The sequence below is a fragment of the Eschrichtius robustus genome, chromosome 4 (assembly GCF_028021215.1).
Source record: "Eschrichtius robustus isolate mEscRob2 chromosome 4, mEscRob2.pri, whole genome shotgun sequence".
In the NCBI taxonomy this organism is placed as follows: Eukaryota; Metazoa; Chordata; class Mammalia; order Artiodactyla; family Eschrichtiidae; genus Eschrichtius; species Eschrichtius robustus.
The window spans coordinates 118095897-118384254 of record NC_090827.1 but is presented as its reverse complement, the minus strand read 5'-3'; the positions used below and the strand labels follow the sequence as shown (position 1 = coordinate 118384254).

Here is a 288358-nt window from a genome sequence, read left to right as displayed (position 1 = left end):
AGGGGATGAAATTTATTGTTCAACCTTGCACTAGCTCTTGGTTGTCTCTCAAATCTTTTGATTGTCGAAGCAGGCTTCTTTGTTCTTAGTGGCTCCCAGTAGTTGAGGGTGTGCCAAGACCTGACAGTGTCCCAGAAGGAGCTCTGTCAGCATCTAGATGCAGGCTGATTGGAAGCTGGACCCTCAGGCCAGACTGAGGCCTGCTGATTGGAGGCCAGACCCTCAGCTTTTAGAGTATGCAAATATACCTCTTTCAGGGGTGACTGGGAGATGGGTGTTTGTCTGCTCCTTCTGCGCTGAGCCCTGGGAGGGAGGCAGGGGGAGATAGCCAGTTAATAACTGTTGTTTTTGTTTGCTACTGTTCTGTTGAAACTGTGAAACCAAGCCCCACTGGCAATCATCCAGGTGATCAGGAGTTCATCCCCTGGGTGGCAGCCATAAAAACCAGGTTGCCAGTCATGTGCACAAGCTTCTTTCCAGTAGATGCTGGCAATCTTAAGTGAAGTAGTGGGAGAGCATGAATATGGTGACTGCCAGCATTGGCAGTCTTTGGAGAGTATTACAGTCACCCCTAGATGTGTGTTAAATTAGAAGCCTGCCCCTAGGGGCTTCTAAAGCTTTTAAGATGAGCAAATAGGCCTGTTTCAGAGAAAGACTTGGCCTATTTCATTCTGCTGCTTCTATGCTGGCCCTAGGGAGATAACTACAGTAGGTTCATGAAAGCCTTTTAAGGTCTGTTTTGCAGATAACTATAGCCTTGTGGACCTTGTGGACTCAGACCCCATTGGCTTTCAAGGGTTGATGTTTTGGGACCCCATCTCTCAGGGTGAAGTCTTAAAAGTCAGGTCACCAGATATGGGGTCCAAACCCTTCACTCCATGGGGAGAAGCTGAGAATTGTGAGTTCCCTCCTGGTTGTGTGTTGCCATGTTGGATGTGAGGTTTACAGATTGTGTCTTAGCCTCTCCTTCCTATTTTGATATGGGTTTTTTCTTGTTCACCCAATGTGTAGGAGTCAGTTAGTTTCTGGATCTCTTTTGGAGGATTTTGTTCTGTGCATAGCTGTAGATTTGGTGTGTCCATTGGAGGAGGTGAGTTCAGGAGCCTCCTAAATCACCCTCTTGAACCAGAACCAGTAATACTACTTAAATTAACACTCAACAATGAAAAGTAAAGATCAAAGTTACCAAGAAAAGTATGGAATAATATGAAGGAAACTGTAAAATGTAAGGGGTATAAACTCTTGAAAAAAATGTATAGCCATGTGTAATATGTTCAGATGTCATTTCTCCTTAAATAGTATATTTAATGCAATTGTAATTAAAATACTAGTGGCATGAGGGGTAGGAAGTGAGATGGGGAACTTTGAGAAGTGAATCTAAGGTTTTCTTGACAGGTAAAAGTGTAACAATAGCTTAATTCTGCAAAAAGGGATTAAAAGTTATGAAGGTGTGGCCAAAAATTTTGGTGTAAGAGAGCTGGTTTAGTAAATATTCTCTTAAATAGAATTAAGCCCAGGAATTGTTTGCGTAACTTCTCCTGAATAAGGATGTAAGTTCCAAGTATAAAAGGATTGTGGTATAGCATGGTGAAGCCCCAGCATGGACAGGAGACTGTCACTGGGCTATATGCCCCCTGCCACTGGCATATTGGGGTGTGGGCAAAGGAAGCCACATTAAGATATGAAACATTTGCCTCAGCTTTGTGCAGCTACCTCACTTTCACCAAATTGGGTAAATAAATCAGGAAGTGTGTGTGTATGTGTATGTGTGTATATCATGTACTCTTCCTGTTAACCTGTGGCCCACCTGGCTTTCTACAAGGGCACAAGTCAATATTCACTTATTTTGAAGAGGAGAAGTCATGACACCAAGACAAAAACCCATAAGCCAAAAGATTTTTAGATTTGACTTTACAAAAAATAAAACTTACACTTAGATATTTATAAAAGAGTTTCTTTGAACCTAACAGACAAAATGCCAATATTCTTACAATGCCAAATAACTCTTTCAATTTTATACGAATAACATGACACATATTAGAAAAATAGGTATTAAAAAAAAATAATAATAAATAAATAAATAAATGTTAAAGAAAAATAGGTATTTACAAAAAAGCAATAGAAATGGCCAATAAGCCTATAAAAAATTACAGTTTTTAAGATTCTATGTTTTAAAACCTATGAGCCTGATGAGGTTTGAGATAGATAATTGGCAAGAGGTAATGAACATTATCATAAATTGTGATGAAAATGTGTCAAGAGTTGGGAAGCATCTGAGATTTTACCTTATGGGCAAAACCAACAGGTTAGGCTGTCACAGTTCATGGATACCTAGGTCAGAGACAAAAGACTTTATTACTCACAGCAATAACAATAACTAGAATAGCAGCATCTTTGATGCCAGTTCCCTAAGCCTCATTTCCCACAAGGTGACTCTTACCTGGAACTTATTCTAAGGAGATTATTGGAAAAGGGTGCAAACATACATGCACAGACACATACCTGTGTTTTCACTGCAGCATTTTTTTAGAGTATCAAAAAAAATTGGAAACAATATAAATGTGTGATTGTTTAAATGATAGTACATCCGTAAAAGGGAATATTAGGAAAACCATTAAAATGATCATATAGATCTATATTTATAAATATGAATTTAAATATCCTTAACTTTTATGGGGGATGTTATGGACCCAAAATTCATTGTTAAAGCCCTAACTCCCATTGTGACTGTATTTGTAGACAGAGCCCTCAAGGAGGTCATTAAGGTTTAATGAGATAATTAGGGTCGGGCCCTAATCTGATAGAATTGATGTCCTTATAAGAAGAAGAAGAGACACCAGACTGCTCTCTTTGCATGCATAGAGGAAAGGCCATGTGAGGGCATAGCTAGAAGGCAGCTGTCTGCAAGCCAGGAAGAGAGCTCCTACCAGAGCCCAGCCCTGCTCTCCCCCTTGATCTTGGGCTTCTACTAGCCTCCATAATGGTGAGAATATAAATTTCTGTTGTTTAAGTCACCCCGTCTGTGGTATTTTGTTACAGCAACCTGGTAGGTTTTGGGTGACATTTAACCTTCTCACTTATTCTCTTCTACATTGTTTAACTTTCTACAGTAAACATGTGTCATCTTTTATATTCAAGGAAAAAAAAGTTTCTATTTTTGGGAAAAGGAGTGCCTTTCAAAGCTAACCTCAGCATAACTCCATTTTTCTTTAATTTTCTGGCTTGTCACCTTCCAGCCACTTACATGATTGTTCCCTTTCAAGTAATGATTTCACTGATTACTCATCTCAGGATGTACCTGACTTACCTTAGATGTTGTGATAAGTGGCTCCTGATGAAGAGTGTCTGGAGGCTTAGGAGATAGGGCTAATACCACCTGGGATATGTTAGATAGATGTCATTTTGAATGTGAACTTGAGCAGGTAGAAGACTGTCCCATATAGAAGGGTGAACATTTTTGCATAATCTCTTTGCTCCTAAAAATAATGCTGTCCTATTTTAGGTGTTTCTTTTATGGTTTCCTCTGATTGACAGTTTTGATTTAGATGTTATTGATATAGTAAATTTTTATTTTTAGTTTTTTAATTTTTATTTTACATTGGAGTAGAGTTGATTAACAATGATTTGTTAGTTTCAGGTGTACAGCAAAGTGATTCAGTTATATAAATACATGTGTCTATTCTTTTTCAAATTCTTTTCCCATTTAGGTTATTTGAAAGAGTATTAAGCAGAGTTCCTTGTGCTATATGTCCTTGTTGGTTATCTATTTTAAATATAGCAGTGTATACATGTCAATCCCAAACTCCCAATCTATCCTTCACCCCCACCCTTCCCCCGAGTAACCATAAGTTCGTTCTCTAAGTCTGTTAATCTGTTTCTGTTTTGTAAATAAGTTGGTTTGTATCATTTTTTTTTAAGATTCCACATATAAGTGATATCACATGATATTTGTCTTTGTCTGACTTACTTCACTTAGTATGATAATCTCTAGGTCCATCCATGTTGTTGCAAATGGCATTATTTCATTCTTTTTAATGGCTGAGTAATATTCCATTGTGTGTATGTACTACATCTTCTTTATCCATTCATCTGTTGATGGACATTTAGGTTACTTCCATGTCTTGGCTATTGTAAACAGTGCTGCAATGAACATTGGGGTGCATGTATGCTTTCAAACCATGTTTTTCTCTGTATATATGCCCAGGAGTGGGATTGCTGGATCATACAGTAGCTTTATTTTTAGTTTTTAAGAAAGCTCCATACTGTTCTGCCTAGTGGCTGTATCAGTTTACAATCTCGTCAACAGTGTAGGATGGTTCCCTTTTCTCCACACCCTCTCCAGCATTTGTTTTTTGTAGACTTTCGATGATGGCCATTCTGACTGATGTGAGGTGATACCTCATTGTAGTTTTGACTTGCGTTTCTGTAATAATTAGTGATGTTGAACATCTTTTCATGTGCCTCCTGGCCATCTGTATGTCTTTGGAGAAATGTCTGTTTGGGTCTTCTGCCCATTTTTTGAATGGGTTGTTTGTTTTTTTGATATTGAGCCACATAAGCTGTTTGTAAATTTTGGAGATTAATCCCTTGTCGGTTGCATCATTTGCAAATATTTTGTCCCATTCTGTGGGTTGTCTTTTCATTTTGTTTATGGTTTCCTTTGCTGTGACAAAGCTTTTAAGTTTAATTAGGTCCTATTTGTTTATTTTTGTTTTTATTTCCGTTACTCTAGGAGACGGATTGAAAAAAGATATTGCTACTATTTATATCAAAGTGTGTCCTGCCTATGTTTTCCTCTAAGAGTTTTACAATGTCCAGTCTTACATTTAGGTCTTTAATTCATTTTGAGTTTATTTTTGTGTATGGTGTTAAAGAATGTTCTAATTTCATTTTTTCACATGTAGCTATCCAGTTTTCCCAGCACCATTTATTGAAAAGACTATCTTTTCTCCATTGTATAGTCTTGCCTCCTTTGTCATAGGTTAATTGACCATACGTGTGTGGGTTTATTTCTGGGGTCTCTATCCTGTTCCATTGCTCTATCTGTGTGTTTTTTTGCCAGTACCATACTGTTTTGATGACTGTAGCTTTGTATGTTATAGTCTGAAGTAGGGAGCCTGATTCCTCCAGCTCCATTTTTCTTTCTCAAGATTGCTCTGGCTATTCAGGATGATATGGTAAACTTTAAAAGGCAGAGATAATTTTTTAAATTTTTAGTTTGTATTTTGGGGTAGGTATAAAAGCAAATGCAGTCTCACTTATCAAGTTAAGGCAAGTTATTTTTTAGTCATTGTATAGAAGAGGCTTGTTTTCATGAGTTGTATCATTAGGAATTGTGCCTTATTCAAAGAAGTATTTCCATTATAATTGGTGTTGGCTTACTTTTGACACCCTATCTTTTGTATATCATTTTGATATAATAACCCCTTATAATTCATCACATTTATTTTATAGCAGACCAGTGATGCATTTGTGGCCCATTATTGACAAGGAAACAAATGTGTAACCCAGACGTCATCTGGGACTTCTATTTCCTAAAGGTCTAGGTGAATTTTGTTCAAACCCTTAATATCCTAGTTTTTCTGCCTACTGAATTCTCCACAGAATTTCTGTGACTTGCCACATTTATCTTATAATGGTCATTCTTACACATCATCAATCCTAGCATATTCATACCATTATAATCCAGCCTCAACCAGCCAATTGAAGACCTTTGCCATTTCATTTTATTTTCCATGAAAAAAATCCCATCAGTGATGATTTTGCAGGTTTAGTAACATGATTGAAGATTTGGGGTGTTGTATGGAGAGATCACATCACACAGCCTTCAGCCAGTTTGCTTGCCCCACTTGTCAGATCTTGCCACCTTCTGAATGCCTGTGTCGTTAATAAAACGCCCTTCTCATGATTTGCAGACCCCTGGAAAGTATAATCTAGTCCTATTCGTTTGAATCCTTCTTTTACAGGGAACATTCTTTTCAGGTTATTCTGCCTACCTCTGACACCTGGAATTATGCAGAATAGACATTTTTCCATTCACTGTGTTGATGACATGGAAATGTAATGTTACTGACACTCATGCAACAAATCAGTGGCAGAGATGATAAGCTCACTCAACAAACGGGTTTATTAGATACCATCCAAGTACCCAATACTGTGCTAAGTACTGGGGATACAGAGACATAGTAATTAGGTAAATGTTTTTAAAAGTCTTTTCCAATTGTGGAGACATGGATGGACCTAGAGAGTGTCATACAGAGTGAAGTAAGTCAGAAAGAGAAAAACAAATATCGTATTTTAATGCATATGTGTGGAATTTAGAAAAATGGTACAGATGAACCAATTTGCAAAGCAGAAATAGAGACACAGACGTAGAGAACAAACGTATGGACACTAAGGGGGGCTGGGGGTGGGATGGATTGGGAGATTGGGATTGACATAGGTACACTACTATGTATGAAGTAGATGGCTGGTGAGGGCCTACTGTATAGCACAGGGGGAAAAAAAAGAAGATACAATCTATTTGCAGGACATAGATTAACCTTAAAAGTGCATTTCAATATACATTAGGTGCAGACAAATACTGTTTGATTCCACTTATACGAGGTACCTAAAATAGTCAAATTCATAACGTCAGAAACTACATTGGTAGATGCCAGGGGTCGGTGGGTGGGGAGGGGGAATGGGGAGTTAGTGTTCAATGGGGACAGAGTTTCAGTTTAGGAAGGTGAAAAATTTGGGAGATGGATGACGGTGAGTGTTGCACAACAATGTGAATGCACTTAGTGTCACTCAACTGTACAGTGAAGTATGGTTAAAATAGTATGTTTTATATTATGTGACTTTTACCACAGTGAAAAAAAACATTAAAAAAAGTCTTTTCCATATGAAGAAAAAAACATTATAAAGTTAAAGAACTTGACAACTAGGAAGGCTCTTGGAGGTCAGCTGTTTGAACTCTTCATCATTATACAGATGAAAAACTAAGGAATACAATTGCCCAACTTATTGATGGCAGAGCTGGGAATGGTACCTGTGTCTTCAGTCTCTTGTCTAGTTCTTTTTCCTGGATATCTTGGATATGGAGGATGTTGACCGAGTGAGGGGCAGGTGAGACATGTTAGAAAAACATGGGGGGTGGGGGGGATGTAAGAAATGTACAGGGAAGGAAAAAATGAAACAAGCAGGGCATCCTGATGAGAAAAAGTACAAGAGGACATACCAAGCCCCAGGACAGTAGTGGGCTCATGCAGATAGGTGTGGCTCATGAGCAGACTGAGGTGTGTAGCAAAGGGAATGACACAGGTGTATATGCATTACTAGGTGGGAAAAGGAGAGAAAAATGTAAAACCAGTGCTTCTTTTTTCTTTTTTTAACTTCTTTATTGGAGTATAATTGCTTTACAATGTTGTGTTAGTTTTTCCTGTATAACAAAGTGAATCAGCTATATGTGTACATATATCCCCATATCCCCTCCCTCTTGCGCCTCCCTCCCACACTCCCTATCCCACCCTTCTAGATGGTCACAAAGCACCGAGCTGATCTCCCTGTGCTATGCAGCTGCTTCCCACTAGCTAGTTTACATTTGGTAGTGTATATATGTCAATGCTTCTCTCTCACTTCGTCCCAGCTTACCCTTCCCCCCACCCCCATGCCCTCAAGTCCATTCTCTACATCTGTGTCCTTATTCCTATCCTGCCCCTAGGTTCATCAGAACCATTTTTCTTTTTTAGATTCCATATATATGTGTTAGCATACAGTATTTGTTTTTCTTTTTCTGACTTACATCACTCTGTATGACAGACACTGGGTCCATCCACCTCACTACAAATAACTCAATTTCATTTCTTTTTATGGCTGAATAATATTCCATTGTATATATGTGCCACATCTTCTTTATCAATCATCTGTCGATGGACACTTAGATTGCTTCCATATCCTGGCTATTGTAAATAGTGCTGCAATGAACATTTTGGTACATGACTCTTTTTGAATTATGGTTTTCTCAGGGTATATGCCCAGTAGTGGGATTGCTGGGTCGTATGGTAGTTCTATTTTTAGTTTTTTAAGGAACCTCCATACTGTTCTCCATAGTGGCTGTATCAATTTACATTCCCACCAACAGTGTAAGAGAGCTCCCTTTTCTCCACACCCTCTCCAGCATTTATTGTTTGTAGATTTTTTGATGATGGCCATTCTGACCAGTGTGAGGTGATACCTCATTGTGGTTTTGATTTGCATTTCTCAAATGATTAGTGATGTTGAGCATCACTAATGTGTTTGTTGGCAATCTGTATATCTTCTTTGGAGAAATGTCTATTTAGGTCTTCTGCCCATTTTTGGATTGGGTTGTTTGTTTTTTTGATACTAAGCTGCATGAGCTGCTTGTATATTTTGGAGATTAATCCTTTGTCAGTTGCTTTGTTTGCAAACATTTTCTCCCATTCTGAGGGTTGTCCTTTTGTTTATGGTTTCCTTTGCTGTGCAAAAGCTTTTAAATTTCATTAGGTCCCATTTGTTTATTTTTGTTTTTATTTCCATTTCTCTAGGAGATGGGTCAAAAAGGGTCTTGCTGTGATTGATGTCATAGAGTGTTCTGCCTATGTCATAGAGTGTTCTGCCTATGTTTTATAGTGTCTGGCCTTACATTTATGTCTTTAATCCATTTTGAGTTTATTTTTGTGTATGGTGTTAGGAAGTGTTCTAATTTCATTCTTTTGCATGTAGCTGTCCAGTTTACCCAGCACCACTTGTTGAAGAGGCTGTCTTTTCTCCATTGTATATTCTTGCCTCCTTTATCAAAGATAAGGTGACCATACGTGTGTGGGTTTACCTCTGGGCTTTCTATCCTGTTCCATTGATCTATGTTTCTGTTTTTGTGCCAGTACCATACTGTCTTGATTACTGTAGCTTTGTAGTATAGTCTGAAGTCAGGGAGCCTGATTCCTCCAGGTCCGTTTTTCTTTCTCAAGATTGCTTTGGCTATTTGGGGTCTTTTGTGTTTCCATACAAATTATAAAGTTTTGTTGTAGTTCTGTGAAAAATGCCATTGGTAGTTTGATAGGGATTGCATTGAATCCGTAGATTGCTTTGGGTAGTATAGTCATTTTCACAATGTTGATTCTTCCAATCCAATAACATGGTATATCTCTCCATCTGTTTGTGTCATCTTTGATTTCTTTCATCAGTGTCTTATAATTTTCTCAGTACTGGCCTTTTACCTCCTTAGGTAGGTTTATTCCTAGGTATTTTATTCTTTTTGTTGCAGTGGTAAATGTGAGTGTTTCCTTAATTTCTCTTTCATATTTTTTGTCATTAGTGTATAGCAGTTCAAGAGATTTCTGTGGATTAATTTTGTATCCTGCTACTTTACCAAATTCATTGATTAGCTCTAGTAGTTTTCTTTAGGATTAGTAGCATCTTTAGGATTCTCTATGTATAGTATCATGTCATCTGCTAACAGTGACAGTTTTACTTCTTTTCTGATTTGGATTCTTTTTATTTCTTTTCTTCTCTGATTGCCATGGCTAAAACTTCCAAAACTATGTTAAATAATAGTGGTGAGAGTGGGCACCCTTGTTTTGTTCCTGATCTTAGAGGAAATGGTTTCAGTTTTTCACCATTGAGAATGATGTTGGCTGTGGTTTGTCATATATGGCCTTTATTATGTTGAGGTAGCTTCCCTCTATGCCCACTTTCTGGAGAGTTTTTATCATAAATGGGTGTTGAATTTTGTCAAAAGCTTTTTCTGCATCTATTGAGATGATCATATGGTTTTTATCATTCAATTTGTTAATATGGTGTATCACATTGATTGATTTGTGTATATGAAGAATCCTTGCATTCCTGGGATAAACTCCACTTGACCATGCTGTATGACCCCTTAATTATGCTGTTGGATTCTGTTTGCTAGTATTTTGTTGAGGATTTTCACATCTATGTTCATCAGTGATATTGGCCTGTAGTTTTATTTTTTTGTGACATCTTTGTCTGGTTTGGTATCAGGGTGATGGTGGCCTTGTAGAATGAGTTTAGGAGTGTTCCTCCCTCTGCTATATTTTGGAAGAGTTTGAGAAGGATAGGTGTTAGCTCTTCTGTAAGTGTTTGATAGAAGTTGCCTGTGAAGCCATCTGGTCCTGGGCTTTTGTTTGTTGGAAGATTTTTAATCACAGTCTCAATTTCAGTGCTTGTGATTGGTCTGTTCATATTTTCTCTTTCTTCCTGGTTCAGTCTTGGAAGGTTGTACTTTTTTAAGAATTTGTTCATTTCTTCCGGGTTGTCCATTTTATTGGCATATAGTTGCTTGTAGTAGTGTCTCATGATCCTTTGCATTTTCTGCAGTGTCAGTTGTTACTTCTCCTTTTTCATTTCTAATTCTGTTGATTTGAGTCTTCTCCCTTTTTCTTGATGAGTCTGGCTAATGGTTTATCAATTTTGTTTATCTTCTCAAAGAACCAGCTTTTAGTTTTATTGATCTTTGCTATTGTTTCCTTCATTTCTTTTTCATTTATTTTTAATCTGATCTTTACGATTTCTTTCCTTCCACTAACTTTGGGGGGGTTTTTTTTGTTCTTTTTTCTCAAATTGCTTTAGGTGTAAGGTTAGGTTGTTTATTTGTTATTTTTCTTGTTTCTTGAGGTAGTATTGTATTGCTATAAACTTCCCTCTTAGAACTGCTTTTGCTGCATCCCATAGGTTTTGGGTTGTCATGTTTTCATTGTCATTTGTTTCTAGGTATTTTTTGATTTCCTCTTTAATTTCTTCAGTGATTTCTTGGTTGTTTAGTAGCATATTGTTTAGCCTCCATGTGTTTGTATTTTTTACAGTTTTTTCCCTGTAATTGATATCTAGTCTCATAGCATTGTGTTCAGAAAAGATACTTGGTACGATTTCAATTTTCTTAATTTTATCGAGGCTTGATTTGTGACCCAAGATATGATCTATCCTGGAGAATGGTCCATGTGTACTTGAGAAGAAAGTGTATTCTGTTGTTTTTGGATGGAATGTCCTGTAAATATCAGTTAAGTCCATCTGGTCTAATGTGTCATTTAAAGCTTGTGTTTCCTTATTTATTTTCATTAAAACCAGTGCTTCTTGAAGGTTGATAATGTTTCATCTTGTTTTTTCAGACTGTCTGTTTGAGCCCCAAATTTCCTCTGATGTAACTTTTCTTAATATGGGTTATGACAGTAGGAGCTGGTAAATTTTTGAGAAATCATGTTATTTTTGTGGGATTCTGAAGGGTTGAGAAAATGAACTGAATAAAGCTTTTTTAAAAATTATTTTTCTCAAAAGCTTTGTTGGAATCACTGGAGTAGACTGAATAGCTCCAAATAGTAAAATTAACTATGACATTGTTGATCAAAGGACCTTAGATACAGACACAAATACATGATTTGTACGGTCCAAAAGCTACACAACATTAGAATGCTTGGAAGTGATGATGGAGAGATGGTTGGAAATACTACTGAAGACTTTTGTATGTTCTCTAGTGCATTGAAAATGGAAGTACTCATTATGCTAAGGAACGCTTTTCCTTACCTCGCTGTTGTATAGTATTTTCTTTCTCAATCGGTATACAATCTGTCCTTACATGTGAATTGGTGACCTCAGCCAGGTAAGGAATATAACCCTATTTTTTTAAGTTTATTGCTTATAAGGGATAAAAACCCATTTAAGCTAGAGTAGAACATGAACATTTAAGAATAGAAAATGATGTAGAGCAAGGTAATACAGAAACTAGAACTGGAAATTCAAGACATGAGGTGCTTCCTCTGTGAATTAAGTCTGCAAGTTCTTTTTATACCTGCTTCTGAACATCTCTTGCCAAACCTAAATGATTTTTATCAACATATGTCCCAATATGGTGGTCCCAACCCAATTCTACATGATCTTTCTTATTATTCTTATACCCATTATCTTATTATTGGAGCCCTGTGTCTCACAACTCAAATTCTTGAGCGGGAATCTGGTTTACTGTGCTCAGCTTACATCTTGGGTCCCTTTTTAAATTTTTTTAATTTATTTTTTATCTTTTGGCCACGCTGTGCGGCATGTGCGATCTTAGTTCCCCAACCAGGGATCAAACCCGTGACCCCAGCAGTGGAAACACAGAGTATTAACCACTGGACAACTAGGGAAATCCCTTGGTTCCCTTTTAAAAGGTATCCACTGTTGGTCAACTTAGCTGTGGCTAGAGAGGAAGGGAGGAGTGATGAAAACCCCTTTCTCTAGCAAGGGAATATGGTTTGCTGTTTCTCGGGAAAGTCCATTTGCTTGACTCTGTGTCGTATTATTTTTTTCACACTCATAGTTTTGAAGAGCAAACAAATCACACTTCCCAACTCGTTAAGCATTTCTCAGTAGTCTTTTGGTCTGGGATTAAGATTTTCTTAGTGAGCACTTCAGAAATTTAGAGTTAGGATTTGAGATCTCATCAGAGGAGGTGAGAAAAAGTTAAAAGCATGGGAATTGTGGGACTTTGTTTCCTTAAGCTGTAAGTGGCAAGAGCCACAATGCAGTACAATTGTCTTTATGTCCCTGATTCTTTCACATGGCCTAAATTTAAAACAAAATCACGGTAGGTTTTTAAAGAAATATGTTTTTGATATGGTGAGAAACTACCCCTCCAAAATTAAAGCCAGTCTGTGAGAGTAAATAAAGTTGGGCTGCAGTGGAATGATCTGCCAATTGGGGAGTGGGGGTGAGGTTTTTTTTCTGGTCTGTAGGTTTTGAGAAGTGGTGAAATCATAGAATTCCACTTGCTCTTTTGTGGCGATCTGAGAGCCTAATGCAAAGCATGAGTCATATCTCCTAGTAATATCTGCAGAATTTGGTGGATTATAAAGGTGCATTTTATTGATTACATTATGAGAAATAGATTCAAAAGTCACCCAGACCTTTAGCTCCAGGGTGCCTTCTGTAAATGCAATGCAGGCTGGCTGTTCATCATTAAGGCTAAAACTGAGTAGCATGGAGTGCCCATTTATAGCCCTGGTGAGAGGATCTTCAGAGAAGTAATTGTGGTCTCCTTCACTACCTTCATGTGGCCTCAGAGTGAGGAGTCTCATCATTCTTTCCTAGGCTGTGACAGCAAGAGCACTAGTGCAGCTCTCTGTAATTTTGACTTCCCTGGTTCTTTAGATTGAATCAACGCTCCCCCCGTTCATTAAATAAAACCATTTCCCACAGATGCTGAGCAGCTGTCCTCATCTGAAGATGCTCTGAGAAAAAGCAGAGGCTAGAAACCCTTCATTTCCTTTGTTCATAATAATCAGACTTGTTCATTGAAAACAAAACTCACCCCTAAGAAGGAAGAGAGCAGGAACCATGGGTTAAGGAGTGAACCAGAGAGGGTACAGGAGTGTAATGGAAGAGCTTTTTCAGAAGCCCTCCTATGAAGGCGATATTCTTAAGGGCATCTGGCTCCCTTGTGCATGCTACAATTGAAAATGGCTAATAAAGTGCTTTGGATCAAATAGATTTCTTAAAGAGATAGGACATAGGCATTATGGCTGTTAGAATTTAACCTATCTGCCAAAAAGAAAAAAATTATCAGAGCTGTCTGGGCAGTTTCTAATGTGTCTTCACTACTACCTATTGACTTATTTTGATCCACTAATATTTTTATGGTTTCTCATGTAGAACCTCCACGTGTAGAGAATGAGGTAGAAATAGCATGAGAATATAATAAAAGAGAACCATGTTATTCTTTCTATCAGGAAAGGCTTTAGTTTTGCCCTATGTTTCCTCAATCTTCTCCTTTAGTCTGGAAATAAAACACAGCAAGAGGAAAACAATGGGCAATGATGTCAATATGTGCTTGGGTGGGGAAGATAGAACCCGTCTGAATCAAAGATGAGCTGCTCAGAGATCCAATTTCCTGAACTACAGTGAACTTGTAGGTCTGTTACTTTGGGAATTTGATAGGCAAAATATAATAGTATATATGATTCGATTTTCTATTAAAAAATTTCAGCTGTAGCTGATCTAGATTTTAGGTTTTCATGGTCAAAGAAATATCTTCAGTGCCTAAGTCCTGGATGCTTTTATTCCACTCAAAAGAAATAGATTAGGCTTTCCTGGTGATTCTGCAATAATATATGAGAATCATTCCTGTAATGTGATCAACACATCTTTTACATTAAAATAAACCATCATCCAATTTCCTAACAATGGAAATAGAGAACAGCTGATGAAAACAAGGTGGCCTGTGCAAGCAAGCTATGAGGAATTATTTGTTTCTGTTGTCAAAAGCAAACTTTTCTGGACTCTTTTTTTTTTTTTTTTAATTGAAATATAGCAAAAATAAAGTTTGGCGGAAAGGTTGCTATCTTAAAAGTAGGAAAATAGCTAAGCTACATTATCTTAGCTGTGATGAGTTTTGGTAGTGACTGATGGGTACAAAACTGTCAGCTTCGTTTCTTCATGAACAAATTGTCAGTCTAAACTGTGGAAGACAAAATTGTCAGCTACGTCTCTGGATGAGCAAAATTATGGGTGGCGTCCCTGGAAGGTGAAAATCCTTGGGAGTAAGAGAAAATTGTCAGATGCATATTTTCAAGACAGAATTGTTGGCCCTGTCAGTTAAATAGCAGGTTACTATTATTTTACTGCTGAACTCTGAAATTTAACATTTTTATCCCCTTTGCCATTCGAATTGACATAGTGAACGCCATCCAAATTGTCATGTGCCTTGGTACTTAGGAAGGACAGATGTGCCGCATGTGCTTTGGTGTTATGGCTGGAAAGACAGATACATATGGACCACCAACCAGGTAGTATATGATAAAATGTTGCTTGTGTTAATGGAGAAGGAGTCATTCTGGATTCCTTTAATGGGTGCTTCAATTCAAAATGAAAGGCAGCTATGTCAGAATGAGGTAGGACAAAGGCACAGGGAGTGGGACAGTCATTACTAGAGCACTATACTTAATGACATGGCTGGTGAAAGCCATTTTTTGTGCTAAGTCAATAATTCCCTTCTGAGTCATGTTGTTTGGCTCTGCAGTGTGTGTGTGTGTGTGTGTGTGTGTGACAGACAGAGAGACAGACTATATTTCTACATTGACTCTCATTCAACTGGTAAGAGATGATTCTGACAGAGGAAGTTAGCCTTAAGGGTAAAGAGCAAATAGATGAGAAAGTCTTGTGTAAACCTATATAACAAGAGTTTTCCATTCATATTTGGGAAACTAGCCTGATAACACTGCCAAAATGAGGTAGATTAAACTCCATTACTGGAAGGATTTGAATTCCCTTCCCAATTACTGAAATGCTAACACTGGGTGCATTTTATTTTTTGAGACTAGATGGTATGCTTCAACTCTCCAGGAATATTAGTCATCAATTTTATTTTCATTCTGTGGGCTTGTGATTGTGGTTATAAAAGGCAGGTCCGACTTTGGGTCTAAATTAAGGAAGTTGAAAATGGATTCAGGATTCCCAAAGTTTTTTCTTTAGCAAAACTAATCCATTTATGTGTATTGTGATACACTCTGGCTCACAAATTTTCAATGGCTTTCCAATGCCTACAAGATAAAGTAAATATGCCCTAGACTGGAATCCAACACCTAGGATTAACTTAATTTTTAGTTCTGACCTTGATTCTTCCTATTTGAGTGTCTTGGGATCTAGAACAAGGATATCTTTATGTCTGATGTTATCAAAAAGCACTTACTCCTTTGTACTCTGAGCAGTTATTGACACTCTATATTACCAATTTGGCTCTGATTATATATTGCCTTTTATTGTTATTTATGTATTTCAATAATATTTTAAGGGCAAACTAAGTGTACTATATCTGATATTTGTAATACGATGGTAAATAAGACATGTGCCTTGTTTCTTGGCCATTGTAGTTCAATAAGGGAATCATAGAAGAAACCAGGTGATTATAACAGGGGGCAGAAAGTGTTATGAGTGGGAAGCACAGGGCACAATGAGAGCAGACAGGAAGAACTCCTTATCCAGACTTAGGGTTCAGAAGGAGAAGTCTTCCCTGTGGAAGTGACATTTAGGCTGACACCTGAAGGAAGGGAAGGGTCAGCCAGGCCCACAGGTGAGAGATCTTAGTTCTTGCAAGGAAACCATGGCAGGGTCCTTTACTGAACAAGTAAATTGAGTTAGTGTTCCCTATACCTCTATGTTTCTCTTTATTCAAAGCAGGTTGGACTCTACTATGTGAGAAGGGGATGTGAGAGGTGGTTGGGGGTACATATCATGAAGGGTGTTGTAAGCCATCCCAAGGTGTTTGAACCTTGTTTTATAAGGAGCCATTAAAGAGAGGGACATAAGGGGAGGGATAAGATCAAATTTGCATTTCAGAAGCATCACTGTGGTTTCAGGGGAAAAAGATTGTAAGTTGGATAACCAAATAGTGTGGTTTGCTTGTTGTATTGTCCTGTCCATTTTAGCGTTTGTCTTAGATTTCTCATCTTTTAACACATTAGGAACTTCACTTTATTACTTCTAGCTTCTACCATGGGCTCTTCTTATAGTGTTTGAGATGTATGTCAGTGAACAGAATTCTCACCTTAACATGTGGGTGAGTATGAAAGGCACCTCCCTTTCAAGGACACTATGCAAGACATTCATGATAATAACAGCTCAATAGACAACTACATCTAAGTTCTTCAGATCTCAAGTAGTTTTGGGAGAAACGTATAAAACTGCTGATGTACCAACTAGTTGTGCCAGCTTGTGAGATGCAGGAAACCATCATGGTCAGTGGAAAACAAGGGACAGTAGAAGTTAAATGTACATGAAATAATGAGCAGAAAATAGAATTTGGGTGGTCTCGCTGTAGCACATAAAGAGAGAAGTCCCACTACAGTGGTTTTGCCATTTATTGTATGTCATAAATCTATAATTATTTATTTGATTTTATTATTTAATGACCTTTTATTTAGCAATAAACCCTTTCAGCAGCCATGAGTTCAAAAAAATCAAAAGCACATGTTCAATGAAAAATTAAGTACTGAATACTGTCTCTTGAGTAAGTTGATGTTAATTGATCAACAGAATGATCAAACAAAATGATAGCACTAACCAAATAAAAACTAGAAGACAGAAATCCTTGAAAAACCATCTATTTCAAAACTTAGTATTTATAAGAAAACTGTGTTTAATTACAACAATTTAATGTGTGTGGATACAGAAAGTGCATTTCCTTATCACTCTGAGAATATAAGTTTTCATTCGATCAATTGACTGCTCTGTTCATCTTCAATTCCAAGTTTTCTTTTTTTTAATTGAAGTATAGTTGATTTACAATGTTGTGTTTCAAGTGTACAGCAAAGTGATTCAGTTATACATATACATATATATATTCTTCTTTATATTCTTTTCCATTATGGTTTATTACAGGATATTGAATATAGTTCCCTGTGCTATACAGTAGGAACTTGTTTAGTAGATACAAACTACTATATATAAAATAGATAATCTCAAACACCTAATTCATCCCTTCCTCTCCTTCCCTTCCCTTTTGGTAACCATAAGTTTGTTTTCTATGTCTGTGAGTCTGTTTCTGATTTCCAAGTTTTGTAATACACATACAAATAAAAGTGATAACTATTTGCTCCATTAGCAGAAGAGAATTCCACAATCAGTGAAATGATGACGGTTTTGTATAATATTATCAGATGCCTGAAATAGAAAATCAGTTAATTCTAATAATTGTCCTTTAAAAAATATAATTCATGGAATCAAAGCAAACCTTTTGGATATTCATTTGGTTGGCATGATTGTGACTGTTATTTTGCAAGTTTAGTTTAAAAAAAAGTTCAACTTTGCATAATAAATACAAGTTTTGGTGAAACACAGACATGAGGTATAATTATTGTTTTCATACTCAATTAAGAAACTTATGGAGCTGAATTCTACTTGGATTACTTCTAATGCCTATATACTTTATAGCTGTAGCTAACTAAACAAGCTGTATTATTCTACTAATTAGATACATTTTTATATATTCAAAGTTACTATAAATTTTTATGATGTTGGATACAGAAAACTTTTTTTTCATGGCAGAACTTACATTTCTTCTCTTTGCTATTCATTACCAATTGGATTTTAGAAATGCCTGAGTTTTTGAAGGACTCTTTGTAAATCAACCTAATTGACTTACAGTGGTTCTAAACTTTTGGAGACAATTTATTTAACTTTTGATTGTATTTTGTTTAAAATAAATTGGGAATTTTAAATGCAAGTATTTAAAAAATGGAGCAACCAAAATATAAGGTTTCAGCAAATCACAATTATTGGGGGGTGGGTAGAACTTAGAAACAGGAAGACATTTATTTTATCCCTGAAAAAGCAAGAGAAGCATGGACATAATGAGGACTCAACTGGTACATGATATTTCATTCTGAAGTTTCAAAAATTTTTTGCAATATTTCTATTTGTGGGAAGAATCTTTTAATGGAGCTCCTGTTTTAAAATGACTGAATTTATATTCCATATATCAAGATGGAAGGAAATGGAGGTTTATGATTTTCAGCATCTAAATTTGGTAAAACATTCAAAAGGATCATAGAGGTAACTTTTTGTCCAAATTTATTTATTTGTTGCAAAAATATGTATCAAAGAAAGGCACTTTTCAGCGTGGCAAAAAGATAGTATCTGTGAAAATATTTAAGCTGTAATATCTACAACTTCCATATGCAAAATTTAACATTGGTCTGGGCTTATCAGGCACTGTAAAGAGTATTTTCTCAATGAAAATATTAAGGACTACAGGGAAGAGTCAATTAAATGTGTAAAAATCAAATTTGTTAACCACGACATGCAACTGTAAAGAAGATTTCAGATAATTTTATAACAAAAATTTTAATAAATTAGAAAAATAACATTCAGTATTAAAATAGATACAGTTAAGAAAGTGTATTCACTTTGTTGTACAACAGAAACTAACACAGTATTGTGAAACAATTACACTCCAATAAAGATCTATAAAAAAAAAGAGTATAAAAAAAGAAAGTGACTACAGCACATAAATATGTATAAGAATGATTATTCTACTAATATGATTTTTAGTTTCAAATAACCCCATGTAAAGAATTTTTTTCTCTAATATACATGAATATGTTATTTTTTTAGAATTGTGTTTATTTTGGTAAAGAATTAACAAAATTTGCCATTTTAACCATTGTCAATTCAGTGGCATTAATTACATTAACAGTGTTATGTAACCATTGCCACTATCTGTTTCCAAAACTTGTCATCAACCCAAACAGAAACTATGTACCCGCTATTCCCTGTCGCTCCAGCCTCTGGTAACCTCTAATCCACTTTCTGTGTCTATGGGTTTTGTCTGTTTATTTTATGCAAGTGGAATCATACAGTACTTGTCCTTTTGTATCCCGCTACTATCACTTAGCATAATGTTTTCAACTTTCATCAGTGTTGTAGCATGTATCAGAACTTCATTCCTTTCATACGTCTGAAGAATATTCCATTTTATGTATATACTATATTTTGTTTATCGTGCATCTGTTGATGGACCCTTGCATTTTTCCCACCTTTTGGCTACTATGAGTAATGGTGCAGTGAGCATTGGTGTACAAGTATCTGTTTGAGTTCCTGTTTTCATTTCTTCTAGATATACACCTAAGAGTAACGTTGCTAGGCCACATGATCATCCTATGTTTAGTGTTTTGAGGAACTGTCAAACTGTTTTCCACAGTGGCTGTGCCATTTTACATTCCTAAAAGGAACATAAATACGCACAAGGGCTTCAATTTCTCCAAATCCTCACCCGCACTTATTTTCTGTTTCTTAAATTTATTGTTTTTTTATTATTATCACCATCCTAGTAGGTATGAAGGAAGACCTCATTGCAGTTTTGAGGAATTTTACTTATAAAGAGTTTTTGAAAAAATCTATTTTATCAGTTCACCAATATAATGACATATATTGAAATCAACTTGCCAACCAAATAAATATTTCAAGATATCATATATCAATTAAATAGGGGAGGGGCAAAACATAAAAGTAGGCAGACTGAAGGGCATTTGTAGTCCAGGCAGTAGGTGATGAGTTACTTAACTGGGGTAGTGGCAATATGAAGGAAATGAAGAGATTTAAGAAGTAGATATCAAAAGATATTAAGCAGGTAAGATGAATGGACTTGAAGGTGGATTTGATTTGAGGGATAGAAAGAGGAAAGAGTTCAGCACGATGCTCAGATTTCTCACTTGGATAACAGGGTGGACGGTGGAGCCATTTTCTAAGATATAAACCCCAGGAGGAGGAAGAGCAGGTGTTGAGGTGAAGGTGGATAAAGATGATAAGCTGGATATGTTGAGTCTGAGATGTCCATGGAGCATCCAAATAGAGATACTTATCCAGCAAGCGGTTGGAGCTACGGGCCTGAAGTTCAGGAGAGAAACCTGGGCTGGTTGGGTAAAGTTTGGAATTACCTTTTTTTCTGTATTCTTATTTCTGTAACAAGATGATAAGATCCTTGAGGACATTTCAAATATTTCCTTGTTTTTCATTCATACAGCAATTTTTAAAATGTAATTACTTTTTCTTTTTAAAAATTGCTCTATGACTGAAAAAAAGAAATAAGAAGCTTAAGGTATACAGCATAACGATTTGACTTACATGTATCATGAAATGATTACAGTAAATTAGTGAACATCCATGATCTCATACAGATACAAAATAAAAGAAAAAGGAAAAAAAATTCCATGTGATGAGAACTCTAAGGATTTATTCTCTTAACAACTTTCATATACAACATGCAGCAGTGTTGATTATATTAATCATGTACATCCTATTCCTAGTACTTATTTGTCTTATAACTGGAAGTTTGTACCTTTTGACCACCTTTATTCAATCCCCCTCCCTCCACACCCTACCTCTGGTAAACGCAAATCTGATCTCTCTTCCTGTGAGTTTGTTTGTCGAGTATAACTGACTTACTACACAATGTTAGTTAGTGATTCAGTATTTCCATACATTACACAATGATCACCACAATTAGTCTAGTTATCATCTGTCACCATTCAAAGATATTACAATATTATTGACTACATTCCCCACCGTACATTTCATACCAGTGACTCATTTATTTTGCAACTGGAACTTTGTATAATCTCCCTTACCTATTTTTTTCTTCCCTCCGCCCTCTCCCCTTTGGCAACACTTGTTTGTTCTTTGTATCTATTTCTGTTTTGTTATGTTTTTGCTTGTTTATTTTGTTTTACAGATTCCACATATAAGTGAAATCATACAGTGTTTATCTTTCTCTGTCTGGCTTATTTCACTTAGCATAACACTAGCTAGGTCCATCCATGTTGTCACAATGGCAAGATTTCATCTCTTTTATGGCTGAGTAATATTCCATTGTATACATCGTTTTTATCCATTCATCCGTTGATGGGCACTTGGTTGCTTCCGTATTTTGGCTGTTGTAAATAATGCTGCAATGAACATAGGGATGCATATATCTTTTCTAATTAGTATTTTTATTTTCTTTGGATAAATACCCAGGAGTGGAATTGCTGGATCATATGGTAGCTCCCTTAATTTTTTCAGGAATCTCCATACTGTTTTCCAAAGTGGCTGCACCAATTTACATTCCCACCAACAGTGCATAAGGGTTTCCTTTTCTCCACATCCTCACAACACTTGTTATTTATTGTCTTTTTTGAGGTTAGCCATTCTGCTGACAGGTGGCAAAGAACACACTACCTATGTTTTCTTCTAGAATTGTTGTGGCTTTAGATCTTACATTTAAGTCTTTAATCCATTTGATTATATATATATATGGTGTGAGAAAGTAGAAAGTTTGGGTTTTTTTGCATATAGCTATCCAGTTTTCCCAATACCATATATTGAAGAGGCTGTCTTTTCCCCATTCCATATTCTTGTTCCTTTGTCATAGATTATTGACCATATAAATGTGGGTTCATTTCTGGGCTATCTCTTCTGTTCCATTGATCTTTGTGTCTGTTTTTGTACCACACTATTTTGATCACTGTAGCTTTGTAGTATAGTTGAAAATCAGGGAGCATGATACCTTCAGCTTTGTTCTTCTTTCTCAAGGTTGTTTGTCTATTCAGAGTCTTTTGTGTTTCCATAAAAATTTCAGAATTATTTGTTCTAGCTTTGTGAAAAATACCATTGGTATTTTGATAGGGATTGCATTGAATTTGTAGATTTCCTTTGGTAGTATGGTAAAGTATGGGGCCATCTGAACTTGGGGCCCTATGTGACTGCGCTGATTGAGTGCCCGTGAAACCGGACTAAGATGACATCAACTCATAGAAAATGCAGCAGGTTGTTAGGTTTATGGCTCTGTGTGCCCCAGGCCCTTGACTCCACGCTACCTTTTTCAGAGAACCAGGACTAGGATCTCCATCACCCTGAAGGTGAGCATAAACATGCCCAGGTCCATATGGGGAAAAGTAAAAGTGGGAGGCGGTTACTCAAAAAGGAAAATGAATGCCCCTCGTCAGTCAATTTTTTCCAGACCACTTACTGAGAGGAGAGTTCCTGGAAACATGTGAGGTTACATGCAAAACACCCCAGAACTGAACCTACGTGTTGGAATAGATGTGTGTTCACCTCCACCTCTCTCTTCTCTCCTTTAAGACATTTAATTTTTCCTAGTGGGGAAAAAATATAAACAAACCAGAAACACACATAAAATGTGAATTTATTAAGTCTAGACTAAACATTTTATTTGGAGGGAGGGAGAGAGGGAGGGAGGGAGAGAGGGAGAGCGGGAGAAGGAATTAGGAATAGCTCCCTTTCCCTACTAGGAAGTTTTTAACTTCCTGGCTTCCTTGTGGGTAAAAGGAGCTATTTCTCTCTCTCCCTCTTTTTCTCTCTCTTTCTCTCCTTCTCTTCCCCCCACTACTTCCTCCCTCCCCAGTTCCCTCATTAATCCTGGCAGCTGTAATTGGTATATTGAATCCATGTACACGCTTTAAAAGAGAAAATAGGTGGAGGAGTTTTCTGGCCCAGCCCAGTTCATTATTCCTCTCTCTGATTATCAAATGTAGTTGCTATACACACTCAATTGTAAGGTCAAGTTCTTTGATTTCTGGGCTCAGCCTCTCTGAAACTCTGAGGTACAAGAACCTCTGCTGCTTTGAGTCTCGGGCCTTCTGGGAGTACTGCTGTCATCAAAAATACTTGAGAAGAACATCAACTTTGAGGAAACATGATTCTCCTGTCTCGTCTCCTCCCCCCTTCAGCCTCACCCACAGCCCTTCCCCACCCGCCGCCTCTGTGACCCCATTTCCAGGATAGGTAGTGCTCTCTTGAGTCATTCTTTCTGTTTCCAGATGGCTCACATTAATAGTGACTCAGAAAAGCTGAACAGCCCTCTTTTCTCTGAAAGAGCTCATGGTTAAATTCAGTGAGTGGCTTCCGGGCATCTTTCTATCCTTCCGTTGCAGAGTGTCATTCTCTGCAGCCCTGGGGGTTTTCCCTCTTCTGAAATTCTGGTTGTGAATGGTTACAATGAGAGCGAGTGATTCACCGCTGTTTAATATACCAAGGGGTAGGCGAGGCTCTGTGACATCAGGTGCCGGAGTGTGCTTGGAATCAGACACACGCCCACCTACACCCACACTGTTTTGCCTTTGTCATTTAGAGCTGGAAGCGCTGAATAGAGCAGGATCCCAGGTATTGTTAACACCACATCACTGTGTAATGCTTTCCACTGACTCTTTTCAGAGTCAGAGAAATGCGTGGCCCATCTGGGGCTTATAATGTGGATGTGATGCATGCACACTCAGCATTCTAAGCTGTGTCATTGGATCTGAGGGCATTTTTGTTTTTCCGTTCCCCTCACCCCTTCTCACTGACCCAGATCCCTTTGCCAGGGAACAAAGAAATAGTGGACAGTGTTTCTTAGCCAGTTCATTAATGGAGCCCAGACAACATCCACAGGATTCCTCTCACAGTCCTAGATGAAGCTAATTATACATGTGGCCACCTGAGAGCTCTATTAAAAATTGGACACCAGGGCAAAGGGCTGACCTACTGGGACTCTGTTTTGATTGGTCAGCCAGAGAGCCTATTGCCCAGATAAGACAATTCTTCACATCGCCTTACTTTCAACCAGGCTCTGGAGCCGCTTATTAGCTCTGTGATCTTGAAAACATTATTTCAATTCTGTGTCTCAGTTTTCTCAACTATAAAATGGGGATGATAAGAGGACTTCCTTTAAATGGTGATTAGTCAGTATTGAAAGAAAAAGTTAATCCACGTAAGGCATTTATATCAATCTTTGGCCCATAGTAAAATTCTCTATAAATGCTAGTGATTATTAATATCCTTACTATGCTTATAACTTCCTAAGCTGCAAACATGTAAGTAACATCACAGCCTACTTGGGAGATGAAAGCATAGACTTTGGAAAGTTCTGTACCTTGACCTGAAAATAGAATGACTGCCCATCCGAGTCATTCCCATCCATAAGCACCTGAGCGCCCCATGAACATATGCTCTTTACCTGCAGTTGGACTTAAAAAGACACCTGTAGGGGCTAGGACTGAGTCATACTTAACTTTACTTCCAGCTCTCTTCCACAATGCCTGGCATGTTATAGACGCTCAACTGAGTTGGCACTGAGGGCCATTATTTGGAATCTTTGCTGTGAAAATGCTTGGCTGTGCAGTGCTGACTGCTTTGTCACAAGTGGAGGTTGATTTCAGGCACTAGTAGCTCCAAAATTCCTGACTAATATGATGTACGTGTCCCAGAGAGCACAGAGGGTCTTATTTTTATTTTTAAACTGTTGGATCTCCAGTGTCTAGAACAGTACCTGGCACAAGATCAATGTTCAATAAGTACTTGTCGAAGGTATAAATACATGAAAACATTGGAAGGGCTTCAGGAGGTAACGTGTTTAGAAGGCGGCACAAAGGGACTGACTTTAAGTCACATTTGTTAAAGTCCACGTTTTCAACTTAGGTTTTATTTTGTAATTTTTATTGTGATTAAATATGCATAACTAAAAATTTACCATTTTAACAGTTTTTAGGTATATAGTTCAGTGGCATTAAGTACATTCACATTGTTGTGCAACCATCCCTGTTATCCATCTTCAAAAATGTTTCAGTTTCCCAGACTGAAATTCCCTACCCATTAAACACTAACTTCCCATTTCCCCCTACTCCCCAACCCTGGCAACAATTATTCAATTTTCTGTCTCTCTAAATCTGACTACTCTAGGTACCTCATATAAGTGAAATCATATAATATTTGTCATTCTGTGTCTGGCTTATTTCACTTAGCACAATGTCATCAAGGTTTATCCATGTTGTAGCATGTGTCAAAATTTCATTCCCTTTTGTGGCTTCATGATATTCCATTGTATGTATATATACCATATATACATATTTTTCCATTTGTCTTTGTCAGTTTGGGCTGCTGTAACAAATTACCGTAGACTAGGTAGCTAAAACGGTAAACATATATTTCTCATACTTCTTGAGTCTGGGAACCAAAGATCAAGGTGCCAGCAGATCCTGTGTCTGGCTGAAGTCCACTTCCTGGTTTGCAGATGGCTGTCTTCTCATTGTATCCCCACATGGCGGAAAGCAGAGAGAGGGAGCAAGCTCTAGTGTCTCTTCCAATAAGGACACTAATCCCATTCACGAGGGTTCCGTCCTCATGACTTAATTACCTTCTGAAGACGTACCTACCTACTGATACCATCGCACTGGGGGTTAGGATTTCAACATATGAATTTGGGAAAAGGGCACAAATATTTAATCCATAATACCATTCAACTGTCGTGGATATTTGGGCTGTGTCCACCTACTGTGAATAATGCTGCCTATGAACATGGGTGTACATATATTTGTTTGTGTCCCAACTTTCAATTATTTTGGGTATTCACCCAGAAATGAAATTGCTAGATGACATGGCAATTCTATATTTGATTTTTTTAAAGAAACCACCATACTGCTTTCCACAGTGACTGAAGCATTTTACATCCTTATCAGCAAAGCATAAGAGTTCCAATTTCTTCACATCCTCACCTATATTTGTTATGGAAATCCTGATGGGTGTGAAGTGTTATCACCTCATGTGGTTGATTTGCATTTCTGTGATCATTACTGATGTTGAGCATCTTTTCATGTATATCGATCATTTATATATCTTCTTGGGAGAAATGTCTATTCAAGTCCTTCACCCATTTTTTTTTTATAGTTGTTTATTGGAGTATAATTGCTTCACAATACTGTGTTAGTTTCTGTTGCACAACAAAGTGAATCAGCCATATGCATACACATGTCCCCATATCCCCTCCCTCTTGAGCCTCCCTCTCGAGCCTCCCTCTCATCCTCCCTATCCCGCCCCGCTAGTTCATCGCAAAGTACCAAGCCGATCTCTCTGTGCTATGCTGCTGCTTCCCACCAGCCAACTATTTTACATTTGGTAGTGTATATATGTCGATGCTACTCTCACTTCGCCCCAGCTTCCCCCTCCCACCCCATGTCCTCAAGTCCATTCTTTATGTCTACCTCTTTATTCCTGCCCTGCAACTAGGTTCATCAGTACCATTTTCTTTTTAGATTCCATATATACGTGTTAGCATACGGTATTTATTTTTCTCTTTCTGACTTACTTAGCTCTGTATGACAGACTCTAGGTCCATTCACCTCACTACAAATAACAGAGTTTCGTTCCCTTTTATGGCTAAGTAATATTCCATTGTATATATGTGCCACATCTTCTTTAGCCATTCATCTGTCAATGGACACTTAGGTTGCTTCCATGTCCTGGCTATTGTAAATAGTACTGCAATGAACATTGTGGTACATGATTCTTTTTGAATTATGGTTTTCTCAGGGTATATGCCCAGTAGAGGGATTGCTGGGTCATATGGTAGTTCTATTTTTAGTTCTTTACGGAACCTCCATACTGTTCTCCACAGTGGTTGTATCAATTTACATCCCCACCAACAGTGCAAATGAAATTAGAACACTACTTAACACCATACACAAAAATAAGCTCCAAATGGATTAAAGAATTAAATGTAAGACCAGACACCATAAAACTCTTAGAGGAAAAACCCTCTTTGACATAAACCACAGCAAGATCCTTTTTGAACTACCTCCTAGAGTAACGGAAATAAAAACAAAAATAAACAAATGGGACTTAATTAAACTTAAAAGCTTTTGCACAGCAAAGGAAACCATAAACAAGATAAAAAGACAACCCTCAGAATGGGAGAAAATATTTGCAAATGAAACAATAGACAGAGGATTAATCTCCAAAATATACAAACAGCTCATGGAGCTCAATATCAAAATAATCACCCATTTTTTAATTGGGTTTTGTGTTTTGTTGTTGAGAAAGATAGTTGTTTTACATTTTTTGTCTAGTAAATTTGATGCCTGTAATTTTTAAGGGATGTATTCTGCCAGTTTATTTTCTTCTTTGGAATGGGCCATATTTTCCTGTTTCTTTGTGTACCTTGTGATTTTTTACTTGTTGAAAATTAGGCATTTGGAAAAACAGCAGTCTCTCCCAGTCATTGTAGACTGGCTCTGTGCTGGGGTAGTCCTTCACTAATTAGCCAGGTGTGCGCTGGGCCTTGGGATAAGCCTGAGTTGATAACTAAAGGTCTTTTCTGAGCATGAGTTTTGTCTGGGCCCATGTGTAACTTTAAAAATCACCCCCCCACTCCCCCACCCCCACACACACAAGGTTGCTTTTGAATGTTTTACTTCTCCAAAGTGTCTCACCCAGCATCTGCGCAGGGCCTTTGAGGGTCTATTACATGTCTCCACCAGTAATCTCTGGCCCTGCGCACCTACTAATCTTGGTCTCCTTGTAACTTTCATGAGAAGCTCTCATTCTTTCTCCCCAGCTGAGCTTTAAGTTAGATGAAACAGGTGTTCAGGTAGACCCCAGACAGGTTAGAATGTTGCAGGTAAGGTCTGCTCTGACCCTCTGGTTCATGGAAGAGAATTGGAAACTTGGAGGCTGCCTCTTCCAGACCAAGACTCTGTCTCTTCCAGGGACTCTGCATCGCCCAGGAGGCGGTAGGGCAAAGGCAAGTAAAACAGCGCAAAATTTCCTACCATTCTAAATGTGGCTTTTTCTTGATTGGGTATTCTCTTGGTTGCTGGTAGACCTTTGACTTTTTTTCCAGCGCTCTTATAAGGTTATTTTAATGCGTGTGTGTATGTTTCTGTGGGGAAGTGACGGCTTGGAGATACCTAGTCCACCATTTGTTGACATCACTCTTCATCTTAGGTTTTTAGACTTCATTTCGAGTAGCTTTGGGGGGAGTATTGATGGAAATTGATATTTTTTGAGTTGCCTCCTCACTGAAGTTACCCTTAGGCACTATGCCAGATTTCAGGATTTTGAAGCCATGAATGAAACTAGAAGGCAAAGTGAAGAGTGTATAGAGAGCCATATTTGGAGTTGGGAGAAAGCCTTTCTAACGTCTGCTATGAGGACATCACTGAGGGCGTTACTCACATGATCAACACGTGTTCTTTATGAGGTCCCAGGGGAGAAGTTTCTCTCTTTACCTGATAAGGTTGAAAATACACAAATATTCTCTGAAAAGGAGGCAAGACATTTCTCACATTCATTTGCCTCATGAGGAAACTGAAAATTAATAGAAGTTTTAGCCAGGATTCTTCTTCCCACTCTACCATGCTGCCCTCCTGCCCTCCCTGGAAAAGGAAGATTCCTTTGTAGCTGAAAGCAGACCCTGTCTTATTTGCTTATGTATCTCATGCATCCCGAATTGTGCCTGGCACACAGTAGATGTTCAATAAATATTTGTGGAATGACAATTGGGATTATCATATATGTTGTATGTTGGGGTTAACATACACACACTACTATATATAAAATAGATACCCAACAAGGACCTACTGTATAGCACAGGGAACTATACTCAATATTTTGTAATAACCTATAAGGGAAGAGACTCTGAAGAAAAAATATATATAACTGAATCCCTGTGCTGTACACCTGAAACTAACACGATATTGTAAATCAACTACATTTCAGTAAAAAAAAAAATTTGTGGAATGAATGAGTGAATGTGAGGAGTCAGTTTTCTGTAGTATGAGAAAAAAGAGGACTTTAAAAATCTTTTAAAAGTTTTGTTTAGTGAACTTTATAATGAAGTATACATGTAGAAAAGGGCACCTATCCTAAGTATATAGATCAGCGAGTTTTCCCATGAACACATACAGGTAACCAGCTTCCAGATACAGAAACAAAATGCTCTCTGATAGTCAAAACCCACCACTAACCCCTATCTTCTCTCTGAAGGGTAACAAGTACCCTGATTTCCTAACCCCATGTATTTGTTTTGCCTGTTCTTGAACTTCCTATGGATTAAATAATACAATAAGTACTTTTTTGTTGTTGTTCAGCATTTTGTGAGATTCCTCTATATTGAATGAAGTTGTAGTCAAACTTTGTTATCTTTTGAAACTCTAAAAACATTTTAGTTTACAGTTAATCAATGCAAGGTGAAAGCCCAGATTTATGGAATAATAACCTTCACTAACCACCATTTACTGAGTACATAGTGACAGACACTGTGCTGAGAGTTGACATTCATGAATGATCTTACTTAACCCTTTCAACAGTTTCCTGAGGTGTAGGTATCATTCTCCCAGTTTCTTGATAAACATAGAGAAGTTAACTAGCTTGCTAGTTAATTAAGGCTCATAATTGATGGAACCCTCATTTGAACCCAGGCCCTGCAGTCAACCGTGCCCATGTTTACATTGACCGCTACTCTCATTTGCCTCTTCCATATAGGATTCCTTTAAGAAACTGTTTTTAAATGAATATGCATTTAGGTCAAACCAGGGGAAAAAGTGGGGCTGGTACTGATTTAGAGATGACTGTCTTTTAGCCATCTGTACTGTGTGATTGGACAGCTTCCCAGACCTCTTTGCTGTCTTGAACTGTATATATGTGACCCTTTGGGTCTTTGCCCTTCCATTGCCAGGGCTGATTCAGGGACCCAGAGCCCAAGAGAAGAGGAAGAGTGGAACTGGCCCCCGGCCTGTGTGTTACAGATTTTGGCCTCAGGATAGAGGCAGGAAGAACTGTCTCCAGCCATGTCCTGTGTCTTTGGGTCCCAACAGTCACGGATCACAGACCCAGTTAGAGGTCAGCTCCACACCAGCTGTTCTCAATATCTGTGTAGGAGGCGGTGACCTTGGTTTGAATCAGCCCCATTTGAGAACTGGATTCCTCTGTTGAGTGGTAAGCTGCATCTGTGGAACTTTTCTCCAGAGGCAAACTTTCCCAGCCTGGGATTTACTGTGCTTACTTCCCAGCTGTTATTAACACACCATTCAGAATGATGCAGATTTTTTTTTCTTGTTAGATTTTCCTTGGGCCAACATTTGGCCGTCTCCATTTTCATAGGCCTTAAATACACCAGCCTCGCTTTGACTCCTGCTTTTGCATTCCTTTGTAGAAGATATTGGCAAGGAAGGACAGAGACATCTATTTGGCACCAGCAAAGGCTGTACTCATCCCCCTTCCTTGCTACTCACAAAGACCTGTCCTTTTGTGAGCCTGGATTCTCCTCAAATGTCCATTCTCCTTTTCCTTACAATTTATTTATTTATTTTTTGGCTGCGTTGGGTCTTCGTTGCTGCGTGCATGCTTTCTCTAGTTGCGGTGAGCAGGGGCTACTCTTCATTGCAGTGCGCGGACTTCTCATTGCGGTGGCTTCTCTTGTTGCAGAGCTGCTGAAGCTCTGCTCTAGGCACCCGGGCTTCAGTAGCTGCAGCACGTGGGCTTCAGTAGTTGCGGTGCATGGGCTCAGTAGTTGCGACGGGCGGGCTCTAGGGGGTGCGGGCTTCAGTAGTTTTGACTGAGTTGCTCCATGTCATGTGGGATCTTCCCGGGCCAGGGATGTAACCCGTGTCTCCTGCATTGGCAGGCAGATTCTTAACCACTGCACCACCAGGGAAGTCCCTCCCTTCAATTTTTTATTAAAAAAAAGTTTTCTTTGCTGATTTTACAGATTTTGCCAGCATTTAACTCTTAGTTTAGATCTTTCACTTCCCCAGTTTTGGGGAAAAATGCATGCCCTCTGTCTTAGGTCCCTTTCCTAATTCTTATTCAAGCCTTCAGCCTTTGGGGAGTTCTCTCAGTGTCATCAGCGTCCTCTGTCAGTTCAACACTTTCCTTTATCTCTCTGTTGCTTTTAAAGATATATACTGTCAGCCACACAGCACAGGGAGATCAGCTCTGTGCTTTGTGATCACCTAGAGGGGTGGGATAGGGAGGGTGGGAGGGAGACACAAGAGGGAGGAGATATGGGGATATATGTATATGTGTAGCTGATTCACTTTGTTATAAAGCAGAAACTAACACACCATTGTAAAGCAATTATACTCCAATAAAGATGTTTAAAAAAAAGATATATACTGTCCAGGGTTTTATGATTGTGGCCTTTGCTTATTTCCTCTGCTGATCTTACGCTTTAAAACGTGTCTTTCTCCAGCCTCTCCCCTTTTCTGTCCCACCTCCTCTTGTCTCAGAGAATGATTTTAAACCAGTAAGCACAAATTCATATTTCCCGCAGCCTCCCTGAGTTGTCTGGAAGAGCCAAGCTTCTTTTGCACCAGGCATCTTGCTGGACACATTCCCATGCTTCGCCCATGGGAATCCTCACGGCTGCCTTTGCGAGAGACCCGCTACTACTGCGGTTTGAGAGAGATGAGGAAATTGTGCCAAGAGGCATAGAGCTAGGAATCAAACTCAGGTTTATTTAGAGCCAATATTTGGTCTGCTCTACCCACTTGCCTCCAAGTCCTTTTATGCTTGGTAATTGTAAAAGAAAACTGTTCAGAGGAGAAGGGTCCCATTCTGTAGTTTGTGGAGGGAGCTTCCTAAAATAGAGGGCCTGTCGGGCAGTATTTCTCTATCCATTCACCTAACCAGACGCCCCCATCTTTCAAAGCCCAGCTCAGATCTGACCTCTTCTGTGCAGCCTCTACTCGGAACGGCTGCTCCTACTGTCCCCTTGTTCCTTTGAATAATCGAGAGGCCTGTTTGAGCACATATTTGGCACCTACTTATTTCACATTTTTATTTCATTATTCATACTAAGGCACATCCCCCCTCCCATCCTCAACCACTTAAGGGTGGCGGTTCTTTCTCGTGCTTTCATTTATCTTCCAAGTTGCCCCGAACATAGTTTGCACCTAGGAAATATATTTTGATAAACTGGATTATTATTTAGATTCTGGCTATTCTTTCATTTTGTGTTTTGTCCTTTTTTCCCCCTTTCAAGTCCAAGGCTATACTCTTGAGTTTCCCGCCTTCCTTGTTACTCACAAAAGCCCTTGTATGTTTCCAGGTAGCTTAAGTGTCTTCCATCCAGGCTGCTCAGTTCTCTGCATCTCCCTCCTTATCCATATCTCTTAATAGCAACAGCCTTCATGGGCTCCAAGCCTATGCAACCTTGCATTAATACACCTTCATAATAAATTCTTTCAGGGAATTGTTATTCAGTATCATTTGAATTCCTCTTACACGCCAGGCACTAGATTAAGTGGGGAGTAAAACCAGGGCCCCTAGAGACCACTGACCCTGTTTTCGAGGAGCTAAGCAAGCCATTGTAGCCTGATGAATGGTGTGAGAGGGGAGACAGGGCCGCAGGGGAGGGACACAAACCTGGATTGGGCACTTGGGAACATTCCATGAAGTATTTCCACAGTGGGGAACTAAAAAGAGTTGGATATGACTAGAGCATAAAATGGGACTGAAGATAGGGGGCAGAGGAGGGGCAGGAGATGCAGGAAATGTGACCAGAACCCACAGCAGGGACCATCACCGAGGACCCTATAACCCTGGCCAGGAGGTTGAACTTGATCCCAGGAGCAGTGAGAAGCCCCTGAAGGGATTTGGTCAGGGATAAGGGCCACTCTCAAAACCTGCCACCCTGACCGTGCACTAAGGTCTTTGAAGGCAGATGCTTGTGTAGCTTTTCTGTAACTCAAAAGACCTTGGCAGTAACTGCTCAGCCGTTGATGATGAGGAAGAGGCAGAGCTGGGATTCTGGCTTTCCTCCTACTGGCCCCACTGCCTGAAATGGAATTGAAGAAGGAGGGAAGTGGGCTACACAAGATACACTTAAGTGCTTACTCTGTTCTGGGCACTCTGCTACACACCAGTTTATGTAAATAATTTTATTTAATCTCCACAACAACTTTGCAGCAAATGTGTTATCCCTCATTTACCAGATATGTAAACAAACTCAAAGAGATTAGATAATTTAATCAATAACAATATCTGATAATAATTGTTAGATAAACTGAATTACTGCAGCTGGAGTGGCCAAGAAACAACCAACCAACCACAGCACAGTTTACACTTAACTTCCAGTTGAACCTAATTTCATAGACAACTTTATTAAAAATGCACTTAAGGTTATTTTCTCCCTCAAATGTCTATCTTCCTAAGGTTTACAATGGCATTATATTAAAAGGAAGGAAGGAAGGAAGAGAGGAAGAGAAACAGGAATAAACCTCTGCAAAGCTTCCTCTTATCCAAGTCCTACACTAACTTGAACTAGACTGTCTGTGACTTTGTAGTGTATATGACAATGATGATTCCTGGTTAAGAAATTACATGTACACATTTGGGGTAGGAGGGATATTTGCCTACTTGTGATTTACAAATGAGCTTTTTAGCATTTGAGGCATGAACTGTCATTATACAAAATTTTTATCGTAATTATGAATGAGCTTTCTATATGAAAGACCTACCAGCACCTCTGCTTAAGAAGAAAGCCCCACTTTAGTTAGAAATGGGACATATATGGTCATAAAATGGCGTTTATTTAATAAAGCAGTGGAATCTGTCAAGTCAGTGGGCTTTTATGTCCCTGTCTCTTCTGCCTTTAGTTACAGGGCCTGCAGCTGTGATTGGGTGGGAAACTTCTTGCAAGAAATAGCAGAAGGCCTGGGCCCATCCCTTGCTGCCTTGTCACCTCAGCCAAGTTGCTTTACTGCCCTAGGCCTCCGTTTCTTCAGCATTTTTTTTTTTTTTAAATTTAAAGAAGTCTCTTGCCTCCTCAAGTATATCACGCCAGAATTCTCCCCTCTATCTTTCTGGTGCATTATCAATTTTCTGTCTCTACGGGATCATTCCCATCCGTGCACAGAGATCTCTATGGTATCCCAGCTTCAAAAGCCTTTTCCCTTCTTCCACTTACCCTCCAGACACTGCCTCATTTCTCTTCTCTATTCACAGCAAAGCTCCTTGAAAGAACCTCTGTCTGAAACCCCTCTTCTCCACTTCTTTTCGTTTTATTTTATTTTTTTTTATTGAAGTATAGTTGATTTACAATGTTGTACCAATCTCTGCTGTACAGCAAAATGACTCAGTTATACATATATATACATTCTTTTTTTATCTTCTTTTCCATTATGGCTTATCCCAGTATATTGACTACAGTTCCCTGTGCTATGCAACAGGACCTTGTTGTTTACTCATTCTAAATGTAATAGTTTGCAGCTATTAACCCCGAACTCCCAGTCCCTCCCTCTCCCTCCCCTCCTCTTCTCCACTTACTGAACTCTGTCCAGTCAGGCTTTGGCCTTTGCCATTCCCTCAAAACAACTCCTTTGAATGTAGACCATGATCTCCCCGTTTCTAAATCCAGTGGTCCACTCTCAGGCCTCATCTTTCCGACCTGTCAGCAGGATTGAACACAGCTGATCATCTTTCTTCTTAAAGCGCTTTCTTCACTTGGATTCTAGAAAACCTCTCCATCTCACCCCCACTGCCACCTATATCATTAACAGCTCTTTTTCAGTCTTCTTTGCAGATTTCTTTTCTACATCTTCATTTCTGAGTATTAGCATGGCCCATGGCTCAGTCCTTCGGTATCTTTTCTTTCTACACTCCTCCTCAGGTGATTTTATCTATTCTAATGGGTTCAATACAATCTTATGCTGAGACTCCTACATCTGAATCTCCAGCCACACTTCTTCCTGGACTCCAGAGTTTGTTTCCAATTGACTTTTCAGTACCTCCACTTGAATATCTGGTAAGCATCTCAAACGCAACATCTTTGAAACTGAACTCTTAACTCTTCCCACCTCAGCCCCCAACATTTTCTTTCTACAGTCCTCCCGTCTGAATTTCATTCTTTCCTCCTGAGTAAATGACAATTTCAATCTTCCAGTTGCCCAAGCCAAAAACTTTGAGGTCTTTCTTCTTTCTTTCTTCCTTCCTCTCTCTCTCTTTCTTTCTTTCTTCCTCTCTCTCTCCCATTCTTTCTTTCTTTCCCTTCCTTCCTTCCTTCCTCTCTTTCTTCCTTTCTTTCTCTCTCTCTTTCTTTCTTTCTTTCTTTCTTTCTTTCTTCCTTCCTCCCTCCCTCCCTCCCTCCCTCCCTCCCTCCCTCCCTTCCTTCCTTCCTTCCTTCCTTCCTTCCTTCCTTCCTTCCTTCCTTTCCTTCTCTCTCTTTCTCTCCCCCTCCCTCTCCCTCCCTCCCTCCCCCCCTTCCTTCCTTCCTTCCTTCCTTCCTTCCTTCCTTCCTTCCTTCCTTCCTTCCTTCCTTCCTTCCTTCCCTCCTTCCTTCCATACCCACATCCTTGATTCAACCACTTTTCATTACCTCTATCACCCTGGTCTCTTACTTGGCTTATTACAGTGGGCTTCTTCTATCTGACCTCCTTGTTTCCATCTTTGCCTTTTTTCCTCAGCTTTATTGAGATCTAATTGACACAAAACATTGTGTAAGTTTAAGGTGTGCAATGTGTTGATTTGATATATTTATATATTGCAAAATGATTACCACCACAGGCTTAGCTAACACCTCCAAACTGTCATATTTCTTTATGTGTTTGTGTGTGTGTGTTGAGAACACTTAAGATCTATCCCCTTAGCAACATTCAAGTATGTAATACAGCATTATTAGCTAAAATCGCCATGCTGTACATTAGATGCCCAAACATGTTAATCTTATAACTGAAAGTTTGTACCCTTTGACCAGTGACCACCACTTTACTTTCTGTTACTGAGTTTGACTTTTTTAGATTCCACATGTAAGTGAGATCATACAGTATTTGTCTTTCTCTGTCTGACTTACTTCACTTAGCATTATACCCTCGAGGTTCATCCAAGTTGTTGCAAATGGCAGGATTTCCTTCTTTCTTCTGACTGAATAATATCCATTGTGTATCTATGCCACATCTTCTTTATCCATTCATCCACTGACAGACACTTAAGTTGTTTCCATATCTTGGCTATTGTGAGTAATGCTGCAATGAACACGGGAGTGCAGACATCTATACGAGATCCCGATTTCAATCTCTTTGGATACGTACCCAGAAGTGGATTTCTGGGTCATATGGTAGTTCTATTTTTAACTTTTTGAGGAACATCTATGCTGTTTTGCATAATGACTGCACCAATTTACATCCCCACCAAAGTGTACAAGGGTTCCCCTCTCTACACCCTTACCAACACTTGTTCTCTTGTCTTTTTGCTGATAGCTATTCTAACAGGTGTGAGGTGATATCTTATTGTGGTTTTGATTTGCATTTTCTGATGATTAGTGATGTCAAGTACTTTTGCATGTGTCTGTTGGTCCTCTATGTCTTCTTTGGAAAACTGTTTATTCAGTGTGTCTGCCTATTTTTCAATCGGGTTGTTCAGTTTTTTGGTTTTTTTGCTATTGAGTTGTGTGAGTTTTTTATATACAGTAGTCCCCCCTTATCTATAGTTTCACTTTCTGTGGTTTCAGTTACCCACAGTCAACCATGGTCTAAAAATATTGATTGAAAATTCCAGAAATAAACAATTCATAAGTTTTAAATTGTGTACCATTCTGAGTAGTATGATGAAATCTCACACAGACCTGCTCTGTCCTGCCCAGGATCCCCAGCCATTGACATTGTCATGGCTCAGTGATCCAGGATCACCTAGAGCAGATGATCTTCTTCTAATGTCTTGTCAAAAGGCCAATAGTAGCCTAACACTAGGTTGCAATGCCTATGTCCTTCACCTCACTTCATCTCATCATGTAGGCTTTTTATCATCTCACATCATTATAAGAAGAAGAAAGCTGAGTACGGTACAATAAGATATTTTGAGAAAGGGAGAGAAAGAGAGACCACATTTGCATTACAGTATATTGTTATAATTTATTACAGTATGTTGTTACTATACTGTTTATTACAGTATATTGTTATAATTCTATTTTATTATTAGTTGTTGTTGTTAATCTCTTACTGTGCCTAATTTATAAGTTAAACTTTATCATAGATATGTATGTATAGGAAAAAAACATAGTATATATAGTGTTTGGTACTATATACAGTCTTAGGCATTCACTGGAGGTCTTGGAACCCCATAGATAAGGAGGAACTACTGTACTTTGGATATTAACTGCTTATCAGATATATAATTTGCCAATATTTTCTTTCATTCCATACATTGTCTTTTCATTTTGTTGATTGTTTCTTTTGCTGTGCAGAAGCTTTTTAATTTGTTGTCACACTTGTTTTTGCTTTTGTTGCTTGTGTTTTGCTGTCTTATCCAGGAAATCACTGCCAAGACCAATGTCAGAGAGCTTTCTTCCTATGTTTCCTTCTGCATGTATAATGTTTTCAGTTCTTAAATTTAAGTCTCTAATTCATTTGAGCTATTTTTTTCTGAATGGTCTAAGATAGGGGTCCTATTTTATTCTTCTGCATGTGGTTATCCAGTTTTCCCAACACCATTTATTGAAGAGACTATCTTTTCCACATCAAGTATTCTTGGCTCCCTTCTCAAATATTAGTTTTCCTTATATGTGGGGGGTTCGTGTCTGGGCTCTTGATTCTGTTCCATTGGTCCTTGTGTATATATTAATGCCAGTACAATACTATTTTAATTTCTATAGCTTTGTTGTATAGTTTGATACCAGGATGTGTGCTGTCTCTGGCTTTGTTCTTTCTCAGGATTGTGTTGGCTATTTGGAGTCTTTTGTGGTTCCCTACAAATTGTAGGATTGTTTTTTCTATTTCTGCTAAAAATGCCATTGGAATTTTGATGGGGACTTCATTGATGGCTTTGGGTAATATGGACATTTTAACAATATTAATTCTTCTGATCCACAAACATGAGATAACACTCCAAACATTTTTGGTTTACCTAGTCTTGTTAAGTTTTGCATTTGTTGGTGTCAAATCCAAATAATCATTGCCAAGACTGACTTCAAGGAGTTTACCACCTATATTTTCTTCTGGGAGTTTTATTGTTTCAGGTCTTACATACAAGTCTTTAATCCATTTTGAGTTAGTTTTTGTGTATGGTGTAAGACGGTGGTTCAGTTTCTTTCTTTTGCAAGTGGATAACCAGTTTTCTCAACATCATTTATTGAAGAGATTGTCCTTTCCTCATTGTATATTCTTATCTCCTTCGTCATAAATTAATTGACCATATATGCATGGTTTTACTTCTGGGCTCTCTGTTCTGTTCCATTAATCTATGTGTCTAGATTTTTTTGCCAATACCATCTGGTTTTGATTACTATAGTTTTGTAATACCGTGTGAAGTCAGAAATTTTGATGCCTCCAGCTTTGTTCATCTTTCTCAAGATTGCTTTGGCTATTCATGCTCTTTTGTGGTTCCATACTAATTTTAGGGTAATTTATTTCTACACCTGTGAAAAATGCCATTGGAATTTTGACAGGAATTGCATTGAACCTGTAGTTTGCTTTGAGTAACATAAACATTTTAACAATATTTTTTCAATCCATCAGCACAGAATATCTTTCCATTTATTTGTATATTCAATTTCTTTCATCAGTGTCTTAGTTAAATTTATTGGTTAAATCTTGGTTAAATTTATTCCTAGGTATTTTATTCTTTCTGATGCAGATGTAAATAGGAATGTAAATGGGATGGTTTTCTTATTTTCTCTTTCCAATAGCTTAGTATATAGCAATGCAACTGATTTTTCTATGTTGATTTTTGTATCCCACAACTTTACTGAATTCCTTTATTCTAACATTTTTTGGTGGTGTCTTTATGGTTTTCTACATAAAATATACTGTATCTGCAAATGGTGACTGTTTAACTTCTTTATGATTTGGATACCTTTTTATTCTTTTTCTTGCCTAATTGCTCTGGCTTGCGTTTCCAATACTATGTTGAAAAAAGGTGGTGAGTGGACATCCTTGTTTTGTTTCTGATCTTAGAAGAAAAGTTTCCAGCTTTTCATCATTGAGTATGTGTGAGTTTGTCATATATTGCCTTTATTATGCTGAGGTACATTTCCTCTCTACCCACTTCGTTGAGAGTTTTTATCAGAATGGATGTTGAATGCCTTTCTGACATCTGTTGAGATGACCATATGATTTTTATCCTTCATTTTGTTAATGTGGTATATCATATTCATTGATTTTGCAGATGTTGAACCATCCTTGCATCACTGGAATAAATCCAACCTAATCATTGTGTATGATTATTTTAATTTATTGTTGAATTTGGTTTGTTAATATTTTGCTGAGTGTTTTTACATCTATGTACATCAGGATATTGGCCAGTAATATTATTTTCTTGTAGCGTCCTTGTCTTGTTTGGTATCAAGGTAATGCTGGCCTTTTAAAATAAATTTAGAAGTGTTCTGTCTACATCAATTTTTTGGAAGTGCTTGAGAAGGATTGTTGTTAATTCTTCATTTTTATTTTTAAAAATTTTATTGAATTGTGTTTGACTTATTAGTTTCAGGTAATTCAATATTTTTATATATTTTATGCAAGAGGAAGTTATTAAAATATTTACCACATTCCCTGTGATTTACATTACATCCTTGTAACTTATATATTTTAACCTACTATTTTGTACCTCTTAATCCCTTTTATCTATTTTGCCCCTTCCCCCACTCTCTCTCCTCTAGTAACCACTAATTTGTTCTCTGTATCTGTGAGTCTGTTTCTGTTTCATTATAATTTTTTGTTTTATTTTTTTCAGATTCTACATGTAAGTGAAATCATACAGTATTTTCTTCTGTCTTATTTCACTGAACATTATACCCTCCAGGTCCATCCATGTTGTCACAAATTTTCATTTTTTTGTGGCTGAGTATTATTAGTGTGTGTGTGTGTGTGTGTGTGTGTGTGTGTGTGTGTATCCATTCATCTATCAATGGGCACTTAAGTTGCGTCCATAGTTTGGCTATTGTAAATAATGTTGCAATGAACATAAGAGTGTGTATTTCTTTTTGAATTAGTGTTTTTGTTTTCTTCAGATAAATGCCCAGGAATGTAATGCTGGATCACATGATAGTTTTATTTTTAAGTTTTTGAAGAACCTCCATACTTTTTCCATAGTGGCTGCACCAAGTTACATTCCTACCAACAATGCATGAGGGTTCCCTTTTCTTCACAGCCTTGTCAACACTTGTTATTTGTTGTCTTTTTGTTAATAACCATTCTGACAGGTGTGAGGTGATACCATATTGCAGTTTTGATTTGCATTTCCCTGATGATTAGTGATGGTGATCATCTTTTCATGTGCCTGTCTTCTTTGGGAAAAAGGCCTATTCAGGTCTGGTTCTCTGCCCATTTTTTAATTGAGTTGCTTTTATTTTTGATATTAAATTTTATGAGTTGTTTAAATATTTTGGATATTAACCCCTTACCAAACATACTGTTTGCAAATATCTGCTCCCAAGATATTGGGGAAAGTAGGTTGACTTTTCTTTTTGTTGATGATTTCCTTTGCTTTGCAAAAGCTTTCAAGTTTGATTAGGTCCCATTTGCATATTTTTTGCTTTTGTTTCCCTTCCCTGAGGAAATAGATCCAAAAAATATTGCTAAGACCAAAGTCAAAGAGCTTACTGCTTGTTTTCTTCTAGGAGTTTTATGGTTTAAGGTCTCACATTTAGGTCTATAATTCATTTTGAATTTATTATTGTATATGGTATGAGAAAATGTTCTAGTTTCATTCTTTTACATGTAGCTGTCTGGCTTTCTCAGAACCACTTATTGAAGACACTGCCTTTTCCACATTGTACATTTTTGCCTCCTTTTTCATAGATTAGTTGACCATATAAGTGTGGATTCGTTTCTGGGTTCTTTATTCTGTTCCATTGATCTATGTTTCTTTTTGTGCCAGTATCATACTGTTTTGATTTCTGTAGCTTTGTAGTGTAGTCTGAAGTTGGCGAGTATGATGCCTCTAGCTTTGTTCTTTTTTCTCAAGATTGTTTTGGCTATTCAGGGTCTTTTGTTGTTCCATACAAATCTTAGGATTATTTGTTCTAGTTCTGTGAATAATATCATGAGTATTTGATAGTTATTGCATTAAATTTGTAGATTGCTTTGGATAGTATGGACATTTTAACAGTTCTTCCAGTCCATGAACACAGAGTATCTTTCCACTTATTTGTATTGTCTTCAATTTTCTTCATCAGTGACTTATAGTTTTCACATCCTTGGTTGAATTTATTCCTAGGTATTTTATTCTTTTTGACTTGATTATAAGTGGGATGGTTTTCTTGACTTCTCTTTCTGATAGTTCATTATTAATGTAAGAAGTGCAACAGATTTCTCTAAATCTTGTATATTACAACTTCACTGAATTCATGTATTAGCTCTAATAGTTTTTTGGTGGAGTCTTCAGGGTTTTCTATATATCATATCATGTCATCTGCAAATAGTGACAGTTTTACCTCTTCCTTTCCAATTTGGATCCTTTTTCTTTTCTTTTCCCTTGTCTGATTGCTGTGGCTAGGACTATCAACACTATGATGGATAAAAGTGACAAGAGTGGGCATCCTTGTCTTGTTCCTGATCTTAGAGGAAAAGCTTTCAGCTTCTCACCAGTAAGAATGATGTTAGCTGTGGGTCTGTCATAAATCTCCTTTATTATATTGAGATATGTTCCCTCTATACCAACTTGGATAAGAGCTTTTATCTTAAATGGATGTTGAATTTTGTCAGATGATTTTTTTTGCATCTATTGAGATTATCATGTAATTTTTATACTTTGTTTTGTTAATGTGTGTATCACATTGACTGATTTGTGGATATTAAATCATCCTTGCATCCCTGAAATAAATCTCAGTCAATCATGATGTATGATCCTTTTTATGTATTGTTGAATTTGATTTGCTAATATTTTGTTGAGGATTTTTGCATCTCTGCTCATCAAGGATTTTGGCCTGTAATTTTTTTTTTTACTGTCTTTGTCTGGTTTTCATATCAGGGTAAAGCTGGCCTTGTAGAATGAGTTTGGAAGTATTCCCTCCTCTTCAATTTTTTGGAATAGTCTGAGAAAAATAGATATTAACTCTTCTTTAAATGTTTGGTAGAGTTCCCCTGTGAAGCGGTCTGTCCTGTTTGTTGGGAATTTTTTATTACTGATTCAATTTTATTACTAGTGAGTGATCATTCAGATTTTCTATTTCTTTCTGATTCAGTCTTGGAAGATTATATGTTTCTAGGACTGTATCCATTTCTTCTAGGTTGTTCAGTTTAGTGGCATATAACTGTTCATAGTATTCTCTTATGATTATATTTCTGTGAAATCGGTTGTAACTTCTCCCCTTTCATATCTAATTTTATTTTATTTGGGCTCTCTCTTTTTTCTTGATGAGTCTGGATAAATGCTCATCTTTTTTTTTTTTTTTTTAATTTTTAAAAAGCAGCTCTTAATTTTATAGATCTTTTCTACTGGGGTTTTTTTTTTGTTGTTGCTCTTTATTTATTTCCTCTCTGATCTTTATTATTTCCTTCCTTCTGTTGACTTTGGGCATGATTTGTTCTTCTTTTTCTAATCCCTTTAGATGGAAAGTTAGGTTGTTTGAGCTTTACTTGTTTCTTAAGGTAGGCCTTTATGGCTATAAACGTCCCTCTTAGAACTGCTTTTGCTGTGTCCCATAGATTTATAAAGTTGTGTTCCTATTTTCATTTGTCTCAAGGTATTTTTTCATTTCTTTTTTGATTTCTTCATTGATCCATTGTTTTTGTAGTAGCACGTTGCTTAGTCTCCATGTTTGTGCTTTTTCCAGTTTTCTTCCTGTAACTGATTTCTAGTTACATACTATTGTGGTCGGAAAAGAAGCTTGATATAACTTCAGTCATCTTAAATTTTTTGACAGTTGTTTTGTGGCTAGTGTGTGATCAATCCTGGAGGAGGTTCTGTGTGCATTTAAGAAGAAGGTATATTCTGCTGTTTCTGGATGGAATGTTCTATAGATATTAAGTCCTGGTGGAATATGTCATTTAAGGCTATTGTTTCCTTATTGATTTTCTGCCTAGATGATCTATCCATTGATGTTAGTGGGTGTTTGTTCTTTTAATATTTGGTAGAATTCACCAGTGAAGCAGTCTGGTCCTGGAGTATTGTTTGTTGAGAGGTTCGATTACTGATTCCATCTCCTTACTCATTACTGGTCTGTTCATATTTTGTTTCTTTATGATTCACTCTTTCTAGGAATTTTTCTGTTTCTGGGAATTTATCCACTTCTTCTAGGTTATTCAGTTTTGGACATATAATTGTTTTTAGTAGTCTCTTATGATACTTTGTATTTCTGAGGTATCAGTTGTAATGTCTCCTCTTTCATTTCTAATTTTGAGTCCTCGGCCTCTTTCAGTTTTTCTAAGTTTGTCTAACTAAAAGTTCATGAATTTTCTTTATCTTTTCAGAAAAACAGCTTTTAATTTCAATGACATTTTCTATTGTTTTTGTGGTCTCTATTTCATTAATTTCTGCTCTGATTTTGGAACTGACCTCCTTCTGCTAACTGTGGGCTTAATTTGTTCTTTTTTCTAGTTCCTTGAGATGTAAATTTATGTTGTTTATTTGACATTTTTCTTTTTTATTAATTTACACATTAATATATGCATATATAAAATTCCCTTTTAGAACAGTTCTTGGAGCATCCCATCATTTTTGATATGTTGTACCTTCATTTTTTAAATTTGTTTCTAAGCTATTTGATTTCTCTTTCTTGTTTTGATCCATTGGATTTTCATGAGTATATTGATTAATCTGCACATATTTGTGAATTTTCCAGCTTTTCTCTTGTTGCTGATTTCTAGTTTCATACCATTGTGACTGGAAAAGATACTTTTATGATTTCAGTCTTCTTATATTTGCTAGGACTTGTTTTGTCACATATTATGTGATCTATTCTGAAGAAAGTTTCGTTTGAGCTTGAGACGAATATGTATTCTTTTGCTGTTAGATCATTCTTCTGTATTTGTCCGGTGGGTTTATTTGGTCTGAAGTTTGGTTCAAGTCTAACATTTCCTTGTTTTTCTGTCTTGGTATCTCTCCATTGTTGAAAATGGAGTATTGAAGTCCCCTACTATTAATGCATTATTGTCTATTTCTCCCTTCAGACCTATTAGTATTTGCTTAATATGTTTAAGGTGCTCTAATTTTGAGTGTGTATATACTCATGATTGTTTTATTTTCTTAATAAACTGACACCCTTATCATTATAATGTCCATGTTTTCCTCTTGATATTGTTATTTGCTTAAAGTCTATTTTTTTCTGATATAAATATAGCTCTCCCTGCCCTCTTGGTTTCCATGTGCATGGAATATGTCTACTCTTCATTTGATCCATGTGTGTCCTTAAAGCTAAAGTGAGTCTTTTGTAGGCAGCATATAGTTGGATCTTGTTTTTTTAATCCATATAGCCACTCTATGCCTTTTCATTTGAGAATTCAGTCCATTAATATTTAGAGTAATTATTGGTAGGTAAGTTTTGAAGTTCCGGTTTTCTTTTCTTTTCTTCTCTTTCCTGCCTTTCTTTGTAAGTTGATGACTTTCTGTAGTGGAATGCTTTGATTCCCTTCTCTTTATCTTGTGTATCTGTTGTAGATTTTGGCTTTGTATTTCCCATGAGGTTTACATAAAACATCTGGGGTTTTTTTGTTTTTGTTTTTGTTTGACTTATTTGTTTTTGTTTTTGGTCACGCCATGCAGCTTGTGGGATTTTAGTTCCCTCACCAGGGATTGAACCCAGAGCCACGGCAGTGAAAGCACTGAGTCCTAACCACTGGACTGCCAGAGAAGTCCCAAAACATCTTGTATATATAACAGTCTAATTTGCACTGATAACTTTGATTGTATATAAAAACTATATTTTTACTCTCCCCCCCTTTTATGTTTCTGCTGTCATCTTTAACCATTTTTTAAAAAATTGTGTATCCATTAACAACTTGTTGAAGCTAGAGCTATTTTTATGCTTTTGTGCCTTAACCTTTGTTCTAGAATTAAGTAGTTAGCACATCACCATGTTATAGTATTAGAGTATTCTGAATCTATTTGCTAATCTTTACCAATGTGTGGTATATTTTTATGTTTTCATTTTACTAGTAAGCATTCTTTTCTTTTTTTTTTTTAATAAATTTATTTTATTTATTTTTGGCTGTATTGGGACTAGTAAGCATTCTTTTGTTTCAAATCAAATAACTCATTTCAGCACTTCTTGTAAGGCTGGTTTAATGGTCATCAATTCCCTTCTGTTTATTAGGGAAAGTCTTTATTTCACCTTCAGTTCTGAAGAACAACTTTGCTTGGTAAAATAGTGTTGGTTAGCAGTTTCTTTCTTTAACACTTTGCCCATGTCATTCCATTCTCTCCTGACCTGTGAGGTCTCTGTTGAGAAATCCACTGATAGCCTTATGTGGGTTCCTTTGTATGAGAGAATTTTTTTCTCTTGCCTCTTTTCAATTCTTTTCTTTCTTTGGCTTTAGACAGTTTAGTTATTATATGTCTTGGAAAAGAACGTTTTGGATTAAAATTTTGACATGACCTATTAACTTCATGAGCTTGGATCTGTCTTGCCTTTTAAAATCCATTCTTAACATAGAGTTATCCTTTAAAACACTAATCAGGTCATGTTCCTCCTCTTCTGAGAACCCTCTAATATCATCATCTTAGACTAAAGGCCGAAGGACTTACAATGCTCTATAACAGGGACCCCCTCCACCATCTAACCTTACCCCCACCACTCTCTTCATTGCTCATTCTGCTCCAGCCACAACCTTCCTATATTTGCTAGCCCACTTTAGGGCTTTTCTCTTGCTGTTTCTCTCTGCTTGATATACTCTTTCTCAAATATCCACATGGCTTGCATCTTCACTGCCTTCAAATATTACCTTATCAGTAAAACTTCCTTGACAAACTGATATTTAAAAAATCCAGCATCCCTCCCAATAGTCACTGCTCCCTTTTCCCTTACCCTGCCTTACTTTTCCTCTGTGCACTTAGCTACTTTATTCTGTGTCTCTCTCTCCTAACTAGAATATAAGCTCCAAGAGGATAGGGACTTATTGGTTTTGCTCATTGCTGGATGCCTAACTCCCAGAAATGCACGTGACACCATTTTTAAGAGTGAGTGTTTAAAACTATTTCTTAATGAATGGATGAATGAGTGAATGAATGAATAATTATATAAAACCAGGTGTTGGGAAAGGTGATCTCTAAGGTCTCATTCAAATCTGCTTATCCATGACTTTGTACAGTTAAAATGTACTTCCTTTTTCTCACTAATGACTTGAAAAATGCATAAAATAAAACCACTATGGTAGGAAATTACAGCTTCAGCTCAACTAATTAACATAATTGTAATATCTGGCTTTTAATTTTTTCTTTTTTAGTTCTTTTGATGTGCTTTGAACTCATGTATTCCTCACAACAACCTTGTGACATAGTTATTATTATTTTCATTCTTCAGATGCGGAAATTGAGGAAAATACAGGACAGATTAGCACATAGCCCAAGGTCACACAGCTAGTAACGCAGAGCCAGGATTTGAACCCAGAGCTATAGTTCTTGATTGTAGGTCATCTCCTAGGGAATATAAAAATTTAAATCAATGATGCATAATATTTGAAATATAACTCCCTTCCATTTTAATATACTCTGCCTTAAAAATATTTTATTCAAATACACGTATTTGAAACATGGATATTATAAACACTAATTCCACAAAATACACCTGTTAGTAGATGACATTGTAAGGAAAGGAAATGAAAATATAATTTCCTCAATCATTTACTTTTTTCCTTTGGTTAATTTTTTTTTTTCCTTCTGCTTTTAACTCAAATTGTTTGAGCTTCTTATTGGTCTTTGATGTGTATTTGGTATCTTAGAAACTGTGATGTCATTCCAACTACTGGAATTTTCACAGAGTCACTAGGGGATTATTACCTCATCTGAAAACCAATTTGAGGGTTAATAAGATTACAGGACAGAGGATTATTTCCTTGTTTTGTCACTGTCTTCTCTCTAGCTTGGAGGTCCTAGTGCTGCTTCATAATCAAGAGCTCTTACGCTGTTATGCAAACCTGTTTGGTCAGATGAGGGAATTCAGGGTCGTGTTGTGGGAAGTCAGCTGGGTGGGCACTAAAGTGTGGTCAGTGGGATGCACCTTCTAGCAGGAAGCAAAGGGGAGGGAGGGAGGGAGAGGAAAAACTTTGTAAGAATAACCGTGTATTTGAGTTTGTACTTGAAGTTTTACATTCCTTACCACGTCCCTGTGAGGAATGTACTATTTTACGGACTTTTACAGAGGAAGCTTAACTAGTAAAACTACTGCATCCAAAGCCAGGTGCTTTCTGCTGCACTTCTGCTGGTACTTCATCATGTTTCTTAAAGCTCAGTCAGGAGCTACCCATGAGAGAGGGGTTAGGGCACCAGGGGCATCTCAAGTTTCAAGCTACACCACCCAGATTTCTATTAATGTGACTATGCTGTGCAAGGAATATAAAGCAAGTGCTTGGTGAATATGCCTAGAAATCCTTCATTCCGTGAATTTAAATGACCTGAATTCCTTCTTGTGGGGGTAGGGAAGAAGTGGAGTATCTCTCTGTAACTACTATTTTACTCATCACTTAAGGAGAAATCTCATTTCAGTTTGAATGAAGAATTGATTAGAGAGTAAAATGTCAATTTGAGTTGAGAAATTCCTTTTGAAACAGCATAAAAGGAAGCCCCCAAAGAAAGCATACTCGTGCAGCGTGTGTGCAAGGAAAAGGGTGGCTCCTTTCAAGAGGGAATGTTGTACCAGACAAGCAAAGACATTTGTGAGAAATTGCCTGGTAAGAGAGAGGGAAATGCAGGCACGTGGCCTCGAAAATATGGGAATAAAAGTATCTTTGTTCTTCGAAAACTTAAGAGTGCTGGTAAAACTGAAATAATCTATAATTACGGTTAATTCTCTTCTAGGCTTTTTTGCGAACGTTTTCTCACCACTCTTGACAACTAGAGAGTGTTTCTCAGCGGAGGGAGGGAAGAAGGCGGGGAGGAAGTAACCGCACCCCTTACCGCAAAGCCCAGTGACTGAAGTTAGTTAGCAAGTGTTTCATGTGGCCCGCCCTCTCCCCCCGCATTGATTTGAAAGAAAAGATGCTCCCCCAGCTTTCTTTCTCTTTTTTTTTTTTTGCTGGACCCTCACCTCCAGGTGTCCTTTAAACCAACAAAACCAAATAAAAATTCTCTGCAGCTTGAGGAGAAGATTCCTTGATGAATAAGGTCTTTTCTCACTGAATCTGGTTCTTACATAGCTGATTTGGTACAGAGCAGGAGAATCAGGCAGGAGAGTCGAAGAGAAGCTCGAATTACCCAAAGCAGGAGGGAGGGTTTTTAGGATAGACCAACTGAAGAGACCAAGGAAAGGAGCAAGTGGTACTGTGTGACAGGGCAGCTGTGTGCATGCCTGCTTGCATGAAAGGGTTCATTCTTGGCAATTATTTCCAGAGGAGGCAAGGGGTCAATAAAGCTTTGTGATGCTGGCTCATCTGTTATTGCCAGCTGTCTCCCCTCTCCACCTGCGGGCTTAGAAGCAGCAGGGCTGCCTGCACCTTCATTTACAGGGCGCTGGCATCACCAGCCTCCACTAGTGGCATCAGGATGGGCCCTGGCAGGAAAAGTTTCTGTGCTCACAGAATCTTAAATTCCCCTGGCCCTGGGCAGTGGAGACTAGCAAATGTGAAGAGTGGGAGGCTCCCAAGGTTCAACCAGAGGATGGATCATGAAATGAGTGTTGACAGCACCCCCAGAGGGTTGAAATTAAAAAAAAAATAAAATTGGTGAATCACGGCTTTTTAATGGTGATGTTGTTTCTCCTCTTAACATCCTGGCTTTGAGTAGAGTGCTGGAGGCATCACCCAGGCTATGAGTTCAAAGATCATTACATGGCAGTCATTTCCTGGGCTCAGGCATGACTATTTGACCCAGGCTGAACAGAGAGAAAAGTACGGGAAAGGGAATTCCCTTACTTCATGCATGATGTAAATGATTTCCCTACCAATTTCGGAAGGGATCAGGGTGAGGGTTGGAAGACTCAATCTAAGTAGAACTAGTAACTGTGTTTGATATCTTGTGTTTCTAGAAAGTGTTTCAGCAGGAGCGCACTGGGGCTGTGTGAGGGGTGATTCACAGGACAGGGGAAGGGGGAGAGAGGAGGACAATCTAGCCTCCAGCTCCCTGAAGCCATGCGGGGTGGGTGAGGACATGCACATTTGTCTGGTGCCTCCCAGGCCACCTCTTCCCACTCCTCTTGCCTAACATTGCCTGCCTTTCCGATAGGCAGGAAGAGGAATTTTCCTTGAAGAGTGGACATGAAGAGGAAAATGAGAATCTGAGAGCAGGGCTGGCCTTAGACCTAAGCAGTATGAACTCAACCCTGGTGTCCCTGCTGTCACTGATGATAGCCCTCAGACTCTACACCAGGAGGGATGGTCAGCCTGCGGTCAGCAGAAGTGCTGTTACACCACTCCTGACTTACACTGGCTACACATGCAAAGTGAATAGGCTAACAAGTAAGCTTGAAAACAAAGTTGAATAACTAGAGAAATATTTTGGCCTTAATTATTTGGATGTTACCTTAGATATAGTTTGCTATTAAGAATAACCATCTAAAAAGTATCTTTAAAAAGCAATTTCTTTTCATTCACTTTTGCCTCACCGAGGTGGCAGTAATTCAGGCAGTAAACAGAAACTTCAACAAGACAATACTTAGAGTGCATTAAATAAATATAAATTTTATTAAAAACACTCACATAGCGTTATCAGGAATGATATAATAATAAACGCTTTCAAATAACCTGCATTCATAACATTACAATACTTACAGTATTTATAACCATCCTCAGATTTTTATAGACAACCAAACATCTCATGAAAATGAAATGAAACTAAGTTTCTTAAAAAAGCGTAGAAAAATGCACACAGAATTCATTATATTAGTGTCAAACTGCAAAAGTTTCCTACACAAGTTAACCACTAGCTTTAGAAGTGAACTGTACACCACTGTGCGTCAATCAAGATGAAAAATTCATTCAAGTAAAGTTGACACCACTCAGAAGCATTTTCAAGTATGGCTATATAGTCAACCTGATATTCCTATATAAGCAAATTGGAGATCTGCTTTCCATTCATTCTGAGGCAGGTTTGATATTTACAATTATAGATCTGATATTTACAATATGCCACTCAATTTCCTCTCTTCCTCCCTACCTAACCTCTCCTCAACCCCCCAAACTATACTTCCTGCTCTTGTTGGCCAGCAGTTTGACAAATGACAGTGGATGATACAGAAACCAAATAGTCACTCATATTGGGATGGCTGACTCAAAACCAACAAATGTGCATGAAGTAATCAAGTATTTGGGGTTAGATATATGGTATAGGCAAAATATTAAAATCATGCAGTTTGACAAATACAAAACAAATGTTCTTGAAATGCCTGTAAATTGGTCACAGCCAAAAACTGGAGAAATTTTTTTAAAAGACAAAAGCCATGTTATAAAGATTTGACCAATAAAACTCAAAGGCCTCCGTTGATTAAGAATTTATTTGAAACGTTAGTAAGCAGAAATGTACACAGACTAAGACATAATTGTACAGTTGATTGCACACCATCCCCCTAAGTGTTTTGTTTGTGTAGAGAAGTCCTCATGGATCTGTGCCTGTATTGGTTACAGGATCAAAACATCTTTATTTAGAGAGTTAAGGACTCTAGCCAACAGTCACTTGCCAAACTCCTGCCTTACAATTTTCCCTTTATCAGCTCAGTGCATTCTATTTTCATGTAATTTTTTTCTGCTTGAAACAGTTAAAGGATTCTCCAAACTCTTAAAATGCTTTTCTTTACAATAAAAAGAGCCAACAGATTTACAAAATTAGTTTTAGTTACATCAGGACATATACAAGTAAAATAGGAGGGATTCAAAATAAAAGGGTTAAATCCCTGAAAAAGAATATATTTATTAACCTACAACAATTTTACATAAACACAGGTGACATGTTGGCATAAGGAGAACATGAGCTGAAATATCCCTGAATTTTTAGAACAAAAAGGTTGAAGTTCAAGTTATACTTGCTAAGAAATCAAGTATTGAAAAAAGGTATGCTTTTTTTTTTTTTTAATAAAAAAAAGACTTGGAAAAAAATGATGGTACACAATGCTATAAGCTTTCACTCTCAGTTCAATATCCTATTGCCAAACTAGTGTTGAGGTATATGACAAGTAGGAACATCACTCAAACCTTTAATGAATTTTTAGCTCACATTATGATATATTTATAGCAGGCTGAGTAGCACCATCATGACGTGAATTCTGCTTCAAATCCATAATATATATATATATATATATATATATATATATATATATATATATATATATATTTAATTTCTTTTTACAGTACTAAAATACTAAAGCATTGCGTTAAAAAAGTTTTGTTTACAATTTAATTTACTTACTATACATCTCTTTCACTTCTTTATACAAATTAATGATTTAAAACCACCACAGCAAACCAGCTGCCTGTTTTTTTTTTTTTTTCCTTTTAATTAATAGATTCACATGGAACTAACCCTGTTTATTAATCTTATGCAGGCATCAGTCTGCTCAATCTTCCCGGTAAAGAGGACACTTAAGCTAAGAAATGAGAACATCACAATGTACAATTATCAACACAAAGGCAGACAGCCATTGGGTTCGCTGAAGAGCATACAGATCCATACAATAGCATTGCTTAAGTGAACTAGCTTTGTTGAGTCTGTAGCATGCGGTTAATCACTACCTGCAGTTAACAGAAAATTCTTAAAACTCTACATATTTGAGCAATGAACTTGTCATACAATTTTGTATAAAACTTTTACAGTATAGCATGTGAGATGAGCACCAGAAAACATGTGTTTTGTGGACTAATGTATTCCCTTGAATCCAAAAAGTCCCGTTTTGGATTTAACTGGCTGTAATAAAAATGGACACATTGCTCATCAGCAGATGCATGGCTAAAAGCAAAAATATTTTAAAAGCTTTCTTTGTTTCCTTAAAAAAATCAACTTTGCATTCTAAAATGAAAGTAAACTTTTCTTTTTTTTTAAACGTCTCAGTACCTTAGCATTGTTCAAGTTGTCAAAGCTTAGGTAGACAAAGTGCTTCTAAAACACCATTTAAAATATTTATAGATATACATGTTTGTGCACATATACATATTTGTGTGTATATATATGTACATATATATGTTTATTGTCCTACAAGGACTTCACTGGATGAGCAAAATCCAGAGGCCTTTAAAATGTCCACATTTTAAAAACTAAGCTTGTGTAAGAATAGGTAATTATGATTAAAAACTTGACTGAAAAGGTACGCCCATTATTCAAGGGCATTGCAGTACACTGATAGCATCTTGATGATATAAAGGCATTAGTTTTCAACTGTTAAAGACACCATTTTCTTAGCACCATTTCTTAGAACATCCAAACAAATTCAGTGTTTTGCTGTCTATTCATTTATGCTTCTTGTAGCTATTTTGATAAATAAAAGTTAATATTAAGATTACAGTAAAAACTGCATGTTAAAAAGCCATAATTCCAGTATTTCAGTACATTGTATATTCAGCACCAGATGGTATTTTAAGATTCCCGCCCCTGTAATACTACAGTACTTGTTTGATTTGTGTTCCACGACTATGCAAACTTGGTATTATTAAAAGTGGTCACAGATGTGTAGAGTTGTAAGGGGGAAAAATATCACATTTAAATATCATCTCATCCAATAATAGAACCAGTGTTTAAAAATGTAAATTGTGGAACACTTTCTTCTCCACCTTCTTTTTTGCATAGAATGCTTTGGTCTTTTGCCTAGATTCCATCTGTGACCACTTAGGAGTCAGTGGAAATTAAGTGCTGTGGTAAGATGACCTCTTTCTTTGCTGGTGAGCTGAGGTTCCTCTCACCACATCTGTCAGGAATACTGTGTCCTTTCCCCACTGCCCACATCATGAGAACTACACTAAGGACAGATTGGTTGTGGTCTTTTCAAATGAGGTAACCAACACAAGGGGCGACATCATATATATCTGTTGTAAGGCCCTGTGACCCTAGTGAAGGCGTATGGAGATGTAGTTACTGTGGAGTCTGTGGTCACGGACATGGTCCTTTCGGCAAGGGACTTGATGAAGCGCAGGTAAGTGGGCTCGGCGGGTTCATGCGGCTCAGTGGGCTCCCGTTTCACTTTTTTGCCGTGGGTTTTCTGAGGCACGTAGTCTGGGCCGTACTTTTCACACTCTTCCTCTTTCTCGCGGGCTTTCTCGGCCATTTTGGCTTCCCAGAGCGCCAAGCCATGTTTTGGCTCATTCATGCTCTTGTGCTGGTAAAAGACGAGTGAGATCCTGGTGGGGTGATTCCTGTTGGGATTCTTTAAAGGGGTTGTGGCGTGCAGCTCGCGCTTTGCACACTCGATGAGAATGGACCCATGAGTCGGAGCCACGGCCACTCCCCCAATGTCAGGATCCAGGAAGCTCTGCTCGCTATCAGACCAGACCTCGTCATTGTCCTCGGCAGCACAAGGCTGCTTTTCCTGACTGCCAGCGTCGTGTACTTTGTGGAAGCCTTCCTGGACAGAAGCAGTTCCATCATGGTTAAGACCTGGAAGCGTCTTAGATAACCCATTCGCTGTGTGGGAGAGCACGTCCTTCTCCTTGTTTGGGAGATGCAGGGCATGAAGAGAGCTGTTGAACACGCTCGGCGCTGCACTGTAGTTATGGATTAAATGAGAAGATGGGTGATGCTCACCATTTTTATAGTCTGTGTTTGGATTGCTCAGATTGGGTGGTAATCGAGAGGCAGCCCCCATGAAGTGGCCATCCATCTCATGAGCGGAATAAGGGGGAAATGTACCTACATGGTGTACATTTGGTCTAAGAGTACAACCGCTGAAGGCATCTCCTTGCATATTTTGGTTTCCGTAACCTAAGTACTTAGAAGTAAAACTCTGGCTATTTCCGAACCTCGGCTGGTAAAGCGTATGGATGGGTGGTAGATTTAGCTTAGACAGAGGATCTTGGTTTGGATACCTGTATAGATCCATGGGCTGAGACTGGGGAGAATAGGAACCCAGATATTGGGAGCACTTGTCCATTGATATGCTTCCATTGCATTGATATGATGATGGATATTGGTTATTCTGATTCAAAAGCCCAGGGTAGGGGTTCATGGGATTAGAAGAATTCAAATATGAACCTGCAGCTTGGGATGAGGCGGAATAGAGGTTCATAGGGTCGGCGCCTCCGTAAATCTCTGAAGGGCGTGAAGAGCTTGGATAAGGACTAACTGGATTGGGCCTCCTCGTGTATAGACTGGTGGATCCAGCAGAAGTGTAAGAGCTGACAGACTCTGACTGAGGGTTATCAGTGAAGGGGTGGTATGGCTGCTGCGGCTGTGGAAGCTGCTTCTGCAGCTGGGGCTGGGGCTGCTGCATGACTGGTCCTGAAAGTTGCAGAAGTTCTGTGGACCGGAAAAGAGAGAGCAAGAACAAACATGCTTGGTCAGCACTTTATGAGAACTAGTGAGGCTGTCTACATGTACGTGAGGACCATCACTAGAGTCACGCAACACCCATCACACGAGGCCAAGAGCAACGTCAGAGCTCTCTAATCACTGTCTGGCATAATTTTTTGTGTCTAAAGCATTAGAAACCAAATGGCAGAGCACACAGCAGTACATTTTGGTAAGTGGTGAAAAATGTAATGAAACATCCAAAAGCCATTCCATTGAGAGCATCGTGTTCTCCGGAGCTTCCGCGCGTTTGATCAAGCCACACTCTCTACTTGAAGTGCCCTGCCCCCTCCTCCCCATCTCCCTGCCCTTCCTTGACATAGTCATCCCTTCCTCCAGGAAACCGTCTATAAACCCAACTTCTAGTGCTTTTGTAATACTTTGTCATAGCCACTGCAAACATCAGTCAGATAAAGCAACAGTCATAATGTACTGGAATTATCCATTTTCAGTCCCCTCCTCACCTCACTGCAAAGTAGTCCCTTGAGGGAAAGGACCATGTCTTATTTTACTTTATTTCTCCATTGCCTGGCATGCAATCAGATATGTTAAATAGGTAATGTAGCAAAAAATTTGTTATGGAAGATTCAGCAATGCTATGACAAAAAGAATGACATTCATTTAAATACCCAAAGCACCTTATACAACTGGCAAACCCTATTTCATTAGCGTGCTTTCCAGGAAGGAAATCTACACAGTTGTAGATACAACTTTAAAGGAACTTTCAGCTTTGTAAATGAAACTTTTAGAAGTCATACTTCTGTTTCATGACCGCACTTAAAAGAAAGAGTAATATGAGATGAGAACAGATAAACGGAGCCGCAATGGCAGTCCTGAGAACTGAAACAATCACTGCGGAGGCCAGTTAGAAGGAACTAGACACAAAGTTCTAACTGATTGTACCTTATAGCTAACTTACAAGAGATACCAGGGAGTGGATAGGATTTACTTCTCTTAGTGTAAGTCAACCAATCAATAAATATTTATTAAACATCTTTGACATATTATTCTAAATTACTTAGTTTTATCCCTGAGCTTCAAAATCAATCAGTAGGGAGACTTGACTTTGTGACGCAAAGACGGTTGGTTCTAAGCAGAGCATTATGCTAATGCAAAAGATATGCATTTTTCTCTTGTTAATGGCTAGGCCAATACCATCTCTGAAATTTGGATATGGACATCACATTGTATGATTTCTCTTTTTAGAGTATTAACTATAGACAAAACAAGAAAGAGAATATCCACTAGCATTGATAAATAATGCTCTATTGCTACTACAGATGTGATCTATTTTGATGGGTAAAAGCTTTTTAAGAGCTAAAGGTGGATTCCCCTCGTAAACCTCAGACTCAACATGGCTAAAGAAAGGTATCTTATTCTCCTGCCCTTCCCTCATAAATCTTATTTTCAAACTTACCTCAATAAATAGTACTGTTTTAATTATCTAGGCTTATAACTTTGGAGTCATCCTTAAATATTTTTTCTCCTTCATTCTAATGGTTTGTCACCAACGTATTGATAATCATTTTGGAAGAATTCGCTTCTGTCATCTTTTGCTATATCTTCATTGCTACCACCAAAATTCAAGCTCTTATTACCTCACTCTTGGTTTACTGCACCAGTCTCCAAACTATTAGTTCCTCTGCCTCTAATTTGGCTTGTCTGTCGTTGATGGATTAACACTAATTTCACCATATCACTTACCATAAAACTTTGCCATTTATTATAGAATAAAATCCAAACTTCTCCCTCACACTGGGGCTGATGCAACACCTCACTACCATCTCCAAGAACAAAGCCTGGGCCTTGCTACTTTAGAGAAAATTCTAGTACAGAACTAAGCCCATGATTGAACATAACCTTCCAAAGTTAACAGTGTTCATGTTTAAAAGAAGTGTCACGTAACACATATATCTACAATACTTCACATTAAATTTACCTGCCAACTGTTTCACCTGGCTTGCATTTTCAATCTGTTTTGTACGAGAGGAGGCTGACTTTTCCTTTTCATTCTTATTTGTGCCGTTCTCCAAAGAGGAAAGCTTTTCAGCTGCAGCTTTCTTGGCTTCTAGTTTCCTTTGTCGGCATGTCTTGACTGGCTCTGCTAACATCCTGACTTTCCGTCGGAAAGAACTCAGTACCTGAATGGCACCATTTCGTTTTTTCTCCTCCTGAGCTTCTGCACTCCCAAACTCATCCACATCCGAGACTTTGTAGAGAGGCAGAACATGGAGCTGCTCGTCCTCAGGTTTCCCTCCAATTTCTCGATTGTCTTCTCTAGTGAGGGTGCATACCTGGCAGGAAGTAAGACAGCACAGCCTCAGTTTCAGTCCAGATGACAGCTGGTGTGTGTGTGTGTGTGTGTGTGTGTGTGTGTGTTTTCCCTTCTCAGTATTTAGATTTGTGGTGCTGGCCTACTGGACCAGATTGGTTTGTTACCATAAAACCATGATTGTCTGTTATTAATGAAAATTGCATCAAAATGTACATCAAGATAAACAAGTTCATGTTGACTTTTTCTTTTGGAATCTATCAGGAACTGTTACCTGCAGTGACCCTGTTCTTCACATACATTTCTGACTAAGGGAAGAAGCTTCAAAAAGAAGCTACAAGTTTCCTCTACCAAATGGCTTCCTCTGCTTTTGGTAACATCACATTCGCCTCATCTCATACTTTGTACACAAAGAGGTTCCACATCTCTCCTCACACCTAACTCTCCTTAACTGTGTTTAAGAAATTTCCACAGGATACCAAAGTGAAATCTAAATAATGTAAAATTGAAGATTTGATTGATACAGGTAATATGTAAGTTAACACTGCTTCTACCTTTCTTTTCTCTCCTCTGTACTTTATGAAATCTAACTTATTGTTTCTCTTCTCACTCATTTCTCTTCTGAAAAGAAAAAAAAAAAGCTACTTCTGCTGCTTTGATAATTTGATGGTACTTTTTTTCTTTTGTTGGCCACAATCACATTGGCTTTGATGAAAGATTGTTTGTTGGTTTTAAAATACTAGCTTTTAGTATTTAGTGTTTTTAATTAACGGAGAAAATGTGACCACAGTTATTTAAAATCCAAGGTAATACAAAATCATTGAAAGATACTCTTGAAAGCAATGTGATGATTATATTAGATTTACCTTTATAAATAAGTTTAACACGCAATGGTATTAAAATGAGCGTTTCACTTCGTACACAGAAGTCTTCCCAAATCCTTGCCTCTGAGCACTTGTCACCTTTTCCCACAATTTATCCCTACTCGCTTCTACCTCTCTAGTGCTGCTTTCCATTTCACCTCACAGAAGCTGTGACCTATCAGAGGCAAATTCCCCTTCATTCAAAAACTTTCTCATCCTCTGCCCACTCTCCATCACCTTGCTGGAGAGAAACCTGGTTATCTTCAAGACCTACTATAGCTCCAGCTCTCATGTATTTCTTCTGCTTCCCAGAATCTAGCAGAGCCTCCAAATGATGAGCAGGTTGTTCAATACCTGATGCGTGATGGTGTTAGATACTGAGGATAAGTCTCACGTTCGTTCTCCTGGATCAGAAATCAGCAAACGAGGGCCTGTGGCCAAACTGCCTTGCAGCCTGTTTTTGTATGGCCAGTGAACTAAGAATGTTTTTTTTTTTTTTTGCATTTTTCAAGAACTTTTTATTGAAAAAATCCCAAACAAAGAATATGACAGAGATCCTATGTGGCCTGCAAAGCTTTTAACAGAAAACTTTTCCAACCCCTGCTCTAGACCATTAAACCAATACCTTCTTTGTTTCTCGACAAAAATTGCACACCAGATTCCTCGAATTAATTCCACTACTGCCTACTATCTCTCTGAATTCTTTTCTACACTATAATTTAACTATAGTGCCTGCCTCCTATTATCCATGTTAGGTCTCATTGGTCATCTTCCTCAATTACACCTGTATCCATGTTGATAACTCATTAGGTTGATTAATTTATAGTTTCTGTACTTGAGCTTTTTCATTCTTTTTTTTTTTTTAAGTCCTGAAAATTACATATTTAAGACATATCACAGTTTTTGTGGTATATACCATGATGTTTTCATAAGGATTTTTAAAAAATTAATTAATTAATTTATTTATTTTTGGCTGTGTTGGGTCTTCGTTTCTGTGCGAGGGCTTTCTCTAGTTGTGGCAAGCGGGGGCCACTCTTCATCGCGGTGCGCGGGCGGGCCTCTCACTGTCGCGGCCTCTCTTGTTGCAGAGCACAGGCTCCAGACGCGCAGGCTCAGTAGTTGTGGCTCACGGGCCTAGTTGCTCTGCGGCATGTGGGATCTTCTCAGACCAGGGCTCGAACCCGTGTCCCCTGCATTGGCAGGCAGATTCTCAACCACTGCGCCACCAGGGAAGCCCCTTTCATTCTTTATCTCCACTCTGAGTCACCTCTTTAGGTGCAAGGCCACACCCCGGGTTTTGATGGTATGCAACATTGCTCCCCCCTAAGATGGATCCATTTTCTCCCCTTACCAAAGCCTTCAAATACAAGGACCAATCCATTTTACCCACTGCAATATGTAGTTACAATGGGTTCTTTTGCACTTTGAACCTTCTGTAGTAGTTGGTGTGACATCGACGATGCATTTTTCATTTATACTTTTCTCTGCAAGCTGGACTGGTACCTTAGCTTGTATATGGCTTTTTGCTCAACTGATTATAACCTACTAGATATCTGACAGTGAATTTTGAAAGAATTTTTTTGGGCATCTAATTGTAGCTGGTGAGGCTTAGTCACTGGTTTAGATTAGCACCAAGAATTTCCAGGATTTTCACATGCTTGTCAATACAGTTTTCCACTAATGTGACATGCCAACCTGTTAGAAGAGTACTAGTTATGTGAAACAAGGCCACCTTGAAATAGCAATCATTCATGAAAACACTCTTCTCTGCAGGGACACCGGCAGAAAACATATTACTCTAAATGCAGCTAACTTCCAGTCCTCTACTCTTCAACAGGACATGCTGCTAACCTCTCCTCAGCACCACTTACCAATGTGCTGCCATTCTGCATGTTGTGCAAGTCTCTATGGGCATGAGCACAGAAGTCCAAACATGCAGTGACCCCTGAGAATGGACGGCCTTCCTTCAGACCCAGACGACACTCTGGTGCTCTGTGTTCGTATTCAATCTGAAAAATAGAAGCGAGTGTGTGACTGGGGAAGTACTTAGGCATTTCAAATTTTTAGGCACACATTTGAGAAAAAAGTACAAGACCTGTGTACTGAGCAGGCCAAAAAGGTTCCTTAGTATTATATTTTATATCCCCAAATACAATGGAATGACACAAAATAGAGCAAATGCCTTGACACAGTAAAGTTATTTAATAGTGTTACTGAGCTATAATTGACTTACACTTTAAATATATGCTGTTTATTGTACTATTTGATTATATATACACACACACACACACACACATATACATACATGAAACCACTACCACAATCAAAATAATGTACATATCTATCATTCCCAAAAGTTTCCTCACACCTCTTTATAATTCATGCCTCCCACTTTGTTCCCAGGCAACTACTGATCTGCTTCCTGTCACTAGAGATTATTGTAGTTTGCATTTTCTAGAATTTTACATAAATAAATCCATTTTGAGTTGATTTTTACATAGGGTATGAGATTAAGAGTCAAAGAATTTTTTTCCATATGGATATCCAACTGTTCAAACACTGCTGGGTAAAAAGTTTACACTTATCCCATTGAATTGCCTTTGTTGAAAATCAATTGACCATACATGTTGAATCTATTTCCAGACTCTCTATTCTGATCTTTTGTTATGCAATGGTGTGCTGGTGTGTGTGTGTATGTATGTGTGTATATGCCAATAATCAACTGTCTTGATTACTAGTAAATGTGGATTTGTAGTAAATCTTGAAATCAGGGAGTAAAGGTATTCAAATTCTGTTCTTTAAAAAAAAAGTTTGACTATTACAGGTTCTTTACATTTCTATTTATTTTAGAATCACCTTGTCAATTCCTTCAGAACACCTGGTGAGATTTTGATAGGTCATATACTGAATCCATTGATTAATTTGGGGAAAACTGACATCTTAATAATACTTAGTCTTGTGATCCATGAACATGGTATATATCATTCCAGTTATTTAGGTCTTTTATAATTTCTCTCAGAAATGTTTTGTAGTTTTCAGTGCACAGGTCTTGTACATTTTTGTCAAATATATATTAAGAATTTCATATTTTTGATGCTATTTTAATTGTTATTGGTTTTCATTTCAATTTTTAATGGTTTATTGCTAGTATACAGAAATACAATCGATTTTTGTATTTTGCAACTGTGCTAAACCATTTTTTAGTTCTAGGAGGATTTTTGGTAGACTCTTTGGGACTTTCCACACACATGTTGTCTGCAGATAAGGATAGTTTCATTTCTTCATATTCAATCTGTATCCTTCTTATTTTCTTTTTCTTGCCTATTGCACTAAAATTTCCAGTTAGATGTTAAATAGAATAAGATACAAGTATATATTATACAGCACAAGGAATATAGTCAACATTTTATAATAATTATAAATGGAGTATAATCTTTAACAATTGTGAATCACTATGTTGTACATGCGAAACATATAATATTGTAAATCAACTATACCTCAATTAAAAAAATTAGGTTGCCACAAGAAGCTTGCTGGCAAGATGAGAACTATTCTTGAAAACATCCCTTGAATTTTCTTAAGCAAACAGTCATTTGATAAAGAGTAAAAACTATTTATTTTTATTATTGTACGACAATTGTTTATTAAATTTATGTTTATAAATATGGCACAGAGAACATCTTCAACAAATAGTAAAACCTACTTGAGAAGTTAAAAAAAAAAAGATGTTAACTAGAAGTGGTGAGAATGGACATGCTTTTCTTGTTCCCAATGTATAATGTGTTTTTAAAAAATTTTAGCTTTCCATTTACTGAGTTTTCACAGACGGCAAAGCTTACCTTAGGTAATAGGCATGATCCCATTACAGTAAAATAGCATTAAAAAGTTTCATGTCACAAAACGGAGCAAAGAAATTACAGTTCCAACTAGCTGAGCAAGTTAAGGAATGAAATGCTTCTTTAACTTGCTGCTTTACCATAAAAACGCTAAGCACTTTAGTTCTTTCACCATTATGTGTGACGTTAGTTTTAGGTTTTTCATCTATGCCCTTTATCAGGCTGAGGAAGTTTCCTTCTATAGACGTTAAATTTTGTCAAATGCTTTTACCCTATCTCTTGAGATAGTTTTCCCCATTATGTTGGTTAATATGGTGAATCACATTGATTGATCTTTGAGTGTTAAATGAACAAGCTGCTCCTGAAATAAACTCCATTTGATCATAATATATTATCCCTTTTACACATCGTTGGATGAATTTAGATGAAATTTTGTTAAGAATTTTCACATCAATATTCATGAAGATCATTGGACTTTATTTTTTCTTTAATGCCCCTGTCTGATTTTAGTACCAGGATATTTCCAGCCTCATAGAATGAGTTGGGAAGTACTTACTCCTCTGCTACCATCTAGAAGAGTTTCCATTGAACTATTCTTTCTTTCTTAAATAATGAGTGAAATTTGGAAGGGAAATCATCTGGGCCTGGGGTTTTCTTTTTGGGAAAGTTTTTAATTACAAATTCAATTTTTTAATAGATATAGGACTACTCATGGTATTTTTTCTTTAGTAAGCTTCTGTAATTTGTGCCTTTCAAGGACTTTGCCCATTTCATCTAAGTCATTAAATTTATTTTCATAAAGTTTTAATAATGTTTTCATTATTATTCTTTTACTGTCTGTAGGATATGTAATGGTGTCTCATCTCTAATTCTTGATATTGACAATTTGTACCGTCTCTTTTTTTCCTGAACAAATTGACTCAAAGTACTAGCTTTTGGTTTCACTGATATATTCTGTTTTCTGTATTCTATTTCATTGATTTCTGTTCTTACCTTTAGTTTTTCCTTCCTTCTGCCTTTTATATGGCTATAATTGCTCTTTTTCCAAGCTTCATGGGATATAAGCATAGATCATTGATTTGAGACTTTATATAACATTTCTGATATAAATGTTCAATGTTATAAATCTTTATCTAAGTAAGCGTCATAGCTGCATCCCACAAGTTTCAATGTCACATCTTCATTTTCATTCAGTTTGAAATACTTTCTCCCTTGTGATTTATTCTTTGGCCCACAGGTCATTTAGAAATAAGTTGCTAAGTTTCCAGATATTTAGGGATTTTGTAGGTATCCTTCTGGTACAGATTTTCAATTTAATTTCATTGTGATCAGATAACATATTTTGTGGCTTTTAAATTTATCAATACTTGTTTCATGACCCAGAATATAAGCTATCTTGGTAAATCATCCCTGTATATTTGAAAATAATGTTAATTCTGTCATTGCATGGGGAGTTCTATACATAACATCAATTTCGTTAAGTGTTGTTCAAGTCTTCTGTCCTCTTACTAATCTTCTGTCTACTTGTTCTAATGGCTTGAGAGAGAGATATTGAAAACTGACTGTAACTGGAGCTTTGTTTTTAGTTGTATCAGTTTTTGTTTAATAAAATTTAAAGCTATTATTAGATGCATAGTTAGGATTATCATATTCTCTTGCTAAACTGACCTTTTTATTATTATAAAATGATCCTCTTTATGATATTCTTTGCTATGAAATCTACTTTGCTATTAATATCATTCCAGCTTTCTTTTGATTGACATTAGCACGGTATTTCTTGGTTCTTGCTTTTTTAAATATCACAATTGTTCTGTATTAATGTGATTATTCAATATCACAAGCTCTGCCTTTTAATTGGGAGTGTTAAAAAAAATTTACATTTAATGTGGTTTTTGATATGGCTGGGATTAAATATACCATTTGCTATTTGTTTTGTATTTGTTTTAGCTTTCTTTTAGTTCCATATTTTAATTTAATTTAATTTATTTATTTATGGCTGTGTTGGGTCTTCGTTTCTGTGCAAGGGCTTTCTCTAGTTGCGGCAAGTGGGGGCCACTCTCCATCGCAGTGCGCGGGCCTCTCACTATCGCGGCCTCTCTTGTTGCGGAGCACAGGCTCCAGATGCGCAGGCTCAGTAATTGTGGCTCACGGGCCCAGTTGCTCTGCAGCACGTGGGATCTTCCCAGACCAGGGCTCGAACCCGTGTCCCCTGCATTGGCAGGCAGATTCTCAACCACTGCACCACCAGGGAAGCCCTAGTTCCATATTTTAAAATATGTTTTGGGATTAATTCCATTCTCATCTCTTTACTGGGGGATTAGTTATACACTTTTTGTTAGTGGCTGCCTGCTTTAAGGTTTACAGTGTAGTGTACAGTCTATATTCAAGTAATATACCATTCCATCCATGTATAATATAAGAATCTTACAACAGTATATTTCCAATCCCCAAGCCTCTGTGCTACTTTTACATGTTATAAACCTTAAATTACATTTTTAATATATTTTAAAATAACAAACTATCTTGTAAAGAAATTTTTTAAATAAGGGGAAAAAGTCTTTTTACTCGCATATCTACTACTTTTTACTCTAAATCTACTATTTATGATGTTTTCATTCCTTTTTGCCAATCCAGATTCTATCTGGTATCATTTTTCTTTCTATCAGAGGGCTTCCTTTAACACTTTTGAAGTTTTAGTCTGCCGGTGGTGGTAAATTATTTATTTCAGCTTTTGTATGCCTGAAAAAAAAAAATCTTTATTTTGCCTTCACTTTTGAGAGCTGTTTTTACTGGTTATAGATTTCTAGATTGATAGTCTTTTTTTTTTTTTTTTTCTTTCTGTACTTTAAGGATGTTTTTCCTCTTTTTTCTTGCATCTTTCTCAGACTTTAAGTCTTGTGTGTCTATTATCCACTTTTTCCCTATAAGTAATGTCTTTTTTCCCCCATCTACTTTTCACATTTTCTCTTAATCACTGTAAGCAAATTGATTTTAATGTGATTTTATACAGTTTCTTCATATCTCCCCGCACCCCCCCCCCCCCCCCCACCACCATTTGGGGCTTGCTGAGCTTCTGGGATCAATGGGTTTATCGTTTTGAACAAATTTGAAAAATAATTGGCCATTATATTTAAAAATATTTTTCTGTCCTCCTTTTGGGACTCTAATTACACATATATTACTGTAATAATATTGTGCGATGCTGTGATCTAGTTAGCTTTATTCTGTTCCTTGAATAAAAATGTATACAAAATCTAGCTGGTCCTTAGACACATGCCATCTCATAAGAAATACCATGCAGGGGTCTGTGAATGGATTACTGGAAATTTATCTCTATGTCTGGAGATAGTTCTAAGTGCATGGCTTTCTGATGGTGTAAATCTGTGCTGTTCAATACGGCAGCTACTAGCCACATGTAGCAATTTACATTTAAGTTAATTAAAATGAAAAGTTCATTAACTCAATTGCACTAACCACATATCAAGTGTTCAGTAACCACATGTGGCTAGTAACTACCGTTCTGAACAGTGTAGACAGAAAATATTTCCATTGTCATAGAAAGTTTTCTTGGTTTAAAATGTCATCCCCACACATGACGAAAGCACATGATTTTGAGATTTGAGCCTGCTAATTCAGTCCTAAAGTTTAGTGGTAAGATAACCATAGAAAAGATAGAGAAATATAACTCTACTGGATAGATATAAAGGATATTTAAGTTAAGAAAACCTATATTCTAATTCCATGGAGCTGACAGAAGAAATGCTGTGAAGACCCAATGAAGCTTAACTTCAGCAATAAGACTTTATAAAATCAAGGAACAAAGCAAAGAAGAACATTCATATATGAGAAATAAAGGTACTATATTCAGTTGGGGGAAGGAGGCAAATACCAAATAGTAGACTTTCACAGCACCTATAACCTTGATGTGTTATGTATACTGTAGGAAAAGATCACATGGCTGTTTTCTGGGGTCTCTAAACCATGTTAAGACATATGGATAAACTTTGCAGTAGTACCTACCATGCAATATAAAAAAACACCTTATTCGTTCTTAGCCATTAGTTGATTTAGTTTATATAGACATTACATTTATTTTTTAATGTATGAGTGTATGCATGTATTTAAATTTTATTTTATTGTGGTAAGAACACTTAACATAAGAGCTACACTTTTAACAAATTTTTAAACGTACATTATCGTTGACTATAGGTACGATTGTACAGCAGATCTGTAGACCTTATTCATCTTGCTTAACTGAAACTTCATGCCAATCGTTTAGTATATCTATCTACACATTTACTCATATACAAATATTAAAACACATCTAAGGAATTATACCTAATAATCTTGTTATAACTTAAAAACTTGGGGCACCTTCTTATTTTAGATATTCCAGGTTCAGGAAATGCATAAGATACTCCAAACAAAAAGTAATAGTGTAGAATATAAATGCTTAGATAATCAAGTTTGTATGAGACAGTCTATAATAGGAATCAAAGGAGTAAGAACATCAATGCTTGTTGTTCTGTCCCTTTCCCCAGTTAAAGCCATTTGATTAATATCCCCTATAAAAAATTCACTCAACAGAAAATGGCCCAACTTGAAATCTAGCAACATAGACTCAATTTATTTTCTTTTTATAGCTTGATTTATTATTTTGCTCACCAGAATTATTTTACAACAGTAGCAAACCATTCCTTATACTTTTCTGTGACACTGATTGAAATAGGTAAGGTTGTAAAAATGACAGTATTAATCCCACTGTTATTAATAGCATTTAAAATAATTTTCATAGACATTAACATATATCTCTAAATATCTAGGTTGTGACATAAAACAACTTATAAAGAGACAGTCACTATTAAAGTTGCCTCCTTTGCGTCCACTTAAAAAAAAAAAAAAAAAGATGAATTGAGGTTTGGGGAAAATGTTAAAGTCCACAACGGAAACAAGAATAGCTAAATTGTTGACTAGAATTGGTGCCCTGTCTATCTCTGCTACGTAGACTAATCTAGTCCCCTTAGAGTCTTTAACATTATTAAGTAAATGACAATGTTTGCAAAATGTGTCACACTTCACGCTTTCCCGTATCCATGCTGCTGTGTACTCTGCTCTGAATACCTTCTCATCACCTCAAGCTTTCCTCCATCTATCAACCTTCCTCTTCCTCTTAAATCTTTAACCTCTTCTATTCCATTGCTCCTACCCCCAGTCCTTCCTTCACTGGTTTCTCTTCCCCCACTCACCCCTAAAATGTTAAATATTAAAATCATTAGCCCCTTCTCCTCTTTGTAATCTTCACTCTGAAAAATTGTATTTACTACTAACTACTTCCTGCATTTTGATAACTCCCAAATCACAGTGCTAACCTGGATTTTTCTCCCGATTTTTCTTTTAATTATCCTAGAAGTATGTCAAACCTAGCATGTCCAAAATGAAATTTGTCATCTTCTCCTTATCTCCTCCAAACTTACTTTTCCTCACTGATTCCTAATACTAATAGAACCACCTGTCCAAGCCAGAAATTTGGTGGCCCCTCAAATTCTCTCTTTTGCTCATTCTCAAATCTGATTGGTCACTAAGTTCATAAGTTCCACCAAATATTTCACATACTTATTTCATTTTCTCTATCACTGCTACTGCTATTTCGTTAAATTAGGACCTTAACGTCTCTTGCCCAGTGATTGCAGTAGCTTACTTCTCTAATTTAATCTTCTATAATCTAAGCTGTATTTCATTTATTTGGCTTGAGTGACCTTTTCAAGTTAAATCACTTCACCCTCACCGTCCCCAATATACACTTAGAACACCCCAGTGGTAGGCCTCTTACCTATAAGATAAAGTTCAAAGATCTTTGTATGGCCTGCAAGGCCATCTGTGACCTTAACATCTCTACTTTCAGGGAGAACCCTTTTGTTCCTTCAGAAATGTGTGCATACTTCTGTCCCAGCTGTTATCATTTTTTTCTATAGCTGGCATTTTACATATCTCTGTCTCCTCTAAGGAAGGAGTTTTGTAAAGACAGAGAATCTGCATTGCTCATCTTAATGTCCACAGTGACTAAACAAAGCATCTGGTTCATAACAGGCTTTCATTTAGTGCTTTTGCTGTTGATGTTATTGAAACAGTGTAGACTTCACGGTCTTTTGCCTCCTTCACGAGCATTTCTGGACAAATCACCTGGCCTTCCATATAGGTACAACCCAGCACACACTTAGAAAATAGGAAAGGAAAAAGAAAAAGGAAAAATCTAGCAAAATCTGACATATCTCGACACATGTATACACACTCACAAAGTAGTACACCCATAGCTTTACATGCATAGATTTGCTGTGGAAACAGTTAACAGGTGGTTAGAACCTATAGTATGAGCCATATAATTGCAATTAATCACTAAAGTCTGCTTACAGAGATACAATTATCCATATGAGAACAAGATTAGTAGGTAAAACAGCTTGTGAGCCTTAAAAGCTCATTATCTTTACAGATTAAAAGACCAAAAATACACTCTTTTGGATGGTGTAATTTTCATATATCAAATTTTCATATATCAAAAACAGAACACTGCAGTGGTTTCAACAATTAGGAAGAGAAAAAGTTAGAAAAATAAAGGAAAATCGTTGCTTCAAAAATATTTTTGGAAAGATAGGCCATCAATAATGAGTAAGTAAAGTGTTCTAATCATTGTCAATAACTGTTTAAACTTACCTGATTATTATAGGCATCAGGTGCAAGTTTCTTGTATGTTGGTGCCATAAGAGTGGACAGGTTTTGTAAATGAGACTCCAGTTTCTCTTCCTGTATAAAATGAATAATTCTACATATTAAATTCTAAATCCAATCTATCCATATATGAGAGAGGCTATCAATTAGATTTTTTCCCCTACATCTTAGATCCAAATCACAAATATATATCGTCTCATTAAATATCGGCTTGGCCAAAAAGTTTGTTCGGGGTTTTCCCATAACATCTTTGGCCAACCCAATAACTAAATATCATCTTAACGTGACTATTTCTAAGTGAAAAGCACAGACCATATATCACCTATTTTTGTATGTGCTGTTAAATGTCTAGCTCTTTGGTATTTACATGAGATTAATCAATTTTCTACTTTGCATGCAGATATTTGGCATTTTATTAATATAAGTCTATGCTGGTAGCAGGATTAGGAGAATGAAGCCATACGGTCTTTGAAAGGTCACATTCTCTATTCTTCTCCAATTAGTGGCCGAGGAAGATGAGCTATTGAAAGGATTTGTTTGGTTTAATCTATTTCTAATCTTTATATTTTAAATGTTTATAAAAAATAGCATTACAAAATTTGAAATGATCACTCCATAGAACTAAAAATTACTATGTGGTTCAAATATGAATAAAACTCTAAGAACTATAATGTGGTATATATAAAAAACTTTGTAAAGTTTACTTGAGAGGAAAAATGTTCAGGTATATTTCCCCCCCACCCCCAAGCAAAGAATATGCTTTTTTAAATGGTAGGGGACAATACTCAGTTGTTCTATTCATACTTAGACGTTCTCATTTCACATTGATATTTCTCTAAAAAACCTTGGGAGATGTAAGCAGCTGGCAGCGATATACTTGTTTGCATTTTAGAAGGTAAGGAGGTTTCTGACTGGAGTCCTCCTACCTAAAACAGAGGGAGGATGTCACCAGCCATCCCCTGCATTTGTTTACATGAAACACCACAGAGTGATAAACATTTATGAAGTAGTGGTGAAAATGCTCTCCAGTGTGAAAATTAAAAGTGTAAGACAGCAGGCAAAATTGCTATTCATTAGGTTTATTAAGTATTTGTGTGTTTTCTTTTCTTTTTTTTTTAAAAGGAACCATTTTGAGATATGTCAGGGCACACGGTTTTTTGTTTTTTTTTTTTTAAATTTTATTTATTTTTGGCTGTGTTGGGTCTTCGTTTCTGTGTGAGGGCTTTCTCTAGTTGTGGCAAGCGGTGGCCACTCTTCATCGCGGTGCGTGGGCCTCTCGTTGCAGGGCACAGGCTCCAGACGCGCAGGCTCAGTAATTGTGGCTCACGGGCCCAGTTGCTCCGCGGCATGTGGGATCCTCCCAGACCAGGGCTCGAACCCGTGTCCCCTGCATTGGCAGGCAGATTCTCAACCACTGCGCCACCAGGGAAGCCCCTTGTGTGTTTTCTTAGGCAAAGAGGATATCTAGCACATTAATACAGCTTATTAAAATGTTATGATTCTATGAAAAATTTATATCATGACTTGAAGAGCTTTTGCACTTTATTAAACTTCCACTTACTATTATAGTCACAAATAATAAAGCTAACAAACTTTTCAAAGGGACATATAAAAATTATTACATCAATAGTATAATTGCATATTTCAATTGCATTGAAAATTTGAAAGAAAATTATAACATGTATGGATTTACTAAAAATTTGATCATATATGAATGCTAAATATACTGAGGTTTTCTGATTATGCAATTAGCATACTCTAGAATACATGCTACCCAAAAGTTGTTAAATGTGATACCAGTCTACAAGTTATATTTTGAGAAATAATATATATTCTAGAGAAGGACAAAAACCAGTGATGTCAATGAGAAATCAATGTTCATTTATTTCAACTACACCGTTATATTAAAATCTAAATATGTTTTAGTTACTTGAATGCATTTATTATAGTAACATTAAGCCATCAAATCCCATGGGTTGAAAATGTGACTAGAAATGGACTTTTATGAATGTGGCAGTCACGAACATGATTTCTATAATTCAGGTTCAAAAGATGAAAAGTTCTAACACTGAAGTAGTAATATTTAGTTTTAATATGTAAATGACAGCTGTGTAAAACTCTGGAGTTTACATAAAAGACAAAGAATAAATGTAAAAGGCCATAAGTATAGTTTATGTTGATCAAACTTTATTACTTTAGTAGCACATGGTGGTTATTATGCTAATTTTATAAAATATTATTATGTGTGTCTACAGTTTAGCCAAAATTTTACTGATCTATCTCTGGGATGAAATTCTCTGTTAATGAGAGTTTGAGTATATTATATTGTTCACTTCATCTGTGCTCATCAATTCTCCATGAAAAATAAACAGATTATACATCAGGAAGTAAACAAACCTCTTTTGGGTCATCCCCAAGCAGCTTAAATTTTCTTGGGATCTTGCTTCTGGCAAACTTACATCCATTGTAGTACATGCTCCATGAACAACCAAAAGAAAAGGAGGCACCACAGGTCTCTGGGTCCAGCCCCTGACAGGCACACGTTCTCCTGAGAAATCAAAGAACCAAGTTCATGACTATGGATAGCACTGTCCAGGCTATCAATCTCATATTCTGGGTGTCTACATTCCAAAAATGAATGCAAATTAGTTTTGAAAGAAGTCTAACTCTATATTAAGCTGTGCCACAATCACATTAGAAAAGCACTATTTCGATTGACTTTAAAAGACAACTTAAACATTTTATTGTAGTATACTACACACAGAGAAAGTACACATAATTTTATAGCTTCTAATCACTCACAAATGAAACATACACAAGTGAGTGCCACTCAAACTAAGAAACAAAACATATACTTGCACCCCGAAATCCCATCTTATATTTCCTTCCAGGCATTGTCCTCCTAACAGTAACTTCTATCAGAAGAGATTAGCTCTGCCTACTTTTAGCCTATATAAAATATACTATATTCCTACTGAATATAGTGTGTGTGTATGTATGTGTGTGTATATATATGCCTATTTTTATACTATATATACTATAAACCTACTGAATTTAGTGTGTGTGTATATAAATGTGTGTGTGTATATATATATAGTTTTGCCCATTTTTATACAACGTATAGTATAGTACACACACATATGTATAGTTTTGACTATTTTTATACTACATATAGTATGCCATATATTTCTATACTATAGTATAAAAATAGGCAAAACTGTATGTGTATACGTACATGTACACATATACATACACACATACGTACATAACATACACATGTATATGCAGTTATCTAGTATAAGCTTATTTGTGTCTTGCTTCTTCAACATTGTTTGGAATATCCATCCACATTGTTGCATGTAGTTATACTTTATATTGATGTATTTATTCACTGAGTACAGTTTCTATTATATGGATATGTCACAAATTAATCGTTCCACCATTGATGGGCATTTGAGTGCTTTCTAGTTTTTGGCTAAAATACAGTATTGTGACTTCACATCCCAAGTCAGTTATATCCTAAGGGCGATAAACAGACAAACAAGCAAAGAAACCAAAAATTAAAAACAGGATAAAACAACCCCCTAGGAAAACTATATTCAGTAGGTGTTTTTTCACAGCTGTATTGAGGTATAATTGACAAATAAAATTGTAAGATATTCAAAGTATACAACGTGATGATTTGATATAAGCATATATTATGAAAGGATTTTTCCCATCAAGTTAATTAACACATCTATCACCTCACATATTTCTTTTTCTTGCAATGAACATTTAAGTTCAACTCTTTTAGCAAATTTCAGTTATATAGTAAGGTGTTATCAACTATAGTCATTAGATCCTGAGACCTTACTCATTTTATAACTGAAAGAATATATATACCCTTTTACCAACCTCTCCCTATTTCCCTCATCCCCCAGCCTCTCACAACTTTTCTACTCTGTTTCTGTGAGTTTGACTTTTGTTTTTTGTTTTTGATTCCACATATAAGTAATATCAGGTATCTGTCTCTCTCTGTCTGGCTTATTTCACTTAGCATAATCCCCTCCAGATTCCTCCATGTTGTCGAAAATGGCAGGATTTCCTTTTTTAAAAGCTGAATAATATTCCTGTGTGTGTGTTCACAAACCACATCTTTATCCATTGATGGACACTTCGGTTGTCTCCACACCTTGGTTACTGTGAATAATGCTGCAATTGGAATGCAGATATCCCTTTGAGATAATGATTTCACTTCCTTTGGATACATGTTAAGAAGTGGATCGTTTGTTTATGTATGGCTCTCCTGACCTCATTGGACAACAGTAGTCTTATTTGTAGTAATGATATTATTTTGAAATTACTTATGTATGTTGTGACATGAAAAAAATCATTGTTAATGTCAAGAAATAAGAATTTCAGTGTAAGATGAAATAAGTCTAAAGATAAGTAAATACTCTGTAAAATCCTATGAATAGGAAATAGTATGAACTCACGATATGAATTAAAAAGCTCAAATTTTCTCTTTCAAAAAAAAAAAATTACTTCTTATATCAGCCCACTGAAAATGCCTAAAGTAACAATATCTTCGTAGCAATGGGCACATCTGGACACATACTGTGATCTCTAAATATCATTTCTCATTGAAATGAATATAGGTTAAAATCCATGAGGGTTTTTTTTTTTTTTTCAAATGAGTTAATAATGATACCAAAAAGAAAGAACAAACTAACTGATCATTTTTGGATGGTTACTAAAGCACCAAATCACTATTTTGAAATTTCACAACTAAGGATACTTACCATGCATTATTCTGTCATTTGTTTACAAACTATATTTAATGGTAACCAAACAGTTGATAATGAAAAGTTCTTTAAAGAATTCCGTCTAATAAATGCAGAAGGAATGTTATAATTAGAAGTTACAATTTTACAGATGTCAGCAAAAACGGCAGAATAAGGATCTCTGAAAATACCCTCCTCCACAAAAGCAAAAAGAAACCTGGTAAATATTGTCAGAATCAACTCTTCAGAAATATGGAAATTAACAAAAGACTTGCAGCAGTCCAGGAAGCATTTCTTCAAGAAAGGCAATGAAATTTTGGTAGGAAGCTAAGCCTTGCAGTGTTTTAACTTGCCCTATTTCCACTGTCCCCAGAACTCCACGACAGCCTTGAAAACCAACAGCCCACATTTATGGTGAAAATCAGCAGGCTGGCAACCACTGGAGAGGGCAGAATTAGGCTGGATATCCTCCAAAGCCCCATTCCTAGAGAAATGTCATTATTTTACCTATTTGGTAGTTCTCTAGAAGACACCACTGGCAAGGCTTTCTTCATTTGATCTGACTTGGAGTTCACCTATTGTATATAGCCTTTTCCCCACTGGAGATATTTGTTGAAAATAGTCAGAGGCAATTGTTGAACATTGCAGCTGCCTGAGGTCTTGGTAGACAAAACTAGCTAGACTGACCAAGAAAAAGAAAGAAGACCCAAATTACTAAAAAATTAGAAATGAAACGGAGGATACTACCAATGACCTTATAAAAAGCATTATAAGGGAATACTATAAAAATGATCTATCAACAGGTTAGATAACTTAGATGAAATGGACAAATTCCCAGAAAGCACAAACTACTGAGACTGACTCAAGAAGAAATAGAAAATATGAATAGACCTATAACAACAAAAAGACTGAATTAGTAATCAAAAAAATTCCCACAAGGATAAGCCCAAGAGTATATGATTTTGCTGGTGAATTCCACTGAACATTTAAAAAATTAGCCCCAATCCTTTACAAATTCTTCCAAATAATATAAGAGGGAACCCTTTTCAATGTATTCTATGAATCCAGTATTACCCTGAAACCAAAAACAAAGACATCACAAGAAAACTATAGACCAATATCCCTTATCAATATAGATGAAAAAATCCTCAATAAAATACTAGCAAATGGAATCCAGCAACATATACAAAAAGTATACATTATGGCCAAGTAATATCTATCCCAGAAATGCAATGTTGGTCCAATGTATAAAAATCAATCAATATGAAATACCACATTAACAAAGTGAAATGCAGAAAAAGCATTTGAGAAAAGTACAACAACCTTTCATGATAAAAATACTCAACCTAGGAATAGAAAAAAATCTTCCTCAACCTGACAAAGAACATTTACAAAAACCCTACATTTAGCATCATTCCTAATGGTGAAAAGCTGAAAGAAATCAGAGACAAGCAATAGCTGCTTGCTGTTGCCAATTCTGTTCAATATCTACTCTAGGTTCTAGCCAGGGAAATTATGCAAAAGGATCAAAAAAAAAAAAAGAAAAAAGTAGACACCTAGATTGGAAATGGAGAAATTAAACTATCTCTATTTGTAGATGACATGATTTTGTATGTATAAATCCTAAGGAATCCACCAAAAAAATTTAGCACTAATAAGCTAGTTAAATAAGTTTGTAGGATATAAGATTAATATATAAAAACCAATTGTGTAAGTGTATCCTGGCAATGAACAATCCAAAAAAAAAATCAAAATAATTCTACTTAAGATAAGCATCAAAGAGAATAAAATATTTAGAAATTTGACAAAAGACGTGTAGGACTTGTACACTGAAAACTATAAAACATCACTGAAAGAAATTAAAAACCTAAATAAATGTAAAGACATCCTGTGCTAATAAATAGGAAGACTTAATATTGTTAAGATATCAACACTTCCCAATTAATTTGCTGATTCAACAGAACCTCTGTCAAAATCCCAGATGGGGAAATTATTAAGTTCATCCTAAAATTCACAGGGACATGAAAAGGACCCAGAGTATCCTGTAGGATACTGTAAGGATCCTGTAAAAGAAAAACAGTTGGAAGATTTATACATTCCAATTTCAAAACTTACTACAGCAACTACAGCAATCAACAACATATAGTATTGGCATAAGGATAGATATGTAAATTAATGGAACAGAAGAATCCTGAAATGACACATACATCTTTGTCAATTAATCTTCAACGAGAATGAGAGAACCATTCAATATGGAGAAAAGTCTCTTCAACAAATGGTGCTGAGACAACTGGATAGTCATACGCAAAAAAATGAAGTTGAACTCTTATCTCACATCATAACAGTGATCAAAGACCTAAATGTAAGAGCTAAAACTATAATACTCTGGGAAGAAAACACTGGGGTAAATCTTTAATACCCTGGATTCGGCAATGATTTCTTAGATATGACACTGAAAGTACAAGCAGTTAATTTAAAAAAATTGACTTCATCAAAATTAAAAACTTTTGTGCTTCAAGGATATCATCAAATGAAGAGACAACCTACAGAATGAGAAAATATCTGCAAACCATACATCTGATGAGTTCTAGTATCCAGAATATATAAAGAACTCTTATAACTCAGAAAACAATTAATTTAAAAAGGAGTAAAGATTTAAGAAAGGATTTCTTCAAAGAAGATATATGAATAGCCAATAGCAAATGAAATAATGGCTAACATCATTACTCATTAGGGAAATGCAAATCAAAACCACGAGATACACATTATACCCACTGGAAGGGGTATAATAAATAAAATAAACAAAGGCAGCCAATAAGTAGCTTTGGTGAAAATGTGGAAACATCAGAACCTCCATATATTGTTGGTAGGCATGAAGAGTGGTGCAGCTGTTTTGGAAAACAGTTTGGCAGTTCCTCAAAAAGTTAAACGTAGTTACCATACAACCAAAATTGTCACTCCTAGGTATACACCCAAGAGAACTGAAAATATATGTCTATACAGAAACCTGTACAGAGATATTCATAGCAGCATTATTCATAACAGCCAAAAAGTGGAAATAACTAAAGTGTCCATGAACTGATGAACAAAGAAAATGTGGTACACATATATGCAATGGAATATTATTCAGCCATAAAAAGGAATAAAGTACTGATTAATGTTATGACATGGACAAAACTTTAAAACATTATAAAGACCTAGGAATAAAATATGTAGGAATAAATTTACCTAAGGAGGCAAAAGACCTGTACTCTGAAAACTATAAGATGCTGATGAAAGAAATCGAAGATGATACGAACAGATGGAGAGATATACCATGTTCTTGGATTGGAAGAATCAACATTGCGAAAATGACTACACTACCCAAGGCAATCTACAGATTCAATGCAATCCCTATCAAATTGTCAATGGCATTTTTCACAGAACTAGAACAAACATTTTAAAATTTGTATGGAAACACAAAAGACCCCGAATAGCCAAAGCAATCCTGAGAAAGCAAAATGAAGCTAGAGGAATCAGACTCTCTGACTTCAGACTATATTACAAAGCTACAGTCATCAAAACAGTTTGGTACTGGCACAAAAACAGAAATATAGATCAATGGAATAGAAATAAACCCATGCACCTATGGCCAATTAATCTATGACAAAGGAGGCAAGAATATACAATGGAGAAAAGACAGTCTCTTCAATAAGTGGTGCTGGGAAAACTGGAAAGCTACATGTAAAAGAAGGAAATTAGAACATTCTCTAACACCATACACAGAAATAAACTCAAAATGGATCAAAGACCTAAATGTAAGGCTGGACACTATAAAACTGTTAGAGGAAAACATAGGCAGAACACTCTTTGACATAAATTGCAGCAACATCTTTTTTGATTCACCTCCTAGAGTAATGAAAATAAAAACAAAAATAGACAAACGGGACCTAATTAAACTTAAAATCTTCTGCACAGCAAAGGAAGCCATAAACAAAACAAAAAGACAACCCACAGAATGGGAGAAAATATTGATATTTGCAAACAAAGCGACCGACAAGGAATTAACCTCCAAAATATACAAACAACTCATGAAGCTCTATGTCAGAAAAACAAACAATGCAATCAAAAAATGGGCAGAAGATCTAAATAGACATTTCTCCACAGAAGACATACAGATGGCCAAAAAGCACATGAAAAGATGCTCAACATCACTAATTATGAGAGAAATGCAAATCAAAACTACAATGAGGTATCACGCCACACAGGTCAGAATGGCCATCATCAAAAAATCTACAAACAATAAATGCTGGAGAAGGTGGGGAGAAAAGGGAACCCTCATACACTGTTGGTGGGAATGTAAATTGGTACAGCCACTATGGAGAACAGTATGGAAGTTCCTTAAAAAACTAAAAATAGAACTACCATATGAGCCAGTGATCCCACTCCTTGGCATGTATCCAGAGGAAACCATAATTTGAAAAGATACGTGCACCCCAGTGTTCACTGCAGCACAATTTACAACAGCCAAGACACGGAAGCAACCTAAATGTCCATCGACAGAGGAATGGATAAAGATGTGGTACATATATACAATGGAATATTACTCAGCCATAAAACAGAACAAAATAATGCCATTTGTAGCAACATGGGTGGACCTAGAGATTATCATGCTAAGTGAAGTAAGTCAGATAAATATCATATGATATCACGCATATATGGAATATTTAAAAAATGACTTACAAAACAGAAACAAACTCACAGATTTTTAAAACAAACTTTTGGAGACCAAAGGGGAAATGTGGTGGGGGGGAGGGATAAATTAGGAGCTTGGGATGAACATACACACACTACTATATACAAAATGGATAACCAACATGGATCTACTGTATAGCACAGGAAACTCTACTCAATGTGGGAAAAGAATCTGAAAAAGAATGAATAAACTATAATAACCTATATGGGAAAAGAACCTGAGAAAGAATGAATATATGTACGTGTATAACTGAATCACTATGCTGTACACCTGAAACTAACACAACATTGGAAATCAACTATACTCCAGTTAAAAAAAATAAAAATAAAAAAAAATTTAAAAACACATACTATGCTAAGTGAAAGAGGCCAGACAGATTGAATAGAATATTGTATGATTCTATTAATATGAAAAGCCCAGAAAAGGCAACTCTGTAGAGACAGAATGTTGATTAGTAGTTGCCATTTAGTGGGGGAGGAGAATGGGAAGTGATTGCCTAATGGCTTTGAGGTTTCCTTTTGGGAGCAATGAAAATGTTGTACAACTTTGTGAATATACTAATGCACTGTATTGTATACTTTAAAAGGGTGAATTTTATGGTGTGTGAATTATATAGAAATGGAAAAAACTCACACATAACAAAATGACTTCAAGGTGATTTCCTATATGAAGTGGCTTCTGAAAAGGCACCTTTATTTTTATAGAGGCCTTTCAAATATTGTTGGAATTTTTACATTGCAGCCTAATTTTAACATGGCTCAGAACTTGGCTAATGGTTAAATAACAAATCAGAGAAATTGTAATAAAAATATTTACCTATACAACAGATTTTTAAAAACACTCTCAACCTCTTTGGACTTCTAACTGTTAAAAAAAAAAAAAAAAGGGACTTCCCTGGTGGCACAGTGGTTAAGAATCTGCCTGCCAATGCAGGGGACACAGGTTTGATCCCTGGTCTGGGAAGATCCCACATGCCGCGGAGCAACTAAGCCTATGCGCCACAACTACTGAGCCTGAGTGCCACAACTACTGAAGCCCACGTGCCTAGAGCCCGTGCTCTGCAACAAGAGAAGCCACTGCAATAAGAAGCCCACGCACTGCAATGAAGAGTAGCCCCTGCTCACCGCAACTAGAGAAAGCCTGCACGCAGTAACGAAGACCCAATGCAGCCAAAAATAATAAATAAATAAATAAATAAATAAATAAATATTTTAAAAAACAAAATTTAAAAATTATATCAGCCATTTAAACTTATGCAAGAATAGAAAAACTAGCAAAATAAATTAAATGTACATAACAAATTTATACTTTAAAAAATAAGAAAATTATCAATTTGCAAACTAATGGAAACAGGTAATAATCATCGGTGGATGTGCTAAACCATTAGGTAGAAGTTTTCTAGTAAACTTCATGATGGGTGGATCAAGCTAACAACTCCTCAGCTGAACGCTCATAACATCATTATAAATGGAACAAAGCAGATATTATGTCCCTCTTGATGGGTATGAGGAACTAAGATGATTTCATCACCACTTACGAAGCATTTTGCTAATATATACATTCATGTATACACACATATTTAAGTCTCTAACTACCAGTGTACGTACGATACTGGTGACAGAGGAACAAGTTAAGCAAGTGTGCACAGCCAAATCCAGAATGTGAGAAATTTTACAAAGCAAGTCATACAGTCTCTTTAACAAATAAATTCATAAAAAAGAGAGGGGAAACTATAATAAAGTAAAAGAGCCTTGTGAATCATATACTTTATCTTACAAACTGGGACACTTTTGAGAGTAAAAGGAAGTTCTATCAATAACTATACTAGACAATAGGCACGAACTGGGACCTACTCAAAACCCTCAATCAAATGTAAAATATGGACTTTCTTTTTGTCAATATTTTTTTACTTTATATATATGTATATCTAATATGTATATGTGTATATATGTGTACATTGGAAACAGTATCCAATTAGGGAATTTGAACATGGTCTGAACGTTAAATGATATTAAAGAATCACTCAATTTTGAGACGAATGATAATGACACTGTGACTAGGTTTTGTTCATAAAAAAAAAAAAAAAAAAGTCCTTGGGCATATACCCTGAGAAAACCATGATTCAGAAAGACACACGCACCCCAATGTTCACTGCAGCACTATTTACAATAGCCAGGTCATGGAAGCAACCTAAGTGCCCATCAACAGAGAAATGGATGGAGAAGATGTGGTACATATATACAATGGAATATTAACCATAAGAGGGAACAAAATTGTGCCATTTGCAGCAACATGGATGGACCTAGAGACTGTCATACAGAGTGAAGTAAGTCAGAAAGAGAAAAACAAATATCGTGTATTAATGCATATATGTGGAATCTAGAAAAATGGTACAGATGAACCTGTTTGCAAGGCGGAAATAGAGACACTGACATAGAGAAAAAAACATATGGACACCAAGGTGGGGAAAGAAAGGGTGGGATGAATTGGGAGATTGGGATTGACTTATATACACTAATATGTATAGAACAGATAACTAATGAGAACCTACTGTATAGCACAGGGAACTCTACTCAGTGCTCTGTGGTGACCTAAACGGGAAGTAAATCCAAAAAAGAGGGGATATATGTATACATATAGCTGATTCACTTTGCTGTACAGTAGAAACTAACACAACATTGTAAAACAACAAAGTCCTTATCTGTTAGTGATACACACTGAAGTGAACATAGCTTAGATGATATGGCCTCTGTTTTGCTTTAAAACACTGGTGGGGATGGGGTTAGGAAGTGGGGGGTGGGGCGCACAGAATATATGGAATAGTATTGGCAAAATGTGATAAATATACTGCATTCCTCCATTTACGTATATTGGAAAATTTTTATAATATAAAGTTTCTTTAAAAGTTCAATATCACCCAGCATGGCAGAGACACTTCTGGCTTTGACTTCCTTCTAATGACAGATACACTCCCACAACTCTTACTTGCCAAAAAATTATTGGTTAGGCTTAGTCATAAAATAAAAATCTCAAAGGGAAATCTTTAAAGGAGAAAGAGCTGGCTGGGCTCAAAGGAAATGTAAAAATCCGTTTTGACTTTCCCACTGGAAGATGCTCTCGGAGTTCTTTTCTGGGCTCACAGTGGGTGGTTATGGTGCCTGCCGGCACTGGGATTTATAAGAACTCAGTGATGAGGGTCCCACAGCTTTGAATATTAAAATGAGTCAGCAGCCCCAATTTGAGATTACCCTCCATTCTTCACAAAAAAATCGTAATTTTAACTTTTGCCAGACATAAAATAAAACTTATTTTATAGGGTAGAAGAAACTTCAAAAGCTATATCTGAGTGAAGTCTCTATTGCCATTGGTTAAGTGTCTATTTGAATCATGTACCTCAAGTATATTTTTTGTTTTTGGAAACTCGCTCTAAGTACAGGTAGCCCAAAGCTAGAACATCATCTAAATCACTACTCATCTTTACCTTGAAATGATAGACGAAGTTAAGCAAAAGTATACAGATTGGCCTTTAAAATGTCAGTATTTGAAGCACATCTTTTAATAGTTTTGTTCTTGTCCCTATTTAGACCAGTTAAACAAATTAAGTTTTTCTTAGACCCTGGCCCAATCATCATTCATGGTTTTCAAATGCAAAATAACATAATTTAGGAAAGTTCTTAACATAGAATCTGACATATAGAAAGAAATTCTATTTCAGACAGTGGCATTTATAGGAATCAAAGAAAAGCCTTCAGGGGAAAAATAACAGAGATGTATAATATCAATAAAAATTAAATCAATTACAAAGAATGTGAAATGTAGTTTGCAAGAAACTTCAAGAAATTTAAATAAAACAAATGTCATTTTCACAAGAACTTCTTTGGTGGTTTAGAAGTTCCAGCTACCAAGTCTAAGAGGAAGTCTGCTTTACAAAAACAAGGCAGTGTCGCTGAATTCCTGAGAAAAATGCTATCACCAACATCAGCTCAAGATGCCTTAACTTTCATTTTCTTTCTGATTAAAGACACCTAAATACATTTTTTAAAAGGAGAAACAAGGGATGTTAGGGTAAATGGAATATTACTTTATACCTAAAGCAGTCAGTCACAAGTTTGAGTCATGTCTTATGAATCAGCAACTTCTACCTTCCAACCTATCATTTGTAAAAGTGGGTTGATGGCCTTGAGGTACACACCATGACACTTTGGGATCATGACTATCATAGAGAGCCAAGCCACACTTTCATATAGGAAAAGTAACTTTCCTAAATAGGTTATTTATAGTTGATTTGCAACCCTCCCTACCCACCCCCAATGACCCAGAGGGAGGACCTATGTTAATATACAGTAAAACCATACCAGTTAGAGTAACAGTCAGCAAAAGGACAAACTTGGTTAGCAATGGATTGTTGCAATGAGCAGCACAATATTTCCATAAGCTCAGTAAACTCTTTTGTAGTTTGGTGGACGCAGAAGAAAGGTGACTAAAGGAAGAAGTGCAGGGACTTCCCTGGTGGTCCAGTGGTAAAGAATCCGCCTTCCAATGTAGGGGATGCGGGTTCGATCCCTGGTCAGGGAACTAAGATCCCACGTGCCGCGGGGTGACTGAGCCCGTGCGCCGCAACTAGAGAAGCCCGTGCGCCGTGACTACTGAGCTCGCGCGCCTCAGCGGGAGACCCTGCGTGCCGCGAGCTACAGAGCCCACGTGCCCTAGAGCTTGTGCACCACAACTAGAGAAGAGAAAACCTGCACGCCACAACTAGAGGGAAGCCCGCGCCACAACGAAAGATCCTGCATGCCTCAACTAAGACCCGACGCAGCCAAAAAAATTTTAAAAACTAAGAAAAAAGTGCAATATTAAAATTATTTTAGTACTGACTGTGAGTAAAATAGCTACATAAGATTTCAGTGCAGCACTGTGAATTTTCCTGTATTCTTTTAATGACACACAAGAGTAGCATAGCAGAAGGAAAATAAAAAATTAAGCTTTCTCCAAGAGAAGATGTAAACTTCCTGCAAGTAGATAAGGTTAAAAAACAAAAAACACAAACAAAACCATACCAGCACTTGGATGCATTAAATATATTTAACTGCATACCTTGCTCTCCTATTCCAAATTTTTATATTCCTTGAAAATAATGCCCATCCATAGCCACTAATTTCTTGATTATTTAGTAGCAGTACAAGTGGAAGTGATTTTGATTATTATCATGGAAATAATGGACTAGATTGCAGTGAAGTCAAAATCAGTTTGTTTCTACAGAACTTCTATAGATAAGCCTTGTATTTTTATGTTTGCTACATATAAAGTCCTTGACCCGGGAATCCTAAAGTTTCTCACCTAACTGTGTCAGATACTGCGACACAGAAGTGGTGTCAATACTTACTAACGCGGTGGCTAGGCACACAAAACAGTTGTCACTTGCGTAAGCGGACACACAAATATTTTCAGGTTTATGGTATGGTTGAGTTTGTGGGTACAGACACTCAGATTTCCAGCAAGCTGCTTCTAACTCATAGCTATACTGTCCGAAGGTACAAAATATTAGTAAATGAAATTGCTTCGATGTATCCATGTTAGCATTGGCAAATGCAAGTTTCTACTGCATGGCTGTGAAGCAGGCATTTTGATCCCTGTTGTGTAAACGCAGGTTCAACTCTCTGCCCTCAAACCCACAATTAAGCTCTCCTAGCAGTGGAAAGAGAGGAGAGGCCTGGGATGCACTTACTCTTCATTCAGGGCACACCGACGATTGGTGAGCGTGCCGTATTTCCTCAGTGTCTCGGTGAGCTCGGAGTACAGTTTGTCAGCCAGAGAGAGTGGGATTCCTTCCCACACCAGGATGAGAATCACAATCACCGCAGCCTCGCAGGTGTGGCCAGCTCGCTCCCGCACCAAGCACAGTAGCTTCTCCTCGCTGCAGCTTCTGCGAACCACCTGTTCGGGTCACCATTCCACCCCAACACCCACCACCCCAACCAAAACAAAACAAGGGTCACTTGCAGCAGATGAGAGCATTGATTGACGTCTGTATATTTTCTCAAGTCTGGGTCACAATTTGGGCGACATTTACCGGCACCTGCAACTTGCCTTTTGCTGCCCATTATAACGTCGGGGCTTACCCTGGGGTCAGAACTGGGAGAGATGCAAAAGCCCTTGGGGTGTAGCAGACTCGACCCAGTACAGTGGGGACAATGCTCCCTGCACTAAAGCCAGAGCTAGATGGAAGACAATCAAGACCTCAAAGTTCAAGGTCTTCAAAAATGACAAGATAAAGATTAACTGCAGGTACTTAAAGGATTAAGGACCTCTTCCTCACATGCAGGGAAGAATTACACTTCTAGCAGGCACGTGAACAGACCTCTTCCTCACTATTAAATTCTTGCAATTAAATACAGTTTGTACATGATTTTATCCTAATCTGCCCTTTTCTTAGGAGATGACACGTGATAAATATAAGCAATATTCCTTTCAACTGGCATAAATGATTCTCTGATCTGATAACCCAATTCCCAGGGTTAGATGAATGAATCAAAATGCCCAAGACTGAAGACCAAAGGCCTTGTCAAGTCACACTTACCCATTTGGCAATAGGACATCCCTGAGAACTTTTGCCTTCTTTACCAGTATAGATGACTCTTTCAATCCTAATAGCTTTACCCTTCTGTCCAAACCTTAAAGAAATCCACAGAAACACACACACACATAAAATTAGCAAATGAATCTAAGAGGCAATCAAAATATTGAACATTTGAGCATAATTTTACTCTATGGCCACATCCTGAGAAATGAATAGTTTATTTTTGAAAAACAGAACTAAGCCAAGCAAACTGGATAATAGACTTTAAGCCTTGTACTTCTTCAGTATCAAAATATACTGATAATTGTAATGAACTATTTTGAAATTACATGATGGGTAAAAATAATGGGAAAGCTTATGTTTATACAAAATTTCACCAAGCACAAAACTTTTTAAAGTTTGTTAAATTCAGTCTTCTAAGATACGTACTATTTGTCCTTTACTAAATTTAGTTATTTTAAAACTTGGGGAATCATAAGATTTTAGTTAGAACTGTTTCTCTAAGAATCTCTCATTTTTTAAAAGGCTGGCAAATAACTAGTATCCAGCAATTTTGAAAATATAGGATAATTCTAGAAATAGATTATATTTTCCCTTATGACCAAAGCACTACTTACTCCTTGCTAATAAAAGAGGGCACTTAGGGAAATTCACTATTTCTGCCAGGCTACTAGACGATTATTTAGTGAATTTCTATGTGCTAATTTAGAAATGAATGATTTGAATTTGGGGCAACAATGATATAGAATATGTCCTTGCTGCCCAGAATGTCTCCTAACGTATTTTAATGATAAAAACTCCTATCTCTTAAAGAAAAGGCACCCTAGCGTAATAACAGCTCAGAGCTGTGGATACCTATATGAAAGTCTCTCTCTGCATTGGTTATCTTGCTCATAACAGTCTTCAAGTCTGCAAGATGACATGCAGGAGTAACTGTGTAGATTCAGGTAAGTACTTGCATACCTATGACTGACAGTTAAAAAAAAAATGCAGCTATAAATAGAGTCTGTCTCTATTTCTATTCAGTATATCACTCTTGCCCTCTGCTCATACTAACGGACAACTTCCTTGGAGATAACTACTCATTTACAACCCCAGGTGAATTTAACTCAATGGTTCCTTTCTTATACCACCTTTCCCCCCTTTTCCTTTTTTATCATCAAGTGGGAAAACCAGAGTGGGCGCTCTCTTTGCAGCCTGTGCCAGCACCCTTGCGCCTGGCAGGCTGGCTGGCTGGTTGGTTCTTGTTCATGCCTGGGTTTTTCTGGCATCCATCTCAAAGTGGGCAGCCTATGCCAGCTTGCAGACTATTAGTCCTGTCAAATATTGTGACTCTCTGGTGAATAGCACAGTGTGTAGTGCTGGCAACCCTGGAATAGCTAAGCCTACTAATAATTACTCAATTTACAATTGTTGACTGCTTTGTATGTGAAAGCTGGAAAAATTCTGACATATACAAAAGGATAAACGTTAATCTGCCCTGTGCCTTTGCGTTAATTACCTTTCTTCCATGATTTCTCTAATAGCTGCCACATTAGGACCTGCTCCTAGATGGGTATAAAAAGGACCTTCATCTTTTTCAATAATTTGCTCTGTTGAGATAATAGAAGATTATTATTTTAGACCTCAATTATACTAAATATAAAGGCTACATCCACAAAGCTTATCCCCCACCTGTACATTAAAGGTCCTAAATGTGACTTTAAACATTTTTTTCCTTTAAAATGAGTAAACTGATGGACTAATCTATTAGAAAATGTGCCAAATAATTAAGTATATGTCCATTCTGCCTGTTGGATAAAAATATATTAAATTACATTTCAGATATGGGATAAGGAATTATTTTAAATCAAGTAAGTGGAACTAAATAAACAGTGAGGGAATTAGACTATATTATATGTAATATCAACTACAATCCGATTTTTTAAACTGAAGAAAAAGAAAAAAATTACAGCTTACTAGAAGCCTGCCTGTTATTTGGATGTTAAAAGATTAAAAATAAAATTTCCTGTCCTATCTCACCCCCAGGATTTTGTTCAGTTTATTGTCAAGATACCTTTTTCTCCTCTCGTTTCCCCACCATATTCGATCACTTTGTTTTGAAAATAAGAACATTCAATCCAGACCCATATTGTATGTACTACTTTAGAACAACTTATGATGAGAGAAAATATTGAGGAGAGGGTCAGATAAAAGGAAGAGGCTCTTGTAAACCATCAAAGATGAAAAGTGGGGAAAAAAGGTCTGTGTGATAGGAGAAGGGTGTGAAGACGAGTATAACTTACCCAATGTTGTCTATGACATGTGTGGCACATTAGGTCAGTGAGGCAATAATTTTACCCACACACAGAGGGGCAGTATGGGTCTTCCCTCCGTCCTTCTATAAAATGTGGAGTGTTCCATTTTAAGAGGAATAACATAAAGTGGGTGGACCATTAGCCACATTAGTTGAACGCTGGTTTTTTACAAATGTCTTCTACTGTATCCAAGCTGAGTAGCTATAATTAAGATCTCTCTCTCTCTCTCTCTCTCTCTCTCTCTCTCTCTATATATATATATATATATATATATATATATATTTATATATATATATATATATATTTATATATATATTTATATATATATACATATATATCTGCATCAATCAGCATAAAGTTTCCCTATTCCAACAGACCTATCATGCATCTTGGATTTTCACAGAAAGCTGCTTGTTTAAAAAAAGAAAGGGAAATACCATATTTTCTATCAAAAGGATGAAACTTTTAAAGAGAAAATATCAAATATAAATCCCACAATGTTTCAAATGTATACACGGAGAAAGGGCAACTTTATGAATATTCAGAACTTTGGCATTAACATTTCCCCTGAGTCACCAAGACAGAAGATGATAATGTCCCCTTATCTATGATAAAAGTTAATCTTGTAAAACTACTAATACATTCAATCTTGAATTAAAAAATATTAACAGCTCCTACATTAGTTTGCATATGGCAGTTATTTTCTCATTTTAACAAGGTGTTTTTTTTACTGCCTGGCTACCTCTCCAGGAGGTGATGTACAAAGCGTTAACTAGATCGATTAGGCTAAAACAGATACCTTTATATTTTAAACGGTTTGAAGGGAGGGACAAATGAGCATGCACTATTTTTTAAGTTTTTTGAAAAACTGAATGCAAGTGGAGTTCTCTCTTGCGCAGCACAAGCATCTGTAACTTAAAGGCAAGAAACGTAAGCTTCGGGGTTTTATGAGCCTTCACAAATTGCTGCCAGACTCAAACTTTTTGAAACGAAAGAAAAATCCCACGTCTGAAGATCAAGTTGCTAATTCTGGATAAACACCATGTGTCTCAGTACACTTCTGGCACTTACCCACACATCTGCATGATGGGAAATCGTACTGAGTCTTGACAGGTGTATCCCATAAGTTCTTTATAGGAGTATCTAGTAATTTGGAAGGTGACTCTAAAAAATTACTGAGAACAGAACCAGCTGTTCTTTTGGTTGGTGTCTTTTCTGAGGAAGGCGTCGCTTGCTGCTCTAAGGCTGGGGGGTGGCTCTCAGGTTCCGCAGCGGTGGTTTGTCTAGTTAAAACCGTGACTGGCCCCGACATTTCTACTTTTACTTGCTTCTGCGATTTCAGAGCAAGAGCCTTATGGTCAAGTAATGATTTGACCTGAAGTTGCTTCAGATGCTGCTCCATGGTCTCGAGGATGCTCCGCTGCTGCGTGTTATCACCGCTCGGAGGCGGAATCTCTTGCTTGGGCATCTTTCTCCACATCGTGTTTTCTGGCTGTGCCGACATGAGGCGCATGCAGGCGTGGGGCTTGGCTCCAGGTTCGACCTTAATTGGCCTTTGCACCTGACCATGGCAAGCCTCGGCTTGGAGTTGTTGTGTTTGCTGCTGTTCTTGCTTCTGCAAAAGGTGCCACCTTAGAGCAGCATGCTTTTGGACGTCCTTCTGGGGCAGGGTCTGAACGTGACTCCCTGCCTGACTGGGCAGAGGGAACGCATTTGCCTGGTTTTGCCTCAGGTACCTTTGCTGAGCGAGCTGTGCAGCTTGTTGACGAGACATATCTTGGTTTCTATTTTGATGTCCCTGTAGAACCGAAGCTTGCTGAGACTTCTGTTCTTGGTCTTGAAAGCACCTGTGAGGCACATCTTGCTTTGGGGTCACATTATTTGGAAAATACTGCATGTGATGCAAGTTTGGGATCTCGTTTCCCGCAAAGAGTTCGGAATTTACAGTCTGTTCTTTATTTTCTGCAACTACGCGTATATTGTTCGAACAAGAAATCGGCACTTTGCTTGCATCTGACTTCAAGATCTGACCATAGGGGGAATTTACACTAGTCACGTTCTGTACTTGCTCCAGTCCCACTTGGGGATTATGAGTCTGGAACTCACTTGATTTTGAATGTTGATCTTCACCACGAAAGCATTCTTCTACTTTAATCTGGCTAAAGAATGATCCTTCTCTTTGCTGATCACTGTTGCCTTGGGGATGAGAAAAGGTCTGGGGCATCTGTTCCTTACTCTTCATCTGTAATTTTTGCTGCTGTTGCTGGTTTTGAGAGAGATGTGAAGTCTGGGATGGTTGTGTTTGTGCTGCCTGCTTATGAGGCTTATGTTGCGAAAGGTGTGAGTTTGAGAATGGGTCAGTCTCGGAAGCCTGTTGATTCAAGTGCCGCTTTAATGTTGGGGGCATGAGTTTCTCAGTTTGGGGATCTGGTCTTCGCTGGAAATGACACCTCAGGGCACAGACTGACTGTCTGTGAGCTTCGGGTGAAGGGTCTGTCTTGGAGAAGTGCACCTGGAGTGAGGGTTTTTGGAACTGGAGATGCTGGCCCACTGTACCTTGAGACTGCCCTCGATTCATCTCAGCTTGGTACCTTGGTGGCCTCTGCCCCGGCTGCATTATTTTCTGGGTGTAAGCTTGCCCTGGGAGCCCCCCAGGCACGTTGGAATTTCCAGTGTATTGTTTGGAGGTCATTTGATGGGAGGGGTTGGACTGATGATACTGAAGAATTGACCGCAGGGTTGCCTCATTACATTTTAGATGGGATTCTGCCTGACGATAGTGAGGGGCCTTCAGTTCAATCCATCCTGGTTTCAGATAGGGCCGTGTTGGGAGCACAGGGTCTCGTGTTTGTTCCTTGTCTTGACTCTTGAAGAGCTCTTGCTCTTTGTGTCCCATCAACTGCTGGCAGTGATCCTGTGCATCTCCACTGCTACCAAGAATTGGTGGGTAATGTTTGAGATGTTCTGAGAGTTGTCTTGTTTTCTCAGAACACAATGGAACCGTCATTGTCCCTGGAGTCCGTATGCCATTCTTGTTAACACAATAATTCTGAGGCCTTTCTGGAAGCATCGGAGAGGGGTTGGATACTTGTGTAGAGGGAGTAGGACTCTGGGATGGCGGTGCCTCGTGTTGACCCTCTATTTTCACTTCCCTTAAAAGAGCTGTGTTACTTTGGTTGGGGTAGTGATGGTGTTCTTCCAAAACTCCATCATTCAGAGTGCTTTTTCCTTCAGGAGGAAGCTGAGGAACCTGCGGAAGAGGAGGAGGGGGAGAAACAAGCAATTGTGATGGTGGTGGTGTGGTAGTGGCAGAAAAGGAATCCTTAGTGAACACTGAGCTTTGCTTGAAGTAAGCACCATTCATTTCATTTTGCTTTAAATACCGTTCAGAGCTGCCACCAGGAGCCTGCAAATTGCTGCTGGAACCTGAACAGAATTCTTCACCAGATACTAGCTTTGTGGTTCCTTGGATGTTACTGTTTTCTGCCGGAGATGGGCGTATCTCAAAAACTGACTTTCGTTGTTCTGGTTTCGGAAAGGGACAGGTCCCTAGCATTGCAGCTGGTTTACTGGCACTATCGGCATCACAGGCCTCGGTCACCACTGCAGCTGGCTCTGGAGGCAGCTCAGAGTTCGAGGTCTGTGGGAAATTGATCTGCCCTGAGGTATGCGATGGGTGAGTGATCTCACAGGACAACTCATTAGTAGCCTGACTGTTAATGGCATGTATGTGAGATGTGGTTTTCTGCACCGCGATGGAAACACAATCTGGATAATATTGAGACAGTGTTTTTTCCAGGAGTTCACCACGTGTGTTTTCCATGGAAGAGGCAGAAACTGTAGCACCATTAGGCATTAGCACTGCCTTATTTTTAAGAAGTAATACAATGTTCTTGTCGTGGTACTTAGCATTTTTCCCCTCCTGTTGGTTCAGAATCTGAAGCTCTGGATTTTCAGATCCACTGCAGTTATGTGATGAAAAACCAGTGAAATCTTTAACTTCATTTTCTTGGGCTGCAGAGCTAACAGATTCTCTCTTATCACTCACATCGGAGACATTTGGTTGACTGCTGCCTTTGCCTGGATTTCTTTCTTGGCTTTCCCCGAAGTTCTTTCTTTCTCCATTGGCCTTTTGGTCTTGTTTCAGTTTCTTGTTCTGATGGAGCCCAGAGAGAGAAGGTTCACTGACTGTGCGTTTTATCCCTCCGTTTTGCAAACATCTGGAATACCCTCTACTTTCTTGTATAAAGTCCGGACTCACGCGACTATTCTGGCTTCCTTTCATGTGGGGTATTCCATAATAACTCTTGAAAGACTGCCACTTGGTGTCTCCATTTACTTCTGGATAAGGTCTCTTCGTTAATGGGCTTCCATTCTGGAGCTTTATAGCCAGAGGTTCTGTCTGGCGAATGGGAGAAGAAGACGGTATCAGGAATGGACTCAGTCTGTTGCCCTCAACATGGTTCGTTCTATCCTGTTCCATCAGGCTTGCTTCGGGGCCATCCACAAGGCTGCCCTCTGAATGAATTCTAAAGCGTATGGAAACAAAAATTAAAGTACATTAATATATATCTAACACTAACAGTACACCTTAGAGAAGAATCGTGGCATTAATAATACTGGAATTCCTAGACATAGTAAACTGTGATACTCTTCTTCATGTCTCGGAGTGACAACCAAGAGCTACTCAGGAAATGATTATTCTTGTCTTACCAGCAACTCTGAAATATTTATGGTCACAGTAAACAAAGATCGAAATCACCAGCTAATGTGGGAAGTTCATACTGTATTAGTAAATAGTATCAACTTCCTTCCCAAATGATTTTTTTTGTCAAAATGCTAAAAATAGAGAAAGACGACCTCCTTTCTTTCTTCTCTAGCACCTTCAGTATCCAATCATTTGCTAAGTTCTATCAATTCCATTTCCTATGTATTCCTTGAATTATCTTCACTGCCACTTGGTAGCCAGATCTACATTATCTTGCTTCATTATCTACTGTAATAGCTTTTTAAAGATTTCTCCCGAGCCCAGCCTGTCCTCTCCCCAGTCCTTCAAGGATCCTTCAAACTGTTATCAAAGGGAATGTTCTAAAAGGCAAATCTGATGTCATACCCTTCTTAACACACTTTATTGACTCCATATTGCCTGCATTAGTAGTTCTCAAACTCTACCCAAATACACCTGGAAGATAAGGCACAGTCTCTGCAGAGTTGACATTCCAGGGGAGGGGGGAGGGGTGCAAGTGTAGTTTATAAAATGCCTTTTCTAAGTGATTCTATATTTTCCTCTACAATATCTGGCTGCCTACTTCTTTTGAGAATTCCTGCCTAATATAAATGGTTTTTCATATGCAGGTGTCTATTTTTCTGTCCTCCTACTTCCTCCCACAGATTATACTCCAACTATAACAACAGCTTATAAATACCCAAACATTGTAAGCTGTTTCAGACCTCCATGCTGTTGTATTATCTGCCTAGAAGGCCTTCTTAGTCCTCTTACTGTGCCCTGTGACTCCTGTGTCTGGCTACAACTGTCTCAGATCACCTCCCCTAGAATTTTTTCCTTGATTTTCCAAAAGAATTACTCATCCCAGTTTTATCCTGTTTTTTGATCTTGTATATGGTCTACTGCTGAGCATATCACATTCAACTGTATTTTGTTTACTCTCTCTTACTGGACTGTGAATTCCTTAAAAATATCCTACTCTGGGACTTCCCTGGTGGCGCAGTGGTTGAGAATCTGCCTGCCAATGCAGGGCACACGGGTTCGAGCTCTGGTCTGGGAAGATCCCACGTGCCGCGGAGCAACTAGGCCCGTGAGCCACAATTACTGAGCCTGCACGTCTGGAGCCTGTGCTCCGCAACAGGAGAGGCCGCGATAGTGAGAGGCCCGCGCACCGCGATGAAGAGTGGCCCCCGCTTGCCGCAACTGGAGAAAGCCCTCGCACAGAAACGAAGACTCAACACAGCCAAAAATAAATAAATAAAATAAATAAATAAAAAATAAAAATAAAGGAATTCCTTTAAAAAAAAAAAAAAGTAAAATATCCTACTCTAGTTTATTTTTGTGCTTAGACTGAGTATCCAATCAGTTTCACCAGACTGATATAAATTTGCTCATCTTGTGATCATTTCTTTATTCAGTCATTCATTCAAACATTTTTGAGATCAATACTGATGGAGATTTCAAAGTCCAAATGATAGGGAAAGCAGGAAGAAATGGGCACTAAAAAAGCAAAAATAATCCATTATATAAAGTGAATGCTGCCCCGTTCATTATAGAGTCATGCTTTATTTTCCCACAGTTTTTCTCATTAAATTTATTTTAAGGCTATAAGTAGAAAAAAAAAAAAATCAAGACTATTTTCCCTTTGGGCTATAAAAAAGCTCTGTTAAAATAGCCATTGCTTACTAACCAAGACAAATGAAACAGAGGAAGAAACAAACACTGGGAAGCAACACTAAAGTTATCATTTGCAGAGAATAAGATTGTATACTGGCCAACTAAGAGAATCAACTGAAAAACTGTTACAGATGACAGTAAAGTAGCTAGAATAAAAATCAACAGCCAGTCAGAAGCTATGGTGGAATAAAAAACTGTAATAGAAAAAATATTTTAAAAATACTAAGAATAAACTTAAAAAGAAATGTGAAAGACCTATCTGAATAAAACGTTAAAACAATACTGAGGGATACACAAACACGAAAACAAAACAAGTAGAAAGATATAATATGTTCTTGTATAGTTGTCAAATTAATCTATTCATTTAATGTATTTTCATAAAAATACTAAAAGAATGGGTTGAGGAATTAAGAAGCTGACTCTAAAGTTCATGTGGAAAAATAAACAAACTGGATAACCAGGAATAATCTGAAAGAGAATCATAATGGGGCTTGGGCAGGGCGGGAGCCAAATGGAAAGATATTAAAAAGCAACAAAAGCTCTACTGTACTTAAAACAGCTTGTACTTGCACATAAATAGATAATAGAGTGTTTATAAGACCAATGGAATAGAATAGAATGTCCAGAAATAGATTCAAACACACATAGAAATATAGTATGAGGTAATGATGGCATTTCAAATAAATATATTAGAACAATGGAATAGTTTTCTGAAAAAGTGATACAGTTGGATCGGTCCCTTACATCTTATACCAAAATGTATTCTAGATGGATTTAAATTCTGAATATGGAAAACAAAACCCTAAAAAAATTAAAAACAGCCTGAGAAAACTTAAAAAAAACAATCTAATGACTGGACAAGTTCTTTGTGACACAAAACCTAGAAGCCATAAAAGATGAGGAAGTTCAATAAAATTTGTGCATGTAAAAATAAACCCATAGCAAAGTTAAAAGTTACATAATACTTAATATATAGGACTCATACAAATTGACAGGGAAAAGACCAACCATCAAACAGGAAAAATGAGCCAAGGACATGGACAGTTCACAGAAAATGAAATGCAAGTGGCTGTTAGATATTTTTAAAATGTCCATCATAACTTCTTATAAAAAGGAATGCAAATTAAGACTGCAACAAGATACAGTTTTTTTTTTTTTCAAATTGGCAACGAACAAAAACTTTAATAATACACTACATTGGCAAGCATATGGGGGAAACAGACATGCTGTCGCATGGTTCTCAGGAGCCAAAACTAATACAAATACCATACAGGAGGATTTAGCAATATCTACAGAATTTCGTAGAAACTTCCTTTGATCCTTCAGTTTTAAACTCTCATCTAACAAATATGCACATATTTGTTAAGCCATGTATGCACAGTGTTTTGCACTAGCAAAGTTTGGAAACAACCTATATTTTCAGATGAAGTATTTCCAAGTAATTAAATGAAATAAAGAAAGCTGCAGAACAGTATGTTTAAGAATGCCACAACCTGTACCTTCACAAAAATAAAAACAAAATCAGCTCTGGGAGAATATACAACAAACTGGTTATAATACTTTGCCTCCAGGAAAAGGAATGGAGAGGCTGGAGAATAGCACTGAGAGGGAGATTGTTTTTAACTGTGTCATTTTGGAACTTTTAGGCATGTATATTAATAAATAAAACTTAAATCAAAAGGTCACAATTCCTAATGACAAATAAAAATAACAGAACAAAGTGATATCTTTATTTCTGCTAGACCTACCTCCTCTCAAATGTTAAGAGATGGGCTAGATGTGCACAGTCACTAGTCACAAATGGCCAGTGAGCCTTTGAAACGTGCTTAGTCCAAACTGAGATGTTCTGTAAGTATATATACATACTGGATTTCAAAGACCTTAGTGTGGACCAAAAAACATAAAATAACTCAATTTTTAAAAATGTTTATTACATGCTGAAACAGTGCTATATTGGACATAATAAGTAAAAAATATATCATTAAATTTCATGTGTTTCTTTTTACTTGTTTTAATGTCAGTACTGGAAAATTTTAAATGCGGTATGTGGCTTATGTTGTATTTCTATTGGGTAGCTCTGAGCTAAACTAATACTCTTAATTATCAATAACCTTTCATAAAAAAAACCTTTGGTTTCCAGAATCATGAAAATTGATTTGTAGTCTTTGATGTAAGGAGCTTCTCCAAAATCAGGGGCATTACACCACTTTTCAAAAATTAAGAAGCACAGGAGAGTGGCCAAGATGGTGAAATAGAAGGACCCTAACATCACCTCCTCTTAAGAGCACACCAAAATCACAACAATCTGCAGAAAAACCATCCTTGAAAAAGACTGAAACCTACCAGAAAAGATCCTCTACAGCTAAAGACATAAAGACGGAGCCACAAAGAGACTGGTAGAAGAGGCGAACTTCCAATGTAATCAAATCCCATACCCCCTCAAGGTGAATGACCCACAAACTGGAGAATAATTATATTACGGAGGTTCTCCCACAGGAGTGAGAGTTCTGAGCCCCTCAGCCTGGGGGTCCAGCACAGGGAAGAGGAGCCCCCCAGAGCATTTGGTTTTGAAGGCCAGCAGGGCTTGACTGCAGGAGCTCCCCAGGATTGGGGGAAATAGAGGCTTCACTCTTAAAGGGTGCACACAAAATCTCATGTGCACCGGGACCCAGGGCAAAAGCAGCAATTTGATAGGAGCCTGGGACAGACCTATCTGCTGGTCTTGGAGGAACTCCTGGGGACTGGTGGTGGATAGAGAGGGGGGAATTCATCTGCATGAGCTCTCCCAGAGACTGACATTTTGGCACCAAGACCCTGCCCCACTCAATAGCCTGCCGGCTCCAGTGCTGGGACGCCTCAGGCCAAACAACTAACTGGGTGGGAACACAGCCCCACCCATCAGCAGACAGGCTACCTAAAGACTTCCTTAGCCCACAGCCTAGAGAATGGGGGAAAATATTTGCAAAGGATGCAACAAGGGTTTAATTTCCAAAATGTACAAACAGCTCATATAGCTTAATTAAAAAAATAAAATAAAATCTCAAGCAACCCAATAAAAAAGTGGGCAGAAGACCTAAATAGACATTTCTCCAAAGAGGATATACAAATGGTCAATAGGCACATGAAAAAATGCTCAACATTGCTAATTATTAGAGAAATGCAAATCAAAACTACAATGAAGTTTCACCTCACACAGGTCAGAATGGCCATCATCAAAAAGTCTACAAATAATAAATGCTAGAGGGGGTGTGGAGAAAAGGGAACCCTTCTACGCTGTTGGTGGGAATGTAAATTGGTATAGCCACTATGGAGAACAGTATAGAGGGTCCTTAAAAAACTAAAAATAGAACTACCACATGATACAGCAGTCCCACTCCTGGGCATATATCCAGAGAAAACTCTAATTCGAAAAGATACGTGCACCCCAATGTTAACAGCAGCACTACTGACAATAGCCAAGACATGGAAGCAACCTAAATGTCCATCGACAGATGAATGGATAAAGAAGATGTGGTACCTATATACAATGGAATACTACTCAGGCATTAAAAAAGAATGAAATAATGTCAGCAACATGGATGGGACCTAGAGATTATCATATACTAAGTGAAGTAAGTCAGACAGAGAAAGACAAATATCATATGGTGTTACTTATAAGTGGAATCTTAAAAAATGATACAAATGAACTTATTTACAAAACAGAAATAGGCTCACAAACTTATGGCTACCAAAGGGAATAGCAGGGGGGTGGGGGTGGAAGGGTGGGGTAGGGGAGATTTGGATGTACACACTACTATATATAAAATAGGTAAACAAGGACCTAACATATAGTACGAGGAACTAGACTCACTGTCCTAGAATAACCTACAGTGGAAAAGCATCTGAAAAAGAATATATATATATGTATGTATGTGTATAACTTAATCACTTTGCTGTACAGTTGACACTAACACAACACTGTAAAATAACTATACTTCAATTAAAAAAAATTAAGTAAGAAGCATAGACATAAGCTTAGATAATTCTTCATAGACTAGGTCAATTAGCTTTCTAAACACTACAGCAAAAAATGCTTCCCTTTGGCAACTGTAAAATTGATTTACACATATACCAAACAAAATGTATTTACTTGTACATTATGTTGTTATATATTATATAAAACTTGTAGTCTCTGTATACAATATATATTGTCCTACTTAATTTTTTAGATAAAAATATTTATATATAAAGTATTTAACATATTACTCTCTATTATGATCCATACCACATAATTTGGACATTCTTCAAAGTGTCAAGGGCAGAATTACAATGGATGGAGTTTGCAAATCTTTTATGAGCATAATAATAGCTTCTAAGAAGAATGAAGGTGACTTAAATGAAATTTTTTTCAATATGGAGTTTTAAACACAATAGCCATTTTTAAACACTAATTTAATTCTATTATTAGAACTATTCTGTCCATGACAGCAATTCCTTTACTGAATACAACCATCAGATGTAAAAAGTTAAATGGTTAACTTTTTCAGAGAGGACAGGAAAATTGTATATTATCTTTCCATTTTTGGATGAGGATAACTTGTTATTTGAGGATTATTTGTTATTGGTCTATGAATCTAATTCAGAATATTTAAACCAATAAAGTGCCATTTTAGAGGGAGAAAAAAGAAATATTTTCTTTGACTTCAGTATGGCCAAACCACACTTTTTGTGTATACGCCCCAGAATATTACACAATCCAGTAACCTTCTTGCAACAGCACTCTTATAATCACCTAGTGCTTTTATACTGATATTGGAAGCATTATGTATTTTTAATGAAAAAAGAAAGAAATGAGACCTGTTCATTTTGATCACTGTAGAAATATTGAAAAAGCTTTCATGCTATAAGTTTTACAGTGTCTATAAATAGACAAAGTTTTTTCAAGCTTACAAAAGTCAATAATTTACATATAAGACAAAAACAATCTTCCAAGATAATTTTTTGTAGATATCTACCTGCTAATCTGTGAAAATAGAGTTAACAGGCTATTTTTACGAATTGAGGGGAATAGGGAAACTTTCTCCATAGTTTAACTACGTTTTTTTTTTTTTTTTGAATGAATGTACATTTTTGCTATAGAGATATTTTTGTGTGGCATTCCTTTTGCTCCTCAGAGACTAAGAACAGAAATAGAGTTTTTATTCATTCATATCTGCTCTTTTACATGACTGATATCAGAAATATTTTGAATTCTCATAATTGATTTGAGATTCAAATGAAATATCCTTCATTTTTTCCTACACTAGAGAACATATAATTAATATGATGTATAGTACTAATCAGGATACTATTCCATTGTGAAACTGTTCAATTTTTTTTTTTTATTGGAGTATAATTACTTTAGAATGTTGTGTTGGTTTCTGCTGTACCACAAAGTGATACACCTATATGTGTACATATATCCCCTCCCTCTTGGAACTCCCTGCCCCCCATCCCACCCATCTAGGTTATCACAGAGCACCAAGCTGAGCTCCCTGTGCTACAGAGCAGATTCCCACTAGCTACCTATTTCACACATGGTAGGGTATGTCAATCCTAATCTCCCAGTTCGTCCTACCCTCCCCTTCCCCACCATGTCCACATGTCAGTTCTCTACATCTGCGTCTCTATTCCTGCCTTGCAAACAGGTTCATCTGTAGCATTTTTCTAGATTCCACATATATGCACTGATGTACGATATTTGTTTTTCTCTTTCTGACTTACTTCACTCTGCATGACAGGCTCTAGGCCCATCCACATCTCTACAAATGACCCAATTTCCTTCCTTTTTATGGCTGAGTAATATTGCATTGTATATACGTACCATACCTTCTTTATCCATTCACCTGTCGTTGGACATTTAGGTTGTTTCCAACCTGGCTACTGTAAATAGTGCTGCAATGAACATTGTGGTACATGTGTCTTTTTGAATTACGGTTTTCTCAGGGTATATGCCCAGTAGTGGGATTGCTGGGTCATATGGTAATTATATTTTTAGTGTTTTAAGGAACCTCCATACTGTTAACAGTATTCAAATGTTTTTAAAGTAATGCCAGCTCTTGGAGGTTTGTATATGGTAATTTATACCAAATAAAATTGTAATATAGTTAATGCCAAATAAATTTATATCTCTAAAAATCAGGAGAGAGAATTTTCATTTTAGAACAAGACTCAATTTTTACAACAGGGACAATGACTCACCTACAAGGACACTGGCCAATCAAAACTAAGGCACTAATATTTTCTTAAAACTGTTATGAAGTTTCTATGCAAGGGCATAGGCAGAAGAGCCTTTGGTAAACCTGGAAAGGATGCTTGGTTAAGCTTACCCGGTGATGTTTTTCATGGTGTCAACACTTGATGTTATAGCATTTAGTTACAGTTTTAAAGTGAACAGCGAGCTTTTAACATATTCCTTAAGAGATGTTCTTACAGATGATGGCCGATTTCAAGCTATCAACTGCCAGCTCACAAAACTCCTGAAAACTTCACAATCTGCTCTTGCAAACTGTTAAGAGCTGGTTCTAGGTACACTACTGTTAGGGCTACCAAAATACTAACAAATCATATTTCTTTCTTTTCTTCTTTTTTGGAAATAGAATGAAAGTTCCCCAGGAACAAATACATGCCATATTAGTTGGGTAGTCTTCCTTGTTTCCAGAATAGTAGTGGACAAAGCGCTCTTGCCCATAGAATTACTGAACAGCATTTTAAACTTTTGGGAGGCTAAGAAATTTTAAAATTACTTATTCAAAATGAGTGATAAATGTGAAGTTCATGGTTGTAACAATGTACAAAACATTTCAGAGCATAAGAAAGAATCTAGTTTCACTCTCTCATTTTACAGATGTAAAAACTGAGCAATTTGCTCAAGTTAGGCATCAAAATAATTGCTCCCACAGGGTCTAGACTGGCAGCTCCACAGAAGCTCTTCCTGCCACATAATATTAAGAAAAATGCATAATTCAAGGAGTAGGTTTTATTTTGTTAATAAATTCACATTTTGCCAACATTTTAGTTTTTTTCAGGCTTAGATAAAAAAATAAAGTATTCTTTTTACATATCTGTAGGATTGTAATTATTAGCATGATTAAAGGCATTGTGCATGTATTTCATCAAGGTATTGTTTCTTTGTGTGAATTGGAATAGAACAAAAAAGAAGATGTAAACATTTAGTACATGGAAGTTGCCACAGAGTTACTCTGATTCCTTCCTTGCTACCTTTCTAGATTACCTTTTTAATTGACGCTGGGATGCTGATGATTTTTCTCTAAAATATCCGAGCACAATTTATAAATTTTCCCTAGTAATGTCATTGAGAGAACTGGAGCTCAACTTGCATTAGTTCCTTTGTGTATTCAGTCTAGCATCAGTTGAATCCCCACTCAGTGCAAGTGCTTTGGGGTGGAGCAAAGACAAAGAGGCACAGGTTCTGCACTGCCCCGGACTGTGGTTACGGTGACACATTGTGACTGTTCAAGTGCCACAGGAGTACAGGAGAGGGGAAAAGCACTTCCAGCTGTCAGGGTCTGCATGACATCAACCCAGATTTCTCTCATGAAATTTAACTTCATTTCCCTCTTACCATAATAAGAGAGAAATACACGTCCCACTAAGTTTTAAAAGAATGACAATGAGTGTTCGCCAAACATATCTATCGACATCAGTGAGGCAGAAGAACGAGTGTCCTAAGTAGAATGCATATATATCAGTAGTTACCAGGTACAGAGGAGACTATGTAAAAAACTCAAAGCGTTTTTAAAAAAACTAGTAATGTTCAATAAATGACTTATGGAAACTTTTCTGGCTATTGAATCCTTAATTTAGGAAAAGACATGGCATATATTCATCTGCTTTAACTGCTCTGTTATCTTCCCTAATCAAAATGTAATGAGTAACTCATTACTTAAATTGTATACACACACACATACACGCACTGTTTTTGATTATGTGGTAAAGCATGAAGTTTCTTTATAGGTTTACCTAAAAGGCTTAAACTTAAACTTTAAGAATGTGACTTAAACTTTAAGAATGGACTAAATATAACACTCAAATTCTAAAACCAGCTTTGGCATTTTGTCAAAGCCTAAAGAGGCAGTTTTAGAAATTATTTACCTAAACGACAGGTGTTAATTAAATCACAGTTCAAAATGTCATAATTTAGATCTTACTAGTCATATTATTTATGTTTATCCCTTTATTCTAACAGTCTAATATACCCCATGAAGTATGGCCTTCTAAGGAACCAAAAAGAGTAGTTTTGTCTGCTATAAATACCACCAATTTTTTTTTTTTTTTTCTGGAAATTCTAAAGGTCAAATTATAACCAGGTAATAGAAATGTGCAAGAATATGTTACGGTCACTCTATGATTTCAGCTAATGCTCCTGAATGATTTTTCATAAGCTATTAGGGAGAGGGAGAGAAAGAAATATATTGAGACAGAGCTTGAGAACTTTAAGTAAAAATGCCAAGTATGTCAACCTGCATCCTCAGTGTCAGAGGTACACGTTTATGAAGTCTGTTTATCTCAGTCGAAAACACGAGCCTTTTGACTAGTAGCTAACATTTTGGTTTCCTAAGACCAAAACAGGTTTTAGCCACAGCAGTTTTCCTTTGGTATTTGATTTTGTTCCTTCTCCCGCCTCTCTGACAATAATTTATTATGAATTCAAGTCACATCGGCAGCATCTGTGAAACAATTACTGCATCTAGGACTGACTCTGCAGTCTAATCCATCATAATTATGACAGGCCTCTTTGAAGATGCTGTGATGCATGACTTAAAAATAGCACATTAGTGTGCAAGTGGATCAGCATCTCATTTCACCAATACGCATGTAGGGTTATAATTTAGCTCAACACCATTTGACTCTGTTTGAATCACTTGAGAATGGTGGCTGCATCTCTCACCGCAAAAAGCTGTAGACGATGCTCAGAATTTGTGAAGCGGGCTTTTACTTTTTGGTTTATTGATTTTGTTGGTGGTGCACTAGGAGAAAAAAAAAAATACACATCATTTAAATCTCATGTCAGCTTTTTCCAAGGAGACAAAAGAGTCAATTTATAGATCTGTATAGCTGCCATAAGGCAATAATTGTTTTATAAAAAATCTTTGACTTCATGTTCTAATACTGAAAGTATATAAAATACTCTGCCACCATCAGATGAGTCCTGTTTACTGATACATGCACACTGTTGGGGATAAATTCTCAAGACTAGTTACTTGCGAGGACTGTATCTACTAAAGTACAGGTGTCTCAACGTCAACCTTAGGAGATTACTATATATGTCTCTATCACCTCCATGACAGGCTTTGCCCCTACTGTAATTCTGGTGTTAGGAATTAATTAGTTCCTGACATGGAAAACACTGAGTAAAGATGATATATTTGACTACACTTCCTGCGTAGATGGCACTATTTTCCAAAACTATTATAGAGTCTTCCTACCAAAATGGGAGATAATTTGTGTCAACTACACATTTATTTCAAGATATGTGTAGGACAATGGGCCTGTTTTGTCTATTGAATGTCCCTGTGGGTAGTGCTCTAAAATCCCGACAAATTTCAATACTTATCTTCTGCATCTGTCAAATTCCCTCCACTTAGTTTGACTTTCTTTCTTAATATATAATATTAGTATGGTTAAGTCCCACTCTGGAAGTAAGCAAAGTGTTTTTTATAGGGCATAACTTATGAAGTTCAAAATTATTTAATTTAATATTAACATTAGTTTAATATTAGAGCTAAAATTTTTAAGGAAAACAATCTATCCAAAACATATTTTCAACAGCTAACTTTATGTATCCAAACTACATGTTAAGCATGGAACATAATGCATTATGTATGCATTAAATATGGAGTCTATAAGGTGAATTAATATTTTTACTGCAAAACTGACTTTTCTATTTCTCATCTTGTAAGAGCTTTCAATTTTATTATTAAGAAATCTCTTAAGATGTACTTATCTTGGAAGAAAAAAAAAAAACCAGTGAACACACAAGCCTGTCAAAATCTCAAAGAAAGTTCCTGCATTTCCAGAAGTTCATTAATAAGTAGCTACACACACGACAAGCACTTGCTTTGCTCCTGCTGTGTGTTGCACATGGTTATAGGAGAGACCTTGTCCGGTTTTTCATAATCCTCAGTAGAAACTATATAATTCCAATGCTTGAAGTTTTAAAATTTGTTTCTTATCTTAAAATAACAGTATAGACACAATTTAATAACAAATAGATTATTTAAGGGAGGAAAGTCAGGAGAAATGTCACTGAAGATTAGAGAGGAGGCGTACAGACAGAAGTCTGCATGTAAGATGTGGACAACTGACAGTTTAGAAATAAATCTGCTTGCAGTTTGCAACTCTAGTCAACTAGTTTCCCAGCTGGTAAGATGGGCACGCTCTTTTGTCAGTTTTCAATTATCCACGTATCTGTTAATCCTGGGATTGTTTCTAGAACTGGGCTTATTCCTGGTCTCTAACTCTCACCAAACTAATATGTGCTGAGGGAAAAGATCATCAAACATAATCATAAATATCATTTGTCACAAGCGTTATTTGTTTCTCATAAATTATAAAAGTTATTCACACTTTTCAGTTTCAGTCCACTCATAATTAGAATGGTTAATTGTGAGCTGGTTACTCTTACTAGGACACTAGTGTACTCTTATTAGAATACACTCTATACAATGCTTGACATTTTCAATTAAAAAAATGTATTACAGGGCTTCCCTGGTGGCTCAGTGGTTAAGAATCCGCCTGCCAATGCAGAGAACACGGGTTCAAGCCCTGGTTGGGGAAGATCGCACATGCCACGGAGCAACTAAGCCCGTGCGCCACAACTACTGAGCTTGTGCTCTAGAGTCCGTGAGCCACAACTACCGAAGCCCGCGTGCCTAGAGCCCGTGCTCCGCAACAAGAGAAGCCACTGCAATGAGAAGCCCACGCACCGCAACAAAGAGTAGCCCCCGCTCGCCGCAACTAGAGAAAGCCTGCGCGCAGCAACGAAGACCCAACGCAGACAAAAATAAATAAATAAAATTTAAAAATAAACTAAAGTAAAATAAAATAGAAAAAAAAAATGTATTACAGAAACTGTAGTTGTTTGTGTTTGATCCTGCTGGTATCCTATCTGAGAATCTGTCCAGTGGACAAGCATACTCCAGCACAAAGAGGCTGTAGGGTGGACTCTCTGTAGGCAAAGCTGAAGTGGGTGTGGCGATAAAAGACACAAAGAGAAGACAGACTTCCTGGTCAGGGAGCAGTGCAGCAAGAGCCCCTGCAGGCCCCTTTGAAGAACCCATGTGTGCCAAGAGAGAGCCAGTACTTGGATGCCTGCCCCATAGAGGGCATCCAATGGCTAGTCAATGTCAACCACCAAAGTAGCAACATTCAAAGTCCTGCAGCCTTGTTCAGGTGAGTAAGGAACCTTAAGCTTTTTTCATCCTTCCTCCTAGTGGCTGGTGTTTAAAAGAGGCAGGGGCAGAGATATTCAGAGTGAGACTCTCCAAGTGTTGGAGCCAGAGGTTAAGACTGTGTTGGGGGAAGAAGAGTACTGAATCAGGCTTCACTGGAGACTTTGAAGATGAATAGGGCTGAGTTTCAAAGACTAGAATAAAACTGTTCTAATTACCAGAAAATGCTGTAAAAAGTACAGAGTCTAGTCAAGAAGACACCATAGGGATAGTAGGGCGGGAAGGACAATATCATAGTATGTTTGGGTAAATTACAGGGAAAAATGCTTTCATTTTTATACCCTGGAGTATGACTTTTCCAATAAAACTGTCACATAAATCCAACAAAACAATTTCTAGTAATATAAAAGAACTTTATGTAATTTCTGACAGGGTTCATAATCATGCAATGTTTTTATATAATGACAGAGGCAGAGGCATAAAAATAAAATGTCGATTCTTTCGTTTTTCTTTCATTCAAATGTATTCATTCTTTGATTCAACAAATAGTTATTGAACGTATCCTATGCCTATGTGCTAGGCACTGTTGTAGACAATAGCAGTACACCACTGAGCAAAAGAAACAAACAGCCCTGCCCTCTTGGATCTGATATTCTACTGGGGAGAGAAACAATAATAAGGAATAAACTGTATGGTACAGTAAGAAGATGTTGAGTGCTAAAGGAAAAATAAAGAAATAATAGGGCAGGGGATGGAGGCATCAGGAGTACCAGGGAGGGTCTGCAGTTTGCTGTATTAAACACTACAGTCAGAGCAAGTCTCATTGAGACAGTGAGATCTGAACATAGTCTTGGAGCCAGATTATATAAGAAACATCCAATTCACCAAGATGATCTTAACTAATCATTGTGTGAAACTGTATTATTGGATACACTAGCCCGTGTCTTGAGCCCTAAAATCAAGAATGGAAAAAGAAACAAAACTACCAAGATGTAGAAGATAACTGTATTAGAGTCACCTAAGTTGTCACAACCCCAGGGGACTTTAAAGTATTATTGTGAAACGAATTAATAACATACCTAACATTTATAGAAAAACTTCATACTAGGGATCTTTGCAACACAGGCATTTTGGCATTTGTGCACTGTGTTGTATTCATGAAATCTGCTCCTTCTCAAAGGTGTTTTGTTCCCTAACAGTGCCTCAGAAGGCATGCCATCTGTGTTTCTGAGAAGTTTTATACAACTTTGAACAGCTCCATCCTCATAGCAATCTAGTCCTAATCTGCTACAGTTACTATGACAACCTAGTCATTTGTTTTCTTTCTATTTTGAAACAATCAGTGATTATTTTGGTTCAGTTAACTTGTAGGGGGTTACAAAGTTATACTTGAGGGTAAAATGAATATTCTATGAAAAGATTAATACTGGAGATGCTATTAAACCCATTACCCATCAATGGGCTATCGATTTAAGATACTTCAATAGTCCTAAAGAAAACCGCCAACATTATTTCATAATATAAGTAAAATAATTTTTGTCCATCCAGGAAAAAAAAAGTAAAAGAGATTTTCTAGTGGGTAAAGCATTTGGAAAATGAGAAACATCAACTATTTGATGTTATTTTAAAAGATTATATTTTAAAAGATTATATAACCATGTGTTCACCAGAAACATGTTCCCATATGTTAAGAAGGTTACTCTCATCATCTTTGATCTTCTGTGTTCTGTTAGAAGATCTGATGAACACTTTATATTGCCCAAAATTATAGTGTACATTTTAACTGGTATCAGAATAGAAATAAAAAGACTATAAATGTTTTTCCTCAAAAAGGTTCTTACTTCTGGAAACACAATCTAAGGGATCCAAAAGTAGTATTAAATATATTCTCTATCATTAAGAATTTTTAATTACTAAATTGGCTGGAGATGACCTACACATACAAGACCAGCTATTCAGATCTAGTCCTGGATATAGATTTTTGAGCAAGTCACAACCTCTGTGTATCACAATTAAAGAAAAAACAAAAACAAAACCAAAAACAACCTCAATTATAATCTGAGGAAAATGAACATGATTATGTCTAAGATCTTTCTGAGTGCTAAAATGATAACGATTCTCTAAAATTGGCAATGATAAATATCTACTGGGGTCTCACTGAAATAAGTCATCACAAAGACTACTCTTGGCCTGGAAAGTATACTTTTCACCTCATTTTACCAATAAGTAAGTAGAAGCTAAGAGCAAAGAAGCCTGGCATAGCTAACACAGGGCAGATGTAGGTATGAAACACAGACCTGTCAACCTCTGAGCCAAAGTGTGGCTAGATGGGGGTGGTAGTCCAGGGCAGAGAAGCAGGTTTAGCATGCTTATGGTTATATAAGCACTCCATATACTGGGAAGAGAAAGTTTGGATTGGCCAATATGAGTACAGTCACTAGGCGAGCAAATTCTTCTACAGGCGATGATGGCTAAGCTTTCTTCATTGAGGTCTAGATAAAAAAATATTCCTTAAACTCTCCAAGTCCAAGAAACACTGGGCACCCTGAATGCAAATATCAATACTTTGGACAATGCACGTAAATCATATTTTGATCACTAGAAATGTGAATTTCTGATTATGAATTGAGAAATCCATAAATTTGTTTAAACATCAACCTCATGTGCATTTGATTAAAACAAATCACTTTCCCTCAATCCAATCAACTCTGAGAGAAAGATAAAATTGGGTTTCTGGATTTTCAAATTAAGGAGCAGAATCTGGGCAGTGGTGTCCATCCCAAAATGATACCTTCTTCACATCTCTATCAAGTCTCTTTATAAGTGCATTGCTAAATGCGCTAGAGATTAGTCTGTACATAGAGGTGGAAGAACACAAATAAACAACCACATTCTAGCAACCAGGTCACATCATAGGTGATATATAAAGCACTAGTTCTATTGGCTATTAATATGTATTTTTTTAAAAGGAAAGACCAGGCTGAGAGAGAATAAGTAAGGAAAACTGGGTTACAAATAAATTTCAAACTTTAATGAAAGCCCTCAAAGCCTTTAATATGATTCTGGGATCCCTAAAAAGGTAATGTGTGTGTATGGCATTTCCCAGACATACTTTGAGTACAGAATCACAGTTTACAGAGTAACCTGCGAAACCAACATCCCATGGAATAGCACACACTGGAAAACCCTAATTCAGATATATATGATGATTTTATGCAGTTTTAATATGTACATGGATCTTGAGGCATTGATGAGAACTTGTGGTCTAGCAGAATATAAATTCATATCCACAACTTAGGTGTAAAGAGCTCTGTGTCCATCTCTGAAAGCCAAAGACATGCACATATGCAAGTCTTGCTTTAACTTCAAATTAAACATGTAAAAACTATTTTCCCTGTCTAATTTCTTCCAATAACATTACCATTCTAATATTTAAACTCTTCCTTAGAAAGGGCTCTTGGCTTTAGCTCAAAATCTCTTCTATCCTGATGAAAATATTCAGAAATGGCTACAAAATCTCAAAACAAAATGTTTTGAAACAGTGACTCAAAACTCTGTAACTAATGGCAACAAATCTTTCCTTGTAATTTTAAGACTAGCAGTCATTTAATTAATGCCCAAAGTGATTTACATCATACATACATATTTTAAGAGATGAATACTTGGTTTTAAGATTAAACCTTATAAACATAGCCTTTGTGATGTCTGTGCTCCCACCTGCCACATCAAGAAAGCCACTCCTAATTGTCCATCACATAAAAATGTAGTGGAAGCATGCAGACTGACATAAAGTAAGTTTTTATGTACTAAGTTTAAATAATAGAAATAAAATCAGATTAGAGTTGAGAAACTACAGTAATATAAAGAATCCAATTAAGGGTAATATTGAATAAAATAGGAATAGGAAACTTAGGTTTTCATATTATCTTCTAAACATCAAAAGTGCCAATATGCTCATATATTAAAGAGAAATAATTCTCCTATCAAAGATTTCTTCAGCCTTGAAATGAACAATTAAACTTTTGATAACACGACCACAAAACTCCTGTTTCTTTCTAAATGCTTCCAAATATGCTGTGTATTAGACAGAGTACAGTCTTTAGCACTAGTGTTGAATACAGTATAAAACAATCTTGAAGCATAATTTTAAAAATAAAATAAAGACAAACAGGAAAATTCAGATTCCCGGCAGAAATTTTACTTATATTAAACTATCCTACTTTGCTCTAATACTCAGAAATTGCTAATTGTTTTGTGTGTGAGCTAAATAGACCATTTAAGTTATGTCTATAAAGTTAAGAGAAAGGCTGCTCTCAGGGTGTAATGTAGCATTGCACTGATGTAAATCTTCATAGGGCATGTGGGAAAGATAAGAAGAAAAAAAAATTAAAAAAAAAAAAAAAGGATTGTAAACTCACTAAATCTAAACATTGAGAAAAACTAAAAATATACTTCCACTATGTCTGTATCAAAAATACTATTTGAGTTCAAAATAAGACCTAATTACCTACAAAGTAATTTCCATACAACCAGAGCATTATTTAGGGGATATCACAAATTCACATGTCACACCAAAGGATGCATTAAAGGTTGATTTGGCTAACGATGTGCACAATAAACATAGTTATATCTGTTATCATGACTATAACTAAATCTGCTAAAAGATGAATTAGCTTTTTGTTTGAAAATAATTTCAAATTAATAGATCAGTGAATAATCCAAGTTCACGGCATTTTCATAGGAAAAAAATAGAATTTTCTAGAGAAAAAATCTACAAGAAAATATCATACATTTTCTGCCTCAGCTTGTATCAAATTGTCATGTTTATACTTCAATTATATTTGAATATGGTATATGCAATATAAATCTGAAGCAACGTACATTTAAAATGTCACCAACCCTCTAAAAGTTGTAGCTTTTCCTTGTTCCCTTTCCATCTTTCAGTGGGAATAAGCACTCTGACTTTGTCATCTTATAAACATGGTACCATAAGATAAGTCTCCAGTTAAAATACACACTGAATTAGGATGAAGAAAAAGCACTTCTCAGATTAATTTATAAAGGTTACAGAATTGTAGTAACCAGAAGTACCAACATTTCCGTGAGAATTATAGAGAAATAAACACATTTGAAACATCCATTTGTTTAGTCTTTGGTTTTAAAAATACTGATTTCCACTCTACTTGTCCTCTTTCATCTCCCCCAGAAACTCTAACCCAAACTCCAAGTCCACTAATTCTTATATTCAAAGTGTACAAATGTTTTACACAGTCTTCTAAACCCATGGTTAGCAATAAGATCATAAAATACTCTGAAGCAAAATTAATTTTATTTGAGGGGAGAACAATGAGTAGAAAGAAACAATGGTTAGTCTCCTAATGGGAAAATTACTTTAGTCACATATGGAGAAAACAGAACTCTGAATTGTCAGACTTCTCTATTCAAAGGTATTGACTTATAGTTAAAATGTTCCTCAGGCCACCCATTTATGGCATTGCATAAAAATTCTACACCGTTCTGCTGAAAGAGGTTATGGGTTAGAATCCCAGAACTGAGTTGGCATTCTGGTCCCCTTTCAGTTTCTTACAATTCAAGGCAAACTCTTTCCCATGTTTAAATGTTCTCTTTGTGGCAAGAGGCAGCATGAAGAGATGGTGAAATCATTGCAGCCAAGAAAAAAAGAAAACTGGCTGATCTCATCTTAACTGCTGTTAATGCTTTGAGATGATGCTTAAAATGGCATTATTGAAGCAATGCTGGGAAAATGTTGTATTCCTTTCTGTTTCTTCATTCAGAATACTTTCAAAACTCTAAATCTTTCCTCAGAACCCACTCTGGCATTTCCACCTTTGGAAGACTGCCACAGAGCTACCAATCAAAGATGTTAAGTATCTCCAAGCTAATTTGAGCTTTAAATAATTGAAATTAAAATGTGCTGCATAAGAATTCAGGCTTTTTGGTAATAAATATAAGTCAAGAGTCACAAAGTTTAAAAAGCTCTTTCATTAATTTTCTTGAACATATATTTCATGATCTGGCAAGTGACCACAAGATGTTACTATAGAGAGGAACTGAAATAACCCATTCAGTTTAAATGCTACTTACTTGAAGAACATTAGACTTTATTAAAAGGTCTCATGTGGCATTTTCTGTAAAAGTAAGCATTATATCTATATTACTATACATGACAAACTTTTATGGTATACTTTTTGACACATACTTTCAAATCTGTAGTTCAACTCACCATTTATTGAGCCTGTGAGCTGAGTACGTGCTAGGTGCCATGAGAAACAAAATGATTGGTGATAGTGTTCTCAGGGAGCTTATACCTAATTTAGAGGTGGATCATAGAGTTATAAGAAGATACATGCAGGAATTCCCCAGCAGTCCAATGGTTAGGACTTGGCACTTTCACTGCCAGGGGCCTGGGTTCAATCCCTCGTCAGGGAACTAAGATCCTGCAAGCCACATGGCGTGGCCAAAAAATAAATAAATAAAAAAAAGAAGATAAATGTCATCAGGTTCATACGAACATGGAACTATGGAACATAGATCAAAATGGAGATGATTTTCACAGAGGCCCTAAATAATTTTTAGGATTTCTTCAGTTGCAGTGAAAGAAGCACATCCTAGGTGGAGGGAAATGCTTAAGAAAATTTCTAGAAAGAAGACTTGAAACAGAGGTCTTAAAATAACAAGAAATCTATTTGGTCAAGCAAAAGTATATGCGAAACCTTAAAATGAGAAGGGTATAGATGTGATAGTAATTAGGGTGTCATTTTGAGTAAGGCTACTTGTGATTATCACTACAAGCTTTGATGCATAATCACTCAACTTGATTAAAATTGGCTAAAAAATTTAGTATGCTTCTTCTGACTTTACTTCTTCTGAGTATACCTGAAGGGCTGAGACTCTCCCTGAATTCTACCTTTATAACCTTATGATAACCAAGTAAGTATACTGTCAAATTTCAGCATAGATAATGAATTCTAGTCCTAAAAATAGTCACTGTAGGCTATTTCATACTTCAGCTGTACATTTCCATCTCAGAAGAAAAGTTGAGAAGTTGAGTCAAGAATTAAGCTCAGACTTGATGCAGTTAAAAAGAAAACAGAGAAGCAGATGCATTTGCAAAATAAAACTTCCATGGAGTCTTTTGGTGGGGGAAGGGTGGGGTGGAGAATGAATGCATTTTTTTTAAATAATGGAAAGTTAAAAAATTGAGACTAATAACACGAATTCAATTTTCAATGTATTTAAGCTGAAAAGAACAGCACTAGAAAATATAGACAGACTTCACAACTTCAGTTTCCAAAATTTGTGGTATCTTAACTTTCATTTAGTGTGCACAAAGTGAATAATTTGACTCTAGCTTAAAATATAGGTATGCAAACTAAATTTAAAGTAGAAAGAAGGAAATAATAAAGATTAGAGCAGAAATAAATAAAATAGAGACTGGAAAACAATAGAAAAGATTTACAAAACTAAGAGTTGGTTCTTTGAAAAGATAAAGAAAGTTGACACACTTTTAGCTAGACTAACCATGAAAAAAGAGAGAGGACTCAAATTTTAAAAAGAGGAGACATTACAACTGATACTGCAGAAATACAAAGGATCATAAGAGACTACTATGAACAACTATACACCAACAAACTTGGATACCCTAAAATAAATGTATAAATTCCTAGAAACATACAAACTACCAAGATTGAATCATGAAAGAATAGAACATCTGAACAGAACAATAATGAGTAAGGAGATTAAATCAATAATCAAAAACCTCCCAGGACAAGATGGCTTCACTGGTGTATTTTAATAAACATTTAAAGAAAAAGTAATGCCAATCCTTCTCTAACTTTTCCAGAGAATAGCAGAGAAGGGAACACTCCCAAATGAGGTTAGCATTACCCTGATACCAAAACCAGATAAGGGTACTACAAGGAAACTATAGGCCAATATCCCTAATGAATATAGATGCAAAAACTCTCAACAAAATACCAGCAAATTGAATTCACCAACACATTAAAAGAATCACACAGTATGATCAAGTGGATTCATCCCTGAAATGCAAGGACAGTTCAACATACCCAAATCAATAAATGTGACACATCACATTAATAGGATGAAAGATAAAAATCATATTATCATCTCAATAGATGCAGAAATAGCATTTGACAAAATTCACCATTCATGATAAAAAAAAAAAAAAGACTCTCAACAAACTAAGTATAGAGTGAATGTACCTCAACATAATAAAGACCATATATGACAAGCCCACAGCTAATATCACACTCAATGGTAAAAGGTTGAAAACTTTTTCTCTATGATCAGGAACAAGACAAGGGTGCCTACTCTCACCACCCCTATTCAACATAGTACTGGAAGTCCTAGCCAGAAAAGTCAGGCAAGAAAAAGAAATAAAAGGCATCAGAACCAGAAAGAAAGAGGTAAAATTTCTCTACTGGCAGATAACATGATTTTGTATATAGAAAATCTTAAAGCCCTAATCAACAACTTCAGTGAAGCTGCAGGATACAAACTTAACATACAAAAACCAGTAGTGTTTCTACACACTAGCAATGAATTAGCTGAAAAGAAATAAAGAAAATGATTCCATTCACAATAGCATCAAAAACAATAAAATACTCAGGAATAAATTTAACCAAGGAGATGAACAATTGCTACACTGAAAACTACAAAATATTGATGAAAAAAACCAAAGAAGACACAAAAAAATGGAAAGGTATTCCATGTTCATGGATTAGGAGAATTAAATATTGTTAAAATGCCCATAGTCCCCGAAGTCATCTATAAATTCAATGCAATCTCTATTAAAATTCCAATGGCATTTTTTTCAGAAGAAAAAAAACATCTAAAATTTATACGGAACTGTAAAAGTCCCCAAATATCCGAAGCAATTCTGAGAAAAAAGAACAAAGTGGGAGGCATCCACAGCCTGATTTCAAGCAATATTATAAAGCTATAGTAATCCATGCCAGTATGGTACTGGCATTAAAAACAAACACATAGACCAATGGAACAGAATCAACAGCCCAGAAGTAAACTGATGCATATGTGGTCAACTAACATTTGACAAGGAAGCCAAGAATACTCAATGGAGAAAAGACAGTTTCTTCAATATATGGTGCTGGGAAACTGAATATTCACATGCAAAGGAATAAAACTAGATTCTTAACTTATACCATTCACAAAAATTAATTCAAAATGGATTAAAGACTTAATGTTTAAGACCTGAAACAATAAAACTCCTAGAAGAAAGCATAGGAAAAGAAGCTCCTTGACACAGGTCTTGCTGATGATTTTTTGGATATAACACCTAAAGCACAAGCAACAAAATAAAAAATAAACAAGTGGGTCTACATTAAACTAAAATGTTTCTGCACAGCAAAAGAAACAATCAACAAAATGTAAAGACAACATATGGAATGTGAAAAAAATATTTGCAAATCAAATATCTGAAACTAGGTTAACATCCAATGTATATAAAGAATTTATACAACTCAGTAGCAAAAACCTCAAATAATCCAATTTAAAAATGGACAAAGGACCTGAACAGACATTTTTCCAAAGAAGATATAGGAATGGCCAATGGGTACATCAAAGGTGCTCAATATCACTAATCATTAGGGAAATGCAAATTAAAACCACAATGAGATATCACCTCATGACTTTTAGAATAGCTATCATCAACAGGACAAGAGATAACAAATTCTGGTGAGGATGTGGAGAAAAGGGAACACTTGTACACTGTTCTTAGGTTGTAAGTTGGTGCAGCAACTATGGAAAACAGTATGGAAGATCCTCAAAAAATTAAAAATAGAACTACCATGTGATCCAGAAATTCCACTTCTGGGTTTATATCCAAAGAAAATAAAAGCACTAGGTTGAAGAAGAATCTGCACCCCCATGTTCATAGCAGCATTATTTACATTAGCCAAGACATGGAAATAACCTAAGTGTCCCTTAATGAATGAACAGATAAAGAAATGTGAGAATGTGAGAAATGTAAGGTAAAGAAATGTGTGTGTATGTGTGTGTGTGTGTGTGTGTGTATACACACACACACACACACATACATATCTATATATGAATATTATTCGGCCATACAGAAGAAGGAAAGCCCACATGTGCAACAACATGGATGGACCTTGAGGGTATTATGCTAAATGACATAAGTCAGACAGAGAAAGACAAATACCATATGATCTCAATTATATGGAATCTTAAACAAACCAAGACAAGCCCTAACCCCTACTTACGGAGAATAGACTGGTGGTTGCCAGAGGCAGGGGTGGGGATGGCAAAATGGGTGAGGGTGGTCAAAAGGTACAAACTTACAGTTATAAAATAAGTAAGCCACAGGAATATAATGTACAGCATGGTGACTACAGTTAACAGTACTGCACTGTATGTTTGAAAGTCGCTAAGAGAATAGATCTTAAAAGTTCTCATCACAAGACAAAAATATTTTTAACTATATGAGGTGATGGATATTAACTGAACTAAGCGTGGTGATCATTTTGCAATAAATACATATATCAAATCATTATGTTGTGTACATTAAATTTATACAATGTTGTGTGCCAGTTATATCTCAAAACTGGAAAAATAAAAAACAAAATACAGAGGGGTGTGTGTGTGTGTGTGTATATAGACCTACAAATACAGGCACACATACATAAACAATCCACTATAAAATTCGAAGTTGCCAATCTTTAGAAGTAATTGATTTTGAATACACAAGAAAAATAATTCAACACTTGAAACTATCATAAGCTTATTCATTTAATAGTGTCTTGTGATTAAATATAACCTTTGGAAAGTCTGCTGTTCCTCTCAATCTGAGAGGGGCTTCAAGTGAACTGTACAGGTCATTTTGCAAAACAGAACAGTAGGGAATAAAGAAGAGGTTCTCTTCATTATGAGTAAACTGGACTTGTTAACCCTCTGACAAGACAGAAACTGCATGGTTCAAACATTTAAATTTTCTCCTATTTGGGGGACAGAAAAAGTGCTAAAATGAGAATAGTTAATTTTTTCCTCAGCCTCAATTTCTCTTGAGGCTATAATGGGAATAATCAAAGTTAAGAGTATCTGTCTTCACTGCCACCTACTTGTTCACACCTTATTCCATCACTGGCATACTGCTATTTGCAGGGTAAATATGAGGCACCTGTAGAGAATCTCAATGACGTAAGTTGGAATAAAAAAGTAGGCTTTGCAGTCAGGTAGATCTACATTTAAATCTTCATTCTTCCACTTACTGTGTGATTCTGATGGAGCCTTTGTTTTTTAATCTAGTGACAACACTAACACTAAAAGGGTTACTAACTATTAAGTGAGATAGATATATGAAAGACTAATGGGATGACTTTCTGTTCCCCACCAAGGCATGTATATTCTGCTTCTCTGTCTTTGTGCCTCCATTACCTCCTTCTTACAAAATTTCCCTACCTATCTGCCAAGGTTCAATAAAAATTCACTTCCTCCATACAGCTTTTCCTGTTCCCTTCCAGCCAGAAGAGCTGCCCTTTTCTGAACTCTCTTTTCCTGAGACCTGTATTAGGATACTCTCACTTCAGTGACATCTTGCCTTATTTACTGTCTATCTCTCATTGTTCCTCCTCACTGTCCTATCAAGCTCTTCTTCCTCTGCTTATTGCTTAAATGCTGGTGTCCTTGGAATTCTAGTCTAGAACTTCTTCAACATTCATTCATATATTTATTCATTCTATTTAACAGGTAGTTATATGCAAGGTATTGCTCTGAGTTCTAGGGATGTAGGGATGAACAAGATAGTCTAGATTCTTCATTAGTGAAGTTTATTTAGACAAGTAAACAAAACAATTGCAGATTGCTAAATACTAGGAAGGAAATAAATCTGAATGATGGGATAGAGAGGGATTAAAATGGAACTATTTAATAGAGAAGTTAGGGAAAGACTGAGTTGCTGACATCTATCTGAGCTGAATGAAAAAGCCAGTGGTAGGAAAAGTTGGGGGAAGAATGTTCCAGTCAGAAGGAACAAAGTACAAAAGCACTGAAGCATAAATGAGCTTGGCTTATCTGAGGAACAGAGAATCTGGTCTGGTTGGTTCTAAGTAAGCAAGAGAGAGAGAGAGAGAGAGGGAGGGAGGGAGGGAAGGAGGGAAGGAGAGAGGTGGGGGAGGGAGGGAGAGGGAGAGAGAGAGAGAGAGAGAGAGAGAGGAGAGAGAGAGAGAGAGAGAGAGGTTTTAAGATGAGGTTAGAGGTATGTAAAGGCCAGGTAGGGGTGAGGCACTTAGATTACTATTTAAATCCAATGGGAAGCCATCTGAGCATTATATGAAGAATGGTTGCATACTTTGATTTGGACTTTTAAAAGATCACTCTGGTAGTTTGTGGAGAATGAATTGAAGGCATTAACAGTAGATGCATCAAGCTGGGAGAATGCAGTAATCCAAGAGATAGGATATGATATCCTGGACTAGGGTGACAGCAGTGGAAATACAGAGAAGTGAATGGATTCGGGATGCATTTTGGAGGCAGAAATGAAACTACCTGGTGATGGATTAGATGTGAGGGAATGAATAAAAGGGAAGAAGAAACCAGGATATGCCTAGAGTGTTATTCTGAGCCACAAGGTTGATGATGGTGCCATTTGTTGAGACAGGGGTGAATGGGAGGAACAAGATTGTTGGGAAAATTATGAGTTCGGTCTTGAACAAGCTAAGTTTGAAATGCATATTGTCATTCAAACGGGTATACTAGGCAGGCAGTTAGGTATAAAAGTCAAGAACTAAGTAAGAGGTCTCAGCTGGAGTTAACTCTGAGCTGTGTCAGCCTATCAGTGGTATTTAAAGCCATAGGACTCCATGAGATTATCTTGAGAGTACAGTTAGAGAAGGCGGCCTAAGATGGGGGCCGAGAAATCTTTAGAATTTAGAGATCCCAACGAGAAAGAAAAGACAGCAAGATGACCCAAGAGATGGCCAGAAAGATAGTGACACAACCATTTCCTGAGTGACCTATTTAACTCCCATTCTCTCAATTGCAGATCGATCTCAGATCTCTATTTCTAGTCCTCAGCAGAGTTGCTAATTTAAATTTGCAATTGTCTCCTAGTCATCCACATACTCCAAACCGAATTCATTGTCATTTGCTCCAAATTTGTCCTCTCTTTTATGTATTCCCTATCAGAGTGAGTGATAATATCATCTACCCAGTTATTTAAGAAGAAACCGTGATGTTCAATTCTTTCTTTCCTTTTACAAACATCCCAACAAATACCAAGTATTATTGTCTCTACCTTCTCATTGTCCCTGGAATCCATAAATTATCCACAACCTCATTCTTAATATCATGGTTCTTACTGTCACCATCTCATTCCTGGATTACTACAACAGGCCATTAAATGGCCTTCTTGCCTCTGGTCTTCCCCTTTTGCCTATTGTCTACACTAAAGCCCAATGCTGAACACCATTGCTTCTCCACTTACTCCCATCCTTCAGTAGATCCTCTTAGCCTTGATACTCCTTAATCCCCTTAATATGACCCTAAAGCTATCAAGATCTGGCTGTGACCTCTCTCTAAACTTTTCTCTCATGGCCATTTGCCCCAGCCTCTTATTGATGTATTTATAATTTATAGTTCCTTTAACCCAGCAGCTTCTCTCTGGCCCCTGTGCCTTTGCACATGTGGTCTTGTCCTTCTCACTGTAACAAATCTTCCCCATCTCCTTCTTCTTCACCCTTCCCATTCTGAACAAATTAATTCTCATTTATTCCATTTAGATATTAGTGTAGACAGTACTTCCTCTAGGAAACTAAATGACTTTCTAAGGGAGTGTTAGATGCTCTCCAGGATGTTCCAAGGACACCTTGTATTTCTCCTCATCATAGCACTTAACACACTATGTATCTGCCTATTTCCTTCTCTGCATTCTCCACCAGGCTTAAGCTTCATGCAGAGAAGAAGCTGTCTACTGGTTTCATAGTCATAATCATAATACTTAACCCAATATCTGGCAGAAAGTAGGCACTCAATATTTGTTGAATGAATGATTGTGTATACATATTCTCTCTCTTACTGTTTTATAGGAATCTTAATATTTTCATTTAGCAATTAGTCCTTTTAACACAGAAATTTATTTTAGTGACTAAATGCATTAAAAACTAGAACACACAGTACTCTATAAAGAGAAAAAGTACAGTCAGGTGTAGATAAGATACTACCTGAAAAAAAAATAACACCTAGTTATTGAATTAGCAATTGAGGAAAAATAAGTTTAAAATCTCTTCCCCTACATGTTTATTTTCAACCCAGGTCCCAACACACACACACACACACACACACACACACACACATCCTCAAAAAAACTACTTTGACTACAATATAAATTGTTTAGCTTTTAGCACATTAGATAAAAGTGCAAGGGCCTCAGTAGGGGTTTGGAGTCCTAAATTCCCTGGTGACTCCTCTGGTTATCACTAACAAGGTTTGTCCTTCTTTGACTCAGTTATTTTGGACTCCCTAGGGGCAAATTCCATGTCTTATCTACGTTCCCTCCCAACCTGAAAGCCTAGCACAGGTATGCAGAAGGCACTCAAAAACTGCGTGTTCACTGAATGAAAATAGAAGAGATATGATTATTCTTGATAGGCTCCACTATAAACAAACCAACCAACCAAACTGAAATATCAGTAAAATATCTATAACTAAATATTTCATGCCACATGGGGAAAATATTAGCATTTTGGTGTTCCCAGATAATTGGAAATAAACTCTTTAGTTTTCTGCATCTGTTTAAAATAGTAATTTTATAGCTACACATTGAAGATTTCTCAATTTTCTTAAAGACATCTTTTATCAATAAAATATCTTCACTGTGGAAGAGTAAAATCACGTATTTAATTCCATTAAGAAATGCAAAAACATATGTGAGACATCTGCTGTCAGATTTCTATTCTGTTCCCATTGTGACAAACCAACCTGGCATGTATTCTATTTTAGTTAAAAGAAATTTCAGTCATGAACCTGTATCAAAGGGCACAAAGGATTTAGACCTCTAAGTTGAAAAGTCAATTCAGCTGACTATTTAATGTAAAGATCAAAAGGCAATGAGTTCTGTGTCCAGGATCATTCAGAGCATCTCAGGGTAAGGACAGATATTTCAAATTTCCTCCCAGATAAGGCTGAAGGCTTGTTTTGATTCAGAAACCTCTATTACACTTGACTCATCCTAGAGCAAATTCAAACTTCAAATACTGCTACTCAGATTAATTTGGAGTTATATTGGTACAAACAATCACCCTTGTGGGATAACACATACTTGGAATGAATGCCAAAGGTGAATGCATAAACAATATTCACACAGACATTCATCCCAGTGTATTCAGTTCTGCTGAAAGTGGCCTCCGCCCCAACATATACACCATGCATCAGGCATCTATTTGTATTTCTGCTGTGCAAGTTGTAACGTATTAAATACCAAACTTAATTAAACTGGCATGCATTTTAATTGTTTTCCAGTAGATGTTGAAATTTAATAGCTTTGTCCTTATTCTATTTCACCTAGAACACTTATCACTATTTGAATTTGAGATTACATTTGCTGACAGTTCAGTTCTTTGGTGGAAGGAGACTGGTTTTAATTGGTACCAAGTTTCCTGCTGTTTCCTCTTCCTTATGACAGGTCACTATGTCAAAAAAACAGGAAGACACCAAAGAATAGAATTAATGCTAAATTAATCCCAAACACTGAGATTAATTGGAAACACTATCTACTCACCATTGTGTCTTTACACACTCCTGTTTTACTTTTCTTCATCTTATAAGCTAGTAAACAAAGTTGGGCTTGCTCAGCAACTTTTCTATGATTGGAAAAGATGCAAGGAATATAAAAGGGTTAAGTGGTTAAATAAAGATGCCCTAATTAGCTTTTTAAAATTGCTGCACATAAAAATAAATCAAGTCTCTCTGTATCCCTTATACTTAATGGCAAGAAAAATAATTAGATGATAAAAATAAATGAGAAAACCAGAGTTTCCCAATTTGGGAAGTTGATTCCTCAGAGGACTCAGAATGTAATTCAGAGGAAGATGCTGGAGAGTCCTGCTCAATGCTGGCCAGTTGGATCGTTCACAAATTGAACGATCTGTTTAATTTTTGCTGAAAATTGTTCTACCAGTTCCCACCAAACCAAAAAAGCATAGGAAAATATTCTGATACATTAGAAGGAGGAGCTTTACTCATTCTGCTAATGCCTAACAACATAACGAAGGTTGCCTTCCACAGCAGAAAAAAAAAAAAAAGCTGGGCTCTTTCGCCCTCAGAAACCATAGACATGCAGAATTGCTATCTTGACCAGTCACTTCAGTTCCCTCTTATGTTCCCTTTATACAGACACTGAAACTGAAGTCATGGCCAAAACAAACTGAATGTGCTCTCCACTTGTCTTTTAAAACTCCCTCCTCTTTCTTCTTCAGCATACCAAAGAACTATGCAATACAGGATCTTGTTTAAAATCTGTTGGTTATTCTGGATACACTTCAAATGGTAGCAAATCCAGTTTTCTGCACTCCAGTTTCAGCTCTTCACTCTCCTTTTAGGTAGTAAAACTAGAAACTCATAAGATGGTAAATTTTTGCCTTAATTTTCTTATGTATTTAAGAAAATTAGTTCCAACATTAGTTCCTAAGCACTGAGATCCTATTGAGGATCTTAAGAAAGCAACTTGGTCCCCTCTTTCTAGCAAAATTTATGGAAAACTTCCAGTGAGCTTATAGATTCTCATAAGCGAATGCTTAGGATCCTTATCAGTTAGAGTTTAGCTCTTTGGTTTCATCTGAAGAGTTCAACTTGAATTAGAAATGTTAAAAAAAAAAAATTACTCCAAAAAATTTGGCTTATTTTTATCCTTGTGAGACTGGCTGATAATTTATTCTCTCTTCTTGAAAGCTTGCTTTCTATTTTGAATTTCCTTGAAAGCAGCATCCAATATTAAATTCACTTAAGGAACTAATTTTCATCACGTTCACGAACAAATTAGGCTGGAGGACTTGTAGAAATGGTAACATAAGAGCAGATATCCAAGCCTTCTTCCCATTAAATGACTGAAATAATTTTTTTTAAATTTGGAAAATATCCTATATGAGCACTAAAGTCACTAGGGAATAGTGACAGCTGAGAGGCAGAAGGTTTGAGGAATTTCTGGCTAAAATGCAGACAAATCCACATTAAAGGACATCTCTAAGAGTCTAATCACAGCCCCTCTTCCTAAGCCAGCTGTGGAATGTACAAAACCCCAGCCAACTGCCCCAATGCCCCTTCCTTGGAGGCATGGGTTGTGGTAGTCAGGGCTAACAGGAGACAGGGAGACTTTGCAATGGAAGCCCTCCACCCCTGTACCATAGCTGAGAAGGAACTGGAAACACAAACAGAAACCCAGCAGTGCTGTGGTATCTCTCCCAGTTACGTACTCAAGTGGCCGGCTCACACTGATATAGGGAAGTTTCTTTTCAACCAAAGTTTCCCCCCTAATATATAGCAGGAAGAGCTAAAGGTGAGGGAGGCTTTGGAGAAACAGGTATGTCTTCTTTAAACATAAAGCAGCCAAAGACAGCAGTGTTGAGGAAAGGAAATACATACAAACTCACCAGACAGAGACCACCTATGGGTGGCAGGACTCTTCTCTAACCCAGCCTCTCACTTAGAGTGGGCTTACCTTGGCAAGAGTGTTCAATTTCCTAAACTGGTAGGGTTTACTGGAGGAGGAAGGCCCCAAAGGGACAGAGCTCTTCTCCAAGTTGGCTGAAGTTGCAAAAAAGAAAATCAGACAAACTCAAATTATGAACCTGGACTAGTGGCCATGACAAATGAAAGACAGATACAAAGGGGAGTAGGAGGGAGGGAGCTGATCTCTTAAGCAATATTTTCAACAAATAGAACTTTTACCATGATAATGTTCTAAATGTCCCACTAAAACAGTCTAAGAAGATTCTATCACACTTTTGTGGTAGTAGATGAATCAGCCCTGCTGATTCAGATGAATCATTCAGATGAATCAGCTAAATAGAGGAAACAAATCCAGAATGGTACCTATAAAAATATACTTCAACTAAAAGAAAAAAATAAGCATATTACTCAACAGTAGAAGAAGAGCATGCTTAAAGAAATGACTTGCTAGAATCATTTGTGTTCTAGAAATTAATCTTAGACCTCACGTGCCTTGTGCTGCCAAAGGAAGTTTTCATAGGTACTCTTTGAAACAGATTAATGATTAAATTAGAAAACAGGCTGAAATTAAGAAGGAAATTAAGAAGTTAAGAAAAATAATGCCAGGTAACATAATTCCATGGCAAAATATAAAACAGAATTAAGCTCTGAGACTTCATACTATACTACAAAGCTACAATAATCAAAACAGTATGGTACTGGCACAAAAACAGACACAGATTAATGGAACAGGATACAAAGTCCAGAAACAAACCCACGTATCTATGGTCAATTAATCTATGACAAAAGAGGCAAGAATATACAATGGAGAAAAGACAGTCTCTTCAATAAGTGGTACTGTGGAAACTGGACAGCTACATGTAAAAGAAGGAAATTAGAATATTCTCTAACACCATATACAAGAACAAACTCAAAATGGATTAAAGACCTAAATGTAAGACCGGATACTATAAAACTTCTAGAGGAAAACAAAGGCAGAACACATTTTGTTATAAATCACAGCAATATTATTTTGGATCTGTCTCCTAGAGTAATGGAAACAAAAGCAAAAAGAAACAAATGGGATCAAATTAAACTTAAGAGCTTTTGCACAGCAAAGGAAATCATAAGTGAAATTAAAATACAACTTAGGGAATGGGAGAAAATATTTGCAAATGATGTTACTGACAGGGACTAATTTCCTCCAAAAGATACAAACAGCTCATACAGCTCAGTATTTAAAAAACAAACTGGGAGGAAGACCTAAATAGACATTTCTCCAAAGAAGACATACAGATGGCCAAGAGGCACATGAAAAGATGCTCAACATCACTAATTATCAGAGCAATGCAAATCAAAACTACAATGAGGTATCACCTGACATCAGTTAGAATGGCCATCATTAAAAAGTCTACAAATAATAAATGCTGGAGAGGGTGTGGAAAAAAGGGAACTCTCCTATACACTTAGTGGGAATGTAAATTGGTGTAGCCACTATGGAGAACAGTATGGAGCTTCCTTAAAAAGCTAAAATACGTTACCATATGAACCAGCAATCCCACTCCCGGGCATATATCCAGAGAAAACTAATTTGAAAAGATACATGCACCCCAATATTCATTGCAGCATTATTTACAGTAGCCAAGATGTGGAAGCAACCTAAGTATCCATTGACAGACGAATGGATAAAGAAGATGTGGTACATATATACAATGGAATATTACTCAGCCATAAAAAGGAATGAAATTGGGTCATTTGTAGAGACGTGGATGGATGTAGAGACTGTCATACAGAGTGAAGTAAGTCAGAAAGAGCAAAAGAAATATCGTATATTAACGCATATATGTGCAACCTAGAAAAATGGTACAGATGAACCGGTCTGCAGGGCCGAAATAGAGACACAGATGTAGAGAACAAACATATGGACACCAAGAGGGGAAAGCGGCGGGTTGAGGGGGGGTGGTGTGATGAATTGGGAGATTGGAATTGACATATATACACTAATATGTATAAAATAGATAACTAATAAGAACCTGCTGTATAAAAAAATAAAATTCTAAAACTAAAAAAATAATAATAAATAAATAAATTTATCCCTACTAAAAAAAAAAAAAAAATTCTTGTCCCTGAGGAAGAGAGTTTCTTTAAACATCTTAAGGAAACAGTGTGCTTAGTTTTCTAATAGATTATATGCAACACGCTTTGGAGACAAAGAAAAGAAAGGGGCTAAGTTTACCTCAAGGAGTTGGGATGACTTCACAGAGGTTGTATATTCCTTATTATATCGAAAACTTAACTCTTGCCAAAGACATTTCCTCAACAGCCTTAATCATGGTTCTGACTCTTTTTGGTATTACCTACTGCTCAGCAGCATCAGTACTGTAATTAAGAGCTAAGGTATACGTGCTTCCCAAAGCCAGGCACTCCCTTCTGTGTGATGAAAAAGGCCTTTCTCGGACACAAGCACATTCAATTCCCAACTGTTCACAGTGTTGTTCAGGATATTTTTAAAAACTGGAAATACAATTATTTTCCAGTAAATCCAAAGCCTAAAACCCTCTCCTACCACTCCTTTCTGGCCAATCATCTCCTAAACAAATCTGATATTTTGTGTATTCTGGTGAAATTATATAAGCCAAATAAGAATGTATATGATCTATGTAAGAATGGAAGTAGTTCTTAACTTAGTATAGCATAATCATATGGCACTATTTTTATCCCATAGACTTATATAAAATGTTTCAAAGTAACTAACTGGATATTGATAGATAGCACTTTTCCAACTCTCCTCGTTTAATAAGTCAATGATAATCATTATTCATCCACAAAACATTTATTACCTAACATGTGCCAAGCACAGTGTTAGGAATCCTAATAGGATAGGAATAAGAGGGAAGTCTAAGTACTTCGTGAGCTCAAACTCCATTAGGTCATTTTCAGTTTACATGGATGACTATGAAATTCAAATGTTTTCACTTACATTTCTTAAGACATTGAAAAATATTTGGCCAGGTATCCCACTGTACTTGATACTTTTACTTACTCATGTTCTGTTTTGTTTCAGAAAATGTTTGTATTTACTATTTTCATTTTGCCTGCTATAGTTAACTGTTCCATGTCTTCACAATAAAATCTTTATGGCGTTAACCTAGTATCTGCTACTTTGTTGACAGCAACCCTATTACAAAACTATGGACCCTAAAGAGAAAGTACTCTTCAATAAATTATAAATGATAATAATAAAAACCCAAGCCTTGTTATAAAAAGTAAGAGAATATCGTTCAAAATAAGGGCTTAACGTGGCCATTCATTAAAGTTATGATGTTACTAAAAATACTAAATGTTATTTAGAAGAGGCCAAAAAACTATTGCCTTTGAGAAAACCAGAATTTCAGAGAAGAAAAATACTCACTAAGGTAACTGAAAACAATGAGTAATTTAAAAATCTATCCTGTAATTTCTTTAAGAATAATATAGTAGTTTATGGAAAATATTAAAAAAAATAAAGTACAAATTACAGATATTTTTATAGAGGTAGTCTGTAGCAGTGGGTAGAGAACCACTATGTGTTCAGAGGACTTGAGAGGCAGCGGTGCCAAGTAATTCATCGCTCCACGCTGAAGCAGTCACCTCGCCTCTCAGAAGACTCAGGCTGCTCAAAGGCAAGGGCTAGGAAAACAGAATTAATCATTTGATTTTCATATTAGTTTCAGCATCAGCTATCCATTAAGTAAGATTAATATATGTTATGTATCCACAGTTTTTGCAAGCTTTCTGTAAAAATGAAGTTTGAAGAGATAGCTATGTAGGGACTTATTCATTTATATTTATGAGCCAGGGAACCAGTTCACTGGACATTTACCTACGTTTACAAAAGGTCAAGGAAGAAAGAAGTTGGGGGTGGGTGTTATCTCACAAAATATGCAGTAATTTCTATGGTCACGTAAATCTGGAGGGCAGGAGATGGTAATCTATAGATTCTGGATGAAGATGCCCTGTTCATGATACCATATGTAACTATATTGGCAGGAATTCAACTCTAGCCCCAACTTGGAGGTGACCTTCCATTGCTTTATAGTTTGCTTTGTAAAATCCGTAAGTAGCTCTAAAATCCTCACAGTGAAATGAAGTTTTTCTTAAAAAAAGCTCACAAATAAGAAATACCCCCACTTTAAGTGCCTGGTTTAATTATCAACTGATAATTTTATTTACTAAAAGCTACTGAGCACTACAATGGGAACAAAAATAAGCATTGCACCAATGCACCCACAATTTATCATTTAAGAAACACCTTTTTGCCTCACATCTATTGTGTTGTTTACTGTCAATGCATGAAAATATAGTCTTAGACTTTCCATAACATTTTTAGGAAATACTTTACATTAAACAATAGGGCAAATAAGATGTATAAGTGTGACCACTTCAATAGGAAAATATTTCTTCTCAATTACATATTTGAAGGGAAAATGGTGCCTTTTTCGAGGAAGAGATAATTTTATTTTCAAGGGTAGTTCATCCAACTTTTAAAAATATATCAAATATAATGTTCTAAATTAAACTCTTGATTTGCAAGTAGTTAAATGATTGAACTAAATAACTGAATTTAAAGAAGAATTTAATTCTTCTCACTCTCCTGGGGTAGAAGGATTCAACAACAAAGGTCTTAATCATAATATTATCAAGTGTCTCAAGTCATAATTATCTCATTAACCTAAAACTTAGAGCCTGAACATAAAACAAAACATAAGCAACTGAGTAAAGTCAAACTTCTTTTTCATTTTGATGAAAAGTATGACCTAGGTATTATATATTTATATTCATATCAGACACATGGTTTCTGACCTACTGACCATCAGGAAGCAGTGTGTCCAGACAGGGAGGAAAATGGAAAATGGTTAAAGAGTAGGAGGGAGGAAATGAGAATTTAGTGGAAAGGTAATTAGGGGTTGAATGAACATATAACAAGTAGAGACACAGCAGATTTTTTTTATTACTGTACCTTTTCCTACATTCACAAAATAAAACTCTTGAAGGAATTTTCAAAATAGAAATAACTGATGAACTGAGGCTCAGAGAAACAACAGTGGAAGTTTAAAGCTTACTTTTTTTTTTCCTGATGTCCTCTAAAAACAAATTCACAGTTTTTCATATCAATGTCCACTGTGCTATCACTCTGACCTTTGTATTCTAATGTGACTTAAACCAAACCACCTTGGGTTTAAATGATCTATTATCAAGAGTATTATCTGCTATACCTGATAAACTAGCTAAATGGAAAATCAGTCTACCAATGGGTCAAAGATGATAAATACATTATCTGCAGAACCAACAGGAAAGTGTTTTCTCTCTCCTTAAGTAAAGGCAAAAGTAACCACAAATTCAGGAGTGAGACAATTGCTTCTACATGTTCAAGGCCTACCTTCTAATATGGGGTCCCCAATCCCCGGGCCTCACAGCAGGAGGTGAGCGGCGGGCGAGTGAGGAAAGCTTCATCATCTGCAGCTCCCCATCACTCCCCATTGCTCCCCATCGCTCGCATTACCGCCTGAACCACTCCCCCACCACCCCATCAGTGGAAAAACTGTCTTCCACGAAACTGGTCCCTGGTGCCAAAAAGGTTGGGGACTGCTGTTCTAATACACCCTTAAGTTCATGGTTCACCACTGTGTCCAACTCACTTAAAATGATTCCAGTAAGGCCTGCCAGTTCAGAGTTGCCCCCCTTTTGGGGGAGCAGGGTAGAGTGAATCTTAATCTTCTTCAGCTGCCTATCTTGATCCAGAACCTCCAGTCCATGGGAACCATCTAATTATACCGCCAGTTGTAAATATAAAAAGCTAGCTTTCAAAGTTTTAAAAGTATGGTGTTATGTAATGAAAGTAGATTCTTTTCTCCTATCAAGTAAGATGTACAATGCCTCTACTTTCCAGAGGAGAAAGTTAAAAACAGAGAAAATAAAGGACATCACAAATGAGAGTTGTTCTAAGTTTTAGGTAAGACTTAAAAAATATATATAGGGGCTTCCCCGGTGGCGCAGTGGTTACGAATCTGCCTGCCAATGCAGGGGACACGGGTTCTTTCACTGGTCTGGGAAGATCCCACATGCCATGGAGCAACTAAGCCTGTGCACCACAACTACTGAGCCTGCGTGCCACAACTACTGAAGCCCATGTGCCTAGAGCCCGTGCTCCACAAGAGAAGCCACCGTAATGAGAAGCCCGCGCATCGCAATGAAGAGTAGCCCCCACTTGCCACAACTAGAGAAAGCCCGCACAGAGCAACAAAGACCCAATGTGGCCAAATATAAAAAAAATAAACTTATAAAAAATATATATATATACACACACACACATAAATATATATGACTTGTTCTCTCAATGATCATCCAATTTTTAAAAAGAAATTTTATCAACATTATAATCAGTAATATCAAAGAAAACACAGAGGTCATGCTTATAAAAGTTACAGAGAAAATGAAAGAGAGAAGAAAGCATAAACATAAACAGAATGAAAAATAAATAGAATGAAAAAAGATTTTCATAAACTTGCCTAGGTTTAAAGGAGGGACTAAAAATAACAAGACGGAATTTACTAAGTTAAATGTTAAAATTTTCAACATTGATTTAGAAAATCACAGTCCCAAAGTAAGGATGAAAGAGATTTGGTTTATCAGCTGCTTGTGTGAAAAAAAAAGACAAGGAACCTTACACTGCAACTTTAATGTGTGGCCTTGTGGCAAGAAAGCCAAGTGTGCTTTGGGGCCATATTAATGGATGTGCAGTGTCCAGAAAACTAGGAGAGAGACGTATGATGACCTGATCACAACTATTTAAAATACTGAACACCAAACTTTAATATTTAAGGGACCATTACATAACACAGGGATCCGACATACTTCAATAAATGCTGATTTTACCTTAACAGGATACGAAACAGTTAGAACATTCCAAAAATGTACTCAATCACTGCATTATTAGAAATCACTCCATTATTAGAAAAATCCAATCTAGAATAGTCTTTTGTAGAAAGGTAGTAAAGAAGATTCCAGCATGACATGAAAAGGGAATAATTTTTTTTTTTAAGTTTTAAAATACATAATTTTCTTCAGTTATAGCAATTATCTAAACATTTATTTTCTCATAAAATATGGAAACCTGCCCCTTTTAACTCCTGGCCACTTTTCTCCCCATTATCTCCGCCTTCTACCTTCGTTACAGCCCTCAATAAACGTTTGAAGTAGGCATTTTATGATATATTCCAGTTGTATGACACATATTAATGAAGAGAAGTATCTTCTACAGCATTAATAAAAATTCAACTAAGTTTTAAAAAATATTTTGATATTAAGTTATCTTCCTTTCTATAGGATGACAACCCCTTCACTCAATCAAAACATATTTTTTATTAAATACTTACTATGCACTAGGCATTCAGATGTGCTTTCCTCCCTTGCTACTGCAGGAAAATTACTAACTGAATAATCATTATACTAATTTCTATTTTTAAAATGTCTTAAAAAGACTCATTTTGAGAATGTAGAACTTTTAAAAAAATGGAAAGGGACAACTAAAATACAAACTAAAATACAACTAAAATACAACTAAAATACAAAAAAAACATAAAAATAAAACCCCACCAATCTCTTAACCTTAAAAAAGTGTATAACAACAAAACAAAAAGACAACCTACAGATGGGAGAAGATATTTGCAAATGATGCTACCGACAATGGACTAATTTCCAAAATATACAAACAGCTCATACAGCTTAATATATTAAAAGAAAAATCAAAGACAACTTACGGAATGGGAGAAAATATTTGCAAACGATGTTACTGACAGGCATTAATTTCCTCCAAAATATACAAATAGCTCATACAGCTCAGTATCAAAAATAAATAAATAAATAAATAAATAAATACATACATAACTGGGCAGAAGACTTAAATAGACATTTCTCCAAAGAAGACATACAGATGGCCAAGAGGCACATGAAAAGATGCTCAAAATCACTAATTATCAGAGCAATGCAAATCAAAACTACAATGAGGTATCACCTGACATCAGTCATAATGACCATCATTAAAAAGTCTACAAATAATAAATGCTGGAGAGGGTGTGGAGAAAAGAGAACCCTCCTACACTGTTCGTGGGAATGTAAATTGGTGTAGCCACTATGAAGAACAGTATGGAGCTTCCTTAAAGCTAAAAATGGTTACCATATGAACCAGCAATCCCAATCCTGGGCATATATCCAGAGAAAACTCTACTGCCAAAAGATACATGCATCCCAATGATCATTTTTTTTTTTTATGGGAAAACAATCTTTTTTTTTTTAACATCTTTATTGGGGTATAATTGCTTTACAATGTAGTGTCAGTTTCTGCTGTATAACAAAGTGAATCAGCTATATGTATACATGTATCCCCCCATCTCCTCGCTCCTGCGCCTCCCTCCCATCCCTCTAGGTGGTCAAAAAGCACCGAGCTGATCTCCCTGTGCTATGTACTGCTTCCCACTAGCTATCTATTTTACATTTGGTAGTGTATATATGTCCATGCCACTCTCTCACTTTGTCCCAGCTTACCCTTCCCCTTCCCCGTGTCCTCAAGTCCACTCTCTACCTGTGTCTTTATTTCTGTCCTGCCCCTAGGTTCATCAAAACCATTTTTTTTTAGATTCCATATATATGAGTAGAGTCTGTCATACAGAGTGAAGTCAGAGAAAGAAAAACAAACACATCCTAATGTTCATTGCAGCACTATTTACAATAGCCAGGATGTGGAAGCAACTTAAGTATTCATCAACAGATGAATGGATAAAGAAAATGTGGTACATATTGGGTTGGCCAAAGAGTTCGTTTGGTTTTACGTAAAAATAAAAGACACGTTTTTCATTTTCACCAAGAATTCTACTGAACACTGTATTCACTAACCCAACAAACTTTTTGGCTAACCCAATATATACAATGGAATACTACTTAGCTATAAAAAAAAGGAATGAAATAATCCTATTTGCAGCAACATGGATGGACCCAGAGATTGAGAAGGACAAATATATAGGATATCTTGTGGAATCTAAAAAAATGACACAAATGAACTTATTTACAAAACAGAAATAGACTCACAGACATAGAAAACAAACTTATGCTTACCAAAGGGGAAGGGGGAGTGATAAATTAGAAATTTGGGATTAACAGATATACACAACTATATATAAAATAAACAACAAGGACCTACTGTACAGCACAGGGGATTATATTCAATATCTTCTAATAACCTATAATGGAAAAGAATTTGAAAAATAATATATATGTGTGTTTGTGTGTGTGTAACTGAATCACTTTGCTGTACACCTGAAACTAACTATACTTCAAATTTTAAAATGGTTTTTTAAATAGTATGAAACTGAATAAAGGAAAAAAATATTTTTGAGACCATCTGGTTTTATACTTTAAAGAAATATATATATCAAAAGGCTAAACATTTTTTTGTTCTACATGAAATACATTTAAAATTCCGAAGTATTCAATCCTGCATTTGATGTGGGAAGTTTATTTACCCTCCTCTGAAGCTATGGATTTTAATAATCACGTCACTGTTTGGTTAGGGAACCTGGAGCTCAGAGGTCTTTCCTGAAATGCTCTCTAGAGATCCAGCATATTGATTTAGCCCTGTAAGCTTGCATACACTCCCAGCTATGTCCTCATAACATCACAAGGCACCTAGACAGCACTGCCAAACACAAGGCTTCCCACAAGGGCCTACATTCTAAAGTACACTGACCAATCTTTCTCCTTTCACCTGAGAGTGAAAAACAGAACAAAACAAAAAATTGCTAGGTCAGAAAATCTATTGTCAACTAAACTTTCTGGAATTTTCAAAACATTTCCTGCATTCATGTCTCAACAAACAAGGTCTTGAGTGTGTTTATTCATTAAAATTATCACCCAATAGACACCATATATTATCCATAACAGCTTTCAAATTTCTCTTCCTATAGTGAAGCATTTATGTTCACCAATACTACTGGAATTAGAATATCCCTAAAGTCTCCCAAAACAGCCAACAAAAGCACAAATCCCAATTGTAATCAATTTATTTGGGGCAGGACACTTTAGGGGAAAAAAAATATAAGCATCAAATATTACTTTTACAAATGTTAGTTACAACTGAGTATCTCTGAAATTCAAACTCTGAAATAAGGTAATTTTGTATACAAGATTACCGTGTCTAGACTTCTTACTCTCTCAGTTCCTCCCACACCCCACCCCCACTTAATGGGCAGGTGCTGAATCTATTTTAAGAAGGAGCCAGAGGGGACAAGGAAGAATAGAAGATTTGATCACAAAGTGAATTCCTTCTTTTGAAGAGTGTGATTAAGTGCCTACTATGTAACCAAACACTGTGCAAGATGTTAGGAATGGAAGATAAGATACAGCCTTTGTCCTAGGGATTTCAGAGAAGACAGGCACACAGGACTACAGTAAGTGTGATATTTGAGGGACAATAAATGCCACAAATATGAGGTTTTGCTGATGAGAGACCTGAGCTGGGGCTCTACGGCAAAAGGACATTTAACCAGGAGAGGAACAAGTACAAAGACTTGAATGTGTGAAATATAATGTTATGTTCAAGGCCTATAGGTAGGAATAATTATACCACACAATCTGAGGGACAGTCAATATGGTGACAAGGAGGTTGAAGAGTAATCAAGAGCCAGATCAGGAATATTAAATACAGAGTTTGATCTACTTCCTATAGGCCAATGGTTTTCCAAACTGAGTTCTTTAGATAGCAAGAGTTCACAGAGCTGTTCAGGGCCACACTGGCTGAAAAGGGGGTAGGTAGGTGGCCCTATGAGTCCCCACATTGTATCCATTTCTGCCCTGACCAGATGAACTTCATTTTAATTGTAAAAACTTTGCAAGGAAGGTGGGGTAGGGGGTGGTGCTTCCACTGCTTTAACAAAGTTCAACAATAGGTATCCATCAAAGGGTATTAAGAAGGGAGTATACACGGTTATATTTGCATTTAAGAATGAGCACACTAGAGCACTTTAAATTGACCAGCAGGTGGAAAAAAGAATAAAAGAACAGAAGCAGAGGGAACAATGAGGAAATGATTAATTCATGGAGAAAGGAAATTAAGAGTGGTAAGAATGAGTAGAGGTGTGGACAAGCTGGATTTGGGGGTGTGGGTAGAAGTTCCTGCCCAGCAAGTTCAATGTTCTCAATGAAGTAAGAAGCAAGCTGGCTGGAAGAATTTAAGGAAAGACAGGTGTGTACATGTCCAAGTGTGGGGGGGGGGGCATTCAAGATCTGGAAAAGATGGCCAAGGTTGTTTTTTGTTTGTTTATTTTATTTGTTTATTTTTTTGGCTGCACTGCGTGGCATGTGGGATCTTAGTTCCCTGACCAGGGATTGAACCCATGCCCCCTGCAGTGGAAGCGCAGAATCTTAAGCACTGGACCGCCAGGGAAGTCCCTTGTTTTTGCTTTTTAAAGTCCCTTTAAAACCACCACTGGGACTTCCCTGGTGGCGCAGTGGTTAAGAATCTGCCTGCCAATGCAGGTGACACGGGTTCGAACCCTGGTCCGGGAAGATCCCACATGCCGTGGAGCAACTAAGCCCATGCACCACAAATACTGAGCCCGCAAGCCACAACTACTGAAGCCCGCACACCTAGAGACCATGCTCCGCAACAAGAGAAGCCACCGCAGTGAGAAGCCCGCTCACCGCAACAAAGAGTAGCCCCCGCTCACCGCAACTAGAGAAAGCCCATGCACAGCAACGAAGACCCAATGCAGCCAAAAATAAATAAATAAAATAAATAAATTTAAAAAAAAACCCACCACTAAGATTCAAGGACTGTATGTGTTCTTGGTTGAAAATTACAAAATTGTTATACACATATACAACATTAACTATACGATCATAGATTCCCCCAGAAACCCATTACTTGTTCTCTTAATCTTTTCAACATTAAAAAAGCCAAGAGAACAAATTAATTTCACACTTTGAGGAAAAGGTTTAGTTAGAGTAACATCTGTAAAGATGGGTAAACGTTTCTAGTGCCTGTAGTTGCACTGCAACTTTCTTTCAGAACACAAAGTGTTTTCACCAAGACTCTTTCCTTTATGCTTAAAATATCCTATGAGATCAATAGAGGCAACTGATACTTCACCTTTTGATAGGGAAACTGAAACACAAGAATGGTGAAAATAACTTTCATAGGGTGCAGTCTATTTTAGCATGGCTGACTCGTTCCAAATTCAAATATGTGTCATATGTGGACAGGCACCGATGCCAAAAGTGTTATAGTGCTATTTGTGAATTTAGGGACTGCCGAAGTTCTCAGCAGAATCCCATGAGAATGTCAATAGTCTTCTATAATTCACTCTCTTGGGACATAGAGACTATGAAACCCATCTGGGCCTTCTATGCATATAAGACAAGATACCACAGGTAACAAAGATTTTGCTTTCATATGGTTCAGTCATGACTTGTATTATAATGAGGCATGTATAATGGCGAGAGTAAAGAAATGTATAAAGAAAGAATTGTAGCACTGTTGTTAACAGAAAAGTAAAATTTTCTCTTTTAAGTATACTTCTAATAATTTAGAAAATTACATTTTATTAAAAATAAGAAAATATTTAATAACAAATAGATGGGTAGCAAAAATAATAGTTTGAAGAGTGCAGTTTGAAGAGCACTGCCTTGGATGATTTCTAGGGTCTTTTTTTGTTTAAAGTCTTATGACTCAAAGGATAAACTGATCAGGCTTATTAGAACAATGACGATGGATTTCAGTTTATAAGACTGGCCTATAAGGAAGGGATGATTGAAGTCTTAATTTTAAAATGTAGGTGGTGATTTAAATTTGAGATGACAAAAGGCATTTTTCTTCTGAAAAATAAACAGAAAATAGGTACAATGATAGAAATAACTGTTCCATCTCAAACTACTGAAGAGACAGAAAGATGACATTTAAAATCAGGAAACATCAATAATCACTATAGGTGGGAGAATCTAAGCGTATAGAATGACCCTCTTCCAGTTTTACCAGTGCTTCTTTGACCCTTTCTAAACAACTTAGATCTGTTTCATGAGAGAGGGTAAAAATGTCCACATTAATTAGAAAAATGGCTACAAGACAGTGGGAATGGGCAAATCCAAACTTCTAACTGTATTCTCCCCAAGCAATCTGGCAAAATACAAATCAGTAATATTTCCTACAGATGGCATGGGGAGCGGGGGATGGGGAGCTGTCAATATGGAGACGTGGAGCTAGTCCAGGTTCTGCCAATAACTAATGACATGAACTTAGGGAAGTCATGCATCATCTCTGGGTACCCTATTTCCTATAATTTCTTATAATGCCAACACTTCATTGGTCAATTTAAAACTTGAAAACTTTGACATTTCTTCTTAATCTCCTGTGTGCAATTAGCAGTTAAATCATCATTTTTCTTTAAAATATATGAAATCTCTCTTCCCTTTTCTGCCTTATCTTTATTATCATAATCCATGTTCTCAACCTCACTCTGAAATTACTCCAACCACTTCCACCATCTCCCTACTCTTCTCAACTTGTCAAAATGATAATATCGCTAGAGACCTGAATTTACCTTGTTACTTACCTGCTCCAGTTGTTCCTCAATATGTATACAATAGCATGTAATAATCTTTAGACTGGCCTTAGGGTTTTATAAAAATTGACCTCACCTATTTTTCCATCTCCTTTCCCACTACTTGCCAACTCTGTACAAGGTTGCCTGCCCTTGCCCTTTTCCTAGTGCACCCCCTGCACTTAAAGCCAACATCCTTATTTTATTCCATCTCATGCTGTTTCTCCTCCACTTCTGTCACTGGGATGTCATTCCTTATTGTTTATTTGTTTTATGGCTGATGGTGTGAGGCTACATGATTGTGAACTATATAAAAATAACTTTAGAACTTTTTCTTTGGAGCTTTTTTTTTTTCCTTTCAGCTTCATTGAGGTATAATGACAAATAAAACTAAAATATATAAAGTATACAATATGATGATTTGATATATACACTGTGAAAGAATTCCCCCCATCAAGTTAATTACCACATCCATCACTTGACACATTTAGGGTTGTTTTTGTTTTGTTTTGTTTTTGTTTTTTGGTGAGAACATTTAAGTTGTGCTCTCTTAGCAAATTTTAATTATACAACACAGTATTATCAACTATAGTCATCATGTTATTTATTAGATTTTCAGACTTTATTCATCTTGTAACTGAAGGTTTGTACCCTTTTACCAACTATCCAAATTCTTCCTCTCCTTCAAGATCCAGACCACAAGCTGCAACCTTCCTTCATGAAGTCTTCTCTACCTGTTTTAGTCTAGATGGGCCTTGCCATTCTTTGAACTTCCAAAGTTCTTATCTGTATCACTCACTTGGGTACCTGGGTAAATGTTTATTCGTGATACGTGATCAAGCCGTACACGATGTTCTGATTCTCTCTGAATCACTCTGAAAAAACTACTCTAGGGCTTTGTGGTATTTCTCATCTACCTGAAATGCTCTTCCCCCCGTGTAACTTTGTGGTATGTGTGTATTCCTTTTTCATATTTTTACTTAAAAAATAATTTTACCCTGAGGTCTTTTCTGACTACTCTATCTTCAATTACTAACTCACCATGCCTCTAATTTCCTTTTTCTGCCAAAAGTTTTATGCTTAGCATTTCTTGGTATTCTACATACTATGCATTTTTATTTATGTCTGTCTCCCACTCTATAAATAAGAGAGATTTTGTTTTCCTCATTAATGCAGCCCAGTTCCTAAAGAGTGCCTGGTATTTGACAGGTGGTCAAGAAATACTTTTGGAATGAATTCATTATTAAAAAACTAAAAGCAAGATTAGTAACAGTGATTAATAATAATAAACAAATGTTAATATAAAATTGAGAACTTATTATGTGCTAGGCCCTGCACGTATTATCCATATAACATTACATAATTCCATTATTATTTAACTCTGACATATTTTCCTCCTTGCCAAATAAAACAAGGTTTAAAGAGGTTAAATAATTTTCCCAAGAACACACAGCTAATAGACATTATTAAAAATGAGCCCCCAGCTTATTTAGTACTGAAAATAAGTCCTAGGCTGAGCTTATCCAACTGTAAAAAACTAAATACAAAATTAGATTCTTTTTTGGATATGAGGGAAGGACTCCTTCAGTAATTACTTGAAAAAAAATTTTTTTTTATAACAGCTAATATTTTAATTTCCTGTCCTCTTTTCTTGTTAGTAATTTATCTTATACTTTTCCCTAAACTTTTACTCTTCCTTACTTATGCACCCTTCACCACCAAGAAGAGAAAATCTTCTGAGTAATGTTATGACTTCACTAAAGAGATAACAATTCTATCTTAAAAATGTGTCTCAGTTCTCATGTTAAGGCCAAGTACAGAATGAGTAGCCACAGTCCCCACAGTGAGAGGTAAAGCAACCACTAAGGCAGGAGGGGAAAAGCAAAGAATGCTTTATTCATAATTACCTAAGATTTTCCAGCATGAGAAGGGAAAGAGGAAGTCTATTTTCAGTGACAATGATTACTCTAAAAACATTAACATGTAAGGGGAAAATTTTCATTCTGAGAGTTACTACTGTGCTGAGATCTCTTTCCCTTACACAGTGACTTAAAATTCCCAGGGCAGAGAGGTAATCTAGGCAGATACACTTGCCCTATGTCTTGAAAATGGCAACATCCAGGGATCATGGGAGTTTAACTGAGGACACACTGGAAAGGATTTCTCAGCACCAGGTCAGTCTCTAAGAAGTATCAAGTGGCAGAGTGGATACTTATATCCTCAGGCATCTGGAATGAGGGCAGAGATTACAGCTACACAGGCTTTTTAGAAGAGTTGCTATGCTGAATGTATAAACAAGATTCAGTGAAACTAAAGCTAAATTACCTGCTAAAGAGTTATAGATGGAAAAAAAAAAAACCTCATTCTTCCTTTTCTCTAGCTAACCTGCATTTTCTTTTCTACAATGCATCCACAATTTAAACTGGTTTACAGTACAGGCAAAGGTATACATAGTAGAATTCATTCTAGTGTTCATCTTAAATATTTTGGGGAAAAAAAATACATCAGTTCTCTACTTCTATATGTCTATATAAATGATAGTGATCTGATAAAAAAAACAAAAACAAAAAAAACCCTTAAAAAAAACCAAAGAAACCCTTTAGGTTGGGACACTAATTAGCAAAACAAATTGATCTTTATTAAGATCAACTATAAGAACATAATGAAAAAAGTGTCTTTCTGTCGGTACCTCTATTTGTATTTTCAGAAAAATCACGTGAAAAAAATCACATAGGCTCTCCTGAGATCTGTCGTTCTAAACTTTAGTTCTCTGTTAGTTCTATGAAGCCAAACTGTCATGAAACCCAGCTGCCTAGGTTCAAGAGGTACTCACTTTCAGACCAGCAAATAAACACAAAATAGCATTTTTTTTGGTCCTCAACAAGATTGAGACAAAGTGGCCATAGGTGATGTAAGAATGGAGAAGAGAAATGCTGTGACAAGTGGTTAGAGATAGCACCTTCCTCCGTGCTTATTATTATATTTGAATGGCTCTTATCTCTCTTTTATTAAAATAGCAAACATTAAGAATCTGATGAAAATCTACCTTTTCTTCAGAGGAAAAAAAAAATGTATGTATCAATACTTAAAAGTCAGCACACAACTTTAGGGGATTCATAGACCTTAAAATCTAAGCCATGCATCCTAAGCATAGATAATAGAGGTATTTGAGACAGTACAGAGTAACTTAGCGTTGGAGGTTGGAAGAGAGATTGACCATTAAATTGAGAATAAACTTATACTCGCAAACAAGAACCAACTGTCCCCAGTGTCTTACCAGCAGCTCTATCCCTCACTGCGCCTCCTGGGTCATGGCCTGTTGGCTGCTGCTGAGCCCATCTCCTGCTTCCACCCGTGGTAACTCAACAGGAGCAAGGGCAAGTAGACAATCTTGAGAGGGTCTGCTGCTGAATGGTGGCCAGCCTGGAAAAGATACAGTTTGAATATTTTTAAGTTAGCAAAAAGGAACACAGCATGTACATCTGGTATGAAAGCTATTGCATAGCATTTAAAGGTTTTAGATGCCTATAATTGGATATTTCCACTATGCCATTGGCTGTGAAAAATACGGGGTTGGAGGATCTTTCTCAAAGCAATGATAGTCCCAACTGCACCATAATATTTGTCTAATATTTGTAGAGCAGTTTGTAATATCCAAAGCATCTCTGCTCACATCAGTTTGTGATCACATCTTGATTGTGATAATCAATTAGGTTTGAGACCCACTGGCTTGTCTTACTTCATCTGTTGAATACAATAGTTCTCAGCCTTGGTTATAGTTATCACCTTGGGTGTAAAGCTGAGGCCTCACGCTCAGAGGTTCTGATTTGTTGGCCTAAAATGAAGCCTTGCTCCCCAGGTGTTTCTAAGGTGCAGCCAGGATAGAGAATCATTAGCATAACTCCTTCTACTTGATAGCAAATGTCTATTCCAAATATACCACATCAAGACAATGTGCTAAGTGCTGTGGAAAAGGTAAAGCATTATAACATGTGACCCTGTGCTCAGGGGCTTTAATTTAGCTGGACACATACTTTCAAAAGATCACATAATAAGGTAAATACTTCAAAAATATAACCAAAGTAAGCCTTCACTGGTCAAAGATGTAGTGAAAATCCTGAAATAAGAGAAAAAGTTTAATGCCTGAGGAAAGGCTTCTTCTGAGCTTTAAGGGCAGGATGAAATTCAGAGAAAGAGAGAGGCATAGAGAGAGAGCACTGTTTTGAAGAAAAGACACAGCTGCAAGAATATGCAAAGCAAACTGAATGATACAAAACAGCCCATTCTGATGGAAGGGTTACTATAAAGAGCATTAAGAGAATTTGGAGAGGTAGTTTTGACCTGGAATGTAAAGAGTATTGGTAAAATGGCAAAAGAGTAGAGCCATTTTCCAGAATATCTGGAAATAGTATCTGAAATAGTACTGGAAGCTGTTGAAGGCTCATGTCCCAAGAGGTCTTAGTAAATTTACTGGGTTCTTAGTAAATGCCAGACACCATGCTAAAGCACTACATATGTTAGCTCATTTAACACAAACATCTGGAGAGGTAATTATTATTGTCCCTATTTTACAGAGTCAGAAGGGGGGGGTCACTTAATTTTCTCAGTTACATAGCTAGAAATTGTAAGCTGAGACTGGGGCATGCCATTTTTTTTAGCAACATGGCATCATAAAAGTCACGTATTAAGATTTAGGGTTTTTAAAAATTGAGATATAATTCACATACCATAGAATTCATCATTCTGAAGCATATAATTCTGTGGGTTCAGTATATTCAACAAGTTGTGCCATTATTGCCACTATCAAATTCCAGAACAATTTCATCACTCATGAAATAATTCCAGTACCCATTAGGAGTCAGTCCTCATTCATCTCTCCTCTACCTAATTGATCTTCTGTCTCTAGGGATTTGCCTATTCTGGATATTTCAGATATATTAAATCATGAAAAATTTGGCTTTTTGTTTCTGATTTCTTTCACTGAGCATAATGTTTCCAAAGTTCATCTATGTCTTAGTGTGTATCGGTACTTCCTTTTTATGTCTAATATCACACTGTATAGATGTACCACACTCTATTCATGATAAATATTTGGGTTATTTCTACATTTTGGGTATTATAAATAACGCTACTATGAACATTCATTTACAAGTCTTTTTCTATTGTGGTAAAATATATGTAACATAAAATTTACTAATTTAACCATATTTTAAATGTATAACTCTGTGGCATTAAGCACATTCACATTGTTGTGCAAACATCACCACCAACTATCTCTAGAACTTTTTCATTTTCTGAAACAAAACTCCATACCCATTAAACAACTCCCAATTCTCCCCTCTCCCAAGCCCCTGGCAAACACAATTCTACTTTTGTTCTCTATGAATTTGACATTCGAGGTACCTCATACAGAATCATATTTGTTCTTTTGTGACTGGTTTATTTCACCTAGCATAACGTCTTCAAGATTCACCCATGTTGTAACATGTGTCAGAATTTCCTTCCTTTTTAAGGAAGAATAGTATTCCATTATATGTATATACCACATTTTGGTTTTCCATTTATCTGTTGATAGACATGGGTTGCTTCCACCTTAAGGCTACTGTGAATAATGCTGCTTTGAACATGTGTGTTCATTGTTTATACGTTTTTGTATGGACATATATTTTCAATTCTCTTAGGAGGAAAATTCCTGGGAGTAGAATTGCAAGGTCATATGATAATTCTATGTTTAACCTTTTGAAGACTGCCAAACTGTTTTTACAAAGTCTCTGTGCCATTTTACATTCCCATCAGCAACTGTGTAGAGAGTTCCAATTTTTCCACACCCTCAGGAACACTTGTTATTGTCTCTTTTTTTAAAGCCATCCTAGTGGGTGTGACGTAGGAGAAGATTTAGGGGTTCTAAATCATTACATATAAGATATTGGCTTGGGACGTCCCTGGTGGTCCAGCAGTAAAGAATCCACCTTACAGGAGATTGGTTCAAGATGGTGGAGTAGAAGGATGTGCGCTCACTTCCTCTTGAGAGAACACTGGAATCACAACTAACTGCTGAACAATCATCGACAGGAAGACACTGGAACTCACCAAAAAATATACCCTACATCCAAAGACAAAGGAAAAGCCGCAATGAGATGGTAGGGGGGTGCAATCACAATAAAATCAAATCCCATAACCACTGAGTGGGTGAATCACAAACTGGAGAACAATTATACCAAAGAAGTCCACCCACTGCAGTGAAGGTTCTGAGCCCCACGTCAGGCTTCCCAACCTGAGGGTCCAGCAACGGGAGGAGGAATTCCCAGAGAATCAGACTTTGAAACCTAGCGGGATTTGATTGCAGGACTTCGGCAGGACTGGGGGAAACAGATACTCTACTCTTGGAGGGCACAAACAATGTAGTGTGTGCATCAGGACACAGGGGGAAGGAGCAGTGACCCCATGAGACTGAAAAAGGCCTACCTGCCAGTGTTAGAGGGTCTCCTGCACAGGTGGGGGCTGGCTGTGGCTCACCGCAGGGACAAGGACACTGGCAGCAGAAGTTCTGGGAAGTACTCCTTGGCATGAGCCCTCCCAGAGTCACCATTAGCCCCACCAAAGAGCCTGTAGCCTCCAGTGCTGCATTGCCTCAGGCCAAACAACCAACAGGGAGGGAACTCAGCCCCACCCATCAGCAGACAAGCAGATTAAAGTTCTAATGAGCTCTACCCACCACCACTCCTCCCATCAAGAAGCTTGCACAAGTCTCTTAGATAGCCTCATCCACCAGAGGGCAGATAGCAGAAGCAAGAAGAACTACAATCCTGCAGCCTGTGGGATGTAAACCACATTCACGGAAGGATAGACAAAATGAAAAGACAGAGGACTATGTACCAGATGAAGGAACAAGATAAAACCCCAGAAAATCAATTACATCAAGTGGAGACAGGCAACCTTTCAGAAAAAGTATTCAGAATAATGAGAGCGAAGATGATCCAGGCCCTCAGAAGAAGAATGGAGGCAAAGATTGAGAAGATGCAAGAAATGTTAGCTTTAGAAGAATTAAAGAACAAACAAACAGAGATGAACAATTCAATAACTGAAATGAAAAATACACTAGAAGGGATCAATAGCAGAATAACTGAGGCAGAAGAACAGATAAGTGACCTGGAAGACAGAATGGTGGAATTCACTGCTGCGGAACAGAATGAACAAAAAAGAATGAAAAGAAATGAAGACAGCCTAAGAGACCTCTGGGACAACATTAAACACACCAACATTTGCATTATAGGGGTCCCAGAAGGAGAAGAGAGAGAGAAAGGACCCGAGAAAATATTTGAAGAGATTATAGTGAAAAACTTCCCCCAAATGGGAAAGGAAATAGCGACCCAAGTCGAGGAAGCACAGAGAGTCCCAGGAAGGATAAACCAAAGGAGAAACATGCCAAGGCACATAGTAATCAAGCTGACAAAAATTAAAGACAAAGAAAAATTATTAAAAGCAACAAGGGAAAAATGACAACATACAAGGGAATTCCTACAAGGTTAACAGCTGATTTCTCAGCAGCAACTCTACAAGCCACAAGGGAGTGGCATGACATATTTAAAGGGAAGATTCTACAACCAACATTACTCTACTCGGCAAGGATCTCATTCAGATTCAACAAAAAATCAAAAGCTTTACAAACAAAAGCTAAGAGAATTCAGCACCACCAAACCAGCTTTACAACAAATGCTAAAGGAACTTCTCTAAGTGAGAAACACAAGAGAAGAAAAGGACCTACAAAAACAAACCCAAAACAATTAAGAAAATGGTAATAGGAATATACATATAAATGATCACTTTAAATGGGAATGGATTAAACGCTCCAACCAAAAGACACAGACTGGCTGAATTGACACAAAAAGAAGACTCATATATACGCTGTCTACAAAAGACCCACTTCAGACCTAGGGACACAAACAGAGTGAAAGTGAGGGGATGGAAAAAGATATTCCATGTAAATGAAAATCAAAAGAAAGCTGGAGTAGCAATACTCATATCAGATAAAATAGACTTTAAAATAAAGAATGTTACAAGAGACAAGGAAGGACACTACATAATGATCAAGGGATCAATCCAAGAAGAAGATATAACAATTATAAATATATATGCACCCAACATAGGAGCACCTCAATACATAAGACAACTGCTAACAGCTATAAAAGAGGAAATCAACAGTAACACAGTAATAGTGGGGGAATTAACACTTCACTTACACCAACAGACAGATCATCCACACAGGAAATTAATAAGGAAACACAAGCTTTAAATGACACAATAGACCAGATAGATTTAATTGATATTTATAGGACATTCCATCCAAAAACAGCAGATTACACTTTCTTCTCAAGTGCACATGGAACATTCTCCAGGATAGATCACATCTTGGGTCACAAATCAAGCCTCAGTAAATTTAAGAACATTGAAATCATATCAAGCAACTTTTCCGACCACAACGCTATGAGATTAGAAATCAATTACAGGGGAAAAAACATAAAAAACACAAACACATGGAGGCTAAACAATACGATACTAAATAACCAAGAGATCACTGAAGAAATCAAAGAGGAAATCAAAAAATACCTAGAGACAAATGACAATGAAAACACGAAGATCCAAAACCTATAGGATGCAGCAAAAGCAGTTCAAAGAGGGAAGTTTATAGCAGTACAATCCTACCTCAAGAAAGACGAAAAATCTCAAATAAACAATCTAACCTTAAACCTAAAGGAACTAGAGAAAGAAGAATAAAACTCAAAGTTAGTAGAGGGAAAGAAATCATAAGGATCAGAGCCGAAATAAATGAAACAGAAACAAAGAAAACAATAGCAAAGATCAATAAAATTGAAAGCTGGTTCATTGAGAAGATAAACAAAATTGATAAACCTTTAGCCAGACTCATCAAGAAAAAGAGGGAGAGGACTCAAATCAATAAAATTAGAAATGAAAAAGGAGAAGTTACAACAGACACCGCAGAAATACAAAGCATCCTAAGAGACTACTACAAGCAACTCTATGCCAATAAAATGGACAACCTGGAAGAAATGGACAAATTCTTAGAAAGGTATAACCTTCCAAGACTGAATCAGTAAGAAGTAAATTGAAACTGTGATTAAAAATCTTCCAACAAACAAAAGTCCATGGACCAGAGGGCATCACAGGTGAATTCTATCAAACATTTAGAGAAGAGCTAACACCCATCATTCTCAAACTCTTCCAAAAAATTGCAGAGGAAGGAACACTCCCAAACTCATTCCACGAGGCCACCATCACCCTGATACCAAAACCAGACAAATATACTACAAAAAAAGAAAATTACAAACCAGTATCACTGATGAATATAGATGCAAAAATCTTCAACAAAATACTAGCAAACAGAATCCAACAACACATTAAAGGATCATACACCATGATCAAGTGGGATTTATCCCAGGGATGCAAGGATTCTTCAGTAAATGCAAATCAATCAATGTGATACACATATTAACAAAATGAAGAAAAAAACAATGTGATCATCTCAATAGATGCAGCAAAGGCTTTAGACAAAATTCAACACCCATTTATGATAAAAACTCTCCAGAAAGTGGGCATAGAGGGAACCTACCTCAACATAATAAAGGCCTTATATGACAAACCTACAGCAAACATCATTCTCAATGGTGAAAAACTGAAACCATTTCCTCTAAAATCACGAACAAGACAAGGATGTCCATTCTCACCACTATTATTCAACATACTTTTGGAAGTCCTAGGCACAGCAATCAGAGAAGAAAAAGAAATAATAGTAATACAAATTGGAAAAGAAGAGGTAAAACTGTCACTGTTTGCAGATGACATGACACTACATGTAGAAAATCCTAAAGATGCTACAGAAAACTACTAGAGCTCATCAATGAATTTGGTAAAGTAGCAGGATACAAAACTAATGCACAGAAATCTCTTGCATTCCTATACACTAACAACGAAAGATAAGAAAGAGAAATGAAGGAAACAATCCCATTCACCATTGCAACAAAAAGAATAAAATACCTAGGAATAAACCTACCTAAGGTGGTAAAACACCTGTATTCAGAAAACTGTAAGACACTGATGAAAGAAATAAAATGTCATAAACAGATGGAGAGATATACCATGTTCTTGGAGTGGAAGAATCAATATTGTGAAAATGACTATACTACCCAAGGCAATCTACAGATTCAATGCAATCCCTATCAAACTACCAATGGCATTTTTTACAGAACTAGAACAAAAAAATCTTAAAATTTGTATGGAGACACAAAAGACCCCAAATAGCCAAAGCAATGTTGAGGGAAAAAAACAGAGCTGGAGGAACCGGACTCCCTGACTTCAGACTATACTACAAAGCTACAGTAATCAAGACAGTATGGTACTGGTACAAAAACAGAAATATAGATCAATGGAACTGGATAGAAAGCTCAGAGATAAACCCACACACCTATGGTCAACTAATCTATGACAAAGGAGGCAAGGAGATACAATGGAGAAAAGACAGTCTCTTCAATAAGTGGTGCTGGGAAAACTGGACAGCTACATGTAAAAGAATGAAATTAGAACACTCCCTAACACCATACACAAAAATAAACTCAAAATGGATTAAAGACCTAAATGTAAGGCCAAACACTATAAAACCCTTAGAGGAAAACATAGGAAGAACACTCTTTGACATAAATCACAGCAAGATATTTTTTGACCCACCTCCTAGAGTAATGGAATTAAAAACAAAAATAAACAAATGGGACCTAATGAAACTTAAAAGCTTTTGCACAGCAAAGGAAACTATAAACAAGATGAAAAGACAACCCTCAGAATGGGAGAAAATATTTGCAAACGAATCAACAGACAAAGGATTAATCTCCAAAATATATAAACACCTGATGCAGCTCAATATTAAAACAAACAAACAACCCAATCACAAAATGGGCAGAAGACCTAAACAGACATTTCTCCAAAGAAGACATACAGATGTCCAAGAGGCACATGAAAAGCTGTTCAACGTCACTAATTATTAGAGAGATGTAAATCAAAACTACAATGAGGTATCACCTCACACCAGTTAGAATGGGCATCATCAGAAAAGTCTACAAACAACAAATGCTGGAGAGGGTGTGGAGAAAAGGGAACCCTCTTGCACTGTTGGTGGGAATGTAAATTGATACAGCCACTATGGAGAACAGTATGGAGGTTCCTTAAAAAACTAAAAATAGAATTACCATATGACCCAGCAATCCCACTACTGGGCATATACCCTGAGAAAACCATAGTTTAAAAAGACACATGCAGCCCAATGTTCACTGCAGCACTATTTACCATAGCCAGGTCATGGAAGCAACCTAAATGCCCATCGACAGACGAATGGATAAAGAAGATGTGGTACATATATACAACGGACTATTACTCAGCAATAAAAAGGAACGAAATTGGGTCATTTGTAGAAACGTGGATGGACCTAGAGACTGTCATACAGAGTGAAGTAAGAAAGAGAAAAACAAATATTGTATATTAACGCATATGTGTGGAATCTAGAAAAATGGTACAGATGAACCGGTTTGCATGGCATAAATAGAGACACAGATGTAGAGAACAAACATATGGACACCAAGGGGGGAAAGCGGGTGGTGGGGTGCGTGTGTCGTGGTGCGATGAATTGGGAGATTGGGATTGACATATATAGACTAATATGTATAAAATAGATAACTAATAAGAACCTGCTGTATAAAAAAATTAAAAGAGAAGATCTAAAAACTTTAAAAAAAAAATGCAAAGAATCTGCCTTACAATGCAATGGACGTGGGTTCGATCTCTGGTCAGGGATCTAAGATCCCACGCGCCGCGGGGTAACTAAGCCCTTGCCCCACAACCACTGAGCTCGAGCGCCTCAACTAGAGCCCGCATGTCGTGAACTAGAGCCCATGCACCACAACTAGAGAAGAGAAAACCCGCACACCAGAACTAGAGAGAAGCCCACGCGCTGCAACAAAAGATCCTGCATGCCTCAATGAAGATCCCGTGTGCAGCAACCAAGCCCTGACACAGCCAAAAATAAATTAAATAATAATAAATCTTAAAAAAAAAAAAGATATTGGCTTGTTGCCGCAGTTCCGATGTTAAGTGATAAATCTGAACAAGACGGTGGCAGAGGAAATGAAATAAAATGATCAAGCACGGAAATATTACTGATTGAGAAATGGGTGGATATTAGTAACACTCTAGATGTAGGGAGAAAAAGAAAGACTCAATTATAGTAATAAAGCTTTGAGCTTGGTTGCCTGGAAGAATGATGGTATTAATCAGAGAAAATTCTATAAAGGAATTTGAAATGACAAAATAAATTTTTGACATCATGTATTTGAGGAATCCATGCATTCCAAATAAATAATTATCAGACAGGTAAAGTTCAGGAGGTTAGGGTTGGAGACAAAAAAAACCCTCACAAGATATTTCATTAACATCTTTATTGGAGTATAATTGCTTTTACCTTGTGATTTTACAAAAGGTCAAAGAAGCATTGGTAAGACTAGAAGAGGGTCATTGTATATCCTTAGATTCCTAAGGCTGGGTTTAGCAACTTACGCACCAAACACTGAGGAAGGAAGGAAGCACTCGCCTTCCTGTTTTCTGTTTAAAATAGTAATATAAAACCTAAATGGTTAATGTATTCTTTACACTCAGAGTTTTATCAGAACTTGGTTGGTATGGGATTTTTATCTATACTGTGGGGCATTCAGGACAGCAGTGCCCTTGGCTCAGACTGGTGTGAGCGGGCTTAGTGCAACCACCCTCTAAAGAAAGACACAAGATGGGGAGTCCTAGAGAAATGCGTGTCACTGCAAGCAGTTATCTGATTGGCTGGGAACCAAGCTGGCAAATTATCAAGGAGAACATGAAGTTCCAGTTTTCTATGCCCCAAAGAGCCCCCTTATAAAAAGAGGCCATCCCAACAAATAGAATGTACACCTGTAAGAGACCACAAGACTCTTGTTAGAACACAGTTCTTCAATGGCCAGTGATGTTGGCTTTGTTCAGTTTTGGAAAGTCTCCAACATGGTAACATTCAGGAATCACTACAGTGGTGACTCATATGCTTGGGTACCTGTTTTGAAAGAGAACCTTAATAATACTATTTAGGATGCTATGGTAAGTAGTCTCAAAGAAAATGTAAAACAATATCAGTCAGTTGATACACTGAGTTTTCCCTCTGACCTGATATACTGAGATTATAAAGGAAAAAACAAATCATTTAGAAGGCAAAACAGAATAAACATAAAGGGTAACTGCTGCCAAAGACAGAAGTTAAGGTAAGAGCCAGAGAAACAAACAAAAAAAAGCAAAAACAAAAACAAAAAGAGAGAAATTTAAGAATGAAAGCCTATGAGCACATTGAAAAGTTTTCACTCCCACACACATATCTACATTTTTAATTGAACGAAATAAACCTCACGGTTAATATCACCATCTTTCTGAAGATAATGTGGTTCGAAGACAGATTTTTCTTTTGTTTCCCTAAATTGAAGCTTATTCTGGTATTTTATCTTCATCAACTATTCACTGTTTAAAAAGGATAATATCTTTCTGCAATATTTTCCAGAATGTAGATGAAAAACTAACAGTGACAATAAAAATAGCTAAGATTTATTGAATGCATTCTTAGTCATTTAATCTTCAAAATACTTTCAGTCATGTTCCTTAGCACACACTTTGTAGGTGGCAGGTCTTCAGAGCCTGCGCTCTTAACTGCCATGCTTCATGGCCTCCAACAGCTTGTAGGAGATTCAATGAAGAATACATCTCATTTTGGTGATAGGTAAATTATTCTGTATTTCAAATCCTAGTAGCAGACACTTTCCTTCAAAAATGGAACAAAACTTTTCTTTACAAACCAGTCACTCTACCTATAAACATGTATACATCAATGCACACTATGTATCATGTATAGAAATCTTTTTGGGGGGTCTTAAATACATTCTCCTTTCAATAAATGGATATTTCCCTGATGAAGACATTAAATAAATACTTCCATCGTGAACAGGGCACTACGTTTATCCTGCTGGATCTAGGCCGTCCTTTCCACTTTGTGCTAATCATCCACCATCACTGCACATCTCTTCAAAGTTTCCCAGCAATAGGTGTTTCCTTCCTGTTGTCATGCCCCCTCAGCTGCTCCCCTGATTGATGTGATCCTCCTCCAGGTCTAAATGGGGTCAGACTGGAAGTTCACTGAACAGCAGGTTACTGGCCTCAGCAGGATATACCCACAACTCAGTTCTCCTCCCTCTTTCCTCTCCCCACCCCACCACACCCCAACAAGTGTGCACTCATGCTTACTCTCTCTCTGCAAGTAAATGATCCCAACTGTAAGGTGCCCAAAGGGAAATGCTATTTCAGAATGTCAGCTACTTGGCAGCAATGGCTGTTCTATTAATGCTTAAAAAAAAACCCAAAAAACAAAAAACAGGGACTTCCTTGGTGGCACAGTGGTTAAGAATCCACCTGCCAATGCAGGGGACACTGGTTCGAGCCCTGGTCTGGGGAGATCCCACATGCCACAGAGCAACTAAGCCCATGCGCCACAACTACCAAGCCCGTGTGCCACAACTACTGAAGCCTGCGAGCCTAGAGCCTGTGCTCTGCAACAAGAGAAGCCACTGCAATGAGAAGCCCGCGCACTGCAACGAAGTGTAGCCCCCGCTCGCCACAACTAGAGAAAGCCCACGCACAGCAAAGAAGACCCAACACAGCCAAAAATAAAATAAATAAATAAAATTAATTAATTAAAAAGCAAAACAAAAAAAAAAAAACCAAAAACAATACAGAAGTTAAAGTTCTAAGAAGAAAACTAAAGCAAATCCTCATGCATATTTACTCCCTGCTCTTCCTAACATAGAGAAAGTGGTGACTCCAAGGAAAAATTCAGTGAGCATTTACAGAACAAATTCCACTAAGATAAAAATATATACACCAAACAAGATTGTTTCTAATGAAGTCTTTATAGAACTAAAATTGCCAAACAAAGCTGAAATATTAGACAGTTATAAACTGTTTGACATAGTATTTCTATTGCACAAAGAAATTAAGAACCAAACAGAAATGTAGAGGTACAGGTATAAATTCACTTGGCATTGTGTATAGATTATCAACTTATATACCTTCCAGAAACAAACAAGCAAACAAAAGTTATGAGGGAATAGATATTTTGAAAAAACGAGATGGAAATTCCACATTAAAAGAAAATATTGAGTAAAAATCAAGCAGAACAAGCATATATAATTTCTTGCATCTGAAATGCAAACATTTCTATGACACTCTGACACTTGCTAATACTTGACCTCTTTGGTCAGAAACTGGGCTATAATTAACCAATGGAGGTGTGCCCAATGTCTTAACTCTGAAAAGCCAATAGAGGATATAGTTTATCTTTTATCCACTAAAATAGGAAACATAATTCTTTATAATGGAACTGCCATTCCCAATGTTTAAGCATGCTTTGAGCTGAATCTCAGAAGAAACTTCTCACCCATCACTCTCATAAACCCACAAGCAAACTAAGGAAGTCAGAAGGTAGAAGAGATAACCAATGTACAAATCCATCTCAGGTTCTAATTCTGCCACTAATCCTCCATAACTTCATGATCTTGAGCCAACCAATCACTTAAGGAAACTGAGGTTTGAGAAGTCTATAAAATGTTGAATTGCATTATCTCTGTTTCAAACCAGGTTTAAGGCGTTATGATTCTATGACTTAGATCCATCATCTAGTCTGATACAGACAGAAAAAATACATGTATAAAAAAAGAGGTCTTACACAATGAATAAGGTATAAAAACATGAGCAAAATTACATTGGTAGGATTATCCCAATTTAAATACCCTCATATAGTATTAAAACTTTATAATGGGGACTTCCCTGCTGGCACAGTGGTTAAGACTCCAAGTTCCCAACGCAGAGAGCCCGGGTTCGATCCCTGGTCAGGGAACTAGATCCCACATGCATGCCACAACTAAGGAGCCCAAGAGCCGCAACTAAGGAGCCTGCCTGCCGTAACTCAGACCCAGCACAACCAAATAAATAAGATAAATTTAAAAAAAAGCAACTTTATAATGAATAATCCTCAAATTGTAATAGGCAACTGTAAACTCATAATCACAATGCTTACTGATCCCCCCCAAAATTATTTTACAATGTATATTCTATTCCTTTAGATTTGGGAATTTCATATTATAAACTGATGTAACAGATTTTTCAGAGTAATGAGGCTACTACCATGGTTCATTTAGACTGAATTGCTAATTATATCCATTTATAATAGCCATAGATTGAGGATCGATAACTTGGTAGACTGTGAAAGTTTTATTTAAAAAAAAAAAAACAAAACTGCTTCAAATCTATAACATTAACCCAGATATTTAAAAAGTGAGTTCATTTTCTTTACATTTTAGGAAAATTATTAGGTGTATATTAAACCCACCTTCCCATTTCTTTAAGACAGATGGGAAGTAAAAGAACGAATTTTTAATCATTAATTATTATATAAATTATTCATAGCCCAAAGAATATCTTCATGCACGGATGCTATAGTCATATGAGCAAAGGCTTAATGCCATTACGTTAATAACATTAATACAAACACCAAAGGATCAGTGAGAAAATTTCTAATGCTTGATGAGACAGCAAACTGTATAAAATGAAATTTTATACTACATTATAAAACTGCCAACATTTGCTATATCACTATTTTTAAAAAGCAACACTACTTCACTTATAATACTGTCATTTTTCATTCTAAAAATGTTAACAAGGAAATTTCATTAAACCTTATTTCCAATAAAAAGGCAAAGGAAAGTGACTAGAAAACTCCACAAATTTCCCAAAGTTTCTAATTTTATTGTTTTCCTTAAAATAGAAAAGTATATGAAAAAGATTTCAGAATACGTAGGAAAACTCCAGTTCTATTTACCTGGATTGTTAAAAGCAAGTTATGCATTTTACAAAATTGTAAGTGTCATTAACACGACATAAAATACTTCTATCTAAGGTACTCTTAAAAACAGTTTAGTAAACATCGTTAAGACAAATAAATGATGACTCTCTGGCTATACACATGAATGATCATCAAAATATTTAACAGCTGGCATGTCAAAGCATGGGTAATAGTGCTGGAGGAGGGTCTAAGAGGCCACCTGTTTTAGCTGCAGGACTGTGGGGCGGTTCAGGGAGTCATGGCAAGGGAGCCAGGGAGTCTTAGGGCAGCAGAATTCCCCCGCTAACTTGGAAATATTTCAGTAAACTTCAGCAGAGCCACACTCATGTACACCTCCTGTGTATAAGCTCTGGCTATTCGCATGATTCTTAAATAAGGGATTTTTTTTTTTTTAAGGCTTTAAGCAATTGTTAAAAGTCTGCAAATCACAACAGTGTAAATCAACTATACTTCAATAAAATAAATTTAAAAAAAAATCTTTGCAAATCTGCTACTTGCTACTGAAGAAAATGTAACTATTAACTTTGGCAGTAGCTAGAAAGAAACATCATGGGGGAAATTTGATGGAAGAAATGAAAAGTGAAAGATGAAAGGGTCTTTTTTTAATTTTCAAAACTTTATGTGAAAATTACATAAAATATTTTTGTGACATTGAAGTTATTTAAAAATTAAAGTATGAGGTTAAACTTTCAAGCAATGACCAGGATGACAATGTAAATACATTTATACCCTAAATAAATAAAACATTTAGTATAAACAGCTGTATATCCAATCACACTTAAGACTGGAGAGTCATATAAATAAATGAGAAATCCAAATAGATATTTTAATAACAAAATTTTGATATAATATTTTCATAAAATTATCATTTTCAAATTAAACTGGATTTTCAAATATTTCCTGGAGATAGCAAACACCTATTGCTGCTTATAAGTTAATTTCTTAAGAACAAGCATATCATAATGTTGAAGAAATGGCTGCATTATTAAAAAATATTTGATGCCATGTTCCAGAGATGTAAAAGGTGGTCTAGTCTACATAGAACTGCATATTTTAAAAAAAATGTTTTAAATCGTTTTTTTATTTGCTAGATCTTCTAGATGGAATATACAAATCTAAGGAGAGCAGGAATTTGTTGTTGTTGACTGTCCTCTTGTTGAAGGGATTAAAGTTACCTAACAACCCCTGTGTTGCAGAAACCAAAATAAAAAAAGTCAGTTGTCAACTACCAGTTCTTCTAAAACAGAAGAGTGCAAGCAGGTAAGCATTATTTTGCTATAATGTTTGGTCATACATTTTAAATCACATGACAAAGTAAAAATCATCAAAAAACTCCCAGGGAAAAAAACTCCTCTAAAAGCATATTAATTGTGACTAAATTGAGAGTTTATAAAATCACCATTATCACCATTTTAAAATCATCATTGAGCAAAGTGGAGTTTGGAAAAAAAGGAGCCACTGACCCTGCTTTTAGAGAAGAATGTTTGAGAAAAGCCCTTCGTGCCAAGTTGACTCAGCTTCATAGGCCATGGAAATCAACACTGAATGTCTTGATTCTTCATTGACTCTGAGTGGATGAAAAGCTAAATGAAAACTGGAGCATTAACTTCTTATACTTGGAGACGTGAAAGTGTCATTTCTAAGAAAGCTCAATTGTCAGCTGACCAGAAAGGCATAACTACTCTAACCTCCAAGAATGAGTCAGTAAACTAAGAAAAGGGAAACAAACAAATGAGCAGCCATTAGTATATGCATATTATTTCAGCTCAGTAGCCATTACAAGCCAGATACTCTACATGCTAGAAAAACCTCTTTCCTTTTGAGAAAGATGAGTAATACTGAAGAAACTAATAGTGGGATAAACTTAACCAGGCCTCACTAGGAATGCAGCTGCTTTACACAACCTCACTGTAGACAGACTTATAGTGGGAGGCCAATCTTCTCTCCAACGACTGTCACTAAAATGACTTAACACTCCAGGTTTATGCCAGGTCAGTGTACACAGGTCATCTCCAGAGCCATGAATGAAGTCATGCTTTATCAGAAAGCAGGTCAGAGGTGACATAAATCATCTAACTGTAACAGCTGACTAAGAATAACTTTCTATTATAAGCACTCATTTCCTAAATGAGAGGATAGATATCCTTCATTTTCTGAGGAGTGATGAGGGGGGAAATCCTCACATAAAACCAAACAAGACTTTTTCATCTTCAGTACTCACAGAAAAGGCATGGAGTCTGTAGGTACCTGAATTTGGCTTGTAGCCTTTGATCTATCATGGGCACTGAATGAAGGCAAATGAATCTCGCCCACTGATCGCCTTCTGAACAACTCCTATCCCCTCCCTCACCTTTTTTATGAAGGACTGGTGCTACCTGTTCATTGCAAATAAGGTTGTGATTCAATTAAGAAGGAGATTAGGTTATTTTCTCAACCTCAGGTTGGAAAACCCAGTGTCAGTAGAGGACTTGAATAGAAACACTGTAGGTACCCTTAAGAAAAACAAAAAATATTTTTACTGCCTAGTTTATTTTCTTTTTATAAATTTAAGGGTTTTTTTTTTTAGGTTGCTTTTCATTTTTTAAATTAAACTTTTTTTTTTTTAGAGCAGATTTTGGCTCACTCTAAAATTTAGCAGAAAGAACAGTGAGTTGTCATATACTTCTGTCCACACACATGTATAACTTCTCCCACTATGAACACCTCTTTCTCGGGTGGTGCATTTGTTACAGCTGATGAACCTATACTGACTGACACATCGTTATCACCAAGTCCATAGCTGACATTAGGGTTCACTCTTGATGTTGTACATTCTGTGAGTTTTGGCAGATGTACTACAATGACATGTATCCACCATTGTAGTATATTAGAGAATAGTTTCACTACCCTAAAAACCCTCTGTATTCTGCCTATTCATCCTTCCTAACCCCTAATCCCTGGAAAAACTAATCTTTTTACTGTCTGCATAGTTTCACCTTTTCCAGAATGTCATACAATTGGAATCAAAGAGTACGGACCCTTACAGGATAGATTATTTCTCTTAGCAATACGCATTTAAGGTTCCTTCATGTCTTTTCATGGCTTGATACCTTATTTCTTTTTAGTGTTAGATAATATTCCATTGCATGCCACAGTTTATTTACCCATTTACCTACTGAAGGGCATCTTGGTTGCTACCAATTTTTGGCAATTATGAAGAAAGCTACTATAAACATCGTGTGCAGGTTTTTGTGTGGACATAAGTTTTCAACTCCTTTGGGTAAATACCCAAGAGTGCAATCACTGGATTGTATGGTAAGAGTACATTTAGTTTTGTAACTGCCAAACTATCTTCCAAAGTGGCTGTACCTTTTCGCATTCCACCATCAATGAATGAAGAATTTCTGTTGCTCCACAACCTCACCAGCATTTGATGTTGTCAGCATTCGAGATTTTGGCCATTCTAATAGGTGTGTAGGGTAATCTCATTAATTAATTTGCAATTCCCTAACGACATATGATTTTGAACATCTTTTCATATGCTACTCACCATCTGTGTATCTTCTTTGATGACATGTCAGTTCAGGTCTTTTGCCCAATTTTTAAACAGGTTGTTCATTTTTTTTTTATTGTTTTAACAGTTTGAAGAGTTCTTTGTATATTTTGCATAATAGTCCTTTATCAAATGTGTCCTTTGCAAATATTTTTCCCAGTTTGTGGCTTGTATTCTCATTCTCTTGACATAGACTTTAGCAGAACAGAAGTTTTTAATTTTTTTTTAATTAATTAATTAAATTTTTTTTTTTTGGCTGTGTGTTGGGTCTTCGTTTCTGTGAGAGGGCTTTCTCTAGTTGCGGCAAGTGGGGGCCACTCTTCATCATGGTGCGCAGGCCTCTCACTGTCGCGGCCTCTCTTGTTGTGGAGCACAGGCTCCAGACGCGCAGGCTCAGTAGTTGTGGCTCACGGGCCTAGTTGCTCCGCAGCATGTGGGATCTTCCCAGACCACGGCTCGAACCCGTGTCCCCTGCATCGGCAGGCAGATTCTCAACCACTGCACCACCAGGGAAGCCCTTTTTTTTTTTTTTTTGGCCACGCTGCTCAGCTTGTGGAATCTCAGTTCCCCAACCAGGGATTGGACTCAGGCCTTCAGCAGTGAAAGCATGGAGTCCTAACCACCAGACTGTCAGGGAATTCTCAGGAATTTTTAATTTTAATGAAGTACAGCTTAAAAATTATTTCTTTCATGAATCATGTCTTTGGTGTTATATCTAAAGAGTCATCATAAATAAATAAATAAATAGTCACCACCATACCCAATGTCATCTAGGTTTTCTTCTATGTTATCTTTCAGGAGTTTTATAGTTTTGCATTTTACATTTAGGTCTATGATCCATTTTCAGTTAATTTTTGTAAAGAGTGTAAGGTCTATGTCTTGATCTATTTTGTTGCATATAGATGTCCAGTTGTTTCAGCACCATCTGTTGAAAAGATTGTCTTTGCTCCATTGTATTGCCTTTAGCCTTTGTCAATTGACTATATTTGTGTGGGTCTATTTCTGGGCTCTCTATTCTGTTCTATTGATCTATCTGTCTAAACTTTCAACAATCCCACATTGTTGTAGCTTTACAGTAAGATTTGAAGTCAGGTGTGTCAATCCTCCAACTCTGTTCTTCTCCAAATACTGTTTGAATATTGTGTCTTCTGTCTCTCCATATAAATTTTAGAATCCATTTGTTGATATTCACAAAATCACTTGCTCAGATTTTGACTTTGTGTTGGATCTATAGATCGAATTGGGAAGAACTGACTTGACAATACTGAGTCCTCCTATCCATGAACATGAGCTATCTCTCCATTTACTTAAGTTATATTTTGATGTCCTTCATCAGAGTTTTATAGTTTTCCTCATATAGCTTTTACATACTTACATAGTTTGTAAACTTTTTTTGTATACTGTATGTATTTTATTAGATTTATACCCAAGTATCTCATTTTGAGCGGTACTAATGTAAATGGTGATGTGTTTTCAATTTTAGATTCCACTTGTTAATTGCTGTTATATAGGAAAGTGACTGACTTTTTTTCTACCACTTTTATTGAGATATAACTGACATACAGTACTGTGTAAATTTAAGGTGTACAGCATGATTTGATTTACATACATCATGAAGTGGTAATCACAATAAATTTAGTGAACATCAATCATCTCATATAGATACAAAATTAAAGAAATAGAAAAAATAATTAGCAATACTCAACATTACTAATTATTAGAGAAATGCAAATCAAAACCACAATAAGGTATCACCTCACCCTAGTCAAAATGGCTATCATCTAAAAGTCTACAAAAAAAAAAAAAGTCTACTAATAATAAATGCTGGTGTGAGTGTGGGGAAAAGGGAACCCTCCTACACTCTTGGTAGGAATGTAAATTGGTGCAGCCACTATGGAAAACAGTATGGAGTTTCCTTAAAAAACTAAAAATAGAACTACCATATGATCCAGCAACCCCACTCCTGAGCATATATCCTGAAAACATGAAAACTCAAATTCGAAAAGACACATGCACCCCAATGTTCATAGTAGCACTATTTACAATAGCCAAGACATAGAAACTATCCAAGTGCCCATCAACAGACGTTTGGGTTAAGAAGATGTGGTATGAGTGTGTGTGTGTGTGTGTGTGTGTGTGTGTGTGTGTATATATTCCACACATAATGGAATATTACTCTGCCATAAAGGGGAAAGAAAGAGAGGGATAAATTAGTAGTATGGGATTAACAGATACAAACTACTATACATAAAATAGATAAGCAACAAGGATTTACTGTATAGCACAGGGAACAATACTCAATATCTTATAATAACCTACAATGGAAAATAATCTAAAAAAAAAATATATATATATACATATATGGCTTCCCTTGTGGTACAGTGGTTGGGAATCTGCCTGCCAATGCAGGGGACACAGGTTCGAGCCCTGGTCTGGGAAGATCCCACATGCCACAGAGCAACTAAGCCTGTGCACCACAACTACTGAGCCTGTGCTCTAGAGCCCGTGAGCCACAACTACTGAGCCCGCATGCCACAACTACTGAAGCCTGTGCGCCTAGAGCCCGTGCTCCATGAAAAGAGAAGCCACTGCAACAAGTAGCCCACACACTGCAATGAAGAGTAGCCCCCGCTCACCGCAACAAAGAGTAGCCCCTGTTCACCGCAACTAGAGAAAGCTCATGTGCAGCAACGAAGGCCCAACACAGCCAAAAATAAATAAATAAAATAAATATAAAAAAAAGAATGTTAAAAAAATAGAGAGAGATATATATATAGATAGATGAATCACTTAGCTATATACCTGAAACTAACACATTATTGCAAATCAACTACATTTCAATTTAAAAAATTTTTTTCTTGTGATGAGAATCCTTAGGATTTGCTCTCCTAACAACTTTCATATATATCATACGGCAGTGTTAATTATATTTACCACATTGTACATTACATTCCTAGTACTTATTTATTTTATAACTGGAAGTTTGTACCTTTTGACTGCTTCATCCAACTTCCCTCCCCCCATCTCCCACCACTGGTAACCACAAATCTGATTTTTTTCTGTGAGTTTGTTGTTTGTTTGTTTGCTTTTGAAGTATAACTGACCTACAACACTATGTTAGTTCCTATTCCACAACACAGTGATTTGATATTTCTGTGCCTTTCAAACTGATCACCACAATAAGTCTAGTTATATCACCATACAATGACATTACATAGTTATTGACTATATTCCCCACACTGTACATTTCATACCCATGATTCATTTTGCAACTGAAGTTTGTACCTCTTAATCTCCCTCAGGTATTTCAGAAAGTGATTGACCTTTGTACATTAACCTTGTACCCTGCAACCTTGCTACAACTGCTTATTCGTTGCAGGAGGTTTTTTTTTTTTTTTGGTCAATTATTTCAGATTTTCTGAAGAAGATCATGGAATTTCATGCCTTCTGAGAACAAAGTTTTATTTCTTCCTTTTCAATCAGGATACCTTTTATTTCCTTTCCCTGACTTATTGCATTAGCTAGAACTTCCAGTACTATCTTGTAAAGCAGTAGAGATGACATCCTTGCCTTATTCCTGATCTGAGTGAGAAAACTTTGTGTCTCTCACCATTACATGTTGATATTAGCTGTAAGGTTTTTTTACATGTTCTCTAGCAAGTTGAATAAGTTCCCCTCCATTCCTAGTTTGCTAAGTTTTTATCACAAATGGATGTTGGATTTTGTCAAATGCTTTTCTCCATCTATTGATATGATGATGTGGTGTTTCTTCTTTAGCCTGTTAATGTGATCAATTACATTAATTGATTTTTGAATGTTGAACCAGCCTTGCATACCTGGCATAAACCCCATTTGGTTGTGATGTATAATTCTTTTTAGACATTGTGGGATATGATTTGCTAATATTTTGCTGAGGATTTCTGGATCAATATTCATGAGATATCTTGGTCTATGGTTTTCATTTCTTGTTATATCTTTGTCTAGTTTTGGTACTAGAGTAATGCTGACCTCAAAGAATGAGTTGGAAAGTATTCTCTCTGCTTCTGTTCTCTGAAAGAGATTGTAGAGAATTGATATAATTTCTTCCTTAAATGTTTGGTAGAATTCATCAGTGAACCCATAAGAAAGGCCTGGTGTTTTCTGTTTTGGAAAATTATTAATTATTGATTCAATTTATTTAACGAATTACGCCTATTCTGATTATTTAATACTTATTGTGTGAATTTTGGCAGATTGTGTCTTTCAAGGACTTGGTTGTTTTCATCTAGGTTACCAAATTTGTGGGCACAGAATTGTTTACAGTATTCTTTTGTTATCTTTTTAATGTCCGTGACATCTGTAGTGCTGTCTCCTCTACTGATTTCCTGTTTTCAATTTCATTGATTTCTCCTCTAATTTTTATTTATTTTCTTCTGCTTACTTTGGATTTAATTTGCTCTTCACTGCCTAGTTTCCTGAGATGAAAGCTTAGCTTATTGATTTTAGATTTTTCATTTCCAATTTATGTATTCAATGCTATAAATTTCCCTCTAAGCATTGTATTCACTGACTTTCCACACATTTTTATAAGTTGTATTTTCATTTACTTCAAAATATTTTTATATTTCCCTTGAGATTCCTTCCTTGACCTATGTGTCATTTAGAAGTATGTTAAATCTCCAAGTGTTTGGGGGATTTTTCAATGGTCTTTCTGTTATTGATTTCTAGTTTAATTCCCTTGTGTTCTGAGAGCAGATATTGTATGACTTCTACTATTTTAAACTTGCTAAGGTATTTTTTATGGTCCAGAATATGGTCTATCTTGGTGAATGTTCCATGAGAGCTTGAAAAGAACATGTAATCTGCTATTGTGGGATGAAACAGTCTATAGATGTCAATTATATCCAGTTGATTGATGGTGCTGTTGAGTTCAACTATGTTCTTACTGATTTTCTGCCTGCTGGAGCTGTCCATTTTTGATAGAGGATTGTTAAATTCTCCAACTATAATAGTAGATTCATCTTTTTTTTTTTTTTTTTTTTTTGCAGTTCTACTAGTCTTTGCCTCGCTTATTTTGACACTGTTGTTAGATGCGTGCACATTAAAGATTATATATCCTCTTGGAGTGTTGACCTCTTTACCATTATGCAATGCCCTTTAAGTCCGATAGATTTCTTTGCTCTGCAGTCAGCTCTGTTTGAAATTATTATAGTTATTCCAACTTTTTCTTTTTTTAACAAGTATATTTTATTTTATTTTTTATTTTTGGCTCCATCAGGTCTTAGTTGCGGCACGTGGAATCTTTGTTGCAGCACGTGGGATCTTTGTTCCAGCAGGCAGGATCTTTCGTTGAGGTGTGTGAGCTCTTCATTGCAGTTCACAGGCTCTTCATTGCAGTGCGCAACCTCTCTCTAGTTGTGGCGCATGGGCCCCAGGGCGCGTGGACTCTGTAGTTTGCGGCACGTGGGCTCTCCAGTTGAGGCGTGTGGGCTCAGTAGTTGTGGTGTGTGGGCATAGTCACCCCGCAGCATGTGGGATCTTCACCAACCAGGGATCGAACCCGCGTCCCCTCTGTTGGAAGGTGGACTCTTAACCACTGGACAACTAAGGAAGTCCCTCCAGCTTTTCTTTTGATTACTGTTAGAATGACATACCTTTTTCTATCCCTTTACTTTTAATCACTATGAGTCTTTATATATATTTAAAGTGGGTGTCTTGTAGACAATATAGAGTTGGATCTTGTTTTTTGATCCACTCTGATGATCTCTGTTTTTTAATTGGTGAATTTAGACCATTGGTATTTAAGATGATTATTGATAGAGTTGAATTAATATCTGCCATATTTATTATTGTTTTCTAATTGTAGACTTTGCTTTTTCTTCCTATTTTGGTCTTCCACACTTTTTCTTTCTTTTGTGGTTTTCACTGAGCTTTTTATGTTTCCTTTTTCTCTCCTTTCTTAACATATGAGTTATACTTCTTTTTAAACATTTTTTAGTGGTTGCCCTAGAGTTTACAATATACATTTACAACTAATTCAAATCCACTTTCAAATAAAACTATACTGCTTCATGGGTAATGCAAGTACCTTATAATAAAATATTCCTAATTTCACTCTCCTGTCCCTGTATCATTGCTGTCACTTATTTCACTTATACATGAGACTATACATTATATATTTATATATGTAATTACAACATATATACATTATATATATGCACATATTATGTATATCCATATATACGTGTATATATGTATATATAGTCTTGTTATTATTTTGAACTGTTATATGTTAGACCAACTAATAAAAATAAAAGCTTTTATTTTATCTTCAATTATTTTATTCTCCAATGCTCTTCCTTTTTTCATGTAGATCCTGGTTTCTTATCTATGTCATCTTCCTTCTCTGTGAAGAACTTCTTTTATATGGAAGACTACTCGCAACATATTCCTTCAATTTTTGTTCATCTGAGAAAGGCTTTATTTCTCCTTCACTTTTGCAGGATAATTTCACAGGGTACAGAATTCTAGGTTGGTGGGTTTTTTCTCTCAATATTTAAAATATCTCCCTCCACTTTATTCTTGCTTGCATGGTGTCTCAGGAGAAGTTGCATGTAATTTTTATCTTTGCTTCTCAATAGGAAACGTATTATTTTCTTCTGGTTGCTTTCAAGAGTTTTTCTTTTTGTTTGATTTTCTGAAGTTTGAATATGATATGTCTATGTGTAGTTTTTTGTTTTTGTTTTGTTTGTTTTTTGGCATTTATCCTGCTTGGTGTCCCTGAACTTCCTGGATATGAGGTTTGGTGTCTGACAGTAACTTGGGGAAATTCTCAGTCACTGCTGCTTCAAATACTGCTTTTGTTTCTCTCTCTCTCTTCCTCCTAGTATTCCCATCTTGCCTGCATTACATCATTTATAATTGTTCCACAGTTCTTGGATATTCTGTGTTTTTGTTGTTGTTTTGTTTTTTTGTTTTCTTCTCCTGTGTTTTCTTCTCTTTACTTTTCCATTTTGGAAGTTTCTAATGTCATATTCTCAAGTTCTGAGATTCTTTCTTCAGTTATATACAGCCTACTCAGGAGTCTCTCAAAGGTACTCTTCATTTCTGTTAGTGTTTTTGACCTGTAGCATTTATTTTTCTTTCTAAAAATTTCCATCTAGGACTTCCCTGTGGCACAGTGGTTAGGAGTCCACCTGCCAATGCAGGAGACACAGGTTCGAGCCCTGGTCCGGGAAGATCCCACATGCCGTGGAGCAACCAAGCCTGTTGCTTAGTTGAGCCACAACTACTAAGCCTGCGCTCTAGAGCCTGCGAGCCACAACTACTAAGCCCATGTGACACAACTACTGAAGCCTGCGTGCCTAGAGTCTGTGCCCCACAACAAGAGAAGCCACCACAATGAGAAGCCCACACACCACAATGAAAAAGTAGCCCCCACTCGCCGCAACTAGAGAAAGTGCGTGCACAGCAACGAAGACCCAACACAGCCAAAAAGTAAATTAATTAATTAATTAGAACCTTGAGGATATTTTAAAAATAAAAAATTAAAAATAAATTAAAATTTCCATATTTTTGCTAACATTATTTATCTGTTATTACATGTTGTGTACTTTTTCCATTAAAAACCCTTAGGTATTAGTTTTAAAAAAATTCCTGGTCTGGTAACTCCAACATTCCTGCCATATCTGACTCTGGTTCTGATGCTTGTTTGGTTTCTTCAAATTGTGTTATGCCTTTTAGTATGCCTGGTAATTTTTTGTTGTAAGGTGGACATGATGTACTGAGGAAAAGGAACTGCAGTCAATAGGCCTTTAGTTAGTAATATAGTGGCACAGTGTGGAGGAGTGGGAAGCATTCTATAATCCTATGATTAGGTCTCATCTCAGTCTTTTGGTGAGTCTGTGCCCCTGGACTGTGAATTTCACTAGTGCTTATCAGCCCCTTCTTCCCCCTCTTAAGTAGGATAGAATAGCTGGAGGAGTCTGGAGATGCATATATCCCTTCCCCCACATGGGAGGTTGGTGGGATCTGGAGTTGGGCATTTCTCTTACCTAGATATTCTGGGCTCTGGTAAAATAGTTTCCCCTGAGGGCAGGCCTTGTCAAGAAGAACAGAATCCTCTGGCATATTAAAATTGTTCTTTTTTCCCTGCTCCTGCCAGAAGCACAAGGGAATTTTCCTCTAATATTTACTTTGTGGACCTGGTAGAGCTCCTGGAGGTAAAACTCACAAAAGTGTACAGGCCCCCCTATAGCTGGGTTCCCCTGGAGTTTTCTACTCTATGACTTTTATCTACATTGAAGCTTCAGCAATTTGTTACTTACAGTTCAGGTTTTTCCACCATGTACTGTTTCCTGTGGACATTACTACTCACAGGTTTCTGCTCCAACAAGCTGATGATTCTCTGGATCTGCCTGCTTCTCCCTCCAATTCTGGGAGCAGTAGTTTGCCCTGTGACCTCACTTCTCGGATGGAACTAAGAACAGTTGTTGATTTTTCAGTTTGTTCAGTTTTTTACTTAGTTGGATGGCAAGCTCCTTACATGCTGGACTAGAAATTGAGAATCTCAGTATTTTTCTTTTCGGATTTTTAAAAAACTTTTTACCATATGTCATTCTAGTAATATATCAAGTCTTCCCTTCCAAATATGTATTAGAAAATACTTGTGACTAAAAATTCTGTGATCACAGTGAGTTGCTTCTCAAAAAGGGTTTTTACAATGTACAAATAAAGCTTTTAGAAGAAGACACTGGTGAAATATCTTTTAAGACCTATCAAATAAGGTGTAGGCTTACTAAGGTTATATATATATATATATAAACACTTGCTTTTTTCTAACTCTCTTTGATACCCCTAAGATTTTATCCACGTATGTAATATAGCTATAAAACAAATTGAGGTTCTGGATGAAAATAGAATTCGCATATTAAGTTCATGTTTATAATAATTTTGTCAATGTGTATGTTTACAGAATGACCTATGGTCTTTTGAAGTCACTGCTACCTACTATTAAGTAATGACTTACATTATTTTTATTGGCATGGTACAATGTTTTATATTATTATTATTATATTTTCATGTATACATCTACCCTCAGTCAGTATTTTATAAATTGAAATCCTGAAGAAGTTTCAAGATTGTTCCTAACCAGTACTAATCTCTGTTAAATTATATCCTGTCCATACATCAGTGTGTTAAGAGGAGTTCTCCTAAGGATATTAGCCTGATTTCAAAGATGTTTTAATTTACCATGTAATTAATATCTGAGTAAATGGACTTTTGTATTCACTGAGTAGAGAAAATAAATTAGCAAATTTCTTTGAATTTCCTAGACTCATCAACTTTGCATTCTTGCAGCCAATCTGTCATTTTCAAAACTAGACTTTATTTTCTTTGCTTACTAAAATGACGCACTGCTATCTCAAGTTTTTCAATAAGCTTGACATTTTCTTAAAAGAGTAATCCAGGAACTTATCACTTTAGTAAATTGTACACAGTAAATAGCAATTTTATGAACATTTTCCTTCAGGGATTAAAGATAGGTAAACTTTTTATCCTTTGTATTGGTGAGCAGAAGTGAACTTCATCTTAAGAACAAAATCTACATTCTTAACAGGTCTGAAAAGCAGAATTCTTTTTTACAACATCTATTCCCTAAAGGAATATTTAAAGTTTGGTTTATGGAATTAAGACCAAAGTAACTTTGCTCTCTGCTGTTTCACTTTATGATAAATATTGCAGAAAGTAGAAAAACAATCTGTAAGAAACCCTGAATTCAACCTTCAGAGTTCTGAAATGTTTCTCATAAACATACAGGCATCTGAATGCAATACTATTGTTTTTTCCTTGAAAGGAAATAACAAGGTCGCTTACAAAATGCAATGAAACAAATCTTTATTTCATATCTGTGATACGCTGCAAGTAGTCTCTCACACACACACACACACACACACACACACAAAGTTCAGTGAAATTTCAGAAAATGCTATCTTGTCCAAGGTTTTCATGTTACAGATAAGGAAACAGTAATAAACTTCCGCCCAGCATCACAGGAAAAGCTGAAGAACTCATTTAAAGTCAATAATGCATTTTTGCAATACCAAATATGTACTAATCCTGTTTGGCCTGTCTGAGAAATGCATGCTATGAATATATGAAGATGATAAGCCTTGGAAGAAGATTAGAAAACAGGCTTCCAAAACAGGTTAAGACATGCATATGAAAATGAATAATGCAATCCAGAAGAAAGAAGCTAACCTACTTCTGTAGGTCATTGTAAATGGGCAAATGTAACATTGGCAGCAAGGACTAGCATCCTTTATCAAGAAACAGTTGTAGCTCAAGAGTTGTACCTTGGAGGGCTTCCCTGGTGGCGCAGTGGTTGAGAGTCTGCCTGCCAATGCAGAGCACACGGGTTCGAGCCCTGGTCTGGGAAGATCCCACATGCCGCGGAGCAACTGGGCCCGTGAGCCACAATTACTGAGCCTGCGCATCTGGAGCCTGTGCTCCGCAACGAGAGAGGCCACGATAGTGAGAGGCCCGCGCACCGCGATGAAGAGTGGTCCCCACTTGCCACAACTAGAGAGAGCCCTCGCACAGAAACGAAGACCCAACACAGCCACAAATCAAATAAAAAAAAAAAAAAAAAGAGTTGTACCTTGGTGGCACCAGTATAGAATTTAAGGATTTCAGAAGATGCCTCAGTAAGTTACATTGTGAGGGATTACTGGTTTCTGTTACCTGGCTATATGGTCACATATCATTATGTCAAAAAAAGATATTAAGTCTTAAATCAACTCTTCTCTGATTTCAGAAAGTTCTCTATTTGGTAGAAAAGTAAAGAAAGAACTACTCTATCAATCTGTATCTCATTTCACTAGCATCAAGTAGGATATTAATCATTATGGGATTTTATGCTACTAAATCTTTGGAATTAGAATTCTCTAAAAGTATTGGTCTACATTCAACAAATAGCTATTGTGGGCTTACAATGTTCCAGGTACTGTGCTAGACAAAGGCAGTAACCCTTTAAACAAAACAAAAATAGAACTCCCACCATGAAACTTACAAATCACACTCAAATTCTACTGGATTTTGAGCCTTTAGTAATAAAAACAATAATGAAAGAAAAATGCACTCAAAACACTATGGATTTACATAAGTTTCCCACCCCCTTTAAAGAAAAAAGAAGGTATTTCAAAACCTTTGGAAAACTTGAGTTGGAGAATCATCGATCTATAACTATTTTCCACTATGAAATAAATGTCAAGGACACTTGAACTCAGAAGTAATATTCTGAAGGATATTATCTCATCATGATAGTAGAAGTTAAGAGATATTGAAAACAGTGCCATTTCTCCTAGCTAGAAGGAAGTTGGTAACCACACAACTGAGAGAAAGGAAGCAGAAAGAAGAACATAAGCATTGCTCATCTTTTAGGAGGTTTGAGCTCCAAAAATCTATTTATAAATTAGTTGTTTAAAACTTAAGGTAGCTTTTCAAATCATGTTTATATTTTAAAGTAGCCTTTTAAACACCTAATGTAACTTAAATACTATCCAATTATAATAACATCAGAAAAGAGTACAGTTGCTGATATGCATGATATTTTAGCTCCAAATGTTTCCTTGGTCCTAGAAACTCCTGGGAGATTGTCTCGGCTATGCTGTGTGGATCCAAAAGCCTAATTTCACCTATGTGTGCTAAATATATACTTTTATCTATCTTAATTTCTGACGGGGAGAAAAACACAACACTGGTAGCCTTAAAGGGAAAAGTAGTAAAAAATAAAATTATATCATGGCCCCCCTTTTTTTTTTCACCATTTCATTCACTCATACATTCACCAAATATTTATTCAATGCCTACCATGTGCCAGCCACTGTTCTAGGTGCTGAGGCTATATGTGACCCAAACAATGCCTTTGTTCTCAGAACTCACGTCTACTGGAGTGAACAGAAAACAAATTTTTTTTTTGGCCGTGCCTCACAGTATGTGGGACCTTAGTTCCTGGACCAGGGATGGAACCTGTGTCCACTGCAGTGGAAGCTCGGAGTCCTAACCACTGGACCACCAGGGAATTCCCACAAATTGTTTTTTTTTTAAAAAAGCAGCAACAAATACTCTAGTAAGTGATGATAAACCTAATGAAAGAAAATGAGGCAAGGTAAAGTGTGGCAGTTCTGTTAAATGGTTATGGATTTTATTTCTGAAAAACTAACACTCAAAGAGAGATTAGAAGGAAGGGAAGAAGCAACACACTGGATATCTAAACAAAGGCTTTTCCCGGAAGAGGAAACAGCAAGTGCAAAAACCTGGAGGAAAGAGGACGCTCATCTTGTGGTCTGGACAGAAAGAAAGCCATGGAGATTGGAGTCAGGGAAGAGAACTGGCAAGAAATGGAATCAGAAATGTAAACATTGGCCTGAGACCTTGTAGGCCACAAAAAGAACTTTGACTTTTATTACTGAGTTAAATGGGGATTCATCGATGGCTTTAAGCAGAGGAGAGGCACGATCTGACTTAATTTTTAAATGATCACTTGAATTTCTGGGTTTGGGTAGAAGACCTCGGTGAGGTGAGGAAGGGAGGGCAAAGCCAGAAGCAGGGAGACCCATTAGGACGACACTGCAATGTTCAAAGTTAGACATGTTAGTGGCTTGGAAGAGTGCGGAAACGGTGAAATGATGGGAAATGGTCAGATTCTGGATATATATCAAAGCTAGAGTCAACAGACTTTGTTGAGGGATTGAATATTTTTACCTGTCTCTTCTTTCCCTAAAGTTAGGGAAGTGGGGCTCTTAGGAAAAGATTATGCCCTTATGGATATTGCACTTATTTTTAAAGATTACTAAACAGTGCAAGATAGTGAAATTTGTTTCACCTCCTTTTCTTACTTACCTGTTACTGAGCAGCAAAATAGGGAAAATATATGAAGATGAGCAAAGTATCTTCAAGGGCCCAGAAATTATTCAGTCACACCTTAGATCTGCACTGGATGAATCTCTACTGCTAGGAATAATAAGCACAATCACTCACTATGCCTGGGGATTATAATACTGAAGCATGAGGGGGATACTGAGGGCTTACTAAGCAGCCACACACACCAAGTTTTGAAAATTAGTCAGTAATGGACTCTAGCACTATTATTATTTTTAAAAGGAGTGTAAATAAAGTACCAGTAAAACTATAAATATATGTATATATTATCTATGTACATATAATATATAGTATATACACGTACAGTTTTAAAAGTTGGCTGCACTGTTTCATAGAGATAGAATAGAATGTAATTCTTTCTTTATTTCTCTAATTTGTCTACAAAATTTAACTCATTCCATAGAATTTGAGCCACAAAGAGACTGCCATTAAAAAGAATCAATCAGAGGGTATAAGACCTTTTGGAAATTAAAATTCAATTAACATTAAAAAAATCAAAAGTGTTGGGAAAATAAAATATACAGAGAAAACAGGTAGAAAATATGAAAAGAAATACAATAAACAAGAAAAATAAATTGAGGAGGTCCAATGTACAATTTGTGTGAGTTCCATAAAGATAGAGAAGAAAGAAATAGAGGGGAAGAAATAATCAGAGGTATAATAGAAGAAAAGTTCCTAAAGCTGAACAAAGGGACTTTTTTCCCAGATTGCACAGGATAATATAGTGCTGAGAAGGATGAATTTTAAAAGAGTCATTCCTAGATATATTTGGATTTAGATATTCCTGTGACCTTTTAATTTTCTGGTGGGATTTCAGAGCTGAAAAGATAAAGATCAAAATAAGCACTTAAATTTTTTAAAAAGTTATCTAAGAAAGATGAATCACATTTATTTCAGATATCTCATAACCAACACTGGATGAAAGACAGCAATGCACCAATGTCTCCCAAGTTCTGAGGAAAAATTACTTTGAACCTGGAATCCTATCGTTATTTTATCAATTAACTCTGAGGAAAATTTCAAGGCATTTTGGACATGCAAAGACTCAGTTTTCCTCCTACACACCATTTCTGGGGAAAAAAACTGGGGGATGTATATCAGAGAAAAGAAAAGAAAAAAAAGAATCAAATACCGAGAAAGACATGGGACTAAGGCAATAGAGGACCTAACCAGGAGAATAATGAACAGAAACTAAATCAGAATAGAATAATCAGATAGCACAGAGAAGAATGACTTTAAGAAGAAGGTATATTTCATTCACTAAGTGGTATAATTAAGAAATTTGAAAAATCATTGTGATATATATTGTGAGATAAGAATTTTTAGCTGTTCCCATTTTACAGATGGGGAAGCTGATTCAGAGAGGCTAAAGCTGCTGTGTTGAGTAAGAACATACACAGTTTATAAGAAGGCAAGTCAGGATTCAAAACTAGATCTTCTTAACTCCAAAAACCAGATTGTTTGATGGCATCCAGCTGTTTAGAGTTGATTGATTCATTAGAAATAATGAGGCAGGGACTTCCCTGGTGGCACAGTGGTTAAGAATCCGCCTGCCAATGCAGGGGACATAGGTTCAAGCCCTGGTCCGGGAAGATCCCATATGCCACGGAGTAACTAAGCCCGTGAGCCAAAACTACTGAGCCCGTGAGCCACAACTACTGAAGCCTGCGTGTCTAGAGCCCATGCTCCGTAACATGAGAAGCCACTGCAGTGAGAAGCCCTCGTACCGCCACAAAGAGTAGCCCGCGCTCACCGAACTAGAGAAAGCCCGCGCACAGCAATGAAGACCCAAGCAGCCATAAATTAATTAATTAATTAAAAAAAAAAAAAAAGAAATAATGAGGCAATGTAGATTCCAGGGAAAACAATATGGGAAAAGCAGAAAAAGCTGGAAGAGGGTGGGAGAGAAAGCTCATACAGGCAAGAACACCAAGGAGGAAGAAATTAGTCACAAAGGAACAGAGTGAAAAAAAGAATAGGGTGAGGGAAACAGAAATGGAAAGGGGCACGACAAATGGCCATAGTAAAATATTCTATAGGGTTTAGTGATAAATTTGCAAACGGGGAGATGTTAAAGATAATTCAAAATGTATAGGGACTTCCCTGGTGGTCAAGTGGTTAACAATCCGCCTTCCAATGCAGGGGATGCCAGTTCGATCCTGGTGGGGAACTAAGATCCCACATGCTGCAGGGCAACTATGCCTGCACCACAACTACTAAACCCTAGAGAGCCCACGAGCCACAACCAGAGAGCCCATGCTGCAACGAAAGATCCTACATGCCACAACTAAGACCCAACGCAGCCAAAAATAAATAAATATTTAAAAAAAGAAAGAACAGTGTAGCTAAGGACACGTTTTTAAAAAATAATTCAAAATGTATAGGGAAATTATTTAATCCTATGTCCTGGTTTCTTCCTTAGTAAAATGGGGATAATAAAAGCACCAACAAACATAGAGGTGATGGGGGGATTTCCCTGGTGGTCCAGTGGGTCAGATTCCGAGCTCCCAATGCAGGGAGCCCGGGTTCAATCCCTGGTCGGGGAACTAGATCCCGCACGCATGCCGCAACTAAGAGTTCAAATGTCGCAACCAAGAAGTCTGCATGCCGCAACTGAAGATCTCGCATGCCGCAACTGGGACCCGGCACAGCCAAAATAAATAAATAAATAAATAAATATTTAAAAAATTAGAGGTGATGTGAGAATTGAATAAGATAATCTCTAGAAATGCCTAGTATGGTGCTAGACACAATGTGAATAATTAGTCAGTATTGGCTATTATTAGAATGATAAATATCCTGTTATTCAATTTGAGGCAACTGACTTTACCTTCCCATGCCTCCATTTTTTTCTTATTTGTTAATGCAACAGAGCGTCTCTAAAGTTTTTGTTTTTTGCCAATAACAGTCTATGATTCTGTTTGAAAATGAACTACATTTTTGCAAATCTGACAAATGCTTTATTGAAATGTTGAAGCAAAGGTGGTGGAAATCCAGGTGGCAATATCTTACAAGTAGCTGGAGATGTCTCTAGTTTACATAGCTAGATCTAAAATATAAAAACATACTCAAAAACACACACACATGCACACAGAATCTCTAACCCACAGTCCAGAAAAATCTGTTAAAAGTTCAAAGAGAGATGGATAAAAAAAAGTCCTGGATAATTTGTTACAAGTAGGAAAGAGTTTGAAACAAATCTTTTAAATGTTCATAGTTTGTAATAGAGCACTTATTCACTGAAAACTCTATATTCTCCTTATTTATAACATGTTTTCCCCTCACCCTTTTAGGCACTTTTCCATGTTTAAATATACTAGCTTGGTATTTAGTTGTATGGATACCACCACCTTACCATTATTGCATATTTTCCAAAATTACCGCTCACATTTTTCCCCCCTTTATCATGATTCTACCAGATAAGAAGGGGGTTTTCCCCTGTATTGTTGTAGATATAAAGCTCTTAAACAAAGTCATGCTATACAAACATATTCAGTGATTTTGAAAAGCATTTTTATATGTGGTAGGATTGGCATATTTTCACAAATAAAACAGAAATAATGGGTGAGAAACAATTTTAAAACCAGAGAAAATGCCAGCTCTAGCTCCAATTGTCTGTTCCCATGCAGGTATGTAGTAATACTATTAGAGCTGGTTAAGTTGCCATAAAAGCTTCCAAAAGAGTCTGAGTCAGCTTGGTTACCAAAGAGAGTGACACTCTTAAGAGCTTTGTCACCTCCAGTCCTTGGGTACTAAAGCACTTACTCACTTGTCCGAGTTAAAAGCTACTATTTTAAGTTCAAAGTAGAAAGCTCCCTTTGGGTGGTAATGACAGTTTAAAATAAACAGTTTGGGGGTTGGAGGGAAAGCCTGCTTTAAGCATCTACTCTATTTCCCCTCCAGGCAAGTTTTACTACAATCAGGGCTTTCTTATTCTCTATCAGTATTCATGACCTAGGTCATCAAACAGTTTGTAAGATACAGACCACCCCTTCCCCCACTGTTACATCACTGGTGTTCAGAATTCTGGAACTGTGTGTGTAAACATTAAAGCCATGTGCGCTTGACCACATGGGAAGGCATCAGGATGACCTAGGACTCCTACGCAAGAGGGAACACCCTGGCGCCAATCTTAACATCACCAAGCCAGCTGTTTGTTTTTATGTGTGAGCGCCTATGCGACTCCTCAACAGTCTTTTAAAGGGACCATATAAAAACAGTTTACATAAAAGACCCTGGGGATTTTGTGCACCCTCATGATATTTGGAAAAATGCATGGCATCAGTATTTTTAAATTTTATATTCATAGACAGAGAGTTTTATTATGGTTTGTTTAATTAACCATTTCCAGCAATGAGGACTTAACTCATATATCAAAAGTCCAAAACTTTTTGAGTGAGGGCACATACACATGCTCTCAATAGTAGCTGGAAAGAGAAAACAACCTAAAATTCCCACATTGCATCTTGATACATATCTTTCACATTCAGTCTACCATTTGGGTATTTTACAATACAGAGACAATTGTCAGTCAGTCTCATCTTTATGGAGGAAGCCCATCTTTTGAACAAATCAATGTTTATTGAATGCTTGCCACTTCAGGTGAAACAAAAACACAGTCAAATAAAGTTATATTTAATCCCTTTCCTAGCAAAAATGCATTAACTTACAGCCTTTATCAAATTCTGAGCACTTTCAGCTTATAACCATATATAATTTACTGTCCAATAAAGGCATAAGAAGAGGGGAAAATATTAATGTTCTAATACAGGGTAAGATCACCCTTGTGAAAGCTCAAGAGTGTTCAGACATGGTACTGCTCTTAGTAAGAAAGTAATTTCACACAAACTTTCACTGTTTGGGCCAAGAGTAATTAAGATAAATACACCATCTTCAGGCCAAAACAATGAAAAGCATGCAAATAAAACAATTTTTAATGCCCATAATCTAAATTCACTGTATCTTAATTCAACGTATTAGAAAAGTACAATAACTTATAACGTATTTAGTGGTTATATCTTTTCAAATCCAGAAGGAACCTGTACTCAGTAAGAAAAGATGAAAAATGTCTATCCTCAGATTTCATTGTGTTGGTTAAATGAGTCACTCTTTTGATAAAATTTCTTCTAAAGGTGAGCAGATACAGATGTTAAACATCTGAAACTTAAATTTCTAAATCTCATATGTAAATAATAGATTTGGAGAGATAACCTCTAAATTATTCCAGATCTAACCTTCTCTTATACCAAACATTACTTGGTACTTCATTTATCTCTTGGAGAAAAAAAAAAATCCTTTATTTTTAAAAGTTAAGCAAATTCCTTCCATTTACAGTAGCACATTTCAAAGATTCTGATCTTTCCTCTTTTTAGAAAGATAGTGTAATTAGAAAAAAATATATTCTATGAAAGAAGAGTTCAAAGAGCCCAACTTTTAAAGTAACTATAAGTTCATTTTTTGATTTAATTTCAATTCTTCATTAGGCTAGAAGGTTTCTATTTTTGGATAATCAATGATGACATCCATCTAAAATGATCCTAAGATGCAATACAAAAAGAACTCAAAATTTACTCATATTTTAAATATTCCAACCAGTCAATTTGCAATTTACAATGAAAAAAAGCATCAGGAAACATATACCAGACACATAGGAGTAGACATAAACTCTTGGTGCTTTAATTTATTAACTTGAGACTTTTTAAAAAATTGATAAATATATATGAAAAATTCTTAAAATCAATATGGAAAAGGAAGAACAGTTCCCTAAGTATAGAAATCTAATTTTTTTTTTAAACACCATGTCTTGAAATGTAATTTAAAATGGAGAAGGGCTGAGGGAGGTGTGGGGGTGAGGAGGTGAAAAGGGAGCTGAGGAGGGATGGGGATGGTAATGCGGGACTGGATATGGAGGACAATCAAACTATCGTTTTCTTGAGTCTTCTGTGGCCAGAGTGTCTAGTTGGGCAAGTCAGTTTATGAATTCTCTTGCATCTGAAGGTGCTTACACATGAGAAAATAAACTTAAAAAAAAAAAAAAGCATTTGTGAGACTGGGTGGCAGGCATGTGCACTTCAGTCACAAGTGGCACTGTAAATTACAACCAAAACCAAGGCACAATTTGCCCACATTTTGCAAATATCACAAAAAAAGTTTGTCATAACTGGTTCTGTTTGTTGCAGGAGGAAAAAAAAAAGAGTAATTCTATATTAAGGCACAGCCTTTGAGGCTTTGGTAGGAAAACTGCATATTGGGTGGATCCTGACCTAGACACCTTGATCTTTGATTCATGACCCCATCAGAGCCAGACAAGGGCTCCCTGACTATGAATTAAACTGTTTGATTCCTCTGCGCGCAGGGACACACAAAGCCTGTACTCTCAGCTGTTACATAAGAGGCTCTGGAATCCCTGGATGGTGTTTGTAAATAGTGCTGCCATGCGCATGGAACCCACGTGTCAAATGTTGACGTGACTGTGTGAAGTGTCAACAAGCTCCGAAGAGAAACCTCCTATTTCTTTTGGCCTAAAAAAAGAGCATGTGGGTGTCAAGGAATTATTTCCAGGGGAGATTTTTTTTCTCTTCCCCCATCTCCCGCAAAAAAAAAAAAAAAAAAAAAAAAAAAGTGGGAAGAAGAACTGGAGGAAATGACCAATCTCCATCACTTTTCTTCTTATGTAACTCCTGACCTTAGGACATGATCAGAATTAACTGCCTGTCTAATTAAATTTAGGGTAAGTTTTGTAATCTCAACAATGCATTCTGAATGCACTTTCTACCTCCTCTCATCCAACTTCTTGTTTTTCTTATTATGAGAGAGAGTATTACAACCACTAGAAGGACACTAAGCAGGCAAATAGTTTGCAAAGTAACAAATCTCCATCCAAATAAAATTACAATATGACCCTTTCAGAGGAAAGTATCCAATAGCTTTGTTTGGGTGAACAGAAACACAATTTAGTATTCTACCGTCTTATTTTAAATTTCACCCTCATGGACCCTAATTGTATCTTTTATCATGAGTTTGTGAACAGAAAACAAACTCCATTCCTTAAGGAGGCTAAATTCTTACCAATATTAGAGAAAACTGACAATGTCAACAACTAAGTTTTTTATCCCTAAATATGAAAAGTTGCCCATAATCTTCAGGATTACGTAAAGCACAGCAAATTATAACAATGTAAAAAAGCTGATGCAAACTGTCAGTAGTAAATTAAACTGTTTTAAAAAATACACTGCCTTCAAAAAAAAATCTCAAGCATTTTTTTAGTCATTTTAAAATGCCATGTTCTATATCTTTTATATACTTGATACAAAATGTTTTTAAATTACATATTAAATGAGTTGCTGTCTATAAAATGTCCTACTTAAAAAGTATCACATTTAAGAGTAAACATGTTAAGTTTCAGAACATTGAAAATTTAGTTCCCAAAGTTAACCAAATGTCCTTTCTAATTTTGATTTCCAGTAGACACACATAATTCATAGTCATTTAAAAAGGTAAGTTATTAGCAAAATGTCTACTAGCTTCATTTTCTGCCAATGTTTTTCTCCAAGCTATAATGTGGTAGACAATTCCAAAATTAAAAACCATTTAGGTGACTGGATTGGATAAAGATAGATGAAATCTAGAATGAAAAGTTTAAAATATGTGCTTTCTTGCTGAAATGTACCTGCTTCTCTTTTTACAAAGACAAATAATGTATGTGTTGAGTATTTTTAGATTGGAAGATTTGTTCTTCCCTCATTTTTAAAATAGTTTTCCAGTTTTACTGAGAAATAATTGACATACATCACTGTATGTTCTTCCTTCATGTTTGAAAAGTACCCATTTATGGTATTTTTTTCCTCTTATCAATTATGTTTGATACATGAAAATATGAATATAAAGTGAATTAATGTTTTAATAACTGAATTCACTTTTTGAGATGCTCACTCCAATTTTATGAACTATCAGACACTTTATTTGCACAAATGATTTCTTGTTCTGTTATGATGTATGCAGTAAGGCAAACAAAAAGCTAATAATCATCCAAACTAATTAGTGGGTGTCCAAAAGTAATCCTTTTAATGCAAAAATCATGAAAGGTTATAAAAGAGCTGACAGAACTTTATAGCCAATGGCAAATGTGAAAATTCTATAACTGCAAACAAAAATGGAAAAAGTACTGAAAGAACAAACAGATTAAAAAATAAATTAATAGGAACAAGACAGTAGGTTACAGATGGAATCTGGGTATAGTATCATTGTATTATTTTTAGATTCTGGTGCTTTACTTTAGAATCAGCACAGCTAATAATTAAGGTATTTTTTAATGGGTGTCTTTGTTTCTCAATGCAGGCAGGAAAGAAAAACAGGAGAAATAACTCAGAGATAGACCATGTTATATCCTCTGGACCTCACTATCATTATTTAAGCCTTTCTTCCTTTTACACTGCAAGACAAAAAAAAATCAATTCGAGGAGAAATATATAATAAAAACCCACCTTGAGAGTTGGGTGAATAGTTTCCATTAAAGTATAATCTGAACATAGAAACCAGATTTAATACTCTATCAAGAAAAAGACATGACTTGGTAAGGCAGGTTTTAGTAATGACTATTAAAGCATGACAATAGTAATTAAAATTATCATTACTTTGTGACATCCACAAATTGTGACAAATCTCAAAATAGCAAAAGTAGCAAATGAAAAACATCAATACTATGTATGGCATATATTCATGGGAGACCTACTGTCTATGCCTGACATGGGCAAGTCTGCTCTCTCTGAAGAGAGAAGTCCATCAGCAAAAATCCAGAGCCCACTGTTTTTCTTTTGAATACAGTGTATCTTTCAATAATAATTATTTATTAAAAGGTAAGCTAAAAATATTTTTTAAAAAATCAAAATATCCCTAATTTGAAAAGGTTTACAATTTTTGGAACCACATTAAATAAAGCAAAGATGGAGTACTACACTCAAATTCAGTGAGCAGCTTTTTGAATATTATAGAGATACTAGTATGAAAATCTATTATCAGCTGAGGTGGTTCAAAAAGTGTTGCAGGAAACAAGAGATAGTAAAAGCAAATAAACTACTCATTTCTCCCATAAGGAAGACCAGACCTATATTCTACCTTATTGCTTTCCATAATAATCACTACCTCAACTTCCTGATGGGTCAAAGGTTCTAACATGAGCGTCTAACTTGGGCCTGTCACAAATACACAACAAACATACAAGTAAATGCTATAATCATACTCTTAAAAGGTATATCTGGGTCATTTCTACAGCTATTCCTTTAAAAAGTAATGATTACAGCAATTACAAAAAGCCAAAACATGTCCTCATTGAGTACAATAACATGTGTACATTATTAAAGCTGAATGCTTCAAGATCATTGGCTTTCCCCCACATTGTTATCAGTCATGGCACCAAGCTATGGGATCCAATTGGCAGCATTCTAATCAGAATAAAAGGGAAAGGAATATTGCTTAACAAGAAGAATGTTTGGTATCTAGAATTACATAAAGTTAGAAATTCAAATAACGCCAACCCCAAGTAATTCACTGTGTGTGTTCAAAATTATGTCCTAATTTCATAGGGTCTAGACCTAAAAATCTGCGCTCATTTTACCATTAGCAGTCTGTAAAATTCTGTTGGTGTTTGTAAAGACGGTGGCAAAACATGGAGAGCCATCAACATTCTGATCCTAACTCTTTCCCACTTTGTCTTGGCATCACAAAGACGGCTGCAGACCAGTTTCTTTTCTTAACGCTATTTTACGTGTATATTGTTAATAATACTGCTATGAATATTCAGGTACAAGTTTTTGTGTAGACAGGTGCATGCATTTTAAGTCTCCTTTTATGACCTTCCCTATATAGCCCACGTTATAGCTACATTTTCATCATTAGTGGTAATGAGGCGGTATAGCATAATGGTCAAAAGACTGGCTCTAGAGACTGACTGGCTAAATTCATATCCTAGCTAAGCCACGTACTGGCTGTAGGCAACTTGGGCAAGTTGTTTAATCTCCCTGTGTATTAGTTTCTTCTCCAGAGATAGGGATAACAACACCACCTACCTCTCGAGTTGTGATGAGAATTAAATGATATAACTTGCAATGTCATAAAACATTAAAACACAAAATATTTTTAATGCAAAAGTATTTTAAGCAAAAAAAAACACCTTTTGAGTAAACAAAAACCTATATTCTGATGCACATTTTGATAAGACATGGTAGTACAATCACATGATTGATGAAATAGAACTGTGTTAAACTTTTTTGTTTTTGGGGGAAAAAAAGGTTTAAATTAAAATTATCTGATCATGTGATAAAATGATATAGAGCTAAATATATACATACACAAGTATACAAGTCAAATGGGAAATCTGAGTAAGATTGGTAGACTGTATCAATGTCAGTCTCCTGACTGTGATATTATACTATAGTCTTGGCAAAATGTTACCACTGGGGAAAATTGGGCAGAATGTTCATGTCCAGTTATTATTATTTCATACAACTGCATATGAATCTACAGTTAGCTCAATAAAAATTTCAATTAAAAATATGTGATCCCTTGGACTTCCCTGGTGGCGCAGTGGTTAAGAATCCGCCTGCCAATGCAGGGGACATGGGTTGGAGCCCTGGTCTGGGAAGATCCCACATGCCGTGAAGCAACTAAGCCCATGAGCCACAACTACTGAGCCTGCGCTCTAGAGCCTGTGAGCCACACTACTGAAGCCCGCGTGCCTAGAGCCCGTGCTCCGCAACAAGAGAAGCCACTGCAATGAGAAGCCTGAGCACCGCAACGAAGAGCAGCCCCCGCTCACCGCAACTAGAGAAAGCCCGGGCGCAGCAACGAAAACCCAACACAGCCAAAAATAAATAAATAAATAAATAAACTAATTAATTAATTAATTAATTTTTTAAAAAATAAAAATATGTGATCCCAGTATAAATTTACTAAACATCAATCAACTGTATGATTATAATGACTGGCTTTTATAGGACAACTGCCATAACCTGTAGAAGTTACATTTAAGGAAAAAGCACCATTGTTACTACCATCATCAGCAACACCAAGGCCTTTTACATTATTTTTCTTATGCATTTAGAATAGATTACACATTTTCTAATTAAATGACATTTTTTTGCTACTTCTACATCATTTATTAAACCTTTTTTCCCCCTCAGCTTTTATTGAGAGTAACTGACATATGACATCATGTAAATTTAAAGTATACAATGCAATGATTTGTAATAGGTATATACTGGGAAATGATTACCACAATAAGGTTACTTAACACATCCATGACCTCATATCGTTATGATTTTTTGTGTGTGTGATGAAAACTTTTAAGATATACTCTCTTAGCAACTTTCAGGTATACAATACAGTAATGCTAAGTACAGTCACCATACTATGTGTTACAACCCAGAACTTATTCATTTTATAACTGGAAATTGGTACCCTTTGACCACCTTCACCCCCTACCCCCGACCCCCAACTCATTAAATCTTGATTTAGTAGTATACCACTAGATTCTATTATGGAATAAAAAGACATAGAAATCAGTCCTCCCTTCCAACAGACATAAATCTAACTTAAAAAAAAATTTACAGTATTTTTAGTGAAGTAACCAGTTAATTTTATGTCCCAAATTGTCCTTCAAAAATGCTTCATTCCAATTCATTCATCTTTTTATGTAATCCTCAGATTATTTGGAGCTTGATTTCAAGTCAGTTTGAGGAACAACCCTTAGTGAGTATAAGATATCGATCTCAAAATTCTCAAAACTGCAGGTAGGTTGACATTATCACTGAATTTAATTTTACACAAAATCTTAAAAATCCACCTACCATCAATTTATACTTCTTGAAGCCTGGCACATTTAACTGCATTTCATGACAAGTGAAGAAAGCATAAATCGAAGCTGATAGAATTTACTATTTTGGAATGGGCAACCAAAATCCATTTTATTGAGAAAAGATTTCATATCTATCTTAGGTATTTTCTGCAATGTACAACCTAGAATAAGAATAATGCTGGAAATAAGCAGATACATACAATCCTTTTTGGCTTGCAGTCACAATGATTCAAGGTGTCTTGCTTTGCACTCTTCCCTCCAGGAACTCTTCTCTCCCACTACACACCAAACCAACAGATGAACTATATAACCTCCTTAGATAATGGCACAGCATTTACAAAGTTTTGGCAGTGAGTCAAAATAGAAATTGGATATCTATCTAGACCAAGTAAATACTGTATGTTTGGCAAAATCATTTGTGGTTGTGTTCTTCAGCACAGTTTCCAAGATAACCACCAACTCTACTTGGCAACCTGACTCTCCCACAGTTAAGGCTCCAACTGTAAAGCTGGCTGGAGAGATATTTTCCTGCTACTGGCTTTGGTGCCATTACTACTCTTAAGAACTACTGTGCAATGATGGCATAATAGTTGAGAAAATGTTATTTTGATGAACCAAAACTGACAGCTAGCTGGTCCAAAGTTTTAACCTGTCCGCATGACAGGAAACAGTTAGAGTAAAAGAGTCTACATGGTTGTTTACAAAACAAAGAAGACTCCCTCTAGTAATTGAAGATGGCTAAGACTATTAAAGTCTATTAAGCAATGATAACATCAACAACAAAGACAACAATTAAACTTGTAGAGGCAATTAGGGCATTAAAAAAAGCAGATTTAACATTTTCTAAGTATTAAACATTCTAAAATGTCAAACATCCATAGCTTTTGAGAACATTTTATTTCAAACTAATTTCTTAAGAATTCATATGAATTTACTAACTTGGATTTGGTGCAGTATGAAAAATAGAGTTTCTGCCAGGTGTGTCTGTGAATCATAAGAAGAACTTCTTAATGAGATAAACAAATAAGGAAAGATTGGGCTGGCCAAAAAGTTCATTCAGGTTTTCCAGTAACGTCTTACAAAAACCCAAACGAACTTTTTGGCCAACCCAATACATTTCAGTAGTGACATTTGGCTTACAACACTGTGTATGGGCGCAGCCTTGGAGAAATTGATAGAGAAATTCTAACTGCAACAAGCGAAACCAAAACATTAACTCCACTCTGTTACCTAATACAAGTCTAGTGCCCAAACAGAACTTTGGAAGTCTGTCATAACAACTCCCAGGCAGGTGCATTTCACTTGTTCTGGAAGTGATGTTGACCTGCCAATGTCTAGGTCCATGCGCCATTGAATCAGAATCCTAGCAATCCCTCTGGCTCCTGGCATGGACCAACACAATACCAAATCTAATTAGAGCCATAAGAAGAGTTTGGTAAATGTGTGAATTTAAACAAGGCAAGAGACTTCCCTCATTCCAAGTTAATTTCTCATTAACCATTAGTTCAATTTAAAAAATAAGCAAGGGACTTCCCTGGTGGCGCAGTGGTTAAGAAACCGTCTGCCAGCACAGGGGACACGGGTTCGAGCCCTGGTTTGGGAAGATCCCACAAGCCGTGGAGCAACTAAGCTCGTGCGCCGCAACTACTGAGCCTGTGCTCTAGAGCCCACGAACCACAACTACTGAGCCTGCATGCCACAGCTACTGAAGCCCGCACGCCTAGAGCCCATGCTCCGCAACAAGAGAAGCCATCTCAAGAAGCCTGCGCACTGCAACAAAGAGTAGCCCCCGCTCACCGCAACTAGAGAAAAGCCCGCGTGCAGCAACAAAGACCCAACACAGCCAAAAATAAATAAATAAATGAATAAATGTATAACAAATAAGCAGGGCTTCCCTGGTGGCACAGTGGTTAAGAATCCGCCTGCCAATGCAGTGGACAGGGGTTCGATCCCTGGTCCAGGAAGATCCCATATGCCGCGGAGCAACTAAGCCCCTGAGCCACAACTACTGAGCCTGCACTCTAGAGCCCGCGAGCCACAACTACTGAAGCCCGTGTGCCACAACTACTGAAGCCTGTCCGCCTAGAGCCTGTGCTCTGCAACTAGAGAAACCACTGCACTGAGAAGCGTGCGCACCACAAGGAAGAGTAGCTCCCACTCGCCACAACTAGAGAAAGCCCGTGCGCAGCAACCAAGACCTATCGCAGACATACATACATACATACATAAAGAAATAAATGAATGAATGAAATTTTTGGAGAATCCAGGTAGTATTGACTCTCACAAATACGGTAAATGAAAAGCTGAGGTTATGTCTTTCATTGTAAAGTATCCCATGCTAATTAAAATAATTTTTCTAGTAAAGGAAAAAGTAATATTTTCTTGTTTTGGTGAATAATATGCACATCTTATCCTTATAATCATTGAAGCCCCTCATACAATATTAATTAGCGGCTATTTTCAGAAAAGAGTCTAAACTGGATGGGAAAGAACAAGCTTTCATGGTCACAATCAAAATTATTAATCAACGTAGATATCCTTATTTATCAATGTGATATATCTATTATTAGTTGAATAGCCTTAAGACAGTATATACAACATCTGAAAAGTCCCCCAAAAGTAGTTATATACCACTGTTAGCAAAGGAAATTACTTATTTTAAATTCTGAACTGCTGGAATAATTAACCACAGTTTTCTCAACAAATAGTAAGCATTTATGCTAAATTCCTAAGTGTTTTCTTTATTATTTAGGACAAATAAGAACTAACCAAATGAGCTGTTTGTATTCCACAGAGATGAGTAATATGTCTCCCTTGTAATCATGCCTCCAATATCAATGATTAAAGTAAACTTAACTGCTTTTCCAGAGATCAAAATACAAGGAGTTACAAAGTGAACTACTGAGGACAAATAGTTTTGGAAATCCGATTTATGGAGTAATGTCCATTACCGTGCTTTTCCCCCTGTCCATCTTCTAATCATGTCCATGACTTCTAAACTTGTTTGACTTCCCAATCTTTCACTAACACTTTTCTGCTTGACAACATTTAAAATATCAGTATTTATTGTGCTGAAATTTATATTCTACTTCAAACCTATTATTACAAAACACACATGCAAACGTGGAAAAGAATATAACTCCCCTCCAGTATTTCAACTTTTCATTAAAATGCAAATATAATGATTTTCATTAGCCAGGCAACAATACCCACAGTCTTAAATCAAACCCAACCCAACCCAACCCAATTATCTTTTCTATGTACATTCCAACTGTCCCTAAGATATACTCTTCCTCTTATGTTGGATCATTTGTTGATGAAGATTTTTAGATTTGTATTTGCCATTATTTTCCCTGATTGGAGAGGGAAAAGCACAATGTGTGACTCGAGATTTTAAATTTTGGATATATCCTACTCCCTAGACAGACAAATATAAAAATACTTCACTAAATTTTAAACAACTGGAAAATGATCCTTCTGCAATTCCTAAACACTACAAGAAGAAGGAAGAAAACTCAATGCAATTAAAAGTATGTCATGAGGGTAATAGCCAGTAAATTTCACTTATATTTCACATTCGACCTTCTCAGCAGTCTATCCAGCCCACACTTTATTTGCCATAGGTAGAAAACTCTCCATAGAAACTTAGCTTAATATCGCTAGACGAGCAGCCCCAATGAAAGAGATTCAGCAAGATTCATGTGTGTAAGAAGAAGGAGGAGGAGAAAGAGGAGAAAAAGAAGAGGAAGAAGGGGAAGAAAAGGGAAGAGGAAGAAGAAGAAGGAGTAGAAGAGGAAAGAGGATGAGGAGGAAAGAGACACAGAGAAAAGCAGAGAGATAAAAGACCAAAGAAAAGAGAGCAGCCAAGAGGGAAAGAGAAATTTGGATGGGACTGTTAGAAATCTGCTCTCTACGTCTCTGTTTCTTTACTGGGATTGGGTTTCATTTCTTTCGGCGCCCCTGACCTTGCAGTCTTCCAACTCTCCACACTCACCCCCCCACCACCACCAATCCTGCCCGCCCGCCCCCTCCCCCGGCCTGCGCTTGCCTTTGTGTCTGCCTGTCACTTACCGGGGAACCCGACGAAGCTGATTCGGGAGAAGCACAAAGCCAGGACACAGATTTGCCCACAAATTCTCTCACACACATTCCCCAGGCTGGAAGGTACAGCCCATCGCTGAGCTGATGTACCTCGAGAAAAGTGGGTTCGGGTCTTATTGGGGGAACCAGAGAAACTATTCTTTCCTCTCTCGCTCGGCACCGCTAACAAAACGCGCGGACTTCAGAAAAAAACAAAACCCCACTGAGTGGACTCCTGTTCCACTCGCCTGACACTCGCTGAGCGCAGCCCCCGAAACGGGGGGACACGGGGCAGAAGGGGGCGGACGCAAACGCACACCCAGACCCAGAGCCCCAGCGGAGAAAAGGGTCGAAGACCACTCCGTCTGTGTTCTCCCCAGGGCGGGCGAGAATAAACCCGAGGCTCGTCTGCCTTCCACGAAGGGAGGGGGTGGGGAAGCTTCAAGGGGAAGGTCGTGCCCCCCACAGCTGAACTATTTTAGAAAGGAAAGCAGAGAAAAATCACTTTCCGGAGGATAAAAGGCCGGGAAAGCAGCCGGCCGGACTCCCAAAGGTAAGTTTTCTGGGCGAGGAGGACACGAGCCCTAGCAGGGGAGAGAGGAGGACACAGAACTACAGGTTTAAAGGGGGGTGGGGGGGAATTAAAACTATATTTGTCAGCCATGTTGAAGAGGCTCCAGTAATTTGTGAAGCTTCCCTCTTCCCTCTTGGTATTTGTGGGTGACACTGCAGGCTTTGCTCCCCAGTCCCCACAAGCCCGAGAGAAAGCGCAGGGGAGAGGAAAGGGAGAGTTTCGCGGCACAAGAGAAGCGCTCTGACCTCGTTCTCGTCTCTCAGCCTTGCAGCAATCCAGCAGTGGCAGTCGGGTCTCCTTTCTAACAAATCCTAAAGGGCAGCCATCTTGCTTCCTTCTGCTTCTCTACGAAAGCAGCCTAGCCTCCGCATCAATATTCATAAGGCAGTTTGACGTCTGTTCTCATCACTCGGCGGGGCCGGCGTCTCGGGGCGGCCGCGGCGAGGGGGCGGACGTGACTCGCATGCGAGCCGGGCCTGGGCGCGCGGCGCTCGCGAGGAGGCGGCGGGGCCGCCCGAGCTCTCGCCGCAGCCGCCGCTCTCCTCCTCCTCCGCCTTCTCCGCCCCGCTTCCTCCTCCTCCTCCTCCTCCTCCTCCTCCTCCTGGCCGCCTCCTCCCCCTCCACCCGGCTGCCGCCTCCTCCGTCCCGGTCTCCGCCGCCGCCCCGGGGCCCTCGGCCCCGGCTCCCCCGGAATCGGCTCCCCGCCCCGGGGCTCCCCGCACAAAAGCCGGCGGCCCCTGGGGCCGAACGAGGGGGCGCGCGGTCGAGGCCGGGGCTGGGGAGCCAGCGGGGGGAGCCGTGGGCCCGGAGGAGCGCGGGGCGGGGGCGCGCGGGGGAAGGTCCGGCGCCCTGGACCTTCGGATGGGTCTCCACTCCGGTGAAGGCGCGGGGCGGGCGCGAAGGGGGGAGGTGGCGTGCGTCCCTGGCAGGAGGCTGCGAGACCCCAGCTTAACCTTTTAAACTTTTTGCTGGTACCGCACCCCACCGCCTCCTTAGAGTAGGTGGGCGCCGCCCCCGCCCCCACTCCCACCTCCTGGCAGGTATCCCCGCACACGCCCCCTCGCGCACCCACCCCCTGGTAGGTCCACCCGCCCCGCCTGGTCTCCGCTTTGGCATCCTCTCCACACAGTCGCTTTCATCTCGCTCAGCAGAAGCACTCCCCAGTTCCGCGGAGGGCATGCCCTTAGTGCTTTAGGGGCCTGTAGTTTTAAAGACTCGACAAATTAGGAAATTGACCCAGGCCCGCGTCTCCCCGCCCCGGCCCACCTTCTGTTTACTTTGGCCACGTGGGCTGGGAAGAAGGATTCACGCAGATCCGAGAGGGCTTTCGCACCAGTGACTCTACTTCGCGCTGGATTCGGTTGTAAGAAATAAATCTGCACTTTCAAATGCTTAAGTTTACTCCCATAAGAGCCTCTATTTTGAAAAAATGTCCAGCCTTATAATTAAGCAACGAAGAAATCGACCCATAAAGAACTAAACGCCGAATGACGGACGCTCGATTTTCCCTGAAGTTCGGAATTCTATAACCACTCGCATCCACTGACAGATTTTCTTTTCCATTGCCGAGTAGTTTTACTTCTCTTTTTAATGCTTTTTTTTTCCTAATCATAAATGTTTTATGTGAAGATGAGATAAAGAACAAAGCCCATGTGAATTGGTATATCAGATGGTTTTTGAGATTTGCCCTCTATTAGAAGTTCTCACGTTACTGGCATTCAAATTTTAGATAGACCTTTTGGGCACATCTTTTACGGGATCACTACATTGTGATCACGATACTCTTAAGTAAACACAAGTTATTTTGTGTAGCTCACGGTTTTTTGTCCGCAAATTTCTTTTGAAGTCTTTACCTAATTTTATGAAATCGGAATATTTTCTGTTTGAAAAGGGTTAAAAAAGGAACTCTTCGTATGTGTCACGTTGTTACTAAGAAGAGCGTTTGAAGTGAAACACTGTTTATTCCACTTTGAGACAAAGTTGACTTCGATTTCTGGTTTTGCACTAGACTAAGTAAAATCGTTCGTTTCCCTAAGCATTCATGTAAAATGAATTTCCATCTTTTCTAATCGTACACTCTAATGTGTCATTGAAGTCTTGGCAATTGCTAATGGACTTTAAGCTGTTTAAAAGGTGCCTTGTAATTTGTTTCTCAAGTCCAAAAAGTAAAGTTTTCCGAAGGCTGTGACGTACCGTTGTGCAGTGCACAGAACAGCAGAATTGTGGAAAGCATGAGCTTTGGAGTCCACAGAGGCAGATGAATTTTGACTCCACCCTTACTAAATGTGTGACCTTGAGCATGGTACTTAACCCTTTGTGTATATCAGTTTCCTCACCTGTCAGACACCATCTAAAACAGTGTGGTTGTGAGGATTAAATATGACACTAAGTGCTCAGGTGGTTATTACTACTGGTTATTACTATTACCAATCATAAGCCATCTACTTTCAAGAGTGTTTCTTGTTTAACTAGAAGTATAGAAGTAATTATATGTCTTCCTACATTGAATAACATGGCAAATATTGTATTGGCATGTGTCTGATATAAACACCCATATATTCCCTTATTTATATGATAATTGGGGAAAGGGTCTGTAGGGTCACCTCCTTCTCATCTTTTAAACCTCTCTCTCTTTGTTGTAGCAGGTGGTTCTCGTCTACCTGGAATCATACTTGGCTTGCAGTTGGTTTTGCAACAGGCCCTGAACCTTTTCTTGCCAACTTCTTCCTTTGCACCTCCACCCCACCCTTAACCACCATGACATTTGTTAATTGAAAAGAACATGCCTTACTCCTCTTGGCTGTTATGACTTTTCAACAGCAAAAGGAAGTAAAATTCTAAAGGTCTCCAGGTGTAAAATATCTTAGTGAAATTTTGTATTGTTGATTTTTTCAAAACCTCTTTCTTACTTGCTATTTCTGGGAAAGATAAGCTATAGTGAACATAATCAGTTGTTGACTGGATATTAGTGCACATTTCGATGGGTAATTCAGAGCAAGCTTTTATTAACTGTGTGCATTCTTAAGATTTCTCCTCTTACAGATGTGGATAATCTATTTTTAAAAGATAATTTGCTGTTTTAACAGCAGTCAATTGCTATCAAACTCCTTACCATTTTCTTTTTTTTCCTCCAACTAGAAAGACCAGCACTACTTCCACACAGAAAAATCCTTACTTCCTTACCAGAGGAAAAAAACTAATAGAACAAGTCCCACGACATGCTATTCTGTGTTAGAAAATTGACTTGATTGAGCTGGGCACCTGCTGTCTAACTCAATTGCTCGGTCTCTAAGCCTTGTAGGGTGGAGGCAGCTTCCTGTCTGCTCTGTCCTTTAAAGAGCTGACAACAGGGCTTTCCTGGTGACGCAGTGGTTAAGAATCCGCCTGCTGGGGACACGGGTTCGAGTTCTGGTCCAGGAAGATCCCACATGCCGCGGAGCAACTAAGCCCATGCGCCACAACTACTGAGCCTGCGCTCTAGAGCCTGTGAGCCATAACTACTGAAACCCGTGCGCCTACAGCCCGTGCTCCGCAACAAGAGAAGCCACCGCAATGAGAAGCCCGCGCACCGCAACGAAGAGTAGCCCCCGCTCGCTGCAACTAGAGAAACCCTGCGCGCGGCAACAAAGACCCAACGCAGCCAAAAATAAATAAATAAATAAATTTAGATTAAAAAGAAAAAGAGCTGACAATAGCAGCTTGCTTTACAATGCAAATTTCTTGTACTAACAAAAAAATAATAGGTGATTCTTAATTTCCTCCCCACCTGCAGAACAGGAAATTTTCTTTAAGGACTTGATTTTCTCTTTAACTGAGAGAGAGTTGTGGTGCATACTCCTTTGAAAGAATTACAGTGGTTTAACAAAAACATTAAATCATGGCCTGTTGTTTCCCATCTCCAAAAACATATTTCTGAAGTATGACATGATAAAGATTCTCTCCATGCTTAAAAGACAATTGACCTTCAAACAGCACAGCAGTCATTGCTGTGAAGGGACTTTCTTGTTTCTTTTGTCTAGTGACATTACTGCACACCATACAAAGGTACATATTTAATATAAGTAGAATGCCAAGTTAAAAAAATCCCCAAGAGATGAAACATTTATACAGAACACTTTAAATTATTGATATACATTATTATTATTATTATTAATACAAACCATTATTGTCTAAAGCCGAGGATCATAATATTATGAGATTCTTGATAGAGTCTCTTTTGTTAATATGATTTCTACTTACTTTTTTACTGACCTTGTTTCATATGGTTAATTTCTCTTTCTATCATTTGGAAATTTTAAAGAAATAGACACAAATGATATAATCCTAACACTCACATCAGGAGTTTTCCAATGTGTGATTTAATGGGGGTTAAAATGAAATGTCAGATGAAACTCAAAAGTTTAATCCTGTTAAAATATTGTCAAAGGCGTTATAAGAAGAATATCAGGGGGACTTCCCTGGCGGACCACTGGTTAAGACTCCGAGCTTCCACTGCAGGGAGCATGGGTTCAATCCCTGGTCAGGGAACTAAGATCACTCATGCCACGAGGTGTGGACGAAGAATATTAGGCTCATTAGTGAGACAAATCTCATGGAAGTGCCTCCAGAAGTATTGCAAATGTGTTGCTAATATCAGTCTCTTTTCTTCTCATAAATTCTGAATTCACAATCCAGTAACTACTCTTCTTATTCTCATCCAACTTTGGTAACGCATTTAATATCCCACTTTCTTCTTTTTTTTTTTTAAATTAATTAATTTATTTATATTTTATGTTTGGCTGCATTGGGTCTTTGTTGCTGCGCGTGGGCTTTCTCTAGTTGCGGTGAGCGGGGGCTACTCTTCGTTGCAGTGCGCGGACTTCTCATTGCGGTGGCTTCTCTTGTTGTGGAGCACGGGCTCTAGGCACACAGGCTTCAGTAGTTGTGGCACGCGGCTCAGTAGTTGTGGCTCGCAGGCTCTAGAGTGCAGGCTCAGTAGTTGTGGCTCACGGGCTTTGTTGTTCCGCGACATGTGAGATCTTCCCGGACAAGGGCTCGAACCCGTGTCCCCTGCATTGGCAGGTGGTTTTATTTTTTTTTAATTAATTAATTAATTAATTAATTAATTTATTATTTATGGCTGTGTTGGGTCTTCGTTTCTGTGCGAGGGCTTTCTCCAGTTGCGGCAAGCGTGGGCCACTCCTCATCGCGGTGCGCGGACCTCTCATTATCGCGGCCTCTCGTTGCGGAGCACAGGCTCCAGACGCGCAGGCTCAGTAATTGTGGCTCACGGGCCCAGTTGCTCCGCGGCATGTGGGATCCTCCCAGACCAGGGCTCGAACCCGTGTCCTCCGCATTGGCAGGCAGATTCTCAACCACTGCGCCACCAGGGAAGCCCTGGCAGGTGGTTTTTTTAACCACTGTGCCACCAGGGAAGTCCCCCACTTTCTTCTGAGAGGATAATTTTTCAGTTTCAGTGATAAACTTCAATAATGAAGTTTATTATATAGGATTTTATAGTTTTAAAAGCATTTTTGTACACTAATATTTTTGTGGTAAGGTGTACACTAACAGTTTAATATTCAAAATCATATGCCACATTAAAATGGCATTTAATTCCCGTCTTATAAAAATGAAAAGTGAGGCTAAGTGACTTTTACTGCAGTAGAGGATCACCTCTCAAACCCAAGTTTTGTGAATCCAAAATCAGGCCTTTTTCATTATGCCCAAACTATCCTCATATCTTTTCCTGCTCATCTTCCTCTAAGTTTTTTTCACCATTATTAGTACTACCTAGTATAAGAATCTTCCCTTCAAAACTCAAAATAATTTTCCATTATTCTGTTACTTAAAAAAAGCAACTCAACATCTGCATTTACATATACTACATTTACTTGTTAAATACTGGCTATGTACCAAGCATTGCAATAATTCTTGTACATTTATTATCTTTTAATTTAATGCTTAGCATAACCAAATAAGGTAGGTAAAAGCTTACTGAGAATTAACAGTTGAGTGATTTGGTTGGGATTAAAGCGCTGGAACCAAGGTCTAAATCTAAATCTAGGTTTGTCTGATTCTAAAGCTCATGTCCTTGCAAGCTACACTGTTCTGTCTCCCCAGTTTAGCAGATACAGATATCTATGTTTAATGCCATGATAAGTTTTTCACACAATTAGTGTGGGGGGGGGGAGGTTGTTTTTTGGGGTTTTGTTTTTGTTTTCTTTTACAATAACATTAGTGTTCCCTATCTCTTCCTCATAAAACAAAAGCAGAAACAAAAACTCTTCTGTCTAAACTTTTACTTGGTTTTTTTGTTTGTTTGTTTTTTTTTGTTTTTTAATCATTTGCTTTCTACCCTGTTTCTTTTGTTTCCAATTGTATGCTAGAAGTTGGCATGCTTGAACTTTTGGGAATAATGATTACATTTGTGTAATAAACAAATGTGGTATCACACTCCTGCCCACTCCCCCATCCCTATAACATATGTCTTACCCCCACTAACAAATTGTTTACGGATAAGTTCTGCTACCTGTTTTCAATATTATTGTGGTGAAAGGACGTTGCACCCTTGATCTGCTCCTGATTTCCTTGAATGACTTAGGGTTCATTCCCGCCAAACAGGGAAGCTGACAGGTGGAAAGAGTGCCACCTACTGAAATTGTTCATAGGACATGGATCTTTGGGGATAAAATACTCAGAATGGGAGGGCACCAAATCTTTCCATTGGGAAAATGAACGAGACTCACCTCTGGAGCTTTTGAAAAATACAAATTACTAGCTTGCACTTCTCTACCCCCAGCAGTGTCTTGGTTTGATTAATGAGGTCTGGGATGGGGCTAGAGTAACAATATTTTTCAAAAGATTCACGGATAATCAGATGTACAGCTCTGCTGAAAAATCACGGGTATAGCTTAATGTGTAAAAATATGATGAAAACAATTAATGCTTACACATAATATTAATAGTTAATGGGCACAAAATGTTGTCATTCATGGAGCACCCCATGACAAAAAGCAAACAGTGGGTGTCTCGCTACAGTCTGGTGAAGCCCTCACACCTTTGCAAAGATGGAGCAGATTTGCCTGTGACTCCCTTTCTGTATTTCAGGTTGGTTAAATCCTTCTAAGTTCTCTTGTGGCAGGTTAAAAACAAACAAACAAACAACTCTCCTTTGAGGAAGAGATAAATAATTAGCAGCCAAAGAATGACCCAGATTATTACTAGTGAAAAGGAAAGAGCAGGGGAAAATGCAAGTGATAGGACTGATAGCCTGATGCAGTGGGGAGAAAGAAGTGTTGAAAGTTGCCTGAGTTCAACTTGTGAAGAATACTTAGGGATTTTTGTTCTAATAAAAAAAAAAAATCTATCGGTTGAGTTTGTCACATTTTTCTAAAAACATTTAAACCATTCTTTAATCCAGACAGTTAGACAAGTTGATTCTGATTTCTTTCTTTTTCCAAAATAATGGTCATGCAATAGTTTATGAATGTATTACAAAGCAGCTAACTATTAGTGCAGTTCTTTCTGGAAGAAAGAGCTTTACAGATTAGACTAATTTTAGGTCCCCATGAGTTAAATTCTTCCCTTTCTTGTGATATTCTATATGGAAAAGAAGGAAAAATAAAAAAGGAAGTAGGGTAGTCACTATTTGACATCCCATTTTCTTCAAATATTCTAAAGTGTGTTTTCATACTTTCCAGAGATGTGTGAGAAAAATCTAATGAGATCTGAATCAGTGCCAACTCAGAGCCTGTGGGAAGGCGGGGTAGTTTCCTGCAAAGATCTACACCACCAACCTCTGTTTAATTTGTTTTCTTATTTTATATCTTAGAGTACAATACTATTACTATTTGGCAGAAAATCTCCTTGATCTGTCAGTAATTAGGCACGCCTCTAAGTTGAACATGGGTTGATTGCCAAGCAATTGTTCTGCATTTCACAATGACTTTAATCCCCAAGAGAATAAAGTACATTTAAGCAGTGAGTGACCACAAAATAGGGGTTCCTGAAAGAGAAGTTGGAGTAGAAGGTGAAAAGAAACACACACATTAAATCAGAACATCAAAAACACATGTTAAAGAAGCATTTCTCTGGGGGTCCCTAACATTTATTTCTCTGAAATCTTATGATCACTGACCCTAGTTAGACTGGGTAGAGAGAGAGAAGGAAGTGAGAACTATTGAAGAATGGTGTGCTCAGCACAGGGTTGGGAGATGTCAGGTGGGTGTGATCCTAGTGGTGATACTGATACACTTTAATAAAGGAGACTTTCCTGATTCTCCTTAAATCTTAAAACATTAATAGCTATTGTCTACTAGTGAACAAGAACCAAAAGAGTCCCTCTCTAAATTTAAAATCCAAAAAAGGCTAAAGTCATAATTTTGGTGGGTGAGGGCCACTGTTAAAGGTAAAAGTAGTATCAACTCACAAAACAGATATTCAAAAAAATTTAGAAAGAGAAACTAGTAAAAGCATACTTATTGGAATGTTAAACTCAGTCTGATATGAGTAAATGACATGGTTTAGGATTGTAGTCTAGACTCTGCTACTAAAAAACCTACCCAAAATCTTTAACATGCATGATCTCATTTAGTATTTACAATAATCTTTAAAATAGGTGAGACAGTTATGAATCCCATTTTATTTTATCTTATTTTTTAACACTAGGGAACATGTATTTAACACATGAGGGGACATGTCAGAGAGATTGAGTAACTTGCCCAGGGTTACACAGCAGGTGATACATTCTCAGACTTAAGTCTTCTTCAGTATTCTTTCCACAAACCAAAGGGAAACAAATAAACCAACTTTAATTCCTTCCTGGGGGCAGAAAAGAAGCGCTGATCAACCTGTGACATTGTATCTTAGGCTGATACATTTGTATTCCTTGCCTATGCTCACACAGGCAGAGCAGAATGCTACAGTAATGGAAACATTTAGGAAAAGTGTGTTTACTGTTTTTCGTTTATTTACTTGTTTATGTTTTAATGTAGGCCATCCACTGTGGTAGGAATTCTGTTCATTCCAAATGTGAGGGGAAAGATAATCTATTCCCTAAAAAACGTTTCTAAGGGGAAGAATAACAAGTCAAGACACTTTCTCAGAAATTTAAAAAAAAACAAAAAACTTTAGAAATGAAGTCTTGTTAGTCTCATTTTCCATTGCAAAATGGTTCATCTGAAGTTTCTAAACTGTCACAGGTTATGGTGATGCTTGAGATACTGATGTGTCATTTGTGTTTCAATTTCACATTCTTGAGAGGCAGCTTAATCAGCACATGACCATAACCAGAGTCAAAGTGACATCGTTACGAGGGTTTGCTCAGGAAATCCTCAAATCACAGAAGGATCAGAAACGGATGGAAGTACCATCGCAGAAACATCCCTTAAAAGGTGTAATAATAACGACATATCTGGCCATTCTTGTTTCACATTAGTGGTAGCATTTCCCAGGCTCTGCTTTCTCAGCCTTTAAGAAAGGCTATATTTAAAGTTAAATTTAAATTAATTCTATATTTAAAATTAAACTTACATGGTGATGGCTCATTGCATTATTCTCACTTCAATATACTTCTTATTTTTGCTCTCATTCAGTGATATAACAGTGAACAAGATGTGTTCCCTGCCCTCCAAGAGCTTATAGTCAAGTGGGAAAACAGACATGTAAACGGGCTATGATAAAACACTCTGTGTTGTGTGCTGGGGTGCAGTCAGAAGGGTGCTTACCTCATGCTTGCAAGCTCAGAGCAAACCTCCCATGAAAGTAATATTTAAGCTAAGATCTTAAGGATGAATAGGAATTATTCAGGCCAAGTAGAAAGTCAGAAAAGAGTGCTCGGTGGAGATAAAAGAGTAAAAAGAGTATATGAAGAATGGGGGCAGGAGAGAGCACGACATGTTTGAGGGGGAAAAAAAAAAAAAGACACGTTCCAAATGACTTGTATAGGAAGTGAAGAGGGAGAGGGTGACCACTCAGGCTGTGGCCATGTGCAGGGACCAGATCATGGGGGTTAGTGACAGTCATGGTAAGGGGTTTGGGTTGTGGCCTAAGTGCAGTAGAAAGTCAATCACGGGTTTTCAGAGAGAAGAAAATGATCAGATTTGGATGTTGGAAATATCTCTCTAGTAGCACTAGGGAGAGTGGATTGAGAGAACACAGTAGCAGGGGCTAGAACACCAGTGGGGAGACAGGGGTAGTGACTTAGGAAAAATTAGAGTGGTCTTGGATTAGAGATTAGGCAATAGGAAGGAGAGAAATGGACAGGTACATGGGCGTCACAGAGGTAGAAGAAATGGAGCCTAGTAAGTGCTTGGAAGCACGGTGAAGCAGAGGCGGGGCTCCAGAATGTCACCCAGGTTTCTGACCTGGCTGGGGCAGTTGGTGGTGACTTTCACTGGAGATAGAAATGACAGGAAGAGAAGAGGACCTGAAAGTGGGACTTTGAGAGCCGTGGGAGAAAAAAAGAAATCAGTGATCAAAACATTAATTTCGAGGCACCTGAGGGACATACATGGGGAGACGTGCAGTAAGCAGTTGGATGGCTGAGCCTGAAACCTAGGAAAAAGATTCAGACTGGAGTTAGAAATTTGTGAATCATCTGCAGACAGATGGCAGTTGAGGGAAATACCCTTACACTCTGAGTGAGAAGAAAAGTGGAGCTCTAGGACAGGACCCTCAGAGGGACACTCCCTGTGAGGTTTGAGAGAAAGAAGAGGAGCCCCCAAAGGAGGAAACCAGAGGTGTGTGCTGTTGTGGGAACCAAGTTAAGGACTAGCCTCACGAACGAGGTCTGACCTGGTGAGCAGGGCCACATACTAATGAGCCGTCACCTGAGACGAGTAACGAGAAGTGCCTTGAGTATAGCAGTGGGACATTCCTTGCAATCCTTGGCCAAGTGAGCTTCAGGAGAAGAGTCCTGGTGACAGAAGCCAGACTGCCTGAGGTTGAAGGATAAACAGGAAGTGAGGATGTGGAGATAGGGAGAGCCGATGTTTAAAGAAGGTTGGCTACAGAGAGAAGGAAGCAGATAGCAAAGAAGCTCCAGGGCGTTGTCAGATGGAGGAAAGAATGTCTTAAGATGGGAAAGACTCCAGCACGTTTACTGATGGGAGAGAGCAGATTGAGGTGGGTGGTTAAAGATACAGGAAAGAAAAGAAAACTTACTGAACGAGGGCCCTGAAAGGTAGGGTCTTTTAAAAGAGTATTCTGCTGACAAGCTGAGGAGCATAGGCCTTACAAAGGAGGGGAGGACAATTGGTTTGGTGAGTTCATTTCATCGTGCTCCCTCCATCTCTCTCCCTCCCTAGTGGGCTCTGTAGATTTCCTTCACAAGTTTCATCATTGCTTTGGAGAGAAAGACGAATGGGGTCTGTGAAATGTATTATGAATTAAATGCTGGTAGTTGGACAAGGCTGAGGTGGTGTCTATAATATAACATACATTTCTAGAAATCAGAGCTTCCTTCAAAACACAAGGGTGTATTATAAAACACTGCAGGTAATAAATAAATACTAAAGGGATCCTACAGTGGTGGGAGAATCTCCATCTGGGTGATGTGCAGTGATGGCTAAGGTTTCTAATCCATGCTTCGCACTATAATGACAGCTCTGTGATCCAAGAATAATCATAAGAATATATACCAAATATTGATGGTCTACTGAGTGCTGAGCACAAAGTACATATTATTTTTATACTACAAGGATCCTGCAAGGTAGATATTTATTTTCAGTTTACAGGTAAGTAAAGGCTCAGAGAGAATAAATAAGTTTCTACAATCAAAGAGCTGGTTAATGGCTCAACTAGCACCAGAACGATGTTTATCTATTTCAGATTGTGAGCACTTTGCACTAAGTAACATGATGTATCTTTCAGAAATATCTTATTGAAAATTATTTTTGCTCCCGATTTCCCTCATAGTTATGTATTATTATGCAAATAAAATATCTTCTCTTTTAGATAATTGCGACCAACCAACCTAGGAAAAAATTGGTATTGGTGTGCAAGGGAGAGAGAGTTGGGGAAAAACTAGATCCAGACATACAGAGATTAATGAGAGAAAGAGAATTACCTCCAGCATCACATATTCCTTCAGCTTGCCTATTTCCTGCATGCCGCAACTAAAGATCCCACGTGCGGCAACTAAGACCCAGTGCAGCTAAATAAATAAATAAATATTTTAAAGGTACAGAGATATTTTGTCTGCCTAGAGCTGAAAGTAATTACACAACTAAACACTTAAGTTGCAGTTATGACAGGCACTACAAAGGAAAGGTTCGGAGGCTGTGGGGGAAGATACAAGGAAGGATGCAACCCAGTTTAGAAGTCAACTTAAGCTTTCCTTGAGGAAGTGATAATTGGGCTGACTTTTGAAAAATAACTAGAAATGAACCAATCAAATGGGGTGTGGGGAGAGGAGTCTTGTTTCGGTCAGAGGGAATTGCACACGGGAAAGGCCAAAAGCAGAAATGGATGTGTCATAAGGCCAGTGTGGCTGCAACCCAATGAGTAAGTAGGAGAGTACAATCAATGAGGCTGAAGATAGGCAGGGACTAGGACATACAAGGCCTTGTAGGTCACATTGAATCTGTTTTTGTCATTATATATTGATTTAACCTGCTCAGGATCCATCCTCACTTCTGTCAGAGAATGATACTATGATTTATCCTTGGGAAACTATAAGCAGATAAGGTAGGGGAAAAAAAGAACCAGGCATGGCTTTCTTGACCGTAGAGAGGCCATCTTCGGCCTAATCCATTTTGTGAGCTAAGCCTGGCCACAATGCTTGCCCTTGAATAGGTCTCAGTAATAATTATCTTAAGAGAACAGAAGGACAAACTTCTCAGGCAAAAGAAGTGACCATAGCAAAGAGAATATATCAGTTGTAAAGACTCACAGTTCTATCTCAATGGTAAAGATTAGCCTGAAGCTCTCAACCACCAGATCACCCTGAACCTAAGGGATGATGATGTTGACCTTTTCAGACCCTCATGACTTCAGTCAACTAAAGCTTGGACTCTGTCAACTGCCCAAGTCTCTTGTCAACTGCCAATGGTACATGAATATGCATGTACCATTAGCTTAAAACTTCCCCAGTTTTGCTGTCTGGGGAGACACTGCTTTGGAAAGATCCCCAGTGTTCTCCTTACTTGCTGCAAGAGATAATAAATCCTTCCTTCTCCCAATCTTTGGCTTGGTTGTGTCTTTTGGCTCAATATCCATCAAGAGGCGAACTCAGTTTTTTGGGTAACAGAGCCAATCTTCAAACCATGAGGTTTAGGAAGAGTCAGTCTACCTTCAGCTTCAGATGTGGGCCCGTGTTGAAGCAGCCATGGCCAATCAGAGCATAACCTCCTGCTCTCCCCACTGGAATGGTTAAGAGAGGGAAACATGCAACCCAAGCCAGGCCAATCAGAACCAAAAGGGCCAACTCTGGGCCTTTTGCTGGTGGCGTTGGCTATTGCAACCAGAGGGAAAAGCTCAGTTCTCTCAAAGGAAATGTCTCTCTGTAGCCAACACAGAGGAGAGTAGTGCTGAGAGATTATGTCCAGCTAACATCGCTGAATAGATCTGCTCCCTAACTTTTCTGGTTTGTGAACCGGTAAATTCCTCTCACCAGGCAAGCCTGTTTGAGATATATTTTAGTAACTTAGATCTGGAGGAGTCTTGATTTCTTATTTATTTATTTTTTTTAAGTGGTACAAGGATCAAAGTGTGGTGACAGCTAAAGTGTGGAATTAGCTGGGTGTAGGTAGGAAAGAGGCAACGAGGACCTCTTTCTGTTACCTGAAAACTGGGTTCACCTTGTTATCGAACCAAACTTGGGTCCCCTCACCCATGCACAGTAAAGCCAATCTACTGACACTGGATTGTGGTGAAGGAAAGTGCAGCTTTATTGTAAAGGCACCAATACAAGGAGGATGGGTGGCTTGTGCTCTAAAACCCCAAACTCCTTGGTGGTTTTCAGGGAGAAGTTTTTATAGGGAAAATTTGGGGTGTGGGCTGCAGGGTGTGTGGCTTTCTTCTGATTGGTTGGTACAGGACTGTGTTCCAGGAATCTTGTGCTCAGCCTGCAGTTACCATCCTCCACCTGAGTGGGTGCCTTAGTTCCTGCAGAAGATATTGTTATTATACTCCTTGAGGAGGAACCAGGACCCTGCCCCAAGACTGCACTATTGTTTCTTGACTGTTCCTCCCTTGTTTCTGCATTCCCTCCCTTCTGTGATTAGTAACAGTTTGACTCTACACTTTGGAACTCAGGGAAGGTGAGGAGGCTGAATGAAGCCTATTTCCTACAAATAAGAAACGGGAGACACGGAAAGGACTTGTACCTGGGAGGACCCCACAGGGTCCTGCTCCATTTCAGCCTCTTGGTGGATGTCAAGCCAAAAGCCACAACCAAGCAAAAGATCGGGAGAAGGGAAGATTTATTACCTGCAGCCAGTAAGGAGAACACCGGGGATCTTTTCCAAAGCAGTCTCTCCCCAAACAGCAACATTAGGACAGAATCCAAACTTTAGTTAATCAAAGTCATGAGGGTCAGAAAAGGTCAACATCATCACCCCTTAGATTCCAATTGATCTGGCGGTTGAGCACCTGAGTTGCGGGGGGGGGGGGTGGGGGGGGTGGGTTTAAATCCTGTAAAACAGCTCTAGACAGTGCTTGACGCTAGTCTTTACCATCAAAATAGAACCCGGAGTCTTTACAACTGATTTGTTATCTTTGTTATTGTTACTTCTCTTGCCTGATAAGTTTGTCCTTCTGTTCTCTTAAGATCGTTATTACTGAGACCTGTTCAAGGGCAAGCATTGTGGCCAGGCTTAGATCAAAAAAATGGCATAGGCCAAAATGGCTTCTCTTCTGTCAAGAAAGCCATGCCTGGTTCTCTTTCTCCAAGGATCCCCTACCCTATCTGCTTACATTTCTTTAGCTGAGAAGTGAAACACAACAGTTGATTAACTTGTTATCTGTGGTATCTTGGGACTCAGAGTATGGGCCTACTGAGACTGGAGATTAGAAGATGTGTTCTTTTTTTTTTTCTTTAAATAGTAATGTACTGGTTCTTTATTTATTTTTAAACTTTTAATTTTATATTGGAGTATAGCCAATTAACAATGTTGTAATAATTTCAGATGCACAGCAAAGGGGCTCTGCCACACATATGCCTGTATCCATTCTCCCCCAAACTCCCCTCCCATCCAGGCTGCCACATAACATTGAGCAGAGTTCCCTGTGCTATACAGTGGGTCCTTGTTGGTTATCCATTTTAAATATAGCAGTGTTGTACTGGTTCTTTTTTTGTGAGGTTTAGTGAGCTCCTTTAAGAAAGGGACAAGCTGCAGTTAAAGCTGGTTTGTCTGGAAGCAGTGAAAACACTAAGAGCAGCCCTTTAGCCCTTGTCCTGAAATCCCAAACAACTAGGGGTCAGAAACTTTATAACTGTTTGGAGTTTGAAAAAGTAAAGGCCTCTGTTCCAGTCTAAATTTAGTGCTAGCAAAAGTGGGGAGGGTAGAATGAAATCAGAAGATAAGACTGAAATCAGGAGCTCCACCTACCTCTGTTGACAAAACCTCAAGGTTAATTGTCAGAAGACAGAAACCACCCCTTTGGGATCTAGAATCAAGGATTAGGCCTCAGTACCAATGCTGGCTTTTGTTGCTAACTCCCTGAATTTATAGGAAACAAATAGATTGTAGAGTTTACTAAACTTTTAAGGAACTTGGGTTTCCAGAGTAACTCAAACACCCATAAACTCAGGGCTGTGATTGCTCAACCCCCAAGGCAGTACTCAGGATCCTAAACCCACACTAACGGAAATAGCACCAGTAGTAGAGTGTGATGACCAGAAAGTAAAAACTCCCCAGTGCCTTTCTCACCCATGGCCATAGAAGACATATTACACGGGAGATCATCCCCGAAGACAGATTCCAGAGTAGACAAAAGGGGTCCTCAACAAATTCACTCCAAAGCCAAGGCAAGGGATCCCTCTACTCCTGTCCTGCAAATAGTCCATTGCATGCCACCCCTCCTCCCATTTCCCCTTTTTCAAATAGAAGTTTTCATGGTAGTTATTTTGTTTCCTCCTCACAAATATACATTGTTTGTTGGAGATGATTAAATGTATCATTTTACAATAGGTTTCTGAACCGGGAGGAATGCACATTAACAAGAGAGTCTAGACTCAGTCTGGTTGCAGTAACTGGGAAACACTTGAATGGTGCTGGTACATATGCTTTTGATTCCATATGATATTATTGCTTAATGTAGGCTTGGGGAATTTTGAATTTTTAGGTATAAGAAAAAGATGTGTGGGTGTTGTGCAGCCGGGAGGTGAACTATAGTAAACATCTGTGTTTTGACCTATCAGGAATCCATTTCTTCTAGGTCCACTCCCTAATTTTCCCAGAGGAACTACAACTTTCATTACATGTGACCAGGTGAATCTGACTTCACTTTCAGTTTCAGACATGGCCAATCAGAACATTGTAAACTTCTGACTTTAGTGACTGGTTCTGGACATCCTAACCACATGTTGGTATCTAGGCCAGTTAAATCAAAAGCAACAAAACAGTTCTGGGGCTGGGGAAGAGGCTTTTTTTTTTCTGTTGGGATTGTTGTGAATGTAGAATATAGGCCTGGGTTTTCTATCACCTATTGTAAATGAAGAACCTGCAGGACAATAAAGCTAAAATAGACCAAATAAGAGCATTTGACTCATTTGAGTCACCTCATTTAGCTGAACCTAAAAATAATCTATCCTTGAATTTTTCATTACGTGAGTCAATCCCCCCCACCCCACTTCCCACTTTCTTGGGGGTAATCTAGTTTATGTTGGGTTTATTTCCTTACTAATTGAATGAACCTTTAACCCAAGAGCAATGGGAAGTCATGACTGGATTTAGTCAGGGATGTGATCATATTTGAGATTTTCGAAGAGCAAGTTTTGTTTGAGTAACTCTTCTTGAAGGAACACCAATAAAATGTTTCCCATTTCATTCCCAAAAAGTAATAAGGAGAAAGAATCAGTTGGCTAACTGTTGTACCTATATTTGTACCCAGTGTGTGTAGCGAGACCAAATCTAACTGTGGTTAGGGGTCACTGGGGACAAGGTAGATGAATATTGTATACACATTGTTACATTCACTCTTCTTTAGTGTCTACTATCTGATCTCCCTTCATTTGGCATAGAATTGTATCCATGTATATTTTTGTACATTCACCAAGCCAGTTAGCATTTCATAGATGAAATGACTAAGGTTCTGGCTCATTCACTGTTTGTGAACTGAAAATTTGAAAAGATAGTTGGTAGGACTCCTATTTCTTTTCCAAGATAGAAGTATAGTAAGCATTTATCATGAAAAGATGGAAGAGAATAGGCCCACCAATTGCTATAATTACCTATAGCAAGATGAAGAATGATTTATTAGCATTAATTATGTCACATGTACATATATTAATTAAGACTAAGAAGAAATGCTGGAAATTGTCTAATGAAGTTAGAAGTGTTCTGGCTGGGCTTCCCTGGTGGCGCAGTGGTTGAGAATCTGCCTGCTAATGCAGGGGACACGGGTTCGCGCCCTGGTCTGGGAAGATCGCACATGCCGCGGAGCAGCTAGGCGCGTGAGCCACAACTACTGAGCCTGCGCGTCTGGAGCCTGTGCTCCGCAACAAGAGAGGTCACGATAGTGAGAGGCCCGCGCACCGCGATGAAGAGTGGCCCCCGCTTGCCGCAACTAGAGAAAGCCGTAGCGCAGAAACGAAGACCCAACATAGCAATCAATCAATCAATAAATAAATCTTAAAAAAAAAGAAAAGTGTTCTGGCTGTCTTCCATCACTTAAACTAATCTGTTTTTTGGGTTTTTTTTATTCTTTTAATCTTAGCCCATGGGTAAAAGTAAAGTATACAACTTGTAGATCACATTTTAAATGTTACTGCTCTCCACTTCATCTCCTTTCCCTACTGTAGGCTGGATTGTGGACATGATGGTAAGAGTCAGTGTTGACCATGGGCCATGCAGAAGAGGACAACCCTCTAGAAGAGGCAGAGCAACAAGGCAGAAGTAACCTGGATCCCTTAATGACCACCTGGATTGGAGCCACCTACCTACCCGAGACCACCCATGAGAAATAAATAAATTCTGTTGTATCTAAAGCATTGTATTTTGGTGGCTCTTTATTTCATCAATTTAGCATGTACACCCATAAAATACAATGGATTATTTCCAAATAATGTGTGTGTGTGTGTGTATGTGTGTGTGTGTTTGTAGAAGATTAGGTGACCAAAAACTAAACAAAAATCCAACTTTTCCTTTATTCTCATGATATATTGGGAGTGTCCTCTATGGCAATGGTTGTCAAACTTTAGAATGCATAAAGATTTCCTGGGAAGCTTCTTTAAAAAGATGATTCTGGATTCTATCCCCAGAGATTCTCATCTACTAGGGCTGGAGTATGGTCCAGGAGTCTGCATTTTTAAACAAGCTTCCCAGATAACTCTGATACAAGTGGTCTGAGAACTTTACGTGTAGAAGATCTGTCAACACTATCCATGATAAACTGTGTGTGCTTTATGAAAAGTAGGGATATGTAACAGAATAACAAGGGTATTTCTAAATTCATAATTTTGGGGGCACAAAAATTTAATTTGATTAATCAGTTTATGTAAAAGTAATGATCTTATAAACTGTTACTCTTTTAAAATTAGTTTGAATTTAATTCTATCTAAGATATAGACAGAACTTGAAACATTTAATTCTGCATGTTCTAAAAATGGACTTGAACTATGCTAAAATTATAAATAATGATTCAATTATAGGAAGTGACTGAAAATCTGAAATTTATATCAGAAAGATATAAAGAGATAGACTTTTTGCTGCAATATTCAGTTCTGTAGGGATGAAATAGAAGTTCTAAACCCTCACTTAAACAAATTTAAGGATAGAATGACAAGCTTAGTATTCAATTCTTAGATGTTTCTATAACTTTCTGAAGCAGAAAGGTATAAGAAAACAGGTGAGAAAAATGAAAGGAAATGCTAAACTAGGCCCCTCTCACTTCAAATCCTCAAGTCTAAAAAAAGGTTTAAGAAAAAATTTTAATCTAATTATGCCTTGGTAGAAAACAAGAGCCAGCCAGGGGGGATGGGGGTAGGGTGGGGGAAGGCCCCAGACTCTACACTGGTAAACTCTTTCCTTCATTTTTGTTGAATTATGTATCTTTTACCTCTAATATATATTTGTTGTGAAGAAAAGAGGGCCTATTTTTCAGCTGAGGACTTATTCCACTTCCTCAGAATGCAAGAAACATACAAAAAGAGGAAAATTATGACCTAATGCAAAATTTCCTTCAAGGCATCTATGTTCATTTCATGGTGGGAAGGAGCTGACACAAGGAGACCTGAGCTGCAGGAGAGAAACATATTTCTCTTCCAGCCACGTGGCTTTAAATGCCTCTCCTCAAAGGAGGAACCAGTTGGACCTGACATCTATGCAACTTAAAGAGGTGAAACTTCTCACACATTCAGTTTTTTCAGTGGCTTTTTCTCATGATTAAGTAGTTTGCCTTTAATGAACATTTTAACATGCTCTTGTTAACTGTTTTCATTCCAGAGGAAAGAATGTACTTTACACTCTGATATTAACATTATTCCTGAGTATACACCCTTCTCCCCAAGAGATTCAAGCATTACTTTGTATAAACAGATTTCTAGAACATGAAGTCTTATTTAGTATAAAAATAAATTTAAAAAGTAACTACCAATCAATATGAAATTTCTTGACAACCTGTTGTGTATCTGAATTTGGGCAAAATACTATTATCTACTTTTTATTGCAAAATAAAAAATTTAAATTATTTTTATTAATATTTTAGATATTTACACAAAGATACTCAGTGTGGCACACCACTATGAAGAATAACTGTGTAACATCATGCCAGTAATATGCTCCTTAGTGAAGACTTTTAGGAAAGACAATTTTGAGAAAAATGAGTCAGCTTTTTAAAATGGCTTTCTGTATGATTTTAAATTCTATTGGTATATTTTTAAAAGTTTAACAGTAAGTAGCATTTTTCCTCATTTAATGTTACCACCAACCTACCATCTTCTAGTTGTGAAATCTCGTGATTCATTATCATTAGAAAAGTTTAGAAAGTTCTGATGGTATAATGCCTGAATTGGCTTCCCATTGGAATATTCCAGTGGCAAGATACCAACCTATACATATATTTTACACAATGCTTCCGAGCCACAAGATTTCCTTCTTTATAACAGTGTTCTTTTCCCTCTATAATTCTCAACATATTTTACTGAGGAAGAGTGACCTAAAAATCCAGGTCACTGAATTTTGTTGGTGAATTTTGCTTAGTGATTGGCTAAGAGATATTTGCATTAATAAGTTTGAGAGTACTGGGGTAATTCACTGGACCCACTCCCAGAAAAGAAAATACTCTTTTTGAGACTTTTATTCAACAAGTTAACCTGTTAACATTCTAAACTAATGTTTCCTTTTGAACAGAAGCACAAGATGGTAAGCATGAAGTCTAATTTACTGTTTGACAGAGTTTGTTATTCAAAACTAGGCTTCTGTGGCCAACTCTAAGTGGTGGAGGTTTGGGGTAAACCCTCTTGTGGTTTTACAAGTGATTGTCCTAAAAATCTGAGTTTCTTCAGATGAATCCACTTATGCATCAGTGAAGCCCACAGCTTAAGAGTAACCTCCTCACTCCCCATTCTATTTTAACCAATAGCTAAGAGTAGGTTTAGCCACAGGAAAATTGGTTGCACCCATAATGTCATGGTGTTAGGGACATCTGCCAACTATTTCAAAACCTCGAGGGCATTGGCTGGCATCAGTGAAACAAATGGAGTTTAGCTGTGAAAACTGATTTTGTAAGTGCTTCTGTTTCTACTATGCCTCCTGGAATCTCATTCAAATACGTTTTGCAATAATGTGGTTACTGCCTTATTGATCTCTGAAAAAAGACAAGCACTTTACTTTTTAGAGGAGAAAATGTTCTCATCATATTAGGTTAAGGTCCATTTATGAACCCCAAGTACTTTTCATTTCAGCATAGATTTTTTCCATCTGTCCCTCGAGCAAGTTCTTTGGCCAAGAAGCACATCTACAAAAGCAGATATTTCGTCTGGATTTCACTAGAGGATAATAAATAATTGAAATTTCTATGTTTCAAAAGTATTTGAAATTATGATCATAGTTTGTGATAAAAGAGACATGCCTTTCCATAGGTCCAAAAGTGTTTAGAAAATATTCTCAAACAGCTTACGTGAGGGATTACACTAGTACTCAATTGGATAGACTTCTTTTCTTCCATGAAGGGGCACAAGAGTGAGTTTTCTTATTAAAAACATGTGTCAAAGATTTTTTTTCTACAATCTATATATTATTTACCACTTAGAAAGAAATTTATGTATAATTTCCTTCTTGGAACTGGTTAACAGTCCTTGTCAATCAAGATAAATCTTAGGATTCAATAATATAAAGCTAATACAATCAAAATCTCTGTTAAAGTGGATTTTTTATTTCATTTGTTTCTCACATTCTTTTTGAAAGACGATATTTTGATCCATAAAATGTAAGACTTGTCAGGACTTCCAGAATTTTTATTCTTGCTAGAATACTGTGTAACAGAAGTCCTGGAACATGGGAAAATACTGACATTTAAAGTTGCTAGATTGTTTCAACTTTTACAAACCCAGCAACTTATCTATGATGCTAATTTTTTATTGAAAAATAGTTATTGAATCTAGAAGGTATACTCCTGTTGGGCACCTTTATAATTACATTAATCAAATTTTAGTTTATCAGTTTCCAATGAATTCTACTTATTAGTGTAGTTTTTAGGTACCCCACCCTATCATTTGACAGGTACATACTTAGAATTGATCATTCCTAAAATAATACTTTCAGGGACATAACCCTTAAACCTTTTAGAAAAATGCCGGTAAGAGCTGAGTCATAAAGGGTCCCAGCAGGAAACAGAGTGCATACTCAAACAAGAATACTTTGAGAAGGGTTTAATAAAGAGATATTACAGATGTTTGGAGAAGGTTTATGAAAAACACAAAGGAGAGCACTGCTATCATCTCTAAGCCTGGAGGGGCAAGTTGAGGAAATGGTTACCAGCACCTGGAAGAGAAGCTATGTGTGGAGTAAGCCAACTTGAGAGGAGCTATGAAGGACAAAGCCAGTCTGAGGTGACCCCACAGGGAAGGAGTCAGGGAAGAAATATCTCAAATTTACTCTTTCCCACTCTGTGATCCATTACCATGTCTTCCATGGGCTAAACTGCACTGCTTAATATGGTAGCTTAGTCACAGATGGCTGCTGAGTAATTGAAATGTTGTAAGTGTAAAACATAGACCAAATTTTGAAAACATAGTATAAAAAGAGATTGTAAAATACATTACTAATTTTACATTAATCAAAAATAGGAAGGATAATATTTTGGACATCTCACTCCTGGGCATATATCTGGAGAAAACCATAATTCAAAAAGATACATGCACCCCAGTGTTCATTGCAGCACTATTTACAATAGCCAAGACATGGAAGCAACCTAACTGTCCATCGACAGAGGAATGGATAAAGAAGATGTGCTACATATATACAATGGAATATTACTCAGCCATAAAAAAGAATGAAATAATGCCATCTGCAGCCATATGGATGGACCTAGAGATTATCATACTAAATGAAGTAAGTCAGACAGAGAAAGACAAATATATATGACATCACTCATATGTGGAATCTAATTTTTTAAAAATGATATAAATGAACTTATTTATAAAACAGAAACAGACAGATTTCAAAAACAAACTTACAGTTATCAAAGGGGAAACGTGGCAGGGGGAGGGATAAATCAGGAGCTTGGGATGAACATACACACACTACTATATATAAGATAGATAACCAACAAGGACCTACTGTGTAACACAGGGAATTCTACTCAATATTCTGTGATAACCTATATGAGAAGAGGATCTGAAAAAGAATGAATGTATGTATGTGTATAACTGAATCACTTTGCTGTACACCTGAAACTAACACAACATTGTAAATCAACTATACTCCAATAAAATTAAAAAAAAAAAGTGAGAGACTGTAAAATATCACGTTACTAATTTTACATTAATCAGAAATAAGAAGGATCATATTTTGGACATATATATTCAATGTGTGTATGATTAAATATTAACATATATTATTAAATATATATTTATCAATATATGTAATGTTTACTATAAGTAACATATAGGATGTATTGTTAAAACCGATTTCACCTGTTTCTTGCTATTTTAAAAAATGTGCTACTAGAAAATTTTAAATGTTTGGAAAATTATTAAATTTAAAATATATTTATATCATATCATATATCACTTCTCTTGGAGATCGGCAGGATAAACCCACCAGCAGTTAGAGAATGTAGGAGTCTGCTGATTCAGTTAGTGACAGGCCAGCTTTCTATAGTAGAAAGTAGGATGGAGAAGGATGGAGAGTGGACCTGGAGGGGCCAACAGAGATATCTGGCTGAGGCTGTAAATAAAGAAAATTAACAGCAAAAGATGTACCATAAGTGAGAGGCTGTATGTGTGTGTATGTGTGTGTTGTGTGTGTGTGTGCGTGTGCATGAGATTTCTATTGTTGACCAGTGGAATAATTTGTTAGCAAACTTGTTAGGACATTTCACATCATTGAAGACTAGCATTTTTTTTAAAAAAAAACAGCATTGGGAGTGGGCCAAATAATAGCTGTGCCGTTTAGAATTGTTCTGAACTTATGCACGTTCCATCTTGCTAAAGTGTAAATACAAACTGAAATTCATATTATGGAAATACCTTTAGCACCTGGCAAGTGGAAGACATAATTTAAAATGGTTTTCTGGTATGGTGTTTTGATAAAAATATTTGATGAAAAATTGGATTAAAATTTTTTGATAAAAAAGATTTGTTTAAAAAAAATCTTCTGTTGAAAAGCTTTTGCTTAATTTGAGACAATTATCTACTTATTCAACAGATATTAAGTTGGAGCACCTTCTCTAGTCACCCACTGAGCTTTTCAGTCTAATATTAGGAGATATTTAGCAAGTAAGCAAGCAAACAAATAAATAATATTAATTTCATAGAGTTTTCTATATCAAGAAGGAAGAAAAGCAGGCTAATGTATAATGACTGAAGATTATTTTTTTAGATTAGGGTGGTGCATTTGTTTTCTACTGCTGTTTAACAGATTAGTATAAGCATAGCAGTTTAAACATTATCGTATGGCTAGGTAGGTCAGAAGTCTGGCACAGTGTGATTGGGTTCTCTGCTCAGGATCTCCCAGGCTAAATCAAGGTGCTGGCTGGGATTCATTCTCATCTGGAGGCTCTGTGAGAAAATATGCTTCCAAACTCATTGCTGTTATTGGCAGAATTCGGTTCCTTGCAGTTGTGGGACTGAGGCACTTGTTTCCTTGCAGGCTGTCCTCCAGGGGCTATTCTTCCCTTCCATAGTTTGCCCACATTCTTTGACTTCCTCCAACCTCAAGTCAGCAATGGCATGTGAAATCCTTCTCATGCTTTGAATCTCCAACTTCTACTAATGGCCAGAGAAAATTACCTATTTTTAAAAGGCTCATATGATGAAGTCAGGTCCACCCTGCTAAGCTCCCTATTTTAAGGTCAACAGATTTGGGACCTTGATTCCCTCTCCAAAATCCCTTCACAGCGAGAGCTAGATTAGAGTTTGATTGAATAACTGGGAGAAGGCATGTGTGTACACCAGGGCTGGGAATCTTGAGGGGCCATCTTTGCATTCTGCCTACCACAGGTGGTTAGGGGAAAAAAGCCTCTCTGAGGAGTTTCCTTTTGAATTAAGGCCTGGATGATGAGACAGAACCAGTCATAGGAAGATCTAGGGGGAAAGCATTAGAGCCAGAGAGAATAGCAAAAATCAAGACTCTGAGGCAAGGCAGAGATTTACTTAGTCAAGGAACAGAAAAAAGCCACCAGGATGAAACTGTGCTGTGGGAAAGTGAAAAGAGATGAAGTCAGAAAAGCAGACTTCAGGGCTTCCCTGGTGGCACAGTGGTTAAGAATCCGCCTGCCAATGCAGGGGACACGGGACATGGGTTCAATCCCTGGTCCGGGAAGAACCCACATGCCGCGGAGTAACTAAGCCCGTGCACCACAACTACTGAACCTGTGCTCTAGAGCTCACGAGCCACAACTACAGAACTCACGTGCCACAACTACTGAAGCCTGTGCGCCTAGAGCCCATGCTCCACAACAAGAGAAGCCCGCACACCACAACGAAGAGTAGCCCCCGCTTGCCACAACTAGAGAAAGCCCGCGTGCAGCATCGAATACCCAACACAGCCAAAAAAACCCCAAAACAAACAAATAAATAAATAAATAAAAAGGAAAGCAGACTTCGGGTCAAGGGAAGGAATTTCGAATTTACCCTAATTGCAATGGTTTAACCTATTGAAGGGTTTGAGTGAGGGATGTTTTCAAATGACTAAAGAAGATCTCTTTTCTGGAGTACCCTCACCAAAATGCACACTTGGTAAAAAAGAATGAAATAATGCCATTTGCAGCAACATGGATGGACCTAGAGATTATCATACTAAGTGAAATAAGTCAGACAGAAAAAGACAAATACCATATGATATCATTTATATGTGGAATCTAAAAGAAACGATACAGGGACTTCCCTGGGGGTCCAGTGGTTAAGACTCCACCCTTCCACTGCAGGGGGTGAGGCTTTGATCCCTGGTTGGAAAACTAAGATCCCGATCAAAAAACGATACAAATGAACTTATTTACAAAACAGAAACAGACCCATAGACTTAGAAACCACACTTATGGTTACCAAAGGGGAAACGTGAGGAGGAGGGATAAATTAAGAGTTTGGGATTAGCATATATGCACTACTATATATAAAATAGTTGACAAGGACCTACTGTATAGCACAGGGAACTCTACTCAGTACTCTGTAATAACCTATATGGGAAAAGAATCTGAAAAAGAATAGATATATGTATGTGTATAACTAAATCACTTTGCTGTACACCTGAAACTAACACAACATTGTAAATTAACTATATTCCAGTATAAAATAAAAATTTTTTTAAATGCACACTTGGCCAAATTCTGGTGTACAGATTCTTTCCTCATGTTCCATACTTTTTCTGGTGATTTATCATACAAATATCAGATTCTTGTGTTCTTGTCTTAATGAGTACAAGACTTACATTTGAAATCCATTTCACTGAATTTGTTTTTATAGTTTTGAGTGCTATGATACACTATTGATTATAGTTTTATAAAGTGGATACAAATAAACAAATATTGTAGAGAGAACTTTAAAAATTAAAGTCTTTAATTTCCTCTTTGTGACCGCCTAGAGGGGTGGGATAGGAAGGGTGGGAGGGAGGGAGACGCAAGAGGGAGGGGATATGGGAACATATGTATATGTATAACTGATTCACTTTTTTATAAAGCAGAAACTAACACACCATTGTAAAGCAATTATACTCCAATAAAGATGTTAAAAAAAAAAGTCTTTAATTTCCTGATTGCATAGTCTTTGACTAAAATGGAGAAGTTCGGTCCGATTAATACTAGAAAGATTATTCTTTAAAATCTTATAAGTTTGAGGGAACAATTGAGATTTTCTTTTGCATGAGAAATGCATACGCTTCATCTAGATTTTGAAATCTGTTGATGTGAGAGGCTACTTTTTTTACTTTTGCCACTTGGGTAATTTTGTCTTTTCTGCACCCAATGTGCTGGATCATCCACATAGTATACCAACAGCCCAGATTTTGAGATGATGTACATTTAAAATTGGGGATTCCTCAAAAAATTATAAAGGGAATATCATTTTAAAAACTCTGAAAGCCTCTGTAAGCATACAGACCATCAAATTCTAGGAGTCAATAAGGGCTGTATTCATATGTCTATTGTGCAAATGCTGATTTTAAGTATTAGCATTTACCAGAGAAGGATAGACAGTGAACAACCTCTTTAGGGTGTTACATTTCCTATACTTCCCAAAATTTCTATTCTCTTCCTCTTTTTCTAGTCTCCAACCTCTTGTTTATATTCCTCAAGTATCTTCTTGTTCCATCTTCTTCTTCCTTTACTGTCACATAGTCTTAATCACCATATTATGCCTTTGCATTACCTTTTAAGTGATCCCAAATATCTAGAAAAATCCTATCTTTTGTCAACAGTCTACCATTAAGCCAAAGGCCTGCTCTAGGCAAAGCTAGAAAAAATTATACTTCACAATCTTTTAATCTTTCCTTTAAGTTCTTTTTGACTTTTTAGCACCTCTACTCTACCAAGTATCCACAGATATCAGGCCTTCTCTTCCTTTTCCAACATTAAAGCTCAGGTTCAGCTAGATCATATTGGAAAACTCTCATATATTTATTGAAGTTTAAACAATTGATGAGTAGTTTCATGTGTGCAAGGAGTGTCTGCATTTTAGCATGGGATAATCGGTTAATTCAAAGCACTGAAGATTTAATCATGAAATGTTTAGAACAATCAGATTAGGTGCCAGTCATCCCCAATGCCCCTATGAACTACCCTGCTCAGGAAAGCAGCACCAGGCTCTATGTGCCAAGTCAGAACTAATTTGACCCAAGTGGGCCCCTGGCCAACTAAGGCCTAAACATAAAAATGCCAATAACCTATAAGAATGACTGGTACAAAAAGTTCTGTCCAATAAGGGTGAGATAATTCACTAAGCCAATCATTCTATCTCCTTTGGAGTTTTGTATGAAGATTTAGGGAAGAATTTCCCAGTAAGGGTAAAAGAGTAGAATGAGCAGTCCAGTCAGGAAAGAGAGAGATGAAAACAGGAGAAAAACCATATGGTAATAAAAGAGAAAATAATTGACCCCCAAGTGTTTTGGCTATCTATTGCTGTATAACAAATTACCCCCAAACTTAGTGCTTTCAACAGTTTTGTTTGCTCATCTTTCTTTCCCTCCCTCCCTTCCCTCCTTCCTTCCTTCCTTCCTTCCTTGCTGTGTTGGCTCTTCATTGCTGCATGCAGGCTTTCTCTAGTTGCGGTGAGCGGGGGCTACTCATTGTTGTGGTGCGCGGGCTCTCATTATGGTGGCTTCTCTTGTTGCAGAGCACAGGCTCTAGGCATGTGGGCTTCAGTAGTTGTAGCACGCAGGCTCAGTAGTTGTAGCTTACGGGCTCTAGAGCACAGGCTCAGTAGTTGTGGCGCACGGGCTTAGTTGTTCCGCGGCATGTGGGATCTTCCTGGACCAGGGCTCGAACCTGTGTTCCCTGCATTGGCAGGCGGATTCTTAACCACTGTGCCACCAGGGAAGTCTTGCTCATGATTCTTTGGGTCAGGAATTGAGGCAGAGTTTGGTTGGGCAGTTTTTCCGCTCCACTTGGTACGCGCTGTCTCATTCACTCATTTGCACTCACCTGGTGGTTGAGTTGGACTGGAAGTTCCAAGCAAGCTTTACTCACATGTATTGCACTTCGGTGCTTCTCCACACGGGCTCTCACCCTACACAGGGTTAACTTCAGCTTCCTCACATGGTGGTCTCTGGCTAGTTGTACTTCTTACATGGTGGCTGGTTTCTAAGGAGCATTTCAGGAGGGGCAAAAGGAGAATACACAGATCTTTGAAGACCAGCCTTGAAAGTTACACATCCACTTCTGCCACATTCTGTTTGTCAAAGTGTGTGATAGGGCTAGTTTAGATTCAAGGGGAGTGAGAATAAACCTCACCTCTTGATGAGAGGTGTAAGAATTTGATGATATCTTTAAGTTACCGTATCAGGGTTACTTTAGAGCTAGATGGTTTTCCAGTTCTGAGTCTTTGTACTATGCAAATGGAAGGTCCCAAAAGACAGCTCATTTGGGGTGGTGGTGGTGAGAATGGGGTGTGTTCAGGGCCACTTGTCATAACTTGCTGATAATCACTATGCTTATTAGTAATGTTTTGTTTAAATCATGCCACATATACAATATCTCTCCAGTCTAGGGATATAAATAAGAACTTTTAACTTTCTTGAATGCTCTGCAGGCAATTATTTTCTTTGGGATCCCCTTTAAATGTACTAAAAAGCTTTTCTTAAGTTAATAGAACAATACAAATATAAAACTAAAAAATACAAAACAGATCTTTATGGAAGATTTCTTTTTCTTTTTTCTTTTCTTTTCTTTTTTTTTTGGCCACACTGCGTGGCTTGCAGGAACCCAGACCACTGCAGTGAAAGCACGGAATCCTAACCACTAGGCCACCAGGGAACTCCCTGGAAGATTTCTTTTAAAATTTGTGCAGAGGAGCAAAAAAAGGCATCTGGCCTCAGAGTATGAGGTATAATAGGAGTGAATCTGTGTGGAAGAGGGGCTATTACAAGGATTAGACATTTATTTTAGTGTGTCCCATTAATCAAGTGAGTGTACATGTAACACATATGAGTAAATTCCTTTCTGATCTATCTGAAATGACAAGGGCTTTTCAGAATAAATGGTTTTTTTACATTTCATGGGATAGAAGTGTATTCAGAATGCATATAGCATGTGTCTTAGGCTCCTGGCAGAGTGGCGGAGGGGGCAGGAGACACATGCAGTGGCTAAACTAGAGTGACCTAGGGTGAAAGAGATACCCCTGTTAATTTCTGGGAAATAAAACCCAAGGCACTTGAGGACAAGAGAAAAGTTACATTAGGGCTAGAAGACTTCTACTTTGGCCTTTTCTTTTTTTTACAAATAATTCTAAGAGAGGTTAAGAAACTTTCCCGAAGTTTCCTAATTCCTTGGACACAACCATTTGACTTCACGTATCTACCACACCATAGCTTCAAGTAACATTTTCCACTTTCCAAAGATCACCTCTGGTCCTGTCACCATTTATGAGATCTACTTCCCTTGTGTTTCCTTTTAAGGCAGGCCTTGATGTTGATTTTAGAGCTATTGCACCTGTTTTAAATCAGATTTTCTCAACCTTTCATGTGAAGATGGTGATTCATTAGGTCTGAGATAGTGTAGGTCTCACAGGCTCCCAAGTGATGTTGATGATGCTTGTCTATGGGCCAAACTTTTAATCTCAAGGAGTTAGGTCATTAGGGCATCAAAACTTGTCCCTAAAATACCAGTGGAAATTACCAGGAAATTAATAGCAGGTAAAAATGCCAAATGAATTTTACTTTCCTAGGCTAGTCAAAGATTTATTCATTTATTCAAGAGATATCTATCAAGAGCTTAAAACAGGTTGGACATTGTTCTAGGAAGAAAAAAGATAAAATTTTTACAGTCATTCCTATTATCATAATAAAGTGCCAAGTTTGTGCTTACTTAGAAGTCACTTTTGACATGTCCAAGCAGAGTTGCTTTCTAATGCACTTTGGCCATAGATTATACATATATATTATACATAAATATATACATATATTTTCCAGAAATAGACTCTCTTACTCTACCAGTATATTGTTCAAGTTCCTAGAATTTAGAAATACTTTTGGAGACTACTTTCAATGAAATTTTGCTCCAAAACAAAATATTTTACCTATCAAATAAGTGGAAAAACATTTTCACTTTTAGTCCATAGAGGAAAGCCAGCTTATATTGTATGGTACTTGAACTTGTTAAATGTGCACAGGGACTTCCCTGGTAGTGCAGTGGTTAAGAATCTGCCTGCCAATACAGGGGACATGGGTTCGAGCCCTGGTCCGGGAAGATCCCACATGCCACGGAGCAACTAAGCCCGTGCGCCACAACCACTGAGTCTGTGCTCTGGAGCCTGCAAGCCACAACTACTGAGCCCATGTGCCGCAACTACTGAAGCCCACATGCCTAGAGCCCGTGCTCCGCAACAAGAGAAGCCACCACAATAAGAAGCCTGCACAGCAAAGAGTAGCCCCCACTCACCGCAACTAGAGCAAGCCCACGCGCAGCAAAGAAGAACCAACGCAGCCAAAAAAAAAAAAAAAAAAACAAAGTGCACAGAATGCTTTTTGTGACACTTATGCTAGGATCGCTTGATTTGCTTCCACAGCTGCTCCATGTGGTCTTTTGTGACATAACCCAGGTCAGGCTGACCTGCCAAATAACTAACATTGCCAAGTGCCAACCAGAAAGAGTGAACTGAATTATTTGGTACTGCCTTCTCTCATCGCACGGGCAACAACCTCAGCATTTATTAATCCAATGAGATGCTCACTTTATAATTAACCTGGGAGCTCCATCAAATGCCTAATTGTACCTCTGACAGCAAGGGAGTGAGCTTTGCTGAGCCTTGAAACTCTCTCAACACATCCTTAGGAGGTGCAGCTTTGTAGCTACCAGTTGGTGGCTGCAAGATTTAAAAAAAAAAAAAAATTGCAGTCACGCTATTGCAACAGTGATTGCCCCAGCCTCTCCTTTCAGTTAATGATGTGTTGAAAGTTCAAGACCTAAGTTATTTGTGGAACTAACAAGAACCAAAAGAATACTACTTGCTGAAATGAAGACTTTAGGATTTAAAGCTTATTCACAATCATTCTATCAGGACTGTATTTTGGATGCATTTACCAGATCACTATGATTTATTTATTTGTGCATATCTTTTGATCACATAAAGTGTAAGCTACTTGTGAGCAAAAACAGTGCCACCTGTTTCTATACAGTCTCACTGTGTGTTTCAGCACAGTGCCACTGTGCTGATATACAGCCTTGTTCATTTTAAGTGCCCAGAACTGCTTGGTGAGTAATAACAGGATGCAATCTGCATACTTATCTTCTTCTATTATTTACATATTTTATTAGCATCCAATTTTCTGCTGATTCCAAAGAGAAATTCTTGGCCCACTTCTCGCCTTCTTGATTATGGCTGAATTAGACAATTAGAGCAGTCTCTCAGAGAACTTTGGATGAATTCCCATGGTTCCATAATTGACTTTTCTAGAGAAACAAAGGGATGCAGATTATCTAAAATGTCTCAGTGTCTTCTGGGGGATTTCAACCCTGAATGTTGGTATTGTGAATACAGCAAGAGGCATTAGGGATGTGACCTCTTCCAGCATTGGTTCCAGGAGGACCAAAATTTACTCTTCAGTTTCCCCTCAATCACATATATTCTGCAGGACTCAAGAAGTAACATGTCTGGATATAACTTTGAAAGTTTTTCCTGTAAAATCTCCCACAGCTCTATTATTATATTATTGAATATTATATCTTAGATGGTGACAGAATTAGGACATTAAAGATGTCTTCAAGGAACATTACCCATTAATATTCTGGCTATATTATAAATGAGTCCAAATACAGAACCAAGACCTATAATGTTAAAAGATGTTCCTTATTCTGATCACCCCTAGACCCAACAGCTTGTTGTGTAAAAGTGGCGGATTAAAGAGAACAACAGCAATCCCTGATGTTCACCTAGCATTGCTGTATGCCAGGCACTGTGCTAACAACCTTATATGCAGCAACTCATTTAATCTTCATGATAACTCTATAAAGTAGGTACAATTTTTACCCACTTTACAGATGGGGAAACAAAGGTGCAAAAAGATATTAACAAATATTCCCAAGGATTTTCAACTAGTACACACAAAACAGATTCAAGCCCAGATTTACCTCACTCTAGAGCCCTTATTCTAACCTCTGGTATACTATGTGGCCCTTCTAAACTGAGCTTCCTCTAAACGACAAATAGAAATAGAAGTTTACCCGTACCAGAATCACATTGTAAAGTTGAAAACCTAAAATAAATGCTCTCATCAAATTGGCATATTAGTTTTTCTAATCTCGTAAATATTGTTTTCATGTCTTGAGATGTTTTTATATCAGAATAGGCTGAGGAGTAATGGGGATTTCATATAATTTCATATGGAGAGTCTGCAGCAGAAGTGGAGGGAGAATTTATATTTATTGATATCCCCAAAGTTATATTCAATTTAGTAGGCTTTGCTGCATGCGTGCCCTAAACTATTCAAACTATTCAGAGCGCGATTAAACTTGAGTCTACTCTCATAACAAGAGCAACAGGGTTTTGAAAGGATAAACCCTACACTCATCCTGATTATTATCCAACAGATCAGCGTCTCCTTGTGCTTCATGACTTTACATAGTTGAATCAAAATGTAGATGCAATTGTTAATTCTATGTACCTGGCACTGCAAGCATTTTTCCTTCTTTCTGTATAGTCTTAGGATTTGCAAAATATTTTATGTACTTAATGTTGATGTGCATCATGCAAACATGTCATAATTGTTGAGCATTTTCTTTCTTTTTCCTCTTTCTCTCTCTCTCCTTCTTTCTCTCTCTCTCTCTCTTTTTGTTAGTGTAAGTATCTGTAATGACAATCTTGTTATACAAGATATAGCTCACCTTTCCTTCCTTCCTCCCTTCTTTCTTTCCCTCTCTCCTTTCCTTCCTTCTTCCCTCACCTCCTTTTCCCATACTTCTCTCTCTCTTTCATTAAGATACATTGTGAAAAGTGATCACAGGAAAAGAATACTTTTGCAACTCTTGAAACCTCTTGCCAAATTATTTACCAAAAATGCTGTACCAGTTTATGCTGAAGTCAGCAATTTATGGGAGCACCATTTCTTCCTCTCTTTGCCAGAATTGTTCATTATAATTTTAAAGTTAAAGTAGTGATAGAATGCTTCATCATTAAGAAAAATTCCAACTTTTTGGAGGGTTCCCTTTAAAGTTTTTCACCTTTTATACTGTTGGAGAGGTTAATTTTTTGATAATTAAAAAGTGCTCAATAGGGACTTCCCTGGTTATCCAGTGGTTAAGACTCCATGCTCCCAATGCAGGGGGCCCAGGTTTGAACCCTGTTCAGGGAACTACATCCCACATGCCACAACTAAAAGAGCCCGCGTGCCACAGCTAAAGATCCAACGTGCCGCAACTAAGCCGGTGCAGCCAAATAAATAAAATAAATAAATAAATAAATATTTTTTCAAAATGCTCAGTAAACAGCCCAAATCAGTTTATTCTCCACCATCCATACCTTCCCAAGAGATATGAGCTATATGGCTCTATATGTCAAATTAACCCTCCTGGTTTGTCCACTCAAGACTTTACACTGCTACCTCAGTCCAGGAGAAGAAATTCCCCTGGCTAGCTTTATTCTCACCACAGGCTGAATTTGCATTTAGAGGTTCCCATTTTCTTTCTCTCGATGTTACCCAATAGATACCACAAAATAACTGGCGGTAGAGAACACTTGTGGCTCTAATTACAAGGAGAACACTAACCTCCAAAGAACCTGGTGTTCTGATGTGTGATCTAATCAGTAACTACCGATTCAGTTTCACACATTCCTCCTTTGATAAAGTCCTAGGGGAGGAGGAGGAGGATGGACAAGGGTCAAACATGGCTGAAAACTCCTTTTTTGGTAAACAATATTACAACTTATTCAAACGTTATGTGTAAATAATGGCTTTTTAAAATTTTGAGAATCTTTTTTTATTTTGAAAAATGTCAAACCTACAGTCAAATTACAAGAATGATACAATGAACATTTGAAGACTCTTCACCTACATTCACGGATTGCCAACATTTTGCCGCTTTTATTCTGCCTCCTTTTCGTTATATAACATTTTCCCCCTGAACCAGTTGAGAGTAAGCTGCATCTTATCATTTTACTTACCCCTAAATACTTGAGGATATATCTCCTAATAATAAGACATTCTCCTACATAACCACAATCTTATCACCATTCAGCTAATTTATCATTGACACAATACTGTTGTCTAACATACAGTCTATACCCAAATTTCCCCTATTGTGCCAATTGCTTTATAACTTTAAAAAAAAAATAGGATTTTATTAAGAATCATATATTTTCTTTAGTCTCCTTTAATCTAGAACAGTTTCTCAGTCTTTTTTTTTTTTAATCTTTCATGACATTGACATTTTTGACGATTCTAGGCCTCTCTCCACCCTATTTTTTATGTTTTGAAATATGGAAGCTGTCTTTCTGACTGTAATATCAATCTGCTTTCGACATCACTCCTCTGTTTTCGTTTTTTTTTTTTTTTTTTTCTGGCTGAGCCATGCAGCCTGTGGGATCTTAGTTCCCCAACCAGGGATCGAACTGAACCCCAGGAATGAAAGCACAGTGTCCTAACCACTGGACCGCCAGGGAATCCCCATCTGTGTGTCTTTCTTTTATGTCTTCCTCCTGACCACCATGTCTCTGTATTATCCCTTTATTTATATAGAAAGTCCCTTTCTTCTCTTTCATCAGTTTTTTTTTTCTTAACCAACTTTTCCCCTTCCCTGTAGGCACTCATCTGTTTCCTTGAGATAATACTATTTTTAAAAATTTAATTGGTTTGGTATTATTTGTCTTCTTTCTGACTCTTTAGCACCTCCCTTCAAGATTATGTGCTCCCTTCAAAGACAACTCTTTGTTTTACAAATATTTTCTAAAAGTGTCATTTAAATTCTCCTTTAAGAGTTACACTTGCTTTCTCTTGTCTCTCCAGCTGTCTTTCCTTTATGTAGCTCTTAACTGAAGTCCTTATTTTCCAAGTTGCCCTAAACTAGAAGTTTATGTTTATTAAAATTATGCTCATTTAGATAGAGTATAATATGCTATCCTTGATTCTTTGGTAGAAAAACGCATTTTGTTGTATTTCTGGTTCCAAACTCACGAAATTCTATGTTAGTTAACACAAACCTTGATTTAAAGTTTAAAAGAAGGAAAATCAGCCTAACATACCTAAGCAAACATACCTATCGAAAAATGGCTGTTAAAAAATTGCATACTGATTGTTTCAAGATAATCAAATACAGACTCATTTGTAAGACCTGGAGGGACCTTAGAGATTAAGAATTTACTCCCCTCAGTCTTCAGATAAGGAAATTGAGAGCCCAAATCTTTTAAGGTCATGATCAATTGGTGGCAGAGACAACCATCATAACCTGATTCTCAGTTCAGAGTGATTTCTTTTGCTCTCATTGTGTTCAGTTTAATGTTTTCCTAGAACTAGGATTCAGATGTACAACAGAATCACGGTAAAACACTTGGAAGCGGGTGACAGTGAAATGTTAAGAGGGCCAGTCCCAACCTCATTAGCTGTAGCCACTAATTGCTTTAAAAATATAGTCTTTTTTTTTTTTGGTGGAAAGGAAAGTTTGCTTTATTTTGGGTGGTGGGTGGGATGGGAGTGGGGGGAGGGCGGACTCCTGTCCAAAGGCCAACTCTCCCCCCGCAACTGACAATCAGGGGGCAAGAGCTTTTATAGACAGAGGGAGGGGGCTACATGCAGAAGCAGCACAGTCAGCTCTGACAGTCATCTTGAAATTGGTCACACGGTGGTCTGATCGGCGTCATCTTGATTGTTTTAAGTACAGTTAATCTTCAGTTCCAGGGTCAGTTTGTTCCCATTTCCTTGAGGCCAATTCTTGGAATTGTGACAGCTTATGTCATGGCTACAGGCTGGTCATCATGTAGTTAACTTCTTCCACCTGGTGGGGGTTTCAGTATCTACAAGACAGCTCCCAGGACATGGCTCAGAATATGATCTATAGCCCTTGAGACGGAACTAGAGGTCCTTAACTATGCTTAATGACTAAACTATTATTATTTAGTCTTGTTGGACTGTTTTCCTTTGTCTCTGTATTTTCTCACTTCTCTGATTAAACTTATTCTTTGGCTAAAGTTTTTTTTTTTCACAGACAAAAGGCAGGCAGAGGACATGAGGAGAAAGGACCATAGGGTTCTGCTCCATTTCATTTGTATATATCTTCTTAAAGGATAGCACATTTTCATATTATTTTATTTTAATTTTAAATATTTATTTATTTATTTGGCTGTGCCACGTGTCTTGCAGGATCTTAGTTCCCCAACCAGGGATCAAACCCAGGCCCTCGGCAGTGAGAGTGTGGAGTCCTAACCACTGGACTGCCAGGGAAATCCCTTCATATTATTTTATATGTTGCCTTTTAAATATGTCTTGGGAAGTGTCCCATATTGGTACATCTAGAGCTTCCTCATCTTTTTGGATAGCTGTATACTATCTCATTATATAGATGTACCATGTTTCTTTTTTTAAAAAAAATATTTATTTATTTAGGCTGTGCCGGGTCTTAGCTGCAGCATGCAGGATCTGTGTTGCTGCATGTTTAGTTGTAGCATGTGGATCTTTAGTTGCGGCATGCAGACTGATTGCTTTAAAAATGTAGTCTTGCTTTCATGGCTATAGCTACAGACTTAACATTTATTGAATTATTGCTTTGTACCAGGCACCGGTCTAGGTATTTACACGCATTCATTCATTTAATCTTTAAATATCCGTAAAAGTTGGCTTATTATCCCCATTTTACAAATGCAAAAACTGAGGCACAGAGAGCTTGAGTAACTTATCTAAGGTTATTTGTTGATTATGCAGAATGGGCTGCAAACTCATTCAGTATGTATTTGGGGTTATGCACCTAACCATTATGATACCGCCTCTCTTAGTCTTAAGAGTTTCAAACACAAATGCCAGTCGTATTCTTCCACTGAAATGGAAACTGAGGCATACATATGTTTAAATGCTTTATTATTTTTATCCAGTCAATGAAATGCCAAACTACCTTTACCTCAAACAGATTTCCCCGATATCACAAATGTGCCGTATTCTTCATTCTAAGAAGATTGCGGGTGAAATCCTGGTAAAAATCAGGAATTTTATCTACAGTTCCATTGATTTGTTTTATTGTTTCTTCTTGCCAATGTGAATTAGCAGGATTGCTGTCTGTAGTTTGTATTCTATCATTCCTGATGATGGAATTGTTTTTTGTCCTTATGCAGAACCAAGTCACTTGAATCTGCTAGAGACCAGCTATTTATAACTAATTAACACTCTCCTTTTAAAAGTAGAAAATAACACTAAGCTAAACTCTGCATTTATGATTAATTTAATCATCTTCATTAAAGTGGTAACGACGTCAGTATGGCTATTACTATAAAAGAATATTTAAAAAGGTTATTAAGACTAGAAATAAAGTCAATGACTAAGTAGATAATACAAAATTGCATTTTTGGCTAAGAGTATGATATATGAACTAAATTATCAATTGGAGTTGACCTAACAACAGAATAAATTTTGAGCTGATGACTTAAGTCTTGAATGTTTCAGACACCTCTGGAAAGACAAACTGTAGTATATCATCCTTGCTGAATAATGTGTGACACCATAGTGACCCTCTGTTAAATTTAAGGCAAACAGGAAATGATACTTAAAAAGTTGGAAGAACTGGGCTAAATTTCATGAGGTTGTGGTTCTGTCTGCCTCCTTCTCAGCTACGTGTTGGCTAACAGATGAAGAATACCTCAAGAGAGAAGAGGCATAGGGCCTCCTGAGACTGGCTAGGGACTTGAAGGCTTACCTTGAGCTAGGTTTGACACTAACACATAATTTTTCCTGGCAATCTGGGGAATGAGAATGGTCACTAACAACTTAGAATGACTACTGATACAAAACCCACTGGCGTCTCTAATAAAATTCCCTCTACTGTTTTGGGGGATAGACTACACAGCACTTAATTACAGCTGCTGGGCCAGAATGTAAGTCAGCCAAGACCTTATCTCAATAGCGTGTCTTGCTTGAAAAATGAAGTGTAAGAGTCAAGCTCAGGAAGAGTGCATGGCTGAGCAAGTTTCTGGAAAAAAGACTTGAATAGAGACAGGAAAAGAGAGTAATAGGAGAGGAGAATGCCAAATATAACCTTCTTTTATGGTCTAGACATTATTAAAATTCCAGAAGCATACCTCATGTCCATCATAAATTCAATAGGGAAACTTACGTGTGATTCTAAACATGTAAGGTAGGACCACATTTGGTTGAGAAGATTTATTGTTGAAGAGCATCGAATTGTGAGTTTGTTGTCCGTGGCAAAGGCCGGGGATATACCCTAACACAAGCATTAAGCAGTTCACTAAATTCAAATGAGCAGTGGTTTCAAGTTGGCAGGAACTGTTTCTCAAGGGACAGGTGATAAAGAAGACAGCAATAAAAACCTCTGTGAGGAAGTGGTAGACAAAGGCTAATGGTTTCTTTTGTTTAAAGGGTGACAGGTGTTATATGAGGGGTCTTATCAGGTGGTCCCTGGAACATGGAAGAAAACTACTGCCAGAATAAAAGCTCCATATTTTAGTTTTAGAAAGGAAAATACAGATCGAGATAGAAAAAGTGAATGAAAACTCTGAATGTGAAGCAGTTTTATTTAAAATAGGATGAAAAACATTTTTTTTATTTGTAAATGAAATTGAAAAAACTTAGGTTGATATATGTTAACTTGGGATTTGGATAGCATGAATACTCTGCTATACATCTTGATGATTCTTGACTTATGAATGGCACATATATAAATATGTTTGTTGCCATGGGAACTATCTTCCTGGGCTACTATGGAAGCTGTTCTTCCTCTGGTCCCCAACTTTGGTGTTCACTGCAGCTTAAGACTCAAAGAACTTGGGTCATTGTACTCATCATTTGAATGGTCCCGATTTTCAACTGCATGGTTTTAAGTAGAATTTTTCAGATTCTTCTGAGAACCTGAACTATGGATTTAGTGTGAAAAATATGCTTTAACTTCAACTGATTTACAAATGCATTTTGGAACACATTTTGTTTCTGATCTGAGTATTTGTAAAATTCTCCTCTGTGTGTTTATGGAAGACAGGTAACATGTTGTTCTCTGTCAAACATCTCATCTCTATAGATGTTTTGGGGACTCAGTTGCTGTGTCTGTTTGAGCCTGTGGGGGGGGTGGTGGTGTTTATTTGAAAGCACAAGGCTTGTTCTCCTTACTCTTGGTTCACGGCTAAGGAATTGTATATCTCACTCCTGGCATTTGACTTAGTATCTTCCTTTGGATCAAGTGAGACAATTTTCATATTTATGGATTTGCTTAAAGTAGATTTTCCAACTACTTATAATTTAATGAAGAGATTTATGACTTTAATTTTTTAAAAGTTCCCAGAGAAAGTTCCAAAAGCTCTCTTAGCCCTTCAGAACTCCCTAGACACTTCTTAACCTGTTACTACTGTCCAGCCATGCTGGAGCCAGCACTGATTTTCTCACTGTGCTTCCAGGAATAGGAATCAACCCTCTGCTGGCATCCTGACGGTAAGATGGCATAGGATTTATTCCCTAACATTGGTGACTTCATTTCCTGGTGTACCTCAATTTTTTTTTTAGATCTAGCAATTTTATATCCTTGTCCCTTCTTTCCTTTTATTCATTAGTTAGTTAGCACCAGGTACTGTATCATTTTTCCAGTGGCCAGCCCGTGAAGAGAAGGAGATGGGGTTAGCCTCTGGTGAGGTTTCAGGCAGCATTGAGAAGTCCATACTCAACATCAACCATTATTACGTTATTTGGTGTCTCAAGCGGGAATAAAGATTAGGAAACACAAATTACATGTAACATCCTGTAGAACAGGCCTACAACAGAAAATAACTCCTTGTTCCTTACATTTTACAAGATGTTTTCTTTCTTTTTTCTTTTTTGTATAAATTTATTTATTTTATTTATTTATTTTTGGCTGTGTTGGGTCTTCATTGCTGCCGGCTTTCTCTAGTTGCAGAGAGTGGGGTCTACTCTTCATTGCAGTGTGCCGGCTTCTCACTGCGGTGGCTTCTCTTGTTGCGGAGCAGGGGCTCTAGGTACGTGGGCTTCAGTAGTTGTGGCACGCGGGCTTCAGTAGTTGTGGCACGTGGGCTAAGTACTTGTGGTATGTGGGCTCAGTAGTTGTGGCACGCGGGCTCTAGAGCACAGGCTCAGTAGTTGTGGCACACGGGCTTAGTTGCTCCGTGGCATGTGAGAACTTCCTGGACCAGGGCTCGAACCCGAGTCCCCTGCATTGGCAGGTGGATTCTTAACCACTGCGCCACCAGGGAAGCCCAAGATGTTTTCGTAAAATTTCTAAAACAGAGAACTAGTATGATTTCCCTGATTACATAAGCTCACCTACTAGGACAAATGAAGGATAGATGTGTCATTTTGGGTATTCAGAAAATAAATTCCAGGGCTTCCCTGGTGGCGCAGTTGTTGAGAGTCTGCCTGCCGATGCAGGAAACACGGGTTCGAGCCCTGGTCTGGGAAGATCCCACATGCCGCAGAGCAGCTGGGCCCGTGAGCCACAACTACTGAGCCTGCGTGTCTGGAGCCTGTGCTCCGCAACAAGAGAGTCCGCGATAGCGAGAGGCCTGCGCACCACGATGAAGAGTGGCCCCCGCCTGCCACAACTACAGAAAGCCCTCGCACAGAAACAAAGACCCAGCACAGCCATAAATAAATATAAAAATAAATAAATAAATAAATGAGTTAAAAATAAAAAAAGAAAAGAAATTCCAGCTTACGCTTGAAACTTGCTTTCTGGATGACTACACATGATACACAGACAGCTGCTGTCATGAGAACCATCTTCCTGGGCTACTATAAAAGGTGTTCTTCCTCTGGTTTCCCACCTTCAGAGTTCTCAGTAACTTAAGATTCAAATATACCTGGGACTTAAAATTCAACTCTTGGATAGTAGGTTTTTAGCTACATCATGGGTTGGTTAGAATTTCTGTGATGCACAGAACCTAACCATAGATATTGTGAAAATGTATATGCCAAGATCCAAAGAGTTGTATCCACAGATTTAGCCATAGGAATTGTGCCTGGTTTGGTGGTTCCAGGGCAAGTGATGGTGCATATAGTAGCTAATGTTTCTGATTCAAGAATGTTGGAAACAGAGAATTTGTTTTGCTGCTTAGGGCTTGGATTATGAGGCAAACTAAAAGAAACAAAAGGAATGGAAGGACCAAAGTAGAAGCTGGTGTGGGTAGACACTATGGTAAAAACTCAAGTGGGGCAACTTATAAAGATATACAGCCAACAAGATATGATGTGGTCTTGGAACACTCAAGTCAAAATAGAGGTTAGATCAAACTCTGATAAGTAAGAGAAGAAAGGGAAGTAAGAGGAACTGTACCGAAAAGGACAAACCATAGAGATGTGTCCTCAGGAAATGACTAACTGAACAAAAAGCCCTGTGACTGTGGCTGTCTGGTCTTAAAAGAAGCTCATTGGATAGAAGGGACTTGTGGGGACTTTAGCAATGTTCACGTAGCCTCTAACATTGAGTATTTTCACAGTATCTTTTATTATTGTACATGAAAAAATATAATGTCGATCTATGCTGAGTAGTCTTTTCTACATTCTTCATGGAGTTTTGTAGCATAGACTTGGATGCAGGGTAACAAACCCCGTTTCCTTATTATTAAAGACTCAAGAATCTGGCACAAGCCAAATTATCATCCTCTCACATTTATTAAATATTATTGGACTGTGTATTATATAATGTGATTAAACTTAGACATAGGCCTTAAAACTCAGGAATTTAAAATTTGAGTCAGAATATTAAAGCATTCTAGGTCTGTTGAAGATACAGAGTCAGCAAATACACACACACACACACACACACACAATACATTCCTGCGACACAGGCTTAAAAGAGTTTTTTTTTTTCCACCAAGAGAATATTAGAGAAAAATTATATGAACCGACCTAAATCCTGATCTTATGAGCTGAAAATTTTAGAAGCTCTTATTAAAAGAAAATATGAGTATTCCAACAAGAGGATTGTGCCACCATAAAACCTTAAATACAAAGGTGGTGGAATGAGATGAGTGACAGGAATAAAGGGTGACAATATTATATTCATTCATTTTCTCATTCATGCATTTAGAGATTATTAAGTGCTGCAGTGGATTGTTTTATTTTGTTTTCAGAGATGGCCGCAACAATATTCGCCACCTTAAATGCTCTTTTGCAATATAATCTTGCTACTTATCCATCAAGAGATGGAATCTGTTTCTCTTCCCCTTGAATCTTGGTTGGCCTGTGACAATTTTGTTCAATGATATTGACAGAAGTGATGCTGTAATAACTTGCGAAGCTGAGCTTTAAAATATCTTCAGCTGCTACTATTTACAATAGCCAAGACATGGAAGCAACCTAAATGTCCATCAACAGATGAATGGATAAAGATGATGTGGTATGTATGTGTGTATATACATATACGTGTGTGTGTATATACATACACAATAAAAAAAAGAATGAAACATTGCCATTTGCAACAACATGGATGGACCTAGAGATTATCATACTAAGTAAAGTAAATCAGGCAGAGAAAGACAAATATTATATGATATCACTTACACGTGGAATCTAAGAAAATACGAATCAACTTATTTACAAAACAGAAACAGACTCACAGGCATAGAAAACAAACTTATGGTTACCAAGGGGGAAAGGGAAGGGGGAGAGATAAATTAGAAGTATGGAATTAATAGATACACACCACTATATATAAAACAGATAAACAACAAGGATTTACTGTATAGCATATGATATTCAATATCTTATAACAATCTATAAGGGAAAAGAATCTGAAGCTGTACACCTGAAACTAAAAGAATATTATAAATCAACTATAGCTTAATAAATAAATTTTAAAAGGTATCTTCAGCTGCTGCTTTTGTTACTTGGAACCCAGTCACCATGCTGTGAGGAAGCCCAAGTAGCCCCATGGAGAGGACCCTGTGAAGGAGAACCAAGTGCTCTGGCTGACAACCCCAGATGAGTTCCTGGTTGTAAACTGACAATCATGTGAAAGAAGCCATTTGGTATCTTCCACTTGTCCTTGTGCCCCACTTAACACTACATGAAACAGAAGAACTATCTGGTAAAACCACAGAATGAAGAGAAAATATAAATCTTTGTTGCTTTAAGCCACTGAGTTTGGGGAAATTTTGCTATGCAGCAATATATAAATGCAAGTGTTTGCTATGTGCCTGTCATTGGGCTAGTTGAAAAAAAAATTCTCTTTCAAGAAACAAATAGAATTAATAGTCTAGTGGGAGAGACCTACACACTAACTATGCATATAATATATGGGGACAAATTCAATAGTAGCATATTCATGTACAGAGAGAGCACAGTGAACGAGGTGAAGAACACATTCTGGATAATTAGGAAAAACTGCCAAGAGAAGATAACATTTAACCATGGTATTTAAATAAGGCATTTTAGGTTGAGGAAATTACATGCACAAGTGTACAAACACGTGAAACATTATATATGTATCAGTTAGGACACATTTAGTGGCCCAAAACAGAAAATCTGAATCTTAAGCTAAAAATGGAAGGCCCTGGTTCATACACATGAACAACCTAGCGTAGATCTGGCTTCTGTTTGGGCTGTACACAGGGTCTCAGATGAGGTAATCAGTATCCAATTATTTTCTCTCCATTATTCACTTTGCTTCCTCTGTGTTGGCTTTATTCTTATGGCTATCCCCTGTGGTGTCCAGATGGCTGCCAGTAGATCCAGAGGTTACATAATTCCTGGGTTTGTGTCTAATAGGAAAGTTTTCTTTCCCAGGATTCCTGAAAAAATAAATCTCATCATGATTCACTGGCTCTGATTGGGCAGTGCCTATTCCTGGGACAATAACTATGGTCCAATTGCAAGCACTTAGTTTGGGAAAGGAGGAGGTGCTCGTCCCCCGGAGATAACTTAGAATACGGTTTCCAGAAGGGAGAATGGATAGTAATTGCCTACTACAGGGTGTCTGGAAGTTTAAGCTACTTGGTATTTCTAGAGAGTGAAATGGCTTAGGGGTAAAAAAAAATGACAGGAAACAAGGGTAGAGAAGTAAGCAAAGAAAGACCATCCAGGGTCTTAGATACCTGGCTAAGGAGCTTAGTCCTTAACTTGTAGTTGACCTGAAGCCATTGAAAGCTTTAAAGAGCAGAGATATAACTTGCTTTTCAAAAGCCTGTCTAGGCATTAGAGAAGAAGGTTTGGAATTCGTAAGGCTGCAGTCATGGGGACCAGTTGAGATACAGTTCAAATGATAGATTCAACAGATTCTTGGGAAGTAGAATCACCTAGATGTAGGAATTCCTTGGATGAGTGGAGGTGAAGGAAGCCTCCAGAGGTGTGAACTGCACCACAGTTCTGTCAGCCACGGGACTTCCTGTTGTGTTAGAGAAGGCACTGAGATGGAAGGCAGGAAGATGCTCAGGTGAATTAGTAGTACAAGCGACAGTCTCTGTTGTTTCAGTGGTCCTCAGACTGTAATTGGTTTTAATCTTCTGCCTCTTCTACCTCTGGTACTAGGTTTTTATAACCCTCGGTCAACACTTAAGCTGGTCTAGGTTGCTTGCCTGGTTGGGTTGAGGGGCCTGAGTCCTTGGTTACTTTGCCCTTGTGAGGCTCTGATTGCCTCAATTGCCAGTTAGCTGTTATCACCAAGCATGGAAGCACTATAATAGACTATGGTGAGAACTCCAAGCTGCAGATACAAGCCTCTTTACCTCTATTTTGTATCAACTATAACTCCTCAAGAGAATCAAGTTTGAATGTTCTCCCCAGTAGAGTATTTTCTTTTTTGCCAGTTGGTCCATTGACATGAGGAACTATAGTTTCAGCTTCAGTGGAATACTTACAATGTTGCCTGGTGGAGGAATTCCCTCATATCACCCATCCCCCCTTTTGGAGTTAAGACCTCTAATCCAACAAAGCCTAAGACCACAGAGAACAAGAGCACAAATTTTGCAAGCCCATTATTGGCAGTGATGGTGAGTGGTCAACCCTATTATTACTTCTTAGTAATTGTAATCCATTTCCAATCCTACTATTAGCTCTCAGTAATAGTAATCTACTGCACAGGAGTCTCTATATATCCCTGCTCAGGCCACTTGTCCCTCCATAAAAAGTGAGCAACTAAATATTCTGATCAAAGCTCTGCCAAACAACATTTCTCTTCCTTTTTGTCCCTTAGGGACAACCTTGTCCATGAGTGGAGCTGCAGTGTAGTGCAGGCGTTTTTGTCTCACACCAACATATTGGGCTGACTGTGAACAGGTCCAATATTTCTCTTTGTCTGTGATGGGGAGGACTCAGTCAGAACATAGTTGTTTGTTGAAGGAGAGTCATTGATGCACTTGTCTAATAGGGGTAACTGATAGAGGGATCATGGCCTCACTGTCACGTAATTTACTTGTATACTCTAGACTTGTTGACGCCTTACTCCCAGTGTACTATATCCAACATGATTGATTGGAGATGTGCAATTAACATCTACCTTACAAAATTTGGTGACTCTCACAATATCCAGCCCAAGTTGGAAAGATCTGGTTGCATAAGCACTTGATGTGCCATGGTGAGTGATTCAGTCTCTATTGCAGAAGGTATGGCTGCAAACCAGAGGACTCTGTGCTGAGAGTCTTCTATTGAGGTTTGCAGAGACCCCACAAAGCATCCTTTTCTACCACGGTATATGTAGCTTTATCACTATTGGGTCTTCTGGGTCTTAGGGAAGCTTGTGGTGGGGAAGCTTGCTTCATAGCCGGGACTTATTGCTGAGTCCCATCTTGCTCTGAGCCCACTCAAAATTTTCAGCCTTCTTCAGTACTCCAATATGGGTCAGAGTAGTATTCTCAAGTGTGGTATATGCTGCCTCTGAAATCCAAGGAGGTCTACTGTCATTTTAATTTTCCCAGAAAATATACAAAGAAAAAAGGATTTGTGTGAAGTTGTTTGTTTGGGAGATGATCAGAGGAAATTATGACAAGAGAATGGGAAAATGAAATAAGAGAAGACGGAAGCCAGTGAAGGCTTTATTTTCTTATTTTCTTTTTTCTTTTTAAAAAACAGCTTTATTGAGATATAATTTACATACCACAAAATTTACCCATTTAAGTGGATAATTCAAAGTTTTTTTTTTTTTTTTTTTAGTATATTTACAGAGTTTGTTACCATCACTATAAACTAATTTTAGAACATTTTCATCACCCCAAAAAGAACCTTGATCCCTATCAACAGTCATTCCCCATTCCTTGCCCTTCTCTTTCTGCTGCCTTACACAGTCTTGGGCAACCACTCATCAACTTTCTGTCTCTACAGATTTGACTGTTATGGACATTGTATATAAACAGAATCATACAATATTTGGTCTGTTGTTACTGGCTTCTTTTATTTAGCACAATGTTTTCAAGGGTCATCAGAATCATAGCATGTATCAGAATTTCATTCCTTTTTTTTGCCAAATAATATTCTATTGTATGGATATGCCACATACATATTAGTTGATGGACATTTGTGTTGTTTGCATTTTTGGTTAATACGAATAATGTTCTACAAATATTCATGTACAAGTTTTTGTTTGGGCATATGTTTTCATTTTACATGGGCCCATAAGTAGGAACAAATTATGTAATAACTCTGTGTTTAACATTAAACAGTTAACTGCCAAATTATTTTCCAAAGTAGTTATGTCACTTTACATTCCCACAACAATGTATGAGGGTTACAATTTCCTACATTCTTCCCAACATTTGATATTGTCTTACATCTTGATTTTAGTCATCCTAGTGAATATGAAGTGCTATCTTCTTGTGGTTTTGATTTGCATTTTCCTAATGACTAGGGATAATGTGCTTCTTTTCATGAATGCCCATGTATATTTTATGGAGAAATGTCTATGGAAAACTTTTGTTTATTTTAAAGTTAGGTTATTTGTCTCTTTACTACTGAATTGTGTTTTAAAATATATTCTAGATAAAAGTAGTCTCTTATCAGATACATAATATGCAAATGTCTTTTTCATTCTGTAGGTGTTGTATTAGGGTTTCCCAGAGAAATACATATTGAGAAAAAAAATTATATATATATAAAATTAAAAATCGTATATATATATATATAATATATATAGAGAGAAAGAGAGAGACAGAGAGAGAGACAGAGAGAGAGAGGAGATCTTTTAAGGAATTTGTTCACACAATTGAGGGGGCAAGTCTGAAATCTGTTGGCAGGCTGAAAATTCTGGCAGGAGCTGATGTCGTAATATTCTGTATGTTGCTGTATGAAAGCAGTCTAGAGGCAGAATACCTGCCTTTTCCAGGGAGCTCAGTCTTTTCTCTTAAGACGTTCAACTGATTGGATAAGACCCATCCACATTATGGAGGGTAATCTGCTTTACTCAAAGTCTACTGATTTAAATATTTTAATTACATCTAAAAAATACTCTCACAGCAACATGTAGTTCAGTGTTTGACCAAAAAACAGAGCATCAAAGCCTAGCAAAGTTGACATATAAAATTAACAATCACAATTGACTTTTCATTTTCCTTTTGCTTTTTTTTAAAATAAATTTATTTATTTTATTTATTTATTTTATTTTTGGCTGCGTTGGGTCTTCATTGCTGCACGCAGGCTTTCTCTAGTTGTGGAGAGCAGGGGCTACTCCTTGTGAGGGTGCACGGGCTTCTCCTTGTGGTGGCTTTTCTTGTTGTGGAGCATGGGCTCTAGAGCACAGGCTCAGTAGTTGTGGCACACAGGCCTAGCTGCTCCGCGGCATGTGGGATCTTCCCGGACCAGGGCTCGAACCCGCGTCCCCTGCACTGGCTGGCGGATTCTTAACCACTGCACCAGCAGGGAAGCCTGTCTTTTCATTTTCTTGATGGTGACATTTGAAGAACAAAAGCCTTTTTTTTTTTTTAAATAAGTCCAACTTATGTTTTTTCTTTTATCCCTTGTGTTTTTGATGTCATATCTAAGAAGTTGCCTAACCCAGGGTCATGAAAATCTACTCATGTTTTCTCTGAGAGTTTTATAGTTTAGCTCTTTAGGTCTATGACCAATTTTGAATTAATTTTTATGTACGGTGTGAGGAAAGGGTCCAAATCCATTCTTTTACATGTGGATAGTCCATTGCCCCAGCACCATTTTTGAAAAAACTGCTCTTTCCTCATTGAATTTTCTTGGCACCCCTGATGAAAATCGACTGAGTATATTGTGATTTTCCACTCTGGACGCTGACATCAGCTCTCTGCTCACCAGCCCTTGACTTTTCTCTGTAGACAGACAGCCATCCGTGTTACTTCTAGGAACACCATGGTCAAGGTACCCTGATTGTCATTCTGGATTTGAGGCCCATTAGGGTAATTACTTTCCCCTTGTCTCTGACTATTAAATTCAACAACCTGCTCTCTGGTTTCTTGGAATTCTATCATCCCCATTGGCCCAATGGAAATGAATTCCACCATGGCATCAGTTCCTACTATCTACCCTGGCTTACAGAGAAGAGTTACCACTGAAATTCTCAAAGATATAACAGAATCTTATAAAAAAAAGTTTATTCTTTTTTGTCTTAGCAAAGGGTGTATCCTCTGGACCCTCCTGCAGAACATGTTAGTGTGAGTTTTCTTTCCCTATTTCTGGAGCCTTCCAAATTCTTTTTCAATACTCTGCCATTGCAGTTGCATTATCTCTACCTTTATAGGCCATAATTGTGACTAAGCTTCAAGAAGGCATCCCAGCTCTATGTTAGGATGGGGTTCCAGTGTTCTTGCCAAGATATTAAATCCTTAGTCCTGGAAGAGTACTTCAATGTCAACAAATCTCCCTTTTTCAGGTTTATATACTGCCTCCCAATCTTAACCCTCAAAATTCATTTCCAAACATATTTTTCCAAGTCCTGCTAATACATATAGGCTAGTACTACTTTGTTGTTGTTGTTGTAAAAAAGCTATTTTCTTCTGGTGCAGGGACTGTATTTCCCTACTCAGTGAATAGGGTCATGACCATAGTTACTGGTTTGTGCATTATAAGGGGAGGCTATGGTGGGTCTTGAGGAGGCAACATCATCTTTCTAGGCATCTGCCTCAGGTGAGGTCTTTACAAGATCTTCAGGTAAGGGACACTCTGCTCTACCAAAGGGAGGGAGCTGCTTCAGCCAGTCTGGAAGCTCCAGAAGAACTTAACGGTTCAATCTTCTTAAATGAATCCACCCAGATGTCTCCATATCAGGTCTAGGATTCCACTACTTTTCTATCATGGTTGTGTCTTCGGCTTAGGAGATCTCTCAACATTGTACATCCAGTCTCTTCATAAGGTTTAGCCCTTTGGCCTGACTTTCAGCATAGACTACCCTCTGACTGTAGGAGTGAAGGTCTTTTTGAACCCTTCTATAGAAGCTTTCTGATCTTCCAGTGTGCACTGAGTTGATAGCTGATGTGATTCTGCTATTTTATTTCTACTCCATATTCTATTCTATTTTCTCAAGGCTTTGAAGATGTTTAACAAAAGCCATTCAATTATCATCACCCCGTATCACTGAGTGCAATGCTTTTCCTTTCCTCTATATTTTATCATTTTCACTATGAGTGGGAGTCTTAGTAATTGAATGCTACTTCATGCTGGGTCTTATCACCATCCTGCTCCCCACCAGAAATTATATTATTAGTATCAACTAAATGGAGATTCCAACCATAGAATCTCATTTTGAGGGTCTCTTTCCACGACCATTCCTGGTACAAAATGCCTTTGGGTTTCCCTAAAAGCAATGCCTGAGATAAGAACTTGGGTACAGGTAATTTATTTGGGAAGTGATCCTACAAAGCATGAGCATCAAAATAAGAAGAATGATATAGTAAAGGAGGAAGAGACAACATCAGGGTACTTTATTCAGGTCAGTGCTCTGGGCAACAAGGGATTTTGAGAAGAACAAAGAATGCCTTCAAGAATTAGCCATCTGAAGGATGGAAGTCTGGAGCATTTATCTACTGACTCCCTCACTGTGGGCTACCCTTGCTTAAGTGGGCAAGCCAGCTCCTGTGGCATTATAGAAGGCCCTGGGGGCAGAACACAGAAAGACATGCAGCAGCAGGCACTTGAGGTGGGAGTCTGGCAGCAGGAGCTGAGTTAGAATTGTTCATAATAATCATGGCTACAGTAGAGATGGGGAGGTGAAGACATAAGGACTTAGGAAGGAAGTCTAGGCTAGAGATACCGACATGAAAATTATGCAGAGGTGATATTGAAAATATAAGAAAAAAATGAGATCATCAAAGAAGAGGTGGAGAACACAAAAGAACACCTATTTTTAAGAGGATGGGGGAAGAGGATTCAGGAAAGAACTCTAAGAATTCATCTGATTTAAAAATTAAAAAGTGTTTTCTTAACTCTTTATTCTCTACTTGAAGACTATTATATAATTTTATAATTGCTTCCTTAAAAAAAAAAAATTGATCTGAGATGTAAGAAAATCAGGAGAGAGAGCATGGTATCATGGAAAAGAAAAGAAGAGAAATTTCTCAAAGGAGAAGTTGGTCAGCATGTAGAACTACCAGAGAGAAATCTAATAAGGTAAGTACTCAGAAACATTCACTGTGTCAATAAGATTCAGTAAGGTAGTAAGGGCAGAAGCCTGATTACAGTGGGTTAATAAATCAGGTGGGAGGGAGACAATAAACATGGCGACACTTTCAAGGTATTCACTGAGAAGTAAAGAAGAGGTGCAATATTCAGGATTAACAGGAAAGGGAGAGATTCTTTCTTAGGTGGGTGTTCAGTTTTCAGCACTGTAAATTAGCCAGCTCAAAGATTTCTTTTCTTTCCTAAACTAGTTCAGTTGACTAATTTTTGTTGAGGAGTTAGTTCTTCAGCCAGCTAATAGGAGATGCAGCTGCTTTAAGGAAATGCCATCCTTTTATTTATCTCACCACTTCCTCTTACAAAAGGAAAGACTTGGGTTACAACATGGGTTGTGTTCTACTCTAACCACCAGAATTCAAGTAAGGGCTGGGGGTTGTCCAGAGCCTGGAAACAGGAGGAAAAAGTGATTAAAATAAACACAAAGCTTGTTTACATATTCACAGGAAACTTCCCACGACCTATTAAAATGGAAACAAAGAGATCAAATTCAAGAAAGGGATGCAAATGCTGAATTTCTCTTAGTCCATGGAGGCCAATGTTCTTTACAGTAAAAAGCCCCGCAAAAGACTATTAGCCAAATGCACTACTGTTTTCTCTGGCTGCCAGCTTTTCAGCATCCGGTCACATTGTTGCACTGATTTTCCCCCTTATTACAGGCAGGCGGGAGCTTGCAATTCCCTGCTGAAGCAGAGGGCATCCGTGCAGATGCATATCGTAGGCAATTGCAGTGTGACTCACACAGTGAGCCTGGGAATCTTGGGAGTTGAACTGAGGACAAAATGGGAGGGATTTCCCTTCCCAGGGCTGGTCTCCGGGTCTCTTTACACACCCTGTTCTTCACGGAAGCTTGCTGCTTGGCTGCGGAGTGCCTCCTGGAGAAAGATTATGAGGCCTATAGGGAAAGTTAGTGCTTGCTGCTTTTTTTCTGTCTTAACCAACTCCCTTGACTTTGTGCTTTACTGTGCTCTTACTGTTGTTTTTTTCCTGAAGTTCCCCAACTTTATATATGAGTTTATGAGAAATTTTATAGCTAAGATTGGTGATGATGATATTACTACTTAGAAATTGTAGAGCAATTATTATCAGGGATTTCAAAGAACTATGTAGGTCTTAATCTCTGGAATATTTGTTAGGAGATATAAGGAGATATAATTAGGATTAAGACCGATATCCAATTTCAGGAAGAGCTGGGAGGCAGCTTTCTCCCCTCCTTCCCTCCTTTCTCCTTCCTCTCCTTTCTCCCTTTCTGCCCTTCCTTTCTTTTCCATTTTTCCTGTTCTTAACACTACCATGTTTGCCCTGATAGCCTGCTTTTCTTACATAGCTATCATGAGATGGAAAAACACATATGAAACTATTTTAAATTTCATAAAGCCCTATGATATTGTTTTGTGATTATGATGATCACTCCTGTGCTATTTTTGGAATGAAGATCAAAGATGATATCACTCATAGAAACAGCAATTAACACATGAGTACTTCTTTCTTTTACCTTGCACATGAAACTGAAGGAGTAGTAGTGGCCTTGTCATATATATATATTTTTAACTGATTGTTGATAACAGTAGTCAGACTTTTGTCTCAGTTCTGCCTGTATCAGACCTTGTGTGCCTGTGTGTATATATATATATATATATATATATATATCCATATCTATATCTATATTTATATTTATATCTATTATAGACTTTTAGGGTTATTAATCATAAATTACATTGGATTCCTCAAACTGCCACAAATATTTATAGAGTGACTGTGACCTTCCTTCTTGGTCTTATCTTCTTTCCCTAACAATTCTCAGTGTACTTACAAAAAGATCAGCTCCTGTCCTATTACTGACAGAATGAATGGGCTGGTCTATTTCTCTCAAGTCCAGAACTATGAAGTTTCCCTCAGTTTCTGAGATCATAGTAGCTACATTTCTTCTATTTCTGAGTGTTCAATGAGGAAGGCATTAGTGCTTTAGTATATGATACAATACACTTTCAGGATATTAGGTACCATCAGATATTAGATACATAACTGATCTAGTTAATACCCAATAGGGCTTCTGGAAGTTGCTGGAATTACTCGTATGGATATCTGGGCCTTCCATGGTAGCTCACGTCTCAGGACCGTGTGGAAGGTTGGCCCACCCTTGTCAGGTGAACACTGACTGTCGGCCTGTTGTTCTTAGCTCAAGGTCTACCCTGAGCTGAGATGTTTGCATCTTGCTTCCAGGACATTAGTGAGTTGGCTAAACCTTTAAATGTGAAGGAAAAATAAAATGAAACAGAACCTTCTTCTGATGAGGCCTCTTTGACTCCTCTAGGTAGTTCTGTCTTCCCTAGGTTGACAGGGTGGGATTTTCCTTCCTCCAGATCTCCTTTTATTCTCTCCCACCCCGCAAGAGCATAATAACACACCAAAAGCATCATATTCTAGGCTCAACCTTAGATGAAGAGTCTGCAGGATGTACAGTCTTCTTTGGGGACCAAGCACTGCAAGAACGTGTTGGCTCTCCAATGGGACAATGCCTATAGACTGAAATGGAAAAGAAGGTCTTCACGATCTCTAGGGCTTTGCAGATTTGTGATTGTCTAATAGCAAGATTACTCCTCCCAACTATACCTTTCCACTGCATGACAAACTACCTGCGGGTACTGCTAGATGTCACAGGTGTAATAAAGAAGTTAATTTGTTAGTCGTGGATGTCACTTTGGATAGCTCCCTAGCACACGTGCTTCTGGCTCTGCGATCTCACTGGCTACTGAATTTTCTCAGTGGAACGTGTTTTCTTTGGGACGGAAATTTAAAAGCCTCTTTGGGACAGAAGAGTTGCTTCTTGTTTGATGTTAGAGAGGAAAAGAGAAAAGAGTCTCTCCCTCTCCCCGCAACTGGAGCAAGACCAAAACACTTCCCGTGGGACTCTATCATCCCCATTCCCCTACAAATCAGCTCAAAGTTTTATTGTTAATCACTTTATGCTCAGTACTGCAGTCAAGTCTTTCCTTACTTTTTGCAATATCATATTTTTCCTTCCCTTTTCTCTACTCAAGCATAGGTTTCCTACTGATGAAAGGACACTGTTTAATACATTAGGAGACCAATAGTGAGTATTCTGTCTTGTGAAAGTCTGGCTTAAGACCAGTGATGTGCTGGAGAGGGAGGAGATCAAGGTGGCAGAGTAAGGGGACATGGAGCTCACCTCCCCCCACGAACACATCAAAAATGCATCTACATGTGGAACAATTCTCAGAGAAAACTAACTGGAAATGGAGAGAAGGACTCCTTTACAACCAAGGCTTATATGAAAGATATACACATAATCAGGTAGGATGGGAAGAAAGGTATCAGGTTGGGACCTGTACCCCTGAGAGGGACAGAGAGGAATGGGGAGATTGCATGGGTGGACACTTGCCCTGGGGAGTGAGTGGATCGAGTCACAAACTGGGGGTCCTAGTCTTGGGGTCCTATGGGTAGGAGACAAGCCCGCTTGGCTGCTTGGAGGACTTCTGAGACAGATATAAAGGCTGGAGAAGCCTAGACCCACACTTATGAGGAGTGCACGAGTGCTGACGTGACCCCAGGCAAGGTGGAGAGAGGTCTGCCCTAGCTGCTGCCACCTTGCTGCACTCCCCAGTTAGAGCTGAGTGAACACCCTGGCACTGCTCACTCCACACCACAGCTTGGCACTGGATCTAGGGCATCCAGGACCTGGAAGAAGACCTGACCTAGGAATGCAGAGGCAACCCAAGGCCCTGGGGTGTAGCTCAGGTGGAGTGGCGGTGGCTGATGTCGGTGCTCACTCAAGTGGCACCCCAGAAGCAGCCCAGAGTTCTGATGACAGTGCAGCTTCCAGAATTCCCATGACAGCCTCACTGTGTGCCCTAGCCCAAGCTGAGCAACCACTCAGGCCCTGCTCACTCCACGAGACAGCCTAGCACTAGATCTGGGGTGGCCACGACAGGGGAAAGATGCAACCATGGGCTGTATCTGAGCACAGCCACGGATGCCTACACAGGCAGAGCATCCGACCTCTGTAAGCACATGAACCCCACTTGCTTCAGCACTCTCCCTCCTCTGAGACAAATGTCCCAGAGTAGGGAGAAGAAAAAACACACACTTAAAGGGAATAGAGCCACCCTGAGCCCAGCCCTTAGTGCTTCTGATCCAGCAACTTGGGAGCAGACTCTGCTCTGACAGGGTGGTGATGACCACTGAGCAGAGGAAGTCCCACCTCACACCCCGTGCAAGCCCTAGCTCCTCAATCACCAGCCATACCCCCTACCAAGGTGACAGCTGACAGCACACCCTGAGGAAAGATGTGACTGGCAACATCATCAAATCCAGCTTTCCCACCAAAGGCATTGGGCATATGCAGCTTGCATAAGGATGCTCCCACATAAGAACATCTCTTTAAGACCACAATAGGAAATTGTTTCACCTAAATTCATAGAGACAGAGAAAGTTAAGTAAAATGAAAAGGCAGAGGAAGTACTTTCCACTGAAAGAGCAAGAGAAAGTTCTTAAAAAAAAACAAATAATGAAACAGAAATAAACAATTTACCAAGGAATTCAAGATATTGGCAATAGAAATGTTACCTGAATTAGGGAAGAGAATTGATCTCGACACAGATCATTTTAACAAGGAACTAGAAAATATAAAGAAGACCGAATCAAAAACATATAATTCAATATCTGAGATAAAAAATATGCTAGAAGCAATGAATAGCAAAATAAATGATACAGAAAAACACATAAGTGATCTGGAAGATAGAATAATGGAAATCACCCAATCAGAACAACAGACAGAAAGACAAATTAAAAAAAACAAACAAAAACAAAAGTGAGTGTAACATATGAGATCTCTGGGATAACATCAAAAATGCTAACATTCACATTACAGGGGTCCTAGAAAGAGAAGAGTATCAAAAATGTATTTGAAGAAATTATGGCTGAAAATGTCCCAAATCTAAAGAAGGAAACAGACATCCAGGTACAGGAAACACAGAGGGTCCCAAACAAGTTGAACCAAAACAGACCCACACCAAGACATATCATAATTCAAATGACAAAATTTCGAGATAAAGAGAGAATTCTAAAGGCAGCAAGAGAAAAACAAAGATACAAGGGAATTCCCATAAGGCTATCAGCTGAATTCTCTGCAGAAATTTTGCAGGCCAGAAGGGAGTGGCATGATATATTCAAAGTGCTGAAAGGTAAAAACCTGTAACCTAGGATGCTCTTACCCAGCAAGACTATCATTTAGAATAGAAGAAGAGATATGGAACTTCTCAGACCAGCAAAAAATGAAAGAATTCAGCAATAATAAACCTACCCCAAAAGAAATGTTGAAGGGTAGTCTCCACATGGAAAACAAGTAAGAATCTATAGAAAAGAATCTATAGAATGCCGATAGGAGAGGTAAATGTAGAGTAAGGACTGGTGGTCACTCAAATAAGCCAGTACAAAGATTAAAAGACAAAAACATTTTAAAGCAATTATAACTACAATAAACAGTAAAGGGAGAAGACTGAAGATGCAAAATAAGACAGCAAAAACACAAAATGTGGTAGAGGGAAGTAAAAAAAGTAGATCTTTTAGAATGTATTTGAACTTAAATGACTATTAGTTTAAATCAAGTAGACATAATTATGGGTCAACATGTATGAACCCAATGGTAGCCACAAAGCAAAACCTACAATAGGTACGCAAAAACCAAAAAGAAAGGAACCCAAGAATACTACTAAAGAAAATCCTCAAACTGCAATGGGAGAAAAAAAAGGAAAAGAATTGAACAGTGAAGAACTACAAAAACAATCGGAAAACCAGTAATAAAATGGCAATAAGTACATACCTATTAATAATTACTTTAAATGTTAATGGACTAAATGCTCTGATCAAAAAGCATTATCTGATTGGATAAAAAACCAGACCCTTCAATATGCTGCCTACAAGAAACTCACTTCAGGGCTAAAGACACAAACAGATTGAAAGTGAGGGAGTGGAAAAAGATATTCCCAACAGAAATTACAAGAAAGTGGGGTTAGCAATACTCATATCAACAAAATATATTTTAAAACAAAACCTATAACAAAAGACAAAGAAGGGCATAATATAATGATAAAGTGACTCATGCAAGAAGAGGATATTACACTCGTTAACATATGCACACCCAATATAGGAGCACCTAAATATATAAGGCAAATACCAACAGACATAAAGAGAGAAACTGACAATAATACAATTATAGTAGGGAACTTTAACACCACACTGACATCAATGGACAGATCATCCAGACAGAAAATCAATAAGGCAACAGTGGTCAGACACTATGAACAGACTGATCACTAGAAGTGAAATTGAACTTGTAATAAAAAAACTCCCGCAAACAAAAATCCAAGACCAGATGGCTTTACATGAGAATTCTACCAAACATATAAAAAAGAACTCATACTTATTCTCCTTAAATTGTTCCAGAAAATTGAAGAGGAGGGAATACTCCCAAATTCATTCTACAAGGCCACCATTACCCTGATACCAAAACCAGACAAAGACACCACACACACACAAAAATTACAGCCAACATCTTTAATGAATATAGATGTAAAAATTCTCAAAAAAAATTAGCAAACTGAATCCAACAGTATATAAAAGGATCATACACCATGAACATTTTGGATTTATTCCAGGGTCACAAGAATGGTTTAATAGTCGCAAATCAATCCATGTGATAAACCACATTAACAAAAGGAAGGATAAAAATCACATGATCATCTCAATAGACTCAGAAAAAGCATCTGATGAAATTCAACCCCCACTCATGATAAATACTCTAATCTAAGTGGGTATAGAGAGAACACATCTCAACATAATAAAGGCCATTTACGGCAAACTCACAGTCAACAAAATACTCAACCATGAAAAGCTGAAAGCCTTCCTGCTAAATTCAGGAATAAGACAAGGATGCCCACTCTAACCACTTCTATTTAAGGTAGTATTGGATGTCCCAGCCACAGCAATCAGACAAGAAAAAGAAATAAAATGTATCCAAATTGGAAGGGAAGAGGTAAAATTGTCACTATTTGCAGATGACATGATACTTTATACAGAGTACCCTAAAGTCTCCACCCAAAAACTGTTAGAACTAATAAATGAATTCAACAAGGTTTCAGGATACAAGATTAAGTTACAGAAATATTTTGCATTTCTATACATTAAGAGAAAGTCAAAAAAATCCTGTTTAAAATCACATGAAAAAAGGATAAAATACCTAGAAATAAACTTAACCAAGGAGGTGAAGGACCTATACTCTGAAAATGATAAAACACTGATGAAGGAAATTGAAGATGATGCAATGGAAATAAATCCCATGCTCTTGGATTGGAAAAATTAGTATTATTAAAATAACCATACTACCCAAAGCAATCTACAGATTTAATGCAATCCCTATCAAAATACCCCATGATAATTTTTTTGTTCTTTTTTTTTTTTAACTTATTTATTTTTTGGGTGCGTTGGGTCTTTGTTGCTGTGCGCGGGCTTTCTCTAGTTGTGGTGAGTGGGGGCTACTCTTCGTTGTGATGTGTGGACTTAATTGCAGTGGCTTCTCTTGTGGATCACAGGCTCTAGGGCACCCGGGCTTCAGTAGTTGTGGCTTGTGAGCTCTAGAGCGCAGGCTCAGTAGTTGTGGTGCACGGCTTAGTTGCTCCATGGCATGTGGGATCTTCCTGGACCAGGGCTCAAACCCGTGTTCCCTGAATTGGCAGGTGGATTCTTAATCACTGCACCACCCGGGAAGACCCCTCATGACATTTTTCACAGAACTAGAACGAATAAACCTAAAATTGATATGGAACCACAGAAGACCCAGAATTGCCAAAGCAATCTTGAGAAAATAGAACAAAGCTGGATGTATCACTCTCCCAGCTTTCAGACTATACTACAAAGCTACAGTAATCACAACAGCATGGTATTGGCACAAAAACAGACATATGGATCAATGGAACAGAATAGAGAACCCAGAAATAAACCCACACACCTATGGTCAGTTAATCTACAACAAAGAAGTGAGAATATGCAATGGAAAAAAGACAGTCTCTTCAACAAGTGGTGGTGGGAAAACTGGACAGCCATATGTAAAGCAATGAGATTAGAACATTCCCTCACAGCATATACAAAAATAAGCTCAAAATCGTTTAAAGAACTAAATGTAGGAATGGAAGCCACAAAACTCCTAGAACACTCTTTGACATAAACCATAGCAATATTTTTTCGGATCTGTCTTCTAATGCAAAAGAAATAAAAGTAAAAATAAACAAATGGAACCTAATTAAACTTAAAAGCTTTTGCCCAGAAAAGGAAACCATCAACAAAATGAAAAGACAACCTATGGAATGGGAGAAAATTTTTTCAAATGACGTGGCCAACAAGGGGTTAATATTCAAAATATACAAACAGTTCATACAACTCAGTATCAAAAACAGGAACAACCCAATCAAAACATGAGCAGAAGAGCTGAATAAATATTTTTTTCCAAAGAAGAGGTACAGATGGCTAACAGGCACATGAAAAGATGCTTAACATGGATAATTACTAGGGAAATGCAAATCAAAACAACAATGAGATACCACCTCACACCCGTCAGAAAGACTATTATCAAAAGTCTACAAATAACAAATATTGGAGAGGATATGGAGAAAAGGGGACCCTTGTATACCATTGGTGGGAATGTAAATTGGTACAGCCACTATAGACACTATGGAGTTTCCTCAAAAAACTAAAAATAGAACTACCATATGATCCAGCAATTCCACTCCTGGATATATATCTGGAAAAAACAAAAACACTAATTCAAAAAGATACACATACCTCAATGTTCATAGCAGCACTATTTACAATAACCAAGACAAGGAAGCAACCAAGTGCCCATCAACAAATGATTGGATTAGGAAGAAATGGTATATATTGAGATATATATATATATATATATATATATATATATATATATATATATATACACACACACACACACACACATATATATACCATTGTATAAATTATATATACATATGTACAATGGAATATAAAAAAGAATGAAATTCTGCATTTGCAGCAATGTGGACGGACCTAGAGAATATTATGCTTAGTGAAATAAGGCAGACAGAGAAATACATATTATATGATATCACTTATATGTGGAATCTAAAAAATAATATAAATAAATGTATATGCAAAACAGAAACAGAGTCACAGATATAAAAAACAAACTTGCAGTCACCAAGGGGGAAAGGGAGAAGGGGAGGGACAAATTAGGGATACAGGGTTAACAGATACAAATTACTATGTATAAAATAGAAAAGCAACGGGGATATACTGTATAGCACAGGGAATTATAGCCATTACCTTGTAATAACCTATGATGGAATATAATCTGCAAAAAAACTGAATCATTATGCTGTACACTCAAAACTAATATAATATTGTATATCAACTATTCTTCAGTTAAGAAAAAAGGGACCAGTGATGTGTTGGTAAATATTTAAAGACTGCCTCTCTGGGTAAAAAGTCTTGATTGATAGTATTGGTTTATTTCCATGGTGTAAATACTCCCACCATGTTGGATTTTCCAACGTGATGTCACTGAATACAGAGCTGGGAAGAAATACCGATAATCAGATTCTGCAAGCTGGTACCAGGCAGCTCCAGCATACCACTGAATATACGTGAAGTGCTTAGGACATGGTTTGGAACATAGTAAATTCTAAGCTAATGTGTCTTTTTATCAATTATTATTAATTACTATTGTTATTATTATTGTCCTCTCGCTTCCTCTTTTATGAATGTATGTATGCATCCAGTGATGTGCTGGGAAACTCTTTAAAAAAGACTTGATTTGCATCATTTGCCAATTTCTGTGTAAGCACGTACACAATGGGTGATTTTACACTATCAAGGAGTTAACACTTAGGTTGTGAAATTCCTGACTATTTAACAATCTGCCCTTTCAAACTGATAGGAAATTGCTCCAGCACTCAAATGTTTTAAGAGATTATTTCCAGGGATGTCTGTATTGACCTCAGGATTTTGTTCACAAACACTGAAAGGAGAAGTTGTAAATTTTAGATTCTGTGTAAGTGAACTTTTTCTCTTTTGAGTAAAAACCTATGAGTAAGTGTTTTCTATTTCTTTTTCCCAACTCTTCCATTTGAATAATTTTACCTCTCAGTTTACAAAAAAAATTAGAACAAAATTTTATATTTTTAGTGCCATAGAATTTGAATGAAGGAAGAGATCATTAAGCTCAGGACAGTTTGGAGAGAAGCTGAGGCTAGAAAAAATAGTTTGGATAGATAGAAAAGGATGGAGAGGGCATCCTAGGTAAAAGAAGTGTATAATTAAAGTAACAGAAGGAGAAATAAAATCAGTGGTATTGGGCTTCCCTGGTGGCGCGGTGGTTGAGAGTCCGCCTGCCAATGCAGGGCACACGGGTTCGAGCCCTGGTCTGGGAGGATCCCACATGCCACGGAGCAACTAAGCCCGTGAGCCACAGCTACTGAGCCTGCGCGTCTGGAGCCCGTGCTCCGCAACGGGAGAGGCCGCGACAGTGAGAGGCCCGTGCACCGCGATGAAGAGTGGGCCCCGCTCGCCGCAACTGGAGAAAGCCCTCGCACAGAAACGAAGACCCAACAAAACCAAAAATAAATAAATTAAAAAAAAAAAATTCTATGAGAACAAAGTCTAAAAAAAAAAAAAAATCAGTGGTATTCATGGGGAACATTCACTCAATACACACTCCCTGGTCGCCATATGCCTGACACAGTGCTTGGTGCTAGAGCTATAAAGAAATGAAACAAAATTCCTATATTCATAGGCTCTGAAATGAAGTAAGAGAAGAAACACTAGATTGGAAAAGATGGTTTGGGAAAAGTGCAAATTAAATTTTGTTGGGTAAATTGAGGTAATTTTGTGGAAGAATGTGAGTTTGTAATCATCAGATACATAAAAGAAGTCACTGTAGAATTGTGAATGACAATTAAAATGGTATTTTGCAACAATCAATTTAGTTGAGATATGTAGAACAGATTAGGAGGTTGGAGACAGGGAGAGATAAAAGAATATTGAAATAACTTAGAAATAAAGAGAGTCTGAATCGAGATTGATAACACTTGTTCCCTGACTGTACGTGAAAAAGAAAAAGAATCAGAGATTTAGAAAAGGAGTTGGCAAATTTTCCCATAAAAAGCCAGATAGTAAATAATTTAAACTTTGCAGGTCACATGGTCTCTGTTGCAGCTACTCAGTTCTGTCCTTGTACTGTGAAAGCAGCCACAGATGGTACAAAAATAAACAAGCATGACTGTGTTCCAATATAACCAGCAGTGGTGGATTGGTCCACTGGCTGTAGTTATTCGACCCCGGTTCAGAGTATAGAGAAAATGACAATGGTCATTGTCTAGGAGAGAGGATTATAACTTAAATTTTGGATATGCCAGATTTAGGTGATGAAGAGGAAATCTAGGTGGAAATATGGAAGTTTAGGATTGGATTTTGGGTGAGAGATCATGCTTGGATTCAGATTTGAGTTATTCACTGTTAAAGTAAGAAAGGTGATGCACATTTAGGATGAAACCAGGAACACAGAAACCAGAAGCAATCTGATACAATCGATTAAACAGGTGATGAAGGAGCTAAGGAGACAAATAGGGGACAACCCAGAGATTAGGAATAGCATGTGGCTAGGATCCTAAGCTGTGGCTAGGATAGGGGTGGTGTTTCTGGAGGGACAGGGTGAAGTATATCATTACAATAATGGCCCCTAGGGAATGACATTCCCTTGTGTCCAGGCCCTTTACAATATATTATTGCTGCTCTTCTCATCAAGAAGTAAAGTTTATTTAAATCAAAAAGTAAAGTTTATTTACATCAAGAAGTAAAATCTATCCCTTTGAATAAGGTCTAGCCTTGTCACTCGCTTTGACCAATAGAACGTGGTGGATGTGACATTGTGTGAATTCTGGAACTCATAGGCCTTAAGATGTCTTGCAGTTCCCGTCTTGCCTTCTCGAAAACTTCAGATTGCCACGCTGTGAAAAAGCCCAGTCTTGCCTGCTGAGAGATGAGCCATCGCATGGAGGAGAACCTAGCTAGCAGCCAAAATAAATTGCCAGGCATGTGAGTGATGCCATCTTGTACCATACAGCTCCAGTGAAGACATCAGAGATGGCATCCAAGGCAGAAAGAGAGAAGGAGAGAAATATCCTGGCTTCTCCCATCCTTTACCCTCCTGTCTTCCTCTGTGCCTCTGCCGGGACCTCCTTTCGCCCTCCAGTGCCCTCATTTGGTCTAACCAAATGAAGCCGGCTGATGAGGGACCCCTGGGAAACACGGTCTGCAAAATGAAGTAGAACTGGGGAAACAAGCCCAGGGTCAGCACAGCAGATGAAGCAAAGGAAAGCAAGCATGAAGTGGGGGAGAAAAACAGAGGGTTTAGCCCTATTTCGGCCAAGAGAAGGAAGAGGAACTGGTAAAGAAGCAGAGACAGACCAACCAGGTAGGTTGGAGAAACATAATACAATGTTGGCCTTAATTAAGAAGTGAGAGGATTATAAGGCAGAAGGAGAGGTCTGATAAATGGTGTATAATAATGCAGAGACTTCAAAGACTGTGACTGGCTAAAGAGACAATTTTACTTGGTGACATGCAGTAATTAGTGACCCATAAGTGGCCTGTAACCGTTGATTAGTTTTTACTTCCCAAACGGTGGTTTGAAAATCCTCAAAGATTTGTAAAAGTGTCACAGGGGACTCATCATTAGAAATGGTAATGACATCTATTTTGGCTTCTAGTATGTACAAAAAAATTCGTTATTTATTTGGTAAGTTTATAAGATTCTTGAATGTAATAAATCTCCCTTAAAAAATCCATACAGGGATACATAAAAAATTAAGTTAATGACCTCTAATTTCTTTTTCAAAGTACCTAAATGATGATGTGATTATTTTTTTCTTTCAAAACTGAACACTTTGAGAGTCTGGTAGAGTGTATTGAGTGGCCAGGCACAGCAGTTATTGGATATAAGATAATTATACTTGTGATTTTGTCACCCAGTTGAATGCTTCTAGCCATTATGCTGATTTTGATTACTGTGGAGCTAAAACTTTTTTTTTATTCTTAAGCACATTTTAAATTTAATTTATACCCATGATGGGACTTTTGATAAAGATAAAAAACCAAAATGAATACTCAAGTTAAATACAAGTTAATTAAGAGTATCAAAATGATAATAATTCTCTAATTTGCTTCAAGACATTCCTGTACAGAATTCTGGTTTCATTAATTTCATCACATTTTTTTAATATAGCACAGCAAAATCTCTCTAGTACTTCTGAAACCAGTGTAAAAAGAAAAAAGCAGAGTGACAAATATATCTAATTTAACCTTTTTACTTATTACAAATAAAGATAACCCACATCTATAATGTGACATTTTGAAATAAGTGCTGCTCTAGATAATTTTTGTCTTGTTATTTAAAAACAAGTGTAAAAACTGTATGATACCATTATATACAATTGTAAAAAGTCAAATCTAAACTGTAATGACAGAAAGCACATCAGTGGTTTCCTAGGACCAGAGGTGGGGACAGATAACAGCAAAGGAGCATGAGAGAAATTTTTGGGATGATGGAAATATCTGTATCTCGATTGTGGAGGTAGTTACATTGTTAAATTCAACAAACTATACATTTACAAAGGGTGCACTATATTGAATATAAATTAGATCACCACATAGTAAATTTGAAAAACATATATAAACTTCATAAAAATAACTCAGTTCACTTTTTTTTTTTTTTAAATTTATTTATTTTTGGCTGTGTTGGGTCTTCGTTTCTGTGCGAGGGCTTTTTCTAGTTGTGGCAAGCGGGGCCCACTCTTCATCGCGGTGCGCGGGCCTTTCAATGCCGCGGCCTCTCTTGTTGCCGGGCACAAGCTCCAGACGCGCAGGCTCAGTAGTTGTGGCTCACGGGCCTAGTTGCTCCGCGGCATGTGGGATCTTCCCAGACCAGGGCTCGAACCCGCATCCCCTGCATTGGCAGGCAGATTCTCAACCACTGCACCACCAGGGAAGTCCCCAGTTCGCTTTTTTAAATGTTCAATTAGAGAATTCCAAATATTAGATCACAAAAGCGGATTTTTATCTATGAGGGCCAGGACAGGGGTAAGGCAAATGAGACACCCAGGGCACAAAGTTGAAGGAGGATCTCACCGCCAGAGTTTTGAAAGGGCCAGCCCTGCCCTTGTATGTCTCTAAATTATTCCTCCTTAAATTTTGTGCCCTGAGTGCCTCACTTGCCTTGCCCTTTTTGACGACTTAATAGAAGTTAAAATTTTATTCCATCTTTTAATATTTTGGTACCTAAATCTAATGTTATAAAATACATTGCCATTAAATTTTATTTGCTGCCAAATTAAAAAAAAAAATACCGGTGTGACTTGTTGAGTTTGAGTGTAAGGATTGCTGCCTTTCACTTCTAGAAAACTCTCAACCATTATCTCTTGGAATATTGCCCCTTTCTCTCTCGTTTTCTCCTTCCGAAACACTGAATGGGTATGTGTTATAGCCTGATCTGTTCCTTATGTCCTGTTGTCTCTTGTTCATATTCTCCATCCCTTTGTCTCTTTGTCCTACATTCTGGATAAAAGCTTGAGTTCTCTCTTTGGTTGTTTTTAACCTGTGTCTTATCCTGTCCATTGAGCTTCTAAATTCCAAGATCATTATTTTTCTTTCTTCAAGATCTATTTATTTATCAAATCCGCCTGTAATTTTGACACCCTCTAGTATTCCTTTAAAAAGTTTAAAGAGACATTCCTTACATTTTAAACATTGATAATAAATATCAATTGGCAAGAAATATCAAATATCAAAATGCCAGGAATTCAATTTGGCTCATTGATATGCCTGATCCCAGGCACCAAGGACAGTCTGGCACAAAGTATGAGACTGATAAATATGTGTTTATAAATTCATTATTTACAATCTTTGCAGCTCAGATTCTGTTTTTTGTTGTTTCTGCTGATTCTTGCTAATGACAACTTGTTTCCTTGGGTGTTTGCAATTTTTTCCCCCCTTATTGTGAGCTCATGTTTCTTGGAACTTTATTTGGGAAAATTTTGTGCCCTGGGTCTAAGGTGCTTTCCTTTGGAAAGTTTCTATATTTGCTCTTCCCAGATGTATCCGAGACACTAAAAACCAAGGGCCACTTTAAAGTCTTAGCTTAGGATTTTTATGGCTTATGTAGGTAGAGTGCATGAGTCCCCAATCTACCTGAAGACTAGCTTATGATTAAGAATTCTCATGGGAAAACTTTTTGCTTTCTTCACACAAGACCAAGGCAAGATTTCTTACTATTTCACCTGAAGGTAGAAATGGAGGCTTAAGAAATTTAAGGTAATATAGCTGAAAAAGGAAAGAGTTAAGATGAGTACGTAGATTTGAAGGACTTGGAAGCCCATGCTTTTTTCTAATACCAAACGTCTTTAGATGACTTGAATTGTGTTGATATATGAACCTGACTTAACCCAGCTCTCAAGTGGGTAAACGAGTTAGAGCTTGCAGGAAGCAAGTCACGTCCAGCTACTAGAGTGGAGTCAGAAACAGCACTGAGATAGAAGTCTGCAGAAGGTTTCTGGTTCTTCGTGGCTAACGCCTCTGTGAATTCACCACAGAGGGTCTGCTGGTAGCCTGGAGCTGCTATTGGTCAGCAGAGCAGGCAGTCAGGTAGGAAGCTGGACATAGATCAGGGAGAGCCGTACAACCTGAACCTCTTTGTTCTTCTCTGACTTGAGCAACCACTGTCTTCTGAGCATAATTGCTGCTGCTTTACTTGACCTCCCAAATCTCATGCAAACATCTCCATGGGTGGCACTAACCCAGGACTATACAGAGAAGAAGATTCTGGGAAATGTGGTTCCAGCTTATCTAAACAACCACCAAAGGAGGGGAAAAACTTGGCAACCTACATATGCTAATCACATCTTTCGCCATCTCTGAGCAAAGGAACTGTAGTGCTTAGACTCCGCATAAGTGACCAGCGGCTGCCTTACCTTCTCACCACAAAATTTATCACCTCGAGAGTGAGTGTGGGAAGTTGTATACATAGTGCATGTAGTGTTAAACGTGAATTTATTTTCCTGGGGTGTTTGTTTCAGAAGCAAAAATACACAGTCGTTGTCGATCTATAATTCCTGCAACTTTTTTAGGATGCTGTTTAAAAATCTTTAGTTCCTGGACTTCTCTGGTGGCTCAGAGGTTAAGAATCCGCCTGCCAATGCAGGCGACGCGGGTTCGATCCCTGGTCAGGGAAGATCCCACATGACATGGAGCAACAAAGCCCGTACACCACAACTACTGAGCCTGCGCTCTAGAGCCCACACACCACAACTACTGAGCCCGAGTGCTGCAACTACTGAAGCCCACGTGCCTAGAGCCCATGCTCCACAACGAGAAGCCACAAGCAATGAGAACCCAAGCACCTCAAGGAAGAGTAGCCCCCGCTCGCTGCAACTAGAGAAAGCCCGCACGCAAAAACAAAGACCCAACACAGCCAAAAAAAAAAAAAATCTTTAGTTCCTGTAGCAATGGAAAACTGTGAATTTTGGAGCAGAGATACGGTAATGCATGCTTGCCATTAACTGGCACCTTCACGTAAGGCTACACACAAACACATGGGCAACTGATTTATTGAGAGAGAAACGTGACTTTGACAAGTTAATGTGACTCCCCCATTCAGTGGGTCAAGGTCATTTGAAACCCTGCAAGCTCTCTGAAGAATAGGATTCTCAACCAGCCCACCTTTTGCTTTTGAAAAAAACTCTCAGAAAGATGTGACTTTAATTCATGGTCCGCAGAGTTTCTCTCAAAGAATACGTGTTAATGCATCTGGAGTCCACTTCAGTCAGAACAGACTCATATATTATGAGGCTTGTGTGTCTCCTTTCCTCCAGCCCTGAGCATAAGAACGACATAGTCTGAGCTGTACCAGCTACTAATCTTCAGCACTTCTGGGCAAGATTTATTATTTTTAATAATAATAATTGTCCTTATAATATTTAATAATATTATAACTGTTTTTATAATTGTTATTATTGTCATGATTATTATTCCTCTAGCTCCTTTTCTTCCTGATGCTCTTTAAGTGTTTTACCATTTGAAAAGCTCTTCACAAACATTTTCCCATTTCCTATTCACAATTAGAGGAACGTTTGACCATTTCCATGTTATAGACGAAGAAATGGAAGCTCAGATGCATTAAGAGATTTGCCTGGGTCTCACCATCAATGTCAGAGCTGGGCTCAACTCAAGGTATTGTTCTATTCCTTTATATTTTAATCATTTTTTCAATTTTTAATAAGGCTGATTATTCCTATTTCTGATGTTCTGTCACCTACACAAGGTGAGCTTCTTTCCAGTAGGAATTATGGAAATGCCACCAATTTACTCAACATTACCTGTTTAAACAGTGAACACGTGACAATGACTTCCTGGACAAATTGATGAACTTGTGACATTTGTTCATCCTCTCTTAAAAGTGATGTTTCAGGATCAACCTTCTAGGTAAATTGCATATTCTCAAGAAACTGATTAAATATGGGAACATTTTGACTTCTTAAAATGTCCAGCCTACAGAGATAGGTAGGAGATATTTCCTTTTGCCTACGTGGAAGAGAATAAAATAAATGATTCGTCATGCACTGATAATTGCAGTACAAAAGAAATGTGACTATTTTTAAAGTGCTATTTTCTCTCTTAAGACCCAAAGCTTCCCAACCTCTTAAAAAAAATCCATTCACCTGATATTAAAAGCTCCATTCCCTGCACCAAACCTCAGTCTCTGACCTGAAACATAATGGCAAGTTCCCAGCAAATGATGCAGCTGCTGCCACAGTCAAAGCCTTTGTTGTTTGCACTTATCCTCACACGCAGACATCTCTGAATAGAGAGGCAGGTGCTGTTTGATAAAAAACTGGTCCCCACAGTCAATGTGAACAGCAGTCAGAGCACATTTACATTTTCTTATTTTCCAAAGGAAATGTTAGATGAGTTTGGAATCTTGCAATATCCTTCTGTAGTTTAACGCCCACCTCCCTCCATCATTGACCAATTTCAGTATTTTAAAACTGTGTTAGTTATAAATGTACACGTATAGTTCAGAGGCAGGCATCCCAGTAGATGACAAAACAATGACAAAGAGAAAAATCATTGTATATTTCAACGAACGCCCTGGATTTAGAATTAAAGACTCTGCTGGCATATTTCCATTTCTTATTATTGAGAAAGGTTCTTTGGAGTTGCTCTTTGCAGACACAGCAAATTCATTGACAGGATTAAAAAAATTTGGAGCTGGATTTTAGATGAAAGTGTCGCTGTCTGCATATCAATGCCAGCTACAAATCAGCACAAACAATTGTTCCGTCATTAGCAAAAGCCTGTGAACAGGAGCAGTCCTAATATTAAGCCTTCTGGCGCTCTCATTGGGTTTGTTTGACTTGACTGCATCCCGTTACGTTTACAATCTGTTTTGTGTTATCGGCACATAGACTGACAGACTTTTAAATTCACATTTAGAAAATTTGAGAGCAGTTTTCCAAAAACAAACACTCCCCGAAAGAGTAATATATCAGCAGCCTTGACTTACACTGCCAATAAATAATATTTAGCCACTGGAAACAGATAGTCTGATCCAATTAAAGAGGAGTATTGGAAGATGAGAGACCTAGATTCTGCTAAGGGTTTACTTGATTTTTCTTTGTGCGTGTGGTGTTAGTTCTCTGTACTACAGTTCTTTTCAATAACTAGGCCATTGTATGTGCTCTCGCCTTTACTAGTATAAATAAAGTAGACAAGAATTAATATTTTCCAGGGCTTTGGTTCTCTGAGATGAAAGATGTGATAGAAATGCAAAGACCTACTAAAATTGTGAGTTCCAAGTGCTGTTATCATTCGGCTCGGACAGGCGAGTTGCTGGTCACATGCATAGGAAAAATAAGAATGAGTAGCAGTGATTATTTAACGAGTATTTCTCATGTGCTGGCCACATGCTAAATGCTTTACGCTTGCTCTTCCTGTTCATTCTCACAGTAACACTATTAGCATCTCTGTTTTATACACAAGGAAACTGTGGTTAGAGAGGTTCAGCAACTGGTCCTGGGTCACACAGCTCAGTGCCACACACAGGATTCAAACTAAAGCTGGTCTGTCTCTAACGCCTGTGCTCTTCACCATGATGTGAACTCAGAAAGCCACTGCCAAGGCCTATTTTCTAAAATCGCCTTTCATGATCTGTTCCCCAAATCCCATGTGCTCTTTTCTTTCATGCATCCCATTGGTCATCTCTCCACATAGTGGGGAAACTCAGGGGGTGAGTTTCTGGGATGAAGACTCCCTGTTGATTCCCATAACCCACATCTATCTTTTAGCCAAGAAAACACATAGTTAAACAACTTTGGGCTCTCAGCAAATAGAATAGATTTAAGGTTTCTGAGAGGGTCCTTCCATGTTGATGTAGGTCTCATAAAGAGGAGAATGTGTTTTCTTCTCTAATATCCTAATTTGTTATATCAAAATAACTGGAGAATTAGCAGAAAAATTAACTGCATTTTTTTAGATTTCCTATTTGGCTCAGCATACATAAATTAAGTATGTAGAATATTTAGGCCTTCTTCTATTTGGTAGGGATGAGATGATTTAGACATGATAACTGTCCTCAGGGAATTTAAAATTAAGTGAGAGAAATGGATCTATGAACAACTAACTGCTTAAAATAGTGTGGTATTAACTGGGGTAGGGACAAAAATCATTACAGATTTTAAAATATAGGGAAAATTCATTTTTATATTGGAAAGAAAATTATTTAAACTAAAAAAAATTTTTATAAATCTTGCATAAGTTCCACTTTACAGATAAAGTTTTAAAAAGATGAAATATACAGGGTTCTGGAGTCAATGATTGATCACTTCTGATAATTAACTGAGTTACTATGGACCAGTGACTTAACCTCTATAAACCTCAATTTTCTTTCTTCCTTTTTTTTTTTAAATTAACTAATTTAATGCGTTGGGTCTTCGTTGCTATGCACGGGCTTTCTCTAGTTGTGGTGAGCAGGGGCTACTCTTCGTTGCGGTGCGTGGGCTTCTCACAGCAGTGGCTTCTCTTGTTGCAGAGCACAGGCTCTAGGCGCGCGGGCCTCAGTGGTTGCTGCACGTGGGCTCAGTAGTTGCGGCTTGTGGGCTGTAGAGCGCAGGCTCAGTAGCTGTGGTGCATGGGCTTAGTTGCTCTGCGGCATGTGGGATCTTCCCAGACCAGGGATCAAACCCATGTCCCCTGAATTGGCAGGGGGATTCTTAACCACTGTGCCACCAGGGAAGTCCTCAAGTTTCATGTAAGATGAGGGTAATAATTCCTGCTCCAGAGCGCTGTTGTAAGGATGAAGTCAGAAGCCATTTACAAAGGGTCTAAAGTAGTGCCTGGCATCAACCAGCACTCAGTATTTGTTTACCTTGTCCTACCTCCTGTCACAAGCCCTATTTTTCCTCTTTCTGATTAAACAATAGGAGAGATGCATTTTAGTTAGTAATAATGGTTGTAAGACAGAACACATTTTGAGGTCATGTCTAAAGGAGATAAGCGCATCCTGTTTTCTTCCTTGTGCTAAAGATAAAGTGCTTAACATTGACTTTAGTGAGAAGTAGGCATTGTTGTAAATGCAGAGAGAGGCAGCCTCTCTATGGCTACCTGTTTACACATGGAATTAAGGGCACTGTATTTCTTTGAAGGACACTCAGGGGTTCTGCCTATTATTCCCCTGTTTTTGTTTTTTTTTTTGCAGTGAACACATAACTTAACAGTTGTTAAGGACCCTCTCTGTATGGATGCTGAGCTAGGCCTTTCCATGTACACCTACGTTCAGTTCTTCTAACAAATTTGTGAGCAGAAGTTGCAGAAATGGGAGAGTTATAGAGTTAGAGATCATCTGATCCAGGATGACAAACTTTCTGTTTCTCTTTTTACAGAGAAAAACCTCATGGCGCTCTGAAGGCTCTCTCCACTCCTGCCCCCTCCCCCTTTATCATTCACAGAAGTTTTTCCTCATAAATATCTTACATTGTGTAATCCTATCTTGATGTCTGCTTCTGGGTTCACCTGCATTGATACAATTGATACTAAAAATGTTCTGAGAAATCAGGTGGTAAAATGGGTTTGGGGCTTGGCTCACTCATTGCTCAGCAAGCAAGGAGAGCTCCATCCTGAGAGGAATGTAGAACACAGACGGTCCCTGGCAGAAGATGGCAGTCCCATAGCTGAACATTTCACCAGTGGGGCATGCAGAAACATCACAATGGAGAACACCCCTGTGGGTGTGATGATTCAGGGATTTGAAGGATGTGGGGATGGGGTGTGCAAGGACAGCAGAGTTGGCTGGTTATTACTCTCTACAGTGGGATAATGAGAAACTGAGGGCCATTAACAAACAACAAATACTAAGGGTGAGAGTCAGAGAGCCTCATTGGTACCTTATGAAGAGGCCCCTATCTCCTGCAGTGGAACGGTGAACAGCTGAAGAGCAGACTCAGAACTTGATGGAGTCTAGAAGCTGCAGAGTTATTTTGATGCTCAGCCAAGGCAGGTCTCTGATGGGCCCTGACTGGGAAAACCTGGGATCTTGAAACGTGGGATGCTGACATCGGAATAGATGCTCCCAGAGGATTTTAGTTCTGTGGACCTCCCTGAATGTTCAAGGTTTACGGAGATAGTCTACTCCTCTACAACAAGAGTTGGCAATCCCTGAGTGTGGGAGATGAAGTTTCAGGGACCTGCCACTTCAGTGAAGTGTATAGATACCCGGTGATCAGAGACATGGTGGAAGATGCTCTCCTACGCAAAAGTCAAATTACTGCATTTTGCATCCCCATCACAAGCAGGGCAACAGTGCTCCCAGTAGGTTCTTCTTGGTTCTAGAGGCAATGCTTTCTACAACTGGAAATGCTGCTCTAGCCCATATGCTTGGTTACACAGAAGGCTGTCAGCTTTGAGGGGGCACCAGAGCTGGAAAGGGCTCTGCATCAGGGCTAGCCTGCAATGGGGTCTATGTCCTTAGGCTATGTGATCCATCAGACCCTGCAGTGCTGGAGGTGTCAGTGGTGGGAAAAGATGTTGTTTGGAGCTTATGGCAACCTCTAGTGGCCGACGTTCAAGGCAGGCCTTTGGGATTTTGGAGCAAGGCCATGCCACCTGCAGTGGAGAATTATGTACTTTTTGAAAAACAGTTCCTGGAGTGGTATTGGGTCCTGGTAAAGATGGAACTTTTGCCCATAGGACGCCAACTGAGCTGCCCACTATGAGCTAATTTCTGTTGGACAAGCCAAGTCATGAATGTGGATGCGCCCAGCGGCAGTCTATCATTAGATAGAAAGGTATATCCAGAAATATCACAGGCAACGACAGAGGACCCAAGTAAGCTGCGTGGGCAGGTAGCCCAGACCCTCATGTCACTCACCACAGTCAAACCTGTGATATTCCCTTAGTTTGCACCTATGCCCCTAGGGAGAGGGGAATACTGTACATTCAACTAAAGGAGAGTGAAAACACCTGTGCTTGGTTTATAAACAAATTGGCTCAGTATGTGAAAATGGAAAGTGCTGTATTATATTTAGTATAGCTACAAATTATGGATAAAAATTTGACTGTAAAAGCAGACATTTTTAAAACTTAAACATGTCAAAACTTATAAATGCATATATTTTTTTCTTTTTTGAAGTTTTTTCTCCTGAAAGAATGTTTTAAAATTCAGGAAACTTATAAATTATTTGGGATACAGTTATGTTCTCTTACTTTCTCTCTCTGACCACCTAATTTAGGATAATAAAGTTTTTAGTCTTTTACTTACACGTTTCCATCTGCCCAGCAACTGGAGTCCATCTGGAATAATGTATTGTCATCAAATTGTGTGGGTAACTCAGACCAGGATCACTCATCTGAAGAGAAAATGGTTGTTATTTCATAGGTTTCACACATGAGCAAATTGATCTATAGCTGTGAAATGAATAATAACGTTATTTGACTATACAGTTGAATGAAAGTCTTGGAAGTTATATAGTTGAATATTTTGCATTATTATTGCTATTTTCTCCGGATTTCTCTTTGGGAGGGCCTTTATACTTGGAAATTTTCTTCACTTTTCATCTTTCTATTAAACAATAAAGAGGACTGTTTTGTTAGTCCAGTGTTGGTGAGCAGCTCTGGAATGCATTGTGGATGGGGCTAGAACTATGACAAGCATATCACCACTTAAGGCAGATTCATGAGTTTAAAGTCAATGCAGGGGCTTCCCAATTAGGATTGATTCCATCCCTAAATGGAATCATTTCACAATATGGGATAGAGGATAACTGGATAGTTCTAGGATGCAGTTTTATTTCCTTTTCCTGTCCACACAGAGACATGAAACAAGCTCTGGTATCTAGGTGACTTGGATTGGGCTTGGCTTCTTCCTTGTATCAATGCTGTGACTTCTGGAAGTCAATTTGTTTGTGCCTCAGTTTCCTTATCTGTGAGATAAGAGGGTTAGAGTAATTTCTTTTTTTTTTTTAACCATTAAAAATATTTTTTTATTAGAGTATAGTTGATTTACAATGTTGTGTTAGTTTCAGGTATACAGCATAGTGATTCAGTTATACATATACATATACTAATTCTTTTCCAGATTCTTTTTCCATATAGGTTATTACAGAATATTGAATAGAATTCCCTGTGCTATACAGTAAGTCCTTGTTGGTAATCTATTTTATATACAGTAGAGTGTGTATGTCAATCCCAAGCCACCAATTTATCCCTCCCCTCCACATTTCCCCTTCAGATTTATTTTCTTCCAGCTTTGATTTTTAAATTTCTAGAAACCAGATTTTTGAATACAATTAAGGATGACTGAAATGAATATCCCCAAAGTACTTCCTCTTAAAACAGTCTCTTAAAATGGTGTTTGAAGGTTAAATGGATTAATATATGCATTGTGATTTAATCTTCTAACTAACAAGCACTTTTGTGCTAAGTCCTCACTATTAATTCTTTATTCTCCCTCCAACAAGATGACATTAAAATGTCCCATTTTAATCTTTTAAATTCTTTTCAGGCAGAGGTAGACCTTGAGAGATATTGATCATACTTTAAGAAAGAGTCAGTTATCTGAATAGATGGCGCATGATCTCGTTTACATAGCATATTTTATACAGAAATTCTCAAAAAATGGATGAACAAGATTTACCATATAAGTGGTCCATTCTCTGTCCTTCCCCTATTCTACTGCCAGCAGCGGTTCTGCCTCAAAATTTATCCAAATACTTTGAAAGTCCATTTATATTTCTAAAAGTTATAAAGCAATAAATTTCATAAACTCATAACATACTTAGTGAAGTAGTAATTCTGATATTTGTCTAAAGGTTGCCTCATTCATTTCATTCTAATATTTGCCTGTGTTCCTCATATCCACTGATTTGAGGATATCTTTCATTCTTTCTACTGGTGTTAAAAATCCTTCATTTTGAGAATTCACCATAGGAGAATAATATCACAGGAGGACCGATGCTTGGCAACTTTGAAGAATTACAAGAAAAGTCTTGGTGCAAAGACTTATAAGCAAGAAGAGAATATCCTATGACCGCCACAATCCTGTCCTAGAGTAAGAACTCAAGAGATATTTGCCAAATAAATGAAGGGATTAAATTAGAACAGCAAGGTTTTTTTTTTTTTTTTTTTCTTTAAGCTCAGTGCAGATAGTGATCATCAGACAAAAAATATTATCTCAAATATTTCCTAGCCAGCAAAAGTCATCACACCCCTCACCTAATTTTGGAGATTTTATCTGTCTAGCAACAATATTGTGGATTAAGATCTGCAACCGTTTTGTTGGTTATAAGGTCCTGAAAATAAGATAATTAGAACATTCTGGTTGCTCACTCTTCCTGTTGGAATTACATCGATATTATCATATCATATTTTGTTTGTTTGTTCCTCATAATAGCATTCCCACCTTGGCACTTAAGCAGAAACTTCACTTGTTATGGTCGTTTCACAGTTGATTCCGTCCTTTGACTTCCTGTTTGCACAAATTTCCAGCCAATCAAAGATATGTGTGGTTTGAAAGCATGTGTCAACTGAACAGATATCAAGAATAAAATGCACATATACATCCCAAAAGACTTGTGTCAAAATCAGTAAGATTGCACAAGGCAGGAACCTCACATAGTGTGTTAACAGAAGAAAATTGTCAGAAATTAGTTCATTCAGTCTAGTATCTGGGCTTTAATAAACCACGTCTTATCTCCCTTGGCCAGTGGACAGCTTCTAATTGGTAAGTGTCCAAGGTAAGGCAAACAAATGCAGGGGAACCTCTCTGCCTGGCTTTATACATCAGCAAGATAGCCCTATCGTACATCAACGGACAGGCTTCAAGTCGACAACAGGAAAAATGTGACTCAGCTTATACAAAAGGGGAAGTCCCGGCATTGGGCTCAAACAATGGGCCTGTCATTTTATTGCTCTGCTGGTCTCTCTTACCGTTTTGGGAGATATGCAGGGCAGAGGACTCAGTATTCTTCCCTAGGTGCTAGACAGGGGCACCGAATTTAGCACTGAGGGAGAGGTATTATTCAAGGGCGAGAGCAGAACAGAGGAAACAGTGCAGAACTTGTGGTTAGGCTGGTAAAATGACACCTTAGATTCCAGGAATACTTCATCTGGGTATGGAAACAGGATAGGCCCAGCAACAAAACAGAAGCAGTACAAAATTCTCCCTAGAATGATGCAACTCCAGAAAGAATAAAACAAAGAAAGCAGTCTGTGAGGGCTATGATTATTTTCTCGTCCCCTCCTTACATGTCTGCAATTCCCCCTGCAGAAGAGAAATCCCATTTCAAGTCAGCAGCTACCTGCTCATCAATGCAAAAACATTTCTGTGATATGACGCCAAACACCACGTACATGTGGTTTATATGCTTTGTTATTTGAATTTTGGGGGGGATTCTTAAGACTTATAAGGCTGAAGAAAACCTTCTCAGATAACTGCGCCCTATATTATGTAAATCACACCACCACCACCCAGTGGGCAGACCTCACTATAGAGTCATGATCTCTGACAACTGGACCACCATTACCCTCTGTGCTCATAGGTTGTCCACAATCCCCATCTTAAAGCTTCCCCTAACTTCACTGTTTCCAGTTCTTCTATAGTGGCTTTTGTGAAGCTTCCATTCTCTTCCTTTCTTGTGGTATAGTGATAAAATGGTAAGTGTGGGCGATGCAGGCCTTTTGGTGAAACACAGACTTACTAACAGGAACCAGGAGGAGAGGCTAAATGTTGCTGAGGTTTCAGACTTTCATGGGGAAGAAAATGGCAGTAATAAAATAATCATTGATAGGAACATGAGTTTTCTCAAGTTTCAACTCTTTAGAAGTCATTGGAAAAATGTTTATTATTTTTGACGGAATTATTTTTAGAGTATGACAAATGTATTTTATTGTTTTCTTGTGATTTATGGTCATTGTGTTCTGGCCTGAGATATAGTAACACTGCAACAGGTTATTAAGGATGGCTTCTCACTACTGATAGAATCACATCTTCCTCATCTTTGTGTCCTTGGAATATAGTCAGGATCTGTCAAGCATTTAATAAACATATTTAATTGAATGAATGAATTTTCAGCAACGTTTTGATTAGCTTGAAGAAGTCCCAAGGAACAGAGAGATATAATGTGATAAGACTGATAGAGAGCAAGAATTAAAACCATAAAACTGGAATTCCCTCTCCTGGACCAGAAATTATAGTTTTGATTGCTCTCATTTGGTTGCCACAGAAATACAGAATGAAGGGAAAAAGCCGGCTAAAGCATTCTTTAGTGGCAGCAAAAAGATCCTGTGAGTTTTAAGTATCAAATTTAGATAATTTAAACTTACTACAGGGAAGAACATTTAGGAAATAGGAAAGGTTTTGACTTCATACCACCCACAAGATTTCCAGAACCTTCCTTGAGCTCAGATTAACATGGAGCTCCCTCTCCTCCTCACCCCATTCTTGAGTCCTGTGCTTCTTCTCCTTTCTCTGTTCTTGTTCTCAGTCTCCCACGTCACACAACAGTAACAAAATGACTAAAACCTTACTCACGGAATTTACCGTGTGAGCTAAAAGCAAGTGCTTCGGCAGCTCAGCAAACTAACCACATCATCTGAGCTTCAAAGGCACCACCGGCTGCCTTATGGAGTTCTTTATGGAGTTGGAGAAGAAAGCGTGATACACTTTTTTCTCAAATATCCACTTGGCTAAGCCCATCACCTCCTTCAAGTCTTGTCAAACTGTACCTTCTCAGTGAGATATACCCTGACTCTTCTATTTAGTGCTGCAAACGGCCCATCCTCCAAACCTGATCCTGGCACTCCCGATCTTTCCTATTCTACATTTTCTCTTTTCTATGGCATTTATCATCTTCAATATTAGCATGTCTACTTATTATATTTATTTTCTGTACCTGCTTCCCACTTGAATGTAAGCTCCACAAAGGCAGGGATCTTAGCTTGTTTACTGGTGTATCCCAAGCTCCAAGAACTGTGTGTAGCACACAGCAGATAATCAATAAAATTTGTAGAATGAATGAATGAGTGAATATCAGTCTACCGCCCCTCTTTTAGCTAAGTTTTTGAGTAGGGCAGCTAGAATTTCATAGAGTTCTTGAGGAGAATTATAACCAAAGTCCTATTATGTACTAACAGGATGGCAGGCTACAAATGAAATACCGAGGGGAAGTTCAGTTAAATTCAATACATTAAGATTTTTAAAAATTGAAGTGTAGTTGATTTACAATGTGTAAATTTCTGCTGTACAGCAAAGTGATTCAGTTATACATGTACATACATTCTTTTTTATATTCTTTTCCATTATGGTTTATCACAAGATATTGAATATATTTCTCTGTGCTACACAGTAGGACCTTGTTATAATACTAAGATTTTAAAAATGCCTATTCTGATCCAGCAACTTTTCTGGGTACCAGAGAGACAGAGATGAATAAGCTATTGCTTCTGCTCTCAAAGAGGTTACCATCTATTAGAGAGACAGATGTACAGACAGTGCCTCATAATACTGTGTGATTGGTGCTAAAATTGCAATATAAACCAAGAGCAATGAAATGAGAAATTCAATTGAACATAGCACAATTCCACTGAATGGTTCTCTGTGCTAGTGAGGTAGCCAAAGTTGATCATAGGAGAGGCCTGAAGGGTATCAAGGCACCAAGAAGAGACCATATGTGTGCTATCAACTTCTCTCTTCTCATTGGAATGGAATGTTCTTATTAGGGCCTTTTCTTGCCTCTGGCATTGCAAATTGAGCCAGCAAGTAGAGTTGGAAGAATGAATTGGTAAACTGAAACTCACCTGTTGAGTGTCTTGGCTTCCAGTTCTGTGGTTAGGGTATAGGCCTCCTTCCATTCTCATATCATTTACTGCAGGTTTTAGGTCTCCTCATATCTATATCTGCCCAGCCTGCTTAATGAGGTTCTGAATAAATCAGTCTCCTTGTGATAGCTTCTCATATACTTCATCTTTCCTTCTATCATTCTAGAAAAAGAGTCCGTTTTGCATTTTCTTGGTATTGCTTTACTCTTGGTTATTTGTATCTAGACTTATCTTTTCTGAATGAGAAGCAGATGGCAGATGACTCATCCATACAATCATTATGACTTTCTTAGCTGCTCATAATTTCAGATTCCTGGCCTAAATGTTTCTTACCACTTCTGCCTCAGATGAGTCATATCACTTCAGGTGGCAGATTAGAATCACTGCTTTCTCTGCTCTAACCAGTTCCAAGTACCTGCTTTTTAGGTGGTCTCATGAATGTTTAGAAGTTATGCTGCTAAGCAGACCCTTCCCAGTGAGAAGAATGGAGAGAAGTTCTGCTTTTGTGGTATCTTATTTCTATTTATTAGCAAAGGATTGTCATATTGATCATTACCCTAAATATTTAAAAGCCATCCAAAGACTTCATGAGTGGACTTAAAGTATATATTAGGCATCTACTCCTATTTAGTGTGTTCTCTGTGGCTTTGGAAAGTGAGAAACCAATAAGTTACATTTCTTCTTTGTGAAGCTTTTATTGATTTCTTAAGACAGAGGCTGGGAAACACAAGGGAAAGTACCTAACCATCTGCCTACAATGTGCTAGTAAGCTTCTTTGGGTCAAATTTGTTTTTGCATACCCAGCTCCTAACACAGAGCCGCATGTACAGTAGATATCTAGTAGGTGTTGTGAATTGGTGAATAAAAGAAGGTATGGGTTGGCCTGCTTAATGATATGAGAAACAACATGGAACCTGGCAATCCAATTTCTATGTCTGTGGGAAGGAAGAATTATGCCAGTCAATTATCTACTAATGAGAGATATGTTAGAGCAAATTGAACAGCTGAGATCTTTAACAAAATGTGCAAACATTACATTTTTCCAAGTTTACAAGAAGGGAAAATTGCCTTAGGAGTATCCTGAGTAAGTACCACCTACAAAGTACAATTTGAGGGGCTCTAAATCAGAATCTCGTGGATACCTCCCATGATACTGCCTTCCTTTTATAGCTGGTCAGTAATCCCCATCAATAGGGCTGGTCTTCAAAGTCAAGGAACATGATCTTCACAGAGAGCACACATCCATTAGAGTGAAGAGCGTTAAGGATTTTCTCAAGCCTTTTCCTTTTGTAGGCCTTTTTCACCTTGGCTAGCACATGGGTATAAATCTAAGGCAGAATTTCCCAAATTATATTCTGTGGATTTCTGTACCACCTATACTCCAAGCTCAGCTGTCATTGTTTATCTCCAAATCCTGCTTAATTTTTCTTCATGGTGCTTATTACTACCTGAAATCACATATTATTTTAGTTTTTACTAAATATTTCCATCACTAATAGTATAAACTCCTAGAGGACAGGGACTTGTTCATGACTTTTTAGACATGAAAATAGTGTTTGGAGTATACTAGGTACTCAATAAATATTTGAATAAATGAAGGAGTGTCATGATGTGAAAAGAGACTTCTGTGGACAAATTCATTTTGAAAATGCTGGATAAACAAAGATAAACAGGTTTACCTACAGCAGGGCTCATTGGGTGTTTTAATAAACTAATTGTATTAATGAATCTCAAGAAGAGGAAAAACATGCTGTGTTTCCTTAACTTCTTTTATCACAGAACTTTTTTTCAGTGGTATTGTCCTAATGTAATGAGTTAAGTGCATTTCAGTGGAGAGACCAAATAGGGGAGATCTGAGAGGCTCACTCCTGTAGGAGATGACACCAAATTAAATTTTGTTCATCATTTATTTATTGAAAACAAGTGCCAGGAAGTATAAAAAAAATGCTTTATATATCCATTCATTTATTAAACAAATATTTATTGAGCACCTACTAAGTGCACAATACTTTTTAAGCACGTGGGCTACATCAGTGAGATTAAAGATAAACAATAAATATTATCTATCTTCATTTACAGATGATAAAACCCAGATAGAGATCTTTTGACTTGCCCAGGGTCAAATACTTAACGAGTGATAAAGCCAGAATTTGCACTCATATAGTTCTCTCTGAAGCCCTATACTATTCTGTACAAAGAATATTTATACTTATTTGACCTTTCCCAAGAGTGAGAACTTGGCTATTTATATATTTTGAAAATCTTGGAAGAACTGTCTATATAGACTCAAGGTATTATTCATAAGATAGGAATTCTCTTTTATGAAGAGTTTTATAGATAAGTGTCTGTTCTGTGAAGATCACTTTAAATAAACCTATTCTGCTTTCAAAACCAAAAATTGAGATGGGCACAAGTTTTTGTAAGGGAGTGGGCCTCGGTTTGCAGTATTTATCCCCGTTGCTTTTTAGATACCTGAGCTAACTCATTATTTCTGGCTCTCATTTTCCCTGATTCTCAAGTGACACCAAAGCCCCTTGTAATCACTGATGAGTGGCATGGTTGTACTTCTCTGCTTGACTCTTAATATACCCCTCATGACATAATTTAGGTTTTTGCCATTTAGCTCCACGTACCACAAGTAAAGGTAGGAAGCCCAACTCTACGCAGCCTTCCCACCATTATGGCTGAATAGCATTAGGTTGATATTTAAGTATTTCAGTTGCTCACTTAGTCTATAAGTCAAATTCTTTGCACTTGAGTTCCCTCTGGCTCTCTAGACACATAGAGTAAATTGTTTTTTAATCTGGCATTTATTTTCACTTGACTCATTTTTAAAGTCTTCTCCATTTTTTTCCTGTTCATTTATAACTCTATTAGCTTAGCGACACCATTCATTTTGTAAGCAGTGCTTTAAACACATTTTGTCTATCAGGATTAATTTTGCTGAATGAACCACCAAATAAATACGTTAAAAACAACTATAACACTTCATTAATCAAAATGTCAACTCTGCAGATATGAAATGTCCCCCACCTTCAAAATTCTCTTCCTTAGCTTGTGAGTGCTTGTCTGTTTGACTAAAATATAAAAAGTGGTATAAAACACTGTCATTCTATTAGAATATGCATGCAGGATTTAAAGGTGCAATCCATTATACTTATTATATGGTCAAATGAACAACAAATGCACATGCAAAATCTAAAAAGTTTATTTGAAAATTGGTTAATCAATTGAGTATTTAAATGCACATTTGTTTTAGCATGCAGACACTTTGCACTTTTATAAGGGATTAGCCTAGATAAAAAACCATTAAAGTAAAACATATTTGAAATATCTCTGCTCTGTGGGGAAAGAAAATACATTAAGATCAAATGGATTGCAGTCTTAAAAATCATAACTGTTTTTCTAATAAACAATCTTCAAAAGAAAGAAAAAAATGTTAGCATGAACACTCATTTAGAATGACAAAAAGAAATCAGTCCAGATTACCTACTTTGTGGGAGGCACTCAACATGAACATAATTAAAAGGAAATCTCCACCATGTTAAGTGGCCTGCCACCTGCATAAAGTCCCCCCAAAGGCCAAAATCCAGATGGAATTGCTCTCTTTCAAAAACAAACTAGGACCATGTAAGGATGTACAAATCCCCAGTCAGCTAAGCGGTTTCAAGTAAGCCCTTTTCATCTTCGAATTTCACAAACTGCAAAACTTAAAAAAAAAAGGGTGGGGAGGAGAGCACAAAAGATAGTCACAGCGGCAGCAGTAACAAAAACCCTAAGAAACTACAGGAAAGACATGAGAAGAATGGTTGCTAAAAAAGAACCCATGATGCAAGTTATCTATTTTTTTTCACATTCATCAGGGAGTCAAATCTATTGGAAACAGAGCAAATGTTTTATTGGCTATTGAATATCAGAAGTAAGCATCTCTTGTTTAATTGAGGTGATTTCCAGAAGTCCTCTGTGGGAGAAGCAGAAGCAAAATTGATAAATTGGGAGAGGGAGGATGGTGGCATGGCAGAGTAAAAGCACAGAGGTGAAAATGAACTTGTCCTACTATAACAAACATTCATTTTGGGGAAATACACAATTAACTTGGATACATCAGGGGTATCAGATTAGAGTTGGCTCTGAAAGGCAGTCTCACGAATCTGGATTTTATGTGATGGGTAGGGGAGAGTCACTGAAGCTTTCTGGCTCAGAATCATGATTTCACTAAAGCTAAATTTACAAAAGATTAATCTGTTTAAAAGAGATTAGAGAAAACAGGCGATTGTGACAGGGAGAATTGTTAGAAGTTATTTAGTTAATTGAGGTAAATATGTCTGAACTTTGAAGGAGGAGGAAAAATGATGCATTGGATATTAGAGACATTTCAAAGATTGAATCAACATGACAGGAACAGTTAGAGATGCCTCAAATATTTAATGCTCTAACACTGGAAAAGTGATGGTACCACCGGAAGAAAGAGGAAAATTGGAATAAATAATATATTTGGACTTAAGATGGTAAGTTTAGTTTGGGAAACTTTGAGCTTGAAATGGCAACAAGGCAATATGTACAGGTACAGGAATTAGTAGAACTATTCTCACTACTTTGGGGAGTCATCTAAATCAGAATGGATCTGTTCAAAAGAAAAAGGTTGAGGAGGGAAAAAAGGGTCTAAATATGAACTCTCAGGAGACAGAGAATAAAAGCGTCAGAGCAGTAAGAAAAAAAGAGGAATCAGCAAAAGATGCAGGAAAAAGAGAGAAACAGAGGAGGTTAACTAGCATGGAATTGTGTAAGACAACAGTAGAGATGGTAACCAATAACAAATTGTCACAATAATAAGGGGTGAGGAAGAAGAGTTTTTGTTTTTAAATTAATTGATGTATTTTTTTGTCTTAGAAAAATATGTTTTATTTATTTATTTATTTTTTTGAGTTGAATATTCTTTTTTTTTTAAACATCTTTATTGGGGTATAATTGCTTTACAATGGTGTGTTAGTTTCTGCTTTATAACAAAGTGAATCGGCTATACGTATACATATATCCCCGTATCTCCTCACTCTTGCGTCTCCCTCCCATCCTCCCTATCCCACCCCTCTAGGTGGTCACAAAGCACCGAGCTGATCTCCCTGTGCTATGCGGCTGCTTCCCAATAGCTATCTATTTTACATTTGGTAGTGTATATATGTCAATGCTACTCTCTCACTTCGTCCCAGCTTACCCTTCCCCTTCCCCGTGTCCTCAAGTCCATTCTCTACACCTGCATCTTTATTCCTGTCCTGCCCATAGGTTCTTCAGAACCATTTATTTTTTTAGATTCCATATATATGTGTTAGCATACGGTATTAGTATTTGTTTTTCTCTTTCTGACTTACTTCACTCTGTATGACAGATTGTAGGTCCATCCACCTCACTACAAATAATTTCATTTCTTTTTATAGCTGAGTAATATTCCATTGTATATATGTGCCACATCTTCTTTATCCATTCATCTGTTGATGGACACTTAGGTTGCTTCCATGTTCTGGCTTTTGTAAATAGAGCTGCAATGAACATTGTGGTACATGACTCTTTTTGAATTATGGTTTTCTCAGGGTATATGCCCAGTAGTGGGATTGCTGGGTCATATGGTAGTTCTATTTTTAGTTTTTTAAGGAACCTCCATACTGTTCTCCATAGTGGCTGTATCAATTTACATTCCCACCAACAGTGCAAGAGGGTTCCCTTTTCTCCACACTCTGTCCAGAATTTATTGTTTGTAGATTTTTTGATGATGGCCATTCTGACTGGTGTGAGGTGATACCTCATTGTAGTTTTGATTTGCATTTCTCTAATGATTAGTGATGGTGAGCATCCTTTCATGTGTTTGTTGCCAATCTGTATATCTTCTTTGGAGAAATGTCTATTTAGGCTTTCTGCCCATGTTTGGATTGGGTTGTTTGTTTTTTTGATATTGAGCTGCATGAGCTGCTTGTAAATTTTGGAGATTAATCCTTTGTCAGTTGCTTCACCTGCAAATATTTTCTCCCATTCTGGAATAGGATAGAAAGCCCAGAGATAAACCCACGCACATATGGTCACCTTATTTTTGATAAAGGAGGCAAGAATATACAGTGGAGAAACGACAGCCTCTTCAATAAGTGGTGCTGGGAAAACTGGACAGCTACATGTAAAAGAATGAAATTAGAATACTCCCTAACACCATACACAAAAATAAACTCAAAATGGATTAAAGACCTAAATGTAAGGCCAGACACTATAAAACTCTTAGAGGAAAACAGGAAGAACATTCAATGACATAAATCACAGCAAGATCCTTTTTAACCCACCTCCTAGAGAAATGGAAATAAAAACAAAAATAAACAAATGGGACCTAATGAAACGTAAAAGCTTTTGCACAGCAAAGGAAAACATAAACAAGATGAAAAGAACAGAGTTTTGATGTGAGAACAGTTAGAGTTTAAAAACAGAGATCAATAGGATTATGGTATAAAATAGGGTCATGGGATTAGAGTTTAGGATGTGCCAAAGATGTGATGTCATTAAGCAGAAGAGAGATGGAGAACATAAGTCATGAGACAATCAATCAGTTCTTTAGGAAACAATTACCATTCACTAATTGAGCATGTTCAAGGTACTAGGCTAGGTGACATGAGACACAATGCATACTCTCAAGGAGTTTATAATCTGGATTGGGAGGTGGAAAGAATAACACAATGTAGCAAGTTGATAGTTGGAAAGAGAGCAAGCCCTGTGGACAGAGGATGATGCCAAAGTCCTTAACAAAATGTAGCCCTAAGCTTGGGCTTAAAGGACATGAAGTCATGTAAATGGATGAAAGGAGAAGAGAAGTCATTCTAGGTAAGAAGGGCTAGATGCTGAGAAAGCCTTAGGTGTTTCAGCAGATATAACCTAATGCATACCCAATGTTCATTCTACAACTCCCTATTTTCTGTTCACAGAATCCACATTTATTCAGGTAACAATGGAGAACTCCTGATCTAAAGGGGAGAAGGGCCTTATCCTAGTTTCAGGGAATGGGTTGTGATTGGTCTAAATAGAAATGCTCTTCTCATGTATCTTTGCTGTTGATTGGTCCGAGGTGGCCATTAATTCAGTTCTGCCAATGAAAAATAAGAGAAAGTTTATTTTATTTCTCAATAAAAAAGGGCAAACAGTTGGCCCTGCCTTTTGTCCTTTTGGCTTTTCCTCTTTGTTCCGCTTGAAAAATGGACTAAGTCCTCAAGAAACAGTAGATAACTTATAACCATGTCGACAAGCAATGAAGATTAAATGTCAAAATACTAAATTTCACTGAGCAGAGGTAGAAAGAGCCTGAGCCTTTGTCATTGTCATTGTCATGACCATTGAATAGCTGCACTGGAATGCAATACCGACCTCCAGACTGCTTGTTTTGTTTAAAAAAAAAAAAAACAATTATTTGTAGCAACTCCTTAATCTGTTTTGTTGTTTTTGTTACTTGTAGCCAAATAATTCATAACAGACTTAAATTTTGAGCAGTTATGACAAGGGGACATTGACAAGTTGAGTGGAAAAAGAGATTTCTGGAGAAAAGGCTGATTAGATCTCTAGGCTGGTGCTGGGTAAAATATAGACAAACACTCTTTAATTGTATTCATTAGGAAAGAAATAAGGACTATGAAGGCCAGAGACTGGGGTGTACCTGGGTACCTAGATAAGTAAATTAACCACACTGAGTACTTAAGTATTGGTTTTTGTGAGACTGTAAAATTCAAGGAAGGGAAAAAGCATTCTGGGAGCCACCTAAAGTGAGAGTCTAATAAGAAATCCCTTACATAAAACTGGGGTCACAAAGGACTCTATGGCCAGAGTATGTACTGACTATGAAAAAATCTTCTTTCTCTTTGGGAAACTATAAGAAAAATTGCCAGTCTCAAAACTTGGTATTCAGTCAAAAAATTTTAGAAATTATCCTTTGATATTTGTAACCATAGTTCAGTTTTGTAACCAAATTCATGTTACCCGCTAAGCCAAAAATCCGAGTTGTGAATTCAGTTTAAAGTGCCCCAGATATGTGAATGGAACAGACAAATTCTGGAAAACCTACTTTAATACTAGGCATTAACACACATCCACAGATAAAATTCCAGGGCATATGAGCAGTGTATAATAAAAAATATTACTAAATACAAGGAAATAAGCTATCCTATGTGAGAAAGTAAGCAGAAACAGATACTTAAACTTCATATTTTGGAATTATAAGATACACAATATGAAAGTATGCAAATATATCTCAATAAATAAAATTTTAAAAAGCACAAAACAGAACTACTATCAATGAAAACTATAATTACTAAAATCTCAGTGGACTGGTTGAATAACAGATTATACACATCTAAGAAAAGAATTAGTAAGTCAGAAAAAAAAAAAAAAACAATTGAAGAGATGATCTTAGTAGCTCAGACAGATGAAAAATATCAAAGATAGGTCAAAATATAGCACAGATAGACAGAAACACATATGTGTGAATATATATGCTTAGTTGAAATTTCAGTTTAAGAGAGAGAATGAAGCAGAGGAAATATTTGGTGATATTATGGCTGAGAACTTTCCAGAAATGACAAAAGATACCAATATCATTCAACAAATCCAATAAATTCCAAGCAAGGAAATTAAAAAAATTCACACCTAGGTGCATCATAGTAAAACTGAAGAACATCAAAATCATCCAGAGAATTATATGTCTTTTACAAACAATGGTATAAATGGAATGCATAACTGCGTGTCTGGAACCACCCAGCATGAGCTAGGGTCTGTCAGACTCTTTGAGATGTACAGTTGGGTGGGCCCAGCAACAATCCATTGTAAAATGGAAATAGTACACCTGGAATTGAGGATGAGCAGAGAGCAAAGGCAAGCTGACTGCCATTTCATCTGCCATTATTATGCCAGTGACCACTTAGCTCACAATTTTAGTTGTAATTTAGTTACAGTAAGATGATCGAGGAAAACAAAGCCCAAGCTTGGTTTATGAATGGGCCAGCTTGGTATGTTGGTACCTGCCCCAAATGGACAGCAACTTCAACAAAGCCATATTCAGTGGCTTTGAAAGACAGTGGTGAGAAAAAAATCCCCGCAATAGGCAGAACTTTGAGTGATGCATCTGGTCATATACATTGGATAAAGGAGTATATGGACCCATGGACCGTCAGTCTGTAAGGAGAAAGATTGGATGGTAAGAGACCAAAAGGTATGGGGTAGAGGCATATGGATGGATATATATGAATAGGAACAAAAGTTATAGACCTTCATATTACTTATTAATCCCTGCCAGAGAGCAGTTATCACAGAAAAGACACTAAAAAAACAAAGTAGTTCAAATAACTTGGCTGATTGATGTCAACAGTGTCATCAGCTACCCTAGTGCTAGAACAATAGCCTTATGAGCCAAGTAGCCATGGTGACAGGGATGTAGGCTCTGCATGAAGGATTCCCACTTAGCAAGCCTAATCTCTCTACTACCACCATCAAATTTCCAATCTGTCAGCAACGTATACCAACATTGAGCCTCCAATATGGTACCACTCCTTGAGGAGACCAACTGGTCACATGGTGGCTAGAGGGGGTCAGATGGGTACCCTGCAGGCTTTCATTGCAGGTTAAGGTATTGGTCATCTTAGCCCTGGGCTGGCTGTACCACAGTATTTTCAACGGGCAACTCTGTTGAAGCCTCTCACCTACCCTTCATCAAGGTACCAACTGTTTCTTTTGGGGTTGTCCATCTGCCGTGGGTTGGGTGGTAGCCCTGTGGGAAGGGGAGATTGACTACCCTGCCCTGAATGGGCTTGCATTTTTCATTTTGTACTAAGCCTTGCAAGTTATGAAGCTGGTCCTGCTGGTAAGAACTGATAGGAACAGGCTCCCACACACCACTGATAGGTGATCAAGTAAGATTACTAGGAACTCATTAGTAAAGCTCTGACCTCAGTGCTTGACAGAGAGTAAGTGACCCAAAACTTTAGCTGTTAACACAACTATTAAAGAGGAAAAAATAATGCTAACTGCTTTGGAACAACAGGCAGGTTAAATATACTGCGTATGTAGGTTAAACAGATACTGACTTTTATCTAGGCATAATACAATCAAATCAGTGGCAGCCAATTTCTTTTCTATGTAAATGAGGGCATATAAGAGCATTATTTATTATTACATGTTTTTAATTATTTGATTTACTTGAAATTTTACATGCTCTAGAAAAAACCCTGTAACACACACAATCACAATCTATCAAAACCTTCTACAAAATGAAAACAGCAGCCTGCAAAGAGAAAATTCGATGTGAAAGCATAAGGTCAAGTGTTAAAAAGTTTAACCTTGTTAAACCAGAAGGGGGGAAAGGAATCCAAAAATTACTTCCTTTTGAGAAAAAAATATAGCAATTATATAAGGCTAGTTCAAGAAAAGTTGTAATTGGATAGTGTGAAGTGTTGATTAAAATGGACATGATAAGGCTGCTTACCTTTTTCCTTTTTAACAATCATTCAGCAAATATTTATTGAGGGTCTACTGTGTGCCAGGCACTGGAGACAAAAGGGTCTGTGGACCAAAGAGTCAAAATCTTGCTCTTACGGAGATTACTTTAAAATAGAATCAAGAGAATTATTATATTTGGACAAAGAAAAATCAGTTAAATAGTAGATGTTTGGGGCTTCCCTGGTGGCGCAGTGGTTGAGAATCTGCCTGCCAGTGCAGGGGACACGGGTTTGAGCCCTGGTCTGGGAAGATCCCACATGCCGCGGAGCAACTAGGCCCGTGAGCCACAACTACTGAGCCTGCGCGTCTGGAGCCTATGCTCCGCAACAAGAGAGGCCGCGAGAGGACCGCGCACCGCGATGAAGAGTGGCCCCCGCTTGCCGCAACTAGAGAAAGCCCTAGCACAGAAACGAAGACCCAACACACCCAAAAATAAATAAATAAATAAAAATTAAGACACCAGCTGATCAGGTGTCTGGTGAGAGCCTTCTGGTTTAAAAAAAAAAAAAAAGTAGATGTTATTACATTTTATTTATTAAAATACACAGATCATAAGTGTCCATCTTGATAAATGTTTACATATATATATACCCATGTAAAACAATCTAGATCAAGTTTTAAAACATTTCAATTTTTGTGTTTTTTAGAAAATTCTCTCATGGTCTTCCCAGTGAATAGCCATCCCTCTCCTCAATCAAAACTGTTATTCTGACTTCTTATGAATTATTTTTGCCCAATAATGAATTCTTTATAAATTAAATCATATAGTATATAGTCTTATGTGTCTTATTTCTTCTGCTAAACGTCAATGAGATTCATCCATTTTGTTGCATAGATGTTTGCCTTATTTTTATTTTTTATTGCTGAATAGTATTCCCTTATCTGAATTTACCTCAATTGCTTTATCCACTCTCATGTTGCTAGATATTTGGATTGTTTCTTGTTTTTTTTTTAATTTTTAAAACAAGTATAGTTGATTTACAATATTATATTGGTCTCAGGCATACAACACAGTGATTCCATACTTTTATAGATTATACTCTATTTAAATTTACTGCAAAATAATGGCTATATTTCTCTGTTCTGTAAATATATCCTTGTTGCTGTTTCCTGTTTCTTGATCAGTCCTGCTAGACTTTTATTAACTTTATTCGTTTTTTTCAAAGATCCACTGTGGCTTTGTTGATTTTCTCAATTGTTCCTATCGTCTCCTTTTAATTGATTTCTACTTAAATTATGTTCTTCATTCTACTCTCTTTGGTTTTGATATTTTTCTAGTTTCTTGAGGTGGAAACTTAGATTTTTTATTTTAAAACTTCTTCTAATTTAAATTTTATAAATTTCCTATTAGGTACTACTTTGGTTGCATTCCCTAAATTTTATTATGTTTTATTTTTATTCATATTAATTATTTCTTAATTTCCCTATGATTTCCTATTCAGCTTATAAGTTCTTTAAAATGTGATGCTTACTTTCCAAACAGGAATTTTCTAGTTTCCTTTCTGTTATTATTTATTAGGAAAATTTCACCATGGTAAGAGAGCATATTCTGCATAATTTCAGTGCATTGAAAAATTTCACTTGCTTTATTTACCAGCATATGCTCTATTTCAGTAAATGTCCTTTGTGCACTTAAACACTATATATTTTGCAGGTATTGAACATAGTGTTGTATAAATGCAAATGTTGGTTAATAGTGTTGTGTAACTTTTCTATATCCTTACTATTTATTTAGCTTAAGCTATCAATTATTGAAAGGGTTATATGAAAATCTCCAGCTATGGAACTTCCCTGGTGGTGCAGTGGTTAAGAATCCGCCTGCCAATGCAGGGGACACAGGTTTGATCCCTGGTCTGGGAAGATCCCACATGTCATGGAGCAACTAAGCCCCCGCGCCACAACTACTGAGCCTGTGCTCTGGAGCCTGCGAGCCACAACTACTGAGCCATGTGCCACAACTACTGAAGTTCGTGCACCTAGAGCCCGTGCTCTGCAACAAGAGAAGCCACTGCATTGAGAAGCCTGCACACCGCAATGAAGAGTAGCCCCTGCTTGACGCAACTAGAGAAAACCCATGTGCAGCAACAAAGACCCAATGCAGCCAAAAATAAATAAATAAATATTTTTTAAAAAATGAAGAAAAAAGATCTCCAGCTATCATTGCAGGACTGTCTATTGTTTAAATTCTATTTAATTTTTGCTTCATAAGTTTCGGAAGTATGTTACTAGATACATATATTGGTGCATACACATAATACTCATATTTAGGTCTTTCAGATGAATTGACTTTTCATCATTGTGAAATATCCCTCTTTATATCTGGTGAGATCCTTTATTTTGGAGCTTACTTTATTTGATATTAATATAACCACAGTAGCATATTTTTTTCCCCTAATTAGGGTTTGCATGGCCTATCTCTTTCCATTCTATTTTCTCTTATCCATGATATTCCATTTAAATTGTGTCTTTTGTAAATAGCATTTGATTGGGTCTTGATTCATTATGCACTTTGACAATATCTTAATTGTAATGTTTAGTCCATTCATATTTAATGCACTTACTACTCATATGGGTTTAAGTATATCATCTTGCTACTTTGTTTTCTATTTGTTCCACCTGTTTTGTTTTGTTTTTTTTAACTGTGTGTGTGTGTGTGGATGCCTTTGTCCCTCTTTCCTTCCCATTTTGGATCAAGTAGATTTTTATTATTGTACTCTAGCTTTTCTACTGGATTTTCTTTGCATTATTTTTAGAGGTTAGTATAAGGCCATTTGCAATATATATCATTAATTTATCACAGTCAACATTAGATTAATATTATATCATTTCACCAATAACGTAAGAACCTTATATGGAATAATGCCATTTACCCCAACTCCTATTCTTTGTGCTTTTTTGTCACTATATTTGATTCTCTATGTTTAAAAGCCAAAATTATATCATCATCATTATTATTTTACCTTAAACAATCATCTTCTACATAACTTTTAACAAATGATTTTATATTAATTCACATATTTACTCTTTTCTGTGTTTTTCACTCCTTCCTGGATATTCAGTCTTCCATCTAGGATAATTTCCCTTCAATCCGAATAACTTCCTTGAGGGTTTCTTATAGTGCTGATCTGCTGGCAACACATTTTATTAGCTTCAGTTTGTCTGAAAATGTCTTTAATTTTTACCTTCATTTTTTAGAAAAGTTTCACTGTGTATACAATGTTAGATTGAGAGGGTTTTTTCCTCAATAGTTGAGTTGGGCTAATAGTCTTTATCTATCACATTGATTAGATTTCTAGTTGCTGCCTCACTTCTTAGAAAGTCTTTTGATAGTTCAGGTTATTTTAAAAAGCTGCCTAAAGAGATTTGCCTAATGAAATTTTATTTTTCTCTTACATGGTTCTGTAATAAGCAAAGGGAATAAAAATCATCGCATTATCCTTAAAGATGGATTCAAAATCAGTAAATACACCTAAAATGTGTTCTGTTCATTGCTGTAGCTCATGGTGACAACATGATTATATGTAACTCTCGTGGGCATTTGTAAATTTTTTTTGGCTACTCAGTGTATAATTTTCCTTCCTGTTTAAGGGAACTGTATAGATTGGGGGGATACATAGTTTACTTCTCTTTACCCTTCCTAAACCCACTACCTATAAGTTGAGGTGTAGGTTCATGAACTAGGCTCAACCATCTAGACACCTGCCCTCAGAATTTTGAATGTGGAGGTAGTGAAACAGAAACTGGAGATCATTTAAAAGTATTGAGAGTCCAGTGGTGGTAGCACCACATGTTCACAACAGTGATGTCCAGTAAGGATGGAGGCACATACCAGTGGTAGCAAGGTAACTAGCCTATTCTTGTGGCATGACTTTAGTCTTGGTTCTGCTGCCCTGAATCCATTGGTTCCTGCCCATTTTCTGAGCCTATTTCTCTATCTTGCCTTCTCCTTAATTCTATAATCCACACAATATTTTTATTAAGGCATTTCTTTTCTAACTTAGCCATAGTTGGTTTTAGTGGCCTACAAGCAAGAAATCTCACTGACACAGGCACCTTCTAAATGGCAGGTACTCATTCTAGATGCTGAAGTCATAGAGATAAAAAGGTATGGTTCCCGATTTCAGAAAAGTATAATGAGGAGCTGGATATACAAACAAAAATTGTACAATAGTATGTATAAATGTATAATGATAGATGTATATACACACACATATATATATATATATATATATATATATATATATATATATACACACACATATATAGACTCTAATGGAGGTATGTGTGAGGACAAGAGGAGTAGAGAAAGTAGTACCTGTGCCTGCCCAGGGGTCAGGCACTTTCACAGAGTGGAGACTCTGGAGCTGAGGAGAGACAGCTGGCAGAGGAAAGTAGTCACGCAGAGGAGTGGGGAAGGGATTCTAGACAGAGGGGGTAGCATGGTCTATAATAGGGAATTATATCAGGGAATACTGAGAAGTCACCAAGATAATGGGATAGATACCTAGTGGGAGCATGGCAGGAGGGTGGGAAGACGAAATGTGTAGATGGTTGCCACACCAAGGGATCTAGACTTTGGAGAAGAGATTACAATAATATTAGAAAGATTTTTCTAAAATGAAGAGGTGGATGAGACTGGTTCAAGAGGTGAAGAAATCAGTTAAGACTGTGGTGTTTCTCCTAGTAAATTTCATATTTTAAAGGGCTGAAACAACATCTCTCCTCACAACAACTACGTTCTTTTTGCAGAATCACAAGTATAATGTCTCAATAGCAGACTTGACTTTTTGGACTTCTGAGTATTAAGAACTAACACATAAATCTCTTTTACCTTTCATGGTCCTAGGTTTATTTGTCACAGTATTCCCATTCTATCTCACCTCTTCATGTGTTATTGGAAAGCAATTAAAAAATTCACCTCATTGGTAGGAATGTTAGAACTTTGCAGTATCTTTCAACAAATTGAAGGGTCAGCATCTTGATTGTGCATGTTGCTATTGCATTGCCAAAGGCATGGGTGAAAGCAGAAGTGAGTTAAGGGTAACAATTAGACAGATACGAATAACTAAAGAGGTAAAATGTGCATAGGGACAAGGAGTTCTAGATAATGAGATAGTGATGGTATAACTGAAAGCAAAAGGATATCTCAAAAAATTTAATAGAAGATAATGATCAAAGCGAAAAGGTTACTGTACGCAGAAGGCAACACACACAGGCCTAAGTCCTGCAAGTGAAAGATTTTCTTCCCCCTCCAGTTACTGGGCTCCCTCGTTCTGCGCTAGGCTCTAGCCAGGATCCTGAGGGACAATCGTGCTCATGATCCTTTCTTGCTAAAGCCTATAGGAGAAGCCATGGTATACAACGTGTTTTAGTTCCCAGAGAGATCCTGAAATTCTGTTTTAACACATATTGCAGCTGAAACGTTAAGAAAAGAGAAAGTAGGGTGGGTGGTGATAGGATGGGCAGGAATGGTAGGAAGGGAGAAAAAAGGAGAGGAAGGGAGTGAGAGGGAGGAGGAAGCCATGGACAAAGAAGAGGAGGAAGGGGGAAGTAAGGAGAGTCTCACAAGGCGGGGGAACAAAGACAGATCAATTCAAAAGAAAATAATAAATTGAACTAATTCTGGCTACTGACTGGCTTAAATGGAAATTGTGGGTCAGCCAGGCATCTAAACACTTTATAGCAATTGTTCTAACATTGCTTAAATGTTTGGGGAATTAAAACTATTTAAATAAACTGTTGGATTTTAAGAGAAAGGGGAAGGGGCAGGCTGCCGAATATGAAAAAGAGCTGCCGTAAGAAAAGTTGATGGAAATTATAAAACATTATTGGTCTAAAATAGGAAGCAAATCATTTACAGTACATGAGGTGAAAACCAGGAAGTTTGGAAGAAAGTGGTTAAGGCTCAGAGAAGCTTGAATGCTTGTGTTGTCTGTGACATTTGACATGCTGCAAAAGAAGCATAGAAATTAAACTCTGTAGAAAGCAGAGCTGCACAATACCACTGCGGATGATTTCAGTCTTTTGGGAAATTGTAGACGTGGGAAGTGTAATTTTTTTTGGTGCTGTTTACTTTGTATCTTATTATGAGATTTAAAAACTAATGTTTAACTGCATCTTGGTTTAGTAAAAGCAGAGCAGGCCATGGCTTCAAAGCGTTTCCATTTTCGGAAAGGATACATACCAAATTGTTACCAGTGGCAACTTTGGGGAGTGGGAGTGGGGCATGGTCTGAGCCATGCTTTCACCTTTTAACTTCGCGCATGTTTGTGATTTATGATAAAGTTAATTTTGAAAGTGAACATTTTAAACAATTTTTATCTTCCTTCCCTCTCCTACCCAACCATATTTTAAATTTTTGTCTTGAGGTTACAAAATGGGTCCATGCCTGTTGTAAAAATTTATGGTGATTTATTTAATCAGTTCCTATAGATAAATTTTGGGGTTGTCTATTTTTCGTTTGCTATGACAACCACTGTTAAGGTATCATGCTTGTATATTTCATATGTTTCTGTATTACTGTAGGATAAATTCATAGAAGAATTCCTGAGTCAGAGCAACTGTGCACTTTAATTTTGTGAAATGTGCTAAATAGCTTGTCAAAATGTTGTAGCAATTTATACTTCCACAAAAGTGCATGATTATTCTAATTTCACCAAGACTGGATATTAGTATTCTTTTTAATCTTGGCCTATCTTATAAGTAAAATTGGTTTCTTCTTGTTTAAGTTGAATTGATTATTAGTGGAGTTGGGAATAGTTTCATATGCTTAATGGCGGTTATGTTATTTTAAAAGAAATTGGTTTGTAAGAGTTTTCTATATAAAGTGGTATTTACCCTTTACCGTACATATTGAAAATATTTTCTCCTTTGTTTGTAGTGTCTCTTTATATAACAGAATTGTGGTTTTATGAAGTCAAATGCGTCATTTTTTTTTTTTTTTCCTTAGGGCTTCTGGGTTTCATATAATCATTAGAAAGAATTATAGGAATATTCTCATCTACATCACTGCCATCTTATTGGTGAATAGTGGGGACTCAAAAACTGGGTCTAAAATCCATAAGACCATGTACGGAGCTATGGGTAATCAAGTTGGTAGAAACATTAGCCCCCTTAAAATTATTAAACATACCTCTCCTATCTTTTGTGTGCATTATTTCATCCTTAGTTTTCTAACACTATCGTCCTTAGCAATTATTACATGCTACTCAGAAGGTTAAGTGTAAAAATTAAAAGCTATTTCTATGATTAAAAAAAAGAAAGAAAAGAAGAAATTCTCATTTTGCAATCCCTAACGTTACTAAAATACAAAGTGCAGTCTCTTTTTGGAAAAGAGGTCATGCTGTGCAGATCATTTATGGTATATCAGTTGGTTCCCATCTAATGACTTAGTCAAGATGGAGATGTGTATTTTGTGTCACTAATGCTGTGAGTAACAGTTCCTGATAGTCCATTCCTACATGAATCATTGCCATAAAGGGACTGCTGGATATCAAGCTCACTGGAGAATAAGCCACACCATGCTTTCCCAAATGAGGATGAGATCACTAAGTCTTAGAGAAAGAGGAGAAATACAAATTTCTATCAGTTACTAAATTTGGTCATCTCATAGAGTTATGTACCATTTTCCTATCCCAGCATATATAAACAATACCTGTCCTTAAAGGCTCAGCACAAACACACTTTTCTCTGTGATGCCTATTTTAATCTCTCTATCCAGGATTCATTATTTCTGTTTTCTAAATTCTCATAGCCCTTTGTGTATACTACTCTTCCCCAAGTATCTCTGTCTATTTGTTTTCCAGTTATTTAAGTAGCCATGATTTATTCTTATTAGAATGTAAACTCACTGGGGGAAAGATGTTTGTTTAAATCAACTTGGCATTTCCTCACAGTGCTTATTATGATGACATTACTCATCTGAATGGGTAAAAACAGAATTAAACTAGGTTGGAGAGAAATACAGAAATTCAAAATTAGAAATCAAGAAAATGGGCTTCCCTGGTGGCGCAGTGGTTGAGAGTCTGCCTGCCGATGCAGGGGACACGGGTTCGAGCCCTGGTCTGGGAAGATCCCACATGCCACGGAGCGACTAGGCCCGTGAGCCACAACTGCTGAGCCTGCGCGTCTGGAGCCTGTGCTCCGCAACAAGAGAGGCCGCGATAGTGAGAGGCCCGCGCACCGCGGTGAAGAGTGGCCCCCGCTTGCCGCAACTAGAGAAAGCCCTCGCACAGAAACGAAGACCCAACACAGCCATAAATAAATAAATAATAATTAAAATTAAAAAAAAAAAAAAAGAAATCAAGAAAATAGAAAGTTTTAGAATAAGAAAAGAGAACCAATAAAACTATTGAAAAGCTGATCACTAGCCCAGGTAATTCAGTTGTAATGGCTAGCAAACAAGAAAGAAAAAAAATGCAAATCTTAGGCTTCTTTACTTTTGCTGTGTAACTATTAAAAAAAAAAAATCGTCTCAGATAATTATGACTTATAGTGGCCTGTTCTGCTCTTTGAGGGACTATTCAATAACACCCCCCACCCCGGTTTGTTTATTTATTTATTCATTTTGGCTGCCGCACGGCATGAGGGATCTTGGTTCCCTGACCAGGAATCAAACTCGTGGCCCCTGCAGCGGAGGCATGGAGTCCTAACCACTGGACCGCCAGGGAATTCCCAAAACCCAGTTTGTTTTACACATTAAAAATTTTTTCAAGTTACAGCAAATAAGAACACACAAAATAGCTCTAGGAACTAGGCAGAAGAGAAAATTAACATGTCTAACAAGTGATTTGTACTTTAAAATTTATGACTATTCTTTCCATCTGGATGATATTTGTCATTCTCCACATTGGTATGATTCAGGCAAGTCTATACTTCATATAAATACAATTAATTTTTATTGATTTTTTGACAGGAGAGTTCAGTCTAATATAGCAATTGTAGAGCCAAAAAAAAAATGTTTTTATTAAAACAGAATTTAATCTTCTCAATAAAGGCTAAAATTATGTTTTATATTGTCATTTTATTTGAACCAGAGGGACTGGCTTTGGGATTCTTTGAAATCTACAGACTTGTAGATTTGTAGCCACAGGCTTCCTGGATAGCTTGTCTGGGTGTGCTTAAATCGAAGCAATGTGATTTTCTTCAAGGAAAACTAGCTCATTAAGGTGCTATCATTCCTCAGTCATCAACAGAGAATGGCCAACAATTGCCTTGGGAAAGGAGGAAGAACCTTACATAAGCGGGCACTGATTTTTGATTTTTTATTTTATGGAATCTGTCTCCTAGTGATTAACACAGAAATTCCTCTGGCGATTATGGACTCTCTTATAAATGATTCTGATAATTTACAGCCTGGCAGGAGCAACTTCAACTCAAACATGTGTGTAATTCACTCTTCTGGCTCATTTCCATCACATTTCCCCCCAGTCCTGATCCTTTCCCACGTGTGAAATGTTTCACACTGAGATTATATGGTCCCCTTTGCCAGAAAAAATTGACCTACCACACAGAGAATACTATAGCTGATTTCCCAGGGTGCATTCCAATGGAAAGTAAGGATATTCTTGATAAAGGAATTCCATAGTCAGTTCTCACGCTTCATTTCTAATCACTGATTTCAGCCTCCTCCTACCCCTTCTGCCAGTTTTTACCTCCCCCCCCCCCGCCTTTTTGTTTTTGAACTATCAGATTTATGGGCATATAACCCAGTTAATACTTTTTTAATTTTAGTTCCTTGTCTATTTATATTTCTTTTCCTCTAGTAGGTATGCTAATGATCTGTGAAACGTCCAAAATGTGGGTATTAACAGATAAAAGAAACAAATGATTGAGATCATATAAACCCCAAATCCCTCCCTGAACGGAGAAGCATATTAAAATTTCCCAGTCCTGTAAAAGATACGTAACTTGGCTCTAATGTAACTCTTATCTTTATTAGTAGTAACATTTACATTATTATTAAATGGCCTTATTTATTTCCTATTGTGTGTGGTAATGGTGGGCTGAGGAAAGGCAGATAACCATGTTAATAGCACTGGCCAGTAAGGTGGTAGGTTACGTTCCTGGGAAGAAATCTTTTTGCTACAAATGTATTACATGTCTACAGTTTTCAATGCATCGTACCTTGCCAGGCTTCCCAACATGAATTTGGGAAATGGATATGGAATGAAGGTGGGGAAAGAGTATAATCAGTAGACAAAGATATTGCAGAAGACATACCACAAGGGGCTAGCCAGAGAGCCATAAAAATGGAGCCAAAGGGACCAGTCTGGGACCAATGCTCAGTTGCTATTTATTCAGTTAACATGTGCCAGTCACCTATGATAGGCTAGGCTGTGGAACAAGGTTCTGGGGATAGAGCAGTTAACTATTGAGTTGGCCGAAAAGTTCACTTGGGTTTTTCTATAACATCTTATGGAAAAAACCAAACGAACTTTTTGGCCAACCCAATGCAAGGGAATCACTGTATTTCCCACACAGAGTTTACAGTCTAGCATACAGCTAGAAAGAAGTAGTAGCAGAAGATGAGGCAGTCATAAGGACAGAATGAAGCATGGTAAGAATTGGGAAAATATGCTTCATGTCCAAAGCTGTAAGTGTAAATGTTTCTCTTACGCTGCCCTAATGTGGCTTATCAAGCTGAGGACACAGAGTCAATTGGCTGAAAGATATGGCGATAACTAAGACATAGTCCTTGAATGTAGGCATTTAAATCTAGAGAATGCCACATGTAATGTATTCAAGGATTACTATATTTTAAGGCAGTATGTGATCCATGCCATTAGGGACAAAACGATCAGAAATTGACTGAATACCACTACACTGGCTTCAGCACGCCGTCTTTAATCCTAGTGTTCCTTCTTTGATAAAGGTGCCTCTCCCTCAGCTGTCAACTTAGAGAAGCAATAATTGGCTATTTTACATATATGTGGCCAGGGTATACCTGAACCAAATCATACCAGTCAGTTCATAGCCTGGTAGATAATATATGATGAAGCCTGGCCTGAAACTATGAATTGACCAACTGGATTATTTTTCACTGGAATTGAGCTTAAAGCCACTAAGAGAACAAAGCAATCAGCATGGGGAGGTGATTCAGAGAGTTGAGAAGAACTGTGCTGTCCGTGAAATAAACAGGAACAGTGGAATCGGGTTCATGAAGAAGCTTCAGTGCAGTCCTGGAGGTCAGGGAGAGCCCTGAGCTCCCATCCTCCCCTCTGCCTTATGAGAAGATGACTTATCATCACAGAATGGTACATGGATGACAAGAGCAGATTGGGAAGATTAGTGTTGGTAGAAACCTGAATTCTTTCCTGAATTGGTTCAGGAAAGAATCGAAGGAGAAAAATTCAAAGCAGCAAATACATACAAGTATTCTGAGGAGTTTTTGGGTGAAGGGGAGGAGAGAAATAGGGCAGTGATGGAGGAAAAAGTAGGGTCAGGAGATGAAGTCTTTTAAGATGGGGAAAGTAATAGCATATTTTTCTGTTGGTAGGAAAGCTTCAGTAGAGAGGGGAAGAATGACGATACAGGAGGAAAGGGATAGAGTTGCTAGAGTGATGTCCTTGAGCAAGTGAGAGAGGTTGGGACCTGCTGACAAATGGAATTCATCCTTCATAATGGCAAGAAGACAGAGTTCTTGGGGCCAGGTGCCTGTATGTAGGTAGCTGTGGCGGTGAGAGCTTGAGGAAGTTCTGATTGTTTTTATTTTTTAAGTGACATTGGAAACAGCCCAATCAGCTTCCAGGGGTAGGAGGTACAGGAAGTGTGAGGAGAGAGGGCGAGGTATGCAACTGTTGAGTGAGGGAAGGAAGGGATTGCAACTGTGATGGCACCATTCAGGCTCCCTTGATGGTTAGTGATCATGAATTTAAAGTGAAACCATCAAAGCCAGCTGTGTTGTGAGCCTGGAGTAGATGCAGACTTGGATTTAGCAGTGTTGTGACTGGACACGTGAGGCGTGCACAGGGAGATAGATATGGGAGTATGGTGGGTATGAGAGGGAATGATTATAGAAATTGAGGAATCTAACCTCATCAGGGGAAACGTGAGGTTGTGAAGGGGTGAAAGTGAAAAGGTGGTAGGTGGGGACCCTGGCTGTGGGAGTGAATGGCTAAGGTA

The 288358-nt window shown here is 37.6% G+C and overlaps 1 protein-coding gene across 3 annotated transcripts; it reads right to left on the bottom strand.

Annotated features, from left to right (window-relative positions):
• Window positions 1–51683: 51683 nt before the first annotated feature.
• Window positions 51684–186495, bottom strand: TET2 (tet methylcytosine dioxygenase 2). Of its 3 annotated transcripts, XM_068543256.1 has the most exons (11): window positions 186266–186495; window positions 139320–139465; window positions 87936–91393; window positions 86069–86159; window positions 84568–84661; window positions 83716–83924; window positions 70890–71040; window positions 68478–68567; window positions 59805–59942; window positions 56738–57092; window positions 51684–54747 (listed from the first exon to the last, which is right to left on the bottom strand). In XM_068543256.1, exons 3-11 carry the CDS (start codon window positions 91345–91347, stop codon window positions 53312–53314), a joined length of 5976 nt encoding a protein of 1991 aa, XP_068399357.1. In that variant the 5' UTR covers window positions 91348–91393; window positions 139320–139465; window positions 186266–186495; the 3' UTR covers window positions 51684–53311. The 3 variants fall into 3 exon arrangements, with proteins under 3 accessions (XP_068399357.1, XP_068399358.1, XP_068399359.1); XM_068543257.1 differs by lacking the exons at window positions 51684–54747; window positions 56738–57092; window positions 59805–59942 and having other exon boundaries at window positions 68491–68567; window positions 70952–71040; XM_068543258.1 differs by lacking the exons at window positions 51684–54747; window positions 56738–57092; window positions 59805–59942; ... (1 more) ...; window positions 70890–71040; window positions 86069–86159 and having other exon boundaries at window positions 83721–83924.
• Window positions 186496–288358: the final 101863 nt, after the last annotated feature.

Bases quoted from the DNA above. Each gene is read 5' to 3' on its own strand.
- TET2 (XM_068543256.1), bottom strand. From the start codon at position 91,347: ATGGAACAGGATAGAACGAACCATGTTGAGGGCAACAGACTGAGTCCA. The intron at 68,568-70,889 runs GTTTGTTTACTT...CATTTTATACAG, and splicing joins TTGGGGATGACCCAAAAGAG to GAAGAGAAACTGGAGTCTCA. The intron at 59,943-68,477 runs GTAAGTTTAAAC...TCTATTTTTCAG, and splicing joins CTGATGCCTATAATAATCAG to ATTGAATACGAACACAGAGC.